The sequence below is a fragment of the Eptesicus fuscus genome, chromosome 20 (assembly GCF_027574615.1).
Source record: "Eptesicus fuscus isolate TK198812 chromosome 20, DD_ASM_mEF_20220401, whole genome shotgun sequence".
Taxonomy (NCBI): Eukaryota; Metazoa; Chordata; class Mammalia; order Chiroptera; family Vespertilionidae; genus Eptesicus; species Eptesicus fuscus.
The window spans coordinates 42,678,368-42,956,139 of record NC_072492.1 but is presented as its reverse complement, the minus strand read 5'-3'; the positions used below and the strand labels follow the sequence as shown (position 1 = coordinate 42,956,139).

The 277,772-nt window shown below is 50.3% G+C and overlaps 11 protein-coding genes, 2 long non-coding RNA genes and 1 pseudogene across 20 annotated transcripts; 6 read left to right on the top strand and 8 right to left on the bottom strand.

Annotated features, from left to right (window-relative positions):
* Nucleotides 1–12,653: 12,653 nt before the first annotated feature.
* GRB7 (growth factor receptor bound protein 7) lies at nucleotides 12,654–22,923 on the bottom strand. Of its 3 annotated transcripts, none has more exons than XM_054709860.1 (15): nucleotides 22,711–22,923; nucleotides 17,643–17,799; nucleotides 17,390–17,564; nucleotides 17,052–17,208; nucleotides 16,804–16,925; nucleotides 16,613–16,690; nucleotides 15,678–15,815; nucleotides 15,233–15,343; nucleotides 14,930–15,028; nucleotides 14,590–14,670; nucleotides 14,368–14,484; nucleotides 14,116–14,176; nucleotides 13,906–13,993; nucleotides 13,707–13,800; nucleotides 12,654–13,228 (listed from the first exon to the last, which is right to left on the bottom strand). In XM_054709860.1, exons 2-15 carry the CDS (start codon nucleotides 17,792–17,794, stop codon nucleotides 13,082–13,084), a joined length of 1,620 nt encoding a protein of 539 aa, XP_054565835.1. In that variant the 5' UTR covers nucleotides 17,795–17,799; nucleotides 22,711–22,923; the 3' UTR covers nucleotides 12,654–13,081. The 3 variants fall into 3 exon arrangements, with proteins under 3 accessions (XP_054565835.1, XP_054565833.1, XP_054565834.1); XM_054709858.1 differs by lacking the exon at nucleotides 22,711–22,923 and adding an exon at nucleotides 22,451–22,683; XM_054709859.1 differs by lacking the exon at nucleotides 22,711–22,923 and adding an exon at nucleotides 22,451–22,682 and having other exon boundaries at nucleotides 17,390–17,540.
* Nucleotides 22,924–27,088: 4,165 nt separating this feature from the next.
* On the top strand, nucleotides 27,089–28,471 carry MIEN1 (migration and invasion enhancer 1). The gene is made up of 4 exons (XM_008153815.3): nucleotides 27,089–27,239; nucleotides 27,345–27,442; nucleotides 27,861–27,937; nucleotides 28,022–28,471. Exons 1-4 carry the CDS (start codon nucleotides 27,151–27,153, stop codon nucleotides 28,103–28,105), a joined length of 348 nt encoding a protein of 115 aa, XP_008152037.1. The 5' UTR covers nucleotides 27,089–27,150; the 3' UTR covers nucleotides 28,106–28,471.
* Nucleotides 28,472–29,012: 541 nt separating this feature from the next.
* On the bottom strand, nucleotides 29,013–54,217 carry ERBB2 (erb-b2 receptor tyrosine kinase 2). 2 transcript variants are annotated; one of them, XM_054709857.1, is made up of 27 exons: nucleotides 54,056–54,217; nucleotides 47,618–47,769; nucleotides 46,374–46,587; nucleotides 45,479–45,613; nucleotides 44,903–44,971; nucleotides 44,586–44,701; nucleotides 44,329–44,470; nucleotides 43,655–43,774; nucleotides 43,218–43,344; nucleotides 40,928–41,001; nucleotides 40,751–40,841; nucleotides 40,342–40,541; nucleotides 39,883–40,015; nucleotides 39,709–39,799; nucleotides 38,074–38,234; nucleotides 34,787–34,834; nucleotides 33,354–33,492; nucleotides 33,152–33,274; nucleotides 32,785–32,883; nucleotides 32,331–32,516; nucleotides 32,043–32,198; nucleotides 31,858–31,933; nucleotides 31,394–31,540; nucleotides 30,929–31,026; nucleotides 30,583–30,771; nucleotides 30,055–30,307; nucleotides 29,013–29,935 (listed from the first exon to the last, which is right to left on the bottom strand). In XM_054709857.1, the coding sequence occupies exons 2-27, from the start codon at nucleotides 47,750–47,752 to the stop codon at nucleotides 29,565–29,567; spliced, it is 3,693 nt and encodes a 1,230-aa protein (XP_054565832.1). In that variant the 5' UTR covers nucleotides 47,753–47,769; nucleotides 54,056–54,217; the 3' UTR covers nucleotides 29,013–29,564. The 2 variants fall into 2 exon arrangements, with proteins under 2 accessions (XP_054565832.1, XP_054565831.1); XM_054709856.1 differs by having other exon boundaries at nucleotides 53,974–54,109.
* Nucleotides 54,218–64,603: 10,386 nt separating this feature from the next.
* PGAP3 (post-GPI attachment to proteins phospholipase 3) lies at nucleotides 64,604–75,957 on the top strand. Of its 2 annotated transcripts, XM_008153866.3 has the most exons (8): nucleotides 64,604–64,862; nucleotides 66,093–66,190; nucleotides 67,488–67,640; nucleotides 73,221–73,283; nucleotides 74,094–74,155; nucleotides 74,336–74,472; nucleotides 74,724–74,928; nucleotides 75,098–75,957. In XM_008153866.3, exons 1-8 carry the CDS (start codon nucleotides 64,682–64,684, stop codon nucleotides 75,147–75,149), a joined length of 951 nt encoding a protein of 316 aa, XP_008152088.2. In that variant the 5' UTR covers nucleotides 64,604–64,681; the 3' UTR covers nucleotides 75,150–75,957. The 2 variants fall into 2 exon arrangements, with proteins under 2 accessions (XP_008152088.2, XP_027984588.2); XM_028128787.2 differs by lacking the exon at nucleotides 67,488–67,640.
* Nucleotides 75,958–77,488: 1,531 nt separating this feature from the next.
* PNMT (phenylethanolamine N-methyltransferase) lies at nucleotides 77,489–79,295 on the bottom strand. Its single transcript, XM_008153814.3, has 3 exons — nucleotides 78,788–79,295; nucleotides 78,086–78,293; nucleotides 77,489–78,009 (listed from the first exon to the last, which is right to left on the bottom strand). The coding sequence occupies exons 1-3, from the start codon at nucleotides 79,152–79,154 to the stop codon at nucleotides 77,568–77,570; spliced, it is 1,017 nt and encodes a 338-aa protein (XP_008152036.2). The 5' UTR covers nucleotides 79,155–79,295; the 3' UTR covers nucleotides 77,489–77,567.
* A 1,422-nt stretch (nucleotides 79,296–80,717) lies between these two features.
* On the bottom strand, nucleotides 80,718–81,867 carry TCAP (titin-cap). The gene is made up of 2 exons (XM_008153813.3): nucleotides 81,733–81,867; nucleotides 80,718–81,549 (listed from the first exon to the last, which is right to left on the bottom strand). The coding sequence occupies exons 1-2, from the start codon at nucleotides 81,840–81,842 to the stop codon at nucleotides 81,156–81,158; spliced, it is 504 nt and encodes a 167-aa protein (XP_008152035.1). The 5' UTR covers nucleotides 81,843–81,867; the 3' UTR covers nucleotides 80,718–81,155.
* A 1,993-nt stretch (nucleotides 81,868–83,860) lies between these two features.
* On the bottom strand, nucleotides 83,861–103,169 carry STARD3 (StAR related lipid transfer domain containing 3). The gene is made up of 15 exons (XM_008153809.3): nucleotides 103,073–103,169; nucleotides 93,217–93,489; nucleotides 90,031–90,108; nucleotides 89,571–89,648; nucleotides 89,395–89,448; nucleotides 88,668–88,785; nucleotides 88,372–88,470; nucleotides 88,090–88,145; nucleotides 87,621–87,713; nucleotides 86,918–86,980; nucleotides 86,660–86,755; nucleotides 86,309–86,388; nucleotides 86,113–86,217; nucleotides 84,971–85,064; nucleotides 83,861–84,546 (listed from the first exon to the last, which is right to left on the bottom strand). The coding sequence occupies exons 2-15, from the start codon at nucleotides 93,436–93,438 to the stop codon at nucleotides 84,442–84,444; spliced, it is 1,341 nt and encodes a 446-aa protein (XP_008152031.1). The 5' UTR covers nucleotides 93,439–93,489; nucleotides 103,073–103,169; the 3' UTR covers nucleotides 83,861–84,441.
* Nucleotides 103,170–104,113: 944 nt separating this feature from the next.
* PPP1R1B (protein phosphatase 1 regulatory inhibitor subunit 1B) lies at nucleotides 104,114–113,094 on the bottom strand. Its single transcript, XM_008153808.3, has 7 exons — nucleotides 113,014–113,094; nucleotides 110,962–111,022; nucleotides 110,637–110,659; nucleotides 110,154–110,229; nucleotides 106,387–106,584; nucleotides 104,884–105,003; nucleotides 104,114–104,796 (listed from the first exon to the last, which is right to left on the bottom strand). The coding sequence occupies exons 1-7, from the start codon at nucleotides 113,092–113,094 to the stop codon at nucleotides 104,747–104,749; spliced, it is 609 nt and encodes a 202-aa protein (XP_008152030.2). The 3' UTR covers nucleotides 104,114–104,746.
* Nucleotides 113,095–133,674: 20,580 nt separating this feature from the next.
* On the top strand, nucleotides 133,675–134,820 carry NEUROD2 (neuronal differentiation 2). The gene has a single exon (XM_008153807.3). The coding sequence runs from the start codon at nucleotides 133,675–133,677 to the stop codon at nucleotides 134,818–134,820; it is 1,146 nt and encodes a 381-aa protein (XP_008152029.1).
* Nucleotides 134,821–148,288: 13,468 nt separating this feature from the next.
* Nucleotides 148,289–148,818, bottom strand: LOC103297185 (60S ribosomal protein L18-like; annotated as a pseudogene).
* Nucleotides 148,819–150,592: 1,774 nt separating this feature from the next.
* Nucleotides 150,593–158,977, top strand: LOC129147484 (uncharacterized). Its single transcript, XR_008554852.1, has 4 exons — nucleotides 150,593–150,756; nucleotides 155,435–155,583; nucleotides 156,737–156,936; nucleotides 158,895–158,977. It is a non-coding gene; the product is annotated as an uncharacterized LOC129147484 (long non-coding RNA).
* A 1,856-nt stretch (nucleotides 158,978–160,833) lies between these two features.
* LOC129147485 (uncharacterized) lies at nucleotides 160,834–173,662 on the top strand. 2 transcript variants are annotated; one of them, XR_008554853.1, is made up of 4 exons: nucleotides 160,834–160,903; nucleotides 161,007–161,148; nucleotides 168,988–169,088; nucleotides 173,443–173,662. It is a non-coding gene; the product is annotated as an uncharacterized LOC129147485 (long non-coding RNA). The 2 variants fall into 2 exon arrangements; XR_008554854.1 differs by having other exon boundaries at nucleotides 160,867–160,918.
* On the bottom strand, nucleotides 164,742–240,614 carry CDK12 (cyclin dependent kinase 12). Of its 2 annotated transcripts, XM_054709849.1 has the most exons (19): nucleotides 239,519–240,614; nucleotides 233,559–234,440; nucleotides 225,396–225,572; nucleotides 223,988–224,127; nucleotides 223,281–223,451; nucleotides 218,216–218,405; nucleotides 212,808–212,864; nucleotides 212,370–212,471; nucleotides 207,438–207,515; nucleotides 206,337–206,453; nucleotides 205,510–205,641; nucleotides 203,891–204,102; nucleotides 202,109–202,561; nucleotides 197,159–197,935; nucleotides 185,046–185,154; nucleotides 184,426–184,562; nucleotides 178,407–178,563; nucleotides 167,533–167,627; nucleotides 164,742–165,158 (listed from the first exon to the last, which is right to left on the bottom strand). In XM_054709849.1, the coding sequence occupies exons 1-14, from the start codon at nucleotides 240,568–240,570 to the stop codon at nucleotides 197,250–197,252; spliced, it is 4,449 nt and encodes a 1,482-aa protein (XP_054565824.1). In that variant the 5' UTR covers nucleotides 240,571–240,614; the 3' UTR covers nucleotides 164,742–165,158; nucleotides 167,533–167,627; nucleotides 178,407–178,563; nucleotides 184,426–184,562; nucleotides 185,046–185,154; nucleotides 197,159–197,249. The 2 variants fall into 2 exon arrangements, with proteins under 2 accessions (XP_054565824.1, XP_008152027.1); XM_008153805.3 differs by lacking the exons at nucleotides 164,742–165,158; nucleotides 167,533–167,627; nucleotides 178,407–178,563; nucleotides 184,426–184,562; nucleotides 185,046–185,154 and having other exon boundaries at nucleotides 196,691–197,962.
* A 6,965-nt stretch (nucleotides 240,615–247,579) lies between these two features.
* MED1 (mediator complex subunit 1) lies at nucleotides 247,580–274,064 on the top strand. 2 transcript variants are annotated; one of them, XM_008153804.3, is made up of 17 exons: nucleotides 247,580–247,796; nucleotides 250,251–250,357; nucleotides 253,909–253,987; nucleotides 255,798–255,852; nucleotides 255,961–256,093; nucleotides 256,764–256,792; nucleotides 261,850–261,921; nucleotides 263,023–263,097; nucleotides 263,731–263,804; nucleotides 264,359–264,448; nucleotides 265,193–265,304; nucleotides 265,799–265,923; nucleotides 266,179–266,297; nucleotides 267,369–267,570; nucleotides 268,952–269,047; nucleotides 269,166–269,271; nucleotides 270,596–274,064. In XM_008153804.3, exons 1-17 carry the CDS (start codon nucleotides 247,772–247,774, stop codon nucleotides 273,816–273,818), a joined length of 4,722 nt encoding a protein of 1,573 aa, XP_008152026.1. In that variant the 5' UTR covers nucleotides 247,580–247,771; the 3' UTR covers nucleotides 273,819–274,064. The 2 variants fall into 2 exon arrangements, with proteins under 2 accessions (XP_008152026.1, XP_054564939.1); XM_054708964.1 differs by having other exon boundaries at nucleotides 250,251–250,369.
* Nucleotides 274,065–277,772: the final 3,708 nt, after the last annotated feature.

Sequence of the window (277,772 nt, the reverse complement as noted above, 5' to 3'; positions counted from 1 at the left end):
CAGGTTTGACTCCTAGCTCCAATAGGGGCGCGTGTGGAAGGCAACCAATTAATGTGTCTCACATTGATGTCTCTCTCTCTCTCTCTCTCCTGTCCCCTCCCTCATTTCTACTCTCTCTAAAAATCAATGGAAAAAATATCCTCGGGTGAGGATTTAAAAAAAAAAAAAGATGGATAGAGCTGGGTTCTGAGGAGGAAGATGGTTTAGCAGCACCAGAGGAGAAAAAGCAATAACACCACCTACCTGAAGTTCTTTGTCTCCTTCATGGAGTATTAGTGTACAGACCCAAAGCAAACTTTCCAACAATTAAAAAAAACAACAATCCAAAAAGTATAACTTCATCTCCCTCTCCCCACAGGAGAGGACTCAGGGATAGACACCATGAGTGTCGTTTAGGTCAGAGCTGAGCTTCATGGTGGGCTGAGGCGGGGGCACCTCCACTGGCAGGCTCTTCGTCAGATAGGCTGTTTTCTCCTCGTTTTAAATGGAGCCACTGTATCCCACAGAAATTCCTGAATGTCTGATCTTAGTTTTGCAGATGGTTCTGGTCATCTTTACTCTTAAGAGAAGCATGCTATCAAGGAAAAGCTCTGTTATAATTGTAAAATTAACACTGGAAGAGGGGTCACAGAATCTGTTTGCTAATTTCACATTTGCCCCTAATTAGCTGTAGGACTTTAGGCAAATCACTTAAACTCTTAAAACTAAGTTGCCTCAACTGTTGAATAAGAGTTGGATTTAGACATTCTCTAAGATCTCTTCCAACTTTAAATTTATGTGATTATGCCCGAACCACTTATTTTTCAAAGCTTTTAATGTACGGGTATTAAATACCCATGAATGTTTGTAAAAGTAAGCATTTATGCAGCATTAAGTATTAAGCAGAAGAATCTGTATATGAATATCTATTCCACATATCTTTGATGTGAAAATGGTAGTGTTGTTAAGTTTTTCCTTTAACCACTGAGTTGTGAATGTGAAGAGGATGGTGGAGAGGAACAAAAAACAGGAAGGTATTTTGATCTTCCCCAAAGTGTACACACAAACTGGCACCTGCAGCTGCCTGCCAAAGCCTTTTTTTTTTTTTCCTTTGTAAGAGCTTGTGTTAGGGAAAATAGATTCTGCTTCCAGGGACAATTTCACGGAGCCTGTTTACAAATTAAGAGTCAGCTTCCTTCGTGAACATTTCTACCAGAGCCAAGAATCCCAAATTCCTGGTAAATTTGTGTTTTATGTGTCTGCCTTGATATTCCTAAAGGGTGTAAGCACTAGGCTCAGACTCGTTTATGTAATTAAAATGTTCCACCTCTGACTGCACAAATGGCTTATCCCCTCTTTGTAGCATGGCGTCTGTCTCAGGAAAAAAGATTTTGTGAAATTCCATGGCAACAGTCCCAACATGTTGGAGATTTCAGCTAAAAGACTAGATGTGTTTTGGTGTGTAGTCTTCACTATATCACTGTGTTTCCATAATCCTAGACTCCCAAGCTGTGCCAGGTTCCTTATACTCGTTGCTTATTATATTCTTGAAATACCACACATCCTGTTGACTCTTCAGAGGACAAAAGAAAGAGAATCTGGAAGCAAGGATTAATCGGAAAGAAAGCTAGGGGAATAGAACATTTCTGCCAGATTATTGGCAAAGTCTTCCCTGAAGACACCAACTTTTGCACCCCAAGGTAGTGAAACTGAGGCCCACCCTATCCACCTAGGGACGCTTTTTGTCTGTACGACCCTCATTTTCCCTGTGACGAATGGGTTTTCTGAATGATTTCCAAAGGCTGCACTTTCATTGTAACGTTCTGAGCCTGGATGGGGGGCACTTCCAGTCCAGATGAAATTTATATGTGGAAGCTCCACATTCTTAAATCTTAGAGTTGAACCAGGTGGCATGTTCATCACCACATAGGTAAACACTGCCTTCTGTAGGCACTCCTACTGACTAATGGCCCCTACCATCCTCTGCTGGGGGTAGTGGAAGAGGGTGAGGGAGAATCTTAGCAAGACAGAGACTCACATCTTTCCCTGTTGGACAGGGAAGTCCTACAGCAGCTTCAGGCAGCACATTTACCTTCTCAGCCAGAGCCCCTCTGGACAGGAGCCTAGTAGGTCTCTGCTTCATTTCCCACCGGCCCTCTTATGAGTCAGGCCTCCCACCACATACCTAGGAGGCCACAATCGGAGAAACGACCAACCCCGTGAAAAGTTCCCTTGCAGCCAAGATGACAGAATTGGGGTGAGGGTGGAAAAGGAAAAGAACGGCCCCCTCAATTTTTTTTTTTTTTCATTATTTGAAGTGTGGCCTAGGTGTGTCCTGCTAGCAGAGAACTAAATGGAAGTGTCTCCCCCATTGCCCTCCACCACCATCACCAAGAAGATACGTGCCTTGGTACAGATAAGCTAGCTAATCTTAGGCTTTGTTACCTCTGAGCTGTCCTGACTCAGTTTCTGACTCTGTCAGTGACAAAACTTCTCACCTTTTATTTTCTTATTTTTTTAAATCTCAACAATAAATATTTATTAAATTTTAAAAACAAACAATGCTAAGGAGAGGTGGAAATTAAGTGCCAGTTTGTTCTTCGGAGTCCTCAGCTATCAGGTTAACAGAGTGATGGATAAAGGCCAGCTTTGTTTGCACTTGCTGTTTAGTATCTTTCACGAGCTTTTTGTGCAATTCAGCCGATTCCTCTTACATTCTTTTATTTCCCTGGCAACATGCTGTTCTTTGTTTAAGCCTGCCACATTCTGTGTGTACTGCTTATGTGCAGCTTTCATTGCTTGCAGGATCTGCTTTAGCCTTTTTCTAACTTTTTGAAAAAACTTTTGTTGCTCTAAAAACGCCTCCTTAAAGTTTTGCTCTACTAACATGAGGGTTTTCTCAGCTCTCTCCAACTCTTCAAACAAAGTCTTTAATTGATTATAGCTTTCCTCCCTTTGGTCCTCCCTCTCCCTGTGGCCGTCTCCAAGCTTCTGGGAAATGGTTTCCACGCAAGCATTGGCTTCCATGAATAGTTCTTCTTCCTTCCTCAGGAGAGACCTTTTCATACCACCTGTGTAATCGTCCAGGAATTCCCCAAATTCCTCACTTGATATTCTGTCCTCAAGGTCAAAAGGAGATCTGTCTTCCTGATCCTCCAACAGGGGCTCCAGCTCTCTGTTCATGTCCCTCTTAGGACGCAGTGTCTTCGTGTCCCGGGGTAGTCCCGGGTCTCCTGAGCCTCCTGAGTGTTCCTCGGGCGGGGGCTCCCCGCGGAGAGTAGATGGGCTTTGGGGGTACCTTCTTCGTGTCACCAAAACTTCTCACCTTTTAAATGCTTAACATTTTGTTAGCATGCCCACCTTCATTAAGGCCCAGATATAAAATGACCTCAGATTTCTTTTGCAAAGAGAAAATTTTAAAACACAAAATTTTACTTGGTTGAAACACTGTATTACCAAAACTCAAATCAACATAAAGTTCTTCCAAATAACCTCTATATCACTATTCTTTTTCTCCTTTGTTAAATGTGAGGTTTAAAATGTTTTAAGGGAAAAAGCAGTGATATATATATATATATATATATATATATATATATCCCCCAGGCAGGCAGTAAGACCATAATGGAAATGTCAAATGTTAAATCTTTTAAAGTTCTAACTTTTAAAGCATATCTCACTGGGAACAGGTATCTTGATCTCTAATGGAGATTTGGAAACTCAGGGACACTCTAGATTTGAGCCCTCAAACATGTCTGAGCTCTTTCACAAAGACTCGAAATTAGGATTTGTGAGCTCAAGAAGTGTAAATAAAGATGAAAATTTTGTGCTAAAACATACCATCAGGCTGTGCAGAAGAAGAAATACAGTGTTCTCTCTCTCTTTTCATTTTTATTGAATTTATTTGGGGTGACATTGTTTAATAATAAAATTATATAGATTTCAAGTGTATAATTCCCCAATACCCCATCTGTATATTGTTTGTTCACCACTTAAAGTCAACTGTCACCATTTATTCCCCTTGATCCTTTTCTACCTCCCCCCCCTTTCCCTCTGTGTTTATGATACAGAGATATCTATCATTTTTTAAAAATGGGAACTATTTTTGTGCTCAGACAGTGTAGTTCAGAGACTCTCTGTAGGCAGAGTTCAGAGAAGCAGAATAATTGGAGATTTAAGTGCCTATAAAGAGGACAATTGTGACCTAAAACCAAAGGCTAGACCTGGGCCACCCTAGGAAAAGGACTGTGTTCTCTGAGGCTAAAGGACTGAGCGGTTCTGAGAAGGATCAGTGAACCAGGTTGGGGACTGCTGCCTCTAAGCACTTTGGACTCGGAAGAGACGTGTTGGCTTTAAACTTGCGTGAGCTCCTAACACAAGACTGTACATCTGCTTATCCAAGCTGTATATAGCCTGTACCCCACATGCCGCCAGTATGGTAAACAAATCTTTGTATTTGGAAGAAACTGGATGCAAGTTTCCTCTAAATGTCATAATAGTGGACTGACCTTTACATTGAGATTGATTTGTTATTTGAAACTATAATGTTAATATTTTGATTTAAAAATGTAAGGTTATAATGATATCTACCTCCCAAAGATGATGTGAGGTTTTATGTAATTTTGTGTATAGGGTAATGTTACTTTTTTTTAAGGGCTGGGGGATTATGTTGGATGCTTGCAAATTTTTCACTCTATGTATGTACCATATCTGGATGTAAAGACATGGAAAGTATTCAAGCACCATACTGGGCCATAATAATAATTCAGTTGTCAGTGGAGGCAACTGGTCTCTAACACAGTTTCTTCATGTTGTTTTAAGGCATAAGAGTAAAAAATATGTTGAACCAAAGTGAGTTAACTACATGCTCCAGGTACTTCACGGCATTGCAGCCAGGGAAGTAGAATAGCTTTGCTCCCTCATTGTCCTAGGAGCCTTCAGCCATTAAGTCCCCAAGCAACTTAGAGTTTCTCCAGATGGCCCTTGCTGTCCGGCTCCCCATTGACCCACTCCAGAAAGCCTAGAGAGCTGTCCCGTAATGCCACCGCCTTCTCCCCCGCCTGTGCCATGCACCATGGGGCCTATTTCATATTCTCAGTGCAAGTGTAGCTTTGCTTCTAGAGTATATTTTCACATGTCGGGAAAATGGGGCCGCCTTAAGCATGACTGATCCCATTGCCTGTGACTCATTCATACACGGACTCTTCCAGGTTAGCAGACTAGGCCCTTTTGGTGGGCCTGCTTCTGTGGGTTCCCAGAAACCAAATTACTGTGGGTTGCAAAGAATTAGCAGGTCATTTGAAAAGCAGACATCCCTTCACCCAGACTGTGGTTCTCAGGTTCTCAGTCTGCGAGCTTTGGTGAGGGATCATTTCGGCGGCTGGAAAAACCAGAGCTTATTTTTAATTTCTGGTTGCCAAAGCCACCACACGTGTGGTCTGTGGACGACCCTCGTCTGCAGAATGACAGGGGAGGGAGGGAATGTGGTTTGGGGCTCCGTGGCCTTTCCACCAGGAGCGAGGGAGGGAGACCTTGCTGAGCAGTTTGCCACAGCCTGTGCTTAGAGCATTCTCCTCTGGGTTTCTCAGAAATGCCCTCCCTGCCCAGCAGTGACCTTCCCTCTGGACTTCTCTTGAAGTCCAGCCGTTTGGAGCTCGGTAAGGTGCCCTGATCTCCATAAAGTGTTTAGAGCCAGCTGCTGAAATGTAGCAATGCTAACCTTGCCGGAACCATAATGAGTGCATCCTCGCATTAAAGCCGACCCTGCTGATAGTTTTCAAAGTTTCTTTATTGTGTTTGATTTTTACACTGAAAAATAAAAAAATACTGGTGTGTTTAAAATTAGTCATTGTGCATGCCTGTCTGTAGTTGCTGCTGCCAGAAAATGGAAGGCTTCAATCCTGCCTCCAGGAGTATTTCCCGGTTCAGCCCCTCCGGCTATAGCTTGACGTCCAAGGACCAAGAAGAACGGAACTCTCGCCAAAATAAAGCATCCCTCCGGACGCCCTGCTGAGCCTGCCCCGGTGTCCTGTCTCCGCAGTGGGGTTCTGGTTCCCTGGTCCTTGGTTCACTCGGGACCCAAGGAGTTTGGGGCCTGGACCTGACAGGATCAATACATTGAGCATAGTGTCTTCAAGTTAATTCCAAGACACCACTCTGCCCTCCCTCCCAGCAGGGATGCTTCCTGAAAGATAGGCAAGTCCTGACTTCATCTCTGGGGTTCCAGAAACATCCATGTTGGGAAACTCAGGTTGCAGTTGCTGAACCGCACTTAACCATAGTGTGCGGACGCCTGGAGGCCCCGCCTGAGGTGCTGGGGAAACTGGGAGACGAGCACAGGGATGGCACAGGGCTCTTCCTGTCTTGATGTCTTCGGTTGTCTCTTAGAAAATGTCAGAAGGGAGTCTGAGAGGTGGTCTGGCTGCTCAGCCTCACCCAAAACACCTTCCCTCTCCCTTCTTCTGTGGAAGCGGCAGGAGGTTCAGGATTAGCGAACATGGGGCCAGGCTGGTGGCAGCCTTTGCCAGCTCCACCTCCAGCACCAGATCCCTCCCTTCAGCTCCACCGGACTGTCCGGAGGCTCTGCAGCAGGTTGTCCAGTCTCACCACCAAGGGCAGGGACAGGGGACGGCACTGCAGCCCGTCTTTGTATGGTAACATCAAACACATTCACACATGCCCTCTCGGTAGCTGACTTTCAGCCTTGGAGAGAACAGTGGGCGGCTGTCTCCATCCCACTCCCCTTCTCAAAGCAGAAGCCGCTTGGGAGAAAAAGGGAGACAGGGACACTCAGGTCCCCTTTGCCAATGAGCAGCAGAGAGAGGTCACAGCTGGCTGGTGCTGGGGTTGGGGCAGAAGGGATTTCCAGCTCAAGGACAGTTTCCTAATTCTTGGGAACTAATTTGATGCTTTAGAGGGTGGTGGGCCTGGCAGTGGAGGCCACCCCACACCTGCATCCTCCCCCCCTCCACCGCCCCCACCCCCACTCAACACAACCAGGCCATTCACACAGGCTGTGGTGCCCAAACCTCCACCTGCAGGCAACTGCCACCCGAGGGCAGGCAGAGGGATAAGGACTGTCTTCCCAGCCTCCCACCTCCTAGCATCCGGAGTTTGAGGAAGCGTGGAGGTGGGTGCTCTGGGAAGGCCAGGAAAGCTGAGGGGTGGTGGAGGAGTGCATGCAGCCCAGGACAGAAGTTCTGGCTGCAAAGCATTCCCGGGTCAGACAGTTGTTTGCATAAAAGCCAAAAGCCACTGCACCTGGGGTGGGGAGGCCCTCTGGGGAGGTACTCCCTGGCTGGGGGGAGAGGGGGAAGGAAGGTGTCATGGAAAGTCCCTGAAGGACACGGGGTGTTGAATCTGCTGTGGTTTTGTTGTTAACCCTGTCTTGACCTGTGAAGTAGGCAGCTGCCTCCCTTCCCCCCAAATAACAGACCTTCCCCCCAAATAACATGCACATACCCAAGGAAAGAAGGCTGCAGTGGAAAGAATGGAGGTTAGAGGGTGATGTAAACTGCCCCCCTTCCCTGGGACTGAGGGGGCAGGAAGCCCCAGAGCAGCCTTTTCCCATCACCTCCCTCCCTCACCCCAGCCCTCTGGCCCCCTAGCCCAGAAGAGCTACCTAGTCAGACAAACCACAGCCCCGGGGCAGCTGATGGATGGGAACTAGGGGGGCAGATGCCACCTCCTCCCCCAGGCTCACCCTTCCACTGCTTAATCCCCATGCCACCCCCACTGGAATCGCATTCTCAGCACCTCCACCTCCCTCTCACGGGCCCTAACTGTCCTCCTTAGACCTGTGTGTGTGTGTGTGTGTGAGGGGCGGAAAGCTGCCCGAGTCCCTGACTCCAGAGACGCTCTGAAGTCTCAATAAAGCAAAGGACTGCCGGGTGCAGACGCCAGCTGGGCGGTTTGGACCCCGGGGTTCCTGTCCTAGCCCTGCCGCTCTCTGGGTGCCCTGGGCACTTGGCTTTCCCTCGTTGGGCCCTGATCCCCCCTCCCCCCCCAACCCTTTGTCGGATCTCTGAAGCTGCTTCCACCTGGGACTCAGCCTGGTCTCAACCCCATGGCTCCAGCCAGGCCTTCCCTCCAACCCCAGAAGCAGGGACAGCAGGGAAGGCCTGTCCCCTCTTCCTTGCTCCCGCCCTCCCAGGTGGTGCGCTGGAGCTAGGGCGATGGCGGCCCGGGATTGCTCAAGTGGCCACTTCTTTAACGGGTCTAGGAACTTCCAGTCCTGGCCCACGGGCGTGCAGGGGACAGGGAGGTGACAGTGGGAAGCTCTGAAGATGGGCACTGAGGCTGGGTCTGAACGCTCGGCCTCCGTCCTCTCTCAGGACCTCCTCTTAATTCTGCGTGAACCCAGACACCAGATTCCCAGGTTGGGGGTGCCTGAGAGAGGAAAGCTCAGGCTGGGCAGAGGGGGGCAGGGGTGCGGTGCGGTGCGAGGTGGGAGCTGAGGGGGGTGTGAGGGGAGGGGCAGCTGCACTTCTGAGAAACAGCTCGGCATCTCAGCAGCCCGCAGCCTAACCCCCCTGCCTGCGGCTTCACAGCTCGCTCCTTCTGCCGCCCACGCCGCTCGGGGCCTCTCCGGGGGTCGGCAGCCCCCGCGGAGGCGGCGGCAGCTGGGGAGGAGCGACAGCTCGGGGGACAGCGGAGTGGAACCCATAGGGAGATGGAAAACGGACGGGGCGGGGGTGTGAGGTGCAGGACACCGAGGAGTAAAAACCACCCCTCACTCGGGGTCCCGAGCACTGGACCTCGGCCCGCCCGCGTATCCCCCCTCCACCCCCACCCAGGTACTCTCCCATCACACCCGGGCGGGATCCAGAAGTGAAACTGCTCGAGGTCACAGCCCAGCGCCGGCGCTGCGCCCCGCCCCGCCCTTCCGGACACTGCAGCCCTGCAGGATCTCCCAGCGCTCGGGCGCCTGCAGGGAGGAAGCTGGGGGAGGGGAGGAGAGGGGCCCCGCGGGACAGTCTGCAGAGCGCGGCCTTCGCTCCCCGGGGTGCCCGCCGGTAACCACGAGTGGAAACCTCGAGGGGCACCGACCTTTCACCAGGAGAGGAGCGAACAGCGCTTGCACTTCCCACCACGGCCGCTGGGTGTCACTGCAGCCGCGCGGCTGAGCCGGCCACGGCGCGGGCCCCTGGGAGTGTGAGGACCCAGCCGCCGCGCCCGCGAGGTTCTGCCCGGCGTTCGCTCCCCCGATGCCGCACCACGAAGCTAGGATGCGGCGCTCAGACCTCCATCCATCCTCCTGGTCTCTGGGGGCTGCCATTCAGCCCACAGACTCGCAATGAACAAGCTAACCCCCTAGCTCCGCGCGACCCGTGGACTCATTGCTGGCGCGCTACGGGGACCGACGGCGCCGAGCGCCAGACACCGCCCCGCCAAGCGCGCCCCCTGGCGAAGCGGCCGGGCCTTCCAGAGACGGGGGTGCCTCTGCTGAGAAGGTGCCTGCACTCCACCCCCTCCCCCGCACCCTGCCCGACGGCCCAGTGCCCCCCCACCTTCCAGCTCACCCCTCAGATGAGTGGGACGGGGTGGCTCCGTTTGGGAGAAGGTAGCCTAAAGGTGGGAACCTGCATGGGGACCGATGGGTGTAGGTGAGCCAGGGCTGGGAGGAAGGGGACAGGTGGAACGCTTTGGGAAACGGGAGCAGTCCGGGAGGAATGCCCGCTTCTGCCATCCCACATCTCACTCAGGGCGCAGGTTGGGCAGGTAGATGCAGAGGAACCTGCCCGGTTGGCTGTGGCTCCGTGGGGGTGGGGGTGGCCCATCCCATCCCTGCATACAGCCTCCCCTCCAAGTCCAAGGTCCTAGGGCCCAGCTCCATTACGGAGACCCCAGCAGGATCCACGCGGTGGCCCTGAAAGAGGGACACTGGCCTCCCCATCTCCCTGTCTCCTGAAAACCACCCCAAGCAGCTACAGCTGAACAGCCCAGGTGCCCAGCAAAGAAAAACCTGCCCCGCCCTGGCTGGTTTGGCTCAGTGGATAGAGCCACGGCCTGCGGACTGAAGGGTCCGGGGTTCGATTCCGGTCCAGGGCACATGCCCGGGTTTCGGGCTAGATCCCCAGCACTCGATCCCCAGCAGAGGGCGTGCAGGAGGCAGCAGATCAATGTTTCTCTTCTTTGATGTTTCTAACTCTCCTCCCGTCCTCTCTAAAATTTAAAAAAAATTTAAAAAACCTGTCCCTTCCCCTTCCTTAGGGCAGATGCAACCCCGCAAGGGGGCGCCACAATCCATCGTTCAAAGCACGTGGACTGACTGGCAGGCCTCACTAAGGGCCAGGTAGTGGACAAGCCTTCTCAGCCCAGACACTCCTTCCTATACGGAGAGTCTACAGTAAACATGTATTTAATAATCAAATTTTCCAGCTTAGAGAAGAATTTAATGACTCCCTGTGTACCCTTTACCCAGCTTTAATCCAATATCAATTCATAACCAACCCATGACTATACCCATTCCCTCCCCCCTAACCTCTGGGTTATTTTAGAAACGAAGCTGAGCCCAGCCAGTGTGGCTCAGTGGTTGAACATCGACCCTTGAACCAGGAGGTCATGGGGTTTTTTGTATTTTTTATTAGGAGGTCACGTTTTGATTCCGGTCAGGGCACATGCCAGGGTTGCAGGCTCCATCCCCAGTAGAGGGTGTGCAGGAGGCAGCCGATCAATGATTATCTCTCATCATTGATATTTCTATCTCTCCCTTCCCCTTCCTCTCTGAAATCAATTAAAAAACATATATACATATTTTTTAAAGCAGAGATATCATTTCACCAATAAATACTTCAGGATGAAAGACTTTTAAAAAAGCATAACCACAATACTAGTGTCACACCTTCAAAAATTAATTCCTTAATATCACCAAATATCTCATCAGAGTTCAAATTTCCCCTAATTGCTCATAAATTTTTTTTTTTGGTTGGGTTTTTTTTCCTTTTTTTTTTTGCAGTTAACTAGTTTGGATTTGAATCAAATAAGGTCAACGCATTATATTTAGTTGATGTATGTCTAAATTTCTTGAAAACTAGATTCCCCATCTTTTCTTGAAATATGTTTTGCTGTTGAAGAAACTGGGTTGTGTGTTCTGAAGTTTCCCAGTCTGGATTTTGGTCATCGCGTCTCCATGTGTCATCCCACATGTTCCTGTTCCCTGTATTTCCGATAAACTAGTCCAGTGATTTTCAACCTATTTCACCTCCTGGCACACATAAACTAATTACTAAAATTCTGCGGCACACCAACAAATATATTTTTTGCTGACCTGACCAAAAAAATTGGTATAATTTTGATTCAATCGCTCCGGGTGGTTATTGTTGTGTTGGCTTTTGCTTTTTTTTTTTTTTTGCCAATCTAAGGGAAAAGAGGTCAGTGCCCCTGACTAAATAGCCGGGTAGTGTATGCTTTAGAAATTCTTTCGGGCTGAAACCAGTTTGGCTCAGTGGATAGAGCGTCGGCCTGCGGACTCAAGGGTCCCAGGTTCGATTCTGGTCAAGGGCATGTACCTTGGTTGCGGGCACATCCCCAGTGGGGGGTGTGCAAGAGGCAGCTGATCGATGTTTCTCTCTCATCGATGTTTCTAACTCTCTATCCCTCTCTCTTCCTCTCTGTAAAAAATCAATAAAATATATTTAAAAAAGAAAAGAAATTCTTTCGGCACACCAGCTGAAAAACGCTGAACTAACCGTGGGATCCAGATTTAGATTTGATTTCTTGGCAAAAATAAGACCTAGTTAGCCCTAGCTGGTTTGGCTCAGTGGATAGAGCATCGGCCTGTGGACTGAAGAGTTCCGGGTTCAATTCCAGCCAAGGGCACATGCCTGGGTTGTGGGCTCGATCCCCAGTGAGGGGCGTGCAGGAGTCAGCCAGTCAATATTCTCTCTATCTCTCTCTCCCTCTCCCTTCCTCTCTAAAATCAATAAAACTACATATGTATATTTTTAAAAGAGCCACAATTATTAAAACTCTTAAACAAAAGTCTTCAGACAAAAAAAAAAAAAAAAAAGGCCGGCAGGGGCAGTGAGAGAGACCTGACCCTGGGGGTCTGTCTGGGTGTGAGGGCAGGCACAGGGGTGTGAGCAGATTTCTGTTTTGAAAAGATCACTCTGGATGTTGACGCTAGGTTGGAGAGGGAAGGGAGACTCAGAGGGCCGAGTGCTGTAGGGTTCCATAAAGGCTTTCTGGAAGGCGCAGAACTATTAGGACGGTAAGCAGATCTAGGGTTGGGGAGGAGAGAGAGGGGTTGGCAGTGGGGGTAGGTCCTGGAGCCGTTCTGGGACTTGGTGGTGGCCATACACCTGAGTGTTTGTCAGGACCAGTCAGCCAGGCCTTGCAGAGGATGGGGATGCTGTCTGACGCATCTCCACAGCCCAGGCCCATCAGTTACCTCCACAGATGGAGGCCTATTAGGAAATCCCATCTGGAGGACAGACCCTTGTCCACTCATTCATTCCACAAGCAGTTACCGGGCCCCTCTGTGGGTCAGGCTCCATGCTGGACACTGGGGGCTCTCAGATGACCAAGACCACGGCCCTCCCCTCAGAAACATCCCGGCTGGCCAGTAAGCGGCATCTCTCCACCTGACACATTCACCAAGGCCTGCTGCACACCTCTCCTGCTCCCCTTCCCGGCCCCAGCGAGCCAGGTCTGGCCAGACCGAACTCACAAGTATATCCAAAAATAACCTTTATTGTAAGGCGTATAAAACAGAGCAGATCAACTGGCCTCAGTCTGTACAAAGTGTGGGGCATCAGACCACCTGGGCTTCCCCCATTTCTCCCATAATGCCTTGCCCCAGAGTAGTGCCCAGAAAGGAGCTCCCTGAAGGGGAGAGGGCCACCCCAAGTGCCTTCCCTTGAGAAGAGGGATTAAGGGTGAACTGGGTGGGGGGGGGGGTGGGCACTTACTGTCTCAGTGAAGCAAAGGAGCAGAGGAGAAAACGGGAGTGGGGGGAGCCTTCCAGTTCTTCTCGATCCTGTCCCCACCCTCTGACCCTCCGAGTCCGCCCTATGAGCCCAGGGCTGGGACACAGGCCCTATGAGCCCAGGGCTGGGACACAGGCCCGATGAGCCCAGGGCTGGGACAGGCCGCTGCCACCGGGTCAGAGGGCCACGCGGGTGCAGCAGTGGCGCAGCAGGCAGGGCAGGATGCCGCGGTTCAGCTGGTGGAACTCCACGAGCTGCAGCAGGTCGGTGAAGCGCGTCTGGCCCTCGTCCATGCTGAAGTAGAGGCGGCCCTCCTCCTCGCTCTGGGGCAGAGCCAGGGGGTGGGCGGTCAGGGAGGGGCGTGAGCCTGAGGGGCTCCCTCCTGGGCCAGGCCTGAGGTGCCCACTGCTTGTGCAGGGAGAACGGGGACCGGGAGGGGAGGGTGGAGGCCACAGGCTGCTGGGAGCCCCGAGTCCACTGCGGGCATCCAGGGCGGCGGTCGCCAACCTTTCGGACCTCACGGACCACCAGGGGTCCAGGTACCACCGGTTGGCGACCGATGATCTAGGGCAGTGGTCGGCAAACTCATTAGTCAGCAGAGCCAAATATCAACAGGACAACGATTGAAATTGCTTTGGAGAGCCAAATTTTTTAAACTTAAACTTCTTCTAACGCCACTTCTTCAAAACAGACTCGCCCAGGCCGTGGTATTTTGTGGAAGAGCCACACTCAAGGGGCCAAAGAGCCGCATGTGGCTCGCGAGCCGCAGTTTGCCGACCACGGATCTAGGGGCTGACTCACCGGCAGGATGAGGTAATGCTTGACTTTCTGCAGATGGCACAACGACAGGACAAAGCCCTGTGGGTTCCGCTGGCTGTCCCGGACCAGGAACAGTCTGCCAGGAGACGGGGCCACATCAGCCCAGGACACCGGGCGGCTGCCTTCCCTCGGGGTCTCCCTTACCCCTGGGCCTGCTGCCCCGCCCAGCCCTGCCCCTTACCCGTCCACCAGGCCTTGCTGGGAGATGAGCCGCTGGCTCTCCTCGCGGGAAATCCGTCCGTGGAACCAGGGTTGGGTTCGGTGGATGGCTGGGGTGAGAGGCAGACAGGTGGGCAGTCACTCTGAGGAGGGGGTCCTCCTACGAACCACGCCCCCCGCCAAGAGGGCACAGAGACGCCCCCAGCCCCAGGGAGGCTGCGCCCTCACCCACCTGCACTGAGGCTGGTGCTGGAGCATGGGGTGGGCAGGCTGAAACGGTGGTTCGTCTTCTTCTGCAGAGCAGAGGGGACACAAGGGTCGGGGGTGGCAGGGCCTGGCTGGGGTATCGCCCCGCCCCAAAGAACACAGAGCCCCTTTCTGCACCTGGGGGGCTCCCCTCACCGCTCTCCCCCTCCCCCTCCATGGAAACCCATGTGGAGAGACGCTCCCAGGACCAACATGCAGGTGAGTGCTGGCGCCTCACCCGCCAGGCGTGGGCCTCCTCCAGGGCGACACTCAGCGCCTCCCGGGGGTTCTCGATGATGCGCCCCGTGTGGCCAGAGAAGTCCATGGCCACCAGGGTGTTATCCGAGACACTCCTCTGCACGTGGGACAGAACGGGGAGGGGACGGGTCAGAACAGGACCCCAGTGTACCCGGAACGGGGTCTGGTACCCGCCCCAACCCATGCCCCTGTGTACACTCACCAGGGGTGGGGACCCCACACAGGACGGGCGCAGGTGGCGAGATTGAGCCTGCTGATAATTCTTATACAGCTGCACCCCATACTGGGGTGTGGAGAGAGAGAAAGAGGGCCCGAGGTCAAGCAGGTGCAGGGGTGTGGGCCGTGACACCCCCAGACCGGCCTCCCCAAGAGCAGGGCCGTGTCTCTGCCCCGGGATCAGGAGCGTGCTGAAGCCAGAGCTGTGACTCCAGCCTCGGACGCAGGACCCCGAGAGAGCAGAATGATGCCCCTCGTTCTGGAGACCTCCTGAGGGCGGGGCTCCCACTCTCCCGGGTGCTGGGATCCCGAGGGCCGGGCCTCACCTTGAAGAGGCGGAAGGCGGAGAGCCAGCAGGTGCGGCTCTGCTCGTCCTCACTGCAGAAGATGCACAGCCCCTTGTGGCCATTGCGAAGCTTGTTCGGCTGCGGGGAAGGAAACTGGCTGATTCCTTATCGGCCTTTAGGACCTGGCCTCCGTCTCCTGTCTCCTGTCTCCGTGGGGCACGGGCAGGGGCAGGGCGCAGGGAGAGGAGTCTGGGTGTCCCAGGCAGAGCTCAGAAGCCCCAGGTAGGATCCAGGGGGGCTGAGCAGTCCCCACGCCCTCCCAGGCCAGGCCCGGGCCCTCACCTTGATACAGAAGCCGAAGTCCGTGGGCATCCCATACAGCTTGCGGCCCTGAGTCACCACGTACGCGTTGGACTCGCTCACATCCGCTAAGTACTGCAGGTGCCTCGGGTCCTGCTCGGCACAGGTGAGAGGGACTTGGTGCGGGCAGACTCCAGCCCCCAATCCCTGCCCAACCCAGCCAGCTGAGGAGCTATCAGGCCGAGAGGGGCGGAGAAGGGCCCCAGGTGAGAGCAAATGGAAACAGAGGCAGGACTCGAACTCAGTCCACCTGCCTTTCCCACTGCTGCCTCCTGGGGCAGGTAAGCTGGGCCGGAGAGAGGAGCAGCTGAGGGTCTCAGGGCCCAAGGGGAGAGAGGTCCAGGGGTTCCAACAGGGAGGAGGCAACACCTAGCAGGACCCGGATGGGGTTTCAGAGGGGCTGGGACCGTCACCCGAAAGACCTCACCTTGGAGGTGCCCTTGGTGGAGTAATAGAGGCCAGACCGGCGCAGGAAGCAGAAGAAGCGCTTCCAGAGCTTCCGTCCTGACCCCCGCAGCTGCAGGAAGCCCTGGATCTCCGGGAAGCTGCCCGCATTCAGGAAGTTCTGCGGCCGGAGGAGAGCAAGAGGGTGAGAGGCCGCCCCAGCCGGTGTGGCTCAGTGGATAGAGCGTCGGCCTGCAGGCTGAAGGGTCCCGGGTTCTATTACGGTCAAGGGCACGTGTCCGGGGTACGGGCTCGATCCCCAGTGGGGGGCGTGCAGGAGGCAGCTGATCCATGGTTCTCTCTCATCGTTGATGTTTCTATCGCTCTCTCCCTCTCCCATCTCTGAAATCAATAAAAATTTTTTTTTCGCCCTAACCGGTTTGGCTCAGTGGATAGAGCGTCGGCCTGCGGACTGAAAGGTCCCAGGTTCGATTCCGGTCAAGGGCATGTACCTTGGTTGTGGGTACATCCTCAGTAGTGGGTGTGCAAGAGGCAGCTGATTGATGTTTCTCTTTCATCGATGTTTCTAACTCTCTAACCCTCTCCCTTTCTCTCTGTAAAAAATCAATAAAATATATTTTTAAAATAATAAATAAAAATCATTTTTAAAAAAAGAGGGTGAGAGGCCTAGTGGAGGCCACACACACACACACACACACACACACACACAGAAAACACGCAGCACGCAGGCACTGCACCTTCCCAGGACCTGCCCTTATGAAAGGAGTTGCTCCACATGCATTTATTGTCCCCATTTAACAGATGAAGAAACTAAGGCTCACGCAGGGAAAAGACACGTCCACAGTCACTTAGACCTTCGCCAGGTTCTCTCCGCCCCACGGAGGGAGGCACAAGGCTTAGGGGCCGAGAAGCAAGGGGGACATACCCGGGGAATCGGGACGACGCGAGTTTCCTCACCTGGATGAGGTCTTCATGTGATAAGCCCGTCGGTGCATCCAGACAGCTGGAGACCATCTTCTCCGGGAACAGGGAGTGCTGGGGCAGAGGGGAGCCCAGAGTTAAAGTCTGAGGGTCCAGGTTAGGATCAGGGTGTCCCATTGCCCAGAGTCCCCCCCCCCCCGCCCGCGCACACACACACACACACTCACTGGGGAGCTCTTGAACAGTTCATACTTGGCGAAGTTCTTCCGGAAGACAAAGCGGCTGTCTCCGCCGATGGGCCACGCAGCTTGTACTTCCACTACCGACTCATGGTCCTCCAAGACCCGCTCTGGGGTCAAGGGCAAAAAGCAGGGGTCAGTGGAGATCAGCCAGACCTCAGGGATGAGCCATCTGCTTCGCCCAAGGTGTGAAGCATTGCCTCCTGGCCCAGGCAGCCCCTTGCGCCCCAACTCACCCAGCGCTAGATGGGGGTGGCACTCCACCAGCCCCCAGTTCTCATCACTGAGGGCGTGAGCTCGCTGCACCAGCATGTCACACACGTAGCGCGCGGTGGCACCCGCCGCCACCTCCACGGACCGGCAGGCCCCGTCTTCGCTATACACTTTCACTACCTGCACCCCAGGAATTGCAGATGACTTGAGGCAAAGCAAAGGGTGGTTCTCCCCCTCCCGCCACCTGCTATACCCTCAGGGACCCCTGAGCAAATCCCCCGCCTCCAAGAAGTGGTGCTGTACCCATCCCGGTCCCCTAGCCCGCCCAGAGCCCTGCCTGCTCTTTCCCAGGACAACTCACATGGGGGCAGCTGGTGTCTCGAGGGAGCAGCCCCCGGGCACTGGCGAGTCCCCCAATGATGGGGGTTTGTGAGGGAGGACTGCACAGCTCAGGGAAAGGGTTGGGGATGGAGGGTAGAGAGGTTGTCCGCAGCTCCTCCTCCCGAAGTCTCCTGTGTGGGTTGGGGAAGAGTTGACTTCAAGCTTCTATTGTATTTCCCCGTGCTGACCGCGCCCCTCCCCCAGCCCCCCTCAGCCCCATCACCCCATTGTACCTGCTGGTCGGGATGGACAACGGCTGGGACCTCTTCACCTCCCCAGGAAGAGGGGCATCGGGCGGCGGGGGAGTCCCGGGGGGGGTCCCAGGGGCTGGGTACAGGTCTTCTGGGGAGCTGCTGTGAGGAGGTGGGGACAGGCCCAGCTCCATGGCATCTGAGGGAGAAGAGGGGTCTGAATGCAGCCGCCCTTGTGCCTTGTCCTGGGGAGAGGGGCCAAGGGGACCCAGATCTCCTGACCCCCCACAGCTGTCAGGTGCCCCTCGGAGTTTACCCAGCACCTCATTGCCCCCCTCCCCTACCTGGAGTTTTCCTAGAGCCTTTGGGGAAAGAGTGAGCCCATTTTGCAAAAGGGGGCACTAAGTCCTGAGAAGGAAACATGTTGTTGTTAATCCTCACCCAAGGATATATTTTTAAAATGTCTTTCAAAATATATTTCTTATTGATGTTATAGAGAGGAAGGGAGAGGGATAGAGAGCCAGAAACATCGATGATGAGAGAGATGGAGCTTGCAACCCAGCATGTGCCCAGACTGGGAATCGAACCATGACCTCCTGGTTCATAGGTCGACGCTCAACCACTGAGCCACGCCAGCAGGGCTAAAATATGTGTTGTTGTTTTTATTTACTTTAGAGCGAGAGGAAGGGAGAAACACTGATGAGAGAGAAACATCCATCGGCTGCCTCCTGCACGCCCCCTACTGGGGATCAGGCCCGCAATCCCGGCTTGTGCCCCCACTGGGACTCAAAAGGTCAACCTCTTGGTTCCTGGGTCTAGGCTCCACCACTGAGCCACACTGGCTGGGCCTGAGGATATTTTTTTCATTAATTTTTAGAGAGAGTGGAAGGAAGGAAGGGAGGGAGGGAGGAGGGAAGAGAGAGAGAGAAACATCAATGCGAGAAAGACACATAGATTGGTTGCTCCTGCACACACCCGACTGGAGTTGGGATCGAACCTGCAACCCAGGTTCGTGCCCTTGACCTGGAATCCTTGGCCCTTCGGTGCCTGGGCTGACGCTCTAACCACTGGGCACACCAGCCAGGGCTTCAAGAAGGAAACATTCTTGCTCCCACCACAGGTGAGCCAGGGAGTAGAAGCCAGAGTTGGGACTCCTAGTCCGGTGTCCTTCCTTTAGCCCCAGGTTGCCCAGGGGAAGAGCTAAGAGGGTCGCCCCACCACAAGCCAAGGCGCAGCAACGACTCCACGAGGCACAGACTGTCTTGGGCTCCAGCTCTCGGGGTCAGGCCCAAAGGTCACCTCCCTGTCTCCGGCGTGTGGGGCCCTCAGCCCTCGGCTCTGCGCGGGATTTTTGTTGAGTTGCCAGGCCTGGCTGCCAGAGCCTGTTGTGGCAACGCATGCCCGCGTGCTGAGTGACGCACAGAGGGGAGGAGGAGGTGGGAAGGACAGGAACCAGGAAGGCAGGCGGCAGGCTCAGTTGTGGTGGGAGAAGGACACCTTTGCCCCAGTAGCTTCCTAACCTGTGTGCCCTCCCCAGGCCCTTCCTCCTGCCCAACTTTCTTGAAGTTCTTTTTTTTTTTTTTAAATATATATTTTATTGCTTTTTTACAGAGAGGAAGGGAGAGGGATAGAGAGTTAGAAACATCTGATGAGAGAGAAACATCGATCAGCTGCCTCCTGCACACCTCCTACTGGGGATGTGCCCGCAACCAAGGTACATGCCCTTGACCCGAATCGAACCTGGGACCCTTCAGTCCGCAGGCTGACGCTCTATCCACTGAGCCAAACCGGTCAGGGCTCTCGAAGTTCTAATGCTAGAGCGACCTCCTCGGAGAAGCCTTCCTGAAATCTCCACATGAAGTCCAAAGGGCTCCCAGGGCACTGTGCTGGCCTCGTGCCAATCACCGTGCTCCTGTCTTAGCCACCCCGTGGTCTCCTCGGCAGGCCAGGGTCTTCCCACATCTCAGCACCCACAGGGCATGGGAACCCAGGACAAGTAAGAGTAGGAGAAACGAGGCCAAGAGGCCCACTGTGGGGTAGAGGTAGTGCAGGCCCCTCCTCCACAGGAACCAAGACCCCCTTGGCTGGATGAGACCTGGGAGACCTCGCTGATTCCAGCCACGGCCCCCGGCCCGCTCTCTGGATATTAGACCAGTGTTGTTAGGCTGCCTTGGGCACCTGGGATTGACCCCCACCCCCACCCCCCAAGGATGTGGCAGGCCCCTGGCCCTTAAGTGAGAGAATGAGGGGATTTGGGGGGCAGGTGAGTCAAGGTGGGGCGGGGCAGCACTGCCTGGGGCTCTCCATTCAACCTTGACTCATCTGCACAACTTCCTGGCTTAGGAGAAACACAAACAACCCTGCCTCTACCCACCACCCACCCTCTACTCCCGCCCCCAACCTGCCAGCTTGGAGGAATGGGAGGCACAGGGTAGGGAACAAGATGGGGGAGGGAGAGGATGCAGGGCCTGAGGCTCCTTTGACATCATCTCCTCCTTCCCTACCCTTGGCCTCCCTCCACTTCTCCAGTCCAGGTGGGACTTGCACTGGTAGGGAGTCCAGTAACTATCAGCCAGCCCAGGAGCCCCCTCACCCAGGAAAGAGAGAAGAAAAGCCTGGCCTGGATTCAGAGGCCCATCTGGAGTGGAGCCAACCTCCCAGTGGTGCTCCTCATTCACCCAAAGAAACCTCAAAATGCTCCCTCCCTTGTCTGGGACCTCCCAGGCTTTCAATCTGCTGCTGCAGCCCACCTCTAGCACCCAGGACTCAGCAGGTGGGGGAGACTCATCCACACCTCCCCGTGGGATGAGGGTCCTCCAAACACATTGTCCTAGTGTCCTGGCCAGAGGTGTACCCCAGGAGCAGGAGTGAAAAGTCAAGACACCGAAGAGGGCAGACAGGCAGATAAGGAAAGGCCCAGGAGAGAGACAGGGAGGGGGCTTAGGGTCTTGCTGGAAGGGGAAGCCACACCCACCACCCACCATCCACAAACACCAGTATATCAACACCAAAACACAATCCCACCACCAGCACCACCCCCAGCTAATATGTCAAACAGGCCTGCTAGCTTCATTCCAGGGAGGACGAGGGAGAGGGGCCAAGGGGCTGACCCTCTTAGCTCTTCCCCCGGGCAACTTGGAGCTGTTCCCAGGAAGGCAGAGACCACTAGTGGGGTGGTCTGGGTCCTCCCCCAAAACAGATTCCGGTCAAGGGCACATGCCCGGGTTGCGGGCTTGATCCCCAGTAGGGCGCGTGCAGGAGGCAGCCAATCCATGATTCTCATCATTGATGTTTCTATCTCCCTCTCCGGCTCCCTTCCTCTCTGAAATCAATAAAAATATATTAAAAATAAAAAATAAAGTTTTCAAACTGGGGCCCTAGGAAATTCGCGTGTTTAAGAAACCGAACTCCCAAACCAATTTGACCCCTCAATGCTTCCAAGTCCCAGCGGCGGCTCCCCCAGCGCCTCCCCTGCCCGGTGGCTCCGGCCCCGCCCTCCTTCCCGCCCTCCGCGCCTCCTTGTTTACTTCCTGAATCCGGCCCCACCTGGCGGGCCCCGAGGTGCGCAGGGTGCAGGGCCCATTGTTGAGGCCAATAGAAAACAAGGCCGCCGTCCTGCTTCCCAGGTGGGGGCGGGGCTGCGGGCAGAGGCCCGGGCTGCGGGCTGGACGTGGCGGGAAGGCCCAGGTGTTGTCCGGTTCTCCAAGCCCCGCCTCCATGGGGATTGATGGTAGGGGGCAAGGCTTAATCTTGGGGGGTGCTCTTAGGGTGCAGGGCCCAGGTGAGGAGGCGGTAAACCCCTTTGTGACCCGGAGTTGGAGGGCGGGACCAGGACCCTGAGGCCCCGCCCACTCCCTCGCTTAGGAAAAAAAAAAAAAAAACACCCAATGGGAAGGGGGCAGCTCTTTTAAAGTTTAATTTGGGAAGAATGCTCCAGTGTCCGGGGAGTTAATCATTACAGGCCGCTGGCCTTCCAGAAGGGCCCCCCCTCAGGGGGTCGGGGGGAGCGCAGAGTCCAGGGTAGGCAGACGGAGAAGGGCCTTCTGGAGTGGCTGTAGGGCTGGGACGCCTTCCAACGGCCGACAGGTGCATTCTCCATCCCCAAAGTGCCAGGGCGACCCAGACCCGGACCCCGCTCTTTCTCCAGCCAGTTCAGTCCTACAAGACCATCCCCCCGCCTTCCCCCCGTCCACACCCCGCCCCCCCAGGACACACTCTCCCCCAGGCCGCGTGCGCTGCAGACCGCCGCAGACCCAGCTTCCACTTCGAGGCCCACTGCGTCCTGAGCCAGGGGGGCGCCCCCCGCCCCGGCCCCGCCGGCCCATCGAGGGCAGGACTGTGGTCCTGAGCGGAGAGATGCCATCCTCTAGAACCCCCCTCTCTTACTGCCCTCCACACGGATGGGAGGGTGCCCCCGGCCCCGCCGCGGAGACGTCGGTCTTTGATAAACTTGGGGAACCTCACACTGGGGTAAAACCAGGCTGAACGGGGAGCGACTCCCGGCGGCTGGCTCGCCTTCCGGGAACGGGGAGGGGCTAGTTTCAGCGGGAAAGCCGCGTCTCCGAAAGGGAAGAATCTGAGCCCCGACTTCCCCGCTCCCAGCGCCCGGGCCGGCCCGGGAGAGCGGGGTGGGTGCCGACGGGGCGGGAGGGCAGGAATGCAGAGGACAGGCGAGGAGAACGGGGAGAGTCTGAGGGCAGATGGCGAGGAGGGGGCGGGATGAGAACCTCGAGGAAAAGAGCAAGGGAGGCGGCCGGGGTAACTCAGCAGGAGGCCGAATCTTTCCACATGGACCCCGGACCTGCCGGGGCTCCGCACCCCCAGGACAGAAGGCCCGCGGCGGTCCTTACCTGGGCCTTGCGCGCAGGTACACCTGGCTGGGGCCGCGGGTTTGGGAGGGAGACGCCAGGCCCTTCGCCACCTGCCCCCCTCCTGCCCCCGCCCTCGGCCTGACATCACTGAGTGGGGGAAGGGGGAGCCCGTCGGCGGCTCAGCCGCTCACCTGGGCAGCCCGCCAGCCCGGGGCCCTGAGACCAGCACAGCCTGGGGCCCCGGTGCGTCTGGGGGGTGACAGCAGGTGGTCCTCTGGGATCCATCTCGGTCCCCTTACCTGGAAAAGCCTCAGCAGGAGTCGTAGGACACAGGGTCCGAAATCCGGCTCAGTCTAGGGACCCTAGATACCTGGACTGGATTTCCACTCCACTCCCTCTTCTCTACAGGTGGCAGGAGGGTGTCCCCACTTCGGAGGCAGAAGTGGGGGTGGGGGAGCGTGAGCAGCCCTGTGTGTACCCGCTTCTGGCCCAAGGAAACTAAAATTTGTTGTGCAGGTGGAGGCGGGGCCTGGAAAGGGGCCTGGGAGGAGGAAGCACCCTAGGGGCGGGGACTCCCTGAAACTCGACGCCGGCTGGGATTGTTTTTGTCCTTTTCAGCCTGGCAGCAGGTGCCAGGGGAGAGGCGGAGACAGTCGACCTGAACCGCCTCCAGAGCGAAGATCTAGAGTCCACGTCGCCTGTCAGGGAGAAGCTGGGGGCGGGGAAGTGTGTGGGGGGGGAGGCCCCGTCCACTCCTCCCCTTGTCCCTTCTCCAAGCCTGTTCATTGGCCAAGCGAGGGGGCTATCGGTCCCACCCCCTGGGGCAAAGGGCACTCTGCAAAAGAGGGAAGCCTGCCCCTTGACCTCCAGCCAGTCTAGTCACCCACGCTGCATCCTGGCTCCCTGAGAGGCACTCAGAGTGTGTCCTCCCTTCTAAGCAAAGTCCAGAGACTCGGCTTCTCCTTCTGAAACCGAAGGGGTAAGTCAGGGTCTCTTGGTGGGAGGAGTGATCGAGGCCAAGCTCTGGCCAGGTGCCAGGGGACTCCCTGCGAGCCCTCACTCCAGCGCTCTCCCGCAGCATTAGGCAAACACTAGGGCTGGAGGAGGATCTGGGAAGCTTGAGATCAAAGGCAGCGGCAACCGCCCAGCCAGGAGTGGGTAATGGTTGGGTAAACAAACGATCCACAAGGTGATAAGAGGTCTGCCCTGGGGGAGACCATGAGAAATGGCTCCAGCCTCAACTTTCCCCAAACTAGATTTTCCTAGGAAAAACCAGTGTGAGTGGACTAGGCAAAGAAGCGGGGAAGGGAGAGGTCACCCGGGCCACGGAGCAGCTTGTGCAAAGCACGGTAGACAGTTCCCTCAATGATTCCTTCATTCATTCAACTGGTATTTGTCAAGTACCTACTACATGCTCACCCCGTGCTTGGTACTGGGGAATCCATCGGTGAGCAACAAAAACAAACCCCACCCTTGTCCTCAAACAGCCCAGGCAGGGAGACTGATGTTAATCAAAGGATCACACAAACAATAAGAAATGATAGGTGACAACTATGCTGGGAGAATGACTCACCTAGGGAGTTAGGGAAGTCTTCTCCGTGGAAGTGACAATGAGCAGAGGGGAGGCTGTGTGGGGCAAGAAGCTGGGTGCGGAAGGTATGGGAACGGCAAGTGCTTTGGACTCAGCTGGGCTTTTCCCAGTGTGGCCCGTGACCGCCTGCCTCCAAATCTCCCTGGGCTTGTGCAAAAAACAGATCCCCGTGCTCCTCCCCACCTACTGAACCTGTCTCTGGGGCCAAGACAGGAATGTATGGTATTGACAAGCCCTCAGGTGGTTGTTCTGTAAACCTGGTTTAAGAGCCACCCATCCTGTCTGTCCAGACCGGCAGGAACTGTGGACAGAGGCCAGACCCTGCAAGGTCTATCTGGGCTTACGTACAGGCACCGAGGAACAGGCCAGTATCTATTCTGGAACGTTCACTCTGGGTGTTGAAGGATAGGTTGGCGAGGGAAGTCAGACTCAGAGGGCTAAGTGCTGTAAGATTCCACGTATATGGATTTCTGGAGGGCGTGGAACTATAAAGACAGAAAACAGATCTGGGTTTGGGGGAGGGGGAGAGGGGTTGACCATAGGGGCACAGGGACTTGCGGGAGGTGATGGATTGTTGTGTATCTTGGTCATGATGATGGATATACCACTGTGTGTGTCAGCACTCACAAACACTCAAGAGGGTGAATTTTACTGTGTATAAATTGTATCTGAATTTTTAAATTAAAAAACAACAACAAGAAAAAATAGATTTATAGCTCAATGAAACAGAATCAAGAGTCCAAATATAAACCCTTACATTTCTGGTCAATTTATTTTTGACAAAGGTGTCAAGACCATTCAATGTAGGGAAAAGGTTAGTCTTTTCAATAAATACTCTGGGTCAGTTGAATATCCACATGCAAAGGATGAATCTAGATCCTGACCTCCCACAAGGTACACAAATTAATTCAAAATAGATAGACCTAGCCCTAGCCGACTTGGCTCAGTGGATAGAGCGTCAGCCTGCAGACTGAAGGGTCCCCAGTTCGATTCCGGCCAAGGGCACATGCCTGGATTGCGGGCTCAATCCCCAGTAGGGGCCATGCAGGAGGCAGCTTATCAATGATTCTCTCTCATCATTGATGTTTCTATCTCTCTCTCGCTCCTTCTCTCTTCCTCTCTGAAATCAATAAAGAAATATATTTTTAAAAAATAGATAGACCTAAATGTAAGAGCTAAAACTAAAAAACTTCTAGAAGAAACCATGGGAGAAAATCTTTATGACTTTGTATCTCAAATACAACAGCAAAAGCACAAGTGACAGGTGAAAAAAATTGATAAATTAGACTTCATCAAAATTTAAAATTTTTTGCCCTTCAACAGACACCATTCAGAAAATAAACACACACACACACACACACATTGTCAAACACTGGGAGTAAATATAGCTGATTAGGGACTTTGTATCCAGAATATATAAAGAACTCTTACAAATCAATAATAGACAAACAACCCAATTAAAAATGGGCAAAATATTTGAGTAGATGTTTTTCCAGACAAGATATGTGAGTGGCTAGTAAAGTTGTTCTTGTAAAGGTGCTCAACATCATTCGTCATCAGATAAATGCAAATTAAAGCCACAATGAGCCCTGGCCAGTTTGGCTCAGTGGATAGAGTATCAGCCTGTGGACTGAAGGGTTCTGGGTTAGATTCTAGTCAAGGGCACGTATCTGGGTTGCAGGCTCAGTACTTGGGTTGCAGGCTCAATCCCCAGGCCCCAACAGGGCCCGTGTGGGAGGCAACCAATCCATGTCTCTCTCATATCGATTTTCTCTTTCTCTGTCTCTCTAAAAATCAATGGAAAAATATCCTTGAGTGAGGATTTACAACAACAACAAAGCCCACAATGATATACCACCTCACACTCATCAGAATGACTATAATCAAAGGGACAGACAAGTGCTGACAAAGATATGGGGAAACAAATCCTTATATATTGCTGGTGGGAATGTAAAATGGTCCAGCCACTTTGAAAAAACAGTTTGTCAGTTTCTTAAAAAGTTAAGCATAAACTTTCCATGCAATCCAGCAATTCTATTCCTAGAATCTACCAAGAGAAACGAAAACACACGTACAAAGACAGTTACATAAACATTCATAGCAGCATTATTCAAAAATAGCCAAAAACTGGACTTTCAAATGTCCATCAATTGGAATAAACAAAAGGTGGCATGTCCATAAAATGGGATACCAAGCTACAAAATGGAGCAAACTACTGGTACAGGCTACAGCATGGATGAACCTCAAAACCTGTACACGGAATGAAAGAAGCCAGAAGCGAAAGACCATATATTTTATCATTCCATTTAATATATGAAATGTCCAGAAAAGGCAAATTTATAGACAGAAAGCATGTCAGTGGTTGCCTAGGACTGGAGTTGAGAGCTGGATTGACTGCAAGCAGGCAAGAGGGACCTTTTGAGGTTGATGGAAATGTTCTGTAATTGGATCATAGCCATGGGTACACAAATCTATATGTCATTGTTTTAAAACGAACGGTTTAAAGGGATGCTAGAGTGGGTGACCTGTTAGTATATTACGGTGGGACGCCAGGGAGGGAAGACGCAGGGAGACCTCCTCCCCAGCTTCCATATCTAGAGTGGCAAAATGGGAACAATGGTGTCAGCCTGTGGTAAGGCTGGGATGACAGGGGAGGTGCAGGAACTGGAGGCACGTGATGGGATCAGGGAGCCTAAGGAGTGGGAGCCCCAAAGTCTATGGTTCCCAGATGCAGGGGGAAAGGTGGTCACTGCCCCAGGTTGCATCCACAGTTTAGAGTTTAAGAGCCGGAAATACTTGAGTGTGTGACTATGGGGAGTTTTAAAATGCCATGCACATGTTAGCGAGAAATGGCAACTATTCCATACAATAGGCCAACGCCGGGTCCTGAGATCCCTTGCTCCACCACCTTCTGGCCGAGAAGAGCAGCGGACACCAGGTGCAGGACAAGCCCCCGAGCTCGCTCTGAAGGTGGTCTGCACTGGCCCACCCAGCCGCGAGCCTCCTGGCCAAGGACAGTCAAAACCTAGCGGCAGCGGCAGCCGCGGCCTGCAGGGGGCGCCCGGACGGAACGCGTGGCCCCGCCCCCTCACGTGCCCGCGGCGTCACGTAACACCCGGAAGCAGCGGCCGGAGCGGAGCCGGCAGCAATGAGCGGGGACGTGGGGCCGATGTCTGCAGCGCCCCATCGCGGGGAGATCGAACCGGGCAGCGGGGTCCGCATCGTGGTGGAGTACTGGTGAGCGGCTCCGGCCGGTGAGGTTCCGGTCCGGGTGAGGGCGGGTCCACGGGCGGTCCCTCCCCCGAAACCCAAGCGAACCCCAGGTATGGTCGGTCTCCCTAGTGAACCCTGCGGCTTTGAGGCGACCTACCTGGAGCTGGCGAGCGCCGTGAAGGAGCAGTACCCTGGCATCGAGATCGAGTCGCGCCTGGGGGGCACAGGTGAGGCCGCCGAGCACCTGCCCAGTCGGGGTTCTGAATCCCAGCCACACCGCTCTGGCCCTGGCAGTGGCTGTTTTCGTGTCCAGCAGTCTCTGGCACCTGAGTGAAATGTCCTGACAACTTGACCCCCCCCTTCCGTAGTGGGTGAACCCGGTAAGGGAAAACCGGCGAGACGGTAAAAGGACAGGTTTGGAGGGGAGGGAGCCCTTCGTGGAGTTCAAAGAAGGGGCACACATGCGATGCCTCCTGTGGGTTCCTTTGGCCCGACCCAGGGTTGGGAAATGGCCTGAAGAACTACAAGTCTCTAAAGGGACGTGCGGAGGACGCGAACGCCTGTGCAAAGCCTGAGTGCGGAGGACCCCCTGACCTTTGCCTTGTCCTCAGCATACCGTTCATTCGCTGGTTTATTTAACACCAGGGGCCTTTGAGATCGAGATCAATGGACAGCTGGTGTTCTCCAAGCTGGAGAATGGGGGCTTCCCTTACGAGAAAGATGTGAGTATTTGCAATGTTGGGAGCACCCCCCGTTCACCAGGCCTCCACGGCACATCATCCCCATCCCATCTCTCTGCCCTCCAGCTCATTGAGGCCATCCGCAGGGCCAGTAACGGAGAACCCCTGGAAAAGATCACCAACAGCCGTCCTCCCTGCGTCATCCTGTGACTCCATGGGATTCCAGGTTCCTGTTTGTGTTCTGGGATACGAGCCTTGGTCTCCCCTTGGGTCCTGCTGAGGGTTCCCCGCTGCCTCTTTCCCCTCACTTAGCTCCAGGTAGCTGAGACCCTGGCCTCCACTTGGCCCCTTTGGGTACCAGGAGGGAATAGAAACTTCCGTGGGCCTGGAGGGTGGGAGAGCCTCTCCGCTGAGATTACCCCAGCCACCTTGTACCCCTTCCAGGGATCAGTGTCCACAAAAGCTTGCTCCCGGCTCCAGCCTGGCTACACCTGTAAGAGGCCACGGTAGTTCTAATTTATTTTCTACTAGCCCCAGGCATTGTCAGCTATGGGCAATAAACTGGCATTACAAACACTTTGTGCCAACTAGTGTGTGTTATGTCCAGCCTGGGAGTGGGGGGGAGGAGCAGGGTGGCTGTGCTGGGTGGGTGCGTTTTTTTTTCCGGTTCAGCGATCTCTTCTCATAGCCAAGGTAAGGAAAATGAGCGACACAGTAGACACTGCCTCTTCCCCCCACCCCCCACCCCCATCTCATGATGGTGGGCGGCCTTAGGGATTTGTGTTTTTCTAAGCAAGAATGATTTGGTTGGCAAAGGGCTCTCAGATCAGTATCCTCAACTCCCAGACCCCCCTCAACCCAGAAGCCAGGACGTTGGGAGATGGGCTTCTCATTCACGCTTCTCAAAGATTACTAGTCGCTCCCTCCAGGAAAAGATGAGTTGAGTGTATGTTAGGCGGCAAGCAGTAAGGGATGGCACGGAACTTCCCCCAGGCATAGGCTGGTGCCCAGCTGTTTTCCAAAATGTATTTGCAGATGGAGAAAGTGGGTGTGGAGAAAGGACATCCCCAACCCCAGGGACCACCCCCCCCCCCCTTCTACAATACCCACTCCCCCCGAGTCCTTATTTTATCTTTTTTTAAAAAAAACAAAACACAAAAAAAACATAAGTAAAAACAAAACGAAGAAAGCACTCTGTACAAGGACTAGACCTGGGCTCTACTGCTGTCCCCTTCCTCCCGGGGCAGCGCTAGGGCTCAGAGACAGTCTCTGAATGGATAGTTCTTGCCCTCGACACTTCCTTTGGGCCTCTTCCCCTCCTCGGCCCAGCTCCCCTGAGTCCTTCCGTGCCAGGGGTGTGGAAGGAGGGAGCCAGGCTGGGCTGCTCTCTCAGGTGAGGAGATTGTGGCTGTGGCATCCACTGGACCCTAGAGTCTGCTGGGACAGGACTCCAGATTACTGAAGACACTCTTCCGGATGCTGCCTCCTCTTCCAACCAGGCTGAGCTCTGAGCCACCTGGGGATTGGAATAGGAAGGACGGGGCCTGGCATGGCGGGCTCCACCGATATGGTCCAAGGGCCCTTTCCCCACGTGGTCCTCACACAGGAAGTCAGGCCTTCCCCACGCCCCGTGGGCTCAGCAGGGCCTAAGCAGACATGGCCTTTTGGCTCACACTGGCGCATCCAGGCCCAGGTACTCGGGGTTCTCTGCCGTAGGGGTCCCTTCAAAGGTGCTGGGCAGAGAGCCACGCTCTGATGGGTCCTGGTCCCAGTAATAGAGGTTGTCAAAGGCTGGGCTGAAGGCGGGAGGAGGGTGGGGCTGAGGGGCAGCCCTGCCTCGGGGCGCCAAGTACTCAGGGTTCTCCACAGCGCCCCCAAAGGCAAAAACGTCTTTGACAACCCCGTTCTTCCCAGGGGACAGAGTCTTGGGTGAGAGAGTCTTGGGCCTTTCCAGAGTGGCACTGGCAGATCGAGGAGGCGGCAGAGGGCCCTCTAGGGGTGAGGGGGGCTTCAGGCGAACCTCTGGCTGGTTCACGTATTCTGAAAGGGCAGGAGAGGGGGTTTGTCAGGGAAAGAAACCCATGTGTCCCAGCTCCGAACACAGCCCCCACAGTGGGCCCCCACCTCCCAATCTCTCAGCTCAGGCCTGGATTCCATACCTGGCTGGGGACTGCAGGTCACAGGGGCGACGTAGCCATCAGTCTCAGGGGGCAGGGGTACCGTGGGGTCCTCACTGTACCGCTGTAGAGGGCTGGGGTCATGTGGGGAGAGGCTCTGCAGCCCCTTGGCCGCCCCCATTCCCAAGTCGCTCTCAAACACATCAGAGCCCGCCCCCTCTGAGGGTGCCAGTGGAGATTTCGGGGGCTCCTCCTCAGACGGCTCCAGCCCCAGTGTGAGTTCACCACCGCCACTCTGGGGACAAGAGAGAAGGTCATGATGGTGGAGTCATTCATAGATTTGAGATGGAGACTCTGTGGGAGGTGACAGGGTCGCAGGAAAGAAATAGAGGTCCCCTTTGGGGTATGGCACAGTCACCATGGGGGGAGTGGGGACGTGGGTTGGAAGGCAGCAGGAACCCTTAAGGAAAATGGGATCTCGGTGAGAGGTGGTGGTTGGGGGACACAGCGAAGTCCATTAGGGTCAGGAGAGGTAACCACACCCACCAGAGCGTGACCAAGGGCACTGACCCTGGTGGAGGAGCTGCGATGCCTGCGGTGGGCCGTGCCCCCCGCACCCGGGGCAGGGTCTGGGCAGAAGAAGCCTTGCTGGGGCACCAGGTACTCCTCCGCGTCCACCAGGTCCCCCATGTCGTCATCCTCCAGCAGCGATCGGTAGAAGGTGCTGTCCAAGGGGCTGGCAGGGCCCAAGTCCTCATTCTGGGGAGGAGGGAGACAGCGTGGCAGCCTCTCCCCAGCCAGTGCGCGGCCTCCGGAGGAAGGCTCAGGGAGGTGCTGTGCAGGAGGCACGCTGAGTCGGGCAAGGGGCCGGGCTGGGAGGCCTGGGACCCCAGGGAGGTGGTGGATGGTCCAGTACCTGGATAACCACGAAGCGCTGGGGGTCCCTGGCCATGCGGGAGAATTCGGCCACCAACTCCCGGAACCGAGGCCGGCATTCCGAGTCAATCATCCAACCTGGGGGCGGGCGGAAGCTCAGCATCTCAGCCCCAGTGGCAGCCGGTGTGCGGCCCCGCCCCCTCCCTCTCCAAGCTTGTCTAGTGATTCGAGGCCAAAGCTCTCAGGTGGCAGAGACGGGGTACCAGAAACTTTGAGAGTCTCTGTAAGTTTGCCCTTTTCATTTTGCATCTAAGTCTCTTTCCAGCTGGAGCGTCCCTGGCCTGGTACTGTGAAAGGGAAGCGAGACCCCTTGGGGGTTCCTGTAACCATGCGGGGCCTCTGGGTCACATGCATTCTGTCTTGGCCCCCTTCCATGTTCCTTGTAGAGCCTCTACCCAGAACCTCCCACCCGCCTCCAAGCAGCCAGCACAGCCCCACCACGCACATTTGACCATGATCATGTAGACATCGATGGTGCAGATGGGCGGCTGGGGCAGCCGTTCGCCCTTCTCCAGCAGGTCAGGGATCTCCCGGGCTGGGATCCCGTCGTAAGGTTTGGCCCCAAAAGTCATCAGCTCCCATACAGTCACCCCTAGGGCAGAGACAGGGTGGAGACGGCAACAGGAGGAGCTTTAGCGTCTGAGTCCCATAGGCTCTGCCCAGGAGCCTGGCACCATGGGGGAGGGAGGGGGGGGATGTGTTGCCAGAGGGCAGGAGCCACCTTTAGTTCTTCCCCAACCCCTGGGACATGCACAGCCCCTAGCAGGTTGAAGCACTGCGTCCTCCCTTCCGACCCACATTTATGCTGACGTGTCTCCATTCATTCTCATCCTTTCACCAACACAACATCCCACCGTGGACGGGACTGTGGCTCCTCGTCCACCCCTCCCCGTGCTGCCCACCACGCACCGTAGCTCCACACATCACTCTGGTGGGTGAACCGTCGGCGGAGAATGGACTCCAGCGCCATCCACTTGATGGGCACCTGGGAGAGAAGAGAAGTCCTTGAACTAGGTGTGTTGGGGGGGGGGGGGCGGTCATTCTCAGAGTGCTCCACCTTGGGGGGGGGGCGGTCATTCTCAGAGTCACTCCACCTTGCCCCCATCCGCATGGTACTCCGTCTCATCGATGTCCAGCAGCCGAGCCAGCCCAAAGTCCGTGATCTTGACGTGGTTGGGACTCTTGACCAGTACATTCCGGGCAGCCAGGTCCCTGTGCACGAGCCGCACGTCCTCCAGGTAGCTCATTCCCTGGGATGGGAGGCATCCTGGTTGATCAGGCTCTGGCCACACTCTCCCGGGAAACCGCCCCGTCCCAGCCCTGCGTGGGGGCAGGCTTGCTCTCAGGAGCACCCAGGGCGCCCAGACCCCCGCGGTGCATACCTTGGCAATCTGCACGCACCAGTTCAGCAGGTCCTGGGAGCCCAGGCGCCCGCGGTGTTCTCGGACGTGGTCCAGGAGGCAGCCATAGGGCATGAGCTGTGTCACCAGCTGCACCGTGGAGGTCAAGCAGATGCCCAGGAGGCGCGACACATAGGGGGAGCCCACGCCAGCCATCACGTATGCTTCCTGGGGGCAAGGGTGCACACGGAGGGCGTGTGGGAGACCACACACCCCAACCACCACGCGCCCCTCCTGAGGGCCAAGGTGTGACCGGGGGCCCCCACCCCATCTAACACCAACCAGAGCCACAGCCCGCAGCATGGGGAGGTGAAGCGTCCAGGTTTGGGGATCACACACGTGTCCCCTTAAGCCCCAGGGAAGAGGGAGCCCGGAGCCCAGACCTGCAACCAGGGCCCCTCCCGCACTCCCGGCTGGGAAGGGCGGAGGGACTCACATCTAAGATTTCTTTGTTGGCTTTGGGAGACGTGTTTTCCCTCAATACTTTGATGGCCACTGGGATCTTCACGTTCTCCCCATCCGGGATCCAGATGCCCTGGGCGGAGAGAGGGGGATGTGAGCAGGAAGCGGCGGTCCAAGGAGGTCCTTCCTTATGTTTCCCCACCCCTGGGCCGACCCATGGCCCAATTTACCAACCACCTCAGTACTTAGCCCCCCTCACCAATCCCTTCCCCTGCCCCAGCCTCTGTAACTGCCCTACCAAACATCACCGCCCCCAGCTCAGACCCCCAGCTCAGAGCCCTTGGCCCCACCCCTGTGCACCCTCTGGGACCGCCCACCCCAACCCTGGCCCCGCCCCTGACCTTGTAGACGGTGCCAAAAGCTCCGGATCCAAGCACCTTCACCTTCCTCAGCTCTGTCTCTTTGAGGATCCGCATCTGAGCCTGGTTGGGCATCGCTCCGCTCGGTGTCAGCGGCTCCACCAGCTGGGGGAGAGGGTGACCCTGCCTCAGTGCCTGGGGGGGGCTGGGCCGCAGACCCCCAAGCAGGTCGGGAGGCCCTCACCTCCGTTTCCTGCAGCAGCCTCCGCATCGTGTACTTCCGGATCTTCTGCCGCCTTCTCCTGATCAGGATCCCGAGGACCACCCCCACGACCATGGCCAGCAGAATGCCCACCACCGCAGCAATGATGGACGTCACAGGGCTGCAGAGAGGGGCCAAGGTCAGGGGTTGGGGAGCAGCCTTGGGTAGAAGGGCTGAAGGGGCCCCATGGGGGCGCATGAAGGTCACTGGGGTTTGGAAAGGGAATTTGGAAGGGTGACCCACAGACGTCTACCCGCTCTTCCCTGTTTTAAAACCTCCCTTGGCTCCCTACTGCCTCCAGGATCGAGTCCAAACTCCTGGCTAGATATTCAACGCTCTCACCACCCACCTCCAAACTGTCCATGCTCTTGCCCCTGGCCTAGCCCAGGATTCTCAAACTTCCCGACAAAAACCACCAAGGAGCTTGTTAAAATGCACACGTCTGGAGCCCCACCCCCCGAGATTCTGACTGTGGGAATGGGGTGGGGCCCAGGAATGTGCACCCGGTGATTCTGATGTTCTGGCCAAATTTTTCCCCCATAGGTCATGGTTTCCCACCCCCCCCCCAACCTTTGCACACGCTGCTCCTTCTGCCCGGCCCACCATTTCTCTGTGGGATCGCCTTTCAGACTCAGCCCGGAGCAGCTGGCACTCCTGGGCGCTGACCCCGCGTCACTGTCCTCCCTGCCCCCTCCCCTGCTTGGCCAGGGGCAGGCGCGTTGCAGACTCTAGTGAACGCTTGCTTCACAGACAAATGATTCCCTAGGACATCCGCCAATCTTTTTCTCCCCAAAGCCCTTCCCCCAGCTCCCCACTGCCCAGAAGCCCAGTCTAACCCTGTGGCCTGCTGGCGAGGGAGGGCCCATGCCCTCCAGATCCAGCCCGAGCCTGACTCACACTTCACCCTGTATCCCTTCTCTGTGCTGACTAACAGGGCACCACACCAGAACTTTCCAGTAAGCACAGCCGAGGCTTTTCCGACACTTCCCCACGACTCCACTCCACGTTGCTGCTTTCCCCCTAAGGCAGGTGACGTACCTGCCCCTCTTTCAAGTACCTGCCCCTCTTTCACGGCCTGGCTCAAATGCCACCTCCTCCTTGAAGCCTGCCTCCACCCCTCTTCTCTCCCTCAGGGCTGCGGCTGCACTCTCTTCTCCATCTACCTGGAGTCCCAGGGTCCCTTACGAGAAGTCTAGCTACTCAATGGTGGGAGGTACTGGGAATCTTTGCCATCTTTTCCTGTTCCTCAGGCCACAAGCATCCTGAGCAGCTCCTCCATCCACTGGCTGAAACTAATTGGAAGGAGGTGTGTCATGTCAGGAGCCGTCCCCCCCCCCCACCTTCAGCAGTGACCACCCAGGGGCTGGTGGGGGACTGGGGAGCAACAAGGGGCGTGTCCTGGGGACCAAGCTGACCTGGCTCTCTGCTCGGCGGGGCAGCCCTTCTCATCCAGGTCCACGCAGCTGCAGGAGAGAGAGACCCGTCAACAAGGCTGGGCACCACCTCCTGGGCTCCCCCAGCCGCCCAGCAACCCCGGAGGGAGGTGTGGCTGCGTGGTTATCCCGTTTGACAAAGGCAGAAACGGGGCTCAAGGTCATCAGTGATCTTCCCACCACCCCACAAGGGGGTCCCTTCCAGCCGGGGAGCCCCCTGCCCCTGTCCTCCTGCACCTCCTGCGGTGTGTCCTGTGGGGGCCCCCACAGGAGCACCGAGTCCCAAAGCCCAGCCATCCCCTCCCCGAAAGAAGGCAGTGAACCGGCCCCACTTCTGCAGAGGGCAGTCGGCGGCACCTGTGCACGAACTCTGTGACGCAGCAGTGCCCCCTCTCAGGGTGTGCCCCAAAGATGCCCACACTGGGGGGCATGCCCAAGATGTTCACTCCCGTGCAATAAACTGCCAAAAAATAAAAGTAAAAATAAAAGGCCCTGGCCGGGTAACTCGGTTGTTCAGAGCGTCGTCCCGAGACACCAAGGTTGTAGGTTTTATTCCCATCAGGGCCCAGGCAAGAAGCAACCCATGCATGCATAACTCAGTGATGCAGCAACATTGATGTTTCTCTCTCTCTCTCTCTCTCTCTCTCTCTCTCTCTCTCTCTCCCCCCTCCCTCCCTCCCTCTCTTCTTCTCTCTCTCTAGAAAACAATCAATCATTAAAAATTTAAAAATAAAAAGGCCTTCTCTCATCGATGTTTCTAGCTCTCTATCCCTCTCCCTTCCTCTCTGTGAAAAATCAATAAAATATATTTTTTAAAAAAATAATAAAAATAAAATAATAATAAATAAATAAATAAAAATAAAAAGGCCTAATCAATATCCCTCAAACAGGGACATAGTTAAATAACACTACATCCACGCTACCGCTCGAGCAGTTCACAAAAGGAGGAGGGAGATCCACGTGCAGTCACAGGAAGCACTTGCAGGGCGCACAGAGTGGGGCAGTGGGAGGGTGGGGCAAAGTGCAGAACAGTATCCCAAGGCTGATCCCGTTCACAGTAAAAAGCGCACACACACAAAAGCCCAAACTGATTGATGGGAGTTGAAATTGCTGTTTCCTGAGCATCTTTGACCCACAAACAGCAATCTTTTATGACTCAGCCCAACATGTTTATGTGAATGTGCAGAGAAAAGCCTGCAGGAGGGCCCCCCCCCCCCCCCCCGCAGTGGATCTGGAGGGTCTCCCCAGGGAGCGGGGAGCAGGGGCAGGGACCGAAAGGGCACGTTCGCTTTGCAATGTTTATGCTTCTGAATTGCTGAAAACGCCTGTCACAAGGATGCATTCACGTATTTCGTGTGTAACTAAAGGCAGCTTTGTGGGGGAAACAAAAAAAGAGAGAGAATAGGGCAGATCACCGTGTTAGGACATGAAAAAACATTGCAAGATTCTGTCAAGTGAAAAAAAGCCATTTGCAAACAATATGTATGATGTATGGTCTACAAAACCATTTTGGTAAAAAAAAAAAAAAAAAAAAAAAAAATGCCCTAGCTGGTTTGGCTCAGTGGATAGAGCCTCGGCCTGGGGACTGAAGGATCCCGGGTTTGAGTCTAGTCAAGGGCACATGATCGGGTTGATGCAGGAGGCAGCCAATCAATGATTCTCTCCCATCATTGGTGTTTCTATGTCTCTCTCCCCTCTGAAATCAACAAAAATATATTTTTAAAAAATTTTTATTAAAAAAAAAAGTTAGAAAACAGATAAAAACAACTGGAGAGCAATAATAGACAAACATATCCTATTTAATAATAGACAAATAGGCAAATTGACCATACCTCCGACACACCCACAAGCCACGCCCACCATCCAATCAGAGCGAGTATGCAAATTAACCCAAAACCAAGATGGCTACAGCCACAGAGAGCAAGGTTTCCTAGGTAACAGAGGAAGCCAAGCTTTCCGCCTGCCCTTGCCAGGCCTAAGCCTCCACTCAAGCTACAAAGTTTCAATTATAGAAGGTAAACAAATTCAAACAAATGGCAGCAAAATGGAGCTTGAGAGAGCAGGCCAGGGTTGCCGCCGGCAACAGGGGAAGCAAAGCTTTCCGCACACCCTGGCTGGGCTCACCCGCTTAAGGCAACAAAGTTTCAATTATAACCCCAACACAAATGGCTACCGGCCTCGGAGGGAGCCCCAGGCTTGGCTCTGCTCCAGGCTACAAAGTTTCAATTGTAGAAGGAAAATAAATTCCAGATACCAGGGCCTCTGCTTGTGTTGCCAGGGGGCATGGCCAGCCTGCAAACCACCACAGGCCCCTCACTCAGGCCGCCCCACACCCCAAGGGAATCCCCACCTGATCCGGGACGCCCTTCAGGGCAAACCAGCTGGCCCCCACCCCTGTACTAGGCCTCTATCCTATCTAATAAAAAAGTACTATGCAGATTGATCATCACTGCAACACACAATATGGCTGCCCCCATGTGGTCAAAGATCCTGTCCCCATGTGGACACAAGATGGCCACCACAGATGGCCAGCAGGAGAGGGCAGTTGGGAGGCACCCAGCCTGCAAGAGAGGGCAGTTGAGAAGGACCAGGCCTGCAAGGGAGGGAAGTTGAGAGGTGATCAACCCTGAAGGAGAGGGCAGTTAGGAGTGACCAGGCTGGCAGAGGAGGGAAGTTGGGGGCAAACAGGCTGGCAGCAGAGTGGTTAGGGGGTGATCAGGCTGGCAGGCAGAAGCGGTTAGGGGCAATCAGGAAGGCAGGCAGGCAAGCAGTTGGGAGCCAGCAGTCCTGGATTGTGAGAGGGATGTCCGACTGCCCGTTTAGGCCCGATCCCTAAACAGGCAGTTGGACATCCCTCGAGGGGTCCCAGATTGGAGAGGGTACAGGCTGGGCTGAGGGACAACCCCCCTCTGTGCACGAATTTCGTGCACCGGGCCTCTAGTATATAACATGTTATAATAATATATGTTAGAATGCACAGATAAAAACAACTGGAGAGTATAACATGTTAGAATAATATATATGTAAGCATGTACACAGATAAAAACTAGGGCAAAACACTATAAATGATTAACAGTGAAGACAGAACTGCTAGCAACACTAGTTTATATTTCATAAAAATGTTTAGCATGTTACTTTTGTGATCAGACAAAAAGGAGGTGAAAATTAAGTCTCAGATTTCAGCAGAGCAGAGTTGTCCCCTTGTGCAATGCCGCAGAGGCTCCTGGGACAAAGCCCGCCTTTTTGCAGGAAAGGGCCCTCAGACTCACGAGTGGGTGCAGTTGATGGGGCACGGCTGGCACGTGCCCTCCTCATCGGGGAACTTCCAGATGGGCATGAAGGAGAGGTCAGGTTTCACGCCACTGGGGCATCGAGCCACACAGAAGGGAGAGTCCTTGTAGTGGGCGCAGGCCATACACTGGTCAGCCTCCTGGGAAGGCAGGGAGGTCTGTGAGGGGCTGGGTGTAGGGTGAGGCGCCTGAGTCCCCTTCAAGCTTCTGACAGCCACTCAGCAGCACTTTCCACACCGCTCCTGGGACAGCCTACACCTGCTGTGTCTACTGCCCCTGCTCTTCATCCAGGCCCGCCCACCCCCACCCCCACCCTCACCCCACTCCCCACCCTGCTTCAAAGCTTGATCCCTGAGCTGCGGGCTTCAGATGAAGAACTGGAAGCCAAGGAAGGGAGTTCACTGTCTAAGGCCATGGTCGGCAAACTGCGGCTCGCGAGCCACATGCGGCTCTTTGGCCCCTTGAGTGTGGCTCTTCCACAAAATACCACGGCCTGGGCGAGTCTGTTTTGAAGAAGTGGTGTTAGAAGAAGTTTAAGTTTAAAAAGTTGGCTCTCCAAAGAAATTTCAATCGTTGTGCTGTTGATATTTGGCTCTGTTGACTAAGGAGTTTGCCGACCGCGGGTCTAAGGTATAACAGCAAGTAGTCATAGTAACGAACATGTAGACAGCCTTTCCCGGGAAAGGCACTGTGCAAACCCAACTTCACATCAATTCTTCCTATGCCCTAAGGCAGTGATGGCGAACCTATGACACGCGTGTCAGCACTGACACACGTAGCCATCTCTGATGACACGTGGCCGCTGAGGCGGCCGCATGCAGAGGATGAAACATTTGCTGCTCCCGAGGATGAAACATTTGCGAAATAATGTTTTTTCCTCAAAGGGACACACTACCCGAGTTATGCTCAGTTTTTTGGCGAAGTTTGACACACACCAAGCTCAAAAGGTTGCCCATCACTGGCCTAAGGAAACAGGCACTAGTATGACACTCGCTTTACAGATGAGGCTGGAAGTGGGACCTGCACTGGATCCAGGTAGTCTGATGCCTCAGCCCACAAGGCACAGCCACAGCCAGGAACACAGGCTTCCGCCCAGCCAGCGAGGCTCAGTGGTTGAGCGTCGACCTATGAACCTGGAGGTCATAGTTCGATTGCCAGTCAGGGCACATGCCGGGTTTGTGGGCTCGATCCCCAGTGCAGGACATGCAGCAAGTGGCCAATGAGTGATTCTCTCTCATCATGGATGTTTCTCTCTCTCCCGTTCCCTTCCTCTCCCAAGTCAATAAAAATATTTTAAAAAGAACGCAGGCTTCCCTGGATCTCTGCACAGTCTGAAGGGTCTCAGGGTCCACCACCCAACTCACAGTCCCCAGCATGGAGTCTCCTTCCACCCTCCCGCTGTTCCACCCCCTGCTGCCCCCCCCCTCGCTGTTCCACCTCCCGCTGTTCCATCCCCCGCTGTCCCACCCTCCTGCTGTCCCACCCTCCTGCTGTTCAGGTCTGAGCTCAGGGCTCTCTCGGCAGATGTTTCACCACACTTGGCCAGGTCCCTGGCAGTCTGCCCCAACCCACCCTGCTTCCCTCCGCCCAGCTCTGAGCCCACCAGCACCTCACCGATCCTAAGCAGGTCGCTGAGCCATTCTGGGGCTGGCACTCAGGGTGGCACGGCAGACAGTACCTGTCCTTCACGTACTCCCTGGGGTGCCTGAGAGAGAGGGATGCGGGTGAGGGGGTCTGGAAGGAGCCCCTGTGCACCCCTCCGTCTTCCCCCTGCTCTGCCCCGCATACCCCTGCAGGACGCGGCATTCCTCCACGCACTCCTGGCCCCGAAGGAACTGGCTGCAGTTGACGCACTGGGTGGGCCCCGGGCCCCAGCAGTGCCCGTGGGCGCACAGCGGGTAGCAGGCCAGGCCCTCACCCACTGCAGTGAGAGGAAGGAGTCAGAGGGGACTCTTAGGGAGGCTCAGGACCAGGTGAAGCAGGGGAAGAGGCTGTGGGGTGGCTCTGGGTGGGAGGGGTGGGATAGGGCCTGGGCGATGCAGGGAGAGAGAAGAGTTCTAAGGTCCCAGGAACAGGGGGGGGAGGGGGTCACTGAGGCAGTGAGGCAGGACTCAGCTAGAAGCCATGCCAAGGGGTCAAGCCGGCCAGAGCTATGTCAAGGGTGGCGCCCCAGGGGCTGCTGGGAGGGCCCACGGGCACTGCGTGCTGGCAGACGGGGAGCGGGCAGCGCTGGGCGCCCCGTCTTACCGCACTCTGCCTCTGGCCGGTTGGCACTGTGGAGCAGGGCCTGGTGAGGGTTCCGGAAGAGCCGCTCCCAGGGCACCGTGTGTACAAAGCAGAGGCGGGCGTTGCGGTGGACGAGGGCCAGCCCACTGCCCAGTTCCCGCAGCGAGCGCAGCCCCAGCCATCGGATGCCCAGGCCTTGCAGGGTCAGCGAGTAGGCGCCGCTGAGGGAGAGGAGTGCTCAGCTGCAGGGTGGGCAGCGCACCCCTGACCCCTCCCCCGTCGGCAAGGGCTGCCCTCACCTGCTGTCCCCATAGAAAGGCTGCCCCTGGAGCCCCTGGGGAACCGGAGGCCCCACATGCCCACACATCTCCCCCCCCCCCCCCCCCCCCCCCCCCCCCCCCGCCCCAGCCCTCCTCATCCAGGTGCTCACTCGTGCAGAACGCGTCCCCGGATCACTTGCAGGTTCTGGAAGACACTGAGGTCAGGCATGCTGTCTGGCCACGCGGAGATGTACAGGTAACCTGCAGGCACAGGGGGAGGCTAGGGTGTGGGGACAGGATGATGACCCCCCAGCCCCTTCCGAGCAAGATGCGGGGGCAGAGCCCACCTGTGATCTCCTCCAAGGTCTCAAACACTCTGAGCTGCTTAGGCTCTAGGGGCGCAGTGTTGGAGGCGGGGTCCCTAGAAGAAAGACGAGAGGAGTGAGCAGGGCCAGGAGGGCGTGAGCACAACCCCCAGGGCTGGCCCTGCCGCCCTCCCCACCCTCCCCTCTATTAATAACCGCACTTAAACCCTCTGCTCAAGCCCGGCTGTTCCCATCTTGAGCTACAAAGCCCAGGCCCCCGTTTGGCAGGACCCATCAAAACAGTATTTATATCCTTTGATCTAGAAATTCTACTTCTAGGAATGTGGCCTGGAGGGACACTGGCCCCTGAAGGCACGTACAAGGCAGAACTGTCTGTAAGAGCAAAAATTGGAAACGACCTCAGCACCCATCAGTACACAGGGGAGCTGTTAAACATACCCCGGATCTCTCCAGGCTACAGGCAAAAAGCTGGCATCCAGGAGCCCTTAGTGTGTGCCAGGCACTGTTCTAAGAGCTGATGCATATTAACTCATTCAAACTTTATAACCACTTTATGAGGCTGGAACTACTTGTGCCCCCATTTTAAAGATGAGGAAACTAAGGCACAGTAAGGTCACATGAACAGTAAATGGTGGAGCCAGGTTTCAAACCCAGGCGGTCTGGCTCCCAGGCCTGGGCTCTTAGCTGCCACCTGCTCCACAGCTGTTGAAAGAATGAGGCAGAACCGTCACGACCAGCCCCCTAAAGGAAGGAGCAGACAACACCCAAGGTATGCTCCAGCTCCGTTTACCTAAACCAAGCCCCTCCCTCCCCAGCAGAACTACGAAAACGATGTTTCTGGCCCTGGCCAGGTAGCTCAGTTGGTTCGTGCCGTTCCCATACACCAGGGTTGTGGGTTTGATCCCCAGTCAGGCCACATGCAAGAATCAACCAATGAATGTATGGGACAACATACTGACTCTGGCTCTCTCTCTTCCTCTCTCTCTGTCTAAAAATCAATAAATTAAAAAAACAACAACAACTGAAACTATGTTTCTCCATGTGTCCAAGTGCATATAATGGCCTAAAAGACACACAACCTGTTAACAGTGTCTCCTCTGGAAAGGGCAGTAAAGGTGGAAGAAGTGTTGAAAGGAATTTTCTCCTTTTTATTAAAATACTAGAGGCCTGGTGCATGAAAATTCATGCACTGGAGGGGGCGGTCCCTCAGCCCGGCCTGCCCCCTCTCACAGTCCGGAAGCCCTCAGGGGCAGGAGGCGACCCGGTGATCAGGGGAAGGCGACGCCCCCATCACACCTCTGCTGCTGCCACTGCCGGCAGCGCAAGCCTCGGCCAGCCCTGGTTACCTGAGCCTCCGGCTGGCCCTGGGTGGCTGGGCAGCTGCCATCCGAGGCTTGCCTGCGCCTTGGGCTGGCCCTGGGCAGCTGGGAGGCTGAGGGGACTGGAGGACTCCAGAGGAAGGTGCCACGCACCTGCCGCCCCGGCGGGGCTGAGGGGACTGGGTGCCGCCATCTTGTGGCTGTGGGCACCTCCATCTTTGAGGGCATGGCAGTTAATTAGCATATTCCCTCCTAATTGGCTGTGGGTGCCACCATCTTTGTAAGGGTGTGATGGTCAATTAGCATATTCCCTCTTTATTAGATAGGATAATTCACATATAATAAAATGCACAGATTTTTACTAGACAATTTGATGTTTTGACAAATGCATTCATTCAAGACTCCACCGCCCAATCGAGACACAAAACATTCCCATCATCCCAGACATTTCCTTCCTGTCACTTTCCTGTCCCCCATCCCAGGACAGCGCTGTTCTGACTGCTATCACCAGGGTGGTTTGGCAGGTCTGCAACTTCACATAAAGGGAATCACACAGTGTGGACTGCCTTGTCTGGCTAATTTCCCTTAAGATAATGTTCTTGAGAACATGTATATAATCAATGTGTTTCTTTTTGTTGCTGAGAATTTCATTGTACGGACAGGCCATCATCTATTTGTTCACCTACTGATACACATATGTGTTATTTCCAGTTTGGGACTATTAGGAGATAAAGCTGCTATGAACTCAAGGAGAATGTAACTTGGCCTGGACGGCTGGACCGCTACACAAGTGCACGTTCACGGGTAACATGTCATTTATGGAAATAGCACCCCTCTCAGAAGTCCCCACTCCCTCTGAATTCCAGGCCTCCCACCTGTCTCCTGCCCCCCCTCCCCCACCAGATGCTGCCACTTCTGGGTCTTCAGGAATCGGTGGCTGCCCCGATATTGTCTCCGACCATTGTGCCCGCCCTTAATCGGCGTATCCTTACCCCTCAAAGCTCTCTGGCAGAAACGCCAGGCTCCCAAAGATCTTCTTGCAGCCGGCAAACTCCTGGATATTGGCACTGGTGACTGCCCTCACCTCCCGCAGGTGTTCCATGCCCAGCCCATAGCACACTGTGGGAGTGGGCAGGTGAAGGGGCCAGCTCAGCCCCGGCAACGGGACTGACCAGCCCCCACGTGGAGCACCAGGAACTCAGACTCCTGGGTCCTGTCCACAGTCCCCTCTTAGGGCCACATGCCCTCTCCCCACATGGGCAAGATATGGGGGAGCTTGTGGGACTGATCTGGGGAGGAGCAGGGCAGAGACGGTGGGAGACAAGGACTGAGTCCCAGGAGGGTCTGAGGAGGGGCGGGGGACAGTGGGCGAGGCCAGGCGGGGTGCAGAGGGCCCGGAACCACAGCTGGTTTGGGAGGCGGTGGGTACCTCGGGCACAGGGTTTGCTGCACTTCTCACACCGCTGTGTTCCGTCCTCAGCCGTCACCTCTTGGTTGTTCAGGGGACAGACCAGGGTGCAGGATCCCACGTCCGTTGACAGGTAGTTGTCTGAGGAGACCAGGATTGTGTGTCCATGTGCCCCAGCCCTTCACACCCCACCGTGAGCAGTGCCACCGTGCCCGGGTAGCACAAAAAGAATGAATCAACCAGGACTGAAAGGCCCCTGAGCAGGTCTGAGCGTTCACCGCTCCTGTACTCCGCACAACAAACCTGGGCGGTGGACACAGTGAGATTCCCATTTTGCCAAAAGGGAAACCAAAGCTCGATTTTATGTAAATTACTCAAGGTCATTGTGCTGGTGAGGGGAGGGGCCAGGATTTGCATTCATTCAAACTTTATAACCATCTTATGATGTTGGGGCTATTATTGTACCCATTTTAGAGATGAGGAAACTGAGACACAGTAGGGCCACATGACCAGTAAGTGGCCTGGCTCCCAAGACTGAGCTCTTCGCTTCTACCCTCTCTGCTGCTCCGCAGCCGTTGGAAGAACGAGGCAGCTCCCCAAAGCCAGGGGCAGACGGTACTCACAACAGGCTCCCATTTAGGTAAACCAACCTCCCCAGCAACATCACGGAAACCCTGCTTCTCCGTGGCACTCACAGGGGCAGGTGGTCACACAGCTGGCACCAAAGGTATACCGGCCCTCGGGGTTGGGCATGGACTCGAAGGTATCCGTGTTGTAGGTGACCAGGGCCGGGCAGTGCAGCTCACAGATGCCACTGTGGTTGAAGTGGAGGCAAGCCTGGGGGGCAGGCAGCGGGTGGTCACGGGGCTGCCTTCCCCTGATGGGCCAGGGGCAAGAGGCGGCACCAGGCAGGGTGCCCCTTCCCGAGGGGGGGGGCCCAGCGGGCACATACCAGGCAGTCAGAGTGCTTGGGGCCCGTGCAGCCGGCAGCACACTGCTCGTGGCAGCAGTCGGTGGGCAGTGAGCCCTTGCAGCGGGCACAGCCGCTGGCACACAGAGTTCGCGTCACTGTCGGGCAAAGGGCAGGATGAGGGCTGGGTGGCCACCCGGGCACCAGACCCTCACCAGCATCACCTTCTGGGGAAGAGTCCCTGCCCCAGGGAACACACCTAGGGTCCGGTAACCCACCTCTCCCGGTAACCCACCTCTCCCGTCACCTTTATTCCACCCAGCCCCGCCCCCCAGATCCCGGGCCTCCCGGAGACTCACGGATCTGACAGTCCTTGGAACTTTCTCCCCAGCAGTGGGAAGGGTTACAGGATGGAGAACAGGGTTTGCCTGGGGAGAGGACAGAGAGGCGGTGAGGCCGAGACCAGGAGGCAGCATGCACAGAGGGTGAGACCCGGGGGAGCAAAGGGAACTCCAAAAACAGAGACACAATCGAGAAACAGGGAGCCCTGGCCAGGGAGCTCGGTTGGTGAGAGCTTCCAATATGCCAAGGTTTCGGGTTCGATTCCCAGTCAGGTCTCGACCCTCAGTGGGGGGTGTACAGGAGGCAGCTGACTGATGATTCTCTTTCATCACTGATGTTTCTCTCTCTCCCTCTCCCTTCCTCTCTCTGAAATCAATAAAAGTATATATTTTTAAAAATCAATCAATAAAAATTAAAAAGAAAAAAGAAGCAAAGGGAGACAGAACAGAGGGCCACAGAGATGGAGAGATGGCAGGAGGCACCAAGAAAGAGGGTGGTGTTGGTGCAGGGTTGGGGATGTAACCCGGAGTTGAGGGGAGGGGGGCGGGAGGGTGAGAAAGAAGAGGCTGCAGGCAGGGAGGAGCGCGGCTTACAGGCCCGTGAGCGGTTGGTGTCTATCTGCGTGAGGGCCAGCTGGTTGTTCTTGTGGAAGATGTCCTTCCACAGAACCGTGTCCTGGTGGCAGAGCTGTGGGTTCCGCTGGATCAAGACCCCTCCCTTCAGGATCTCTGTGGGATGGACAACAAGCTGTCAGCTTCTGCTCCCGCCCCCGGCCTTCTAAAAGGGGAGCAGGCTTCTTAAACACACCCCAGACTCCCCAGGGAGCAGAGAGGACACCTTCAGCGTCTTTTAGCCCTACCAGGACCATCCCCCGCCCCATCGCCCCCACAGACACGAACAAACTGAGGCCCGGGAGGAGGGAGGTGTCCATGTCAGGGTCCAGATGCCCAGGGACTCTCTCTCCTCCTCCCACCTCTGCTCGGTGCTCGCTGTAAAAAGAGAGACTGTGGAGTCTGAAACCCCGCCTCGCCACTAACTAGCTGTGCAACCTCGAGCAAGTCACTTATCCTCCGTCAACCTGTTCTCTCATCTGTAAAGTGAGGATACCATGAACGCTCCCTGGCGAGATCGCGGCATGACTGAAATAGCATCATGGCGCGCACAGCCGCTGGCACGCGGGGTTTGGGCCACTGTCAGCCTCGGGGCTCCCATCTACAGTTACACAGGTTGTTCCCCACACACGTGCACTCAGCCGAGAAGGGGGCAAAACCGCCCAGCATCCTCACTGTCAACCCGCGTGGGCTGGAACAAGCTGTGACTTGCCGGGAAGAGGGAATCTTTTTCTGTTCTTCACAAGGACACCTTCCCTAGCGCCACCTGCATCCATCCAGAGGGGATGCAGGTTCCAGTCCACCCAAAGCCTCCTGGCTAGCAGCGGCCCTGGCCAGCTCTAGATCACCAGGCGATGACAAGGGTGATGGTGACCACCTGTGAGGCTTCGCAGCTGCAGCTCCCGCAGCCCTCCTGGGGCGGCCCCGGCGACAGGGGTGGCGCTGTCCAGCCGGTCTCCGTTGTCCAGCACGGCCAGGGCATAGTTGTCCTCAAAGAGCTGGGTGCCTCGGATGATTCGCAGCCTCTGCAGTGGGACCTGGGTCACGTGGCTGTGAGCGATGAGCACGTAGCCCTGCACCTCCTGGATGTCCTGGGAGGGCGCAAGGGAGGTAGGGGTTGAGGCAGGCCTGGGTCCTGCAACACTGCCACCCTCCAAGGCCTCCTCGGGGTTACCAAGTGCTCGGGGATCTTGGGCAAGGCCCCTATCCACTGAACAGTCCTGCTCTCTTCATGTGTAAAATGGAAACCAAGGCCACTCCCCAAACCAGATTCCTGTATGATCAGGAAAGATAATGGTGGGGGGGGGGGGCACTCGCTAAGCCGGGAGCAGGTGCCCCGCCCTCTCTGCTTCTCAGTTTCTTCATCTATAAAAGGAAAGGCTTAGACGAGATGCCATCTGTGCATTGCATACCTGACCCCACTCCAGGGCACCATGGAAAAGGCTCAGCAGGCTGGTTTCCACTGTCCTGCTCATGACCCTTTCACATACATTCCCCATTTTATCTACAAAAAGGGGGAGGCAAAGCATGCCTATTGCTCCCAATATACAGATAAGAAAACTGAGACCCAGTGCAGACAAGAGCCTAGGCCACATTCGCATGGTTTGTGAGTGGCAGAACTGGCCCTGCGACCCACATTTCCCGCTACTCCGGGTGGGAGAGGGACAGTGGCTGGGCAGTTGGACAGGGGGAGGTGATCATGCTGGCAAGAGAGCAAGAATTTAGCAAAGGGCCTGGCCGGTGTGGGTTAATGGTCACGGTTCGATTCCTGGTCAGGGCACATGCCCAGGTTGCAGGCTCAATCCCCAGTGTGGGGCGTGTAGTAGGCAGCCTATCAATGATTCTCTCTCATCATTGATGTTTCTATCTCTCTCTCTCCCTCTCCCTTCTCTGAAATCAATTTAAAAATACTTTTTTTAAAAAAGAATTTAGCAAAGGAACAGATGCGTTCCACCTAGAGATGTCCACGGCCGGCCACGCTACAGAGAAGGAATCAGCTGGCCTTGCACTGGAATGGATAGGGGTTAGATAGCAGAAAGGACTTCCAGGTGAGGAACCACCAGCCAGGAAATAGAGGCCCAGCTGGAGGCAGGGACTGGCTGGGTTGCCCCTGGCTCTCACCTGTAGGAAGAAGAGGCTGGCATTGCCAGGCAGGTAGGTGAGCTCCAGGTTACCCTGCACCACCTGACAGCCCTGGTAGAGGTGGCGGAGCATGTCCAGGTGGGTCTCAGGACTGGCGGGGAGCCGCAGCTTCATGTCTGTGCCGGTGCACACTGGCGGGAGGGAGGAGGCGGGTCAGAGGGCACTGTGCAGGGAGCTTCTCCACCCCGGCTGCCTCCTCCACACGCAATCCCCAGAGTCATGCCATCTGGGGCATGGACCCCTCCTCCCAGGTCCCTTGCACCTGCAGACGGTGCAACAGCAAAAGAAAGTTCGCAAGTTTGGGAAGAGGAGGGAACTCAGGGGAGAGCTCCGTCTGACTCAGCCCATTCTGAGCATCGAGGGCCCTGCCGTGTAAGCCTTAGGGAGCTTGCCCTCCCAATCCAGGGGGCTGTTTGCAAAGAAAGCCTCTCTTTGTCCCAAAGCCACGACTCAGGGCCAAGGGGTAAAAAATCCCCCAACGGAGGTGCTGATGAATCATGAGCCCTCTGGATACCCCCTCTCTCTCTCCCAAGCCAACAAACTCCGGGTATTCTCCCCAGCCCATTCCAATGCCACCCACGTGCCAACCTCCTGGCAGGGGATACCCACCCCCACAATGCCACCCAGAAAGTGGGGAAGGAGGGTCAGCTGGAGTCATAGCGGGGGCATGGAGACCACCAGCGGCCTGGCCACCGCAGGGACCTCTAGAATTCCCCCAGGCAGAGACAAGGCGCATCGGACCCCATCTATGGGCATCCGGACCCAGATCCTGGGCCAGAATGATGCCTACTCCCAAGGCTCCTCCTCCGGTACCTCACCCTTGCCACCTCCTCAGGGCAAGACTCCAGAAGCAGCTGGCACAATCTATGCCACGAAACTCCTGCCACAAGAGCACTACGTCAGCCCCGTGTGCCTGCCCAGGGCCAACTATCAGCCAAGGGACATCACGATGAACTGCCCCCAGGCCTACCTGGACCCCAGCTGGGGGTCCCTGAAACCAGAAATGCCCATGAAGCCCAGAAATACAGGAAGGGTAAACTCCCCCTGGTGAGGGGGCGCTGGGGGCAGCAGCTGGCACCATGCCTGCCAGCAGCGGGGGGGGGAGATTAAACTGTCCAGTTGAACTTGTTTTTCTGCTCTGGTGAGAAGATGAATCACCTGGTGCGTCTTGCCCAGGAGGGTGTGCCGGGGGGAGTGGGCGGAGGGCACCCCCAGGTACACAGGCCCACAGGTGCCTGAGCTGCCGGGAATTCCTGCTGGTCCCCTCTCCACTTCCTACAGGCTACGTGCAGACTCAGGGGAACCGCAGGGTGGCTGCTCTCGAGGTCTGACACCAGGGCTCCTGCTCTCCCATCAACTTGGAGCTGGAGGCCAAATCCTGAAAGGGGGGCCGGGAATAATACCCCCTGCCTCCAGAAAGCTGGGCAAAGGCTTGGGGGGCAAGCCCCACCCTGCCCCCCATTGCTTCCTGGGCCTCCTAGTACTCTCCAGAGTGCTCTCTGTTCCCACCCCTCTGGGCAGACGGGGAAGAAAGCAAACAGGGAGGAAGGGGAGGGCCCAGAAATAGAATCAAGGGTCCCTCCCCCCTCCCAGCTCCCAAAAGAAACAGGAGCGGGGTGGCAGGCCAGGCCCAAAATAACGCCCGCTGCCAGGACCTCCCCCAGCTCCGCAGCTTCAGCTGCTTTGTAGTCACAGCTGTTCCAGGCCCAGACCCCAAGGCCCTGGCCCAAGCCCGGGAAAGGGACCAGCAGCGCTGGGCCGGGGCTGTCTCCACCCCCTGCAGCCCAGTGCGGCTTCCAAAGGACACCAGCTGTGGCAGCCAGGCAATAGGAAAACAACAACAATGGAACAGCGGGGGCAGCTGCAGTGACTGAGGGCCTACTGTGTGCTCAGCAGGCACTCTGGCGGGAGCTTCATAACATCCTGCAGAGGCTGGGACTGGGACCTCTATTTTGCATAGAAGGAAACGGAGGCTGACAAGGGGTTATTCTCCCAAGAGGATGAAGCCTGTAGGGAGCAGGATTTGAACTCGAGTCCGTGTGCCTTTCGAGTCTACGTTTCTTCCACTAGGCCTAACTGCACACACAGATTAACCCCACACCCCGCACCAACGTAAACACACATCAATTCTACCGATGCCCCTGAAAAACACTGCAGGTGCCGGGCAGGGGCAGGGCAGAGTTGCTGGGCTGGGCAGGAGCAGAAAGAGCAGTAGCCCCACCCCATTAGTGAATTTGTCTGTGGCTCATTTGAGTCTGATTAAGACTTTTTAAGTGTTGGCAACGGGTGGTAAACTTGGTGCCCTGAGACCCACTCCCAGGGATCCGGAAGCTTGAGCGCTAATCCCCGCATGCACACACCAACCTGACATAAAGCCAAGAAGGCCTCCTGACACCTCCCTTACCGCCCCCTTCCTCCCCTTCACCAGGACCCTTCCTCCTCTCCTCCTCCCCTTCTCCTCACCAGCTCCCCACTCCTCCATCCCCACCTTCAGCCCCCATGGTTTTCTTGGGGGGGGGGGGGTTGGAGGTCCTGTTCCATACAGGGGAGCTCATTGTTTCCAGCACACCTGCCCCTTAGGAGCCACAAATAGGCAGGGCACAGAGTGAGCACGGTGTTTGCTGGATGGAGGGAGGGAGGGATGGATGGATGGATGGATGGATGGGTAGATAGATGGATGGAGGGAGGGAGGGAGGGAGGGAAGAAAGAAGGGAGGGAGGGGTGGGTGGAGGGGGTGGAGGGAGGGATGGATGGATGGATGGATGGATGGTGGAGGGAGGGAGGGATGGATGGATGGGTGGGGGATGGATGGATGGGTGGATGGAGTCTAATCAAGAGTCTCCAAACCAAAAGGGACCAGTTGAGGTCACAGTGTCCATCCCACTGCTGAGAGGCTGGTCACGGTCCCTCCCACCTGTCCCTCCAAATAAACTTCAAAGGTCAGGGTTTGGTCCCCATTCTGGGGGTGTCCTCAAGGGGGTTCTCTCCTCCCCGCCAGCCTTCAGGCCCAGCTGCTTCTCTTGCTCACCAGCCAATACTTCCTTTGGCTTCCATGAACACTACCTGCATTTCCAAAGCTCACCTCCCCCAGACCCACCGACCACACACCCGGTATATCAGGGGGCCTGGGCTCAGGGTCACCAGATCAGAACCCAGCTGGGCCACTCACTCTGTGACCCTGAGCATATCCTGGACCTCCAGGGTAGAGGCCAAATCAGGTTCATCCCTATGGCCAGCAGTGCCTGTGACTTAGTAGGCCCTCAATGAATATTTACTGGCCTTGGACTTAGCTATAAGGAGGGAGTAATAAAACAATAACAACTCTTCCTTTCTGCAGGCAAGTTAAATGAGAAAATGAATCAAAAAGCAGTTTGTAAACATGACAAGGCTTGGTAAACAGAGCTGGGACAACACAAACATTGGCTCTAACTCTCCTGCTCCTTGAGAGAGAGCACACCCTTCCCCCACCTCCTCTCTCTTCTCTGGGGTAGACGGGAAAGGTGGCCTAGCAAAAGATGGGGGTGCCACCCCAGAGGGGTTTCCCAGAGGCAGAGGGCGGGCATCTTTTTCCAGATCATTCCAGCTACCCAGGGTCAGGCATAACGATCTGGGCCCTACACCAGCTCCCCTAGCCCCAGCCTCAGCCTGGTCCCTCTTGCTTCTAATGCAGCCGTCTCCTCCTCCACAGCCCTGCAGGTCCCACCGGCCTCCACCCCACTGCAGCCCTCAGTCCCCTGCCATTCCAGGAGGACGGGCCCAAGCAGAAGGCAGGCATGAGGTGGACAGGGAAAGATGACTCCTAAGCCAAGAGGGGACCTGAGGTGTGCGGGGTGCCCGGTTCAGCCCCATTTTCTATAGCCTAGATAAGGAAGCTCATCCACCTGGATAACAGAGTAGCACCTCTACCCCAGTCTGGCCACCTGGCTGCCCCTGAGGCTTTGCTCAACTCATTTCTGTTCAAGAGAATAAGACTGACCAACTCCGAATACCTCCTCATTAGAAGCCAAAAATGCCCTGGACATTACTGGGTGGCTGGGAAGCCTTGGATAAGTCGCTTCATTTCCCTGAGCTCCCGTTTTCTCCTCCGTGCAGCTACTTCCCAGGGCTACTGCAGAGATGGAACGGAACTGTCCACGGAGAAGAACCCGGCATAGTCGAAGCCAGCCGTGCATTTTTGAAAAGTGAAGGCAAGGGAAGTTCATAGCAGAAGTGTGGGCAATTCCCCACCAAAAGGAAAGAAAAAGTGCTCTGTATTTGGAATGTAATGTGTTTTCTTTTTTGCATTTGATACTCTCTTTTCAACTGTTTTATTGTGGATATTGAAATGAGGTTACTTTCCCTAAGTATAGTCAAAAGAAGGAGAGTGTTGGGAGACTCCTACAGGGATTAAATATGAGCTCTGCAGGATAAAAAAGAATGTGTTTGCTGCACTTTACAAAACCTGAACTCCAAGAGAGGGTCTCAGCAAAGTCCTAGGTCTTCCCCTTCTTCCCTTCCCCCCACGTCCCTACCCTCAGTCCTGGGATGTAATGGGGGTGGCTAGAGGCTGCGGGGTGGTGTGCTACCATTCTAACCATTCCCTGCACAGCACACCCCGCATCTCTCCCTGCACCCAGCAGTGCACCCTGAGGAGTGAGAAGTCGGAGGGAGTCCCCAGTCATTGCAGAACCGACCCCTCAGATCCCGGCACAGCAGCCACCCAGCCACGCCCCACCTGCCCCACTCACAGGCCCAGGTGAGGACAGCCCAGCCTGGCCTCGCCCTTTTCAGCAGAAGGTCAGGGGTGAAGATGCCAGCCTGGGAAACAGGGAGGGAGGGATGGGCTCCAAGGAGAGCAGCCTCCGACCCGGGAGAGAAGGCGTGGGGCCACCTCCCGCTGTTTACAGCAGCCCTGGCCCAGCACCTTCCTCGAGAGGGCAGAGTTCAACCAAGTCCCCAAGTCAGCAAAGAGAGACTTTGTGTTTAGCAACACAAAGCCCAGACATACACACACACACACACACACACACACACACACACACACAGACCACACAGCTCAAGAACACCCTAGCATAGAGGCCCCTCAGATAGCACAGCAGGGCTCTGACGGAGGGGCCCTCCGGCCACAGACGAGAGGACACCACCCCTTCCCCAGACACCAGGACCCGCTGGGACCACCCACCACTCCCAGAACCCCCTCCGGTGTCTTCCCTCCACCTGGGGATGCGGGGGCAGTGTCTCCCGTGGCTCCATCCAGGTAGACCGACAGTGCAGTGTGCGGTGGGGGGCGCACTGCCTGACCTCCGTAAGCCCAGCTCCCGCCTGGAGAATGGGAATGCCCCCGGCCTTCTCCCCCGGGGCGGTGCTGAGGATGAAAAGAGGGAGCGCACGCAGACACCATGCGCGGTGCCTGGCACCGAGCGGATTTCCAGGTCCGATCGCTCTTGCCTAGAGATGGACACAGGGGGCAGGACACGGTGCGCCCCCATCACCCTTCCCCGCACACAGCACGAGGGAAAGGCAGGGCTCCCCCGCCCTCGGCATCCGCCCATCTGGCCCCCGCCCTAAGCCTCCCCGCACCAGGCGCCCAGGTATCCCTCGCGGAGAACTCTCCCACGTTACGCCTCGGACCGGGAACCCCACCCCCGCCCCCCAGCAGCCACAGAGCGCCGTCCCTGCGCTGGCCTGGAAGACACTGATTCAGAACGCACGTCTCGCCCGCCCCCGCCCCCGCCCCCACCCCAGACTCCGGCGCGGGGCGACGGGTCCCCCCTCCTCCGGGCGCTCGGTGGACAGGGCGCTCTCCCCACCTCCCCCTCCACACCCAGATCTCGCCCGAAGCAGGAGTCACTGAACGCAGGCGGCCGAAGAGGGGCGGGGAGGGGGCGGCGGGAGGGACCCCCGAGGAATCCAGCCCAGGCCCGTCCGGAGGCGGAGGCTGCCAACTGGAGAGGCTGGGAGCAAGCCCGAGGGGCTGACGGAGAGGAACACACACACACACACACACACACACACACACACACACCCCACAGCGTGCGCACAGCCTTCGGGGGGACTTTCTGAGCAATCCCAGAGAACTTTGCTGACAAGTTCCCGGCGCGATCCCGGAGTCTGGAAAGCGCCGGTCTCCGGAATGGGGCCGCGGGAGGCGCTGCGGTGCAACTGCGCCCCCCCCGCCCCAGCCCCTGCCCCGACCCCCTGCTTCTGCCCCCTCCCCGCCGAGAGCCTGGACGGTCCGACCCTTCGGGTCCGGGAGCTCGTGCGGCCCCCTCCGCCCGCCTGCCCGGGGGTTTCGGCGGGGCTCCCAGGCTGCAGGGTCCCGTCGCGGCTCCCTGCCCTCCGCACCCCGGACTCACCTTGGGTGCCCGCGGCTCCGGGGGGCAGGAGGGCGAGGAGGAGCCCCCAGCGGTACCAGGCCGCCAGCTCCATTGTCCTCACCGCGGCTCGGGTCCCATGGCTCCGGCCGGACCAGGCGGGGGGAGCGGCGGGCGCCGGGGCCGGGAGCTCCGCACCGAAGGGGCTCCCCACGAAGGGGCGGGCAGCGGCCTGGGGGGCTCCGGGCGGCTCCCTGGGCGCGACGCAGGGGAATCTCAGCTCCACAACTTCATTCTTGTACTTCCTCGAGGCCGCCCTCCTCCTCCGCCCCCTCCGCCGCCGGTGATTGGGAGCCGGCGCGCTCCTCGGCCCCCCGCCCCCTCCAACCACATTCCAGCGAGGCCCGGGGAGTGGCCACTCGCGGCTCCACTTTCTCCCTCCGCGCAGGCCTGGGTGCGTCCCTCCCAGCGCCCGGACGCCGGGGTGCCGCAGCCGTTCCCACCCGCGTCCGTGCAGAACCCCCGAAAGCACCGGAGGCGATTGCGCCCCCTCCCCCGGGAGTCTGGGGCAAAGGCTTTGGGCTGCCCTCCTCTTGAAGGCGCAGGTTGGTTTCATCGTACACATTCCTGGCGAGTTTGCAGCCTACTCCATCACATGCCCATTGGTTTTAATACCAAATAATGGTTTTCCCACCCCATCCTTAAGTAACATCGATAGCCGAGGGGGGCGGGGTCGTGTTTAACTTGTGGCTTCTGGGACTCCCTGGCTTACCTTCTCGAATCTGTTAGGTGTGCTTTCCAGTCTGAAAAGCTGGGTTTTAAGAGGGTCTGCAAGTTTGGGGAGAGAGGGTCCCGTTGGAGGGGCCTCCCATTGGGCGGACATCCCTCTTGTTTCTTTACCACTGGGGCATTCGGCACCAATTTATCCAGGGGTTCCTGTCTGTCCTGCACCTTTCAGAAGCAGCTCAAGTCCACCTCCTCTCCCTGCATTCCACCCGGAGCCCCTGACCCGCACCTTTCAGAAGCAGCTCAAGTCCACCTCCTCTCCCTGCATTCCACCCGGAGCCCCTGACCCGATACTTAAGGCCAGTGGGGGGTGGGTTGCGGGTGGGGGGCTGGAAGAAAGACATGTTTTTGTTGGAAATTCCAACCAAACATTTCACAGGACGTACCACACTACGTCTTACACTGACAAGTTATTCCTTTTTGATCTGAAATGCTAATGTAACCTCCTTCTTGTTATTTGCCAAACCTGGTCACTCTGGTTGGGGTGCCTCAGCCACGAGCACGCGTGTGCTGCTCAAGGCGGGGATCAGAGGCACCTCCTGGGAACTGACAATGGACAGTAGCATTCCTTCCTTTTTTTTTTTTTTTTTTAAAATCCTCACCCGAGGATATGTTCCCATTAATTTTTAGAGAGAGTGGAAGAGAAGAGGAAAAGACAGAGAGAAATACGGATGTGAGAGAAACACATCGATTGGTTGCCTCCTGCACAAGCCCTGACCAAGGCCTAGGCTGGGACGAACCTGCAACCAAGGCTGACGCTCTATCCACTGAGCAACACAGGCTAGGGCTAGTATTTCTTCTTCTTTAAAAAAAAATGTTTATTGATTTGAGAGAGAGAGTGAGGAAAACAGAGAGAGAGAGAGAAAGAGAGAGAAACACCGATGTGCTGTTCCACTTACTAGTACTTACGCGTTCATTGGTTGATCCTTGTAGGTGCCCTGAGTGGGGATCTAACCTGCAAGCTTGGCATATCTGGACGACGGAGCTAACCGGACAGGGCTGGGCACTGGCCTTTCTTAACCTGCTTGCACATTCCCTAGCCTGGTGGCAGGCGGGCACCTTCACAATAGGGGGCATGGAGAACAGGGTGCTCTGTGAATCAGAGAGACCTGGGTTCAAATCTCCACTCCACCACAGGTTAGCTGTGTGACCGCAGGCAAGTGACTGCACCTCTCTCAGTCTGTTTGCTCACTAGTAAAAGAGCATCGGGCGTTCTGTGCTTTGGTTAAAGGATAATGCTACTGAAGCACTCGGCACGGTACTTGCCCGTAGGAATTACTCAGTAAATGGTCTCAGGGTTCGTGCAGACTGCTGCAGATCTAGGTTTTGTGGGGCCTGAAAGTTACGGAATTTGGGGGCTTCTTTTTAGGACAAGGAATACAAAAGTTATGAATGCAAAAATTGACGCATGCTCCAGCTCTAACCAGTGATAGTCAAACCACAGGCCAGGTTCTATTAGAAGGTCAGTCATGAATCCAATTTAGACAATTTTTGTTTGTTTGTTTGTATGTTTGTTTAAGAAACAGAACGGAATGCCCTGGCCCGGTAGCTCAGTTGGTTGGGGCATTGTCCCGATGCACCAGGGTTGGGGGTTCGATCCCTGGTCAGGGCACATGCAGGAGTCAACCATGGGGGGGACACACTGATGGGTGGAACAACAGTTCAGTGTTTCTTCCTTCCTCTCTCTCTCTCTCTCCCTCTCTCTCTCAAAAATCAATAAATAAAATTTTAAAAAAGAAATAGAGTGGAATTCAAAAGACTCATGACATCACATGCAGGAAGGGTAAGGGTGGGTAAAGGAATGTGTGTCCTGGTGATGAGGGCCAATGGATTTATTCCTTGAATAATACTCATAAACGTTCAAGAAGTCCTGCTGTGTATGGAGACACAGCTGCCCTCTGGGGTGGGCGTCAAAACCCCTCTTTTCTCTTCTCTAGGGTTTAAGAGTTAGAGCGGGTGAGGGTCAAAGAAACTGGCTCAAACGAGTTAACCAATTTGTCCAGGACCCTCTCATGGCTAGTGAGGAAAAAGTGGAACAGCCAGCAAAATCGCCCCCTCCCCCTCCCCCCATCACACAGCCCAGGACCTGGTCAGGTGCCTCTCAGCCCTTCAGGGGGAGAAGACAGTGACCTGGCTCCAAGAGTCACTTGCTGGTCACACACTGGACAACGTGAACCTGGGCTTGTGAGCATTCGGCCTTCAAGAGACCATCAGGGTGTTAGGGTCCCCCAGCCCCCCTGACATTGAGTTAGGAGGGCTGGTCCAGCCAGGAAAGCTGCTGTGACAGCTTTACCCCTACTCTGCGCCACCCTCTGTCCTACAGCCAGAGGAGGCAGGTGTTATCTGTCTCTGTTTTACAGAAGAGGAAACCCCAGGTTCCCAGATAATGGGAACTGAGGCATGAATGAGGCTTTGGCTTCATCCATTCCACTCCAGAGCCGGAATGAAGGGTACCATGAACCCACCTTCACCCCATGCCCCCGCAGGGGATCCAGAGGAGGGCCCTCCAAGAAATCCGGGAATCTAACTACCGGCCCCACGCGCCTCTCCTGCCCAGCCAAGCCAAGCCCACCCTCTCTGCATCCCAATCCCTGAAGGAAACCCAAACTGCAGACAATGGTCAGTCCGAGTGGGCTGCCAAGGGGGGGCGGAGCCAGCGGGCGGGAGTGGGATAGGGAGGAGCAGAGGTCTGCACTCACGCTCTGGGGAGGAGGCTCCACAAGGGCCGCGGCTCCCAGAGAGAATGAGCCCATTCAGAGCTGGGAAGGAAGGGGAAAAAACCTTGTCTGGTGTTTGACAAGAGGAGAGGAAGGGGGGCGGGGTGGGCGCTGCTGATTCGCTTCTCCCCTCCCCTGCCCCTCCAGCAGGGCCTGGCAGGAGCGCCAAGGAAAGAGGATGTCTGAGGGACAAAGGCTGGGAGGGGAGGGCACTGGCGGAGGGCGGGAGTGGGGGGACCAACGTGGTTGCTAGAGGAGCCTGAGAGTTTGCCAGCAGGGTCCAGCAAGGCCCCGGGGAGGAAGACAACAGGGCAGAGGGGAGCCAACCAGGGGCCCGAGGACAGATGCATGAGATCCGCACGAGAAGGTCTTTGGGCGGCAGGTTCCTGGCCTCTGGGCAGCGGAGGTGACCACGGCACTAGAGAGGCAGGAAGGGGCTCTGGCTTAGGGAAGGTGACCTCCAAGGATCAACAGACGGGGGTCTGGAACCAGCAGCCTGTGAAATGCCAATCAATCATTGACCAGCCACTGAGACTGGGGGCCTCAGGAGACTCTGTTGTGTGTGCCTGTGCGTGCGTGTGCGTGTGTGTGTGTGCGTGTGTGTGTGTGTGTGTGTGTGGTGTGTGTGTGCATGTGTGCGTGTTGGCACCAGAGTCTCCTCCCTCTGCCTTCCTCACCTGCCAGCCTGGGTCAGAGGATTGAAAACAAACAGAAAAAGGGAGGAGACGGTTCACAGTTCACAGTCCGAGGTCCAGGCCGCAAACTGGGGCCTACCCCACAGGGCCTCGGATCTGGGATTGCTGGGAAGCGTCTGTCTGAGTTAGTTCCTGGGAAAGGGCCTGCAGAGAGTGGGCACCAGGCCTCCCTGGGGCCCCTGGAGAGGAACTTGGGAGGTTTGGATAAGAAAATCTGTTCTTCCAGAAGGTGCCTTTTAAGAATACTTGCAACCTAGAAGGCTAGCCCCAGTCCCGAGGTTAAGAAGGGAGCTGGTCAGACAAGCTGACCCTGGGCATGCTGACCGCCTCCCTCAGTCCCTCGCACCCCATCTCGGTGTGCAGGCCCAAGACCCTTCTCTCCCCCTAGGCTGTTTTGCCAAGACAAAAATCAGTCTGGGCCCCGGCCGGTATGGCTAAGGGGTAGAGTGTCGGCCCTCGCACCGAAGGGTCACGGGTTTGATTCCCAGTCAAGGGCACATACCTGGATGGCAAGTTCAATCCCGTTCCAGTTGGGCAGGAGGCAACCAATCAATGTGTCTCTCTCACATCGATGCTTCTCTCTCCCCACTCCCTCACTTCCTTCCACTGTGTCTAAAAATCAATGGGGAAAATATCCTCGGGGGAGGATTAACAAGGACAACACCACCTCTGTTCTCCCAGCCTCACCTGGCTGTAATGCAGGCACACAGAGGGCATGTGCCTTCCGTCCTGGCCTGTGCGTACAGGCTGTCAGGGTGTGTGTGCTGCCACTTACCAGGCACGTGGGGAGCTCTGGCTGGACTGGCTCAGTGGTAGAGCATCAGCCCGTGCACCCAAGGGTCGCAGGTTCGATTCCTGGTCACGGGCACGTAATTGGGTTGCAGATGTCTCTCTCTCTCTCTCTCTCTCTCTCTCTCTCTCTCTCTGTCTCTCTGTGTGTCTCTCCCCATCCCTTCCACTTTCTCTAAAAACCAATGGAAAAATATCCTCGGGTGAGGATTCACAGCAACAACAACCAACCACGTGCTGGAGCTCGTTCCTAAAAGTGTCCCTGGACTGTGTGGCCTTGTATAGGCTTCACTTTGTCGTCTGAAATACGAGAGTTTGATTGAATGGTTTCTGGTCACCGAGGTTCACGATTTGGAGTAGGGAGCAGTGACCCCTTCAATCCCCCGTGCTTCTCCCTTAAAGCCCTCTTGAACCGTCCCGCTGCCAAATTTCCAATTCTTTATTTCACAAGCACTGGTTCTTCCCGCTCCATTTAGCCCTCCAGAACCCGGAGCCCATCCCCCTTCTGCTGGACATACCACTGGGGCTGCGAATGAGGATCTGCTGGCGTTTGATTTGAGGAAGAGGAGATAGTGGGGGGGGGTGGGAACAAGTCTCCCCAGAATGCACCACCCTGGCAGGCAGTTGATTTGAGCTGAAAACAGTCAGAGCCCAACAAACGCTGAACGAGGTATTGTTTCGCCTCCCCTTCACCTGTCCACGGAGTCAGACAGGAGATCCTGCTTAGGAAGCTGCCTTGGTTAGCACAGTCGCCTTAGCACAGAGGAATGAAAAACCTGTGAGCCAGATTACCCTTGTCCCATTGTTTCTAGCTAGCCCTGCAAGGATTTGTTTGCTCGGTTTTTTGACTATGAATTGCCTACCTCCCCTTCTTTGGCCCAAAATCACAGAGATACCTCGTCTTGCCCATCGTCTTAGGAATTTTCATGCTTATGTGAATTCCCCGTGAGCACGTATTAAAACTTGATTTTTTTTTCTTGTTAATATGCTGTATATCTTTTAAACATTTTATTGATATTAGAGAAAGAGAGAGGAAGAGAGGGAGGGACATCCATTTGTTGTTCCACGTATTTATGCATTCATTGGTGGATTTCTGTCTGTGCCCTGAATGGGGATTGAACCCAAAACCTTGATGTATTGGAACGATGTTCTAACCAACTGAGCTACCTGGCCAGGGCTCATGCTGTATGTCTTTTGAATTATTTCACCAGGCACAAGTACTAAACAAGTAAGGGGGAAATTTCCCTCACCCCAACACTAAGAAGCTTCTAGAAGCATAAAACTATGGCAATCATGATGACCTGATTTGGGGGGGCAATTCTGGTTTCAAATAATTTTATTCACTGAACCCACATTGGTTTTTTTTCTCTTTTTCCTCGCCCTTTGCAGCCAATCATTCTTTAAGATCGGCCAATTTCTCTTTCCATACATCTATGATTTTCCCGGTTTCACCTTCCTGAGAGCCACCACCCGCTGGCCTAAGCCCACCAGTTGTCCTTGAAGGAAGCACTGCCTTTGATCTCCCAGTGCTGCTCTCCTCCCCTTTCAATCCTCCCCCCACCCCTCCTTCTTCCCCTCAACAGTGAAAGTAAATGTTTTAAATAAAAATCAGATCACTTAGTTCACTCCAGGGCTAAAACACCTCCCAATGGCTTCCCCTTGCCTAAGCCTTTCACCTTGACCTTCTTTTATGTTTTTCAAAGATGCCAAGTTTGTTCCTGCCTTAGGGCCTTTGCACTGGCTGTCCACTGAGCCTAGAACAATCTGCCCTGAGGTGTTTGCAGAGCCGGTTCTTTCTGGTCGTGCAGGTTTCGGTTCAAACTGTTACTTTCTCAAAAAGGCTTTCTCTGACCACTCAAGGTAGTCTCTCCCTCCCCACCCCCTTACTTTCTCTCTCTCACTCACTATTACATGATCCAGTTATTTAACTCAGTATTTGTGACTATATACAATTTTTAAAAACATTTTTCCCTACCCTAGCCAGTTTGGCTCAGTGGATAGAGCGCTGGCCTGTAGACAGAAGGATCCCAGGTTCGATTCTGGTCAAGGGTATGTGCCTTGTATCTCGGTTTGGTTACAGGCCCCTCCCGGCCGGCCCTGGTCGGGGGCGTGCAGGAGGCAACCAATCGATGTATTTCTCTCGCATCGATATTTCTCTCTGCCTTACCCTCTCTCTTCCAGTCTCTAAAAATCAATGGGAAAATATCTTTGGGTGAGGATTAAAAACGACAACAACAACAACAAAACACATTTTTCTTTCTTTTTAATTGGTGATATATACAGATGGTACAAAATTTAAAAGGTATAAGAATAAAAAGTGTCCCTCACTTCCCTGTAACCCAGACACAGTTTCACTCCTGTCCAGATGCAACAACTATTTCCACTTTCTTATGTCTTTCTAGATATATCCTCTAAAATAACAAACACCATGTACTCTTATTTTTCTTCACATGAAGTAACATGTATAGACACACACATATACACACACACCATTCTTTTTTTTTTTTTATTTTATTGTTTAAAGTATTACATATAGTAGTACATATATCTCCCTTTTTTTCCCCATTGACCCTCACCCAGCCTCCCTTACCCCGTCACATGCCCTCATCCCACCCCCCAGGGTGATGAAGACCAGTGGGCAGGAGCCAAATCGTGCAGGGCATGGGGAGTCATTGTGCTTATATGCATGCATACAAGTCCTTCAGTTGATCTCTTTCCCCCGCTCCCCAACACTCCCCAGCCTTCCTGCTGTAATTTGACAGTCTGTTGGATGCTTTACACACATACCATTCTACATCTCGCTTTTCATACTCACCAAGAATATGAATATTTTCCTATGTCAGTGCATTACAAATCTGCTCCATTCCTATTAATTGTTGTGCAGTATTCCATTGTAACTGAATGGATCTCTCTCAGTTAATGTAATCCATTCCCTATCAACATACATTTCGTTGTTTCCTTTTCTATTGAAAAATAACGAACAATGTTGCCATGAATAGCTTTGTACTTATACCATTTTGCACTTGTGTAGATATACCTAGGAGAAAAATTGCTGGTTAGAGGGTTTGTGCAAGTTGCTGGTTTAAGGGTGATGTATAATTGATAGTCTGATAGTGCTAAATTATCCTCTATGGTGATCATACCAATGTGCTCTTACATTAGCAGTGAAAGTATCTTAGTCTTCTGTTTGATACTTGTTTATTGCCTGTCTCCCTTCTCTGACGATGAGAAGGACCGCGTCCTGTTCACTCTGAATCCAGAGCCTCACACCTGGTAAACTGCAATACATATTTGGTGAATGAAGAATCTTCATTGTAGGCCGTCCCCCAGTTTTTGTTCTAAGAATATAGTCCGTTCGCCTATGAGCCTGCAGCACACGGAACTGTTTGCTTTGTCTTTCTCCTCCCTAGACTGGGAACCATTTCTGATGCGTCTTTCTTTTTCCGTGTGCAATGGCTGACACACAGTAGGGCTCAATAAGCCTGAGTTGAAGGAATGAATTGATGACTTTGAAGGCCGTGACTCACATAGGAGAGTCAGGAGCAGAGGAAGCTCAGTGGGGAAGAGGTGGCCCTGGACTGAAAAGTTGGGAGGGGGAGAGGCCCCGGAATGATCTAGAGATGCAGGGCGGTGCTGAGAGAGAAAACCCACAGGAGATGTCCTAGAGAGAGCACACCCCATCTCCCACCAGGACCACATGACAGAAGTCTCCGCCCTCGCCCTCCACCAGATCTTTGGATTGTTTTTTCCACCAGGCTTTGAGTTTTTCTCCATGTAGGTTTGAGTTTTCAAGAACCTATGAAATGTTTGAGACCTGCTGAACTAATTTTTAAAGTTAGCTCCAAAATATAAGAAAAAATATAAAAATTAATATTTTATTAAATGTATATAAAATATAACAATATGTCAACTATTAACAGCAACTCAACAATATATAGTTATTTGTAAGTTTTATTTAATGTGGGATATTGCCACATTATATTAATGTGTTTGATATAATATAGAATGAGGTTTCCGAAACTGGAAACTTGAAAGTGTTTTGTGTTTTTTTAAACCAAAAACTTATAGTGCCTGGCCTGTGTGGCTCAGTGGTTGAGCATCATCAACCTATGAACCAGGAGATCACAGGTTCAATTCCCTGTCAGGGCACATCCCAGTGGGGGGTGTGCAAGAGGCAGCCGATCAATGATTCTCTCTCATCATTGATGTTTCTATCCCCCCTCCCTCTCCCTTCCTCTCTGAAATCAACAAAAATATATATATATATTTAAAAATAAATAAAAATAAACTCTTTTAGTTAATTTGGAGTTCTCTCAAAGAGAGACTCCTGTATTATAAAAGGACTAGTCTAGCAGTTGCAAAGTAGTATTAGCACCTGATTGTTTCTGATCAGCTCCTGGAAGGGCTGAGGGGTTGTTTTGTTTATTTCAGCTTCCCAATCGGTAGGTAACCACCGTGCTCAACTCCAGGGGACACTATACAAATACAATATGAATGGTGCCTCCTGGAGTCGGGCCTTGCCTCGCTTGTGCTGGAGGTAAGGGCTCAGGAAATGTTTGCTTAATGTGTGAGCGAATGCAATCCAATTTTACTTCCTGCTCATTTCACCTCCCAAGATAAAAATAAAAAGTTGACTAGGGTTAGGGTGAAGAGAGTAAGAGAGGAGGAAAGTCAGTCATTAACACACACACACATACACACACACACACACACACTAATTATGCATCTAACTAGGAGTCTTCCATGCTTCATTGAGATGGGTGTGATGGGTGTGTGAGTGTGAGTGTGTGTGTTGGCGGTAGTGCAGGATGGGGGAATGCTAAGGCAAGTATCCTGTTCCTAAAGTCCTCCTCTTACTCTTCCTTGAAACATTACACCGCTCCTGTTTTCAGTGTGTTCTGAATCACGCTGGCGATTTGACAACCCTGGAGTTGCACCCAAAGCCTTACGTTTAATTACATTGCTCATTCATTTAAACACAAACAAACAACTCGTTCTTAACGCCTGCCTGGGGAGAACAGACCACTGCCTGGTATATCACCCCCACGTGTTATCACCCTCAGCAGGGGTGTTTGAACCGAGACCAGGAGGATGAAAAGGAGTGAGAATAAGACGGAAACAGAGGAGACAAAGCCAGGAGGCTGGAGAGACATGGCCCTTTGAGGCAGGTCTGGGGCAGGGGGCTGACGAAGACCAGTGGGCAGGGGCCAAATCGCGCAGGGCTTGGGGAGTCATTTTATCCCGAGGTAACAGGGAGCCAGGAAAGAATTTCACGAAGGAAAGTGACAAGGTCAAATTTGAATTATTGGAAATGGAGCGCGGGCTGGGGGGAGAGGAAGAAGAGGCGGGGAGACTCGTTGAGACGCTACTGAAGCGACAGATGGTCTTCAACCAGGGCTGGCGTCGGTGCCAGAGGAGACGGAGAGGGCAGGCCGAGGACGTTAGGAAGTGAAATCCAACAAGGCTGGTGACAGAAAAACAGCCCGACCTCAAACAGAGGCCCCGGGGAAGCAGTCAGATGGATGCTGATAAAGGACCACTTTACTTGGCGCCTTAATCCACCTGGCGTCCTCCTTCCCTAAACCCAGCCGCCTCTTTATATGGAGATGACAATAAAACAAGGGGCGGGGCAGACGCCCACGAAAATCCGGGTACTTTTTATGTAAACGAAGTAGACGTCAGCGGAGACAATCAAAGTACTTCCGGTGACTCCGGATGTGAAGACTCCTAAGCTCCTCCGCCGGCGGAGGGCCAAGGTGAAGGATGGCCGGGCGGACCGCGCGGCTGGTGCTGCTGGCCGGAGTGGCCACGCTCGCCAGCGGCTCCCAGGGCGACCGCGAGCCGGTGTACCGCGACTGCGTGCTGCGGTGCGAGGAACGGAACTGCTCAGGGGACGCGCTGAAGCACTTCCGCTCCCGCCAGCCAATCTACATGAGCCTAGCAGGTAAGCCCCGCCCCGTGAACCACGCCCCTCGCCTTGGCCCCGCCTCTCTCACACCCCCGCAAATACCCCCCTGCAATGTCTGGACCTTAATTTCCTGCCCAGGACTCGTTGTGACTGTGAGCGGAGCCCCAGGATAACGAGAGGCTCATCATTCAGTTTTATTTTTCCAGAAACTCTCATTTACTTTATATTTATTCGGTCAAACGGGTACTTATTTAATACTTCAGAGTACAGGACCCTGGAATGACACTGAAATCAAACCAGGGTCCTGCCCTTCCAAGCTCACAGTCCCCATGGGGACGAACTTCTCAAGTGCAAGGTGCAGGATGATTCGAGCCATAAAGGATCTTTAGATTAAGCAACAGGACCATATAGGAGAGGAAGGATTCCTTTCTAGCACTGAGGGTTTGGGGGCAGCGATCATCTTAGAACATCTTGAGAAGGAAGGGCTTCCCGGGGATACATTACATTTGGACCTGCGGCCATCGTGGGCACCCTCTGTGTGACAGGTGTCAAAATAGTCCATTTTAACAACCCTTGGAGGTGGATTCTGATTTTACAGATAGGGAACTCAGAGAGGTTAAATGCCTGCCCAAAATCACACAGCTGGTAAGTGGTATGTAGAGTTTCCAGTTCTGGCCCGTTTAACGACAAGTTTGTTCTCTTTACTATCCCTTTCCAATCTAGACCAAGGAAACGGAGCGTGGAGGCTCTGGAACGGAGCGTGGAGGCTCTGGGCAGATGAAGGCACATCCAGAGGGCTTAGTTTACTCAGGGAGAAGGATGCATACAAAGGAGTATTGGGCAATAAAGTTGGAAAGACAACTTGGGGCCTTAAAAGTCAGACTGAAGAATTTGGGCTTTGTCTTTATAGGAGGGGGTTAAGATGGCAAGTGTTCCTCCCTGGTGAGTGAGAACAAACCCTGAGTTCAGGAATCCATAGATGAGTCCGTCAGATGCCAAGATCCTCGTCTTGAGTGTAAGGAGAAGAGAAGAAACATATCTGTTTGCTTCCTATATGCCTCCACCCCTTAGAGCAACATATGCCCCTTTCCTTATGTATTTGTCCCATCTCCTATCCATCCAAGCGGGAACCTAGAATTTTAAGATTTCTTCTAGTTCTCTTCAACCTGCAGACCCTGTTGGCCTGCATTCAGGTTTAGGCCCTATTCAAGCTCTCTCTGTGCCTCCCATACTGGGTGGTTCACTAGGCCCATTTATCTGTTTCAGGCTGGACCTGTCAGGACGACTGTAAGTATGAGTGTATGTGGGTTACCGTTGGCCTCTACCTCCAGGAAGGTCACAAAGTGCCTCAGTTCCATGGCAAGGTAAGTTGGAGGGTCAGGGAGGTAGATGGTGGTAGTGTAGCAGGAGTAATAGCCCCTACCTCCCCCCCCCCCAGTTGGACTACACAATCTGAAGGGTGGGGTAATGTGTGTTTGTTACAGGTGCCTGTTCTTCTCGGAATATGCTGGTTTTCATATGGGAATCGGGTGGGACCAATGTGTCCTGCCTCTAGATTTGGAATAAGATCTAGGGTCTCCTCAGAGGGTGGTGCTGGGCTTCTTAGAGTTGTTGGATGCCCACCTTGCTGCAAGGACACATTCCCTCACCTACCACAGCATCTTCTCTGTTGCTTCTTCAGTAGGAGCCTGGATTAAGATAGCAATACCCCTCAGATTGCCTAGGGAGGACACTGAAATCAAACCAGGGTCCTGCCCTTTTGATATGATAATGAGATATTTTTTTAAAATATATTTTATTGATTTTTCACAGAGAGAAAGGGAGAGGGATAGAGAGCTAGAAACATCGATGAGAGAGATACATCGACCAGCCGCCTCCTGCACACCCCCCACCGGGGATGTGCCCGCAACCAAGGTACATGCCCTTGACCGGAATCGAACCTGGGACCTTTCAGTCCGAAGACCGATGCTCTATTCACTGAGCCAAACTGGTTTCGGGGATAATGATATTTTTAAAATATATTTTTTCTTGATTTCAGAGAGGAAAGGAAAGAGATAGAAATATCAATGATGATGGGGGCGGTCAATCGGGGAAAAAGGAGACATATCTAAAACTTTAGACAATAACAATTTTTTAAAAAATATCAATGATGAGAAAGAATCATCAATCGGCTGCCTCCTGCACGCCCCCTACTGGGGGTCCAGCCCACAACCCAGGCACATGACCTCCTCATAAGTTGACGCTCAACCACGGAGCTACACCGGCCAGGCATGATCCGATAATGATCTTGTTCCAGTCTGTAGTTGGCAAGAATTATTCTCCCCGGTTTGTCACAGAGTAAGCTGTGGCTCAGAGGGCTGTGGTTAGAGGTAGAGGAGGGATTAGGACCACTGTCTTCTGGATGGCAGGACTATGCTGTTTCTACCACGCCATACTGAGCCATCTATACCGGCCCACCCAGTCTTCCCAGAGACCAGGCTTACAGTGCCGAGTGCTGGCCAGGATTGAGGGGTGACCCTCAGCCAGGGAGGGAGCTGACTGACTCAACGGGACTGAACCTGAGGCTTTGGCCAGGTCCAGAGCTAAGGGCAAGCCAAAGATAGGTGGGGCCAGCTGGGGGTCGCTTGCCCCTCAGGCCCCCTCCATGTGTTCCTTTTTCAGTGGCCCTTCTCCCGGTTCCTGTTCTTCCAAGAGCCAGCTTCTGCTGTGGCCTCTTTCCTGAATGGGCTGGCCAGCCTGGTGATGCTCTGTCGCTACCGCACCTTCGTGCCAGCCTCCTCTCCTATGTACCCCACCTGCATGGCCTTCGCCTGGGTAGGTACCCTGGCAGGATTCTCGCTTTACACCCTCGTCTAGGAAAGAGAAACGCTGAGATCCCCACTCGCACCCTCTAGGGCTCCCACCCACCAAGCTTCCCCTCTGTTTTCCAGGACTGGAGTTGCAGTTGAGGGGTGGTCAGGCCTGGGGAGACAAAGGGAAGGTGCTGAGTCGGGCCTTGCCTTTCTAGCAGAGTCCCAGGCCAGGCTGTTTGGGAAGGAAGGAGAGAGGAAGGAGACCTCGTTCCTGCCTACAGGAGGAAGCCACTAGAAGCACCAATAGGGCAGCTGACAAACACAGAAGGGAGATGGTGGTAGGAAGCCACAGGTCTTTCCAAGGGCCCCTCTGGAGAACTTGGAGCAATCTCATCCCTAGCCCCGGCCGGAAGCAGTGGCAGCCACAGCACTCCCTCAGCCTGGTCTTAGACCACCCGGGGGACAGCCGAAACATGTTCCATCTGAGTATCCAGAGGAGGCTCGGAGCTTCACAGTGTGACTGGTCAGAGCTGCCTCTGTCAGCCTTAGGGAAACAGTCTCCACTCACTCCCCTTCCTGACATAAAAGCAGCCATTCATTCACATGTTGAGCACCTACTGTGTGCCACTCACTTTGTTGGGTGCTGGAGATCCAAATGTGCATGAACACAGATGGTTTCCTGCCCTCTGGTACTAATCCCACAGTTGAATGTAGAAGTTCAGTGGAAGAGAGGTGCTGTAGGGTCATGTGATAGGGGACTAGATCCGAATGGGACAATCAGGGAAGGCTTCCCTGAGGAAGGGGCAGGCCAGGAAAGGTCAGAATGGTAAGTGAATGTTAACTAGGTGAATTCAGGGGAAAAGGAAGTCATTGTCTATGGAGAAGACTCAGAATGTGCACAGGCAGGAGAGAGCTCAGGTTATATGAGGACCTAAACGGCCAGGAGGCCTGCCGTGCAGGGAGCCAGGAAATGGGGTGTGAGCCTGGTGAGTAGGTGGGCCGTGGACGGGGCCAGCCCATGAGGAGCCTGGGGGTACACTGGGCACAGCTGTCGCCAACCGGTGATCCGCAGGCCACTGGTGGTCCGTGAGATCCGAAAGGTTGGCGACCGCTGCCTTAGGGCACTTCAGATCTTGACTTGCAAAGCATCAGGAAGCAATGAGGATCAGAGAGAAGGAGTTTCATGAATAGATGATTTGGAAAACTCATTTTGGCTGCTGTCTAGAGAACAGATTGGAGGGGGCTAGCAGGTTTTAATATATTATTATTGGTTTCAGAGAGGAAGGGAGAGGGAAAGAGATAGAAACATCAATTGTGAGACTCATTGATCGGCTGCCTCCTGCCTGCCCCACACTGGTGCTCAAGAAGCCACCTGGGCATGTGACTGGAATCGAACCGTGACCTCAGAAGGTCCCAGCTTGTCTTCATGCCTTGTGGTCATTTCAGGACTCCTGTCTGCATCTCCCTGATTCTCGGATCTTTCATTCCACTGTCATCTGCCACTCAGCTTCCTTCTTGCTGGGGTGTCACACTTCCCAGGAGTATCCGAGGACCCTCAGGGACAGAGCAGGCGCTGTGAGGTTGGGAGAGGCAGACACTTGGGGCCTGTGTCTTAGGGCACCCTGCAGAACACTGTTCTGGGGCATGGAATCCCCTCATGCCATCTGTAGGCCTGAGGGACAGAGTATCAGCATCCACGCTCCCTTTAATGATCCAGTTTGGATTTTACACTTGATCTTTCGTCCTGTGTTTGCAGGAGGGAGGGATCCTGCCTGTGTGGAGGGTGTGGCAGTGGACTTTGTCCTGGGCTGGGTCCTCTGAGCATTGGGGCTCCTGATTTCTGTTGGGGTGGGGTAAGAAGGCCCCTCACCTGCTCCAGGTTAGATGTTGGGGGGGGGGGGGGCGGTTGTCTTAATCTTTTCCTTTGGGAAATGAGGAGGCCCTGCCCCCAGCAGGGCTAATGAAGCGTTGAGGTTTAGGTCTGAGCTCTGCTGGGCTGTGTGTGGGCAGGGTTCGAGGGAGCCCTTCAGAGCTCCGAATACCACGGACCTTTGACTTGATGGCACTGGGAGCCCCTGCTCTCAGCCAAAGCTCGGAGGCCAAACCAGTTCCTTGCCCCTTCATCCCGCAGGGAAAGGACCTCAGGGGTAGAGGTGAGAGTGGGGTCCCAGGAAAGCCCGCCTGCAGGGTGGTTTGTGGAGGTGGGGGCTGCCTGTGCTCTTCTCCTGCTGAGGAAACTTCCAGAAGAGATGGGTTGAGGCTGCAGCAGGATGAGGGTTAGACTTCAGGAAGGACTTCCCAACCATCAGACAAGAGCCGGTGAAACCGGCAATGGCAGGAAATCAAACAATCCTTTTGGATGGTGTAAAAAGCCCCCCTCCTCCCCCCTCCATCCACCTCTTCCCCATCTCTCTCAGGAGTGAGCTGGGGCAGGCTTGCCCTGCGTGAGGCAGGGGGTGAGACACCGTGGCCTCTGGGGGGGAGGGGGGCAGGATGGCAGCAGGCGTCATATTTAACATTCTGCCTCCCCCACCTCTGAGACACCGAGCTATTTAAAGACCCACTTGTTCCCACCAGCACGGTGTCAGTGACAGCCCGAGCACCGGGGCTTAGCACAGGGGTCGAATTCCTGACAGATCTGGCTCGCTTGGCATCCAACCAGCTTCACGATGGTGATATTTTTGTCTCAGTTTTCTTATTTTCCAACAGACTGAAACAGTCTCCTGCTCGCCCTCCACCCAGCCTTCCCCGCCCCCTTCATTTCCACCCTCACTGGCACCCGGCCCCTGGCCTCCCCTTCCCTCCGTGTTTACAAGAAGTTCTTGGCGGCTGCTGGGCCAGCCCGTCCTCTGATTGGCCAGTCACGTCCTGGGCCTCCCCGTTCTAGTGGAGCTTGGCGAAGGAGCCCCGGAACAGCGGGCACTTGCCTCGCGGGGGCTTTCCCTTCCTTCTGCGTCCCGTCCCTCCGTCCACTTCACTTGAGTCTTGATTACAAGCTGAGTGAAGGGAGCTGGTGTCTCTTCAGTGCCTCCTGGTGGGACAGGAGCTCAGGAGCCAGGAGGCGGGGGCTCTTCCCATCGCTGAGGTGTCTGTGTTCTGGGATCAGAGACCTGTGGTTTGACCTGGTGCATTGGGACCCTTAAGGAAGAGGAAGATGGGGTCAGGTAAAGGGAAATGGTGGGGGGTCAGCTTGCTGGACATGATGGAGGAAACTGACATTTATGTGGCACCTACTGCATACCAGGCCACAAGTAACAGCAGCCATTTATTGAGTGGCCCCTCTGTGCCGGGCATTTCGCAGACATCTTCCTCAGGACCCCCAGGCAGTGAGTACTATGATTAACCCTGTTTTGTAGGTGAGGCAGCTGAGGCACAGAGAAGCTATTTGCTCGTTAGGGGCTAAGTGAGAACTTGAACCAAGGGCCCGTCTCTTTGTAAAGGCTCCGACATTCTGCCCCCAGCCTGGAACTGTGGGATGGGCCCGGGCAGCTGTGCGGAGACCACCTCTTCTCCACCTGGACTTGCTTGACCTATAGGGGGAGTGGGAGGCAGACTTGGCCGCTCGGGTCTGTGGAGAGGCGTGAGGGTCTCATGCTGGTCATCAAGGTGGGGAGAAACAACACCTCATGTTGTACCCGGTCCTGGGCACTGGGCTGTACACTGCACCTGTATTACTCCTTAAATCCTTGTCAACACCATTATCATTCCCATTTTACAGATGAGCAAACTGAGGCCCAGCAAGGCTAATTAACCTGTCCAAAGACACAGAGGGAATGCAGAGCTGGAATTTGAACCCTGGCTGTCTGGCCTTAGGCCCTTCATTCTTAATGACACTATCTTTCCTGAAGAGGAGCTCCCCAGAATGGGACACTACCCAGTGGAGAGGGGACTTTTCAGGGGTACAGAGGCAGTTGAACAGGGGACCAAGCAACCCCCACCCCTGTGCCCTACAGCTCAGCCCTGGCCTTGTGCAACCCCCCTCCCCTGCTCTCAGTGTTCCAACCGCCACTTAGCTCAGTCTTTTGTCACCTCCCCCTTCCTGCCGGATTACAAGGAGGCCTGGCTGGCTTCCAGTCCCTTCTGCCTTCCCCTCCACCTCCCTCTCACACTGGCTCCAGGGCCATTCTCCCCAAGGATGTCCCTGTTCCAGGCCTGCCTCGGAGACCTGGCCCGCGTGATCACCTGGGCCTCCAGCCCCGAGCCTGCTCCCCTCCCCAAGCTGACTCTGAGCATCACACTTTGTGGGAGCAGCGTCCAAGAAGCCACCGTGTTCGGTCCCATGTCTAGCCTCCAGACCACGCCTCCATGACCGTCTCGGGGGAGGGGGCAGCACGAGGGCTGGGACAGGAAACAGCCGGCCCTAGAATCACCACCTGCCGGTCAGGGCTGGGAAGGGAGGAAGGCGCACGGGCAGCCTCCTTTGTCCCCGGTCTTGAGGAGCGTCAACAGCGAGATTCAGCCCAGGACCCCGGCCAGACAGGCTGGCACAGGAGCAGGGAGAGCCCTGCTGGCCCCTCCCATTCTCTCAGAAGCCCCCTGGGGCCTGCATGAGGGACCATCCTCCTGTCCGAGCTTCCTGCTGCCGTACCTGCTGGAGAGTGGCTTCTTAGCCTGCTCCCTCGGTCCCCTGCCGGGCCAGTGTTCCTGGGGTGCTGGACCCATCTCCCGCTGGATCGTCCCACCCTAGCGCATCCCTCCCTGCCCCCGGGGCATCCAGGCTGGCTGCTGCTGCTGCCTTTGACTGGTTGTCGCTGATTTCCCAGCCCTTCCGCCCAGTCCCAGTGTGTGTGCCAGCCCCAGCCCACCCGTCCTCCAGTAATGTGGGCCTCTCATGGATACAGCGGTCCCTAAACGAAGTGCCAGCACCGAGCCCACGTGATCTGGGGCTCATTTGCCAGACGATGTGTACTCTCTCCCGGCAGTTAATTTCCAGGAAGGAGGCACCAGCTGCTCCCCTGGGCCCCTGACCACCCCAGCCTCTCCAGCCCTGCTCCTCGCTTCTCCCAGAACTCGGAGCCGCAGCCACTGGGCCAGCGGGTTGGGCCGGCCCAGCCAGGAGGAAGCTGGGCTCGGCTGGCGGCTGGCGGAGCCTCCTCCTCAGAGACTTGGCCCCAGTGAGATCTGCCTGATCTCCCTCTCTTGCGTGCTTGCTCCAGACACACCCCAAGCTGGCTCGAGCCCCTCCACCCCACCCACTTCATTCCCGCCCCCAGAGGCTGAGGTCACTGGCTCCCCTGGCCCAGGTGGGGCTGTCTTCACCTGCCAGTTGGGGAAGGAGGCGAGGCCCCCCCAGGGGCTGTTGTCTTAGGATTGAGTAACCAGGGAATTTGACTTGGCCAGAACTGGTTCCCAGGCCAAGCCAGAAACTGTGGAGGCTTCAAACCCCCACTCCCTTGGGGGGTTCAGGTGGGAAGCTGAGCCTGAGGGAGCTGGGCCAGGAGGGAGGGGAGGGGCACAGATTTGTGTGGTGGGCTCCAGGAGCAAGTGGAAGCACATTTCTCTGCTCCGAAGAGCCCCTTCCCAAAAGCGAGACAGGTGTGAGCCCTCTGTGGGGGTCTTTCCCACCTTGGGGTGCACACTCACCAGCCACCTCCCTCCTCAGGTCTCCCTCAATGCTTGGTTCTGGTCCACAGTCTTCCACACCAAGGACACGGACCTCACAGAGGTGAGCACCCCTCCTGCTCCCTCTCTGCGCCCAGAGGGGTGGGGCGGAGCCGGCGCCTGGTTTTCCTGCTGACTCTGCTGCGGGAGCTCGCTCTGCGCTGGGCATTGTAAACCTGTTCATGCACTTGAGCCTCACTCAGCCCTTGGTGTGATGGTTATTGGCTCTTCTTTTTAAAAATATATATTTTTTATTGATTTCAGTGAGGAAGGGAGAGGGAAAGAGATAGAAACATCAGTGGTGAGAGAGAATCATTGATCGGCTGCCTCCTGCACACGCCCCACTGGGGCTCGAGCCCCCGGGCATGTGCCCTTGACCGGAATCAAACCCGGGACCCTTCAGTCCACAGGCCTACGCTCTGTCCACTGAGCCAAACCAGCCAGGGCTGGGCTCTTAGCTGATGAGGCAGCTGAGCCTTGGAAAGGCGAAATCACGTGGCCTGGGTCGCCCAGCAGCGAAGGGGCGCAGAGCCCACAGCTGTGGGGCTCCGACTGCCTCTGGACCCCAGGCACGCTTTGATGCTCTGGAGTCTCGGCAGGCACCCTCCGCCTGTGCCGCTGAAGCTCCCTGCTTGAGCAGTGAGTTAAAGGTGTGTGATGTGCACACGCGGTTCAGTCTGTTACCTTCAGACGTGAAGCAGCAAGAGGCAGAAGCAGCAGGAGACACCAGCCCCACGGACCATAGACGGGGCCTCGGCCACCCCTCCTTGTCCCAGGCCCCGGCGGGTCCCCTCTGGGTCCTGCCCTCCAAGAAGCCCCGTCCACCCCCCACTCCCCTCCCGCGGGCCCCTCATCCTCTTCTCCCTGTCCTCAGAAAATGGACTACTTCTGCGCCTCCACCGTCATCCTCCACTCCATCTACCTGTGCTGCGTCAGGTGAGCCCACCGCGGCTGCGGGCCCAGGCCCGGGGAGGGCGGGAGGCCTGCCCAGCTGGCCTGTGGGTGGGGGAGAGGGGCAGTGGCTTCCATGTGCTGATGTTGGGGTGAGGCGATGCCTCCGGGAATGCCCCTGGGGACGGGCCACCCTCCATCTGAGCAGCTCTGGATGGTGGGCAGGACTGTGGGGCTGCAGCGCCCAACGGTGGCCAGTGCCTTCCGGGCCGTCCTGCTGCTGCTGCTGACCATGCACATCTCCTACCTGAGCCTCGTCCGCTTTGACTATGGCTACAACCTGGCGGCCAACGTGGCCATTGGTGAGACGGGGCTGGGGCCCCGGGGGTGGCACAGCTGCAGACCTGCTGGCCTGGGGGGAGGAGCTGGTGCTGTTCCTAGAGAAGGAGGTTCTAAGAACCTTGGGTGGGGAAGGGAGAAGAAAGGGGAGACTGGGTGGAGAGTCTGAGGTGATCCTGGGGTCAAAGGGCCCAGGGACAGGGAGGCTTGGGGGGGGGAGTGTTGGAGAGATCCAGGGAGTGAGCCTCTGCCCACCCCCACCCCCGCCCCCCAGGCCTGGTGAACTTGGTGTGGTGGCTGGCCTGGTGCTTGTGGAACCGGCAGCAGCTGCCTCACGTGCGCAAGTGCATGGCGGTGGTCCTGCTGCTGCAGGGGCTGTCCCTGCTCGAGCTGCTGGACTTCCCGCCTCTCTTCTGGGTCCTGGATGCCCACGCCATCTGGCACATCAGCACCATCCCCGTCCACGTCCTCTTTTTCAGGTGAGTACTCGCCGCCCGGGGCTCGCCTTCCTTGTGCCCTTGCTGGCCGCTCTTAGGGGAGACAGTTCTCCGCTGCTTCGCCCCCGGCCGGCTTGCCTGCGCTCACCCCGCCCCGCCACCAGGGGGCGCCCTCGGGCTGGGCTTCAGTGGCTCCTTCCTCTGCTCACAGCTTCCTGGAAGAGGACAGCCTGTACCTGCTGAAGGGATCGAAGCTGGACTGAAGGCCCGGGAGCCAGTCTGCCCTCGTGGGGACTCTGCCCGCCCCCTGCTGGCTCCTCTTCTCCCCAGCCCTTGCGGTGATTTATTTTTTGAACTTACACATGAGGGTGTGGGCCCAGAATCATGTCATAGGCCCACCACCTTGCTCGCCCCACATGGCCCTCACAGGCATGTGTTGGGGCCTGGCCTCTGAGCATCTGGGGCTAGAGGATGGGCAGCCCCTCTGGTTCCTGAACTGAGCTGTGTTCTTAGCTCCGCCAAGAGGAGAGCTGCCTCTGCTTTCCCGTCAGCCACCTCCTCGCAGCCCCTCACCGCCTGGTGGTGGCCGGAGACCTCTGTCCAGCTGGGAGACCGGCTACCAGGCCTTCTTGGATGCAGTGGGATTTCCTCCTGTTACCCCCGTGCCGTCCTCCAGGGACCGCTAGGTGGCACTAGACGCTTGCTCTTTGGCTGCCCATGTTTCCAGGCCCGATGCACTCCACCCCATGGGGTCTTGAGAGACCAAGCAGTTGGGACTGGTGGGCACAGGCCTGAGTGTGTGGGATGCTGGGTGTGTGGGACAGTGTGTGTGAACCCTGGCCTGGTGCAGTGTGGAGAGTGGAGGCGTGGGGTGTGAGTGGTTTTAAAGTGTGTGTGTTGTTAATCCCTGACCGGGTCTTAAAGCTCAGCTGGTTAAAGCGTCGTCCCGATGTGCCAAGGTTATGGGTTCAGTCCCCGGTCAGGACATATACAAGAAACAAGCAGTGAATGTATAAATAAATGGAACAACAAACCGATGTTTCTCTCTCTTCCTCTCTAAAATCAATAAAAATTTAAAAATAAATGAAGTGTGTGTGCTGGGGGAGCAGCAGGTTAGTGTGGGTTAGGGGATTATACATGGACTGAGTGTGAGTGTGGCCACAGTGCGGGGAGGCTGGAGCAGGATGAGGGGATTCAGTCACCGTCAGTAACCATTTATTGAGCACCAACTCTGCACAAAGCCCCAAGATCTGGCTGGGGGTGTGGGTGTCCCAGCTGCATGTGTTGGTGGATGTGTTTGTCTGGGGCCCCCCTCCCTTTGCAAACCACAAAGGGGCCCCACACAACTCGAGATCACCCTCCAGAACCAGAACCAGCCCTTTGGGAGGCAGAGGGAGGAGGGAAATGGGGATCCTCTGGGCCCCTCCAGCCTCCCTCCCTCCCCCACCCCGGTGCCCGGCCTGCTGAGCCCTTTTGCCAGAGCCCTGACCCTCAGCAGGGGGAGAGGCAGTCTGAGGCTGGCTGAGGCTGCACCCTGGCAAAGGTGAACCCCGCTAGTCGCTGGCAGTCCCCGTCCATTCCTGCTCCACAAGGATAGAATGTGCAGCTCCAGAAACTTCCACCCAGAGGCAGTCTCTGTGATTGGAGCAGGAGCAGGACTCCTGGTCCTGTGTGTGTCCCTGCGCTCACCTATGGATTTTTGCTCTTTCCCTGCCACCTTGTCCCTCCTGGGGGTAGGGGCACTATGCTAGGACTCCAACTGCAGGGACTTGGGTGGCCCATGGTAATTTATTTTGATCCTGAGAAGTATTTTAAGGTCGGAGGGTAGCAGGGACTTACCTAATACACCAATTTTCAGCCTCAGCTGCCCTTATTCAGCTCATGTGTGAGAGGAGGACGGGCTGCAGGGGAGGGGGAAACAGTGCCGGCTGGAGGCAGCGGACAGGTGGGGTCTCTCTGCCTAGGTATGTGGGGCCGGGGCGGGGGGGGGGGGGGGATGGCAGGGACCAGACACAGAGCAACAGCAGAGCCCACAGAGCCCCAGTCCAGCTGTGGGGGAGCTGGCGGAGGGAGCTGGTGCCTGTTCTTCCTCTCACTTCCCTGGGTCTTGGTTTGTGCCTGGACTGTAACCCTGCCCCTTGCAAGTTCCACTTCAGCCTCCTAATTCCCCATCCCACCTCCCTTCTGGTCTGAGCCATTATGAGCATCACCTGCAAACAGGATAACAGGACCTGCTGCTGAGTGTGAGAACCAATGGACTAGTACAGTGGTCGGCAAACTCATTAGTCAACAGAGCGACAAACCGCAGCTTGCGAGCCGCATGTGGCTCGCGAGCCTCAGTTTGCCAACCACTGGACTAGTAGGTGCCTGGCACACAGCAGATGCTGGCTGAGGTCCCTCTGACCTAAGCCTTCCTTAGTTTGGGGAAGATGCATGATACAGAAATCTATGTTCATGGAAGCTTCTGGGAAACAAAGGCTAGGGTGGTGCCTCTCCTCCCCCCATGTCCCCCCCCCCACACACACACACAACACAAGAGAGAGCTCTGGGCCCTGTAGCTTCCCAGGAGAGCCACAGACAGCACTGACACGCGTTAGGACAGACATTTCTTTATTAGGTGCCGCCTCAGGTAATAGGGAATCTGATGGCTGAGGGCTGCCGGCACTGGGTGCAGGGGGGCCTCACACCCCCACCTTCTTCTGGGCCCAGGCAAAGAAGATGCCCTTGACATCGTCTACGCCTGTTCGGAGATGGGCAGGCATGGTGTAGGTGCGGAGGTCTCGCACCTGGTAGCCGCTACGCACCAGGGCCTCCCTCACCTCCTCCTCACACAGGGGCACCACCGCTAGCCGGGCCTCCCCCGCCAGGTACCAGGACTCCTCCAGGGCCCCGATGAGGAGGAGGTGCCCCCCAGGCCTCAGCAGTGTGGTGATGTGGTCCAGGGCCCGCTGGAAGCTGGCAAGGTCAGGGCTCACCGCCTCCAGGCAGAAGGTAGAGACCAGGGCATCGGCAGGCAGGGGCGCCGGGCTCCCCGCGCCCAGGGGCTGGGGCTGGTGCACATCGATGGGGAGGACCCGCTTCACCCTGGCTCGCAGCTGGCGCTCCTTCTCCTGCCACGACTCACTGCGGGGACAGGATGTCATCAGGGCCCGGGGCGCCATGGGCGGCCCCTGCCAGCCCCTCCTGCCCCGGCCCTTACCCCTTGCCCTCAATGAGGCAGACGTGCTGGCTGTACACGCTCCAATCGAAGGCCCCCGGCTCCTCCCGCAGCCAGAGCCCCAGCTCCTGGCGGTTCACTTGCAGGAAGTCTGTCATGGTGATGTCCTGGAAGTGGGCGCAGGCGCTGAGCAGCTGGTATATGGTGGGGCCTGAACCGATGTCGATGAGGGTGTGTCCAGACACCTCCCCTGGATGGGGCAGAGGAAGAGGGTCCTGGTGCCTGCCTGGCCCTGCTCCCCCCGCCCTCCTCTCCTCCTCTCCCTCCCTCTCTTGCTTCTTCCCTGGTGTCTCTTCTGGAGAAAGCATTGGCTCTGGAGTAGGACTAACCAGAGTCCTAACAACATACCTCGAGAAAGGAGCTTAACTGTCAAAGTGAACCCGCCTTCCAGGGGTACTAAGTGGGGAAAGCCTGGGGTGCTGGCCGTTTCTCCCCGTGTCTCTTTCTCTCCCCAATCTCTGTCTCTCTTTCTTTCTCCGCGTCCCTCCTGATCTCTGTCCTGCACCGTCCACCTCACCTCTCACTTCTGAGCATCCTCCCCTCCGCACCCCTGTGCACAGGTCTCTGCTATCGCTCCTCTTCCTCTTCTGTTTTCACCTCCCAGCTCCCTGCTCCATGGTCCGCACTGGCTCTCCCCGCAGCTCCCCGCTGACCCCCGGGCCTGGCTGTGCTCCCCGCGCTCACCTGTGGCGAAGGTCTGCGCCAAGCAGCGCAGCTTCCAGGGCCCGACGCCGGCCGGGCTGCTCAGGTCCCCCCGCGGGGGCGCGTAGTTGTTGCGGAGGTAGGCGCCGGGCTCGAAGCGCTGGTAGGCCGAGGCCACCTCCGCGCGGCCCGGGTGCGAGTCCTGGGCCGCTCCCGCAGCGGGACGTGGGTCTGCCATGCTCCTGCTGCCACCGAGGCCCACCCGGTGCCCCGCCGGCCTCGCAGCCCCTTTATCTGCGGCCGGACCCCCGCCCCATCCCTCCGCGGCGAGGGGAGGCGTGGGGTGGGGCGGGGCGGAGCTCGGAGCCGCCCGGGGCCACGCGCGCTGCGTCCCCCCCACCCCATCCATCTCCCTTAGTGTCCCGGCCGCAGACACGGGGGCGGGGGGGCGGCGGCCCCCGCGGGAACCTCTGTCCCCGCCGCTGCCCGCGCTTCCCCCGCCGCCCTCCACGCTCGGCCCACCTGGCCTGCTCCAGGGCCCGCAGCTCGGCTCCCCACCCCGTAACCCTGCGATCCCCGACCCCGCCGGCCCCCCGCGGCCCCCCGCAGCCCCCGTCGCTCTCCTCCCGCCCCCACGGCCCTGCACCCCCTTTGCCCGGCCCGCCGTCCCTTCTCTTCCGCCAGAGATCGCATCGGCCCCTTTCCCAGGCCCCCGCTCAGCGCTCTCCATCCAGGGCCCAGCGCCCCGTCGGGCTCCCCTTCCCCGGGACGCCCTGTCCAACATCCACCCCTTTCCGTGGTAAGGGCACCCCAACTCCCTCCTGCAGGCCGCTCTTTCGTACTTTCCGACCCCTCCTCCGTCCCCCGGCGCCCTCCGCCTCCCCCCACCGCGGACAGGACAGTCCGTCCCGGCTTCCGCCGGTGTCGCCCCGGGCCCAGAGCGGAGCGCGCCCCGCCCGTCCGATGCCGGCCGCGATAGGAACGGCGAGCCGGGCTAATGCACTTAGCGGCGGAACAGCCGGGCCTCCCTGACGGCCTGCGGGCTCGGAGCCACTTATCTGGGGGCCGCCGAGGGCGGAAGGCTCGGGACGTTCCGGTCCCGTCGGGGCGCGGGCCCCAGGTGAGGGCGGGAGGGCGCAGGGCCGCTCTCCAGGCTGCGAGGGCGCCAGGGGCGCGGCCTCAGCCTCTGGGCCCAGGGACCTGGGATCCCGCTGGTCTTGGGCTGCTGACCCCCCTCCCTTCCCAGCCCACTCCCGCGCCCTCTGGGAGAGGGGGCCAGGCCAGGCTGCCCAGATGCCAAGGTCTCCTCTTAACCTCCCAACAGGAAGTGGATGCTGCAGCCGGGCCCCAGGGTTTTCCTGGAGTGGGACCCCTGTGGGTCAGCCCAGCGCCCCCTGCCCTGGGCAGGCTACCATCCCCTGGCCTGCTCCTTGCGCCATCCGGCAGACAGGTTGGAACATGAGTCGCCACAACAGCTGCAGGGGGCACAGACAGGAGCCTACCCCCACCCCACCCCCAGCAACCTACCCTGGGCTCCCAGAGAGGGAGCGGGGAGCGCCTGACCGCGGCCAAGGATTGCCTGTCTGGATTCAGAGCTGAGGCAGGTCAGCCTCGGGGTCACTGACCACGTCCACACACGGAGACACAGCCAAGGACAGTCCTAGCGCCAGCTCCCTCCATATTCTCCAGGAGATCAAACAAACCCTGATGCCAGCTGGCCTCCTGGGCACTGCCCTGTGCCAGGGGACGGGACATGGAGGCCAGACTGCACAGCAGAGTCAGCGAACCAAAGGGGGACTGGACAGACAGCCCCCTGTTTACAGCTCTCCCCCCGCCCCCCAAACATGGGTGTACCCACTCGCTCTGCCATAGTTAGCTCAGATGCAGGGCCTGTTCCCAGCAGTGAGCATGGGGAGGGGGTGACCCCAATGGGTGGCCCCCCCCAACCACAAGGAGAGACGTGAAACTGGAACACGACTGAGCATTTATTGCAGCGCTAACAGAGGGTGCTGGGGGCTCCGCCCTGCCTCTGCCCTCGTCACATCCCCCTCCCTCTGGTCTTCTCCAAGCCTTCCCCAGCGCCTTTCCCATCGCCTTCCACTCTCCCTCGTCCTGCTCTGAAGCTGGGTCACCCCTCTCAGGCACCTCTTTCCCCCATCAGCACCTTTTGTCCCTTCTCCTGGGCCGGGGCTCTTCAGCTGTGCTGGCCCTAGCTCTCCACACTTCGTGCCCACTGTCTGCTCCCCTCCCTTTGGGAACTCAGGGGGACCAGGCATCCTGGCCTCTGGCTCCCTCCTCTCCTAGCCCCCAACTCTGGGCAAACTACAAAGCATCCAAGGCCAGCAGCTCCCCTCCATGGTCCTAGCCAGGAAGGGCCCAGCCCAGGGAAGCGGGGGAGACACGGTCCCTCTCAGCCTCTCTGTGCGTCCTGGGACATGGAGCGGGACAGAGAGCGACGGAGGGTGCCTGGCTTGCTGACGGGCACCACGGGGGGCAACTGCTTGGTGATCTCGGCCATGTCCTGCCGCTCCGCACACTGGCCGCTCAGGGCTGTCTCCAGGGCCAGCAGCTCCCGCAGCTGGAGGGGGGTATCCTCGCGCTCCTCCTTGGCGGCGCCCACCTTGGTGGGGGTGAAGATGGGCAGCGGCAGCACGCGCTGGTAAGGCAGCAGGTACTCCTGCAGCCCTTGGCCGAGGATGCCCATGCGCATCACCAGCCAGGGCGACTGCTGCACCAGCGCCTGGCACTGGCCCTGCCGGTGGTAGGTCTCATGCCGCTGGGCATCCTCCTCATGCAGGGAGCACCTGGGGGGAGGGGGAGGGGCACTGAGCTCCTGCGCGTTGCCTTCCACTTATGGGCTGGGCAGGGGACCCCGTGGGTGCAGGAGGGGTGACCCCACCCTGAGAAACTTTGTGCTCGGGCTTCCTAAGGCTCAGGAGGGGTGCTGCTGGGGAGGAGAGGAGGGACCCCAGCTGGCCAGCACTCACCCTTCCTCAGGCCGCGTGGACAGGGTCAGATCCTTCCATTCGGCCCAGAAGGCCTCTCGGCGCTCACAGTCCTGCTCCGACACCTGGCAGCTCAGCTCAGACGTGGCCATGATCAGCCTCACTCCCTCTGCTCCTTCCAGGCCCTTTAAATAGCCCCTCCTCCCCTCCTCCAGGGCTATTTTCAGCCACTCTGGTGTCAGATGCCATAAGAGCCAAGACTCTGATGGGGGACATTGGGCCCAGGATGGGGGGTGGGGTGCCTGGACTTTTGGCTGGCCCAGGTCAAAGGTCAGCTTCTGAAGCGATCAAGATACTCCGATGGGGGCAGGGGTCTTCCGTGCAACTCCCCCAGGTGCCTGACACTCCTTGGACACTGTCTGAGACCAGGCACATGCCCAGCCTCGTGCCACCTTGGCACCTGCTCTCGGCCCCACCCCTCCCCCTCAGCCAGGGAGGACAGAGGCTTGTCTGTAAACAGAGCAGGAGAGTGCAGGCACTGAGGCCCCTCTGGGCTCTGTACCAGGCGGCCAGGTCCCCGGCCCATTGCTCTCCTCTGCCTGGGTTCGAGGGCACATCCCCGACTATGCCCTCCCCAGGAAGGGACAGTGCAACCATATCCTCGGGTGTCGGCATGTAGAGGCCAGTTCTGGACTGCCAGCACCACACCGGTGGCAGGGATCCTGGCGGCTCACTCCCCACCTGGAGCTGGGCACGAACCGTTTCCTCCCCCACGGCCAGTGGTCAGAGAAGGGGTCTCCCAAATCCAGCCAGTCAGGGTGGAGCAAGGTGTGGGAGTGGCCCCCAGCTCTATTCCCAGTACCCCAATTGGGGTAAAACAGCGTGAGGGGGGCAATCCAGGGGCTCCGATAAGGGGCAGTCAGCAGACCTGGCTCTAGCCCCAAATCAGCCATGAACAGATGTGACAATGGGGCAGTCCCTGCCCCTTTCTGGGCTTCATTTCCCCCCACTTTCTGGTCACAACAGCCTGACCAGAGCTCTGGGGCCTGCCAGCTTCAATGTGGCACCTGGGCAGGGCCTGGGCCTGGCCACGGGGAGCAGGATGGCTGCTGGGCTGTAAGCTGGCACACAAGGTGGTGGGCGGGCAGGGGGGGAGGAGGAACGCGGACAAAGCACCAGAAGAGGCCGTGACAGGAGCTGAGATGAGGGCCTGTGAGGACAGCTGGCACCCACCTGGGGCGGGACTGCACACTCCTGATGCCTGAGGCGCTATACCTGAGCTTGGCATCTTTAGTCTTGTAACAGCCTGTGACACAATCATAGTGAGTCTCGTGTTTACAGAGGAGGAAATGGAGGCTCTGATGCAGATCTGGCCAGGCTCACACACAGCCAGGACCGAGGTGGGCCCCGGGCTCTACGCAAGGTGGCTCCTTTGGGAGCCTGCAGGCAGGGAGGGGGGAGGGCAGCACCCTGGCCCTCGCCTGGGATCTGACTCTTGTGTGGCCGGGCACAGGGGTACGTACGAATGGAGCGGAGATCCCAGGGTGCCTCGGTGCCCAGGAAGCCCAGACCCCTCCTCCAGGCCCCTGCTGGTCACGGGACCCCAGCAACAGCCAGGGCCTGCTGGGCCTCCTACCTCCTCCCAAATCCTGGACTGGAGACCTTAACCTGACCTTCCTCACAGGAAGCCTGGCAGGGGTGGGTGGGGCATTTTTCTCTGCCCTGTCATCTGCCCAGTTGAGCCATTCAGGAAAGTGTGTGTGTATGCTGGGGGCCGGGGGGGGGGGGGGGGGGGGCGAGGGGGGAGGAGTCCAGAAACTGAATCCCACTGGCTCCAGCGGGTGAGAGAACGCGCCATGGATCTGGCCACGGTGGTGGCTCGCTCCTTCCCTCCCTCAAGTGGCCAGCTGGAGGGCTTGCTTTTTTTTTCCTTTGGAGTTCATAGTTTTATTTTTTGTTGTAAATATATATTTTTATTGATTTCAGAGGGGAAGGGAGGAGAGATTGAAACATCAATGATGAGAGAGAATCACTGATTGGATGCCTCAAGCACGCCCCACACTGGGGATTGAGCTCATATCCCGGGCATGTGCCTCGCAACGCGGGCCTGTGCCCTGTCGGGAATCGAACTGTGACCTCCTGGTTCATAGGTTGACACTCAACCAGCCTGGTGAGTTCATATTTTTAATTGGCTCAAAATACAAAGGTCCCCAAGGAGGCCCTGGGCGGAGGGAGAGACCCTGGGAGAGGCAGGGGTTCACTGACAGCACCCACCATCCCCACCTGCCACCCGCTCCCCCACAAGTACATGTGGAAAAAGGTCCCAGACCCTTTAAACAATCCCCAAACCGTGATGAGAGCAGGCAGATGAAGGGGCTCCTGCACCTGAACCCAGAGACAAGGCCGCTCTGGCTCCATCCCGCCCAGGGCCCTGGCCCTCACCCACCAAGTCTGAGGCTCCCACTCCACCCCCTGCCCCGGGCTGGGCAGGGGCGCCATGTAAACATCAGCAGGACAGACGCCACTTGCCCCGGTGCAGAGCCCGGAGTCTAGATGCTGACCCCACGGCCTGCTCATGGCTGTGGCTCAGGCACAGCGAAGCGCGGCAGCTTGGGGTCAGGGGATGCCACGGGAGGGCACGGCTTCGTCCTCCTGAGGCCAGGTCCTCTGTGGGCAGCCCCGCCGGCCCCCCCTCTGGCTCTGGAGGCTGTAGCGACCGAACCCTGGCCCGCAGGGTGGCAAGGGGCACAGCTATGCCCGGGCCCCCAGCTCTCCGATGCGCTGCCGCAGGTGGAAGGCAAATTCAAACATGGTGGCTGCGAGGCTCTGGTGGATGAGGTACCGGGGCAGGCGGCCCTGGGGAGGGAAGGGAAGGGAAGGTGGGGATTAGCTCTCAGCAGGGCTCCTCCCTCAACTAGGGCACCAGCAGGGAGTGCTCTGGGCCAGAATGCAGGTGCAGCTCTGGAATGCCACCGAGGCCACCCTCGCCCCCTCACCCTTGGCAGGAAGAACATCCTGTGCCCAGGTCTTGGCACCAGCCAGCCAAACAGACCTGGGAGGGGCTAGGCTGGCAGCCAGCCACCCCTCCTCAGGGCCTCAGGAGCCAGAGGTAAGAAACGAGAGGCACAGGCCCTCCGGCTACTGAGGGCAGCAAGATTTGGGGCTTTGTGGCCCAAATCTAAGAGTAAGAACGGAGGTGGAGAGGAGGGCGGGGCAGGGAGCCCCGAGATCACACAGCAGAGCCTCTGCACGGAGCCTGCCTGCAGCCCCGGCCCCTCACCTTGAGATCTGTGTTAAGGATCCAGATGAAGGTGCAGACGCGGGGGTTGCTGGCCGACTTGAGCACGACGAAGCCCCCAGGACCATTCTCGCCCCTAAGGAGAGAGGCACCACTGGGGACCCCGGAGCCAGGCAAGGCCCCTGACTCGCCCCCTCCCCCATTCCTGGCCCACCTTGGACGTGGGCAGAAGCGGGAAGGGATCTGCTGGTCCAGCAACTGCCACCCTGCGGGAGCCCAGAGCCCACGGCTGCCCATCCCCACCTCCTTGTGATGCTCAAACACTCCCACCGCAGCTGCCAGGTCTGCACACCTGGGCGCCCCCCACCCGCCCAGCCCTCACCACTGTCCAGTCATTCTAGGTCAGCTCTAGCTGTGAGGGGTGGCCGGGCGGGCACTTCTAACCCCTGCCCAATTCAGGGAGCAGAGCAGTGCTGGTGGCTTCCAGGAGGGGGCGCCCTCTCAGGAGGTGGTCAGGGCCTGGGTTGTATTCACATCTCACCCCATTTAATCTGCCCACAGCTCCACTGAGCACCCTTAAGCCCACTCCACAGATAAGGAAGTTGGCACCCCAAGAGGAAACTAGCTTGCCTGTCACCCAGCAAGTCCGGGTCGTGCTGAGCCCAGAGCCCAGTCTGATACCCAAACAAGAGTGCTCTCTGCGACCTCAGGAAGGAAGGGGAAGGGGGGGTATCTGGGCGGAGGCCGCCTGTGGCTCTGGAGTCTAGGATTAGACAGACGGAGAACCGTGGGGTGCCTGGAACAGGCCGCAGGCACTGCGTCACCCCTCTTCCTCTGGCAGACTTGGAGCGAGCGCTCAGGAGAAAGGCCAGGTATCGGGACAGGGAGAGGACAGGGGAAAGGTTCTCGAATCTCCAGCTCGGGAACGGGGCGGGTCCTATCCCAGGCTACCCCTGGAGCTGCCCAGAGTGGGTGGCGTGGGTCCAGACATGACTCCCCCAGCCTCCAGCGCACGGAGCAGCCGATCAGCAGGATTAGGGGCTGGGAAGGACAAAGCCCAGTGGGACAGGGGACAGGAAGGCGACCTCAGCAGGAGTCCCCAGCTGTACACAGTGACCCCGCCCTGTCCTCACCACCGCCCGGGAGGGGCTGCCTGGGATGGCCCTGGGCCAGGCACGGCTCACCTGACGTATTTGTGGGTTGGGGGCTTGGCGCAGTGGGTGGTGGCGATGCCCGAAGACAGGTATTTGTCTCTGCGCCGCTCTATGCGTCGGACATTCACAAAGTCCCTGGGGGAGGGAGGGTTAGGTCAGGGGGTGCCAAGCCCAAGATGCAGGGGCAGGAGGCCTGCCTGAGAGGAGGGGTGTGGTGGCTACTCACCGAGGGGAGACCACTCCGCCCGCGGCCCCCGCAGACACGTCGTAGGAAACGAGGGTGTTGTCTTCCACTCGATGCAGGATCTGGGGGTGTCAGGGGGACATGAGGTGCGGTCCATCCCAGGACACCCCAGCCCCGCCTGCTCCATGCTCAGGTCCCTTTACCAGCAGCCACTGCCATCCACTTTCCCAGCCCTCTCCCATTAACACTGTTGCCATCACCCCCACTTCACAGATGGGGAACCTGAGGCACAGAGCAGTTCCATGGCATGACCCTGGGCGCCTGGGGTAGCTGGCCACGCTAGGGCATTGCCCTGGCCTGCCATGTCCTCGGCCTCGGCCCTGGCCCGCTCACCTGGCAGGCGGTCACCGTCTTGTTCCACAGCACCATCCTCTCCGGCTGCAGGATCACCTCCTGGTACACCAGCTCCGCGGGGCAGGGCAGGAAGGTCTAGGCGGGGCAGGCAGAGGGCTGGGTGGTGCCAGCTGTGCTCGGGCACCCCAGCCCTTCCCTCTTGGTGGCGAGAAATCTGCCAGCGGACCGCCCCCCGCCGCCCCTACCTGGAGTCCCAGAGGCTCCGGGACCCGCCAGACACCCAATTCCCTCCCTCACCTTCAGGATGAACGTCTTGCCATGAAAGGGAACCTCGATGGTGTACACAGTGTCCCCGTATTCCTGTGGGAGGGACAGAAGGGGGGCCGGGAGGATGGGCTGGTGGCTCAGGAAGGGGAGACAGGGATTTGAGGTTTTTAACAGCTCAGAGCAGAAAACTCCAGGAGTCTGGGGATACTCGAGCAGCCAGCAGCCGCTATAAAAACTGGTTCTGACAAGTGTCCGGCAACAGGGAGGGGAGAGCTGTTCATCTCACGTGAAAAGACAGAAGCACAGCTGTGGCCGTGACCACGAAGAACCGAGTCTCCAGGCCCAAAAGGGCTGCCGGAGGCACTGGCCAGAGACAGGGCAGGCATGTTTCCCCGGATTCCCAAGCTCTCCGCCATCTTCTTAGGTCATATTGTTTGATCATTCAACAAAATACCAGGCACAAGCCCGGCTTCCCCTTCAAAGCTGAGCCCAGAGAGCAGAGCAGAGCAGCAGGGAGATGAGGATGGGGGTGGGGAGGGTAGTGGGGGGCAGCAGCCATGGAAACATCCAATCCAGCCTGACCTCCTGCCAAGAGGCCGCCCCAGCCCAGCCCCCTCTCCTGGGGCAGGGACAGGGCTCCGCCGGGTAATCCCCGGGCTTATTCTCAGGCCTCAGAAAAGGGAGGGAAAACTCCCCACACGTGGGCAGGGCAGGCGGGAGAGAGGCTTCTTACATTATTCTTCTCGAACTTCCAGTTCTCCTCCTGGGCCAAGATCTGGTCCACCACAGCCATGGCCTCCTTCCCCTGGTGGATGTACTCCCACTCCTGGTCGGGGAGGGGAGGCGGAGGGGTCAGCTGGGGGCTGGTACCCCACTTTGCTCGTGGCTGGTTCTTTCCCTAGACACTCACACCTCTCACAGAAGCCTGACCCAGCCGGACACGGGGTGTGCACCGGTCTCCCAGGCCCTGAGGGGTTCTGGGGCCAGGAGCTGTGGCTCCGGCTGCTCCCCACGGGGGCCCGGGCATGAGGCGGGCCAGTGGGCCTGACAGCAATGGGGCTGACACTCAAATGGGCGCTCACTGGCATTCAAGCTGCTGAGGTCTACCCTCTGCTGGGAAGCCCCTGCCCACCCTGGCTGAGCCCAGCCTGGCCCTTGTCTGCGGTGCCATCCAAAGGGAGGGTGGGGGGGCAGCCAAACACCTGGGCAGAGAAGCTTTTCTTCCCGACAGCTTCTTCATCTGATTCATTGTCAGACCCTGCAGAGAACGAGCACAGATGACAATGGGAGAGGTGGGGAGAGAGTGCGGGGAGGTGGCGGGGTTCGGGTACAAACGCAGGATGTGGGGGTGGATGGAACTGTGTGGGAGAGGGAGCTGGCTTTCCCCAGGGAGACCATAGAAGGAATAGAAAGAGCAGCCCCAGCCTACACCACTCCTCACAACGCCCCTCCCTGAAGGCGGGTCCCCACCCACCAGCCCTCACCTGCAAAGGATTCTGGGGGTGAATAGAACTGGCCCTCGGAAAGAGCTCCGGAGAAGAGTAGGGGTCCTCGGGCGACAGCGGCCTGGGCAGCAAGGTACCCTGGGAGAGCAGACACGGCAGCCATTGTCCCACACCAGCGACAGGCCAGCAGCCTGGTCTCCCTGCCCCGGGCTCACGCTTAGGCTCCTGGGAGCTACTCAGGTTGGCAAGATAGCTCAGAACTGGCTCTGAGGCCTGAACTTCTCCTCTCTGGGGGCTGGCATGACCCCACTGCCTCCCTTACCCCTGCCACTCACATCGCTCCTCCTCAGCCTCCTGGGGGAGGACCTTGAAGTCAAGGAACCAGGTCTCCAACCAGGCAAGGACAAAGGACACGATGGGGAGCAGGTAGCCGAATGCCCCTTTGCTGAGCAGCTGTGGAGAGAGGGGGCTGGGCTCTCTCCACATCCCAGAGCAGGGCCCCTTCCTGCGACTGCCCACTCTGGCACATCCCCCACCCCTGGTACCAGCTGCTTGGGGACCCTCTGTGGCACATGCTCTGAGATGAATGAATTCTACAGCAGGATAGCCTGAGGTTAGACTGGAGGAAGCACTTTCTGTTCTTGGGGCTGTAGGGGGCCAGGGGGAAAGCCAGTGAAGATGGTTCATTGGGGCCTGGCCAGTGTGGCTCAGTGATTGAGCATCGACCCAGGAACCAAGAGGTCACTGGTTTGATTCCTGGTCAGGGCACATGTCCAGGCTGTGGGCTTGATCCCCAGTAGGGGGCATGCAGGAGGTAGCTGATTGATGTTTCTCACTCATCAATTTTTCTATCTCTCTATTCCTCTCCCTTTCTCTCTCTCTAAAATCAATTAAAAAAATATATATATTTTTTTAAATAGACGATTTCTTGGAGTATCAAAGGAGAGGTTACCCCCTCACCCCAACTCAGTTACCCCAAATCAGAGAAATGGCCCCTTCTTAGGAGAAGCCCATCCCTCAGGCCAGATGCCCACCAGACCAGCCAGACCCTGAGCCACTGACCTCAGAGAGGATGACCTTGACAATGAGGAAGGCACTGGACACCAGCGTGGTGACCTGTCCAGGGGAAGGGAGGAAGGAGAGAGGGAAAACAGAGGCTGGGGAGTGAGCCCCCCTCCACCTGGTGCCCTGCACCAGCCCCGCCAGGGCCCAGAGCTGCCGGGAAAGTGGCGTCTTACCGCAATCACCCACCAGTGCCGGAGCCGCAGCACCGCGTAGCCCAGGAGCAGTCCGGAGAAGCGGAAGAAGGCCAGGACCTGGGGGTGAGGGGGTGGGGACGCCATCACAGGCAAGCCAATACCCCAACCCCTGCTGAAGGCTCCCCTCCCCTCCAGCCCGGCGCCCCAGGCTCCCTCCTCATGGGTGTGCACTCCTTGGGAGAGAACAGCTGAGCTAGTGCTTCTTTGGGGACAACTTGGATGTGACCTTCTTGGACCCGAGTCTTAGCGTCCCCCCAACACACACACTGGGGGCTCTCTGAAGGTGGGGACTCACTTAGGAGCCCTTTTAAAGACTGAGGACTCCCTGAGGGTGGGCGCCAAGTCTCCCTGCTCAGGTCAGAAGGTGCCGCAGGAAGAAGAGTCTAGCCAGAGTCATGTCCCTGCTCCCTCTCTGCTCCCAGGACCTCAGGTCACTCACAAAGATGTCAAAGAAGGAAGTTTTAAATCTGTAGTGGATGATCTCCTGCTCCAGGTTCTTCCGAATCCCTGTGTTGGTCTGGAAGAGGAAGACACGAACCGCTCTACAGGCAGCACCCAGGCCCGGGCTGCCCCTCCCCTCCCGGAATGGGGAGGAGAGAGGAAGGGCGGAACCTGGAAGAGAAGCTGTAGACGCTGCCCACCCCCCCCTGGGGGTCCCCGAAGCACCACGGGAGCTCAGCCAGAGGCCTGGGACCCCAGCAGTAGTACCCTCCCCCTAAGGATCCAGGCAGCCCAGGCAAGCAGGGGTCAAGCACTGGTGATGGTGGGCACACCAGCCGGCAGGGGTACCTGTGGAGGCCGGGGGCCGTGCCAGGGAGGCACTGGGCCCTATGCCGTAGGTGGGCTGGCCGGTAGGTAGGACGGCTTAGCCTGCCGCACATAATTTCATCTCCCTCCCACCACTTCGGTGCTCCATCTTCCCAGCCAACCATCCATCTGGGCTGATGGGGGCGGGGGGGTGGGCAGTGGTGTCAGACGGAGCCCCAGGTGGCAAATCAATTGATTAGGTTTGTGCTTAATGGGCAAAATCCATCACGCTGCTGGAGAGGATGGCGTGGAGTGAGCAGACTTGTCCTCACCCCTGTCCCTGCCGTAGCCACCCACACACTTTCAACGGGACCCTGAGACCTTGCTAGGGAGAGAGGGGGCCTGGACAGATGTCGGAGCCAGGCTGCAGCCCGAGGGGGAAGGCCACCACCACCGAGACCAGGACCGGGGCTTCTAATCTCTGGCAGGTGATCTGAGTTTGGGGGCGGGAGGCTGGTTAAAGATACAGATGTTCAGACCACGGAGTCTGAATCTTAGGGTAAGCGGAACATCTGGAATCTTTATAAAGCTTCCTGGTGATTCTGGTGCTGAGACAGGGAGCCAGCAGTCTGGACAGCCCCCCCGCCCCCCACTGATGTTAGACCCCCCGCAACCCTGCATACCGCCACCACATGCCTCTACCTCAAGACTACCCTGATCTGCCCTGCCTGGTTTGGCTCAGTGGATAGAGCATCGGTCTGGAGACTGAACAGTGCTGGGTTCGATTCCAGTCAAGGGCACATGCCCGGGTTGTGGGCTCAATCCCCGGTAGGGGGCGTGCAGGAGGCAGCCAATCAATGATTCTCTCTCATCATTGATGTTTCTATCTCTCTCTCCCTCTCCCTTCCTCTCTGAAATAAATAAAAATATATTAAAAAAAAAAAAAGACTACCCTGATCTCTGTGGAGTTCAACACCCCCATGCCTGGCATGACACCCCACCCCACCCAGGCCCTGCCCTCCTCTTCTCCTCATCTGCTCCCTCTTGGGCTCCACAGCCCCTCTCACCCCTAACAGTTGCTATCCCTCAAGCTCTGTCCTCCACCTTTTCTCTCTCTCTTTTTAAAATATATTTTTACTGATTTCAGAGAGGAAGGAAGAGGGAGAGAGAGATAGAAACATCGATGATGAGAGAGGATCATTGATTGGTTGCCTCTTGCACGCCCCACACTGGGGACTGAGCCCGCAACCCAGGCCTGTGTCCGACTGGGAATTGAACCATGACTTCCTGGTTCATAGGTCGACACTCAGCCACTGAGCCACACCGGCTGGGCATCCACTTGTTCTCTTTACAGAGAACTCTCCCTCTGCCTGGGCACCTGCCTGCACCAACTGCATCCGGACTCAGGAGAGCCGAGTCCCAGTCTCTGGCAGCAAGACCTCATGACCCTGCTGGGTCCTTGTAGCCACTGGGCCACACAGTCTGTTAGAAAACTAAAAGGATACATGTGCTAAAATAGGAAATAAAACTACAAAATTGAAAATGAATAAAACTTGAAGTGTCTCCCAAGTGAAGCATTTTGTTAACTGTTAATGGCTAAACCCAGCACCCTAAACATTTTCATCACATTTGAACACAATGGGAGGTTAGGGTTCCTCACTTTGCAAGGACTCCCACATACGCCCAATGACGGCCTCGCTATCACAGCCAATACAGCCGGATAATCTCAGAAGTACAGTCATCAAGACATTTCCAACTCCTTCCTGGCAAGCACTTACACCCTGAGGAAGGATGTGGGGGAAACGCGGGGCTTGCTCTGATGTTGGATGGACCTTCAAAAGGAAGAACGCTAAGACCTTGGAAGTTCTTTGAACTGCCCTGAACCTCGCTGGGCCTCGGCGTCTCATCAGGAAGATGGCCCCAAGGTCCGTGTGGCTGTGGCTCTGTTGAGATGAAGGTGCCAGCTCATCTCCGTGGGCCAAGGACAGTCACCTCCGAGCCCTGGTTGCCCTCCAGCTCCACATGCCCAGAATCAAACTTACCCTCTTCACCCTTCAACCAGCCCCTTCTCCAAACTCCTCGCTTCTATCAACAAAGTCCTCCTTTCCCTGTCACCCGAGCTTGAGACCCGCAGGAAGGGCATCTGCCGTCCAGAACCCTCACTTTACGGAGGACGCGAGGGGAGGCTCAGAGAGGCCGCGTCCCTTGCCGAGGTCACAGTTAACACAGAGGAGGAGCTGGGACAAGCCCGAGTCCGGGAGGCCCTGCTCCCGCCGCTCCTGCCTCTGTGGTCAGGTCCTGCTCTGCCCTGTCAGCGCCTAGAGATCAGGCCCCACCGCCAGCTGGCCACCGGGGCGGGGTGGACCCTACACTGAGAGGCAGCTTTGTCTCCAGGCTGCTGGTGGCATCTCACCAAACCCTGAGAGGCCGAACGGGAGGGTCCTGGAGTTCCAAAATGGGGAGGGAGAGCGGGGAGTCACTGAGAACTGGGAGCTTACACTGGTTTGCCCTCCACGGTGCCCTCTGCTTTTAGCACAGTGCCTGGAACACAGTAATGGCTCAAGAAATGTTTGCTGAGTGAATGAATGAAGCCAGAAAGCAATGTAGGGCAGAAAGAAGACAGGTTTCAATGTTGGGGTCTCTCCTTCTTTGTAGAAACCGGGAGGTTCAAATCCATCCTCCACGCTTGCTGAGGGACCTGAGACAATGACTCTACCCCTCGCTCTCTGAGGTCCAATTTCCTCGCTGGAAGGTGAGAGCAGCTGTTCTCCCCATTCTTCACTTTACCCGGACATCAACCCCCGTACGGCAGGTGGAGTCACCGAGGCCCAGGTGCCCCCCAAGCACAGCTTGTGCCTCCAGCCTCCAGCCCACTCACGTTCAGCTCGATGATCCAGAGCAGGGAGATGAAGAGCAGGTCGAAGGTGACAAAGAGACAGAAGGTGCGGCGGACGTCAGAGATGGCCTGGCGCTTCTCGGGAGGGGGCAGGAAGAAGTGCGAGGAGAGGCTCTGCTTGTGGGACAGAGATGAGCTGAGGGAGGCCACGGCCGGCAGGCTGCGCTCCAAGTCGCAGGGCAGATCCCTGGACAGTTTGGTCATCCTGGTGGGCCCCCACCTCAAGGCAGGGAGGGCGGGGCCTCAGCGGCACAGCTGCGGGAGGAGGCAGGGTGGCTGGGTCAAGCCAAGCATCTTAGGGTCCTGAAGGTCCCGTTAACCTCCTTCACCCTTCACACACAGCCCCCAGGCACCCACTCGCTCCCCAAAACCTCTGACACACAAACACACCCTCCCAACCCCAGGCCAGGGCCCTCTCTGCCCAAATCCCTCCCAGCAGCCCGGCTTCCGGGCTGAGAGGTGTGATCATCCCTCTCACTGTCTCTTCCTTCCTCCCACCCCCTGCAAAGCCCAGCGGCCCAGGTTCACCCTCGGGGGGCTCTGGGGTCCTCCCTGGTGTCTGGGGACGTAGCCAGCTCCTGCCCAGCCCAGCCCCGAGGTTCAGCCTCTGGTGTCAACAGCCGCCCCTCTGGCCGGCCCCACCCCCACCCCCAGGAGAAGAGGGCCCAAGCTCTGTTCTTTGTTTTCCAAGCACAAAGCCACATTCCCTCCCAGGAGCCAGGCCTACTCTCCCACCCCCCAATCCGGGGCAACTGGGAGGGACTTCCTGGAGCAGAGTCTCCCAGGGCTCTGGGTGTGCAGGGAGGACATCTCCGTCCCTTCTGCTCCACCCCACCATCCCCACCCGAGGCCCAACCACCATGTCTCTCAACTGGACACTGCCACTGCTCCTGATGGGCGGCTCCAGGCTGCCTCTCTCACCTGGCAGCAACCCCTTCTCCACACAGCGGCCAGAGAAAACCTTCAAAACATCACGCCGATCCTGCCATTGCCAGCCTGCAACCCTCCAACCGGGGGGCTCCCACCGGTCGGAGGGGAACAGCACCCTCCTCACGGGCCCTTGCAGCCCAGGCCCCGCGGGGGAGGTTCTGCCATGCTCCTCTCGGAGGTCCTCCCGTCTCACTGCTCCACCCGGGCCTTCAGGTCCCTTCACCCGGGCCTACTCGGGCCTGGGGCCTCGCTCTCTCCCGCTGCTGTGTGGGCTGTTCCCCAGCCCTTCCACTGACAAGCCGAAAGCCCTCTCCTCGGAGCCTCCCACCCTCCTGCCCGGTCAGTGTCAAGCATGCACCTCCTCAGAGGACTCATCACTATCTGAAACGTCTTCTTTATTGTTCTGCAAACGCCATGGGTGCAGGGCCTCGCCCTGACGTGGTCACTGCTGCCTCCTAGAGCCCCGCACAATGCCTGGCACCCAGGAGGTGCTTAGTGACCGATTGTTGCCTAAGTGGGTGACCCAGAGGGGCTCCTGGCCCTCAGCCACGTGCTCCGCAGCAGAGAGGACCAGGGCAAACCCTAAAGAGAAGAACCAGCCCCTACCCAGGAGCTCCACTGCCCGAAGGACACTGTGGCCGTGGCCGTGCCTCATGCCCACACAGGGCAGGATGGCTCTTCCTAGTCTGCAGATGAGACAGCGCAGCTCAGAGAGGTGAATGGACGGAGCCATCCCTTCACTGCCTGTGCGCCTAAGGGGCCCCGGGGCACTCCCTCCCTGGGGCATGCCCATTGCAGTCCCAGGCCTAAGATCTCTGCTCCACCAACGTGCTGCAAGGGACCTCAGAGGCCCCGCTCCTGGGTGGGGGAAGGAAAGGTTCCGTCTAGAGCCTGAGAGGAGCTGACTCAGCGTAGTGGGGCCTGAGCTTGTAGGACTTGATCCGTCTCCCTGAGTCTTCTCACCGGCCAGCACCAGGGGACAGATGTGGGGGCCAGTGGAAGGGGAGCCGTGGATATCTGTCCCTGACCCGGGAAGGCAAGAGCTCAGCGATCTTCCTCCCGATTTGCTGTTTCCTCTAAACGTTTGCTGGATCTACTACCTGCCACAGTCCCCTCAACCTACGAGGTCCAAAACAAGCCCCCAGTTTGTGGCCAGCAGGAGGTTCTGAGCAAGCCAGCTCACCCATCCCTGCCTCTGCGCAAGCCCCAATGACGGCTCCCAGCAGAGGCACCCGCCCAAGGCCACCCCCAATACCACACTCTTGGGGTCCCCATGACAAGCTCCTCTGGAGGGGACTGAAGGAAAGCTGAGCGCAGCTCGGGAAGGAGACGGAGAGGAGGGATGTGACAGGCCGCTGGCAATGGGACCCACACATCTGTCAGCAGGAGCCAGTGCCAGACGCACGCGCAGCGCGTCCCTCACTGTGGCAGGGCCGCAGCTCCAGGGCGGTGACATTTCCTTGTCTCTAACAGCCCTCCCGTCTCCTGTCAGACCTGTCTCCATCTCTCCCCTTTCCTGTCTATCTTCGCTTTGTAACTGTCTTTGCACCCCCTCTCCCTGCCCGTATGCTGCCGCCCCCTCTGGGTCTTCCTCCCCATCTCTCCCATCTGAGTCTTCTCTTCTCCCCTTCTCTCGTTTTCTCCTGTGCCTCTCTCCTGGTCTCCTCTATCTGCCTGCACCTTGTCTCTCTCCCTCTTCCCTGTCTCTCTTCAGGGCACTATGGCTTCCCGACTCCCAGGCTGCTCCTGTGTCTGTCTGTCTGTCTGTCTTTCCCCCTGGCTTTCTCCCTCCTTCCCTCCCTGGGGACAGGACTCGGGTGGCAGCAGCTTGGGTGTGAGAAGCGCTCAGAGTGGCGAGAGCACTGACACACACATCCAGACATCCCTGATGAAGCGAGAGACACAGATGAGGGCTGAGAGCAGAGGTGTTGGGGAGCCTGGAGCTGCAGACACAAGGGTGTGAGGAAGCCAAACACGAGGGGGTCTGAAGCAAGGGTGGGGGTGGCTGCCCAGAGTCGGAGGGAGAGTTTCTGTGATCTCCCTCCCGCACGAAAGCAGCTCAGAGTCCAAACAAGTGAGAGCGTGTAATAGAACGAGCAGCGGTCAGGACGAGGCCCGAGGCCCAGGCTGGGGCAGCCACTAATCCCGAGTAACTCTGGGCACGTCCTTCTCCCCAAGGAAAAAGGTCCGTGGTTGTTTTTTTAAAAACCTCCCGTTTTTAAGCAAGAGAAACGTAAATAAATAAGTAAATCCCTACCCGGAACCTTCCTGTATGAAACAGAAAGAGGATGGGCTGTTCTGGGTCCTGCCCCAGAAGGTGGCCACAGAGCGCCTCACCGGCAGACTTTCTACAAACTCTGGGGTCACCCTGAGGCACCTCCGTGGCACGCTCACTCAGACGTCCACAGGCCTTGGCGCTCCCTCAGACCCCGTCAGTCTGAGCGGTGAAAGCCACCGTGGCCTGGACCTGCCCTTCAGCCCCCACAGCACTTGTTCTCTGGCCCCCTGGCCCTGGACGGTGGGAGGTGGCAGAACAGCTAGGCTTGGCCTCCGTGCCACCAGGCCCACCTTCTGATGGGGGGGGAGGCGGGCATGAGTGCTGTGAGGCTGGAGCCAGCAGGGCTGCCACCCAGGCCCCTGGGAGCGGCACCTCCCTCCCAACCCCACCGCCTGCTGTCACCGGCCCCTCCCAATCGCCTTCCGAGGTGCCGGGAGCGGAACAGCACGTGTGGCGTGAAGGAGTCCGCCTGAGCTGGCTGCAGGCTTGATATTCATCCTGTCTTTGCAGAAGCTGAGCTGCTAAGGCTTAGGGAGAGGCGGGAAGGAGGGAGGGAGGAAACTGGGGGTTTTATCATCCTAGGTTGGAAGGGAAAGGGGAGGGGAGGAAGAGGCAAATCAGGTCTCCGGGCAAGGTGGATGAAGTATGGTAGCAACCATCCTTAGGAAAAACTGCTGTTTGGATTTTAACCCTGCTATTCTGGCTTCTGCACGCACTTGCTTGCTTGGACAATAGGGTGGTCACCTCAGCTTCCAGACTGAGACCTGGAGACACAGAGGTCATGTTCCTGCGCCTGTGGACCAGGACGACAGGAGATCGATTCCCACTGACTCAGGAGCTCCAGGAGTAGAAACTGTAGATAACCTTTAGAGATTACTGACTCTGCTTGGGTCTGCTTCTGTAAAACCTGCTTTCCCCAGATAGGGCCACATTCCAATAATGTCCAGCAGGGGCTGGGAACCCCCCTGCAGGCTGTTCCCAGACTTTAGAATTTAGAATTTAGAACAAAGGAAAGTTTTTGTGGTTTGGACCTTTAAAAGGACTGCCTACAACTGGGACGGCGCGGTCGTGAGGGTGGCCACCTGCGTGTGGTGCCCTCGCGACCGTCCTGGCCAGTTCAATAAATCCTTGCCTGCTTTTTTTAATCAATCAGCAGCCTCCGGTGGTCTTATTTTGACTCCTGGGTTCGACCCCACAACAGTGGAAAGCTAAGCCCTCACCCCACCTCACCCCAACCCCCCGCCCCAGGCCCCCGGGAACCGCCAGTACTGCCAGTGCATCAGGAGCCTTGGGTGGGGTCCAGGACTCCCAGCAGGTAACAGCAGGCAGCTGAAATCCCGGGAAGGACTCTGAAATCTAGGTTCAAATCTCAGTCTGCCCTTAACCAGCTGTGTGATCTGGGCCAAATATCACTGCTCTGCGATTTGGTTTCTTCAGTTGCATTAAATAAAGGCAACAATAAAATACAGCAAGTCCTCACTTATCCTCGAAAGATTCTGTGACTTTAAGGGAGACTGCACATAACGTGACTAATTTTTTCACAGGCTAAATGATATAAACAAGAGTTAAGTTCCTACGGCAACACTATGCGTTATAATGAAAGGATGTTGAACCATTGAGGACCTGCTGTACTTAATGCCACAGGACTGCACACTTAAAAATGGTTCAAATGGTAAGTATGTATTTTACCACAATAAAAAGGCAACAATTGCTACCTCCTAGGGCTGACATCTATAAGGCAGGTGCTTTGAGATGGAACAAGTAGCTGGCAAAGCCCTTCAGGTGTGTGTGTGTGAGGGGGGGGGGGGTGATTACACTATAGCGAAGTGTAATAAAATCACCCCAAAAGGCCTTTGTTAAAACCCGAGCTCTCCACAGCACTTGTCGCCCCAGACCTAGATGCTCAGCGGTCTGTGTTTAGGCCTGTCTTCTCCCACTGGAATGCAAACGTCAGGACAGCAGGGTCTCCCAGGGCTCTGCCCACGGCTGCGTGCCCAGGACCAGAAGGGCACCAGGCTCGCAGCAGGGACTGAGGAAACGTGTTGAAGGACTATTGACACGCTTCCCGCCAGGAGCGCACGCACACACGCGCACCCTGCCAAGTCCAGACCACCTCTCCCGGAGCTGGGTTCCACCCTCTGCTGGTGTCCCGCCTGGTCCGGGGCCCACACACCGCCCCCGCTAGCTGGCAAGGAGAACTGGTTTCCTGGATCCCCGCAGGCAGGGTGGCCGCTCCCCTCCCCTGAGCCTGGACTGGTAAGGAGAGGTGAGTTAAATTCCTTGGGGAGCAAAGGTCAAGGAGGAAGGACTGAGCAAGACCCCAGCATGACCCTTCTCTTGCTTTGGCGGGGGTGGGGGGGGGGTAATAGCGCTACCCCAATAGTCTCCTGACCACTAACTGCTCCCAGGACACCGTATGGCCGGCTGGTCTTCCTTCTGTGCCTCCGTTCCCCTGTCCTCTCACTCTGGGCTGACCTCCTCCCACTGGGGAAAAATTCTGACTGATGAGAACAGTTCAAATGTCACCTCCTAGGCAAAGCTGTCCCTCTCCCCCAGGCTTCCCCAACTCCGGATCTCGGGACTCTGGCTCAGCATTCCCCTTACACACAGCCATCTCTCTGGAGCCTTGAGGCCCAGGCCACACTGTCTGGCCATGGTACATGCCCCGTAAGTCCACTGCTCTGTGGAGCCGCAATGCCCACCCTGTAATAGGAGGAAGGGCATGAGTCAAAAACCCAAAGCCACCTTTTATTAGGCTGGCCCTTAACCACATCACCCTCTGAACCTCAGTCTCCTCATCTAAATAACGGGGACAGGACAATATAGTGCCCACATCACAGAGCTCTTAAACAGGATTAGAAATAACACATGCCAAGTGCCTGGGCCTAATTAACAGCAGCTGTTACTACCACGAGGGGCCGTGGGTTCGGGGTTAGAGGCGGGGCCCTGGGCCAGGCATGTGCAGGCAGGCCCAGCACACGGCGCTTCTGCCCAAACTGAGGGTTCCATCGGTACCGCTGGGTCGGAGGATGGGCTCTGGTCTCAGGGAGCTGGCCCAGGATGGCCCAGCTTAGGCTCTCCTGTAAGTCCAGGCTCAACGGCCCACGCCCTCAGCCTCGGTACAGCTGGCTGACAGCCCCTACTCTGCCCCAGCCACCGAGGGTTTGGGAAGTTTCCTGGACAAGTAGGAGTTCAAAGAGAGGACACGGCAGCAGCGACAGATGAGACTGCAAAGCCGAGGCCAGAGCCCCGTTTCTCCCTTCCTTCTGGGGAAGTAAGTGGACAGGGAAGAGTCAAACCAAAACAGAAACTAGATTCATCACTGTCCCCTCCCCGCCCCGGCCCGGGAGGTTCTGACGGAACAGTTTACTGGAAAACCCTAACAAACCGAGACCCACTCAGCCCTCCTGCCCCCTCCACATGCCAGGCCCTGTTAAATGTCAGGATGCCCCCAGCTCCGTGATTCTATGACCCTGGCCGATTCGGGGGGCTGGTGAGTCAGGCCCTACCCCACCCCTTATTGCTGTTGGATAAAACCTGGGGCTAATGAGATCAAGTTCTCAAGGTCAGTCTGGAAAGGGCGGGTCAGCTTCCGGGAAAGATCACAGTCCCCATCAGCCCACTCAGGGGAAGGTCCCCTGCAGGGGTGGGGTTGGGGCCACTCAGACTCCTCCCAGCACCAGCCCTAAGGAGACAAAAGCCAGGATCAGTCACTTCCCAGCCAGAAAAAGTTCACCATGGGGATACACAATTGATCAGATGTGATGGCCTCCCTGTCCCTTGTCCCGATAATGTGGCTGCTGTTTTGGGGGCTAGGACTCTGAGAACACAACGATGGACCTGGAGTTAGGAGGTAGTTCTTAAGTCCTTAATGAGTGATCTTAACCTTAGCTGCCAAGTCTCAACTTCCTCATCTATAAAATGGAGCCAACAATCTCTGCCACTTGATAGAACAAGTATGAGCGGTCAAACGTATAGGATTTTTGTCTTACCTGCGAAAGTCCAAATGTGCGAGAGCCCAAATTAATGCAGCGCACACACGCTAGAGCCTACCATGTGCCAGACACGGCTGGTCCCTGGGGACACTCAGCAGCTCCTGGTCTGGTAAGGGAGGCTGACAGATAAATAACAAACAGTGCTACGCTGTGATCAGCACTTTTAGGGAAGAAGGAACAAAAAAAGGACTGTGGGCTCCAGAAAAAGGAGCATCTGACCCAGGCTCGGGTGCATGAGGTTGGGAAAGCCACAGGGAGGAGCAGCCACCTGACCTCGGCCTTGAAGAATCTAGGCATCTGTTCCTGGAGGCCAGGAGGATGAGCATTCCAGGCAAGCAAAACAACCTGAGCGAAGGCCCAGCCTCTGGGCTCAGGCACAGACGCTGCCCACAGACTGAGCCTACCCCAGGGGGCTCGCCCCCGAATTCCTGGTACCAGGCCTCTGGACCACCCCAGGGCAAGGTGCCTGCAGGCTCCTAACCCAAGGGGCGCTTCCTCACGGCCAATCGGCCAATCGGGAAAAATAATCCCCAATCTCAGCAGGAGGTGCCTCCTCTGCCCTTCGGCCCATCCTCTCCCGGACAAGAACTCAGTTTAGAGGACCCAGCTCTCCGTTCTCTGAGCACAACAGAGTTCCCACCACCACCACCCTCCCCCGGCCCCCCCCCCCCAATTAATTTCCAAACCACCCTTGGCCTTTCTCTGCCTTGGGTTCCCAGAGCTCTGTGCACATTTCTCTAGAACTCATGCTTGCCATGTAACATCCATTTCCAAGTTCATTACTGAGCAGACAGACATCAGGGCTGGGTCTTTTTCACTCTGAAATCCTCACTCGATAAATCCAGCTCCTGCCCCCAATGCCCTCCACCGCAGTATTTAACTTCCTGACAAAAAGCCAAGCTTTCAGGCTCCGGGACAGAGAAAGTAAACCACACCAACTGCCCTCAAGCAGCTTATGAAATGAAAAGTCCTAACCACTGCTCTGTATTGTTTTTACATAAACAATAACAGATAACATTTGTTGAGCACTTGTAGGCTCACTGTTTTAAGCCCTATACACACACATTACTTCATTTAATCCTGCCAATCATTCTGTGAGGTAGGCACATTACTATCTCCATTTTACAGATGAGAAAACTGAGGCGCTCACTTCATCAAGGTCACAAAACAGTATCAGGGCCCAAGAAGCCTGATTCAGGAGTTTGCATTCTCGATCACCATGCTATTATGGACAGGGTGCTGCAGGGACATAGAGGAGGAGTATTTAGTCTTGGGGGTTGGGAGAAGGGTGATCCGGGGGCGGTGCTACCTGAGCAGAGCACTCTGACGGACAAGTAGAAGGTAGCCTGGCAGGTAAGAGAAGAGGCTTTCTATGCAGAGGGGCTGGTGTCTGCAAAAACAGAGAAACAGGAAATAGCAAGGTGTGGGCAAGTGCAGCCTGCAGCGCCATATGACTGCACCTTAGGGGGCACACAGGAGACTCAGGTCATAGAGAGCACTGCAAACTGCGCTAGGAACTCAGCCTTTCCCATAGGTAATGGGAAGCCATCCAAGGGTGTTGGGCAAGGTGGTGACACTAGGAGACTTGTGTTTTAAAAGGATCCCAAGGGTTACAGTTTGGAGAGTGGGTGCAGGCAGCCAGGACTGGAAGTTGCTGGGCAGCCACTGCAATCATCTGGTGAGAAACACACCAACAAAGGTGGTACAGAAAAGATCGCTGGGCCAGGTCTCCTTAGAGGTGGGAACTGAGGGAGAAGAGAAACTAAGATATTGCCCAAGTTTTTCCCGCTAGGATGGGGTGTGGCAGAGGAAGAAGGAGTCTGCAGGGGAAAAGGCCCTTCAAGTTCAAACGCGGTGCGCTCCAGCTGAAGTGGAGCTGCCCTTCCGGCAGGCAGCTGGGGGGCCAAGTCTGGGGCTGCAGGGAGGGCTGCCCTTAAGTTGTAGGTCTGGGCGCGTTTCCGTATGTAAGTGGTGTAACGCTGGAGCCCTGGGAGTAGATGAGACCGTCCAAACTCAGTGACAGAGTGAGGGGCTGGAGCAGAACCGGCACTTCCACTGTCAGAGCAGCAGGAAGAAAACAAGGAGCTGCTGACGGGGAGGAACCCCCCAAAGTGGGAGGAGGGCATGCGTCAGCTATGCAGTTAGGAATGAGTGTTCCTGTTGCTATGCACCTGTAAGAACTCAAGAAAGATACTTTAAAGGGCCCTTCTTTCGTCAATTAGAAAGTCACTGCAAAGGAAGTTGAGGCCGGATGTCAGGCAGACGCAGATCTACCGGAACGCGTAGATCTTTTCCTCCCCATTAGGAAACTCTGACCCCTCCCCATATCCAACTCCAACCCAGATACCGTTCCCCTCGCCTCTTCCCTCACAGTCTACAGGGGGGCTCTGGAGGGCGACCCGGGCCGCCTTCTCCAGGCCCTCTCGAGGGGGCGGGCCGAGGAGGGCCAGAGACCTCCGACCCCGCTCTGGACAGAGGGAGGCCGAGCAGAGGAAGGGGGCGGAACCTGGGACGCGGGGGGGTGTGGGCAGGGTCGGACGGAACCAAGAACGGACGCCGGGCAGGAAGACGGGATCCTCTAGCAAGACACAACCCGGTGGCACTACCCAGCCCCAGAGACCTCTGCTGGACCCACCTGCTGCATGTCAGCCACCGGCCCGGCTCTTCGGCCCCAGCCGAGTCAGCACCACGGCCCCGGCGGCGCCTCAGAGCGGAAGGGGATCTCGCGACGGCACCACTTCCGCCGCTGAGTCCGCCCCGCAGAGCGAACGGGGGCGTGCGCAGCTGAAGCCCCGCCCCCTAGTCCTCCAGCCCCAGCCCCAGGGGCCGGAAGTGGGGGCTGCTGCTAAAGTTAGACTTGCAGAGGGTCTTCCTAAGCGTGGGGAATGGGAAAGAAGCTCCGGACGTCGTCTTCATTGGGCTCCATGGGCCTGGCACAGTGGGAAAAGGGGGAACTTCCTTGGAAAAAGTGGAAAAAGGCCTGTGGTGCCGGGAGAACAGGATCTGGAAAAGTCCACAATTACTCTTGAAACACTTCCGTTCTCTTTCCTCCCCAGCCTCTTTCAGCCATCCCTAGCAGCACCTAGAACTTTTGTGGTCGTTCCTAAGAGCGCCCCGAGCTTATTTTCTTCAGGAAGGACTCCTGGATTAGAGGACTGGACAGTAGGGTCAAGGCCCTGACTCTTCTTTTTTTTTACATTTTAATTAATTTTTAATTCTCACCCAAGGATATTTTTCCATTGATTTTTACAGAGAGTGGAGGGAGGAGGAGAGACAGAAGAGAAAGAAAATCAATGTGAGAGAGACACATCAATTGGTTGCATGCACACCTGACCTGGGGCCAGGGATAGAGCCCGCAACGGAGGTACATGCCCTTGACCTGAATTGAACCCGGGACCCTTCAGTCCAAGAACCAATACTCTATCCCTTGAGCCAAACTGGCTAGGGCAAGGCCCTGACTCTTGGATGAACACCAACCAGGTCTTCCATGTGGGGAGGGGACCTCCTCCCTTTCCTTTTCCCTGAAAAGAGGAGTCTAAGCACAGTTATTTACAAAGATTTATTACAGCAAGGAGCGGTTCAGGTCTGGAGTCAGGGAAGAGGGGAAGGGGGCAGAGCAGCTGGAGGACAAGAAGAACCTGGCTCCCCTCAACATGTGCCCCCCCCCCAAGGATGTATACTAGGTGGCATTCCTGGCATCAAAGCACAAACAAAACGCAACAAAGCAGGCTCTGCCAGTCCGTCTTCCAGGCACCCAGGCTAGGGAGCAGGGGTGATAGGGGAAGATTTCCAAAATGAAGACACTGTGGAGAAGGGTGCCTGAATCCTCAGCCCTGCTAGAAGCCAGTAAGACGGGTGGTGACTGGGAATCCCCCATAGGAGGAGAGGGGATGGAGAAGGATCTAGGGCACCTACAGGTTCTCTGTACCCCCCTTTCCTCAGATCTTAGGGTCCTGCCCTGTGGTTTTCCTGTGCCCAAGGGAGAGGGTCTGGAAGTAGAATTGTGAAGGATGGACCTTTGTCCCTCGATTACTAGATTTTCCAAGCAATTTCTCTCGCATCCTACATACCACTGGGTGAATAGGGGAATAACTGGCAGGGGTAGGCATCAGGCAGCAAGTGCCCAGGACTCTGGGCATCAGCCAAAAGTGGGCAAACAAGCAAACACAGACCAGCTTTTTCTTCTAGAAGTCAGAAGCCGCAGCCCTAGCGAGTGAGGGGAAGGGGAGAAAACAGGGTGGGGATTGAGGGTTTCTGCGGAACAGTGATGCCCCCTCCACTTCCTTCTGGGAGATGCAGAGCTGAGTGCCTATGTGCCAGGCTCAGGGTGGGCAGGGCGCTGTGGGTCTTCCCCGGGCTCTGCAAGACAAGCAGAAGGACTCAAGGCCTGAACACGCCTACCAAGATCCCAGCTCCGCCTCCCCGCACCCCACTCCCAAGCCTCACCACTTCGTGCGGGGTCTCTCACTTGGTCCTCAGAGCTTCCATCTCTCTGGGGCTCATCCAGAGGGGGCGGACGCTCCCAGGGCCCCTCCAGACCCTGGCCACAAGTTGTCTTCTGCCCAACTGGGGACGAGGGGGAAAAAGATGAAACCAGACTCTGAGTGTCCACCTGACTGTCCTGGATCAGGAGTTGAGTCTCTGATGGCTGAGGCTAAGCTTTCTGAGGCCATCATGGTATAGCGGAGAGAACTGTGGACTAGGACAGCTCTGCCAATGACTAGCCACATGACTTAGGTCGCCAACTGGTGGTCCGTGAGGTCCGAAAGGTTGGCGAACGCTGACTTAGATAGTTCAGTTTATTACCTCTCTGAAGGGGATGGTAAAAGCGAAATTGTGTAGATGACCTTAAATAAGAGGATAAGTAATACCCTGCCCAACCCAGCGCTGGCACCAGGGAGCCACTCTGGGAGCGGTGGCAATTGATATAGCTCCTCAGTAGTCTTGTCATTCAATCCACTGCCCTGTTGCATTTCTGGAGGGAACAATCTCCTCTATTCTTTCTACCTGTTCTGGAGGTTTCAGTGGGAGTTGACTTAACTAGAGCTTTCGCTCCCATGGCTGACGTCCTGACGGCCAGAGATGCAGAGAGAAGGCCCAAGACATTCTGTTTGGGTGTAAAGACTGGGCACATCAAGCAGGGATGGTCAATTGTTTTCATCCCCATAAATACATGTGCACTTGGAGGAATAGATGTATGTGGTGCAGCCTTCCATGTCTGGGCATGGGACAAACAGCCATGAAGGTCTGGGGTCTTCCTGCCTAGAAATTCTCTGGGCCTTGGGGCCCTCTGTGGAAATCGTTGGGTCTGAGGCCTCTGGCCCTGAGGCCCTTTCTGTAGGTCTTAGGCCCCTCTCTCTTCTCTCTCTTCCCAGGTAGCTGGGGTTGGAGGTGGGGTGGACCAGATGGTTCTTGTAGCCTAGATTCTCCATCTAGACACTAGAGGGCACCCTCTCACCCAGCTTAGGAAATAAAAGAGGAGAACCAGTCACCCAGTCACCCAGTCCTGGAGAGGACTTACCAGCCAGCCCCCTCTGCCTCCCAACAGAAACCTCATCCTATGTTCAGAAATGCAAGTGATGGGGACATTGGACACTCTTAGTCCTCTACGACTGCATCTCCTTGCACCCCCTCACCACCACGGAAGGGAAGTCCTTCCTTGGGTCCAGGCGCAAAATTCATATGGCCTTGCCTTAATTCTCAGGGAAGAGAGGAAAATTGGGGAAAACCTGATTGGGAGAGGGGCTGAGTCGATGTGAGCTTCCCAGGTATCAGGTAAGGCTGAGTGTGAGGTATCCTGTGGGGTGAGAGGATGGGGAGGCCCCTGTAGTGATTGCACTTTACACGTGGGAGAAACTGTGACCTGGGAGGGGGTGCCCTAGGGCACTCAAGGAGGACTCCACCTGGCCGATGGTGGTGGGACCCAGCTTCACAGCCCCTTCAGCTTACCAGGTGGCCCCCTACTGCCCTTCAGGACTTCAGCCTGGCTGTCCTCCTCCTCCTCTTCTTCATCGTCCTCCTCCTCTTCTTCCTCTCTTGGGTAGCCCAGCTCCCGCAGCTCCCCAAGCTCATCCTCCTCCTCCGAGGCCTGGTTCTCGCCCAGGTTGCTGATGGATTGCAGGTGAGACTCGGCAATGCGCTGCACGGCTGCCACGGGGACACCCAGGAAGGCAGGGTCAGCCGGGCCCAAGAACCAGCCCCTGCAGCTGGAGAGGCATGTGGCCCAGCCCCCAGCCTCCTTTCATGGCCTCCGTCAGAGCTACCCCTTCCCTCCCCGGGGTCTAGGTCAAAGGCTGAAGGCTACAGGTCAGCCTGCTGGGGGCCAGACCAGGGCTGAAGCAGCAGGGGGTAGACTCGATCAGATTTGGCTCTTAAGCTGATTAAAGGTGCTGGCCCCCCAGAGGCTGGCCCCAGGCCAGAGGGTACCAGGCCCCAGGCCAGAGGGTACCAAGCCGGACAAGACCAGGCGGGCACAACAGCAGCTTAACATTCCCTGGCTGGGGAGCTTGCTTCTCCAAGGACCTGGACATAGTGTCCATCAGCTACAATCCCAGGCAGAAGGCAAGGAGCCCTTGGGCCAGGGCCCAGGGGATTTGTCCCTTTCAGTTTCTGGGGAAGTGCCCAGCCGGCTTAGGGCTCACTGCTCACCCCTGTGGCCCTATTGTTGGGCTTGGTCAACACCCCCTGGCACTGCCCCATCGCAGGTGCCACTCCATGCACCTCTGCCCAGTCTCTAAGGGGTAGGAACAACCCTGAGACTGCGGACATAATAGTCTGCAGCCCGTGAGTCTGTGCCTGGGGATGTGGTGTGCTCAACGCGGCCCCCACAATCTTGACCCACATCCCCAAGCTTCCAGCTCCCTCTGTGGTGACCTAGAAAGCAGCAAACACCACCCACCCCCCCAACACCACCAAGGCCTGCTGGGATTGGGCCTAGGAAGGGAACTGTGTGGGCAGTTGGAGACAAATTTCCAAAAGATGGAAAGGGCCAGGTGTTTCAGAGAAAGGGGCGAGGGCTGGGGGATTCTGGGAGAATGGCAGAGGTTGAGGGGACGCTGTGAGCCGTGGCTGGGAGATTCTGGGAGAATGGCAGAGGTTGAGGGGACGCTGTGAGCCGTGGGTGGGGGATTCTGGGAGAATGGCAGAGGTTGAGGGGACGCTGTGAGCCGTGGCTGGGGGATTCTGGGAGAATGGCAGAGGTTGAGGGGACGCTGTGAGCCGTGGCTGGGGCAGAGGCAGCAGGAGGCCAGGAGCTGGTGGGATTTTAGGGCATTGGGGTCACTAAACTCACAGCCCACAGACAAGATGCTGATGAGCTTAGGGCTGGGGTTGCCACAGTTCCTTCTTGGTCTGCAGGCAGCCCCTCCCTCAGAAAGCCCCGAGGGGTAGATCCAGGCTGGAAACCTCCGGTGCAGAGAGCAGGGCGCCACAGTCCTGCCAACTCGGGGACAGGCACAGAGGGTGCATTGTGTGTGCCGCTGCCCCGCCCTGCCCGGTGCCTCCCGCTGGCTCTGGGCAAGCTACCCAGGCAATAAAAGCACAATAAATTGCCCTGCCCTGGCCTTGGGGACACGCGCGGCAAAGCTTTGCCTTGAGCCAAGTGTGAGAGCTGGGCCTGGGAGAGACCCCCTCAAGCCAAGACTCAGAGCTGGCCACCCTCTCCCAGGGGCCCTGGGCTTCTCCCCTGCAAACCCGACCCTGTTAGGTGCTCTCTCTCACCCAGAAAGGGGTCGAAGCCTACAAAACAGTGCCCTTCAGGTACAGAAGGGTCCTCTGAGGGCTGGAGGGAGGGGAGGAGGGAGGAGAGGAGGCGGCAGCTCCAGCAGCCTCCCTCTCCCTCAGCTGGAGGAGGTGAGTTCAGTTCGTGAGCCAGAGCGACAACAATCGGGGTGCGCAGAGCCAATCTGGCACCCCGTGGGCCTCCCGCGTGCACAGCGCCCCGTGCCTGTGCCTCTCGGGGCTCTCTTGGGTCTCCCCCTCCCCCTTCCCACTGCCTCCTTTTTCTGTCTCCATCTCTAGGGCTCCGAACCCCACCCCCCACCAGGTCTCCTTGTTAAACAGTCCCTGGTCTGCCCGCCCCTGTCCTGGCCCATTCCACTACCCTGCTTCTCCCCACTCAGACTCTCTCAAGGAGCAGTCCAGAGGGCGGGCCGGGGCCGGGGGCAGGGGGGCATCTCTGGCCAGTGCAGAATGCCAGAAAGCCCTGACCCATCCTCTTCCCCAGCCTCTGCCTCGTGCTCACAGGCAAGAGCACACGGGATGGCTTTTCCTCGTCTCCACTCACCGCCCCCACAGCCCAGGGCAGGGAGGAGAGATGTCTTATATTCTCTCCTCAGAAGATGCCACCCACACCCCACTGCTGCTTCAGGGGGCAGCCTTCCCCACGTCCCTACAGGAGGGAAGTCCTTCCAGGGGCTGGACTACACTGCCTGCTCGCTGTCCCCCCATCTTCCTGTCCTGGTGGAAGAGAAGAAAGGGCCCCTGCCCATCTCCTCTCCTCCCACTCCCAACCCTGGCAAGCAGCGGACAGGTGTACCGGAGGACCTTGGCTAGAGCTGGGAACTCATTCAACCCACCAGGAGGGAGCTCTCCGCACACCCTTCCCACACCCTTCCGGTCTTCCTCCCTCCGTCTGTGGGAGGAGGGGGCTGAGCATAGGCGGGAGTTGAGGGGGTGGTGGGAAGGCATCCTAAGGCTGAGTAGGCACCTGCCCCACACTCCACTCTGCCCGACCTCCCCTTCCAGGTGTATCTCCCACAGCTCTCCACTTCCGGCCAGGGCTCCAGGCGATTTCACACCTCCTCCCCTTTGCACACCTCTTCCCTCTTCCTGGAATGCTCTCCCGGGCCTTGCCAGCCAGTTGAATTCCTGTTCATCCTTCAAATCCAGACGTACACATCCTCTCCTCTGGAACTCTCCCTGACCCTTTGAGGCAAGGGCCCCAGGAGGGGAGGGACCAAATCTCACTCCTGGTTTGCCAAAGGCCCACACTCGGTGCTGTGCTAGAGAGTGGCTTGCCTTTTAATACAGAAAGGAGAAGCCCCGGGTGCAGACCTGGGCAGATGTTAGTGAATGGGAGAGGGGAGCAAGGGGTGCAGCCCAGAGAAGGAGGTGCCCTTTGGAGTGTGTGTGTGTGTGGGGGGGGGGTCGGCTGCACTTGCAAAGGGGAGGTTTGCAGCTGAGTGCCTCACATGGGTGCCTACTTGTTATTTTGGCCACCTCTTCTATTTCACCCCACAGGCACCCTTCCCCGCCTCTGGACGCCTTCATTTTAAAAAAAAAATCCTCAACCGTGGATAATTTTTAATTGATTTTTAGAAAGAGGGAAAGAGAGGGGGAAAGACAGAGAGAAATATCAATGTGAGAGAAAGACATCAATTGGTTGCCTCCTGCATTTGCCCTGACCAGGGCCCAGGCCGGGGAGAATCCTTCAACCCAGGTACGTGCCCTTGACCAGAATCGAACCTGGCACCCTTCGGTCCCCAGGCCGATGCTCTCTATCCCCTGAGCCAAACCGGCTAGGGCTGGGCACCTTCTTTTTTTACAAGAAAAAATCAGGACCGAATTGGTCTCTAAGTAGAGGTTGGGGGAACACAAGACACCCCCACACCACCACTGACAAAAGCTCAACACTTCACCTCCCTCCCTCCCCAGGTTCAGCCCAGTTCCAGGGGTCACAGGGATGGCCAGACTGATGGATGGGTGGGGGACAGTACCTTTCAGCGATGGGGGTGTGTAGGCACAGGGGTTGGGTCTCTTCGACTTGAGGTGGTGCCCCTCTCCTGAGGCTCTCTGCCCGGGAAAGTGCCAGGTTAAACAGGCTCACCCCTTCCCTTCCCCTCCCTGCATCCCATCCCACCCATAGCAACCGGGGCAGCTGGTCTAGCCTCTGCTAATAGGTCTAGGTGCCCCTCAGGTCCCGCCCCAGGCTGAGGGCACCCCATGGCTTTGGAAGGGCCTCCTTAAAGCTGTGGCCTGACTCAGGGCGGGGACCCCAGGTTCTGGAGGCCTCACCCCAGGCTGAGCAAACACCAGGGCTGAGGAGGATCACGTAGGGCGCCGGGCATCCCCGCCCGAGGTGCTGATTGAAATGCTGATTGATATGCTAATGTGTCCTCCTGGGTGGTACCCTGCCTTAGCAGGGAAGTAATCCCAGCCAGCCCACCACAGCCCTCCTTCCAGCTGCCCTGGACACTCACCTGGTGCGGGGAGGCCTCCTCCTCTGAGGAAGGCCATCCAGGAACGCAGGGAGGAGGAACAGAGAAGAGGAAGGAGAGGGAAGAGAGAAAAGAATCTCAATTACTTTCCCCAAAGGGCCAGGCCCGGGAACGGGAAAGTGTGCCCTTTCCTTCCCAGTGTTGGGAGGTGCCTGTCCGTAAATGAACCCGGGAGAGCTGGGCTCCCAGACTTTACCCACTCCCCACCCTCCTGCTCCATCTCCTCCTTCTGGACTTTGGCAAGGGCCCCAAGAAGGCACCAGAGTTAGGGTGGGGCCGGGGCTGGGCCGGGTGGGAGGGGGCCCACCTGGTGAGGAGTGCTCAGAGACCCGGAACAGCATGGCAGGGGTTGGTCTCCGGCGCCGGATCTAAGAAGGTGAAGAAAGAGGTGGGGAGGAGGGAGGATGGGGCCGACACCTGCAGGCCTCCCCCTGCACTCCCCCTCCTACACCCCCCCCCCCCCCCGACTCCCGCCTCAGGCAGCCGGGAACAAACAGTGCTTTGGATTCCCCGGGGAACCTTTGAATCAAAGCCTGTCAGAGCTGACAGGAAGTCTCTAGCTCACCCAACCCTCTCATTTTACTCAGGTGAAAACCCAAGGCTCAGAGAGGTTTAGCAAAGTGCTCAGGGCCACACAGCACACATCAAGGCAGAGGAAGAAGGAGAGAAAAACCTGTCACTGACTCCCACCCATGCCCATCCCACTCCATGGCTACTCCACAATGGGCATCTCCCTTTCCACCTTGCCCTATAAGGCCCTTCCTCTCCCGTTTTTTGAAGACTTCGGACCTGGGGAACCGAAGCTGGCTGTGGTGCTCCATGGACTATGGCACCACGTGGCCCTGCCCACCTAAGGTCAGCTCAAGGGCTCCAAAGAAACTGGATCCAGCTGCAGAGGGAGGCTGAGCCAGGACACTGCAGGCACCGCCAGCCTCACACAGAGGCTCAGGTGCGGGCCTGAGCTGCAGACCCACAGGGGCCTGGGGGTATTTCTGGGGGCCTCGGTCTGGGCCCCTCTAGCAGTCTCTCTCAGGCTGTGGAACTCTTAGTCCGTCCTCATAAAAAACAACAGCCCTAGCCTGTTTGGCTCAGTGGATAGAGCGCCGGCCTGCAGACTGAAGGATCCCGGGTTCCATTCTGGTCAAGGGCAATGCCCGGGGTTGCGGGCTTGATCCCCAGTGTGGGGCGTGCAGGAGGCAGCTGATCCATGGTTCGCTCTCATCATTGATGTTTCTATCTCTCCCTCTCCCTCTCTGAAATCAATAAAAATATAGATATTTTTTAAAGTAAAACAAAGAAATCGAGTGAGACTGTCGACATCATAAACAACAACAACAAAAACCCCACACACAAACAAAACAGAAAACAAAAAGAAAAGTCGCCCTCCTTCGTACATGAGCCAAGCAGAATAGTTAGGGCCTGGGGTGGAGGGGGCACAGAGCCCTCCCAGGCACTGCCCCCGCCCCAGCGTGGCAATCAGACCAACTGTCAGTTAATTAGGTCCCCTCTGAGCTCCAGGGAAATTCACCAAGAGAACCAGGTGAATGGAGCTGAAACTGCCACCTCCCCTGCCAAGCTCCCACACTGCCCTGCAGACCCACAGCTGCCTAGGCCTGGGGCCCACGGGACGCCATGGGCCCCTGTCTCCCCCCAAAACGACTTGGCCCCGCGCTCCCTGCTCAGTTAGGAGCCCAGTGCGACTCAGCAACAAGTGAATGGGGCCAGGCTGCGGGGGGGGGGGGGGGGGGCTCCTCTCCCTCCTGCCACCCCCTCCCCACCTTTCGAGGCCTCCCAGCCACCAGGGGGGCCCTTCCAGAGACCTCAGTGGTCCCTGGGGACAGGTCTGGCTCCTGTGATGAGTGGTCACCCCCACCCCCGTTGTGGCTCCGTCCAGGGCCTGACAGGAGGAGGCTCGGGCGACCCGGCCCGAGCAGACAGGATGGGCCGAGGCGGAGGGCCGTGGGACGAGGGACGGCGGGGCTGGGGCCCCCGCTCTAGATCCTGGGACAAGAGACCAGGTTCGTCACTTCTGACCGGCGCCGGCCGGGCCCGGGCCCAGGGGGCCGGTGGTGGCTGGGTGGGAGGACACTGTGCAGGGTCCGGAGGACCGTCCCCTCCCAGGGCGGCCCGGACGCGCCTCTCCCGGAATTCTGGGGCGCGGGGTCAGGACCGAGGCCCCGGGAAAAGTTGCACGTGTCTCCGGCGAACTTCAGGCGCTGCTGCCCGCAGCCCCGCCGGGTCGAGACGGCGCGGGACTCTCCGGGCCCCCCGTCCCCAGGCCAGCGTGGACCCCGCAGCGCCCGGGGCGCAGGGGAGCCCGGGGTGTGGGTGTGTGGGGGAGTGGGGGCGGCCCCCTTACCATCTCCACCTGGCGGGGGTCCAGCTGGCTGGGGGGCGCGGGCACGGAGAACTGGATCTTCTTGCGGTCCTTGGGGTCCATGGCGGGCAGGGTGGCCGGTGGGGCTGGGGTGCGCGACTCCGGTCCCGGGCGGCGCTCCCGCTCGGCTGGCCCGCTCCGCTCCGGCGATGCGCGGGGGGAGGAGGAGGAGGTGAGCGCGCTCCGACCGGAATACCGCGGCGAGGGGGACGCGGAGGAGGGTCGCCGCCGCCCCGCCCGCCCCGATCGCCTGCCCGGCCCCCCGCCGCGCTCAGCCCGCGCCCCGGCCCCTCGCGCCTCCGCCCGTGGGCTCCCGGCTGCGGGTCTCTGCGCCCCTGCCGCTCCCTCCTCCCCTCGCTCTCTCCGTGCCACTGGGCGTCTCTCTGCCGCCCCGCGCTGCCTCTACCTCCCGCTCTCCCTCTGCGTGTCTCTCTGCCTCGGCCTCCCTCCCTCTCCCCCGACCCCACCCCTCCGCCCAGCCTCGGGGTCCCCGCCCGTCCCCTCACCTGGGACTGGCGCCCGGGGGCTGGATGGGAGGGCTCAGGGGAAAGTGGCCAATGAGCGCCGAGAAGCGAGTTCTCCCCGGGCCGGGGGGGAGGGTGGGAGTGTGACCAGGCCGGGGGAGCAGGCTGGGGGGCCCCCTGCCGTCTCCCCAGAACTTGAAGCTGCATTATTGATGGAGTCCAGCCGGGAGGATAATGTGGGGAGGCTGAGGGAGGGGAACGGGGGGTGGGGGGGGGGAGGGGGGAGGTTCAGCAGGGACTCTGGCTTTAACCCCTTCGTGGCCCGGGCACTTGGAGTTTCACGGGGAGACCTGTGAGGTCGTGAAGAGAGTGCCCCCAGCATGTCACGCTGTGAATGGGGGTGCCCTGGAAATCGAGGGAGTGTGAGAGAGCGGGGTGTGCGTGGGAGGACACGTGTCAGTCATCCTGCAGGGAGTGTGTGTGTGAGTGCCAGCAGCCCTGTGGTGCCTATAGCTGGGGAGGGTGTGTGTGTGTGGGGGGGGGGATGAGTGCATGCTAGTCTGTAAGTGTGTCAGAGTGTCAAGGATGCAGTGTGAGTGGCAGGGTGTGGGCGGACTGTGTGTGTGTGAGGGAGGGTGTGGGTGTGGGGGAGGCTGTCAGAGGCTGTCAAGGTGACGAGCATGGGTGTGCCAGCTTACAGGGGGGCACTGTATCCACAGCTCTAGCCTGTGCAGGGGAGGGGATGAGGTGCTGATCCTGTACAAGGTGCACTGGATTCACGTGTCTCCTGCCTTTTCTCCCCAGATCCAATGGGCGGGAGACAGAACCAGCCCAGGGGCACAGAGTTGGGGGTGTTGGGGGGCTGCCTGTACCAATACACACACACACACACACACACACGTGCTATCACATGTGTGAGTTCGGTGCATTACGGAACAGAACTGAGGGGAGAGGAGTGTGCTCATTTCCGAGGTGTGAGCCTCTCTCCACCCCACCCCCCCCTTTCTCTCTCTCTAAAGATGTTTGTGTGTTTCTGGAGGGGCAAAGGGGAGGCCCCTGGCCCTGTGGGTTGCACTGTCCCTGTGTGTCTGTCCAGGCCCTGGGTGTCTGCAGGAGCCATGTTTCGCTCTGCAGGCCTGTGGGTGAGGGCCTGAGTGCCTCTCTCTGGGGCCGACCGGGTGCGTGTGTAGATGTGGACATTGTGCGTGTCTGCCCGGGATTCTGTTTGTGTTGGCCATGTTCTCTCCTGGCCACACGCAGGCCTGCATCAGTCAGGAGCCCTCCCCCCACCTCCAGCAACTTTTCCACTCTAGCCCCGGCGTGCTGGGTCCTGGCAGAGGCCGAGCCAGGGGCACGGGAGGCCAGGGGAGTGCTGGGATTGGGGTCAGGGGCATGATGTGCCCCAGAGTCAGTGTTCGCTCTGGGGGTGAGGGAGAGAGTGGCAGGAGGGCAGTGCTTTGCTCATGAGAGCCGAGAGCTCTGGCTACTCAGCTCCACACCCCTCAACCCCAGGCCTGGCTCAAGTCCCGCCCGTGTTTGTTGACTTATATGCTTGTTGGGAAACAGCCGGATGCCAGGCTGCTGGCCCAGGGGTGTGGGCATCTCTGGCAGCCCCTGGCTTGGCCCAGACCCCCCTTCCAGATGGGGTGTGGTGGGGAGTGGCAAAGGCCAGTTTGGCAGCACCTGGCGAGGGTAAATAGGAGGTTCTGAAAGTCAGAGGAACATGACCGGCCAGGCAGTAATCCGAGTGGCCGCTGGGCCAGGGAGGGCGAGGGGCTTGTGGCTTCCAGTGCTGGAGGGTGGGAGGGGCCTGAGGTGGGATAAAGGGGTCAGAGGGCAGCTGGGCAGGTGATGAGAGGTCAGGGACAAGCAGGGTCACCACTAGTTGCACCTTGGAGCCCATGAGAGCTGAGATGGCCTTGGGGACCACAGCGGCTGCGGCTCATTTGAGCGGGGAGGATTGTTTGTGGAGGTTCTGCCAATAACCTCAGAGTTCTGGGGAGGCCTGCATCAGGAAAAGGCCCCTGACCCAGGCTGGGGCAGCTGGGAAGGGAGCCTTCCCTCTCAGCCAGGCCTGGAAGATGGAGTGTTTGGGGATGGAGGGGAGGGTCTGTACCCTCTTCCCCCAGCCTTCCTGGCACCCACAGCTCTGGCTGCTAAACCCTGGGGTTAAGAGGGGTCGGCAAGGCTAGCTGACAGGGGTACAAGCACAAGGGACAGACAGACAGGAAGGAGGAGGAAGGGAAGGAACGATGACAGAGATAGGAGAGAGAGAGAGAGAGAGAGAGGAAGGGGGAAGTAGAAAAAAGGTGAAAAGAGACAGAAAACACGTGTGAGAGATGGAGAGACAAAGGGAGGAAGAGAAAGCATCACGACAGAGAGGCAGGAGACGGAGATGGAGAGAGAACAAAAATAGCTCGGCATTAAGATAATTGCAGCTCGCAGCTCTGCCCTCCGCTAGGAATTAAATGAGGTTTTATTACTTTGATTTTTCTCTCCTGGATCCTACGCGACTTCTCAAGAACTTGGGGAAAAGTTTTTCAGGTGGGCGGTCAGGTGGTGGGGGCTGCGTGGGTGACAGAGGAAGGGAACAGGACTTCTGGGAGCTGGGGGAGGCATGGGGAGCGGCAAGGAGAGTGGGGAGGGGCTGGGAAGGGTGGGGCTGGGAGGGGAAGGGAGGGGAGCCTGTGTCAGGCACATCCCAGAGGGGCTGAGAAGCAAGGGGCCAGGGTGACCTCCATTCTCTTTGACTTAGAATTAATCATATGCAAATGAGATGTAAAAATAATATGCCACTCCTTGGGTATTATTCTTGAGTTAGAAGCACAGGCGATTAGGCCCAAGGAACAAATTCAAGACCTTGTTTGACGTAACTCTAATTGAACTTTGGATCTTTCTACTTGGACTGACCAAAAAAAAAAAAACTCTTATCACAGGCTGTCTATTGATGCACAATAGGTGTAAGCACACTATTTTTAAAAAAGATTTTTAAATTGATGTTTTAGAGAGAGAGGAAGGGAGAAGGAAAGAGAGAAACATGGAACCGGAACCTACTGAGAGTCGAACCAGCAACCTTTTGATGCACAGGACGATGCCCAAACCACTGAGCCCCACCGGCCAGGGCCTGCGCACACTATGCTGAGCGCACAATTTCTCTTCACATCACTGCCTGGTGCTTGCCACAGTGCCCGGCGTACAAGAGGGACCACGTTAACTGTCTCTGGAAGGTGAATTAGGGAGGGTGGTACGAGGCCTTTGCCCTGTTTCTCGGAGGTGGGGAGAATGGACAATCAGGAATATTCTATTCCTTCCCCCAAGCAAGATTCAGTCTCATGGACTGAATATAAACTGGGGAGCTGGGCAGACCTGAGGAAGAATCTTAGGCCTATACCTTACTGTGTGACTTTAGACAAAGTTCTTAGCCTCTCTGGTCCTCAGTTTCCTTGTGTTTCAAAGCCCAGCTCATAAGCAGCAGTGACAATTCAATAAGAAGTGAAGAGAGGTCAGCAGGGAAAGAGGAAGCCCAAATGTGAGATGGATTGACTCCATGAAAGAAGCCATAGGCATGAGTCTACAGGAGCCGAGCATGGCTGTTCAGAACAGGACATTGTGGACATCATTCATTCATAGGGTCACCAGGAATCAGAGCTGAATCAATTGCATGAACACACACACACACACACACACACACACACACACACACGCACACACAAATACACTTGCCCCAGCCCAGTACAGGGCTCCAGGTAGGTCATCAAGAAAGTTCCAGCTCTAGGGATGCAGTCTGAAAATGGCCAGCAGGTGGCAGAGTCGGCTAGAGTTTGGGCTGACCTGCTGGCACTTTGAGACTGTAGTTAGGCATCACACCCATGACCTTGGCACCACTGAGTTGAACCCAGCTGGCTGGATTGGCATGAGGCAGCTGGAAGGGATGCCCCAGGAAGCCCTGGAAGCAAAGTTAGAGAAGCTGGGGAGCACTAGCTGGGCGCACTGGGCCATCTTTCCCTGACCCTGGTGGTGGTGATGGGCAATGGGGTGGGGGGCGGGGGCAGGAGCGGAGCATCCCAAGTCCTGCCTCTGGAGAGGAGTGGACGGGGTACACTTTCAGCAGGGACAGTGGTGGCTCCAGGACAGGCAGGCAATCATCCGAGACTTCCACTCACACACTCATTCATTCATCCATTATGCATCCTTTTGCTCATTCAATAAATTCCCATTGGGTGCTTTAAAAAAACACACACACACAACTTTATTGAGTTAGAATTTATATACAATAAAATGTACCAATTTTAAATATACATTTCTATGAGTTTTTGAAAATTTTATAGCATATAACCACGATCACAATACAGATATAGAACATTTTCATCACCCAAAAACATTCTCTTTTGCCCCATGCAAATCAACCTCCCCTCTCCCCTCACTGGGTGTACCATTAGTCTTAGCACACTATTTTGAGACATATCCTCCCCACCATCTGTCTTTGCACCATCATCTGCCTGCCATAGTGCCCAGAATACAGTAGGCACTGCATGCTGTAGAGGGGATGGATTGAGAAATGAATGAATGGATGAATATGTAAGTCAAAGACATTGACTACGGTGCATATACGGAGGCAGTTACTCTCTGCTGGGCACTGGGCTAGGTCCTTTATATACACACTAGTGGCCCAGTGCACGAAATTCGTGCACATTAAAGGGGAATTAATTAGAGGACATATTTTAATATTGCTATTTGCCTTTTCTCTATAATAGAAGTGTCAGAGATGAAAGAAAATTAGTAAAATGTATATGAAAATCTTCCTTCTGTCCAGGTCTGGGGCGAGCCACGGGAACCAGAGTCAAGCCCCTGCCCACCCACGTGCACCTCGAAATCACGCGAGACCCAGACCCGGTGGCCCCACCCCCATTGGGCTAGATCCAGAACCAGCCAGCCCCAACCCCGTCAAGCCCCGCTGGGTGGCGGGGGCACAGCCTCAGGTCACCTGGCTGGGTGCTGGAGCGGGGGGTGCGGCCTGAGGTCCCCTGTCAAGCCCCACCAGGCAGGGGCGCAGCCTCAGGTCCCCTGCCCCGGCCCAGCACCATGCAGCCTCAGGTACCTGCTCATTGCTTATTGTGGGTGCAGCCATCTTGTTACAGTGTGATGGTCAATTTGCACATTCCCTCTTTATTAGATAGGATTACCTCATTAGTATCATTCCATTTTACAGATGAGGTGAATGAGGCTCAGAACCTTTTGCCTAGACCCAGAGCCTGGGTTCAAACACAGACAGTCTGACCCCAGAGCTCTCACGCTTTACTGCTGCCTTTAATACATCCAGGATGGGCAAGTGGAAGGTCGCCTGCATGTACTGCACCCACCTTCTCTCTTGCTCAGCATTAGATGGGGTTTCTCTCTCGCCCAGCCTAGTTTGGACCCATCTGGGGTTGGTGGAAGGGAGGTGGTGGGGTGGGAAGCAGAAATCAATGTGCCTAGGCTGCCCTCTGGTGGCAGATACGAGTACAGCGGTTTCTCTGCTTTCTGGCGCCCCCAGGTGGGGTGTTGCTGAGAACGAACAAGCCAGCAGCCCACAGCGGGGGCAGCCTCAGCCCAGGGCACCTGGAAACTCCCTGCTCTGGCCACTGCCTGGTGCCCCCTGAGGTGCCAGCTGAGGCTGCCCCCGAAGAATGCCAGCTGCCGGAGCCCGCCGCCTCCCACCCCCTCCACCAGCCTCACACACACTCCAATCCCGGTCCAGTCGGCTGCTTCCATTCCCCGAAGAAGAGGCCCTAAAGTTAAAACAGCTGTTAATTTATAAACCAATTTTTCCGTGACTGCTTAATAAATCGCCAGCAGCTGCTCTGCCCCCTCCTCCTGCCCAGGCACCCGGCCCTGAGGGCTGCATGGAGAAGCTCAGAGCCGCCAGCCTCCCCTCCTGCCTCCTTCCCCCAAGTCCCCAACTTGCCCCCATTTTCCAGGAAAGTGGGTGGGCTTGGGGGAAACCCTGATGAACCCAGCTTCTTTGGGTTTCAGTGGAGTGGAGAGGTGAGGATGGGTTTTCTTACCTAGTGGGCTGCAGCCCAAAGGCCATCCCTACCCATGCCCTACAACCCCGCTCCCCCCGCCCCCTGACACACACACCTAGACTCCCAGGCCCAGAAGGTAGGTGTCAAAGGTTGCCTTAGTTCTGGGGAGATGAGGGTGTCCAGATTCCCTAGAGACGTTTCCCTGAGCCCCTGGGAGGTAAGGGGACTCTGGGCTCATCCTTGAGAGTGCTGGAATCTCAATTCCCATATCGGGGTGGTCCCCCTGACAGATGCTAACAACTCCCTGACTCTGCTGTTCTCTCAAGGGTGGGCTGGGGAGAGGCCCACCCACCCATCCCCAGGATAAGGAGAGGAGGGATTTGGGCCTCCAGAACAGTCACTTTGCCCAACTCCCTCATATAGAAGGCACCATGAAAACCCACCTGGCGGGCACAGCCGTGTTCTTTTTTAATTGACTTTTTAGAGAAGAAGGGATAGGGAGAGAGAGAAACATCGATCTGCTACCTCCTTTATGCCCTCTGAGCCTGAAACCCAGGCATGCGCCTTGACCAGGAATTGAACTGACAACTCTTCAGTGCACAGGACGCCGCCCAACCCACTGAGCCACACCTGCCAGGGCCACAGGCATGTTCCTTCTCTTTGCATCTGCAAATTCCAAAGGCACTCAGGGGGCAAGTCCTGCTGGCACTGTGACCCCTGACCCCTCTGGGCAAGGGGTCAAACTTGCCATGCCCCTGTAGCCACAAGGAGCTCCATGGAAAAGGGGAAGTAGGATGGTAAAGCACAGCAGGTCAGGAGTTCAAATCCCGGCCTCCCACTTTCTAGCTGTGTGACTTTGGGCAAGTAACTTAACCTCTCTTTCCTTCGATTGTCTCCATTTATAAAATAGGGATAATGACAGAATTATGAGAGTTAAACAAGTTTATGCATATACAGTGCCTAGCACATAGGAGGTGCTTACAAAGTGACAGAGTATTATCTTGGCTTCCCCCTGCTGGATCTCCTCGGTCCCCCAAGTAGCAAACCTTGGGGTGGGGGTGTTCAGGAGATTTTCAGGTGGTAGGTAGTAGGGGACAAAATTAAGAAGAAAACCAACTAGGATTCCTGAGTTGTATGGTTCTGACTGGGCTTTTTCATTCTGTGCCATTCTCCCACCACCTCCCCCAATCCCTTCACCCCCACCCCTCCCTACTCTGTTAGCCACACCCTCCCCTCCCTCCCAACCCCCGCCTGCTTCTTGGGAAAGAAGGGAAAGCTTACACACACTCCAGCTCCTGGAGCCCCTACCTCTTAAGAATTAAGTTCTGCCCAGTCGGTATAGCTCAGCGATTGAGCATCATCCCAAGAGGCCACCGGTTCGATTCCTGGTCAAGGCACATGCCCAGGGTTGTGGGCTTGATCCCCTGTGGAGGGCGTGTAGGAGGCAGCCAGTCAATGATGTTTCTCTCTTTTCAATTTTTCTATCTCTCTATCCCTCTTCTTTCCTCTCTCTCTCTCTCAAAAATCAATAAACATATTTTAAAAAAAAAAAGATTTAGTAAGTTCCTCCCACAGTCTGTCTAATTGAAATCCTTCCATTTCTTCTCTTGTTCTCTAGTCAATAGGGGCTGCCATGACCCTTTCCTGCCCCACCCCCACGGGGATGGGGAGGCATCAGAGAGCCTGCTGGACTCTTCTGTCACACAGGCCAATGGACTCTTCTGTCACACAGGCCAACGTGAGCCCGGCCTTGCCATATCCTCCTTGTGTGCCCAGAGCAGTTTAGTCGGCCTCTTTGGGCCTTGGGTTCCCCAGCTCTATAATGGGGAGAATCCCAGAGGCTACCTCCTGGGTGTTGTGAGGGTTGAACGCGACACTGCCCATGAACCATGACGTTCTTAGCATCAGGCCTGGCTCTCAGCAGGTGCTGAGGACCTGGTGGTGGAAAGGCAGGTGGCAGAGTGCGGTGGAAAGATGCCAGAGCTGGACCGTCTGGGGTCAAAGCCCACTCCACGACTCCCAGCTGAGTGACCTTGGCTCTAACCTTTCTGTGCTCCTGTGTCTTCGTCCCTAAAATGGGGACTATATCAGAACCTACAACAGTGAGACACCTAGAGCTCTGGAATAGTTCTCCAACTAAGTAAGTGTTTGCCCGAATCCATGGTATTGTTAGTTGCTGTTACTATCATCTGCCCCCCCCCCCCCCCCCGCCCCCCCCCCCGGCCCCCAGCACTGCTGCTCTGCTACTCTTCAGGCTCTGCTCCACCCAGTGGCTTGTTGATGGCAGAGGTTTTGTTGATGGCAGAGGTTGGCAGGGTGAGCAGACCCAGACTGGAGACCCTGGTGTTGGGGATCTCGGCTCAGGGCAGGCCCGCAGCCTCCACTTCCTCAGTGTTCCCACCTCTGGCGTCCCCTTAGTTCTGGTTTGGGCGCCATCAGGAGGCACAGCCCTCCGCCGCTTTGAGTCAATGGTCCTGCAAAGCAGCCAGCCTCCTCCCTCTGCCCAGGTCCTGACTACCTCCTGGAAATAACGCGGGTCCCGGGGGCCCACTCAAGCCTAGGACTGCTCTGCCAGGGTGCCAGCTGGTGCCCATGGGGGCGGGGCAGCAGTTTGATCATGTGGAAAGGGAAAGCGGGAGGCACCCCGTGCCTTGGAGGCCCCCACCAGAGACAAGAAAGGACTGGGCATCCAGGACATCCTAGTAACTTCCTTCCCCTCCGGACAGACAGGGGTGAGAGCGAATCTGGGCCTGTCCAATGCCTCGGTTTCCTCTGCCATCCTGCAGGTGGAGTCTCCACTTCTGCTTCCCTCCCCCTCTCCCTCGCCCCTGCCCCAAGGCCTTGGCTTTGGCCTCTCACAGCTCCTTGCCCTCTTTCCTTTCTTAAAGAAACGGAGCTTAGCCTCCTCCTCCCCACCGGATTCTCTCCTTGGAAGCCTCACAGAAGGACACAGGGGCGGGGTAAAAGCTAACCCCTTGCTGGAGACCCGCCTCTGCAAGGTCTGGGGCTGCGTCCCAAGCCCGCCCAGAGCGCCGACCCCCGGAGTCTCCCCGTGCTCGCGCCCCCGCCCCTTCCAGCCGCCACTGGCCCTTTAAGAGCCTCTCTGCGCGCCGCCGTCCCGGATCAGCCAGAGAGACCATTAAAATTTTATGCAGAATGAAAATGGGCCAGGTCTCCAGCTTCCTCGCTCCCATCCAATGATTTATTACTCGCAAATACCACAGAACTAATTAGTATAGTAATTAATTAATACGCATTTGCATATTTGCATGTGCAATTAGTGCAGTGGAGTGATTACTGGGAGAATGAGGGGCCCCGGATTGTCAGATGTGAGGGGGAAGTGGCCTGGAAAAGAGTTAGTGGGAATGAACTTTGTAGGGAGCGCGAGGGCGGGGAGGGCGGGGAGGCGGGCAGGCGCGGGGGGGGGGCTCGGGGCGGGGGGGCGCCGGGCCCGGGCGCAGAGCCGCCCGCAGGCAGCACCCAGCCGGGCCGGACCGCCGCCCCGAGATGCCCGTCGGGGGTCGCGACCCCGGCGCCCCCTCCCCGCCCCGCCCCGCCCGCCCCGCGCGTGGCAAGGCTCCAAGCGTGCGCCTGATTGTTATGCATTGTGTTTCTGGTTGCGAGCGGAGCCCGCGGAATGGGGCTGGCACAAGCTGTTTCCCTGCCACGCGGCGGTGGCACTTAAAGGGGCAGCGTTCTCTTCCCGCCGCCGCCGGCCCGGCCCCGGCCCCCCGACCCCACCTCTGAGCCTCTGCTGGACCCGTTTCCGAGAGGCGACCTTGGGCTCACGCCGGGCTCCGGGCGAGAGGGCACGAAGCGGCCGGCCAGGAGGTGGCGTGGCCCCCGGGGGCGGGCACGTGCGGAGGGAGCCCGGCGGGCAGGAAGTCAGGCTGCGCGCTGGGCTCCGTGCCAGGCGCGCGGCGGGGGTGGGGAGGAGAAAACAGGGAGAAAGCCAGGAGGAGAAGGAGAGAGGGGCAGGGTCCCACTTGGTGCCAGGTGCTTCCTCCTAGGACAACGGCTCGCTTGGAATCCTCGCAAAGATTCTGTGGGGTAGGGCTCCTTATGCCCATTCTACAGACAGAACAGAACAGCGTGGCAGGTGGCTCGTGATCAAGTGGTGAAGCTGGGGTTCCAGCTGGCCTGTCCAGCCCCAGGTGCTCAACGTGGTGCCAAGGGCCAGAGGAGAAAGTGGCATTTCCTTAGGAGACACCAGGGAGGACTTCCTGGTGGAGGAAGCACCTCGCTGAGCCTGCGATGCAGAGGAGGACACCTGAAGAAGCTGAGGGAAGAGAGATGCAGAGCAGAGGAACCCCATAATGTGACTGCCCCTCCCTGTGTATACAGGGATCCCCCACCCATCCATCAATAGAACTGCAGAGACCACGGGGCACTGGCTCCTGTGACTTGGGGACTTGTATAGACAGAGGACAGACCTTATGCACCAGTCCTTCCCAGGGCGCACTCTCTCCCTCTCTTTTTCAGAGTGTGCTGGTCCCACAGGGTAGAGATCATGGGGGCTTTGGAGAAAGGAGCAGTTTGTAATAATGAATAAGAGCATGTAGACGCAGAGCCAGAGCTTGGTTCAGCCCTGATTGGTGTGGCTCAGTGGATAGAGCGTCGGCCTGCGGACTGAGGGGTCCCGGGTTCGATTCCAGTCAGGGGCATGTACCTTGGTTGCGGGCACATCCCCAGTAGGGGGTGTGCAAGGGGCAGCTGATCGATGTTTCTAACTCTCTATCCTTCTCTCTGTAAAAAATCAATAAAATATATTAAAAAAAAAAAAAAAGAGCTTGGTTCAAAGCAGGCTCTGCCACGTACCAGCTGTGTGATGTTGGCCTTAACCGTAGCTTACAGAGAGCTCTGCAGCCCCAGGGACAGCAAGACCCCAGAGTAGGACTCGGGGTCCTAATTTCTAGTCCCAGCTCAGTTATTGGGTGACCCCAGGCAAGTTGCCCCCCTCTGTGCTCTGGTTTCTCTAAAACGGGGCACTGGTCCCTGATGCTCCCACCCCTAGACTGTTCCCTTTCCTCCCCATACCCACCTCGGCCCCTCAGGGTCCTGAAGCAGGGAAGTAATGGCTGAGTCTCATTCACGTTGTCCTGGGCTCCACTCTCCCAGGGGCTGAGCCAAGAGATCTCCGGTTAAATTGTGACCTCCTGTCCTGATTGGTCACTTCCTGCATGACCCCCACTGGGGATGGAGCCCACAACCCGGCATGTGTCCTGACTGGGAATCAAACTGTGACCTTCTGGTTCATAGGTTGATGCTCAACCACTGAGCCACGCCCGCTGGGCCTGGCTGTCCTTTTGGTCCCCCTGTCAGTGCTGGGGGAGAAGAGCAGGTGGGCAGGTGTCACTGTTCCCATTGTACAGGTGAGGAAGCATAGGGTCACTCGATTAGACCAAGGTGGAGACCCTGCTAAGTCCAGGACTGTTGGGACACCTTGCGCCCCCCCCCCCTTGGTGTGACTGACTGCCTTCTGGTGTGGACCCTCGGAGGGACAGGGGCCGCGCATCCTGACTGCTCACTTGGAAAACTGACAAGAAAGGCAGAACAAAGAGGTGGCAGCGAACAGAACTCCAGGCCCAAATTTTAAAACATAAAGTCAATCAGGAACATTGGGCGGAATCAGCCATGTCTGGACGGGGCCGTGGGCTGAGGCAGCATCTTCACACCTGTTGGCTCCTTTAACACAACGGCCCATTTTACAGACGGGAAGCCTGACTTCCACGTCAGCGCTGGGATTGCGGGGAGGCTGATGGCGGAGGAGGGGCTTCCTGGGGTGGGTGTCCTGCCCTGGCTGCGGCCTTCCGTTTCGGGGGTAGAACGGGCACCTCCTCAAACAGTGGCAGGAGAGGCCTTGGTACCACGGCCACTTGTTGAAGATACTCTCTGTGCGGGGCTCTGGGCCTAGTTCCTGCCTTCCAGGGAGAGGCTGTCAGGTTAGGTCAGATGTCATGACCTATGAGGTGTGCAAAGGAGGGGCATCTAATCCAGAAAGACTTCCTAGAGGAGGTGATGCTTCAGCTTACAAGGTGGGAAAAGGGGGGAGGGCACGGCTCAGGCAGAGGGGACACCCTGAGCAAAGGCTCACCGGCATGAGGCTGTGGACGTGGATGCAGTGTAGAGCAGCTGAGGGGCAGAGGTCAAGACTGGGGTAACTCAGCCGAAACCGGTTTGGCTCAGTGGATAGAGCGTCGGCCTGCGGACTCAAGGGTCCCGGGTTCGATTCCGGTCAAGGGCATGTACATTGGTTGCGGGCACATCCCCAGTGGGGGGTGTGCAGGAGGCAGCTGATCGATGTTTCTCTCTCATCGATCTTTCTAACTCTCTATCCCTCTCCCTTTCTCTCTGTAAAAAATCAATAAAATATATTAAAAAAAAAAAAAAAAGACTGGGGTGACTCTCCAGGGAGAGCCGGACAGCAGCCAGATCAGGGGTGTCCCTAAGGAGCATGGCTTGATCCTAGGGGTTATGGGGAGCCTTTAAAGGTGCCTTTCCGGAGGAGGAGGGGTTCTGAGATATGGAGGGTAGCTTTGGGGAGTAGCATCAGCAAAGAGAAGCAGCTGGAGTGAGACTCAGCCTTGGACCTGGACCTCACCTCCCTACCCCTCAGGGAGTTCTTTTATCCCATGCAGGGTAGGAGTGGGGTGGGGTAGGAAGGAGAGGGGCTCCAAGTCTGCTGAGAGGTATGGGCCCAAACAGGGTTCCGCAGAGGCGACCCCTGCCTCGCCCTCAGGTCTCCAGCTGGGCAGGAACCACCTGGTGAGGTTCTCTCATGTGACCTCAGAACCAGAGCTTGAGCACTCCTGGGCTCAGCCTCCATGCCCCAAGCCCTTCCTCTGAGGGCCACTGGGAGGAATCTGTGACACCCCGCCCCACCCAAGTCCACCTCCCCAAACTGAAATTTGTGCAAAAGACAGAGGAGAGGGGGCTCTGGGCCGTACTGCTGTAGGAGATTCTCCAGAGGAGTACCCCAAACCCTAAACCAGCCAGGCATTAACACAACAAGCATTTATTGAGCGCCAACTCAATACGGCCTGTGTGCAACACTGGACTACTGAGAGCTATACACCACCCTGGTCAAGTCAGGGAGGCAGATGGGTAAATGGATCCTCTTCACAAAGGGTGGCAGTGCTGGGGCTGCCCTGCCTGGGGCAGTCAGGGAAGGCTCCCAGGAGGCGGTGTCCATCCAGGAACCAATTGACAAAAGGGAGTCTCAGGGACCAGCATTCATCAGGAAAGGAACTTCTATCAGAAAAATGGGTCTCAGCCCTGGCCGGTTTGGCTCAGTGGATAGAGCGTCGGCCTGCGGACTCAAGGGTCCCGGGTTCAATTCTGGTCAGGGGCATGTACCTTGGTTGTGGGCACATCCCCAGTGGGGGGTGTGCAGGAGGCAGCTGATTGATGTTTCTCTCTCATCGATGTTTCTAACTCTCTATCCCTCTCCCTTCCTGTCTGTAAAAAATCAATAAAATACATATATTTTTTAAAAATGGGTCTCAGAAGCCAGAAGTCAAAGGTTATGAGGCAAAGGTCACTCTACTTTGGGAGCAAGGGAATAATCCTGAGGGGGCTGGCTTTGCTGAAGGACCAGGAGGTCTACTCCGTCTTCCTTTGTCCTGGGTTGGGGGGAAGAAGGTCAAGGGTGCAGCAGGAGTTTGACCAGGAATCTCCACACCACACCTGGCCCCATGGGCTGAGCCCACCCACCTTGGGGTGGGGCCTAGACCCAGAGTGAGAACCAGAGAAAGGGCCCGGAAGTCCAGGAGGATCCTGCCCGCGTGCTGGAGGTCAGGACAGGAGGTCAGGACAGGAGGTCGGCAGGGAGGAGGGGGACTACACCTCGCTGGCCCTCCCCTCCCCCTCCCTCGTGGCACCACAAGGCACGCAGCCGCATATCACCCGTGCCAGCCCTCACCTCCCGGCAACGTCGCCGCATTCTCAGCCACGCCATCTGGCATGCCCGCCGCTCCCCAGAACACTGCGGCGGGCGGGGGAGGGGGCAGCGGGGCAGGTGCCCACCCAGAGCCGGGAAGGAGCGGCAGGTCCCCCTCCCCCCAGGTCCTCGAGGACTTGAGGTGGGCGGGGGAAGGGGGGCAGGTGCTCTTACCCTTCAGGAGGACGCTTCGAGCATCCCCAACTGATGGAGCAGGCACCAGGCACCGTCTGGGTAGTGCCAGCCTGCCCCTCCCCTCCCCCCTCCCCCCACAGCACAGCCATTGCCAGGAGCACAGGCCTCCGAGGGTCTCCAAACCCCTGCCCGCCCCTCACATCGGCAGGCGGGTGGGAAGAGCAGGCCGCCCTCCTCAGCGCCCACCCTCATGCCCTGCGCCCACCTCGCGGGAGGCCCGGGAGACGGGCTGCCGGCCTCGGCCAGGCCAGGGGCCCTGCTTCTCCTCCACCGGCCCCGCGTCGGGCGCTGGGGGGGGCGGGGGGGGGGGGGGGCGGGGACCAAGGCTCCTCCCGCACGCGGCCCCGCCCGTCCTCTCCGGGGCGCGGCGGCGGAGCCTCTGCAGATGTGGGCGGCGTGTGTTTATTTTGGTGGAGCAGGAGGGTAATGAGCGCGGTTTACAGAACATCATCCTGGCCCCTGAGCGAGATTCCCCCAGACTGCTGAGGAATGCCCGCCCTCCCGCCCGCCCCGGCCCCGCCCTGCCGCCCCCACCCCTGCCCCCCAGCACCCGCCCCTCCCCCATCCCTTACCCCACCCTGCACCCACCTCCTCCCTGCCCCCCACCCGACCCCTCCCGGCCCTGCCCCCCAGCACCCACCCCCTCCCTGCCCCCCAACCCGGCCCCTCCCGGCCCTGCCTCCCAGCACCCCGCCCCTCCCCCAACCCTTACCCCCCCTGCACCCACCCCCTTCCAGCCCCGCGCCCCCTGCAACCGGCCCCTGCCCCGCCAAGCCAGAGCATGCCCCAACCCCCTTACCCCCACCCCCTGAACCTCCCCTCCCCCAGCCCCTGCCCCGCCCCTCACACCCTGTCCCGCCCCAGGACCCGCCCCTAGGCCCGGCCCCGCCCAGGGCCCGGCTGCACAAAATGGCCGCCGCCCCCCCCACCCCCAGCGCCATCTTAGGTGCCCAGACTGTGGCCTCCCCTGGGACGGGGCTGTGTCTCCATGGGAACCTCAGACCCTGGCTCCCCGCGCCCTCCTGGGGGAAGCGGGTGGGCAGCGGAGGTGGGGTCCCCAGGCCTGGCCGCGGGGCCCGCACCCTTTCCCCCTCAGAGGCCGGACAGGCCCAGGCCCCGCACCACTCCCTTCCCCGTGCCAGGGGAGGAACAGATGGCATGGCTGGTGTCCTCCTCCTGCTCCGTCTCCTCCCTCCACTGCCGGCCCCATCCCGTCCCCGGCCCCGGCCCCGTCCCTGTCCCGTCCCCGGCCCTGTCCTGTCCCCGGGGCAGAGGGGCCGCGGTGCACGTGCGCACGTGTGTTGTGCCTCCCTCCAGCCCTGTCTGCGCCATCCCACACGTCCCTCTGCTCCACTTTCCCCGGGTTTTTATTGTATCTTCTAAATAAAGTTGAAATGTGTTGAGTGAGAAAAACTTGTTCCATTTTTCTGAAGGAAGAAAAGACAGGGCAGGAAGCAGGCGGGCAGGGACGAAGGTCCCGAGCTCCAGGCCCCGCCACGCTCCCGCCTCTTCTCCGAGGGCCGAGCCCAGTCTGTCCGCAGGTGACGGAGGACTGGAGCACCTGCTTGGGGCTCCCCTATCCCAAGCAAGGTCCTGCCCCTGCCCCCTGCCCCCTGCCCCCTGGCCCCCTGCCCCCTGCCCCCTGCCCCCTGCCCCCTGCCTGGAGCTGGGAGGGGCTTGGGAGACTAGACCCGACCTCAGTGTCCAAAGGAGGGGGTTCGCTTACTCATCCATTCATTCACCCATGAACCCAACAAAACCCAGTTCCTATGGAGCCATTCTAAAAGCACCCTATAAAGCATTCCCCGTGTGTGTGTGTGTGTGTGTGTGGTGGGGGGGGGGGTTATGTGCACGACACTAATATTGTAAAGCATTTACCGTTTACAAGGGGCTTTAATAAAAACGAGCGCTGGCATTTCCTGAAGCCTCGCTATATTGCTGGCCCTGTGCTAACCTCATTACACGCATCATCCCATTGAATACTAACCACCGCTCTAGGAGGGGTAGCATAATTATCCCCATTTTATAGACGGGGAAATCGAGGCTGTCAGATGTTGTGGAACTTGCTCCAGGCACTCAGCCTTCTTTAAAGCTGGGAAAAGTGGGGTTGGCCCGGAACCAGAGCCCAAAGCAGGTGCAGGCAACCACAATGCCACACAACCGTGGGGGCTGGAGAAGGGCCCCGTGTCAGGATTGGAGACTCGCCCTCAGCAAAGGGGCGGTAAAGCTCTTCACGCTGTTCCCAAACTTGAGCCTCTGCCCCTCCTCAGGCCCAGCCTAGTTCCCTCTCCGCCGTGGCCAGAATGCCCCAGACCACCTGCCATAAGGTCCCAGACCCACAACCCATGAGCGGAGGAAGCTCACCATCAGCTTCTCCTGGGGAGACCACTGAGGTGACTGTGGGGATGTAGAAGGAGCAGCGCTGGGAGTCACGCCCCAGCTTCTGCTCTCCACCTGTGTGCTCCTAGGCAGGTCAGCTCCCCTCCATGGGCCGCTGAAAGGAGTTGGGACTTGTTTATTATTATTATTCAATTGGGATTTTAAAACATATTTATTTTTTATTGATTTCAGAAAGGAAGGGAGAGGGAGAGAAAGATAGAAACATCAATGATGGGCCCCTGGCCGGTTTGGCTCAGTGGATAGAGTGTTGGCCTGCAGACTGAAGGGTCCCAGGTTCCATTCCGGTCAAGGGCAAGTGCCCAGGTTGTGGGCTTGGTTCCCAGTAGGGGGCGTGCAGGAGCATGTTTCTATCTCTCTCTTCCTCTCCCTTCCTCTCTGACATAAATAAAAAAAATATATTTTTTTAAAAAAGGAACATCAGTGATGGGAGAGAATCATTGATCGGCTGCCTCCTGTATGCCCCACACTGGGGATTAAGCCCACAACCCAGACATGTGCCCTGATGGGGAATTGAACTGAATCGTGACCTCCTGGTTCATAGGTCGATGCTCAACCACCGAGCCATGCCAGCCGAGCGGGACTGTTCTTCTGAGGCTCCTTATGGTTCCCACCAAGTGCCTAGGAGAGCCTCCTCCGACAGCACCAGCCCCTCCTCCTTCTCCAAGGCCTCCTTCCCCAATGTATGTGCCTCCTTTTAGAACCAAACTCATTCTCCCAAGCGTCGGATCAGTGTCCTAACAGCCCACGAGCCCCTCCGGAGGCTCCTAGAGGGAGGAAATGAAATCTGTCCAGATTGAGGGTGAAGACCCCATCTTTGCACCACACAGTGCCTGGCACACGGTTGCCATCAAAGTGTGTGTGTGTGCTTAAGGTAGAATTGAAATCGTCTGGGCATGTGTAATCTGGAGGGTGGGGAGAGGGCCAGGAAATGTGGGGCTGACACACACAGATGCCTGAGTCAGAGTGTGGGCAAGGGGCTCTGATGGCCCGCTCACACACAGGTATCTATCTGAGGAGGGTGTGTATCCATTTTCCTCACCACAGAGTGAGGAACAGGTGTGTGTGTGTGTGTGTGTGTGTGTGTGTGTGTGTGTGTGTGTAAAGTTACCTCCCTCAACCCATGCCATTTGCATCTGTGTCTGGCCCGGTGAGAGCCAGTGAGAGGGTTGGGTGAAAGGTGAGCTGTAAGATAAAACAGCAATTTCCTCCCTTTCTTATCAAGACACCTGTCTGACCCACCTGCCCTTGGTCACTCAGAACTGCTGGACTTGGCTTCTGTTCTTTCAGTATTTTTTGTATTTTTTGCAGGGAGAGGAGAAGGCTTGAGTCTTCTCCAAGAACTTTAGGCCATTCCCAGGCCAGGCCAGCCCCTCCCCCTCTCCCATACGGGAGTCAGAAGGCCAGGAGAGGAAGATGCTGGTGGGATGGTCGCTTGTCTAGCAGGGGGAGGGGATGGTGGCGGGGGAGGGGTGAGGGGTGAGGGGTTTCTGGGTTAGGAATCCAGACTGAGACCCTCTCCCCCACCCCCAGATGGTGGGTGCAGAGGCTCATCCCAGGGATTCCTTGCTACTCCACCCCAACATAGCATGCCCCCAGACACAGGAGGAAGCCTCTCCCATCAGCTGACTCCACAGATATACACCCGTCCCCACAGACACACACACACGCCCATGCAGCGGCTCAGACATCCAGGCGAGTCTTCCCTTTTCTCTGTCTTTCCCTGGGTTTGAATTTCGTTCAGCCACATATGTTGTGTGTGCGCGTGAGGGTGGGTGGGGGAGGGGCAGACAGGGATGAGGGATGGCATGATGCCAACATCTACCTATGGGGCTTGGGCCAGGGACGCCCCCCACAGCCACCCTGGGAGGGGCCTCAGCTGTCCCTTTGTAGCCAAGGGGGTTCTCCCGGGGGTGGCCAGCACAGAAGTCCCTTCTCGGGACTTAAGGGTCTGGTCCCTGACCCACCTTTGGGGGCCTGCGAGAGAAAAAATGGGCAGAGCAGGACCCCGGAGGGAGCGTGGAATTCGGGGCCACCACAACCCCCCATTGCCAGTCTTGCCACCCCATTGTTCCCATGTGGGGGCTCTATATCGGGGGGGGGGCAATTCCTCCCCCTCCCTCTCAATCCCTGCTCTCCCTGCTTTGGGCGGAGAGGGGAGGGCAGCAGAGATATTTATTTATTTCCTTTATTTATTTAATTTTTTTTTTTTTTTTTTTTTGGAGTAGAGAGTGACAGATGGCGGCGGGTCCCGGGGGAGCCGGCTCTCCCCCAATGCAGACGCATGCCAATCACCGTCTCTCATGTGATAGCTGCTGCCCGTGACGTGCCAAGCCCATATGGCCTGGCATAGAGGCTGGTACCCCGCCTGGTAGAGATGCCACACTCGCTCCGCGGTTCGCATGGCGCTCTGAAGACGCCGGTGCCCGCCGCCTGGAGGAGCCGCTACCCCCGCTCCCTGAAGATGGGGGAACAATGAAATAGGCGAGAAGATCCCGGTCTCCCCCTCTCTCTCTTGCCCCCCCTCCCCCTCCCCTCCCCTCTCCCCCGGACTCCTCTCCGAGGTAAGTTGTCCGAAAGAGAGCTGGATCTGACCCGCCGGCTGAGGGGGGGCGGCTCCAGCCACCAGAGGGTCCCCAAATCCCCCTTCCTGGGGATGGCCCCTCGCGGGGTGGGCAGCGGAGGCGCCCCGGGGTCCCGCGCCCCCAGGGCTGCAGCTGGGGGGCTTCGGCGGGAGGCGCCTGCCTGGGGGGCTGCGGTGGGAGCGGGATCACGGGGCGGCCGTGCGGAGGCTGGGACGGGACCACCCGTGGTCGGTCGTCCCGGAGGAACCTGCGACCTTCCCCGTTAGAGAGAGAGAGAGAGAGAGAGAGAGAGAGATTTGGATTTTCCCCCATCAATCCCGAAAATACAACGAGATCAGGAAAGCGATGTGGGAGGGAGGCCGTCTGATGGGGGGCAGGGGGTCCCCGACCGCAGGGGAGACGGCGGGCTCGCCGCCCTGTCCCCTCCCCACGCCCGGTCCCTGGGTCCTCGCCGCCCGGAGCCGCCCGGAGCCGGGGACGCGCGGCCTGAGGAGCCGGCGCTCCCGCCTCGGGAGCCGGGGCTGCGGGGGTGGGGGCCCAGCTGGGGGCGGCGCGCGGCCAAGTTGCAAATTGGATTAGGGCGCGGAGGGGTGAGAGCCGCGGGCGGCGGGGGGCGGCGGGGCCGGGGCGCCGGGGCCCGAGCGGGCAGCTGTCCCCACCGGCGGCCGCCCAGCCCTCCTCCCCGCCGGGAGCCAGGAGGCTCTCGGGGCCGGTGCGCCGCCTCCCCGGCGAGATCTCCCTTCCCCAGAGCCCCTGCCCGGTCCCCGTCCGGACCCCGAGAGGACCCAGGCGCGGGGCGCGGCCCCGGTTCAGGCGCGGGGCGCAGCCGGGGCCCAGCGCGGGGAACCGGGCCTGAGCCGGGATCGGGGCGGCCGGCCGGGCCGGGGTTGGGCCGGCTCTGGGCGGGGCGGGCGGAGGAGGTGGGCGTCCCGGGCCCTGGCAGGGAACCCGCACGGGACTGGGGGGGGCAGGTGGGCTGGGGGAAGGCGCTCTGACCCCGGCGTGCCCCTCACTTTGTGCTATGTCTCCCCCTCGCCCGCGGGGCGCCCTCAGGCACCATGCTGACCCGCCTGTTCAGCGAACCCAGTCTCCTCTCGGACGTGCCCAAGTTCGCCAGCTGGGGCGACGGCGACGACGACGAGCCGAGGAGCGACAAGGGCGACGCGCCGCCGCCCCCGCCGCCGCCGGGGCCGGGGGCTCCGGGGCCCGCGCGAGCAGCCAAGCCGGTCCCTCTCCGAGCAGAAGAGGTGCCGGAAGCCGCGCTGGCCGAGGTCAAAGAGGAAGGCGAGCTGGGGGGCGAGGAGGAGGAGGAAGAGGAGGAGGAGGAAGGGCTGGAGGAGGCCGAGGGCGAGCGGCCCAAGAAGCGCGGGCCCAAGAAGCGCAAGATGACCAAGGCGCGCCTGGAGCGCTCCAAGCTGCGGCGGCAGAAGGCGAACGCGCGGGAGCGGAACCGCATGCACGACCTGAACGCGGCGCTGGACAACCTGCGGAAGGTGGTGCCCTGCTACTCCAAGACGCAGAAGCTGTCCAAGATCGAGACGCTGCGCCTCGCCAAGAACTACATCTGGGCGCTCTCGGAGATCCTGCGCTCGGGCAAGCGCCCCGACCTGGTGTCCTACGTGCAGACGCTGTGCAAGGGCCTGTCGCAGCCCACCACCAACCTGGTGGCCGGCTGCCTGCAGCTCAACTCGCGCAACTTCCTCACGGAGCAGGGCGCGGACGGCGCGGGCCGCTTCCACGGCTCCGGGGGCCCGTTCGCCATGCACCCGTACCCGTACCCCTGCTCGCGCTTGGCGGGCGCCCAGTGCCAGGCGGCGGGCGGCCTGGGCGGCGGCGCGGCGCACGCCCTGCGGACCCACGGCTACTGCGCCGCCTACGAGACGCTGTACGCGGCGGCCGGCGGCGGCGGGGCGAGCCCGGACTACAACAGCTCCGAGTACGAGGGCCCGCTCAGCCCCCCGCTCTGCCTCAACGGCAACTTCTCGCTCAAGCAGGACTCGTCGCCCGACCACGAGAAGAGCTACCATTACTCTATGCACTACTCCGCCCTGCCCGGCTCGCGGCCCGCGGGCCACGGACTGGTCTTCGGCTCGTCCGCGGTGCGCGGGGGCGTCCACTCCGAGAATCTCTTGTCTTACGATATGCACCTTCACCACGACCGGGGCCCCATGTACGAGGAGCTCAACGCGTTTTTCCATAACTGAGACCTCGAGGCCGCCCCTTCCTTTTTCTTTTGCCTTTGCCCGCACCCCTGTCCCCAGCCCCTGAGCGCAGGGGCACCCCCGTGGCGCCGGGCGCGGGGTGCGGGCCGCCGGTCCCGCGGTTCTCTGGGCAGCACGGTCCTCTGAACAGTGGGTGGCCCTCCCAGGGGCCTCGCTTTCCCCAGGGGACTCGCCTTCTCTCTCCCCAAGGGGCTCCCTCCTCCTCTCACCCAGGGATCCCCTTAGGGCACTTACCTGGAGACACCCCCCTCCCTTACCCTTAGGTTTCCTTCTCCCTTTTCCCTGCAGACCCCGACGGGTTAGAAGGGGGGCAGCTGAGCTGTGGGATCGTTCCCCCCTCTATTATTATAACTTTTAAAACAGACACAGAGCTGCCGAGGCAGAGCAGAGCCGGGCGCCCCCTCTTTCCTAACGAGGGCAGAAGCCAGGCTGCCCAAGCCTGGACCTGGATCGCCTTCACCCCAATCCTTAGTCTCAGCGTTTCGTGATTTTAATTTTGGCGGGAGGGACTGTGGATCGAGAGGAAAGAGAGAAGCCAAGACAATTTGTAACTAGAATCCATTTTCCCCTTTCCCTTTTTTTAAACAAACAAAAACAAACAAACATACAAAAAAAAAAAAAAGCTAAGAGGCGACGGAGGCCGAACGCAAAGTCCGGATCGGAGAGAAAACGCAGTAAGAACTTTTAGAAGCAATAAAAGGCAAAAAATACTACTACCAATAATAAAAAGACACAAATATCTATGCAAGGAGGTTCTGACTGAGCCTAGCGGCCCGGCCCGGCCCCGGGATGCCCCTCCCGGCCCGCGGGCTGCGCCGCCCTAGCGCGGATCTGTGCACTTTGGTGAAGTGGGGGCCGGCGCCGCCAGCTCCTCCTCCCCAGGTTCTTACAATCAGTGACTCGGAGATTTGGGGCCCCAGTGCCACTGCCCTCCCCCCGCCCCGTCCCCGTTGTGCGTCATGCTGTTTTTTAAAAACCTGTTTCCAAATTTGTATGGAATGGCAAACTGTTGGGGGGGTCGGTTTGGGGAGGGAGGGTTTGCATGAGAGACGTACACACGCACACCACACCTCACGCACACTCGGGCCGGGCGCGGGCGTCCCGGGGCAGGGGGAGGAGAGCTCCGTGGCTTCCCGCCCCGCCTCAGGCACCTGTACCCCTTCCTGTGGTGAGACTGGAGGCCAGGATCTGGGGGCAGCCCCGCCCCGCCCGACTGTGCTCCGGTGGGCGCCAGCGCCCAGCGATTTCCGGTGGCTGGAGAAGGGGTTTTTGTCCGAGTTGTCCTCTGGGCTCAGGCTGGCAGGCGGGCAGGGAGAGGGCGGAGGGCTCCTTCTGGAGGCTCCCCAAAAAGGGGGCAAAAGAAGACCCTCTCCCCACCGGAGGCAGGAGATCAGGCATCCAAACACACGGTGCAAAATGCAAACCCACAGGCGACACACCCACTCATCCACCCGTACACTCACACGCAATTTCACCTTCCTCTTGTAGCGAAGATTAAACTCCCGTCGGACACCCGAAGTGCATTGCGTGTTTCTGTTCAGTTTAATGACGATTAATAAATATTTATGTAAATGAGATGCAAAGCCGGACCGGTTTCTCACGGTGGTGGCCTCATTTCATTCCAGGGACTGAGCTGGGGCTCTGGGTGACGGAGACAGTCAAGTGACTGTGCAGAGGCCAGGTACAGGGACGCTGGCCATCCTGGGTAGGATTCCCACCCTCGAGATCCCTCACACCCACCCACTGGGCACCCAAACGGCTGCGCTCACTGTGCCTCCCAGACCTGACACACACACACACACACACACACACACACACACACACACACACGCACAGCACAAAGCATTGCACTCGTCTCCTTACACTCCTCCAGTTCCCAAGCACGCACACAGCGCACCTCCACGGGAAACAAAATATCTTTTTATCCCCGAAAAGTGCCCGAGTTGGGAGCAGCCAGTTATTTGACAACTCTCTGCGCACTGTGGCAACAAAAACAAGTGTGCGGGGGGGTAAACAGACAACCATTTAAGCCAGACATGCCTATTTTAAATTTATTTTTTAAAATGATAAGGTCATGAGGATGGAACATGAATGGAGGAAATCTTTTCCGTCTCAAATTCGTGTTCAGTGGACTCCGGGGAATGTTGAAATCGGTAGGGGTGCTGATGAGGTTGACGGAACACTCCAGAACTCTATGAGGATGCCCACACGCCTAGCCACCCACCAGGTAGAGTGGAGCCCGACCTAGCTCCGAGCTTCCCCCGGCAGGGCAGTGGGAACCCCGCTGGTACACAGCCTCCTTCCTGCCTGAGGAGGCGCCTCACACAGGCAAGTCCTCAACCTAGGGGGGCGAGGAAGGGCACCTCAGAGAAGGCAATCCTGCCCGCCGCTCCGCTCCCCCACCCCAGACAAGGTAGCCTCACATTCTCTCTCTGGGCCTCAGGGACAGAGGTATCTCTGAATTGACTTCCCTGAAAGGATTCTCCGCCCCAAAAACACCGGTGCGCACTGGGCCCCTGAGATATCTGGAAAGGGGGCTAAGTCCCAAAGACCCTCCTCCCAGAGCCTGAGTCCGGCACCCAGCTGTTTCTCACGCTGCTTCCATTCTCTTTTTAAAAACATTGTTTCTTATTGTAGAGCTGCAGTGGGGGCCGCAGTGTGTGTGGGTTTGGGGCTTGAGGTCAGGCGTGCTAAGGCTTTTAAAGGTTGGGTCCCAGATCCCCAAATGACAGCACCCTGACACAAGTGGGAAAAGGAAAGGTAGTTGAAGAAGAAAACCCCACATGCAAAAGGGTGGGTGGTATTAGACTGACCTTCAGCTGGGCGTCTCCCCTAAGTGACCACCCCCCAAACCCGCTCAGTGGAGACATGCCCTCCCTCCTCCACCTCCGGACGGTTGCTGAAGGAGCGGCGCCCAAAATGGGAGCTGTCCCATCCCCGGTGCTGACTGGACTGCAGCCTCGCGCCTTCCCTCCGCGGAGGGAGGTCGCGCCAGCGGAACCCCAGGGAGCACCAAACCGCCAGAGGCCCTTCCCAACGATCTGCCGGAATTCTTCCCATTTTCCGGAGAATTTCACTGTACTTTTAAAAATCCACTGCCTTCTCTAGAATTCTCATAAGATCGCCTCTCTGGAGTGAGATTAAGAACCGGGCCCTCATCTCCTGAATCTGCCCCTGTAGGTAGTCAAAGGGACTCTTACCGATCTCTGAATCACCCCTATTCTTGGGGGAAAGGAGTCGACCCACCTTCCTTCTCCACCACATTTTGCGTGGAATATGGAGCAAGGAGCACATCCTAGATCCAAATCTGCTCAGCTCATGGCTGGGGCAAGGCCTGGCAGGGGCAACTGGCGAAAAAAGCAGCTCAGCCTCCATCCTGAGCCCGAGTCTTCACCTGCCCTGGGAGCAAGGTGAACTGAGCCCCTCTCCCGCTCAGCCGGTTTCCCATAACCCTCCAGCACCCAGGTGGCTTGGGGCTGAAAGTAAAGGTCCCTCCACGGGGCCACCCTGGTCAGACTACAGACTCCTAAGCTTCGCTCTTCAGGCTACTCCACACAGCTCAGTTCCCTTTCCAAAGCCCGGTTCCAGCCCCTTTTCAAGGGATGTCGATGACTCTTGGGCCATTGTGTCTGTGGTCACGTTGGATGGGTGGGGGCTCCTGGACCCCTTTTGGGGTTGGGGATCCTGAGTGCCCGGGCCTTTCCTCCAATTCCTGACCCTCCCCCCACACTCCCTGCACTCTGGCTGCACTCTACCCTCCCCTTGCCCTCCTCACCAACGCTCAGCTTCCCTGGCGAGATGGTGAGATGAGCACGAGAAGAAGATGTGTGCGGACACAAGGCCCCAAACTCCCCCTCGCAGGCCCTTTCCTCTTGCTTGCCTGTGTGCACACTCAGGGAGAAGCTCCAGGAACAGAAGGGGAGGAGGGCGGAAAGGGGCCGGAGTCGTGGAAGGGAGGGGGCTAGGGGAGAAGTCGCAGGAAGGACGCCCTCCTGGCCCCAGCCGGAGCAGCAGGGACCTCCAGCGCGCACCAACTGGCTCAGCTCCCACCCCTGGGCTGCCGAACTTGCAGGCTGGAGCCCAGATCCGCCAGGAGGGCGTCTTCCCCTTGGTTTCCCCACCCCCACCTAAAGCTCAGCGTTTGGAAATGACAGGGAAACAGAGACGTCTCTGAGCCCAAGCCATTTGTCCATCCAGAAGGAAGGGAAGGGAGGAAGCGCCATTGCTGCTTCTCCCCTCTCCCCTTCACTCCTTTCCAGCGGTGAAGGCCACCACATGCCCTTGACCCCCAATGAACCCCCAGCGCTGGTTTCATCACCCAGAGGGACAGCCCCATCAGTGACCCAGGTAAACTGAGCCCGATGGGAGCCAGCAGCACGGAGCCCTGACACTCCCTAGACTCTGTGGGTTGGGTTTGCTTCTCTCTCTCCTAGTTTTCCTTCTACGGGAAAGCCCACAAGACTGTGGGCGCAAGGCCGGAGATTCCGTTCCCTCTTGGGTGACCTTTGTTTTCTCCTTTTCCCCAGAATCTGAAAAGTTGCCTGTTGATTTGAGGGGACATTGAAAAGGAAGGCTAGTTTAGTTCTCAAGGAAAGCGGGAAGAAAGATGTGCAGGCCAGGCCTGCCCAGCCTTGGCCTGGAGCTCCACTGCCAGGTTCTCCATGTGCAACAGGGGTCAGCCAGGCCTCCCCACCTGGCCTGCTCCTACACGCCCCAAGGAGAAAGCGCTTTCCCCCCAGGCGTGGGAAGGGGCCCAAAGGCCTGGGCTGTCAGAACAGGCTTCCCAGCTCACTGTGGCTTTTCTTTCTTGAGGGCTGGGTCACCCAGGCACTGGCCACAGGCTCAGAGGGGAGGGGACCACCTGGGCTGGGAGAAATCTTAAAACCCTGCCCCCCCCCTCTTCCAAATTCTGAAGCGGTTTCTTTAAAAATTCTGGACCGTTTTCCTGGGTGAGAAGCGGTCAGAAAGGGCACAGACACCCCAGGGGGGCTGAGCTGCTCTTTAAACTTTCTCCATCCTAAAGCGCAGGGATGGGTAGGAGCGCCCTGGCCACCTGGGAGCAGCAGGAGGAAACCGAGATCAGCAACGGGTTTCTGGGGGTGGGGGGTGGAGAGAAATGCCAAGGGCTGGGGCCTCAGCCCCCCAGTGCGGGTTGGGAAAACTGGGGAGCTGGTGGGAGAGGGTGAGGAAACTCCTAGTCACTAGTCGCCGGCTGTGCCAGGGAGCTGGGCATTGCATTGGGTGGAGAAGCTGCCCAGATGTGCGCCCCGGTGTGGTCCTGGCGCAGCCAACTCCTCTGCCAGCGCCAGCAGAAGCGCAGCTCGGTCTCCCCGGACAGGCTGGGGCTGCGGGTGGCGCGCCTGGTGTCCGGTTAGTGGAACCTTCCTCTCGGCCTCTCCCCACCCCCGTCGGTGTCTCCTTCCCCTTTGGGGAATGAATTGAATTAGGAACGCGTCTTTCCGGGAGGATGCGGCCTCCCGCCTGAGGCCGCGCTGGCCAGGAGGCCGTGACTGCGAGGTCTGGCCCCACCAGTGCCCCGGGAGCGCCCAAGTCCTTTTGGGGACCCGCGTGCCAGTCCCTACCCGTAGCCAAGTCTTCGCCAAGGGCACAGCTGGGCGGGGTCTGGGCAGTCCGCCCGGCCTGGGACATCTGTTCTCGCCAGAGTGGCATTAAAGGCGAGGGATGGGGGTGGGGGCTCAGAACCAGCGCCTCCCTCCCGGAGGGGGCCGGCCCTCCGGACCCACCCGCGGCCAGGCGCAAGGCACGGCGGATTCGAAGAGTTTGTCCTCGCCCCTGGGGAACGGAGAGAAGAGGCGTGGGGCAAGGGTGTTTTCTCCCTCGCCTCCATCTCTCTCGCTCCCCAATCAGATGCCACGCCGGACATCGCTCCTGGAGGGCAGCGGGGCACCCCTGCCCCGCGGGAGCGGCCTCGGAGCCCCGAGAGGCGCGGGCGCCGGGACCGGCGGAGGCTGCGGGCCGCGGGGAGGCGGGACGGATCCCGCGTGCTGCGAATCGCGCTCGCGGGGCTCCGAAGCCGAGGCCTGGGCGCCGCGCAGGGGGAGGGTTAAAAACAACTCAATTAAAACATCGAAAACATTTGGGTTTATATTTGGGGGAGGGCGGTGCTTTAAAAAAAAAAATCCGAGAAGAGCCACAAAATCCCGAAGCAAAACCAAACCCAAACCCTTGACTACTGATCATTTTGTGGAAAATCAGGGAAACCTCTCAGACAGGGCTCCAGGGGCGCCGCCGCGAAGCAGCTCCCGCCTGGCCGAGCCCGGCGCCTGGACACCCCTGCCCCACCTCCGCGCCCTGGCGCCCAGCCCAGGTCGCCCCTCGCCCGTGCCTTGGTGCCAGTCTGTGCCACTCAGCCGGTGCCCGGTGCCCGGTGCCAGGCGCGGGGGGAGGCGGGGAGGAGCCGCAGCTCCAGCTTAAATTCCATGGCATCTGTTCATTATTATACAGTGAGGATTTTTATATGGACAGCTAAATTAAAGACAGATTTTTGCCAGAATTGCAGATCCCATAAAAATGATGACACAGGATGGGGGCTTTTTCTTTAAAAAAAGAGAAAGAAAGAAAGATTTAAAAACTCAGCCCAACAATCCACAGCCCAAACCCCTCTGTGCCCTTCCCTCCGACGTGAGCGAGTGACTCTGCCCCCTTGGCCCGCCTCGCCTGGCCCACCAGCAGGGCTGCCCGGGGAGGCCCGAGCGCAGCGGCTCTCCGCGCCCAGCCTGCGCCCAGATGCCCAGCGGCCAACCAGCTTGCTCCGCAGCCCCGGGCGGCCAGAGGCACGAAGGCGGGCGGGGTGGCGGCTCCGGATGGGAACTGCAGCGGGGAGGAAGCGGGAAAGGGCCAGGGGTCGGGCGGCTTGGCCTTCTGGCACCCCCAATGCAAAGGGGTGGCTGTGTTTTTGGCTGGTTGCCAGGCTGGGGCCGGCTGGTGAGGACCCGGCAGGTGGGGCTCTCCATTCTGGGGAAGCGGACAGCACCCACTCTCCCCTCTAATGGAGAGGGCGCTGCCGGGATGGGGCCCTGGGCCCCATTGGCCCAGGTGGGGGAGTTCTGGAATTTGGGGCTTCTGAGATTCTAGAGGTCTGGACCCCGCACCTTGGTGGCATTGGGCAGGGACTTGGGGATTCTGGGTCCTGCGCCAGGGAGCAGACCCCCAGACTTGGGTGGCTCTGGTTGCAAGGACTGGCACGGGAAGTTCAGGGGTGACGCTGCAGGGCTGTGGGGGAGACGGTAAAAGCCGGGGCAAGCAACCAGGGGGAGGTGGAAGCGCAAGGGCCACTCTTGGGGTCCAGACATGTCCCCCCAATTAGTGGCAGCCTTTCTTATTTTTCTTCAAATATTTTTTCCCCCAGGGAAGAAATATATCTGTTTGGTGTCCTGCAGACCATCGCTCTGTCTGTGTCAGTCTGTCTGCAGCTCTGTCTGTGTGGCTGTCTGCTCGTCGCCCTCAGACTCGGAGCTGACAGAATTCATATCAGAAGAGCGAGCGCAGGGACATCTGTGTTCGGAATGACTGTGCCTACTCGAACCTGCCAATCGCTCCTGGCACGCGCCGGGTAGCAAATGCCTGTTACCTCGGAATGCTGGCGGGTGGGGCGGGGGAGGGCGCCTGGCACCGCCCCGCTGCCAGGCCTGCCAAGCCCCCTCCCGCCCCAGCCCCCTTCCCCGGGCTGGGGGTCCACGGAATTGGATTGTTCATTAATTAGCAGTGATTAGGAAATTTGGGTGCCTCTCAGCCCGGGAGACCCGGCGTCCTCCCTAATCTCTAGCCGCTCTCCCCTCCTGCCCCCCTCGTTTTCCGGATTAACTCGGGGTTTCTACACACAGAGCGAAGGCAGGCGGCCAGTTTGGGGGCGGGGGCTCACGGAATGCAGGGGAAGGGGTCTCTGGAGGGAAGCATTCCGCCCAAGTTGCCAGGAGGAGTTGCCGTGGCGAAGCGCGAGGGTCTGCGCGCAGGGTTTGCGTAGACGCGGCGGCCGGACGGGCGGTGGGGTGGGGAGGGCCCGGGAGGGACAGGGACCCGGGATCCGGGACGCGGGCGCCGGGCAGAGGTGCGGGAGGCGGAAGAGGGCAGAGGAGGAGAGAGAAGGCCAGCGGCCGGGCAGCGCCGCCCGGCTCTCTGGGCACCGGAGCCTCCGGGACGCGGCCCACCGCGCGGGCCTCCCCGCCTCGGCCCAGGCGCGCTCCCCGATCCGTCAGCCGGTTCCGCTGTGGAGACGGGAGGGGAGGGCGCCGTGCCACCGCCAGTGCCAGCTGGGGGGGAGGGGGTTATTGCGAGGAGGGGCGGAGAGCACATCTAAAATTCCGAGACATCTGTTCACCGGGGAGGAGATGCCGGGCGCTAGAAGGCTGGGCGCCCCCACCCCGCTGGCGCTGCCCGCAGTTCCAGGGCCGGGGCTCCCGCCCCCGCCCCCTTCCCCTTCCCCAGCCGGGAGGAGGGGGCGCCCAGCGTGGGGTCGGGATGGGGTGTGGAATTCAGGAGATGGGGTGTGGAATTCAGGAGAGAACCCGGGCTCAGGGGCGGGGTGTGTGGAGCAGAGACCCTAAGAAGGAGGATGTGGAGGGCTGTCTGTCAGAATAGACCTTCCCTTCCCGGCACCCACAGACAACCCCCTACGTGTACACGCACACCCAGATCCGCGACCTACTCAGACATAACCCTCCCTTTCCTGAGAACAGAACACAGAACTGGCCCCCGGCACTCAGTCACTCACTCATTCACGGGCTCTGCCGGCTGCTGGGCCTGAGCTGGGCCTGAGCCGTGTGTGGGGAGATTCCTTCCTGCCCACCAGGAGCCGGAGCTCATGCAGGGGCCCCAGCGCAGGGCACTCAGCCTGCCTCACAGCCACAGCCTCTGTTCCTAATGGGAGGGGGCTCAGGGGGTGTCAGTAGCAGCACTCACCCCCCTCATCTGTAAGCAGCTTCCCCCCCCCCCCCAGATGGACAGGGTCTAGGGGCCTCACCAGGGGGCCCTGACCCCATTGCCAGCCACTTGTCACCTTCTTACCTATCCCCTATTGGCAGGAGCCCCCCCTCCCGGGTTTGGCCAGAATAAGACCCCACCTCCTTCCCACCAAGCCTTGATGACCACCGCTTTCCTGTGCCCTGGCTTGGCACCTGCCCCACCACCAGGGCTGCCCTAGCTGGGCCGACAGAGGCCAGGTCTCTCAGCTGGGAAATGTCCATGTGGTTGCTACTTAAAACCTGATTTATGAGGCCGTGGCGGCTGCGGAGGCTTGGCCTGCGGTCCTGGTAGTAATCAGGGGCATATGCCCATCTCGCCTGGCACTGCCCAGCTTGTGAGCCCAGCCCTGGCCTCTGCTCCCCTGCTGGGAAGTGAGAGGCATAAAAGGTACCAAGTCTCCTTTCTCTTCAAGCCATTTTTCTCTTCCTCCACTGGCTTCCTTTTCCTCCTCCTCCTCTCTGTCCCTTTCCTCTCTCCCTCCTCCCTTCATTCCTCCTCCTTCCCTCCTCCCTTTCTCTTCCTTCTCTCCCAAGTGGCACGGACCAGCCTGTGTGCCGGGCTGGCGCTCACAGCTGCAGCCCATCTGCTATGATTGAATGGTGACAGTGATGAGACAGGAGCTGGGGGGAATGGGAGGACATGGGGGCTGCCCTGCCACCCCTCACCGTCCTGTGCCAGCCCCCACATGCTTCCCTGACCTCCAGACTGAGACCATCCTTATGCCTGTGTAGGGTGGGGTGGTCCCGCCTCTAAGTAGTGAGGGAATTCCTTTCCTCCCAACTAGATTCCTGCGAAGGAAAAGGATGAGAAAGGAGCAGGATAGGTAGAAAGGGGGGAGGGACTGTAGTTGGGAGAGCAGTCTAGAAGGAATGGCCCACATGTCCACACCCGCACTGACGAGGGTGGAGTCCTGAGGTCCAGCTCCAGCTTTTCTCAGGAATCCAGGACAACATCCCGACAGCCCCTGGGGGGCACCTCGTTCCCTAGACCCTGTTGCATTCCTTAGCATGGGCGTCCCCTCTGCACTCCAGAAAAGAAGGTCTCGTTAAACATGAAGAAACAGTTCCTCACTCATCCCAGTGCAAGACCAAGATACAACGACCTGGAAGCTAACATATCTTTGGAACTTATTATGCATCGGTAACTGACTTAAGCATTTTAAGTTAATAATCATCTAGACCCCCCCTATGAAATTTGAACTTTCATTATACTACAGACAAGGACACTGGGATATATATACCTAGCTTGTATCCTAGGCTTGGCTTCTTCCCTCTTGGTAGAAAAAAAGAGCGAGACTAATTAGGAGGCCCCAGAATTGTTTTGAATTTTTATTTATTGATTGATTTGAGAGAGAGAGAAACATCGATTTGTTGTGCCACTTACTTATGCATTCATAGGTTGATTTTTGTTTGCGCCCTGACCGGGGAAACTTGCAACCTTGGCATATCGGGATGATGCTCTAATAACTGAGCTGCCCAGCCAGGACAGGAGAGCCAGTATTCTTTCTTTTTTACTAACTCTACTGCTTCTGCCTTTCTTCTTCCTATGCCTGCTCCTCACCCTCAGTCAACCCAGTATCTACTCTCCATTGAACACCCACACGTGTGTCTTTCTCTTCCTGCCATGGAAGAGATACAGTCAACCCTGTATCTACTCTCCATTGAACACCCACACATGTGTCTTTCTCTTCCTGCCATTGCCCACATACAAATAGGTGGCAACATCCCCAAAGGCACCCACTCTTCCCGTCCCACCCCTGAGGAAAGTGCATACACAGACTTGAGTACCTCTGACCACCCCCTTCTTTGCTGGGGCAGCTGCTGGCCCATAGGGTCTTTCTGCCTGAAGCTGTGGGGGAGGGTGTGATTTGGAACAGCTGCAGGACCAGGCTGGGCTTCCAGTCTACTCTGGGCCCCTCAAAATCAAGGGAAGCAATTTGCTCCATCTGGCATATTTCCCTTGACCTTTCCCTGGACACTGGAGTCTGTCTGGATCACTCATGCCTTCTCTTGCTCCTGCCATCTGCATCTCCACTCTCCTCTTTCCTCTTTCTCCAGTTTTCCTCTTCCCTTCCTTCTTTCATCCATCTTCATAATTCTTTCTCCTCCCCTTTTGTCTTTTTGTTCTCCCTCATCTTCCCCTGTACCCCCTCTTGCCTAGTTAAATGATAAGCCCTTTGGTCCTGGTTACCCCCCGCCCCAGGTCAGGAATGTAGGCATTACGCATGTTCCATAAATTTCACAACTAAGGGGCTCATGGTGGGAGAGCATTCCTACTAGGCAACCCCACCTGAGGGAAGTTTCATCTCAAGAGAGGGAGATGGGAACCCATAATCCAATCTTGTGGATGAGCGTTAAGCAGTCACTAAATCCCTGCAATCCCCAGAACAAATCCAGATCAACATGGATGTGCACTTGTCCAACACAAATTGGGATAAGAAATCAGATGGGGAGCGATGTGCAGGGTCATGACAGGTTTTCTTGGTGTCTGTCTCCTTCCCCTCCTGTTGTAAGGCCCTCCAGGGCAAGGGGGGACCTGAAAGGGACGGCTGGAGGCCAACGGGAAGCACACATCCATGGCACGCTTGCCAAACTCTTCCAATTTTTGGCCCTGAAGGGCAAAGATGGATAAATCCTTGAGCCTGCTCTTTGTTCAGGCATTCCTTAGTTCCCCTTGGTATCTTGGTATTCTCTCTCTCTCTCTCTCTCTCTCTCTCTCTCTCTCTCTCTCTCTCTCTTGCCTATAAAATTCTCCACACACACACCCCCTTCTATTCTCTCTCCTCCATTCCTTCTTTCTTACCCACCACCTATCCCAGGTCTCAATCTTCTGTAAGGAGTACAGTCTGGTTTCAGCACCACGAACAGGTACACCCGGTGGGTTTGCCTAACCGGCTGGGTGGGAGCCTAACGTCTCTACCTCTGCTGGGTTCTGTGCAAGTGGTGACTGCCCACGGGTTTCTTCGGGTGTGTGTAATATTTGTGTGAGAGTGTATGTGAGTGTACCAGAGCCTGCGTGAACGCCTATGTCTGTGTCTCTCTGGGGCACAGCCTGTGGGCGTCTCTGGTTGCATCTGTGTGTTTGTATCTGTCTGTGCCGTGTCCCTGCCTGCTCCCTGTGTCCCTGGCTGAGAAAGGGGACAGGATGGGGACGCTCCGTTCTGGAGGTGGGGGAGGCAGCGGGTGGCTTAGTGTCCCAGCCGGGCCTGGGGGCGTCATCCTTGCCCAGACGCACCAGGCACCATGTGGCATGTGTGCCAGCCGGCACAGGCTGAGGGCATTCTGCCCGGCATGGGAGGAGGTGGGGGGATGCAGGGAGCTGGAGACAGGCAAGGAGAGGTGGGGAGCTGAGCTCAGAATTCAACTCTGGGGCCAGGCCCTTTCCATCCCGCGAGAGCTCCACTTACAGGCACACGCATGTGAGGCCCAGACAACCACATAACCATCACCTGGTACACACACATCCTGAGGGGGATGCACGGAGGCAGGCCTGTTCTGGCTTGCACACGGGTACAAATCACCCTTTGCACACCAATCCCTGCACAAATGCACACACATACACGCAAACACCGAAGGCATTCTCAGAGGGTGGGGAGGCAAGAATCACCCCATTGTGTCACAGAACAGGACCCTCACTCATTCCCTCACGCATTCCGTGGGTGGGCACTTCCCTCCTGTGACACCAGGCAACCAGCCTGAGGGACTGGGAGCTTCTATGACAGCTGTTCCCTCCCCAGCAAGTGGGCAGGTTACCCCAGCACAGTGCAGGCCCTGCGGCTGTCATCAGGAGTCTGCCCTCCGCACCCAGGGACGTCTGGGAAGAGGATGCAGCCTCTGTGCTTCATCTGGGAAGGACCCAGTGAGGGGGAGGGACAGGCATCCGCATGGCCACTCCCTCCAACACCCAGGCAGGCCTCCTCCCCCAGAGAGGCTCCTGTGCTGGAGAAATCCTAGACTTCTCACCCCCCTCTCAATGCCAACGGGCTCTGTGACCGTGGGCAGGTTATTTCTCAGTGAGACTTCAACATGACCATTTATGTGAAGGGCCTGGCTGAAGGGAGTGGTCACCATTCGTATTACTATATTCATACTATGGTAAGAGCGATGGTCAGGATCAGATAACATCGCCAAAGTGTCTAGCTCAGTGTCTGACCCATAGCGGGTGCTCAGTGAATGCGAGCACAGTGTGAATGCAGCGGTAGAATTTCAGGATTTAGACAGAATTCTCTCTCCAAATTCAAGAGGCTCACACTCGGACGTGCAGCAGGAGGAATGGAAGTCAGACGTGTGAAAAAGCTCAAGGACAAACTGGGAAGCAAGAGTGGGGTGGTGAGAGGGCGCCCTCTTGTGGCGGGACATCCAGATCGCCATCCTTCAGGGCCAGGGAAGCCCCGGCCTGGAGGGTCTCCATTCCAAGTCTGAGCTCCTTGTATTTCAGCATCCAAAAACTGTGAGTAACAAGGTAGGATCTAGGACTGGTTTCTGTAGCCTTGGCTCACCCCTTGGCCTCTCGCATGCTCCAAGTTCCGGCCCCTGGAGCTTCCATAGGGTTTGGTGCGGCTGAGGGGCTCCAGGGACCTTGCCAAAATGCATGTGCACCTCTCAGCCCTTTTGAGGGCCAGCAAGCAGGACGGTGCCACAGCCCTTAGGGGAGTCTAGGGCCAGCTGGTCGAAGGTGAGGATCTGGGCCCCGGCCTTGAGGATGCGGCTAAGGGTGGGTCCCGGACACGCACACCATCTGTTAAGGTCCCTACAACCACAGCAGTTTTGCCTTCCCGGCCACGAGGCTTTGTTTTCTGGATCATCCGGGAAAGGGACAGGGGCGGCCAGTTGGTGCCACTCATGAGCAACCTCTTCAGCACCACTTGGTTGAAGGTGGGGTTGGTGCCTGTGGCCAGAAACCTGTACAGCTTGGCCAACAGCCTTGGGTGGACACCCGGCTCTTGGGCTCCTTGCGCTGAACCTTTTGGTCTTTCTTGTATGGGACGTGGACTCCCATGATGGTGCCTCCTGGTCCACAAGTCCAGAAAGGGCCCAGTCTGAACGCCTTCTCCACCCATTTCTCCCCTTGGCTTCCCCCTTTCAATAGATAGCAGCACCAGCTTAGCTCCTCAAGCCCAAGACCTGGGCATGGCCCTCAGTTCTCCCTCTCTCCATAACGACTCGACTCTCTCACCAAGAACCACTGGTTCTCTCTCCAGTACGTACCCCAAGTCCAGGACCCTCTTCCTTTCTCAGTGCCTCCCCCCTACGCCAGGTCACATCACCTCTCTTCTGAGACCCTGCTCTAACCTCCTCTCATTCATTCTCCCATAGCATCTAGGTAAGCCTTTAAACGTAGACGCCAGGCCTTTCACTACCTGGTTTAAACTCTGTACTGGCTTCCTTAGCACATAGAATAAAACCCAAACTCCTTACCTGCTGGGTCTGGCCCCTGCCTCCCTCCCCAGGGTCATTTTCTGCCTCTGCCTCTCCTTCTTCGTGCCCCAGCCTCACTTGCCCTTCTTTCCACCCTGCAAGCACTAAGACCACCTCCCGACCCCCTGGACTGGGCTCTTTTCTTTCTTTCTTTTTTTTAAATATATTTTATTGATTTTTTACAGAGAGGAAGGGAGAGGGACAGAGAGTTAGAAACATCAATGAGAGCCGAAACCGGTTTGGCTCAGTGGATAGAGCGTCGGTCTGCAGACTGAAAGGTCCCAGGTTCGATTCCGGTCAAGAGCATGTACATTGGTTGCAGGCACATCCCTGGTGGGGGGTGTGCAGGAGGCAGCTGGTCGATGTTTCTCTCTCATCGATGTTTCTAGCTCTCTATCCCTCTCCCTTCCTCTCTGTGGAAAATCAATAAAAATATTTTTAAGAAAAAAAGATACATCAATGAGAGAGAAACATCCATCAGCTGCCTCCTGCACACCCGCTACTGGGGATGTGCCCGCAACCAAGGTACATGCCCTTGACCGGAATCGAACCCGGGACCTTTCAGTCCGCAGGCTGATGCTCTATCCACTGAGCCAAACCGGTTTCGGCTGGGCTCTTTTCTTGGCCCAGCTGATGCCCACACACCTCCCTCCCATTCTTTTCTTGGCTGGCTCCTTTTCATCCCTCCGTTCTGTCTGTCCCCTCACCCTCATATGAAACCTTTTCTGATGCCTTTACCCAAAGAGGGCTTCCGGTGGTTCTCAGCTCAGCTTCTGTTGTTTCCTTTGCAGCACTTCCCTTAGCGGTTGACTTGTTATTTGCCGGCCTCCCCTGCTGGTCTGTAAGCTCTCTGAGGGTCAGAAATGCTGTATTTGTTCTGTTCCCAGAGAAAAGGCTGGGCCTGGTTTGGAGCAGCTACTTAGACCGTGTGTTTGAATGGCTGAATTGATGAGTGCTTTGACATCTTCCAAGGCGGGTGGGGTAAGCTGGTCCCGTAGCCTAGGCTCCAACCTGCCCCATTAGGGGTCTGTCTCATCTCTCTTTCTTCCTCTCAGGAGGCCTGTCTGCTGGCAGCCTCCTAATTATATTTTACTTGACTATAAATCTTTCCGTTAAATGTAATTGAAAAACATACCTTTCGAATCATCGCATTAACCTAGCATCCACTCTGAGGCAGTAATTAAAGACTTCCTAGAATCTCCCACTGGTTTGGGGAGAGCTGGCTCAGAGATCATCCTCTGCCAACCCCGAATGTGGAGGCGTCAGTCCTCCTGCCCCCAGAGAAGATAGAGGCACAAACGCAGGCCGCCCACAGGTCAGGCTCAGGAGCTCACATGTCCCCGTCTCCTCTCCTCACTGCAGGACTCAGACAGCTGGGAGCAATGCCCAGCCCCAGCCCAGCTCTCCTGCAACAGTCCCCTCTCCTGGGCTCCTGGCTCAGAGCCGCCTCAGGTGGAAGGTCAGGAAGGAAGAGGAAAGAGAAGGATCAAATGCTTTCCCAGCACCTTAAGTGGGTCAGGTCTGTTTCAATCAGTCTTTGCACGCAGCTTCCTGGCGACAGGCTGAGGTCTGCAACACGGGAGGGTTAGAATCCAAGTCAAAAGGCCAATGTGTTAGAACCTACGGAATATGACAGGCGCCCTCAGGCCCGCGCCTCTCCCTCTCCAGGACTCCAGCTCCTCAACTCTACTGGTTTCCTAAGCCCAAAACTCGGGGTCACCCTTGGCAATGCTCTTTTACACCCCACCCCGGGTTCAAAAGCAAAGCTACCTGCTCTGCCTTCAAAATGAATCCACCCTGGGGTCCAGCTCATGGGTGCCTGGATTTCTTTCTCTCTCTTCTCTCTCTTTTCCCTCTTGGTCTTCTTTTCTTTCCTGCCCTAGACACATGGTCCACTCATCTCTACCTCTTGGGCAACCCTCATCACCAGCTCCCTAATCTGTACACTTATCCCTCCTCCTTCTTTCCTTCTGCTTTGCCCTGGCCAGCCCCCGACTCTTCCCCACTCTTAGTTTTCCTGGAGAACATCAAATGGGTGGTCTTTGCAGGCTGTTGGAAGAATAATCAGCCTCACCACCTGTCTTCCAAGAATGAGGGTTTTCACTTACTATATGACCTGGGCTGGGCTCTGAGTTGAGTGCTTTAGACCAGCTGTTGCCAACTGGTGGTTCGTGAGGTCCGAAAGGTTGGCGACCGCTGCTTCAGGCCAGCACTGTCAGAACTTTCTGCAATGACAGAAATGTTCTAGCTCTGTCCTCATCAATATGGAGTCACTAGCCAATGTGAGGTTATTTTTTTAAATTCTTTATTGTTTAAAGTATTACATATGTCTCCTTTTCCTCCATTGACCTCTCCCCGGCCATTTCTACCCCCAGCACATGCCCTCACCCCGCCCCCCTCCCCCACCACACACACACTGACTGTCGGTGTCCATGGGTTATGCTTATATGCATGCATACAAGTCCTTTGGTTGCTCTCTTACCACCACCACCACCCCTGCCCCCCCACACACACTGCCTTCCCTCTGAGGTAGGACTGTCTGTTTGGTGCTTCTATGTCTCTGGATCTATTTTTGTTCATCAGTTTATGTTGATCATTATATTCCACAAATGAGTGAGATCATGCGATATTTATCTTTCTCCGACTGGCTTATTTCACTTAGCATAATGCTCTCCAGGTCCCTCCATGCTGTTGCAAATGGTATGAGTGCCTTCCTTTTTACAGCAGCGTAGTATTCCATTGTGTAGATGTACCCAATGTGAGGTTATTAAACATTTAAAAGGTGGCTAATGTGACTGAGGAAATGGATTTTTAAATTCAAATTAATTTAAATGTGGCTAGTAGCTTCCACGTTGTTGGGGGGAGGTGCTGGTTTTGACACATTATTTTATTTAATCTTTATAATTATCTTGGGGAGTAGGTATGATTATCCCCATTTTACAGGTGAAGAAGAGTAGCTAACCAGAATGATCCTTGAAGGCAAGGATCTTTGACTATCCCAGTGCCTGGCACACAGTAGGATATCAATGAAAATATGTGGAATAAAGGAACAAACCTGCCCCAGATACTTCTGCCTTTGCAACGGCAGGGCTCAGAGTCTAATTTGAGTCTGTTTGCTTCCAGAGCCCAAGTTCATTCCCTCCAAGTTATTTTCTCTTAAATATTCTCTCCAGTCCCGTCCCCAAATTCTCTCCCTTAGGGTGACCTTGGGCTGACCCAGGAGTTCCCTGTCCCTGAAATGTTTAGCCCAGGCAGGGATATGGGTTCCTCTATCTACCCTCAGCTCTGATGCCAAAGACTTTGACTAAAACTCACAGATCCTCCTCCCTTCACGGCAGGAGCCCCCGTGGCCCGGGTAGGTCTCCTCCCTCCCCCTCCCTGCTCAGGGCTATTCCTCTTCCTCTCTGCTGAGGAGGGGCTGAGCTAAGGAGCCTGGTCATTTCTTCCTTTCAGTGGAATAGCCTGGGAACCGCCCCCCTCCTCTCCTCCCCCGCCCTGCACTTCTGGGTGTGCAGTGACTTAAAGGCAAGTAGGTGGGATACACCCCCCCCCACGCACACCTCACCCCCTGAGGACGGAGACGGAGGCATATCCTGTTGGTGGGATGCAGGGGCAGGGGCTCTTCCTTGAAACTGGCAACTGGATTGTTGGTGACCAACTTCTCTGGACTACACAGCTGTGATCCAGCAGAGCTGGGACTGGCCTGAAGCTCTAGCCTTTTCTCTCACCTCATTGCCAGAAGGCGGTTGGACCACACATCAGAGGTCAGCTCTTCCCTCTTCACATGGCTTATATCGCCTGGCCTACGTATTATGGAACTGGTCCCCGTTTGGACCCCAGCAAGTGGCATTGAACTGAAGGAGGTGGAAAAGGGGGTGAGGAGGAAGAGAGGAGAAGTTGGAGAGGGATGAGCTCTGGAGCTCTGAGCCAGCAGTCATTTTTACATATATAATATTAAAAATATATAAGTAGTTTGTATTATTATGATGATTATTAACTATTATTATTTTGCTAATCCTCACCCGAGGATATTTTTTCCATTGAAGTTTTTTTTTTTTTTTTTTTTAGAGAGAGAGTGGGAGGGAGGGAGAGAGAGAGAGAGAAACACTGATGCGAGAGAGACACATTGATTGGTTGCCTTCCACACACACCTGCAACCCAGGTGCAGGTCCTAGACCAGGAATCAAACCCACGACCCCTTGGTGTGCTGGCCGATGATTTAACCACTGAGCACACTGGCCAGGACTTATGACTATTATTGCTTAGGCTCCTGGAGGCCCCTTCTTTCATCCCCATGGATAAGAGGGGGGCTTTCCCCTATTACTGTCCATCTGGAACTTTCATCTGGACCAGAGCAATTTTTTCCTTACTGGCTTCCCTGCCTCCAGCCTCGCTCTGCTCTGACCTCTACACCCTGTCAAAATTCTTTTTCTAAAACTCAATCCAAACCCACCACCCACTGCTGAAAACTCCTCCAAAATTCTCCCACTTCCTACCAGGACACAGCAGGCACAGTGATTAAGAGTTTGGGCTCTGCCCGGCCAGAGTGGCTCAGTGGTTGACCTGTGAATGGTTCGATTCCCAGTCAGGGCACATGCCCAGGTTACGGGCTCCATCTCCAGTGTGGGGTGTGCAGGAGGCAGCCAATCAATGATTCTCTCTCATCATTGATGTTTCTCTCTCTCTCTCCCTCTCCCTTCTTCTCTGAAATCAATAAAAATATATTTTTAAAAAAGAGGTTGGGCTCTGGGGTCAGACATGGGTTTGATGCTCAGTTCTAGCTGAGTCTTCTAGGCAAGTTCCTTAATATCCCTGAGCCTCCGTTACTACTCGTCTGAAAAATCGGATAACAGTACCTTCTTTGTGTGGTTATTGTAATGAAGGAAGAAGGCAATAGCTCTACCTATTAGTATGAGCACGGCAAGCAAGGCTGTCTGTAGGAGTTAGACTTTACAATTTTTAGAGCAGGATTGTTCGAATGAAGCACCTGGCCTGCCCATCCAGCTTTGTTTTCTGCCATCCTCCACATGAACCCCATGTTTTTGTTTGTTTTTTATATTTTATTGATTTTTTACAGAGAGGAAGGGAGAGGGAGAGAGAATTAGAAACATCGATGAGAGAGAAACATCAATCAGCTGCCTCCTGCACACCCCCTACTGGGGATGTGCCTGCAACCAAGGCACATGCCCTTGACCGGAATCGAACCTGGGACCCTTGAGTCCGCAGGCCGACGCTCTATCCACTGAGCCAAACGGGTTAGGGTTGAACCCCATGTTTTGATTGTAACAGTGTATCACTCACTATCCCCTATGCTGAGACATTTAAAAAAAAATGTTTTTAATGATTTTTAGAGAGAGAGAAAGGGAGAGGGAGAGAGAGGAACATTGATGATGGATCAGCTACTGGGGCTGGAGCCCACAGCCTGGGCATGTGCCCTGACAGGATCAAACCGGTAACCTTTTTGGTGCATGGGATGACACCCAATCCATTGAGCCACACGGGCCAGGGCCTGAGACTTCTTTTGGTGCCTTTGCACATGCTGTCCTCATGGCCTAGAACAGCGGTCGCCAAGCTTTCGGACCTCACGGACCACCGGTTGGCGGCCACTGCTCCAAAGGTTTCCTAGAGTGCTCCCTCTCCTTGCCCAGTGAAATGGTAAACTCCTCATTCCAGCCCGTCCTTGGCGGAGCCTTCCCAGACCCCAGGGTGGGGTCGATCACATCCCGGTGTTCCACCCTCCCAGCCTTGACCTCTGCTCAGCCTCGGGTTCAAAGCCACAGGCCCGGGCTGCCTGGGTTGGAATTCTAACTCTGCCACTCCCTACCTAGCTGGGTGACCGCAGGCAAGGTCCTTCATCTGTTTGTGCCTCAGTTTCCTGATGTGGAAAGTGGGGGTGAAAATAATAGTATCTGTGTGAAAAAGGTGTGAGGAGCACCTGAGTTACTGCATGTAAGGAATCGGTCCCCATACTTGGCGCAGGGTAAGTGCACAGGAAGGGGAAGCGGCCATGACTATTATTCCAGCTTCTCTTCCTCCCAGGGCCCGGCTTAGTGTACCTGTGTCTCTCCCACAGGCTGTGAGCTTGGAGGGTAGAGTGGACATTTGGCCCCTCTGCCTGGACGGACAGTCATGGAGATTCTCCTTTACCAAGAGCTTTCTCATCTGTACCTTGTACTAATGTTCTTCCCATTTTATAGGTGAAAACACTGAGACCTGGAGGTAAACGCCTTAGGGCCCTAGTCAGCAAGGAGCAGAGCCAAGGACCCAGCTGACTCCAATCGACCCCCCTGAGCCTCAATTTCCTCATCTATAAAATGGCCTGGTAGCAGTTCTTCCTCTCTCTCAGGTTTGCTGTGAATTTATGTAAATGTAAGGGAAAGAAGGGGGTGTAGTCCCCCTTATGAATTAGGTAATGCTTTGTCTAAGAACAAGAACTACTCTGGGGGTGATACTGATGAGTAGCTGAGACTCAAACAGCCCCAAAGCCCCAATCAATTCGCCCCTCTCCCTAGGGTTTGTCTGGAGCCTGGGGCCAATTCAGCAACCTCCCCCATTTCCTGGGCCCACTGCCAGCCCCTCCGCCCCTCTCCCCCACCCATTGCCACTGGAAGACAATGGTGGGCAGGCCCAGCCTTTGTGAGAGGGGTCAGGCCAGTTAATCTTGGGCCGGGTTGAGGAGGAGCATGTAGGGGGACAGGGAAGGGAGAGGGGGCTGCATGTAGGGGACGGAGAACAGAGGGCTTGTCGGGGTCGGAGGACGTTGGAGGCCAGGGGCCTGAGGAGTAAAAAGCTTGAAACAGGCTTTGGGGAGCGTTTCCTCTGAATGTAGATTTGAGCTCCTATTAAACTTGCCAAAAATTTGTGTTAGCTAATGGATTCTTAATTCTGTCTAAAATGAGAGAGGGAAAATTATGCCATTCATCTTGTATTGGTTTGAAATTACATCTGACACCTAATCGATCATACTGTGGAACATTAACTCTTTGGAAGAGACCCAACTTTTCCTCTCTCCCTCGCTTTCCAGAGCTCTGGAGCCACCCCCCACCCCCTGATTCCTTCTTTTGTATTTCATTAACTAAGCAAAGCTCTGGCTGTCTCTGGGGATGCGGGGTGGGAGTTAGGAAAGGGTTCATTTGAACGGAAGGAGATAACCAGGACCCCCAAGCGTTTGTGGCAGACCAGAGCCCCTGCTTCCAACCTTCAAGTGACCTCCCCTCTCTTCCTGCTTTTTCCTGTGCTTCCTGTGACCTGGAAATGCAGCATTAAAGGCATTGGGGTGTGGGGTGACCTCAGAGCCACCTTGGGGGCACCAGGGAGGGGCGGGAGCCAGGCAAAGCCGAGCTAGCACCTGGGGCTGGGGCAGGGGCCTTGGCAGGGGGCTCACCTGCGACTTGCCTGGCAGATGGGTGAGGAGGAGGAGGGCAGATGACAATAGATTTGCCTCTGGGGAGCCTGATGAGTTCTGACTGAAAACCCCAACTCCAGACCCGCTTTTCCAGGAGGAGGACTTTCCGGCAGCAGAGAGAACTCACTGGAGGCCGACAGACCTGGGCTGGGATCCTGGCTTCACTCCTGACAAGCTGTGTGACCTTGGGCAAGTTACATAACACCCCTGAGTCTCAGTTTCCTTCTCTGTCAGAGCAGAAGAGATGATAACTCTGGCACAAGGCTGGGGTGAGACCTGGCTGAGACAATCCAGGTAAAACGGGGACAGAGCCGATCGCAGTCTGCCTGGCACACAGTAGGTGCCCAGTAAAGGTGACAGCCACTCCCCTCCCCACTTCTGCAGCTTCTCCCGCCCCTTGCTCCCCGCTCCACCTTCTCTCCCACCTCCAACTCACTAGGGCTGAGAAGCCACAAGGTCAAATCAGGCCATGAGGGCCAGTCCGTGTCTCCTCCTAAAAGGACACCTGAAGGGTGGACCTCCAGGGTTTCTGCAGCGCAACCCCCTCTTTCTGGAGCTCCTATATCTCCTCCAAAAATTGTGGGGTTGTTTCCTACAGGGAAAGCTCTCTCAGCAAACTTCACTCTGCCTGGAGGGGGGGATCTCTTGAGAAAGGGGGGATCTAGGAAGTGAGGTCAGGAGAGGCACTTCCTGGGAGGCAGTCACTTGCTTTCAGGGGAAGGTGGGTTAGGCTGGCAGTGGGGGCTTGGTCCCTCAACAGCAAGGGAGAGCAAAGGGAACCAGGTGCGTGTGTGAGGGGAGGAGGCAGGGACCCCCACTTCTATTCCCCAGGGGGCACAATGGCTTCTCTCATAGGTTGGCTTTGGGTACTCTGGGAAGACAAGGTTCCGGGGCCCTCCAGTTTCATGTGAAAGGGGTCGTCATGGGAGGAAGGTGGAGGCAGCTGGCCTCTGGCACAGGACAGCATGGGGAGGGCTGAGGTGCCTCTTTCATGGAAAGCTGGGCAGTCTCTGGGCCCTCCAAGGGTAGATTTCACTCTCCATAAGCACCCACAAATACCTGAATGAACGGATGTGCAGGTGAGGGCTGAGGCTGCTTTAAGTGACCAGTCAAGGTCACACAAGGAATCATTAGCTGCTACCAGGAATCTGCTCCAAGTGCCAAAAATAGCCTAAAGTGGCCCCACTGTATTCTTGGTCCTGTGGAGGGGGCCCTATGGGGAAATTTCCTCCAGCAGCCTCATTTTACAGAGCAGGACCCAGGACTCAGAGGGGGGGGTATACTGCCCAGCGACACAGGGTGAGGCAGGGCAGCCGGAGACACTGGCCTCTGGCTCTCAGTCCAGTGCTCTCCTCCACCTGCATAAATCTGAAGGGGTTATTACGCAGTCCCAGCAGAGCCTATGCTGTTTCTGGGGAGGGGGCTGGAGTTTTGGGAGTGAGAAGAGCTGCTGAGAGGTTTTCCCTGAAGAGAGAAGAGCAGAGAGGGCTGGGGAGGTTTCTTAACTCCCTCTCCCGCCCCAACACACATACAAACACACGGTGGCAGGAATTTTATTTCCAAATGTCCCTTCTCCGGGGAGCTCACTGTTTCCCAGGAGACGTCTGGTGGAGATGCCCCTTCCTGCCAGCTTCCCTGGCAGCCACTAGGCGGCTGTGGCTCCCTCTTCTGCCTAGAGCAGCCACAGCGAGGGTCCCATGTGATTTGTATAAATAGGAAGCGAAGCCCAGGCCTACAGGTGCTGATGATGGAGCAGGTTAGCCAGGGGTGGGTGGGCAGCCAGGCGGGTAGGCAGGCTGAGGAAGCCACTCACAGGGCCACATTGATCAAGGGCATGATGTGCCTCGTACATGTGCTGACTTCCCTTTGGTCACCAGAGAAAAAAATTCCTCCCTGACATCCCCCCACTCAACTGGTAATGTTTTTTAAAAAAATATTTTTATTGATTTCAGAGAGGAAGGGAGAGGGAGAGAAAGACTGAAATATCAAGGATGCCTCCTACACACCCCCTACTGGGGATCGAGCCTGAAACCCGGGCATGTGCCCCTGACCAGAATCAAACCCGGGAACTTTCAGTCCACAGGCTGACGCTCTATCCACTGAGCCAAACCGGCCAGGACAACTGGTAATGTTTTTTATTGTGTTTTTACGTTGAATATAAAGGTAACACATAATTGTATTAAAAATAAATAATTCTAACAAAATGAAATGAACAAAAGCTCCAGACTAAAATTTATAATCTTTTTCCCCAGGAAAGCAATTAGCCTCTGGCTGAAGAGTCCAGGGCAAGAGTCTGCTCTGTTCAAGAAAAAGAGGGAAAGCATCATAACACTGGAAGGTTCTAGAATCTGGAAGGTCCTCCAGCAGCAAATACCCTTGATTTGAAGGGGCTGACATGTGTGTCTATTCCCCCCTCCCCCCCACAGAGGATCTTCCCACCCTCTCTGGCTCCTGCACTCCCACCTGCTGGGTGCACTGTGCTGCCCCAGTGCGGTCACCCAGGAATACTAGTGGGGAAAATAAATCAATTAACTCATCGATGAGGAAACAGACCCAGAAATAGACACTTCGCTGCCCGAGTGGCCCAGATCATGTTCACAAACAAGATTGCCACAGGTCTGGAAAAACTGGCCTCAAATTCTCCACCAGCTCCCTCTTTCCCAGAACTGACAGGAGCGAAAGGTTGGAGTTAGCCAAAAGGGCCAAGTTTGTACAGGACATTTCCCAGATCTGACCCTTGAACAGGACAGGACAGAGGCACTGGAGGGAGACGGTCAGGGCTTACAGAGAGGAAGGCCTCACAGAGAGCCAGAGAGACAGGAGGGGTGCAGAGCCTGATGTGAACGGAGAAATTAAATCCACGCCATGCCAGTGAGGTGGGCAGCAGTTTTGCCCCTCTACGCTGACAAGGAAGCAGCTTTGGCTGGAAGGTTCCATGCCATCTTCTACTCAAAGGGATTTAGGCATATGGAGGAAAGTTACCTCCTTCAAGGAGACAGGAGGGTACCCAACACAGCAGCAGAGATAGAAGCCTGCTTCTCACCCCCTTTTCTCCTTTTTTGCCCGATAACTTAGGTAGGGCCCTGCCATCATTATCCCATTTAGCCATTGACAACTGTCAGAGAGGTCTTAACGCCATTTTGCAAATGAGTAAACCAAGGCTAAGAATAGTAAAGGGACTTGTCCAGGTCAGAAATCCAGTGGCAGAACTAGGAAGACGATCCCAGGTTCCCAGGTGCTCTTTCCCCTGAGGCCTCACCTCAGTGTTTGGTTTCCTGGAGGGGGAGGGGGGGGACGATTTTGTGGCCAGACCACACCCCCTGCTAGATTTGGGACCAGGTTCTTTAACTACAGAGGCCTCTGGTCTTCCTTTAAGCTCAGCTCCTTGCTGGGTCCTGTTGTTTTGGCAGACCCTGTCCCTGCTTCCCCTGAGAACTGTACTTAAGAAGGCAACCTGGGAGGCATGTGATCAGACACGTGCCATAGGGCCTTGGCCCACGTGATCAATGTTCCTCAAAGATGTCACCTTTCCCGATTGGCAAAGGCTTATTCTCCCGAAGTTCGAAGTTCTCAGTCTATCACTGTGCTCCCTTCACAGCCTTCCATGTCCTCCCGGGAAAGGCCCAAAGCATTTGCAGAGGGCAGGCCCCGAGACAGAAACCCACGCTGCTTCTGTGGCCCAGGGCTGGCAGCTCGGCCCCCAACACTAAGCCCCAGACAGTTCCGCTCCTTCTTGGCGCTCTCCCTGCCCATCGGGTTTGGGGGATGGCATGGGGGGGGGGGGGGGGGGCGGCGGCAAAGTCCGGCCTGGCCCTCCCTCCTTGCCTGGCCCAGAGGCCAGCAGCAGAACACCGAGGGCCGGCAGGCCAAAGAGCGAAGCGCGGCTGGGAGCGAGGGCCCAGAAAGGGGCCCGCAGATGCCGCCTCTTCCCCCCTTCCTTGGCCGGGGCCCCCACGGTGTCCGGGAGCAGGAGGAATCAATCAGGATAATGAAGCCGCAGCCTGCCACGCACCGCGGGGGCACTGAGGAGTCGGGGCCGGTGCCAAGTCCGCCAGACGGTTCGGAAGAGCGGAGCCCGGCGCGGCCCGGCGGCGGCGGCGGGCGGCAGCGGCGGCAGCGAGGAGCCGGTATGCCGAAGCCGGACGCAGCTCGGAGCAGGCCCCTGACAACCGCGCCTTGGCAACCGGGACGCCCAAGAGGAATCTTAAAGCTGCAGAACATCCTTTCCTCGCCGCCAACTCCTGGAGCCCAGGGGAAAGGGGTCCTGCCCAAAAGGGTGGGTGGGTGGGAGGGAGTCAGGCTCTGTGCCTCCTGGGACTTGCGGGTCCAACTGATGCCCTCACTTGTTTATTTGTCAAGTGTAGATCGAGCCTACAACGAGCCTACAATCCTACGTGCCCAAGGCGGGTTAGACAATGGGGAGAAGGAGCGGTGATTAAAAAATGAACAAGGTCCTGCCAAGAGGAGTTCACAGTCTAGCGCGCAAGGCGGACCAGACTGGCTGAGGTGAGCAAAGCCCTGTGTTACCCAGTATAACGGGGCTTCGGCTGGAGGGCTGAGGGGCTGTTACAAAAGATCCCCACAGCACCTCCCTTGCTCCAGGTGAGTTAGACGCTTCTTTCCCGGACTGTTATTATCCCAACAGCCCTGTGAGATGGGTATTATAATTATCATCGTTATCGATCCCATTTTAAAGATGAAGAATTAGAAGCCCAGAGAGGTGAAGGTACTTAGCCAAAATCTCGTTTTATGGTTTGGACAGTCTTGGACAATCTGATTCTGGCCAGCTTTCATTACAGCATGATGTCTGGAAGGTCTGACTTCGGTGAGGACTTCCCAACACAAATTGTGTAAGAAGCGAGGAGAAAGGGTAGCTAAGGGAAGAGATGGCTAATTTTCCCTTCTGCTGCCCACTACCCTGACCCTGTCTGCCCTGTCCTGTGGGTCTCTATATGGACAGAGGGGTAAAAGACGTGACCCCAGAGATCCCTCTGGTTCTGTGATATATCTTTTGCCTGAAGTCCAGGCACTGTGCCACCCTCCGGGCAGCAGTAGTTGGCATGGAGCTGCAAACTGGAGGAGATTCCAGGCTCCTTAAACAAGGGGTCAGAGGTGGTGGGGGAGGTTTAGGGGTGGTGGTAAGAGGGCTTTGGCAAAAAAAAAGCTTGAGTCAATACCAGTAAGAAGGCTGGGCCTCATCTTTCCTTCCCTTGTCCACCTCTCTGTTTCTGCACATTCACTCAGGTCAGAAATTTGAGCCAGAGCCTGGGGTAGGCTTGAAGGCTTTTGGTGAGGCAAAAATCATGCTGGCTTTGGAGTCAAGCCCATCTGGTTTCTAATCCTGGCTCTGTCACTTACCAGCTAAGTGAGCTTGAACAGGTGACTCAGTCTCCCTGAGCCTCATTCAGTTTCCTCATCTGTAAAGTGGAGGCATTATTATCTACCTTTCAGGGTTATTGGGAGACTTAAATGCAGTGAGAAAAATGTAAAATGTATGTATGGTGTCTGGCACATGGTAGATGCTTATCAAGTAGTAGATGCTTAACAAACTTAAAGGTGCCTTTGCTTATTTTGGTAGTCTAATGATGGCTCCCAAAGATATGTCTACATCCTAATCCCCAGAACCTGTGAATGTTACCTTATCTTGGAAAAGGGCTTTTGCAGATGTGATTAAGCTAAGAATCTTGGGATGAGAGGTTACTTTGCCTGGATCATCTGGCTGGGCTCTAAATGCCACCACAAGTGTCCTTGTAAGAGAGATGTAGAGGGACATTATACACACAGAAGAGTAGCAGGAGGAGTGAAGACAGAGGCAGAAATTGGGGTGATGCAACTGCAAGCAAAGGATGCCAGCAGCCCCTACAAGCTGAAAGAACAGATTCTCCCTTAGAGCCTCCAGAGAGAGCATGCAGAGTCCTGACAACCTCTTGATTTTGGTGCAGTGAAACTGATGTTGGACTACCTTCCTCCAGAAATGTGAGAATAGATTTGTTGTTTTAAGACACCAAGGTTGTGGTGATTTATTACAGCAGCCTTGGGAAATGAATACACTTACATTGGAGATTTTGTCTTTTTATTATTGTTATTATTGATTTCAGAGAGAGGGAAGGAGCGGGGGGAGGGGGGGAGAGAGAGAAAGAGGGAGAGATTTGTTGTTCCACTTATTTATGCATTCATTGGTTGACTCTTGTATGTGCCCTGACTGGGGATCAAACCTGCAACCTTAGAGTATCAGGATGATGCTCTAACCAATGGAACTACCAGGCCTAGGTGGAGATTCCATCTTGAACAAAACCTAGTACCTGCTCTTTAGGAATTCACACTCTAGTGGGAAATAATACAAAGAAACAATACACAGGAATGTCCAAAAGGTGGAAGGGTAATGTAGTAAGGCTGCTGGAGTTAGAGAAGGAGTTAGCCAGGTAAGGGACTAAAGCAGGAAGGATATTCCAAGTAGAGGAAATAGTGTGGGTAAAGGCAGTGAGTAGGAGAGCACATTGCCTTCAGGAAACTGTTCACATGTTTGCAATGGCAGGTGCATTGGGATGTGGGGGGTATCATGACAGAACTGCCGAGATGGACAGCAGGGGCAAGAGAGCTAAGTAGTTTCCAGCCCAGAATGGAATAATTCCTCTGGCTGGGCCCCTGATCAGAGAACCCTAGACTGTCAGTACTGGAGAGAAGCCTTGGGGTCCATCCAGTCCATCTCACACACAGGGAAATTGAGGCCTACAGAAAGTGAGTCCATCCAGCGAAGAAGCTACAACATGATGGCGGCACCGTGGTCTCTATGTTGAGCCTGAGTATCCCATGTATGAGGGTCTCCGAGAAACTGCTTGGTGGTCCCTCTGTAGCCTACTTCCAAAAAGCACAGACCCTGTGGTCTCTAAACAAAGAGGGGGTTATTTGCATATTATTTACATGTTGCTAATTAGATGAGAGGCAGATTCACTCAGCCCCTTCACTTCATGTCTCCACCCCCACCTGCCAAACTCTCACTGCCATTGAGTTCTTCCTCATCCATCTCTTGACCTCAGGAACTTCTCCCATAATTCTAGCCCCTGTCTCACTCCTCAAGGCCCCTTACCTAGTCCCAGCTCAACCCTACTGTATTAACTGTTTGGTCCTGCCTGGAAGAAGTACCTGTGTGGAGGATCTTGGAACAGGTTACAGTAGAAAGGAAGATGATGGGCTTTCTAGCTTGAGGTTTACTCTGGAAATGGGGAGCAGGGAGCTCTAACTCCCTGCAGCCCAGGGGCCATCTGAATGGGGCTATGGAGTGGGGGAGGAAGGTGCTCCTTGGGGATCTGGTGGGCAGCTGCCAGCTGCATGCCCCAGGCCTGCCCTGAGCCTCTTGGCTGGCAGCCACACCAGCCCATAAAGGAGCTGGCTCCTTCTTTGAGGGAGGAGGAATCCTGGGGAAGGTCAGGGAGCATTCTTTGGCAGCCTTACATTGGTGAGGTAGAGGTTGCCATGGAAGTTATTGTGGATCCTCCAATGGGATGGCTGAGGGTCCATCCAGATTCTTGGGGCTGTCATCAACCCAGCCCAGAAAATTGTGAGGCCCTGTGCTAAACTAAGCACACTGTCTCCTTGAGGGTAGGCACTCAATATGTTTTCTTCTTCTTCTTTTTTTTAATCCTTACCCGAGGACATTTTTTCCCATTGATTTTTAGAAAGAGTGGAAGGGATGGAGGGGAAGAGAGGAAGGAAGGGAGGAAGGGAGAAAAGGAAAGAGAGAGAAACAGACAGACATCAATTGCTTGCCTCCTGAATGTGCCCCGATAGGGCTAGGGATCGAAACTGCAACCAAGGTACATGCCCTTGACAAGGAATCAAACCCTCGACCCTTTGGTCCATGGGATAATGCTCTAACCACTGAGCAACCAGCCAGGGCACAATATATGTTTTGTTTTATAATGAGGGGCCATCTGTTTCCTGGAGACAGGTAAAGAGGAAAGGGGGTCACAGACAGGTACAGCTTCTGCCTCTCTCACCTCCCATTAGCCCATTCTTCCCTCTGAAAGCAAGGCGACCTCTCCCAGATGAGAGGTCGGAGCCTGTCATCTGACGGCCACCAGAGAAGGCACCATACTCTAGCCACAACAATGCACAAAATGAGTTTCAGTGCCCCAGAGTTGCTGTGGGGCTCTGTCACCACCATGGCGGACTCAAGGTAGATTCCAGGAGCTAGGAATGTTAGTGCATTAGGATTTATGGGAAAACCTGGAGCACAGCTCAGGCTAGCAACTTACAAAAATCAGCTTGCTCCGGTTAGGACAGGGGCCTGGATATGGGAAGAAAGACTGCCCTGCATATATGAATAATTTCTCTGCATACATAGGTGATGCGTGGGCTGTGTGTAGATGTGCTACATGACGCCTCAGCAAACATCCTGACCTGCATGCACAGCTGTGTGCACATATCCCAGTCCACACAACTGCATGTTGCACATGAGTGTCTTCGTGGAATTCCACCTTCCCTCTTCTCTGCTCTGGGCCTTCTCTTCTTGTTTCCTGGTAAAATGGGAAGTGGGGTAGGCACATCAGTTTCACCATCCCCAGCTCTACGCCCTTGTGTGGAGAGTCCCTGCCTCCATTTTCCCATGATAGCAAGCAGTGGATCCCTCCTTGGTCCTGAGTCGGGGAATGTCAGCCCATTACTGGCCTAGAGGACTCCATCTTGTACCAACTCTTTCTTGCCCTAGTGCCGTGGTTGGCAAACTGCGGCTCACGAGCCACATGCGGCTCTTTGGCCCCTTGAGTGTGGCTCTTCCACAAAATACCACGGCCTGGGCGAGTCTATTTTGAAGAAGGGCGTTAGAAGAAGTTTAAGTTTAAAAAATTTGGCTTTCAGAAGAAATTTAATCGTTGTACTGTTGATATTTGGTTCTGTTGACTAATGAGTTTGCCGACCACTGCCCTAGTGTGTCCCATGCCACTCCCTCATCTAATGTCCAAGTCAAGAGGAGCAGAGGGGAGGAAGTAGGGTGATTCTATGGGAGTGGGAGTAGGAAGGGTGGATCAGATACTGTTCAATTTTGCCTGGGTCCCTCAGGAGCACTGCTGCTCATTTAAAATTCCGATTTAAAACTGAGCGGCTCTTTAAATTTCCACATTAGCATGCCGCCCTGATGCCAGGCCAAGATGTTGGGATGGATTTGGCAGGAACGCCTCTAACAGCAGCAAGCAGCAGCATTTGCCAGCAATAAAACAACGCATGAATAAAAGAAGGCTGGCTTGGCAGCAGCAGCAGCAGCACAGGTAGCTGGGTGAGCCCAGGAGGGGCCCACATATTTGGGGGCTCAGGCATGAAGGCCTGTGCAGGGGCATGTATGAGTGTAGGCCTCTGTGGCTGTCTTGGCCCTCACCCTCAATCTGTGCCTGCAGTGGAATCTGGGGTGAGGGCCCGGGCAGGATGGAGGTTTCTCTCCTGTGCCTGTCTCATCCCCTTCCCTGAAGAATTATCATCTTTGAGGAGACAGATGTTGTCTTTGATGAGGACACAAGGACTTGGCCCACAGCCTGAGTTGACCTACTTCATTAGGGGCCCAGAGAACAGGTAGGGTCAGAGAGAGAAACACTGTCTGGAGTGGACTCTAGATCTATGACCCCAGATACCTGAGTGCGGAGAGGCACTGTCAGGATAAGGGCACTGGATGAGAGGCAGCTGTGAGAACTAGATATTAGTGCTCAGCTGGGTGGAAGAGATGTTCTGGGCTGGGCATTGGCTAAAATAGGGAGTGGCCAGGGAGAGCAAGGGGCTGCCCTCACTTTAATTTTGAGGTCAGACGGCAAGGGCAGCAGAAAGGTGCAGATGAAGGCCTGGGCTGAAGGCTGGCCACTTCCCAGACAAATCCACTCCCTGCTTCCGAGGGTCTAGAGCAGGGGTCCTCAAATTTTTTAAATAGGGGGCCAGTTCACTGTCCCTCAGACCGTTGGAGGTCCGGACTATAGTTTAAAAAAAAAACTATGAGACCTAGCTGGGTTGGCTCACTGGATAGAGTGTCGGCCTGCGGACTGAAGGGACCCGGGTTCGATTCCGGTCAAGGGCATATGCCTGGGTTGCGGCCTCGATCCCTAGTTGGGGGCGTGCAGGAGGCAATCAATCAATGATTCTCTCATAATTGATGTTTCTATCTTTCTCTCCCTCTCCCTTCCTTTCTGAAATCAATAAAAATATTTTAAAAAAAAAAACTATGAACAAATTCCTATGCACACTGCACATATCTTATTTTGAAGTAAAAAAACAAAACGACAAAAACACCTGCATGTGGCCCACGGGCCGTAGTTTGAGGACGCCTGGTCTAGAGAGTGTAGTCCCAAAGGACTTGAGGTGCTGGGTCCTGTGTTCCTCTGCTCCAGTCCCTTGGCGGAGGCTTGTCACCAGCCCTGTCAACAAACAAGCAGCTTGGCCGGCTTTACCATCTATCCCTCCCACTTGTTCAAACCAACCCCTTCCCTGAAGTCCAGGGGAAGAGGACAGAAGCAAACAGAGGGGTGGCAGAGGGGTCTCTGCAATCTCAGCTAAGGTAGAAAAGAGGGACAACCTTCTCTGATAGAACTCCTCCCTTCAAGCTCACGAGGGATTTCAGGCCCCAATACAGGGAGAAGTTGTTGGGATTTTGAATTCTCTCAATCCCTGGAGAAGTTAGAGAACAGGCGGGCAGGGCCAGGTATTAGGAGGGCAGAGGCCCCATACCATACCTTGGAACTGGGACTAGTCCTGTCCTGATGGCTTTTTACCAGAATGAGATGACCTGCAGGCACCCTGTTCCCTGGTGCACACATTGGGGGTGAGTTAGCTCTGGAGTGAGAGAGTGGCTAAGAAGTTGAGTTTAGGACAGAGATATCATTTTGTCATTTATTCATTCATTCAACAAATATTTACCAAACAGCTGCTTTATGCCAGGCACTGTACTGGGCAATGGGAGCACACCGGTGAACACAGACAGTCGTGGTCATTGTCCTCATGGAACTTTCCATCTGGTGGGGGAAACAGGATCATTATTCAAATGGCTGCACAAATAAGTGTGAAATAACTGTGCTAAGTGCTCTGAAAGGATATGTAGTACCATGAAAGTATACAGTCAGGGGACTTGGCTGAGTCTAAGGAGTTAAGGATGAGCTTGCAAAGGAGACAGAGAAAGAGCAGCCAGAGTGGTAGGAGTATTGGCAGTGACATCATAGAATCAGCGAGGAGGTGGTCAACTCTGCCGAGAGATGCTGAGAGCTCATGAGACACCTATTCATCCTGACTCCTACCTGCTAGTTGTGACTACAGGTAAGGAAAGACTCTGGCATCATGCCTGGCTCACAGTTGGTGCTCTGTAATGTTAGTTCTCTTTCTCCCCCTCCCCAAGCTAAGCCTCCCTTCAGGGACCCCAGATTTTTGGAACAAAGGAGTTGCTGAGGCTCAGCCTTCTCTGTCAACTCAGGCCGCAAACCCCAGCCATCAGTCCTCAGGGAGAGACTCTGGGCCTTGCCCTGCCTCTTCACATTAGTCCCTTCACAAGGAGCCCTACCGTTCCCAAACCTAATTCCTCCTTTGCATTGGTCTTCCACGAAGAGGGGCTGGGGTCTAGGTCTTAGAAAGATTTCATTCTGGCCTTGCTTCTGGGGCTGAGTCTGAGAAGTAAGAGTTGGAATCCTCAGGAGCTCCCAAAGTTGCCCGGGGTGAATCTGAGTGTCTTAGGTAGGGAGAGGGGGAGTAGTGGGGAGATGGGGAGGCGGGCTGCCCACCCAAGGCGGCGTAGAGCCCAGAGCCTTTTCCATCGCAGACACCCCATCTGTCTCACACAGAAGGCTGGGTTGGAGGAGGTGCTGGGAAGGGGGGTATGAAGGGTGAAACTGTACAGTCTGTGAGCTGGCATGAATGCAGTGAAGGTGCTGACCCAGAAGGATGGAGGGTTCAGGGTGGGGTATCGGCAGGGCTACTGAAGACTAGTGGTCAGAGTTTGGGACTGGAGGTGGGGAAGATATGGGGACACTGTGTGCTACTCTCCCTAGACAGCTTTGTGTTTGATTTTGATATATAGCTCCCACCCCACCAACCGGAGGGCAAATAATCATACCCCTCTGGCCAAAAAACTAATGGCATTCCTAAGCCTAGGGCTAGGCTGGATTCATGATGCCTTCCTCTTCCCAGCAGTCAAACCTTTTCCAGACCTTAAAATAATATTTTAGTTAAATTTGACAGTTTTCAGAGTGTTTCCTTTTACATATTACTTTAAACTTATCTCACTAAAGTCCACTATTATAATTTATTTATTTATTGTTGTTAATCCTCACCTGAGGATATTTTTTCCATTGATTTTAAAAAATATATATATTTTTTTGATTTCAGAGAGAGGAAGGGAAAAGGAGAGATAAAAACATCGATGAGAAACATCACATCAATCGGCTGCTTTTGCACGCCCCCTACCGAGGATCTAGCTGGCAACCCAGGTATGTGGCCTGACTGGGAATCAAACCAGCAACCTCCTGGTGCCTGGGACAATGCTCAACCAAAGGAGCCACACCAGCTGGGCTCCACTGACTTTTAGGGAGAGTGCAAAGGAGGGAGGGAGGGGGGAGGAGGGAGAGAAACATCAGTGTGAGAGAGTCATGTCGATTGGTTGCCTCCTACATGCGCCTGACCAGGGCTGGGGATCAAACCTGCAACCGAGGTGCATGCCCTTGACCAGGAATCGAACCCAAGGCCCTTCTGTCCATGGGCCGACACTCTAATGACTGCACATACTGGCCAGGGCTATTATTATTACTGATCTGCCGATGAATCAACAAAGGATAGAATGAGGGAATAACCAGGATCACAGGAGAATAAGAAGAGGGGACTCAGATTCAGGTTTCCTGACTGACTGGAAAACTTTGGGAGATACCCAGGCCTTGTTGGACATACACTGACACAGCCCCCTTCCTGGATACCAACATGCAAACACTAGGAAACTAGGCATTCTCAGAGGGACAGGCCTCCCACATACAGAAATATGAGAGGGCTCTAGACTGGAAGTTTAGGAAGGAGGGGCAGGCCAGGGTGTGGGGAGTGGAAAAGGTCAACGAGGAAGCAGCTGTTAGGGTCTACTCCAGGTCCTGAACAGACCCTTGGGAATCCCTGTGGACATCCCCTCCCCACATTCCAAGTTCTAAATACTCCCCCCACCACCACCACCTACACTTAAAAAAAAAAAAAAAAGATTCCACAGCCGCCCTATCTACTCCTGTGTTTTCTCCCACTCTTCCCTGTTTGGAAGTTCTTCCTTAGGTGTAACTTCACGATGCAGCTTACTCCCTCTAAAACAGGTGCCAAGGGAACCCAAGACAGGGCTTTGGTTATTAAATATAAATAGACAGGGAAGGGAAACTGAATATAGAGACATATTATATCTCACAATCCCTGCAAGTTATTAGGAAGAAGGCACTAGTGGTTGCTAAGCAACAGGTCTCCATAGAGGACGAGGCACTGAGGAAAAGCTTCCTTTGACTGAATTTTGGGGTGAGAGGGTAGGGAAGGTGGAAGTCAAAGGGCTGTGGTCTGGCAGGCAGGCTGCTGGGAATGGTTGGTTTGTCCTCCAAGATTCCCCAGGCCTTAGCAAACTCCGCCTTTACAGCCTTCAGGATTGGTGGAAGGAGGAAGGCCTCAGGCAGCCCTCCCTTCCTGCCAGGAGGAGGGAACCTGGTTTCCATAGCAACCCAGAAACAATCCTGGCCTTGTTTTGCTTATGACTTCTCTGTAGCCCTCTCAGGGAGCACTATCATGGACCTCTTTCTCTGACCTCCAACTTCTGATTTGAGGGGGAGGGCCCATAGAAAGGTTAGAGGAGGGGATGCCACCAGGCTGGTCTGTCTTCTCCCTAATGTTACCTGTTAAGACTAAAGGGGCAGTGACTTTTCAGGGAAAAGGGCTTCCAGGTGTCCTCTGACCTCTCATCTTCCCAGGGGCTGCAAAAAGCAGGGCCAAACGGTGGCATGGGATGCAAATTCTGGTCCAGGCTTGCTTTCTAAAGGGGTAGTACAGACTGGGGTTGGAGGTCAGGAGAGAATGAGGGAGTAGAATCGTTTGTGCCCCTTGGCCACCCTGACCCCCTTCCTCCTTGACCTGAAGTCCATTGTTGTCAAGACCAGAGAATGGAGATATAGAACATTAACGTATGTCAAGTATAAGTGAGTGGCACCAAGGGGCATAATCTGTTTTTCTAATATGACCACAAGCAGAGTGTTAGAAGAATTAGGCCGACAGCTGCTGGTCTCCCCACAACCACCACCACCCCGCCCTTTCTACACCCCCCTCCTTGCTCTCCCTCTCCCTTCCTCCTCGGCATTTGCACACACCAATGGCAGCGGAGCCCTGCTCGAGATTTCTCTTAATCTTCCTCCGCCATCCTGCGCTCTTTCCGCAGGCGGTGCTGCGAAGCCGGCAGAGCCCCGCGTCACACCTTACTGCTCTCTGAGATTGCTCCACAGAGAGCTCAAGGAGATGGCAATTCGGTGCTGATGCCGGCTGGCAGCAGTTGCAAGAAGGGAAGGAGGAGAGAAAGGGAGGAGGGGAGGGGAGAAAAAGTTGGCACAGATACCAAGTTTTTCCCTAGAGAGACTGGGGGGTGGGGGGTGCAAGAGAAGAAAATGACACAGGGGAAAGGAAACAAGGAAAAAGAGGCAGAGTGAGAGAGAGAGAGAGAGAGAGAGAGAGAGAGAGAGAGAGAGAGAGAGAGAGAGAATATGAATGAATTTGTTTTCTTAAATCCACATATGGACATTGCTACTCTACCTCACTCATGACCCTCTAAAGATCATACCACCCAGTCGGGGTTCCTACACACAGACACACACTCACACACTCTCTCACAGCCAACCTGGAGATCAAAGCAGCCCAAGCATGTTGTGTGTATTTGTGCAAGTGTATGTGTGTGTGTGTATACGCCTGTATGTTGTCTCTGTTTTGGATCGCAGTAGAATGCAGTATGTAAATGAGATGGTTATTACCGCAATGTTCATCAAGCTGAGCCGAGAAGACATTAATAGCCTGATGAATATGCATGTGAATTTGTTAATTAAGTTAATTATTCTGCTGAAAATGCATTCGTCTTCCAAGGACATTTTCCCAATGATTTTTACATGCTCTAGCCATTAGTCATGCTATATTTTATCAGGGAAATGAGTTTGCTTAAGTTGTAAAGAGAGAGAGAGAGAAGAGAAGAGAAATAGAGGGGGGAAAAGGAAGAGAAAAAAAAAAAGAAAGAGGAAGAAGGAAAATGTGTTGAAGTTGAGAGTGGGAAGGCATCTGAGGCCAGCCTGAAGTTTGAGGCCCAGCTGGGCTTTTGAAGCCTGCCCTCAATTTTTATGGGTACCTTACTCTACAATTTTTTGCCCTTATTTTGATGACAAACTTTTTTTTTCCAGTGCCAAATTTCCAACACATTAATTAATTGTTGTAGCCAATTAACTGTAGTTGTGCAAATGAGTTTAGCACTAATTACCATGCAGTGCCTGTAATCACATAAAAAACTTGCTGAGAGAGAGAGGAGAAAGGAGGAATGGGAAGGGAGTGGTGACAAGAGAGAAGGAGACCTGGAGTAGAGAGGCAGCCAGAGAAAGGGAGTAAGCAGGGTCCTGAGATTTCCTGGTTAGGAGCCATCTTGGCTGCAAGGGAAGAGAGCTCTCCCAGCCACGTCAGGACCTCTGACAATCAGGAAATCTCAGTGGGGACAAGAGCTAGTAAAGAGTGGTCTCCCTTGTGTCTAAGAACTTCCAACCAAAAGGCAGATGCAGAATGGATATCTCTGGTTGTTTCAATGCAGTATAGTCCCCATAAATCCTGAAGGCCTCCGTGTTTTCCTCACATGGCTGGAATTACTTGGTAAGGATGGCGGGCGCCACTGTGAGAACATGTGCCATTTTTGATGGGCCAAGGGAGATGGAGAAGAGTAATATGTGCAGTCAGCCCAGTTCTGGAGCCATAAGTAGATAGGGAAAATTATTATGAGTCCACAATCACTAGAATAGGGCCAAGGGAGCAAGAGTAACATCAACTATAAAAGAGCCAGTTCCAGCAAGAGGTGGGAGGAGGCAACCTTTGGCCAGATACAGCCCCCAAGAAAGGAGCCAAACCTTCTCCCCTGCAAGGTGGCATCTCTACCATCCATCATGTCTGGGCCAACTCAGGTTTCTACCTGTCAGCTTCAACCAGTGACCAGAGGCTCAGGTCAGACCAAATGATTTCTACAACTCCTGACTTAGTTGGAGGGGAAGAGCAGTGGTGAAGTCAGGACTAAACACTGGACTGGTGTTTTACCTCCCACTCTGTTTGCCCCCTGTACCTTGTTCCAGACACTGAGACTGCCCAAGGTGTAGTACATGTGGAAATGAACTGTAGTTCCCCTCACCACAACCAAATAAAAAGGTGCTACATCTCCCTTACTCCTCCAGAATAGAGAGCTCACTTTTTAAAAATATATATTTTATTGATTTTTTACAGAGAGGAAGGAGAGGGATAGAGAGTTAGAAGCATCGATGAGAGAGAAACAAAGATCAGCTGCCTCCTGCACACCCCCTACTGGGGATGTGCCCACAACCAAGGTACATGCCCTTGACCGGAATCGAGCCTGGGACCTTTCAGTCCGCAGGCCGACGTTCTATCCACTGAGCCAAACCGGTTAGAGCACAGAGAGCTCACTTTTTGTCATAGGCTCATTTTCCTTAGACCTGTAAAGGGATATATTCAACTTCATATTTCCAAGGAGTATCTTGCCTCCTCATTCTCTGATAGACAACCGAAGGGTGGATCCTCCCTTTCCCATTCCAGGCCTCGGGTCTGTGGGCAGATGGCCTGTGGGCTCCGTCCACTTCAGCCTGTTCTTCCCTGGCAAAGGGAAAACAATTTCCAAGACACATGCCTCATTGTGCCTGCTCAATGACACTGCTGCTCTTCTAACCTACGAACCAAAGTTAGCTGTGATGACCTGGATTGACCCAAGATGCTCCAGTGTTCTTCGTGCCTCCAACAGCTCTCTTCCAACACACCCTTTTCCCAGCAACCTTAGTCAAGGTCTGAGGAAGCCTGGTATAACGAAAGAGCCCTACTATCTTGGGTTCCAAGGTATCTTCTTTGCCATTTAATAGAATGTGATAGTGGAAAATCATTTACTATGAGCCTCATTTTTCCTAGTCTATGAAATGGAAATAATAGTGCCATGTCTGAAAGATTAAGAAGCTTAATAACTCTGAATATAAAACACTCAGCACACCAAGTAAAATGAGCTACTTCATTAATTCCTAATGAGTACAAAGCATTCTTTTTTTAATCCTCATTCGTAGACATGCTGTGAGAGAGAGAGAGAGAGAGCGAGAGAGATGGATGTGAGAGAGAAACAGTGATCAGTTGCCTTCCCTACATACCCCAACAGGAATCAAATCAGAAACCCAGGTGTGTGCCCTGACCAAGAATTGAACTGGCAACCTTTTGGTGTACAGGCTTATGCCCCAATTGAGCCACTCCTGCTGGGGAAAGTATTCTTTAACAGGTGAATGGTTAAACTGTGGTACATCCACATCATGAAATAAATAAAAGGACCAAGCTATTGATACATATAAAAACATAGATGGAATCATGCTGAGTGAAAAAAGCTAATCCTAAAAAGTTGCATAGTGTATAACTCCATTTTTGAAGTGACAAAATTTTAGAAGTGGAGGATAGGGATTGAGGAGGGGTAAGGTGGGCATGATTATAAAAGGGCAACATGAGGAATACTTGTGGTATTGAAACTGTTCAGTATCGTGACTGTAGTGATAGATATTCAAATTTATACAGGTAATAAAATTACATAGCGCGCACACACACACACACACAAACAAGTAAAACTGGTTAAATCTAAATAAGATTAGTGGATTGTATCAATGTCAATATTTTGGTTGTGATATTTTTTTACTATTGGGTGACAGTAGGAAAAATGTATAAGTGATCTTTTATTTTATTTTATTTTTAAATATATTTGATTGATTTTTTTACAGAGAGGAAGGGAGAGGGATAGAGGTTAGAAACATCGATGAGAAAGAAACATCAATCAGCTGCCTCCTGCACACTCCCTACTGGGTATGTATCCGCAACCAAGGTACATGTCCTTGACCGGAATCAAACCTGGGACCCTTGAGTCCGCAGGCCGACGCTCTATCCACTGAGCCAAACCGGTCAGGGCAGGATCTTTTAAAAATGTATTGTTTCTTACAACTGCATGTGAATCTATAATTACCTCGATTAAAAAGAGCTATGATAGATTATTAATGTCTCTGCTGGGTATAGAAGGAAGAAGAGGCTGCCCTTGTGTTTCCATTGCAGGATTCCAAAGAGAAAGATTAAAAAATATTATTCTCATTAGGGTATATCAATAAAATGATCATAACCATGGGGGGCCATTTGTATCTGTTGACCCAATAATTTCACTTCTTGGAATTTACTATAAAAACTGCATGAAGCCGAAACCGGTTTGGCTCAGTGGATAGAGCGTTGGTCTGCGGACTGGAAGGTCCCAGGTTCGATTCCGGTCAAGGGCATGTACATTGGTTGCGGGCACATCCCCCGGTGGGGGGTGTGCAGGAGGCAGCTGGTCGATGTTTCTCTCTCATCGATGTTTCTAGCTCTCTATCCCTCTCCCTTCCTCTCTGTGAAAAATCAATAAAATATATATTTTTAAAAATGCATGAAGTTTTATGTGTTAGGATGTTTGTTGTGGTATTATTTAAAAGAGCAAAAATATCTAAAGGATTAAAAATAGGAGGTGAGCCTTATAAATCATGGCCTATCAAGATAATGAAATATTCTATAGACTTGAAACAGTTTAAAAATACACACCCAGCACAATGTAGGCACTCAATAAATGGTAGTTCACTTTACTGGGATGTCTGGGTATCAAAAGAGCTCATGTGGATAAATGTACTTACACTACAAGGTGCCTGGCGAACACTAGATGTTGCCAGGTACCCTAATGGCTGTCTCTCCCAGCTCTACCCGAGTCAAAGATGTACTTCCAGGCAGAACACCGTCTAAGGTGCTCCTGGCTTGAGAGGAATGGGAATGGGGGAACTGACTTACTGGGGAGTATGAGTCAAGGGATTGGAACTTTCCTTTCCAGAAGACAGCCAACCCTGGTTCCACACCATGAAGAAAACTATGGACTTCTCCCCAGAATATGAATATACACATATTGGACTATAATCATGGAGTCTTTGAAGCAATGTCAGTCCTGCTGACTCGATAAAAGTAATAGACACTTATTGCATCAACCCTTTTTGAATGAGTATCAGGCACTGTCCTAGGTGTTTTACACACATTATTTCACTATATTCTCTCCACAGCCTTAAGAGGTTGTTCATCTGCATTTCAGACAAGGAAAGTAGGGCTCAAAGCGGTTAAGTGACTCACCAAAGTGGCACAGCTGATAAATGGCAGCACTATCACTGGAACCCAAGGCTGTCTAATTAACACATATTACATTTATTATTATTTTTATTATTTTTTAAAATATATTTTTATTGATTTCAGAGAAGAAGGGAGAGGGAGAGATAAAAACATCAATGATGAGAGAGAACCACTGATCGGCTGTCTCCTGCATGCCCCCAACTGGGGATCGAGCCCATAACCCGGGCATGTGCCCCCGACCGGAATCGAACCTGGGACCCCTCAGTCCACAGGCTGATGCTCTATCCACTGAGCCAAACCAGCCAGGGCAACACATACTACATTTCGAAGGACTGAAAAGGGTGTACTGTGATTGCACTGAGGCTCACATCTGGAGGAGCCCCAGAAAAGTAACCCTGTTCTTCCAATGCCCGTTGGGTAGTAGACAAAGACCTAAATCCATCCAGGCAGAAGCAAAATCTCTGAAGAGAAGTAGGCCCATTCTGAAGTCTTATATCCCATGAGTTTTTCCAGATATCTAACCTCAAAACTTTCTGCTGAAATCTGATCCTTTTCCCTCGTTTGCAGTGGAGACGGTGAATACCTGACATGGTGCCCCTCCATGAAAGGTCTAGGTCAGGAGGGGATAGAGGAGCTTCTCCTTCCCCAGTTCTGTTGAGGCCATGACTAAGACACTTCAGTCCCTTTGGTCTCGTGGGTCTGCCCCAAAGTATCAAAGCAAAGATAAGCAAGAGAAAATGGGCCAGGAAGAAAAGCAGAAAGAAATAGCCTAACCAGACCAAGGAGACCAGCTTGGAAGATGGCCTGGGAGTCCCTCAGGATCTTAGTGCCGGGAACAGGTGAAGTTAAGGTGGGCAGTTTTTCCTACCAGGCTCAGCAGCCAGCTTTGCGTTTGACATCTACCTAGCTGTGGAGGTCTGGCCGGCATCCCTCATGCCAGAGCCTCTTGTCTATCTTGACATGACATCTCTACAGAAAGGAGGGGGCTGGGTTCTGCCACTCAGTATTTATTCCTCCTATTTCAGTACTACCTCGCTGAACTTGCTCAGGACGAGGCAGTCCAACTGGGGGCCTTAGAGATGCCCGGAGAAGAGAATAATCATGTGAGAAGGATGTTGGGATCCCAAGGCTAGGTCTAAAGCTCTTTCTCTCAACATGAGAGCCAGGAGGGCAACTGAAGCCTGAGTTTGGATGCAGACTGAGGAAGGGAAATCTTACCCCTCCCTCTCTTCATCCTTCCCTCCTCCATACACTATTCTGTCCTTCTGGGGCCAAGCATACCCACTGTTCACTTTGGCTTCCTTCACCACCTATCCTATGGATAGGAGAGGGTTAAAGGCATGGTATGGGCAAGCTATAAATTTCCCATCAGTGTGGGGAGAATAGGACTGTTGGCAAGGAGGGGGCTGGGCTAGGGGGGAGGGGGAGCTGGGAAAAAGCCAGGAGGTTGTCTCTAGGTAACAATAAACACTGCAAGCAAGGAGCAGCTGTTACACTTACTCTCTCTGCATCACAATGCTGAAATAACACTAATAAACCAGTGTGCCCAATGCACAGGCATACACGCATTTAGGGCCGGGCGCCACAGTACCCCTAGGGCTGCCCTCTGCTTCGGGTCAGGGCCCTTGGTACCAGTGGACATACCAGTCTTGGCCTGGCTATCCTTGTGGGGAGGATGAGTGTTGATGGGTCAGTTTCAGAGTGGCAGTCTCAGAGTCAGGGGAGTAGCAGAGACTAGGGACTCTGGGTTCAGATCCTGGTGGAACGAGTTCAAGTAGGATAACTCTTGAGTGGGTGTTGGGAGGAGAGAAGGAGAGCAAGAGGGAGAAAAGTATAGGGAACAGGCAACTACTTACCAAGTCCTTATTTGGAGGGGATGAAATGGCCAGGAGTGGAGCTGAATGAAGGGAGGTGGACGATAAGAAGGGCTAAGGAGAGGTTTGAGAAAGAGGAGAAGCATATGGTATTGAGGAGTGATTCTTATATTTCTCTCACTCACTCTCTCACTCCTTCTTACACCTCACTGCACCGGGTGCACCCCCTCACACCGCTACTATTATACCAGAGCTCCTGATGCTGTCAGGGAGAGCTGGGGAGTGGAGCTAGTCCCATGTTCCTACATAAAGGGCAGTTGGTCTCTTCCTATCTCAAACCAAATCCATCTCTGGAGCTTCAGGAGCATCCCAGCAGAGCCCCTCTCCCCAGCTAGCAAGCAGAGTCACCAGCAAAGAAAGCAAGAGAAATAGGCAGATTGAGTACTTGGACTCTGTCAGAGAAGTCCCCTCCTCTTAGCCCATCCTTCTCTGAGTTTAGAGGGAGGATATTAATTATTGTGTATTTGGATCCTTGCTTACCTTTGCTGAAACAAGGCCTCTGGCACTGTGGTCAAAGGCATGGCTGGTTCTCTTGGTCCAACTCCTGGTCCCTTCCTGCTGCTGTGATCTCAAATATAGCACCCTATCATTCCCCTGATTCAGAAAGGATGGAGAAGATGCACACTGCCAACCTGGCCTGTAAGAGAGAGAGAGAATCAGCACCTTTGAGGATCATGGTGCCTATTTCCAGGGAAGAGAGTACAGAGACCAAGTAGTCTTATAATAATGTTTTTAAAAAACATAAATTCCCAAGTCATGCGGTGTCAGCTGGGTACCAAGAGCTCTGAGCAGGCAAGTGAGGGCTGGAAGAAGGAGCTTTGTCTGCCTGGGAAGCCCCTCTTCTGGATGATTCCCAGGAGCCCTGAGCTGTCTAGCACATGTGGATGCCCAGTACCTTCTGTGCAGCCAATGGTTACAATAAGAGCAAGAATAATTGGCCCCTCCTATCCTTGCCTCACTGAAGCCTCTCACTGGGATGCTTAGCTTCTCCTGTACTCTTTCCCATTTCCCTCTCTTCCTTCATAGCTAGGGCCTCTCGGAGCCCCCACAATCCAGATAAGAGACCTTTATCCACAGAGCTCAGAGTGGGGGAGAAATAGGCAAAAGAGAGCCCTAACAGGCCTGGGCCCCCTTCCCCCTGTTGTGTTCATGAGCCTGCCCCCCTCCCTCCCACCACTATGAGTCACCAAAACCTTGAGCTCAGCTGAGCTGCCAGCAGCCTTCTCCCTCCCCCTACTCCAGCCAAGCAGATATGCACCCGAAGGGTCCCAGAGCCCCATTCTTTATTGCTAGGAACCTGCAACACACATACACCTTGAGATGAGTGAGCAAAGGAGTGCAAGAGACCTCAGCATGTGCTCTGTGCTAAAGCAGAGAGCCGGCTGCCTTCCCCACTGCTCTGTGTTTCAGAGGAGAAACAGAGGCTCTGTAAACAGGAGCCACCCTAATAAATCCCCTGAAAAATATTCAATATGAACAGCCTGCCCTACGTTAGGCAATCAGCTTCACAAGAGGGACTACAGGCCTCTTAGTACCCAAATTTTCCCTATCTTCTCCCCAGTTTCAGGCTTCTTCCTGATCTCCCCAAGAAAATCTCCCTTTCCAACTCCCTGGCACAGTTTTCCTACTCTATCCCTACCCCCTGCAGGCCCTCAGAAGCAGTGGGGGAGCTGGAAGGATTCTTTCCAGACTGTTTAGGGGGACTTGAGGGGGCCCTTCTTAACTTGCTAGCAGTAGAGAAGGCAGAGAATCAGACAGCCAAGAAGGTGATCCTGAGGGTCTAAGGATAGGGCAGGGTGAGGCTGGGGACACTTAGAAAGGAATATCCTGCTCTTGCCCAGGGCCTTTGAGGATATAAAATGGGGACTAAGATAGAGAAAAGATAATTCTGGGAGTGGGGAAGGTGTTGGGGGCCTGGAGGGTGTGACCAAGTTTCTACCCACACTGCTTTCCAAGCTCTCTGCCCATTCTTGCCCTAACCCCAACTTAGTCTCATGAAGCACAGAACAAAGAATGTTAAATGTTTTGAGGAAGGAAGAAGATGCCAGGAAAAGCCACCTCTGGTAACCTGCGGAAAGTCCCTTTTCTCCTCCCTGCTCTCCCTTCTCAACCCTCGTGTCTGGATAGTGAAGGAAGCAGGAGGTGGGGATGGGACAGCAGGAAAGGTGCCCTTTTCTCCAGTGTGGGCCAACACCACACAGAGCCAGATGGGCCTGGCTGAGAGCTCGGGGCCATGGCACCACATGAATACGGGGCAGGGGCATTTCTGACAGCCTTCAGAGCCCGCAGTTTCATTTCCATCTCTGTTCTCAGCTTAGACATGGATAACGGGTATAAGACCACTCCTCAGTACTTTTTTTTTGGAGTGGGGGGGGGGCTTAATTTTCTCTAGCAGCTTATATTGCAGCAGGGAAACTTGTGATAAAAATCTCAACAACAAAAAAGCTCAATATTTAGTAATCACTGAGGGATTTATTTCTAGGTCAAGGAACTGAGGTAGTTGGTGCATTTCCTTCTCTGTGGACCTTATAAAATACGGTAAAATCCCATGGAAGTGGGGGTGGAGTGGGATCTGTCTGCCTGGAAGCAAGGGAATACATCAGATAATCTTTGGAATAGGCTGTATAAGGGCAATGTCCCCGAGTAGTGCACCTGCCTTACTCCCCTGAGTTGCTTCCAAGACTCAGAGGCCAGAGACAAGAGACTCCAAGCAGTAGAGAGTAATATCCTGCCGACACTCCTCCCTGACTTTCCTCCCCACACCCTACCTATGTACCTTTAGGAACTCTCCAAATCCAGGAACACAAAACAACACCAGGACAGGATTCAACTGATTTCCCATCTCTGGCTCTCTGTTTCCACAACTATAAAATTAAGAGTTCAGCAAGATGAGCTCCAAGTTCTCTTCCTTGCAACAGTAAGGTTCTATGATTCATACCCCAAAGGCACAGACCTCATTTGCATGCTGTTTTGCATGTAATCTCCATGGCACTTATTTCATGTCTAAACGTACAGAAATATCTCTGAACCCTGCCCTTATCCTCTCTCTCACCACAGTCTCTGGTTCTAAGGCCCCCAGCTCTTGTCCTCTCTTCAAAGTTCTGTCCCCACCTTCCTTTCACTTCATGTTATAGCACTCACTGGGACAAGCCCAACTGGACAAAATCCTGGGAGCAAGAAAACAGCCTTACCTAATATTCTGGCTGCAATTTTGGGCCCCAGGCCTGAGTCAACCGGTACAGTTCCATCCTTTTTGAAGCTCCTGGCAGTTGGGGGTAAATCCTGGCACTCCTCAGTGCCTCCCCTCTTCCTCCACCTCACTATTCTCCATGCCAGAACGCAAAGTGGCCAGTGATTGATGGGCCTGGGTTCCCGGTAACCGCACCCAGTGGCCCAATCCTCCTCCCTTACCCGATCCCTCCCCTGTCCCTATTCAGAGATCAGATTGTCTCATGTTGGTCCCTGAGGTCCCATTAATTAAAAATACATCCAATTAAATGGCAGGTGAAAACGTGCTATTGGAGCTCTCCACCCCCCTTGCCCCAGCTTGGTCCCCCCCGCCCCCCTTAAGGCTCAGCTGTGCTTTGAGCTGAGAAAAAAAGAGAGAGAGAGAGAAGAAGAACGAGGGAGAGAGAAGAGGAAGACATAGGAGTGGGGGTATGGCAGTGGGGGGGGGTACTATTTGAACCTCTGCCAGGGTAGCATGTGCCAGCCTGGGAGGGTGGCACTGTGCCCTGATGTCTAATTTCTGGAGGTGTGAGTTAGTTCAGTCAGCTGGGTACCCACTTCCATTTCCCTTAAAGGGGCAGAGGGAAGTCAAAGGGCATGGCTAGCTGTGCTGCCCTCCTTCTGGGCTGAGTGGGTGAAGGGCAGAAGTGTAAATGGTAGAGGGCCCTTAGGTGGGGGTGTGATGTTCAGGGGTTGGGAGAGTCTGAGGCCTCCATTCTTGGCATATCACTGCTCTTTCCGACATTGCAAAGAAAAGAAGAGGCGGCTGGGACCCAGGTGGCAGGGCATGGCAATGTTCCCAAGCCAGGCTGTGCCTACCCCTGCCCACAGGAAAACTGAGAAAAGAATGGAGGGAGGGAGGAAGGAAGGAGCCATAATTTGGGTGGGAGCAAATGGGTCAGATAGGATAAAATATACAAGGATGAACAACGGTGTTGGCACTACATCCCCCAGCACCTTATAAGTTAAGAGGGTCTGAAAAGACTTGTTTTGTTTGCCCTTTCTCTAGTCAAAAAGGGACAGCAGTATTGTGAAGGCACCTTGACCTGGCTACCTGGCAGGCTGTGAGTAGGGTATCTCCCTTGACGAGCACTGATAACTCTCATTCTCTTCCACACTTACTATGTCCCCAGAATTTTGTCAGCATGTACCCCTGCCCGCCGCCCCCCCCCCCCTTTCCTGGTAAAGTCCTCCGGCCCCAGGCAATGCAAAGCTAACGGGCACCAAGAGCTGTTGGGAGAGGAGCTAGGAAAGAAGGGATGACTAAGGGTGGCACTCAGAATCCAGGCAGGAATGGGGGTGGTTTGCCGACTCAGGGCCCCCGCCTGGCCTCCTTGGCAGCCTCAGTACCTCCTCACTTCACTTTAACGCTAATTGGAGATTTTAATCTGCGCTGCTGCTCTGCTCGGGGTGCTGGGGGGAGCGCCAGCTGTGCAGTAATTCCAGCAGCACCGACTGTTTAATCAAGCTGTCCTCCTGGGGAGGGGCCCTCGGGCATGGGGGTAGGAGGGAGGAGCAGAACCTCTGTCATCTCCCTTAGCCTGTTCAGCCTGGAAGGGCTCATGGAGACTGAGGCGCAACTGTGTGGTGCCTCATCCCCATAAGGGCTCCATGGCCACTTGAATCCCTAGCAGAGCCATTACATGGTGTGAGGTCAGTATGAGGCTCATGGGCCAAAGCAGCCTCCCTCCCCATCCTGCTTTCTGACACCTTTTTTTGGCCCAGAGCCCTGGAGTGTCCTGGGGTATCCTCTACCCACTCAGGCTGCAAATAACTATCAGACCATCTTGAGCTCTGCAGGTTTGTGCTGGGGGCACAGAAGGCGGAACTTTCCCACTCTCTGTCTTCTAGGTCCTCTCACCAACACTCTCTCACTAACAAAGCTACTTCTCTTAAAACAATTGTAAGATTTTTTTTTTCTCTGAAAAGCACAGGTGGCCCCACCCTCTGAGCTAAAATGTGACTGTCTTAGAAGCAGGGAGACAGTGGAGTGGACAGCTGGAGGATGCTACACCCTGAGGGAGAGAAGCACCTATGCAAGTTGTTCAGTGCCTATAGCTAGGGGGGCTTTCCCAAGTTCAGCTGGGAATGTACTGAGAATCAGGTCACTAGGGCAAAGTGTTCAAGGTCTCAGGCCATTTTTAAGGAAGAACAAGTGGTACTTAGAATTCTTTTGGTTTCTTAGGTCCCATTCTCAGGCTCTCTTGGGGTCTTTCTGACCTCTATGTTGGGGAAAGGGTACCCCCTGTTGCCCAAATCCTATCTGCTAAGGGGCAGGAGATTTAATTGGTCAGCAGCACCCTCGTGTGGCAGAAACCAAGACTGCAGCTGCCCAAGTGGCCCAACAGCTTTGGGGCATCAGCCAGATAGACAGATTGGTGGGCAGTGTTATAAATGTTAGTGTTCTCTGTGCCATCAAGGTACCCCATGCATACTTACTGCTTGACCACTTCCGGGGAGCATTTCCTGCTTTCTAACCAGAGGGTCTCTGGTCTTTTACCCAGGAGCATGCCCTATTCCTCCATCCACCCCATCCTAACTCCAACTCAAGGGGAGGGCGCACCTTACCCAGAGCTGGCACTTGGTTAAGCCTGCTGCCTGTGTTGTCTGGATTGCAAGTGTGAAAGAGGCACCGCTGAGAGAGGAGGCCTAAGCTCAAAAGGGTAAGCTGATGTTACCTCCAATGGCAGGAGAGGCTCTGGCACCTGTCAACTCTCTACAGGCGCCAGACAAGAACTGCCACCTGAGCTCAAGACAGAGAGTATCACCTAGTGGTGGGTTCTGCCTTACAGCAATCCATTCTCCACTCCCTGGGGAGGTGTGGGAATGAATAGGGACAGACTCCTCAGAGTCTGAGATCCTTGCCCTCTGGAATGGACACCAGATAAAACACCTTTCCTCCAAAGACCCAGATACTCTCTAAGAATGCCAGGCCACTGGGCAGAATGCACATGTGGGGCTTCAGACTTCTAACCCCAAGAGAAAAGCTGCCTGTCAGTAGACTTTTCCCTTCCAGTGTCAAATACTATCTGTTTACTGGTCACTTCTTCCCACACCCACTAAATGGGAAAAATGGTTCTGAACTACAGAAAGGGGATGGAGACTTAACGGGAAGTTCTCACTAAAGATTAGGGCAAGAAGTCACCAAGGCAGAGAACTGAGTCACTAAGGGCTTCCTGTCATTGAAGATATTTAACAATAGAGAGAAATACTCCCAGAGAGAAACATGACCCTGTTTGGGGTTGGTGGGCAGGGAGAGGAGCACACCTACCTGGCAGCAGGAAGGTGGAGGTGAGGACTGGAGGCTGGTGACGTGCCCAGTTCTGGGCATTGAGGATGGACAGAAGCAGCCTGTAGGCCTCTCCTAGTGTCTAGCACAGTGTTTGGATAGGTGATCTCCCATCTAACCTGGAAGGAGGTGGAAAAGCTGATGAGATGCAGTAAGAATGGACAGCACTGCCCTATCCTGACTTGGAATAAAGGGAGAGAAAATAGCTTATTGGGAAAAAGAAGGCAGGGCTATGTGTGTGCATGAGGTGGTGGGTGAGTGGAGCAGGTGTTACAGAGGAGAGGCTGAGAGTAACCGACATCAGCATCCCACCATAGAGGAATATCCATTAGCACAGCTGGCCAAGAGGAAAGAATGGGAATGAAATGACTGCTGATGCTAATAAAGGGGGTTACCTACTCTATCCAAGAGGGAGAAATTGTTAATCAGAAGGTAGGATACCATAATAGGGTCAAACAAAAAGCTAAGGAAAAGACCTCCAGAAATCTTTGGGAATAAGAAAGTGTGTGTGTGTGTGTGTGTGTGTGTGTGTGTGTGTGTGTGTGTGTGTTAGGCCCTTACAAAAGCAGGCCTGTGGCCTCTGATTGACCTTAGATCCCTACCTGGCTTGAGTCTGTGAAAGACATTGAATTTGCCAGGGCTCCGGATATCAGGTGACTGATGGACTTCGCCCAATTCCTCAGGGGCCATCCCTCCTGCTGCTACTGCCACCTGCAAAAGAAAATGACAGGTTATATTAGACATGAGGCAAGGGACTAGATGCCAAAGAGGGTCTCTGGTCTTTTACCCGGAGCATGGCCTTAGTAGGTAACAGTGATGGTGACAGTCACCATTATCCTCATTCCCTCCGACCTAAACATGAAGCCCAGAAGGATTCATGAACCTTAAGTATGCTCCCAGAGTTTTAACTGTTCTAAGAGTCCTACCTCCAGGGAACCAGTGCCCAGTCTGATAAAATAAAAACCATGGTTCCTATATTGAAGAGGTAAGTTAAGAATTCAATAGAAATAGAAGCTGTGAAACTCAGAATTATAAAGGGCAATGAAGGTTCAAGGTGAAAGCAAAGTTAATGCAAGAAGGTGACTGGAGGAGGCCATTTAGTTTTAGATCAGATCATCAGTTTGAACTCAAGGCTCTTTTTGTCCAAAACAGCTTCTTCAAGGAGGGCCCGGAGGCAAAAAAGAAAAGGTCCTATGAGACAGAAAAGATGTTTGCAGGACAGCAGACATGATGGAATTTGAGCACGTGGGTCCATCATACATTCATTCCCTAGGTCAGTGATTTTTAAGCCTTTTATTCTCCTGGCACACATAAACTAATTACTAAAATTCTTCGGCATACCAAAAAATATATCCTTTGCCAATCTGACCCAAAAAAGGGGTATAATGTTGATTCATTCACACCAAACGGCTATTGTTGTGTTGGCTGTTGTCATTTTTTATTTTTTTTTTAATTTTACAATCTAAGAGCAAAGAGGTCAGTGTCCCTGATTAAATAGTCAGGCATTGCATGTTTGCAGCACACCGGATGAAAATTGCTGCCCTAGGTAAAGATAAATTTGCATGGGGACCAACTCCATATTCCTCCTATGCTGTCAGTTAGGGTGAGACAGAGAAAACATAAAGGCTTTGTACTAGGATCTATTTCTTTGTGATCAGCAGACAACGTTCGTTTTGCAGACCCGCTGCCCCTCTTATCTGAACCCATAACTCTATCTCTAAGCAGCTGAGTGGTGCCTTTCTCCCTCCAAGATTCTGCTTCCAGCTTAGGGACTCTTCAGCATTCCCCTCTCTGATCACCAGTGGCTCCCAGGCGCATATGCATAAGCATCGGAAGCTACTTGTAGATACATCTGGGGGAGGTCCAAAGAGGGGAAGGGAGTCTGAGCACTAGAGTAAGATGACTTTAGAACCTGCTGTGCCGGCCAGCCCATTGGGTACACTATTTAGGGCTTAGGTCACTGTGGAGCACCACTCCACCTTCCTTCTGCCCTATGGAAGGAGAGAACCAACAACTCAAAACTACCCAAAAAGGGGGGGTGCGGGGGGAGTAGAGTTCCCCAACCCCAATTTCCCTTTAATCTCAGAGAATATCCCATTTTACCTGGAGTTCTATAATCCCTCCTCTCATTCAGTGACTCCCCTCAGTTTTCCAGCAGGTGAGATGTGTTTTGTTTCTCCCTTCCTTCTGATTTCGCTTTTTAATACAGCTGTATTGTATAATCCAAAGAAGCCTGAATTGAGATGTAGGATAAATTCCTCACATTGCCTCTGAGGGTCTTCTGACTATCGCACCCCCAGAGATGGTGGCAAAGTGTTCCTTGAACTTTGGGGTAACTCTGACAGCATCAGGATCTTTACCCATGACTGTCACTTGCTTTCCAAGGAATTGGAACCCTTGACTCTAAATAAAAATTACATTTGTATAATATGGAGGTCATTGAAAAGTTAGTCTTTGAGGTAAAAATATATAAAGACTTTTCTCAAGTTTTTTCTACCAATTTTTTCATATTTACCTTTTCCCCTCAATCTGTCCCTCCCCCCTCAAAATCTCACAGCCCTACCTTCCTTTCCTAAGGAAGCTCATGGCTCTCAGAAATTGGTGATCTTAAAGTTGGGGGCTCTATACCCAGACTAAAATTCTGGTTAGCATTCTGGCCTCTTGGATTCCAATCTTGGCTGGATGCCACTACCTACCTCACTGTCAAACTGTGGGCAAGGCACTTCCCTTTCCGTTTCCTGCTCTGTAAACTGAGAGGTTGAATTAGGTGATCTCTAGGGTCCCTTTCCAGCTCTGGCCATTTATAATTCTATAAGGGAGAAGACACTAGTGTCTTTCCATCAGGAAGTGAGACATTCCTGCCCTTAGCACCTTCCCTTCTAGGCCAATGCAGTATGAAGCTCCCCTGCAGATTCCTGTCTTCCTCATGCTAGCTTAACTAAAGGACAAACAAGTGAGAGGCCTTCCTTTAAGTGCCAAATTCCTTCTATTATGAAGAATATTAAGATGGTGATCTGACTCTAACCATGAATCTTGATAAAGCAGATAGGAGACAAGGCAGGTAAGAGTATAATAAGCATACCCCCTCACAACACACACCCTAAACTTTTTAAGAGTCTGAGCACACATTTGGCTTTGCCCTAGAGAGCCCCTATAAGTAGTGGCTGCTTATCTAATACAACTGTGTGTGGACATGTGTAAACATATTCAGAGCATCAACATAAATGTCCAATCAAAGCACACACACTCACTCCTGTCTTCTCCTACTCTAGGCCACATATGCCTTGTAAGGAGCTATGGTGGGAGGAAACACCACAACCCACTCTTCCCCCTCCCCAAAGTCAGAAAGGAAGAGAGTGAGACAGGAGCTACTTGGCTTCCTATAAATTGTTTTGTCCTTCCTCACAGCTGCAATCAGAAGCTAAGGGCTCCCGCAGGCCTTGTTCTGATCTGCTGCAGGCGATGGAGGGTTTTTGAAACGAAGAGGACTTGGCTGCAGCCCCATTTCAGCTGCCATTGGGGCTGGCTAATGGGCTCATTCGGGAAGACCCCCGCCTGCCGCACTAAAGAGTCCCCCGCCGACCCCCTCCCCAGTCCCAACCCAATTAATAAATGGGGGCTCCCACTTTATGACTCTGGGAGCAGGAACCAGAGATACAAATGACCCCCAGGGAGGGACAGGAAAAGGCCTTCCAAGAATCAAGCCAGAGAATTGTGCATCCACAGGCACATGCTGCCATAGGCTAGTCATATCCCATTTTCAAAGCATGAAAGGGAAAGAAACTGGAAAAAACAACTGTATTTTCTTTCCCCGATCGGAGTAGGATAGCACTCTTCAAGTCTATGACACATCCCAGCAACTCTCTTTTACCTGATTTCCAATCTGAAAAGGGTAGAGTGAGGGTGATCCTCTAGGCACACATCACATGCACAACTATTTTCCAGGGGGCGGGAGGGGTGCCCCTCCCAGACTCTGCAATACTGAACATAGACATATCCCAACAAGTGGTTAATAAACATTTCCTACTTCTTAATAAAAAAGCAGCTACCACTTTCCAAGCTCTCATCACCAACAGCATAAATATGTCCTGGGGTCATCATCTTCAGGCTTTTATCCCTCCCCTCACATCCAAATTATCAAGCCTTGCTAATTCCTATGGACTCACTTCCTTTCTTCTCATTCCAGTCTTAACTCTAGTGCAGGCCCTCAGGGCTTCACATGTGAACCAGAAAAGTGATATCCTAAGCAAGCTTCCCTGCTTCCTTCACCCAATACAGCTGCAAAAGTCTTCAATATCATATTCATCTTACCATGCTCTGCTGTTACTGCTTACCAAATCCAATTGAAATTCTTCATTTGGCCAACAAGATTGTTCCTCTGACTTCATTCCCTAATATTCCTTTCCAGTACCACTCTGACTAGTCCATTCACAGCCCTCTGCACAAAACACACATAAACCTTCTTCCATAAATGTCCCCTCTAATCACTTTCCTCTCTTCTGTTGCATGTTCCCTATCTTCATTACCTTCAAAGAGTCTTTTCTGGTTAACTCAAATTTTTTTCTGATTATTCCTTTACTTTGGCTCCCCTGTTACTAACTTACTTTATAACCTGACTTAATAAATACCAATTCCCTACTTCCCGGGTATGAGACTTATCTCACCCTAGACCCAAAAGTTCCTAAAGATGGGGCCCTCCTCTAATTCCTCCCAGAAGTTGCCCTGTACTCCGGACACGACTCAGCTAATGAATTACTGCTCCCCACTGAAACAGCCCCCCTGGTATAACTCTTGGGATATATATCAAACAACTACAAGGAATACAATCTTATTCTCAACGTCAATTTTCAGCTGTCATCTTCCCCTACCAATACTAAACTTGGCACTGAGTCTTTCCAGAATTACAAACTGTTTCATGACTTCAAAGTGTATTGCAAAACAAACAAAGAAGCATAGACACCAGAAGAATTTGGTTATCTCCTTGATTCACAGTACATAACACTATTTTCTTTGAAGTCCCCTTACTTAGGATGAGAAGCCCCATTTTGTTCCTATTTCTAAGATTAATCCTATATTCTCAGGTCATGACCTAATTTTTTAGAATGCAAATCAATCCAGGAGCCAATAGTAATCTTCTAGCCCTGCCTCTAGCCTACTTCTGACCATTACATTTTTTTGGACGGTCTCTAGGAAGTTATTCAAGAGTCTCTTTCAACTATTTAGTGAATACTTCCTTAAATTAACCTCACTCTCAAACCTGATTCTTCACTTCCTCTAGTTTAGCCTTGTGGGGTTAGATAGGAAAAAATGATCTGCCATTCCTGTGTACCGCCTACACATGTTCAGGTTAATAAGATTAACTTGCCTCTTAATCTTTCCATTCCTTAGCTTCAGGTGCTTAAGAATCAAGGTAATAAAAGCAAAGCTCTTAGCACAGTACCTGACACATAGCAGTTTCCTGACAACGTTAGTTCCTGTTGGCCTTCCCTTCTTTCTTTCAACACCTTAGGTTTCTTCTTTCTGAGCCTGTTTTTTTTTCTCACTGGTTAAAGATGGCAGTGAACTAAACAAACTAATGTCCTTTAGCTCTAACATTCTGGTTAGTTTGCTGATCTATGTACTGCCTCCACTTGAATCTAAAATGAAGGGGAGAGGAATAATACTAGTCTCCAGGTTGACCTAAAAATACAAACAAACAAAAAACACTTGCAGTTTTAAAACTCCAAAAATACAAACAACTTTTTAATGTGATGCATCCATATCATTCCCTCCTTATTCCTGAATTTCTCTCTTGAACTATGTAGATAGCAGTGCTAAGCAAAATGTCCCTATATAAGTTATTTGCTTAATATAATCTAGCTTCCCTAGTGAAAATGTCTTCGTAACATCTCCCAGACCAAGGGTTCTAGGCCCAACCTCCACCCATAAAGGTAAAACTACTGTTGCTCACAGTGATGCTTTAAGGAGGCCTTCCTGAAACTCTGAACCTTTAAGGCATTATCCCCAAACTTTCACTAGCCCAACCATAATTTTTCCTCCATCTATAGCCCTATTTTTCTCCCCCCCCTCCCATTTTTCTTTATAAGCAATTATACCCTAAGTCTCTTTCTACAGCTCAGCCAGGAGATGGGTCTAGTTCTCTCCTTCTTTCCATCTCCTCATATTGTTTCTCTTTATATGAAACCTTTGGTCCCTAAACAGAAATTGCAAACACTGGTACAAGGCCAAACTCAGAAGTTCCTGAATTTATAAAAGGGTTCAGGCTCCTAAGCTTTCTGTCTTTGAATTCAGGTTCTTTTCCTCAGGGCCAAAAGCATTCAAAATTGCATTAACCTTGGGGTGGTTGTCTGCCTACAAGCTGATCCTCACCAAGGGTACCCTCATTAGGCAGTGTTGTAGTTCTGAGACACAGGAGGGAGAAGGATCCTCTTGAGACAGCCCATCTGATAGGCTCCTTAAAGCAGCGGTCGCCGATCAGTGGTCAGTGGACCACTGGTGGTCTGTGAGGTCCGAAAGGTTGGGGACCGCTGCCTTAAAGTAAGGAAAAAGACACCCTCCTCCAAGACCCAGGCTTCCTTCTTCACTTAGCTATGACTGTTATGTGGTAGCCTTTTAAGGTCTCTCTATGCTTCCTCCTCAGGGATGGTTTGGTTTGGATAAAATGGCCTTTATTCCTTTGACTATCAACATTATCTCCAGTTTACAGCCATGGCAGAACAAAACATCCAAAATTCCATCTACATCTAGGTCCTAGGGAACCTATGTCCAAGTTAATTTACTTCACGGCTATACCCTCTTATTCTAGGGAAGTATGCTACAGCTGAAAACTTCACTAACTTATCATCTAGAGAGAATTCAAGACTAACTTCTCATCAGCCTCTTTCTCTCAACCTTGGACTACTAATTTTTGAAAGAGATATAATGAGGCGATGCGTGACCGCCACAGCGAACACCCCGCCAGGGCTCTGTGGCCAACGCTCAATGGCCAAAAGCGTTTTGCCACCATAGTGATTATCATCAGGGCATCAAGGCAGCCCGCATCTGCTTTCTCACGGATGGCAGGGCCCTCTTCTCACCAAACCTTACTTCCCACAGACACCATCTGCAACTGAGCGTAGAAATGTCATCAGTAAAAGCACGTCTCAGGATATGAGGGAAGAGGATAAGTGAAAGTTGAGATTCCCTCTTTCCTAGACTAGTAAAAAAAATCTCTTGTACCCCACACAACATAAATTAAAAGCTCCTTTCACAGCTCCTAATGATAAAAAAAAAAAAAAGCATGGTTATTCTGTGTTTTCCCTCATTTTTCACCCCAAAAGTTGAGGATCTGGAAGAGACATTTGTCTTCTAAATTGCCTCTCCTTACCCTTCAAAACTGTGAAGTGGCCATCACGCTAAATACTCTGACAAGTTAAGCAATCAATACCTCTGGTAAGGCCTAACACATGTGAGTTGGGTAGTGAGTAGGGAAAAGAGAGAAAACTAGTAAATCAGAAGTAGGTGGACAGGAGATGGAGACAGCTGCATATGGTGAGTAGTAGTAGAGTATCACTAGTAATTCCTTCAGTTGTCATACTTCTCCCAAAGTCTCAACCCTGGCTTGGAGTAAACTAACGTGAAAGTATTCCTAAGGCTGTAAGAAATGCTACACCTGGACAGTAAAATTAATTCAAATGTCCAGGAATGTTCACCTTGCCCCTCAGGACAACCAGAGACTTAGCAATTCCATCTCAGCCTTGGAATGGTTAAACATTTACTTGAGGAACTCTCTACTTCCACTCCACCTAGCCCTTCAGGTGACTAAGTTGTGAATAGAGAAGTAACTCAATACCCCAAAACAGTCAAGCTATGGGGCAATCTTAAATAACAATGGAAATCCCAGAGCACCAAAAATATTAACTTCCTTAAGGCATTAACCTTACCATACAATTAAGGATGCCTGTCTGGGAAAAGATAGTGACGAACAAATTTAGGTACTGAACTGTATGGTTTCTAGTTAACATTGGATGTGACAGGAATAAAAAAAGTCCAGTTAGGTCCTAAGCTTTTAGGCCCAAAATGGAAAGGGTAGCCATTGTTATGAGTGGAAACAATATACTCTACTAGAGTATATTCTAGATTGAAGTTCACACTCCTAGTCATGAATTTGAAACATATAAAGACTAAAAAAATAATTATTTTTCTCTGGAGCATAAGCAGGAACACAGGATTCCAGGAATTGGAACAACCTGAGCTCTCCATTCTCCTTCTGGATAAACACGTGACAGCCCACAGGTAAGGGAACATACTTAGAGTTTGGGGATTCAAAAGCAAGCTGGCAACCATCATTACCACCGTTTTTGAAAATTCAATTTCTTCCTAATTTTCTTGCTCTGGTGTACCCCATAATTTTGTATAATTGCCAACCCCATTCATAATTTCCTGATACCCATCTCCCTCTTCCTTTCTGTCTCTTGATGGGTTTTACCTGCTCTCTGCCTACTTGTACCACAACTAGCAGGAATGCAACACATACTACAAGGAAAAAAATCAGTTCTGTGTCCTAAACCATGAAAGAAAAGGGAGAGCAATTATCTCCTCAGGTGGAGATAGTAAAGATTTTGGAGACAACAGTCATTTTAGCCTTACAAATAACTTTCTGGATTGGCAATGTATCCAGAAATCTCAACAGTGCTAGAAGACTAATTCCCATGCTGACCTTACTCATGGTAACATAGGACTGGTCAGGGGTGGTGGTGGTGGTGGTGATCCTGGTTTAAGAGACTATTCTTCAATCTAAACCCCTTCTTGCCAACTTCCCTGGATGACAGTTGAGCTCAAACCCACTTACCTCTCCCTTCAGGAGGAGTCAGGGTACATGAAGCTCAACTTTTTTGATGGCCTAGGACTACCATTATTTGTGTAACTGTTTTCTACTTATAAAAAAAAAAAAGGCATCTTACAGTTTTCCGCAACTTTTAAAAATTTCTTGTTCCTAGTCTTGTATTTTGAAACACCTCTTTAAACCGTGAGGACCTTTATTTTGGTAGTTCATGAATCTGCAGTGATTCTGAGACAAAGAACCCCTAAGATAAAGTGGAGGGGGGGAAATGCCTTTCATACCTAATTGGGTTTGCTCAGAGGGGACAGATTAAGAAGTAAATGCAATGGAGCAAGTGATACAGTAACAGGAAATATTTAATTTTCCAATCTCCACTTTCCATTTTTATAAACTCAAAGAAAAAATTTAATATATTACAAAATATCTGTACACAGACAAGGTACACCCGATGGGGGGCAAAAACAAAGAGAGAGAAAGGAATACAGTGTCAGGAACCTAAATCAGGGAGAATGAGGTGGCAACTGACACTTGTCTGATGTAGCATTCTCTCTCAAAACCTGCTAGTAACCATTTTAGTACTGTAACTATATATGCATATTATATATATATATACACACATATATATACATATATATATATATATATATATATACACACACACACACACACACACTCACAAGTGGTTGGATGATGTCTATGGCATAAGCTAACAGAAGTCCTACTTACAAATTTGTGCTAACTGCCCTGCTTTTAAACATATAGATCTGATGTCATTTTCAAATCCTTATCATTCCTATAGAAAGTTGAAAAAACTAAGGAAACTGGATCAATTTTGTTTTCAAAACCACAAAAATATGATCAAATCAGTTTTGCCTCATTCATGAACAGAATCAGATTTCTCATCTGTTCAAAATAATTTAATGGACTTAATACCTCCCATGGTACAATACTTAACACCACTTTTGAATTATTTAAATTTGTAGTGTTCTAATAGTCAAGTTGAAATTCTGCCAAATCTTTACTTCCATTATGTTTATAGATAACACAGCTGAAAAATTAACAATACCTTTTCTTCCTTCACACAGATTGCAGGATATTTAAGTGAGTTCCTTTTTCCTTCTGCTTTTAGAAATAGTCAAAATTACCAAACTTTTTTTTTTTTCCCCCATTTTAAAGGTTAGACTCCCAAAATGGGGGTCTGGGGTTGAGATGGGATCATACATACACATACACACACACATACACTCACCCCCTTCCCTAGTAGCAGGGAATGATGGAGACATAAGCATATCACTTAAGTATATTTGGCATAATTAAAAATAAGGGGTGAGAAGGGGAAGAAAAAAGTATTATTGATGACTGTTGATAATAAAAATATAATCAAAATGTATAAAAAATTTTATTCATATTTGATGGAAAACCAATTTTTTTTCACTGAATATATACTTCTTAGTTCTTTAATCAAAACTGGGAAAGTGGGGCTCAATGCCTCAAATTCAAATATTCTAAAATACAAAGGTCCATGTCTTGAGGACTAAGAAGTCAACAGACAAAAGGTTCAGATTCCATGGCCGGTGTGGCTCAGTTGGTTGGGCATTGTACTGTGCACCAAAAGGTTGCCAGTTTGATTCCCAGTCAGGGCACTTGCCCAGGTTGTTGGCTTGATCCCCAGTTGGGGGTCGTGAAAGAGGCAGCCAATTGATGTTTCTCTTTCTCCCTCTCCCTTCCTCTCTAAACATCAATAAAAAAAAAAAAAAAGTTTTGATGAACTTTAACGCAACATACCAATACCATGTCAGTGAACCTAGCAAATCTAATTGGACATATTGGTATAAAAAGCCATCAATGCCAAAATGGCTAGTAGGTTCTTTCTAATCAATGTTTGGCCCTGAGGGCAAAGCCAGACCAACCCAAAGAATAAAGAAATACACACACCAGGAATCTACCTATTTCAGTGACAGGGAAAAATAATCTTCATGTAAGTATCTGAAGAGGGTTCTTCTTTCATTTCGCTAAAGTTTTTTTATTAGTGCATCTTTCTCTTACAAGTAGTCTTTAATTTTTTAATATAAGAACTTGGCATTGAAACATGTAACTTCACTTGAGTTCTGAAAACTATTCTTCAAGATGCTGAAGCACATTTGCCTTTTCTTTGTAAAAAAGGAGCTAACCTACTTTTCACAAATGTCTAAGTCTGTGCAGATAATTTATATAAATGTGTATGTTCTTAAAACACATTATATGCTGGTACTCACATAGAAACAAAAGCCAGAATGAGAAGCCTCCCAAGTTATCCCACCCTGAAAGCCTTTCCCTTTTCCATTTCCTTTTTATAAGAAGGAAAAATACCCAAAACCGGTTTGGCTCAGTGGATAGAGCGTCGGCCTTCGGACTGAAGGGTCCCAGGTTCGATTCCGGTCAAGGGCATGTACCTTGGTTGCGGGCGCATCCCCAATAGGGGGTGTGCAGGAGGCAGCTGATCGATGTTTCTCTCTCATCAATGTTTCTAACTCTCTATCCCTCTCTCTTCCTCTCTGTAAAAAATCAATAAAATATATTTAAAAAAAAAAAAAAAAAAAAAAAGAAGGAAAAATACTTGCCATGAAATCATAATTTAATCCCTTTTACTAAAACCCAATCTCTCCAGAGGAAAATCCCTAAAAGAATTGGCAGGATATACATGCGGAGATGTGTATATGTCAATACTGTTCTTTCTTATGTTCTGCTCTTTCAAAAGTATTTTTTAAAAAGGTTTCAGGTATTGAAATATCTTCAGAAAAATATCTACCCTAAACTAAGTTACATTTCCATGTATTTCCAGGATGTTTCTTTTCTCTTTGACAATATTAAAATGCTCTGTTTCAAAGGTTTTGTTTTTTGGGGTTTTTTTTTTACATAAAAATATATGTGTAAACAGTATGCTAACTGCTCTTACTAGTCCTCTAGGTCTGAAGGCATCATCTCTAGTCCCAACTCAGCAGCAATGGCCTAGGTTGTCTGCATTTATAAATCAACTTCACCATCAGAACATGGTTTTAAAAAAACAACGAAAAACATTTTAGAATTCAAGAGTTACAGAGAACAAAAAAAGTGTTTGAATTTCCTTTCCTTTATTTCAAAAAAGGTAAAGAATTATCCCAGGTTCTTGGGCATCTCAACGATTAACTTTTTTCCAAACAAATGCCTCAAAAAGAGACAAAGAAAAACTCTATGAAGATGGGGTAAAAAAGGGAAAAGATGGGATAAAGTCTACCTACTTGCCCAAGAATGCCACTTTCTACAACCTGCTTCATATGCAGGAAGAGTGGTCATGTCTTTTGCCAAAGCAAACTTTAAGGATGAATAATTTATTTGGAAAAAAGGAATGTTAAAGATGCTCAATGGGGAAAAAAGAAGAGTTTACTTGAAAGCAAAAATGTGAGGTGGTAGAGAGGAAGGAAACATTTATTTAAATCAGCCAGTCACTCTTTGCCCCTTACAGCAAAAGCCTAAGAGCAGCTCAAATTTTGTGAACACTATTCTTTCTTTAAAAAACAAAACAAAAAATCCAAAAAACTAAATTCAAAAGAATAAAACATAAAAAAATAATCCTCAAACTTTAAAAACCTAAAGAGCCTCTCCTGGGCCATTTCAAAAACTGAAACTGTTCTCTTTTTCTTCTGCTCAAGAAGTGCGGGCAATGAACTCATAAAGCATTTACTTTTCCATTTAATGACCCTCTCCAAATTCTCTACTTATATTTACTAGGTAGAGCTGAAGTAAATGTTCTCACTATAACCAACCCATCCAGGGGTAAATGCTGCCAACATCATTATTTTATAGGTCTCGTGCTTAGTAGCAAGTGAGCAAGGAATACAATGAATAGCTTTAAAATAGCCAAATGCAGATGATTACCTCGCTCTGGCAAATGATTTCATTAAAGGTTCAGAGGACTGGATGGAGGATGGACAGGGAAGGAATCTTTCAGGACACTGAAGTCTCTGGGTTAGTAAGGAACTCCTCTCCCTCTTCCCCCTCTTGGCGGGACTCTTGTAGGCCCCCGATAGAGTTTTCCATAAGCAGAAGACTGAGCTGGGCCCCCCCAGTTAAGGCCTGCTCCTGAGCTGCTGGCTCCACTGGTTCCTGGCCCCAGCTCCCCAAAGTTTTGCAATTTGGTCTCTGCATGTGCCACAGAGTTGCTGCTTCCCTCAGCCTTCAGGAATGGTTGCCCGACCACTGAGTGTAATGCTAAGGGGACCCTGGCAAAACGGAGGTCCTGGTCCCCTGGAAACTGCACTGACCCTGTACCCTGGTAACTGCTGGACTCCCCAAGGTGGCTCACAGAGCCTGAGAAGGTCCTGTTCTTCACCAGGGTCTGGGCCAAGGATTCTGTCAAGGCTGGACCAGAGTTGCGTTCATCAGTGTCAGTGGCACTGAACCCTGTTTCAGGCCCATCAGTGTTTCCGTAAGTCCTGTTGGGATGGGGTTGGGTAGAGTATTCCATTGGTCTCAAGGCCTGGTGCTCATGTGGCAGGTGGCCAGGAGGCTCTGCTTCAGGCTGGGATAAAAGTTGCAGCAAGGCGGCTGTCACGGCTGGGTTCAACTCCTGGGGGACGCTGGAAAGATCGCCTTCAACCAGAGGGGGTGGAGGTGGCGGCGGTGGAGGTCCGGGGGGCTCAGGGGGCCTCTTCTCTGGTGGAAGAATGTGAGGAGGACATGCTGTGGAAGGGTTACTTCTTTTAACACCATCTTAAAAATCACATGTGATTATAAACACAAACATACATACACACACTCACACACACTCACACTACCCAACATAAACATATATCAATACAAGTAACCAAATATATATAAAGAATAAAATCTTGGGATCAGGAAATTTCAATTTATAAATAAAATCAAGTGATTAAAACCAAAACAGTTGCATTCTGGATCTAACAGCTGTTGTAAAAAGATCATATGTTTCAAATATTGTTCTGATTTTTGTCTGAGATTTCCTCCATTTCCTTCCTTAAGGAAGTGTTCTAATAATGTAGGCTGTTGGCAGCCTTCCTGCCCCTTTTTGCTGTTGAGTCAAAACATTAATGAAAATAAAGTAGAAAGAAGGAAGATGAGAGGGAACAATATACATGCTGTGGTCACATTTCTAGGACATAATCTTGCTGTACAATGGAGACCTTGCATAGACTTAGCTAACACATTTTACAGAATGCTTAATAATAATATGGTTAACACCTGAAATAGAACTTAAAGAACATACAGTAGAGATGAAATAAAGTAAAAAACCTTTCATTATCATCATGTATAAATATACACTTGATTCTCCAAACTTCAGTCCCTCTCCCCAAAACCACATTCTGAAGAATGGAATATTAACCACCATACTGTCATTTAGCTTCCTATGTTATAGTAATTATAAAGACTAAAGTAATCTATAATAATTTTCTTTTTTGTTTCCCAACCTCCTGCATTTTTTCCATGCTATAAAAAAAATTACTATAGCAATGTCATGCAGAATGGGCTGTTGATAAACATCTGTTTATCTTGGAGACAGTGACAAGAACTCAGTATTCAGAAATGTATTAAACTAATATTATACTTTGTCTTTCCAAAGATCTTTGTCTTTCTAAACCACTCTCCAGACTTTTCCCCCCACTGCTGGCTAAGTTTGCCCAAGCATGCCAATCATTGTCTGAAAATGAACTCCTGCCAAGACAGCAGGTTAGAGATATAAAATGGCATGAGTTTGAGAACATAAAAAAACCAAGTACAGTCAAAACAGTACATTTAGAGAGTTGGAAGTTACCCTGCTGAAAAAAAAAGGCTTAATGTTTTGGGATATCTTCCAAATGATTGATTTTCCGTTCCCTATATTTTGAAATATCTATATAATAAATTCTTATTATCTGAGCTAGTAATATAAAGTCATTCCTCAGACATGGAAAAAGTAGTTTTTAGTTATAATTAGATATTTTGGTAGCATATTTTGCAAAGATAAAAAAGTAAGTATGAGCATGCAGATGAAAACACTACAAAATTGTGAAGTTATGCAGTGGAAGGATGAGATCAGATGCTATATGTAACATAAAAATAAGGGCGACCAACAGTCCCAATTTACCCAGGACTGAGAGGGTTCCCAAATTGCCAACTTTCACTTTTAAAATCAGGATTGCACAGAGATAAGCTGGTCACCCTATATACAGTACCTGCTCAAGTAACTTGCTGACAGACTGGCTGGTTGACTAGGTGGTAGGAAAAATGAATTTAAGGACAAAAAAATTAGCTATGAAAATTCACAACCTGAAAAGTAGACATCCTAAAAAAGGAGAGCTAACTGAACTACATACAAACATCTATAGATTTCAGAGATTTTTGCTGCCAATGCTACATATCTCACTACATAAAAACATCACAGTACTGGTTAGTTTTTAAAGTATTTTTTGGACAATACATGAAACGGACACCAGGTTGTTGGTAGTGGGTTTTTTGTGTGTGGTTTTTTTTAATGTTGAGAGAAAATGACTTTAAAAATATCCAACTGCAAAAGTGAGCAAAACTAAATTTAAACTTTTCCAGATACACTACTTACTGTTCACATTTAAAGTTTGTCCTTTATGTAATTAGCCAAGTTGTTTCAGTAATATAAAGTCATATTTTGAGCTCAAGTTTTTTACATGTATGAGGATGAAAACTATTTCAAAGTAGCAAAAGCAAATGGATTGTAAAAAACTATTAAAATAAGGTTAATAAAAAACTTTGTTTTTAATCCTCACCTGAGGACACGCTTTCATTAACTTGAGAGAAGAAGGGAGAGAGAGAGAAAGAGCGAGAGAGAGGGAGAGAGAGAGAGAGAGAGAGAGAGAGAGAGAGAGAGAGAGAGAGAGACATCGATGGGGGAGAGAAATATTGATTGATTGCCTCCCATCTGAACCTGTAACCTAGACGCGTGCCCTGACCAGGAATCGAACCCAAGACCGTTCAGTGTACGAGATGACACTCCAAGCAACTGAGCCACCGAGACAGGGCTAATAAAATTTCTTAAAGAAATTAAAAATAAAGATCACATTTAAAATATCATACTGTTGTAAGATTTAGTGTTAACAATATTGCCAGTCTTTAACAATCTGTACTAATGGAAGGAGGTGTTAATGAAAGGTACAAGTAACTTTAAAACTTTATTTGACTCATCAGTTTTCAACCATAACCCTTTCCCAACAAGCATGGAGAAGCTAAACAGTAGCCAAAGTGATAGATTTTCACCTTCTGCAGCTTACTTAGTCTGCCCTCTGGTGGAAGTGCTAATGAACAGTAAAATGGCCAAAAGAGGCAGCAGGGGAGAAACAATAGGAGAGACACAGGAGACACCAACTGGTTAATCCAGGGGTGACTGTAATAATTAGGAGTGGCATTTTTATTCTCCTCTGAAAAGTAAATCCAACAATTTTTTACCATAGGCCAGGCCTTAATTTTGGTTCAATTTCATCATTTAGCTGATAGCTTGTTGGCTCAATTATTGAGTGAATCTCTTTCAATCACTATGCTATTTATTTAATTTGAACCACTTCTTTCAGGTATTTTGATTATAGCTGAATTTTTTTTTGCGGGGTTATGAGAGATGATACAAAGAGGCCTCCTTTAATTCTAGATTAGCTTTCTCTGTTATTCCATGTCCTGGAGTCAACTGAAATCAGATGATAGAATAGCAAAGTGAATTAAGAAACACATTAAAAGGGTACACAAGTTCTAAATTCTGGCTCTGCCAATAATATGGTTCCGGCAGTGGGACCATCGACAGGCTTTCTTTCTTTTTAAATAAACAGGCTAATTTAAACTCGCTGGATTGCAGTTTCCCTATCTGTAAAATATAAGGGTTAATTTTATTTATATTATCTTCCAGTTTTAAAAAGCTTTACATATAAAAATTAGCTTCTATATTCAACTCTATACCAGTGGAAATAAGGCATATACTTTCTGCACCATCCCATATGTAGGACCCTGAAGTTGAAGGTTAGTGAATCTCTTCAACCCTTGTACCTCTTCTCATTCCCCAATTCATGGGGTCTTCATGGACAGCAAAAATTTCCAAGGAGTTGAAAACACTTTTAGATAAATAACAATTTTGCAAAGAGACTGAATCAGAATTGATCAGAAAAACTTCTTTTCCTTCTAATAAATTGCATGCTGTGGTCATGTGAGATCAAGGTATAACAAACATATTTCCTTTTGTAAGATTTTTTTTTTCCTTTATATAATGCTCATTTCCTAAGCTAAAATCCATTCAATTGTCTCTTTCAGGAACACATATTTTAAAAGAATCACTTTTATATGCTATTAATTTTTGAAAAATAAATGTATGGAGTTATCTATTTAGAAATATCCCCCAATTATTCTTCATGAGATTAACAATGATGTTTTATTAGGGTTTTCTTGAATGTATCTTCCAGGCAAGACTCTGGTATCCAGTATCCACTACACTAGAGTACCACTGACTATTTGCACAATTTGATGGTTTGTTTGGAAGGCAGATTTTCAAGAGTAAGTTGGCCACCATATACACAGTAGTTCAAATACGTCACTAGCTATGGTTGTGGTTTCTGTGGGTTAGAACACAGGGGCTTTACTTACCTACCTCCTAAGAAATGGAAAAACAATCAGTATGTGAAAAGGTGCTTTGAAAACGTTTGAGACTTAAATAAAAGAAGCCGGACAAGAAATACATCACTTGTTGGTATGTTCTCCTGTAGACTAGGTTACAGAAAAACTGAAACTGATGCCATTGATGTGAAAAAGAAAATGTTAAAGAGATTTTTAAGAGGATCAACAGCACCTGAGCTCAATGAGATTCATGACCGGTCTGTTTACCTGCTGCCTCCTCCTGTGGCATTGTGGGAGTTCTTCGGGGCCCCTGTAGCCCACTGTTCTTGTCACTGTTGTTTTCCTCCAGGTTGCCTGCTGGCTCCTGGGTTTTCATCAGCTGACTCAAGAGAACTGCCAACATATTCTGCATGTCAGCTGGTGTGCTCGAAGCTTCAGGGGTTTTCTGTTCTGCTGAAGGCTGGACCACTGAAGCTGGGGGTGCCTCCTTTACAGATTCCTCTGGGGCCATGGGCTCTGAGTCCTGCTGCTGGGAAGTAGCTTCTGTTAGGGCACTGATAGATTGATTCAGGGCCTCCAGCTGCTGCTGTATCTCAGGGTTGGAGTGGATGTTAAGCAGCTGTACCATTTGAGGGATGCTCAGGTCTGTTTGGCTCTGCAGCAGATTCAATAATACTGCCAATTCACTTTGATTCAATTGTTGTGTGATGTCACCGAGACCTGTGAGGAGAGAGTGAAGCCAATATAAGAGGATGAGGCAGGGCAAAGACTTCTGCATTCTTCAGTTGGCAATAGCAACTTATAATATCCAGTGAATGAAATTTCATTTTAAATCTCATTTTTCATGCCTCAAATCGTCATGACACAATTTGTTATTCTTTTTTTTTTTTTTTAATTTACTGATTTTAGAGAGGGAATAGGAGGGAGAGGAGGCGGGGGGAGGGAGGGATGGAAGGGGGGAGAAAGAGAGAGAGACAGACATGGATCTGCTACTCCACCCATCTATGCACTCATTGGTTGCATGTGCCCCATCTAGGAATGAAACCCACAACCTTGGGATGATGATACTCCAATCAACTGAGCTACCCAGCCAGGGCCACAATTAGTTAATTCTTTGTATTACTGCTTAAAAATGCATGGACTAGCCCGGCTGGTGTGGCTCAGTTGGTTGAGCGCCCCATGCACCAAGAGGTCACTAGTTTGATTCCCAGTCAGGGCACATGCCTGGGTTGCAGACTCAATCCCCAGTAGAAGACGTGCAGGAGGCAGCCAATCAATGTTTCTATCTCTCCCTTCCACTCTCTCTAAAATCAATAAAAACATCTTTTTTTTTTAAGTTTTATAAATAAATAAAAATTCATGGACTAACTCAAATATCTCTGTATTGTAAGTAAAAGTTATTTCATTTAACCTTTATTTATCCCTAGAAATCTGGCAATTATTCAGGGGTGTTTGTTTTTAAAGCTTCCTGGATGATTCTAATGTGTAGCCAGCATTTAAAATTACTGTTGTAGGTGGATAGGGAAGGGAAAGTGAGCCAAGGAAAGAATATCTATAGTTCAGAAAAACTGTTGTTCCCACAGAAGAACTACTTTGTTATAATAGTTCATTATTATACAATTTTGTATATATTTAAATCAGATAACAGTCTACAGAACTAAGTACATTTAGCAATTGTGATTTAACATCATTGGCTTCTAAGGTATTATCAAACCTAACATATACAGGGCTTCAAACTATGTTTTAGAGATCCATGGGTGAACTAACCTTAAATTAAATTTGGCTCACCTAATTCAATGATTTATACCACACATCTAATTGAGATATAGTATTCCTTACTTCAGGAATAGAAAATACAACTATTGTAGGCTTTCTAAACCAGAGGTACAAAACTTGGTTTATCTCCTTTTCCCTATAATCAGAACACCAACCTCTTTATTAATGCTTCAGTGGCTAAAAATTAACACACACAAACATCCTTGCACTTAACCTTTAAAATCTGCCCAAATGTGCTTAAGAGAAGCACAAAGTCTCTATCCCAGCACTGACCTATTGCATCCCCAGCCACAGGCTCCACCTTGACAGGAGCAGGCTGTGGGGGTGCTGGGCTGTTGTTCTTCACAGGCTCAGCACTTGTCCCTGAGGTAGTTTCTTTTCGAGAGGCTTTGGATGGAGGTGGCTCTTCTACCACAACACCACTTTGTCGCTGCCGTCGCCGCTTCTTACTCCATAATTCATGACAATCCTGCCAGTGGGGGAGGCTGAAAAAAGACAAAGCAGAGGGGAAATGTGTGTGGGAATGTGGCAGTGAGTAAACAGAAGAAAGAGAGATTAAAATGGGAAGGCAAAGAGCAGTGGGAAACGGAAAGGGTAAGAAAAATATAAAAATAACCAGAGAAGTTAGTAAATAAATAGTAATAGTGTAAAAGGAATCATGGCATATAATAGTCTAAGGAAGTAAAAGTCCAAAAGTCTAAATGACTTCTACAATGAGAAATGAGGATTTTGCTAAATCAGAGACACACCTGCTATAAAAATGCTCATATTCCTGACAAGTAGTTAAATCTTATAGTTCTTGCTTGATATAACAATAATAAAAGAGAACTTTATTGGTCAAGTTTCAGTTGGGAATAAATAGCACAGAGATGACTGGCTTGTTAATAGCTACAAGGAGTCCAGGCAAAGTGGTGATTTAAATTTTGGAATAACATAAGCATATCATGATGAAATCTCCTCTGTGTAATATCAATTTATGTGTTACTTGGTCTGTGAAAATAAAAAAAAACCTGGTTCATTCTTCTTTCTGCCCACTGAATTTTCATTACTGGGTATTTTCATTTGGAGAGTTTATTAAAATATTTTAATATATTTTCAGTCCCAGTAGGTCAAATCTTACTACAATAAGGATTACCATAACCAAAAATCTATTACAAGAGTTCCCAAGTTTCAGTAAAATGCTTTATGTATTTTAATCAATATTTATGTCTCAAAATTCTAATGCAATAAATTTCTTTGGAACAATCAGATTTGTAGTTACTACCTACTCATGTACTAACATCCCATTCATTTCTTTAAGGTAGTCCTTCTGTAAGAAAAAATTTTCCAAAAATGCTGTCAGTGATAAATGTGAAGATAAGAGACTTATTTGTCAGAATGTGAGATGTGACTGTAGAACTCTGAGGATCTTAGAGAATAAGGAAATTCATAAAAGTCTAATGAAAGAGAGACACCTTCAAAGACTGCATTTTCTAAACTCAGGACATATGACCTGACAGTGTGCAAACTACTTAAAATTAGCACTGTCCTTGTAAGTGTGGGATATACATGGTCACCATAGACATAGGGGATTCAAGCAGATGGAATAGTTAATAGCAAAAAATAGAAGAAATACCTTCAAATAGGCTCTATATGAAAATATAGATCCAGGGACACAAGAAGAGAGCTTGAGTCAAATTAGAACAAATATATCTAAATCTATTCCTTGTTTTTTAAAAAATACACAACATAGAGTAATAAAACCTTTTATCAATCATAATACTATTTGAGGATACCTCTCCATTTGGCATATGGCCATTTGCAGTTCCTCTTAAATATCTATTATTTTGAGTTTCTCATCTCCTAGGCTTAGGGAGGAGGTTTAGGGTCACTACATGGCCATCAGCACTTACTCTGGAGGATCCATTTTGCTGGGGTCGACATCTTTGAGGAAGTCACTCTGTAGGGTCTGCTCAGCTGTGCAACGTTTGCTAGGATCTAGTGTCAGCATGTGGTCCAGTAAATCAAGTGCTGCTGAGGGAATGCTGTGGGAAGGAAGAGAGAAAGGACAAGTTCACAATGACCACATAATTCTTAAACCTGTAACCTGGTGTCAAAGGCTCTGAATTTCCAGTTCCACATAAAACTGTGGAAAGGGAGTTGGAAGGTGGCTAAACAAGCAAGCAGATTTTCTTCCACACAGGATTTTTTTTGTTTACACATATTTTTATTGATTTCAGAGAGAGAGAGAGAGGGAGAGAGAGATAGAAACATCAATGATGAGAGAGAATCATTAATCAGCTGCCTTCTGCACACCCTACACTGGCACAACCCAGGCATGTGCCCTTGACCGGAATCAAACCCGGTACCCTTCAGTCCACAGGTTGGCGCTTTATCCACTGAGCCAAACCAGCTAGGGCTCCACACAGGATTTAAGTGCTATAACAGGTAGAAAACATGAAGCCAGCAATTACATTCTCTTTTTGTCTTGGTAAGATCAAAAAGACTGAAAAAAAATATATAATGTTCAAAATAAAATGGTTTTCTATCATCTAAAGCCTTCAAAAGAGAAAATTACCAAAAGGCTGTGACAGAACTTTGTTAAAAATAAAATGCTTTCCTATGTTGTGTTACCATAATAAATTGGGACAACATTAAATCCCTCGGCCAGGAAAAAGCCAAGTCCAAACCAAACACCAATCAAACATAGAAAACAGATGCACATTTTTGCCAAACTCACAAAGAGAATTCTTCTCGTAGACGCCTTCTATATTGTTTCTTCGGTTTCATGGTATTGAAGTAAGGCAGCTTGATAACATCAGGCCACACAGCTGGACAAGGGCTACCACAGAGTCGACTGAAAACAAAGCAGAAAGCAAGAACAAGGAAGTAAGTGCGTCAGCATCATGAATTCTGGAGATTCTAGAAGCAGAAACGATTACCTCCCAAGAGCTTATTAAATTAGAGGGCATGCAGAAAGAAAAACCTGGCCTCACTGCTTTAAGGACAAAAGGAATAGGACAGAAAGAATTGGTTACAAGATAATGAAAATACTGGCACGACTGTCTAAAATAATCCACAACATATTTGGTTTCGTAAATATGTTTTTAATCCTCCACAGAGGTTTTCATTACCAATTTTGTTCAGTTCAGTTAGTGTTAATTACAAGGGGCTGAGCTGGTCCTAAAATGTCCCTATAAGAAAAACTGGCAGAAAAGACCCTAAGACTGAAAATTTTGATGGAAAATTGAGTTTACTTCATAACAAATAATAAGTTATATAACACCTTTTTAAAAAGTTTTCATTAGCCTGCTATATTCTTTCCTTTAATTTTATTTAATAAAACAATCCAAATTCTATCCCAATCCCAGGTCTTCTTGAAACCCTCTATTACAGGTTGTATTTCATAATTATCTGTTTACATGTTTTTATCACTTATTAAACTCTGAGCTTTCTGAAGGCAGGGACCTATCTTATTTATCTCTGAATCCTAAAGTTCAACAGAGAAAGAAAATTATTACAAAACAGGTTCAATAAAATGTGTGCTGAATAAATTTGATCTTAATCTAACCTAAGAATGGAATAACTATCCTGAAAATGGCATGCTTTTACATGAAAGAATAAAAAACATGCAAAGTAAGACCTAAAGAGTAGGTGGAATACAACTTCTTTACATATATAGCACATGACAAAATATACGGTAAACCTGATTGAGTGAAGAGAAACTTACTGGGACATAAGGAGCATAAAATCATTTAGTAGAATAACTGAAAAGTGTTAGAAATTAGAGGATGTGATCACCTATCACACCTGGGCACTCAGAGCACATGCACAGCTGTACCTGATCAGTTCTAGCTGAGCCAGCTCCAGATTGGCTTGAAAAATAGGCTTCTTTGTGAACAGTTCCCCAAGGATGCATCTAGAAAGAGCAAAATTGAGAGGTCAGAAGAGAAATCCCTGGAAGCTATTTAAAGTGTGTCTCAATAAACTTTTATGGTATATATACCAAGTTGTAAATTAGCCCTAAACTGCAGTGTCTGAGTTGTATAAAAGAAAGTATTTCTTGCACTAAAACTAGACAGTATAAAGGATTTAAATTTATCAGCAGGTAAAAAAAACCCTTGCCACCTATAAAGGACAGCCTATATATAAGCAGAGAAAGGGAGTCAAGAGTCCTTTTCTTAAAAAAAAAAAATAAAATAAAAAAAGAGTCCCTTTCTAACACTTCCATTGTAAATTAAGAAAATAAGTAAAGACTGAAAACCCCACACTTCAATTTTACAAGGATGCTCAGCAGTTCCTATAAAGAGAATACGTATTAGTTGTTCATTCATCTGTTCTATGGAATGTGCCCTATACCAGCGGTCGCCAACCGGTGGTCCACGGACCGCTGGTGGTCTGTAAGGTCCGAAAGGTTGGCAATTGCTGCCCTATACTATAGTCCTCTTAGCACTATTTGTTTAAAAAAAAAAAAAAAAAAGGTTATTGTCATAAGCCAAGATCAGTTTCAATAAGACTCTTAGATACAACATGCTTAAATACCTTTATCATTTTGAAAAAGTGTTTCAAAACTATATTGACATATTTAGTCTCCAAATATCTCTCCACAAATTATTTATTAATTACAACAGGAAAACTAGTAACTATTTAGTGGCGTGGGGCAAACAACACCTTAACCAAATGACCAAAATTAACATCTATAATAATAATAATCTATAATAATAAAAGTGTAATATGCAAATCGACCAAACAGCTGAACAGAACGACAGTCCAGAAGACCTTCCAGACAAAGCCTGGGTTGCGAAGGCCTACTCTTGCACGAATTTCGTGCATCGGGCCTCTAGTCACTAATAAGAAGCAAATAAATGTGATACTTGAAAAGAACACTTATGGAGTATTCCAGCCAAAAATTCATAACCAGAACCTAGAGTAACTAGTCTGTATTCTTAAAAAATGTAAATGTCATGAAAGACAAAGAAATATTAAAGAACTGTTCCAGATTAAACAATGGCAACTAAATGTAATTCATGATACTGGATTGGATCCTCTTATCAGGTAAGATATTGTTTCCAGGTCACTGTTGACAAAATGATATGAAATATAAGCTAAAGTACTCTTATTAAATATAGTGTATCTAACAATGTTAAATTCCCCAAATTTGATAATTGTACTGTGATTAAGAGAATATCTTATTTCTTAGGAAATGTACATTAAATATTAAGAGGGAAAGGAGCACGATATATACAACTATTTTCAAGTAGTTCTGGAAAAAAATATACAGTATATTTATAAATACATTTTATTCTATGTATATATTATATACTAGAGGCCTGGTGCACAAAATTCATGCACTGGGGGCCAGGGTCCCTCAGCCCAGCCTGCACCCTCTTGCAGTCCAGGAGCCCTCAGGGGATATCCGACTAATGGCTTAGCAGGCCTAAGCTGGCAGTCGGATATCCTTAGTGCTGCTGTGGAGGCGGAAGAGGCTCCTGCCACTGCCTGCACTCACCAATCTTGAGCCTGGCTCAGGGCTTCTGGCTGAGTAGTGCGCCCCCCTGTGGAAGCACACTGACCACCAGAGGGCAGCTCCTGCTTTGAGCGTCTGCCCCTTGGTAGTCAGTGCGCATCATAGCGACCAGTTGTTCTGCTATTCAGTCGATTTGCATATTAGCCTTTTATTGTATAGGATACTCCCAAAACCAATGTTTATATAGTTTCACTTTGAAATTATCTGGCTTGATTAAATTTGAAAAAGCAAAACAAACTTAGCTCTTAAAGTTTTAGTACCTTTCTATTCGTATTTGTTAACCTCAAATGAACCTTATCAAAAGATAAAAAAGTAAAATAAAATTTGTTTCTAATATTAATTGCCAAATCAAATTCCAAATACAGTGCTGTCACAACTGATAAAATAAAAGGCTAAAAGAAAAAACAAACTCAGATATGTTTTCAGACTCTAGGAATTATTTGTTGTACTTGTCTTTCTAGTTTCTCCCCAGAATTTCAAATTGAACTGCTCTAGCAAGACTCTGAAAAGAACATTCTACAAAAGTATCTTCAGAGAAGACTACCATGGATCACCAAAGTAGTAAGCTCACATCAAAACTCAAATGAAATCTCAATTCAAGCCAAAACCGGTTTGGCTCAGTGGATAGAGCGTCGGCCTGTGGACTGAGGGGTCCCGGGTTCAATTCCGGTCAAGGGCATGTACATTGGTTGCAGGCACATCCCCGGTAGGGGGTGTGCAGAAGGCAGCTGGTCAATGTTTCTCTCTCATCGATGTTTCTAGCTCTCTATCCCTCTCCCTTCCTCTCTGTAAAAAATCAATAAAAATATATTTTAAAAAAAATCTCAATTCACTGGGCTTTAAAGAAAGTCTAATTTTCTATAATTTTAATTTCAAATTTTGTTTTTGTGGCTTTTTAAATTTCAGTTTCCAGTCCTTTGATGGGGAAAACATCACTATGTATTCAACATTTTGCTACTACACTAAGGTGGCAGGTTGCAGAGACTGAAATAATAGTACCAAAAGAGCTATGAACTCCCCTCCCATCCTGCACCTTAATGGGGCATTACCTTTAGAGTCTAGTTGTGACAATTTAAATGCTACTATTGTTAAAGCAAATAGTCCAGAACACAGACACACCCGGCTTGAATCAGTAATATTTAACTAAAGCTTCATTTGACCTGGGTAAGCTACCACAGAAATTATATACTCTTTCTCCCTCACCTTTTTGAATTTTGAAATAAAACCCTTGCAATGCTCCTTTTAAATAATGAAATAGAAGGAAAAAATGGGGAAAAGTGTTATGGTTCACTGTAAGTATGTATGTCAGAAGCCTAAAGCATTCAGGTCAAGGACAGTGGTATGTATGCATAAGTCATATAGCATAAGAAATAATTAATGAACATGGGCCATGTAAAATGTTTATTCTTCTCACAAGCAAATTGTAAATATTATTTTCAATGAAAAGGAACTAAGACTACTTAGAGAAATGGATGATACAAGGTATGGGGCAGGAAATAAATAGGATGAGCCTAGGACCAGAAAACAAGGAAGGCTATCAAAGACTACTATGAATGTATCAAAAAGACTCAAGTATTAACCTGAATAAACTCCCTAAAGACTGGACAGTTTGAACAGGAATAAGGATGATAACTATAATGGATTAACATATATCAAATATGTTTCATTCCGTAAGTTCGTAATGAAACTAGAAAACAAGCCTCGGTTATCTTTACAGAATGCTAGAAAACCACCTCTTTTTCTTGAAAATAGTTAATAAAAGAATTAAACCTTTATCCCTACCTTTTCCCTATCATTTGTACCTAAGGTTAGCCAAATAGATATGTTATCTTTATTCCAGAAAGGAATGATATAATTAGAATATCACCATCACAAAACAATCACAATTAATGGATGTGGATCATTAACAGCTAACATTTCAAAAAGAGACAATTATATGTTATGTAAAGTGGTGTATATATATGTGTAAATCTGCCCTAGTAGGAATAAATATTTTACCAGAATTGCCTATATAAGGTGACAATAAAAAGCAGACCAACCTTAGCTGGTTTGGCTAAGTGCATAGAGCATAGTCCTACAGACTGAAGGGTCCCAGGTTCAATTCCAGCCAAGGGCATATGCCCAGGTTGCGGGTTCGATCCTCAGTAGGGGGCGTGCAGGAAGCAGCCAATCAATGATTCTCATCATTGACGTTTCTATCTCCCTCTCCTTTCCTTTCTGAAATCAATATTTATTTTTTTTAAAAGTGCAGACTAATCTGTAGTGGATTATTTTGTTGTTTTCAAATTTTTACAGATAATGTACCTAGTTACTGCCTGTCCTCTGGGCAGAGGCTCTCACTGTCCCTCCTCCCCCCGCAACTCTGATGTACCATTTTGATAGTCTGTCAGAAGTACTCAAAACCACCTGTAAAATAGTTTCAAGGTCAGTGGGTGATTGGGAATCAAACCTAAATTCACCTACAAGAGAACCATGTCAAAAACAACACAAGAATGCAATCAGCCCTAACCAGTTTGGCTCAGTGGATATAGAGCGTCAGCCTGCGGACTGAAAGGTCCCAGGTTCAATTCTGGTCAAGGGCATGTACTTTGGTTTCGGGTACATCCCCAGTAGGGGGTGTGCAGTAGGCAGCTGATGGATGTTTCTCTCTCATCTATGTTTCTAACTATCCCTCTCCCTTCCTCTCTGTAAAAAAATCAATAAAATATATTTTTAAAAAAAAGAAAAAAAAATGCAATCAGTAAAATCCAGACTGTGGGAAACTGTATAGAATAAATGACCCAGTTTCTTCTAAGGAAATTGTAAAGGAGATAAGGGGACTCAAGATAGATAGAGGGAGAATCTATAATTAAAAGATTTGAGATAATCAATTGCAATCTATGAATCTGATTTGATTGTATATGTATCCCAATTCAAACTAAGTTAAAAGAAATAAAAAGACAATTGGTGAAATGTTTAAAAAGTATCTCTGAGCCAACCATCTTTTCTTGGGGTTGCGCTACTGTCCAATGAACATCTAGTGAGGGCAGTACAAAAAAATTAAATAAAAAAAAATAAAAAAAAGTATCTCTGATATTAAGAAATATTCAACAACAGATTTCTCTGAAATTTGGCTAAAAGTTTATCCCCATCCTTTTAAACTTAAAAAAAAAAAAAAAGCTACAAAAATCAATGTAGAGAGAGAACAAGATACAAGTTCAACAATGCGTGAGATACAAAGAAAAGAAAAAGTAAAGGGAGCCTTACCCACAGCTCCAAACATCTATGGCTGGTGTATAACGCTCCTCTCCCAGCAGAAGTTCTGGAGGTCGGTACCACAGAGTAATGACTTTGTTTGTATAAGGGCGACTGAAATATAAAAAACAATCATGATATAAATTTACAATAGCTTCTGATATAAAATATTTGTACAATTAAATGCAAATAGAAATAGCTGCCAACTAAAGTTGGGACTATCAAAACAGCTCCACAGCAACTTAATAGTTCAAAAGTAGAAGTTTGGGTTGATTTATTTTAGTTTAAGGCTGATCCAAGAACTTAAGACAGAATTTACTTTCTATAACCTAGGTAGTAATACATTTAGAAAATTAGGGAACTCTGACAGTTATTGCAACTTGCAGGATACTAGAATATCCAAGAATAAAAAGCATTATTTCCCACATGTAATTTTGATAAATGTCTCACCTCTCTTCAGAGTTATAGAGCCGAGCAAGTCCAAAATCTGCTAGCTTGATTTGCCCACTGTAAAACAAAATAAATTATTTTCATAACTAACAGCAGCAATCTCCAAATTATACCTAAAAAGTCAAATGTTAACTTAGGAGTTAGAGGATTTACAAAAATTGATTTTAACCTGTGCTCTTAGTTCTGCTATTAATGGTCACTTTTCCCAGGTTAAGTCTCTTTTGATTACTCCAGTTTACGAAGCCTTAGGGTTACTAAACCTTGGGGCTTTTTTGGGGGGGAAACTACTAATTTTTGGATTTGACTCAACTAAATATTTCCTTCATGTCTTGGCAAACAGTGGCTAGACCCTGCATGATTAAATACTTATTACTGGGGGGAGAAATGGCTATTCTAGATTAAGAGAGATTTAAGAGGCCTAACAATTAAAGCCAACTCATAATCCAAATTAAGTATACAAAAGATATTTTTGACATAACTGAAAAAAATATATGGATTGAGTGTTAGAAGATAATAGGTAATAATTAATTTTGTATTTAGGGCCAAATGTAATGATGTCTATAATTTGCTTTAAAATAACTCAAGCAGAGCCCAGCTTGTGTGGCTCAGTGGTTGAGCATTGACCTATGAACCAGGAGGTCAGGGTTCAATTCCCAGTCAGGGCGCATGCCTGGGTTGTGTGGGCTCAACCCCCAGTGTGGGACATATGCAGGAGGCAACCGACCAATGATTCTCTCTCATCATTGATGTTTCTCTCTCTCTTTCCCTCTCCCTTTGTCTCTGAAATCAATAATATATTTTAAAATAAAGTAACTCAAACAGAAAAATAAGAACGATAATAAAATATTAATTGTATATGTAATTAATTATATTAGTCTCAACTTTTTCTTGTAATTTGATGTTTTCATAATAAAAAGTAAATAACACTGTGGCTATCACAGATTTTTTTCAAACAGGGATGATAGCTTTGATCTGAGCAAACAATTTTTATGATGAATGAGGCCTTCTACCAACATATTACCATCACTTCCTATACCACCTATATACAGATAAGGCTAATAATATGCAAAGTGTCCCCTCAGGAGTTTGAGACTGAGAGTTCAATTGCTCGCTATGACGTGCACTGACCACCAGGGGGCGGCAGGGAATGAAGGAAAACCCGGTCAGCAGCCGGCAGCGGGGGAAGAAAGGCCCCCGCCGGCAGCCAGAAGGCCCCAATCAGCCCTGATCACTGGCCAGGCCTAGGGACCCTATTTGCGCACGAATTTTGTACACCGGGCCTCTAGTAATGATATACAACTATGATCTTAGAGGGGTTTTCAAACTTTAATATGAAATAAAAATCACTTGGAAAGCTTATTAAAAGTATCCTGGGCCCTACTGCCAGAGACGCTGATTTAGTAGAGGTCATAGGCCTAAAATTTTAATTTCTAACAAGCCCACAGTTAGATGCAAGTACTGCCATTCTGAGAACCACACTTTGAGAACCATTCCCTTAAAAGGACCACACCCACACTTCACTCTGCTAAGTCTTGGACAGTGATGGCAAGTAATATTTTAATAAACATCAACACAAAATGTTGGGAAACTATTCAAAAACCACTTATTATTTTTTTCAGATTAAGCGTATTTAAACTCTTATGTAGCCTATTTATTTACATATACAGCTTGTGTTACCTCTTGGGGAATGAAAAGCCAGCTCACTCTTTTTTTAGGGACTGGGGTTATCTCAGATGCATAATAGCTCAGATCAGGCAGAAAGATGAGATAGAAAGAAAAAAAAAAAAAAAGAGGAGGCTATGATCTGAGATGCTCCTCAAGGGGAAAAAAGGCTACGCTATGAGGTGCTCCTCAAAGTATCAGCAATGGGACAGAATAGTAAGACAAAGTAACTACTACATGCATATCATATTTTACTGCTCTTTGCTTTATTGTGCTTTCATCAACAGAGAGGCAGACTTTCCATCAGCAAAAAAATTAGGACTCACTAAAGACTCAGATGATGGTTAGCATTTTTTTAGCAACAAAGTATTTTTAAAATTCAGTTATGTACTTTTTTTTGACATAATGCTATTGCACTCTCAACAGACTACAGTGTAAACATAACTTTTATATGCACTGGGAAACCAAAAAATTTGTATGATTCACTTTACTGTGGTATTTGCTTTATTGTGTTGGTCTGGTACCAAACTAGCAATATCTCCAAAGTATGCCTGTAACAACAAAATTTTACATTAAATCAACTCTAATCATTCCTAGCAAAGATTATGGGCATCTTACCTATTTGCTCCAAACATCATTACATTTTAAAGTTCAATTTATAAGCAAATTCTGAGAAAAACAAAATGGAAAGGAATAGCTGACTTGAGTTTTATATTGAGACAAAAAGGGTTCCTCAAATTTCTTGTCATCTTACTCTGAGAGCCTGAGATGGTCCACGACTCAAGGCATATAGTAGACTAAAAGTTAAAATGGCAATAGACATAGTTATGGAAAAATAGGCCAGACCTAAATATCACCAGCACCTAATCCACCCTTCCCACTCACTCTCAGTAAATGACCTTCATTGAAAATAGAAGCCATCACGTTAACTATAAACTTTTTGCACCTATAACCTTCCTTCCCTTCCTTCAACTACAGAGCAAGTTTGTTAATCTCTTCTCTTGTTCAAGGCTAATCAACACCTACATTTGTGGCTACTACCACCTGTAGCTTTGATTCCAACTCCTCTAGACCCTCCCAACTTTAAATTGTTTTGGATCTTTCCTGAATCTTCAACTTTTATTGATTTTCTATTCCATTAGCATTTAAATATACTCAAACCTCTGCATCCTTAAATAAAAAATTAAAGACACATCTACCATCACCTTCCTATTGTCTTACCCACCCACTTACCCCAGTTTCCACAGACCTTTTAATTTGCATATTCTTATAAGTCTTATAATCTGTCTATATCATCGGACATCTATGGCCACTCACTTCTTAAATTTGCCTATTTTGCATTCGTGATATACTTAATTTTCTTCCTCTCTCTCTGATCATTCCCTTGGGTTCTATGCTTGGTAACTCCTGAACCTATGTATACTGCTAGTTTGGAACTCCCACATGGTTTACTAGCCCTGCTCCCCTCCCGCTCTTATCAACTTCTCTTTCTTGTCCAGCTGAGGACTCCTTAACATTCTCTCCAGGTAATATCACCCAGAAGTCTCTGAGTAGACAGAATTAAATGGGAAGAGCAAAAGCTACATATAGTTAGACTATGAGACTCCTACGTCCCGCTTAGCTTCCTGAATTTCCTGATTGTGGGAAATCGGGAACAGGGAGGGGCCTGACCCACCAACCAGAAAAAACACAGAGCAGGATTGCAGTTATTCCGTGGCCAGAAATATCCCTCATGGAGGAGTAAAAGGAATAGAAGAAAGTATGATAATACTATAGTCCAGAAAGCTGCAAGCTGATAACCAAGTTCTTGAAGCATTACGACTATAGATTAGTAAATTAACTACGCCCAGGTTTAATGAGAATTGTGGGTCATAGAGATAGCAACAGAAAGAAATAATCTCTTAACACGATGTTTTGTCTGAAAAAGATATTTAAGTACAAATATATGCAGTTTATATATTTTTTAGTTTAAAATAATGCATTAATTTTATAATTTAAAAACCAAGAATTAACTGAACCAACATCCTTCAGTGGTTGTCACCTATGAAATTTAACCTCCTTAGCGACTTTATACTAGGATCCTTAAATTGGTTCTTGCAACTGTCCAGCTTCACCCTAGCAATACTGATTTTTTTCATTTTCCAGACATGCTATGTTATTTTCATATTTATGTGCTTTTGTCAATGCAATTTATTTTGCCTAGAAACTCGGCCCTCTGTTGCCAGTCTTCCTGATAAATACCTATTCATTCCTCTAGATTGCATCTCCCCAGGCGCTCCCAAATTCAAGGAAAAAAATGGGCTTAATAAAATGCTTATTGAATTGAGCAATTTATTTGTTTAGCTTCCCTACTAAACTCAGAGCTCTCCAGTGACCAACCAACCACCCCATGTAGGACTTTCAGTACTGAAACCAGGACAGTCCTGGGTAACACTGAATGGTTGGTCACTCCACTCCACAAAGACCAAAAAATATGTCATAATCATTTCATATTGCTATCTATGTTTGTCAAATATTTTAAACAGAAATGTTGAAAACAATGAGTGAAATCTGCCTGACCAGTGTGGCTCAGGGGTTGAGTATAGACCTATGAACCTGAAGGTCACGGGTTCAATTCCCAGTCAGGGCACATGCCCAGGCTGTGGGCTTGAACCCCAGTGTGGGGTGTGCAAGAGGCAGCCGATCAATGATTCTCTCTCATCATTGATGTTTCTATCTTTCTCTCCCTCTCCATTCCTCTCTAAAATCAATAAAAATATTAAAAAACAAAAAAAAACAATGAGTGAATCAGACAAAGGTGGCTGTAAACAGCCCAATTTCCTAAAGAAACAAATACTGGCCTGATTTTAATAGTGCCAAACTTGCTTTTTATTCCTTGATAGGGCTATCACCAAAGACAACTGTGCATAATACATCTGATATTACCAATGGAGTTTAGGCAAAGAGCCAGAGAGGAAGAAAGCAAATGATAAAAACTTCTGAAGAGCCCGGAGCCCGGTCAGAGTGGCTCAGTGGTTGAGCATCAACCTATGAACCAGGAGGTAACGGTTAGATTCCCAGTCAGGGCACATGCCAGGGTTGCTGACTTGATCTCCAGTAGGGGGCATGCAGGAGGCAGTCGATCAATGATTCTCATAATTGATTTGTATCTCCCCTTCCCTTCCCTTCCTCTCTAAAAGCCCTAACTGGTTTGGCTCAGTGGATGGAGCGTTGGCCTGTGGACTCAAGGGTCCCAGGTTCGATTCTGGTCAAGAGCATGTACCTTGGTTGCGGGCACATCCCCAGTAGGGGGTGCGCAGGAGGCAGCTGATTGATATTTCTCTCTCATCGATGTTTCTCTCCCTCTCCCTTCCACTCTGTAAAAAAATCAATAAAATATATAAAAATAAAAATAAAATCAATAAAAAATATTTTTTAAATTTAAAAAAAAGGAACTCAATGTATGTTTGAATATTATTTACTAACTATGGCAAAAACTCTCTGAATATTCTCGTAGGATACGAGTTGATTCCCTTAAATGTTTGCAATTTACAATCCTACCTCTGTTAATTTCTTATCAACACTGAGTCTGGAGACTGCTGATCAGGATACCCCTATTATAAGTTGTTCCTCAGGTACAAACACCAGATGTGTATATAAATGCAAAAACTGTATTATTGGTTCTAACTATAACCCCAACTAACTAATTGAAACTAAGGGGCTCAGAGGGAGAAAATGCTTAACCTCATTTAGTTTTACTATATTACCTGTTGTTCAGCAAAATGTTAGAACATTTAATATCCCGATGCAGGAAATTCTTTTTGTGACAGTAATCCAATCCTTCCATTAGTTGTTTCATGAATGACTTGATATGATCCTCAGAAAAGTGCACCAAACCAGATTCTAGCAGTCCCATTAAGTCATGGTCCATATACTCAAATACAAGGTAAAAGGCACCTACATAGGATAAAAGAAAAAATTAAAAACAATAGAAAAAGGATTATTAAATTACAATGCTTCAAATTTTTACATAATTTTGGAGTTGACCATAAGGCCCTCTGGAACAACTGCTTAATTTTATAGATGAAGAAACTGAAATTCAGAGTAGTTGAATAACTTGCCCTTTCTAATAACAAGTAACAGAACTATTTGAATTAATCATCTGACTCCTAGTCCAGAATTTTTTATACTACGTCTTAAGGAGGACAACTGCCCCAATCATGTTGTATTATTACTAGTCTTGTATCATCTAAGTCAGTGGTCGGCAAACCGCGGCTCGCGAGCCACATGCGGCTCTTTGGCCCCTTGAGTTTTTAGCAAAGGCCAGCTTAGGAGTACCCTAATTAAGTTAATAACAATGTACCTATCTATATAGTTTAAGTTTAAAAAATTTGGCTCTCAAAAGAAATTTCAATCGTTGTACTGTTGATATTTGGCTCTGTTGACTAATGAGTTTGCCAACCACTGATCTAAGTCAATTGGCTAATGATAGACGTTGGGCCAAATCTGTTGTAAATACAGTTTTATTTGTAACACACAGCCATGCCCATTTTGTTACATACTGTCTGATGACTACTTTTGTAGAAATCTTTACCTTCATTAATAGGACTCACATAATATGCTAGAGGGGAGGGGGGAGGAAGCACAGTCTATTTAGTATAAATTGTTAGTAAATTTCATAGTATTTAATAATGAAAGAAAGGTGAATCATCTAATTAAACTCCCTAAATTTAGAAGCAGATAAAAAAAGAAGTACTTTTAGAGAACTGTAAAAGATTTGAAATCCATACCATAATGCCACTTTCAACAGGGTTCATAATAGAGACAAATATCAAAACATAAGAAATACCAGACCTAGTTAGACAATGATTTATCCAGTCTAAAAGTCTATCTCCTGGTAACATAAAGGCAAGGATTCTGAATCTAGAGGGTAGGCTTGAAGGACTCTTCGAACTCTCTGAAACAGTATGCAATATCTTAACCTTTTGCACTCGGATGTCGAGTGTGACTCGACACAGCATTAGAATAAAGGAATCGAGAAAAAAGCAAGCGAGTGCAAAGGGTTAAAGATATATGTATACAACATATTTAAGGTATTTTTTTGAAAAATGGATCCATGTTTAAAGAGGTCATGACCCCAAAAAGAACCACTGCATTAAAGGAATATCTTAGAGAGATTTAGCTACCACCTCATACAAATTAATAAGAAAAGCACAAAACTGCAAAAGATAAGTAGACAAAGGACAATTCAAAAAAGAGAAAATAAGTAAAACTAATAAACATGGAAAAAAACTCAGACAAAATATAAGAAATGCAATTCAAAATAATATACTTCACCTATCAAGATGACCATTTTTAAAAAATATGTACTCAGTGTTAGGGAAGATAAAATGGAATGCACACTCACTGGTGGGACATAAATTATTACTCTCTTTCTTAAAAGCAATCTAACAATAAATATGAAAATCCCTTTGACCAAATAATTCTGCATCTCAGAAACTATATTAAGAAATAAATCTAAATGTAAAGATTTATGTACAAAGACGTTCAATGCACTGTTATAATATATATTTTTAAACTGGCAATTAATTGCTCAACAGTGACTGATGAAGTAAATTTGGATTCATCTATCTTTATGCACAGTCATTAAAACATGTTAATGATATGAGAAACTGCTTATGACAAGCTATAAAACACTAACTATACTTTGATCCCAGTAATGTTAAAATAAATATATATAGCCCTAACTAGTTTGGCTCAGTGGATAGAGGGTCAGCCTGCAGACTCAAGGGTCCCAGGTTCGATTCCGGTCAAGGGCATGTACCTTGGTTGTGGGCACATCCCCAGTAGGGGGTGTGCAGGAGGCAGCTGATTGATGTTTCTCTCTCTTCGATGTTTCTAACTCTCTATCCCTCTCCCTTCCTGTCTGTAAAAAATCAATAAAATATATATTTTTTTAAAAGATAAATATATAATGTAACGTACTAGAAAGAAATAGGCCAAAATGCTAATACTATAGTAGTTCTAAGGATGGTATACTGGGTTGTAGTAGAGAGAAGTGATTGCCATTTTCTTTTTCTTCTACTAGTGTCCCGGTGCACAAATTTGTGCACATTCAAACGGAATTAATTAGAAAATGGCCAGCAGGGTGGGACTGGGTGAGACGGGCTGGACATGCCCTGGAGCCAACCTCCCGTGGTCCCTCCCCAGCCGGCCACACCTGGGGTGGCTTGAAAGGCATCTGCAGAGTGAGCGGGGTCCCTCCAGCCGGTGGAGTCCCTCGGCCTGGCCTGCAGGAATCAGGTTGAAACCAGCTCTCCGACATCCCCCAAGGGGTCCGAGTGCAAGAGGGCACTCTGCAAAGTTGCTGTCATTACAGGGTGTGGAATGCTAATGCAAGTGTGCAGTAAACCAGATTCGGGGCCGACAGTGCCCCAGTAACAACATAACCCATGGGCCAAAGGTGGAATCACGCAGCCCCGCAAAGAATCAGGCTCCCTCCTTGTGGTTTTGTGGTGCATCACCCGAGAACCGCTGCTGCCAAGTCACTGAAGCTCGGCAGCTCCAGCATTGAGCGTCTGCCCCCTGGTGGTCAGTGTGCATCATAGCGACCGGTCAGACGAGCAGAAGGACACTTTGCATATTAGCCTTTTATATATATAGATATTTTCAATTTTTCCACAATGGGCATGCATCACATCCATCCATTATTTCATTATTTAAAAAAATAACTAATTTAGCCCAGCCTGTGTGGTTTGGTGGTTGAGCGTCTATCCATGCCAGTTCAATTCCTGGTCAAGGCACATGCCCGAGTTTCAGGCTCGATCCCCAGTAGGGGGCATGCAGGGGGAAGCCGATCAATGATGTTACTCTCTTATTGATGTTTCTCTCTATACCTCTCCCTTCCTCTCTCTCTAACATGGAATATTCAGAATATTATTCCCGAAAATAAACCCAGTATCAGATCTTTCATAAATTTATCTAAATACTATTACATAAGCAGAATTCCCTTTTAATTGCTTTAAAAGTACTTCTACCAAACTAAAGAAGTGCTACTTCCCTAGTGCTAATATCTTTAAGACTATGTAAATAAGTCCAGCTTAATACATTACATTCTAAATTTATGTACTTCAATTCTCTTTTTGTAAAATTTATTTTTTATTATAGTTGACATACAATATTATATTAGCTTTAGGTACACAACATAGTGAGATTCAAATGTTATATACTTTATGAAGTGATCACCATAGTATGTCTAGTAATCACTGGTCAGTACACATAGTTAATACAATATCATTAACTATATCCCTATGCTGTACACTACATCTCCCTGACTTATTTTTTTAAAATATATTTTTATTGATTTCAGGGAGGAAGGGAGAGGGAGAGAGAGATAAAAACATCAATGACGAGAGAGAATAATCAATCGGCTGCCTCCTGCATACCCCGCTACTGGGGTTTAAGCCCACAACCATGGCATGTGTCCTGACCCAGAATTGAACCATGACCTCCCGTTTCATAGGTCGATGCTCAACCACTGAGCAATGCTGGCCGGGCCCCCTGACTTATTTTACAACTGTAACCTTGTATATTATTTTTGGTTAATCCTCAACCAGGGATATTTTTCGGAGATATTTTTCCATTGATTTTTAGGGAGAGGAGAATAGAGAGAGGAAAAGACAGAGAGAAACACTGATGTGAGAGAAACACATTGATTGGTTGCCTCGTGCACGAGCCCTTATCAGGGCCCGGTCCAGGGAGGAGCCTGCAACCAAGGTACGTGCCCTTGACCGGAATTGAACCTGGGACCCTTTGGTCCACGGGCCAACACTCTATCCACTGAGTCAAACCAGCTAGGGCAAAGTTTATATATTCTTAATCCCCTTTTCCTCCCAATCATATTCTCTCGTAACATTCCAGATTATATTCACACATTCCAAGTCTTCATAGCTGTCCATCTCTAAACCTTCAGACTTATTTCAATAAAAGTATATTAGATATCCTATACAGACTACTTCCAACATAAGTACAGAAACAAAAAAACAATTTTACCACCAAATTAGACAAAAGTTACAAATCGAGGAAAACAAACCTGAAGATTTAGAAATACCTGCATTGAATTCTAAACTATATCAGTGTAAAACTATGTAAAAATATGGATGCACACAAACAATAACCAGAAGGGATGATGTAGAAATGAGAGTAAGAAACAAACTGATAGATACGGTGGACAAACTGATGGCTGCCAGATATGTGAGGCATGAGGATAGAAGCAAAAAAGGTGAAAGGAATTAAGTACAAATTGCCAATTATAAAATTAGTCACGGGGATATAATGTACAGCATAGAGGATATAGCCAATAATATTGTAATAACTATGCATGGTGACAGTTACTAAACTTGTGGTGATCACTTCATAAAGGATGTGAATGTCTAATCACTATGTTGTACATCTGAAAGCAATATAATATTGTTTGTAAACTATAATTAAAAATAAATTTTAAGAAATGAAAATAACTGATAAATCTGGGTTTTAATTTCCGTAATTATTATAATTTGTAAAAAAAAAGACTTTAGGTGGTACAGCAAACTCTAATTTTGATAATTAACAATAATTTCTAAAAGTACACAAGTACAATGAAAAATGGACATTTTATAAAATAAGCATTATTCAACACAAAAGCAATATGCTAACTGACATCTTAATTCTGCTATAGGTTCAAGAAAAAAGTTGGAGTTTAGTAAAAACTATAAACAATGCAAACAGGCAAACAGGCTAAGAAAGAAAAGTAAGATGTACTAGTCTACCCTGTACATAGTTCTTTGCTTGTACCTTTGTCCTTCTTGAAATCCAGTGCATCTTGTTTATCTGTGACAATTTCCTTCATGTTAACGACACTTCGGTGGATTAGCTGCCGAAGGATTTTGATCTCACGAATGGCTGTGATTGGGAAACCTTCTTTCTCATTGTCTAGTCTCACCTTCTTCAGGGCCACTAGCTCTCCTGTCACAATAAATTCAAATTATTATAGTATTAACTAGCATTTTTTTGGCTACCATCTGGTCAATATAACGCCCTTGCTCTGAAAGACTGACTTAATGCCTATTTTAATGCTTTTTTATCTTAAAAAACAAACCCTAAGTTCCCTTTCTTATCTTTGATTTCTTTAAGACTTGAATTTTTATAAATCCCATAATCAGTTAGGCTTAAACATTTTGGTTATTAAAATACACCAATTCAACTACATTATTTTATCTTCAAGGACTAAACCCCTTATCAAACAAAAAGCAATTTACACATTTTATTTTTACCCTCTCTTAAATTCCAGCAAGCTTATTATAAAACATTTACAAAAGACAACGAAAAAGAGGAGGGTTTTTAAACTGTAATAATTATACTATTCTTTTGGAAAATTTTAGTTTATTTAGTAACTTTCAGAGACCAAATTAGAACTCAAACTTTACTTTTGATAAATCCACTTAAGTCATCAGTATTGCTAACTTTTTAACCTGCCATCTAAATTTCGTGGCAATATTTACCTGTGTCTTTGTCCTTGGCTTTATATACTTGGCCATAGGTTCCCTCTCCAATAATTCCAATAATGTCAAACTTGTCCACACAGCGTTTCCCCCAATCACTTTCTGTTTGTCTTCTTTCTCCATAACGAGGACAACAAATTCTAAAAATGGCAAAACAAAAATAAAAACAAAAAGTTGTGTTTTAAAATTAAGTCTACTAAAAAAATGTTTTTCTTTTATGATTTCTCTAACTCCTGAGTGTATGAATTTCTTTATTAAAAAGGCAGGAGTCTGCCGAAACCGGTTTGGCTCAGTGGATAGAGCGTCGGCCTGTGGACTGAAAGGTCCCAGGTTCGATTCCGGTCAAGGGCATATACCTTGGTTGCGGGCACATCCCCAGTAGGGGTTGTGCAAGAGGCAGCTTTTTGATGTTTCTCTATCATCGATGTTTCTAACTCTCTATCCCTCTCTCTTCCTCTCTGTAAAAAAAATCAATAAAATATATATATATTTTTTAAAAAGGCAGGAGTTAAATAATATAAAATAGTTTAAATGGTCTCACACAATGGCTAAAACACAGATTTTTTTACTTCAGGAAGACACAAGATAAAATAGATTTGCTGCTTGGTTTCTGACCTCTAATGTGTATTTGATTACTCAACTATAGAATGGGAAAAGAATCCCTACATCATAGGGTTACAATAAAAATAGAAAACTTTGGCAATAATAAGTGCTCAATAAAAGTAACTTTTTATTAAGAGAGGAATGCTAACAATCAGAAGATCAAATCCAGATTCTACTAAATTTATGGTGTGGCAATTTATGTGATTAAAGAAAAAAATCCCACATTTATTAATTTCACTAATGTGTACATGGCTTACACACCCTAAGTATAAAGGATTTTTTATTTTTTCTTCAATACTCTAAATATTATGAACTCAAAAGATACAATAGGATCAATGTTCGTGGTATATTTGGATTGGGGAAATTATTGCTTTTCTAAAAAAAATAACAGCTACGTAACTGTGAATGTAGATGAATGGGTCACCTAAGTAGTAAGTTTTTATCCATTAAAATAAAGTAATCTACCTAATAAAAGAGTAACATGCTAATTGATTGTACCTTCACAATGCCCACCAGCTAATCAGGAATATGCAAATTAACCCAACAAAAATGGCAGGTTAATTTGCATATCCAGGCTCCGAGCAGCTGGGGGCAGAGCCGGACACTTGCAGTGCAGGAAGCCAGGGGAAGGAAGGCCCATTCTTGCACGAATCTTCGTGCATTGGGCCTCTAGTAGATATACATTAGGCTCAATCTTCTATGATCCTACTAGTGTGGGTTGTAGAAGAAAGTGTGAGATTTAAGCTCCAAAGTTCTTCACTGTAATAAAAGCTGTACTTAAGGATAGGTCCCTACAAAAACTCACTTTGGTCTCTTTTTATATGGTTGCTGAGGTGGTGTGATTGCCTTTGGTTCTGGAGAGTCTGGTGGAGATGGATCCCCACCAGGGAGTTCTGGAGGGAGAGGGAGGTCCGTGAGTAAGTGACGTGGCCTTTGTTCCTTCTCTTTCTTTATGGGTTTTGAAGGCAGAGTTTCTTTTGGACTAAAAAATAAAGAGAAGAAAAGATCACAATTACAGGATATGCAAATAAAACTATCAAATATTATAATGTCTGGCTATTAAAAGATTACAAAGATTTTACTTTTAAAGGAATACTTTGTACCCATAATACAAAGTCATAAAAAGGAGATTATCTAACTTAAAAAGACTTGGATTTTGCAAAAAGAAATCTATAATATATTAAAGAAACAATAGCCCTGGCCGGTGTGGCTCAGTTGGTTGAGTGTCTTCCTGTGCAACAAAAAGGTCGCTGGGCCCTAGCAGTTTGGCTAAGTGGATAGAGAGTCAGCCTGTGGACTGAAGGGTCCCAGGTCTGGTTTCGGTCAAGGGCACATGCCTGGGTTGTGGGCTCAATCCCCAGTAGGGGACATGTAGGAGGCAGCCGATCAATGATTCTCTCTCATCACTGATGTTTCTATCTCTCTCTCCCTCTCCCTCTCGCTTCTTCTCTGAAATCAATAAAAATATATTTAAAAAATAAATAAAAAAGAAAGGTCACTGGTTCAATTCCTGTTCAGGACACATGCCCAGGTTGTGGTGAATACGAGAAGCAACCAACCAATGTTTCGCTCTCTCTAAAAATCAACAAAAATATATTTTAAAAAATAAAGAAATAATAAAAATTTTAGAATACTATTTGTAGGTCCTTTAACAAACTCTTCCTTTAATATCCTTCCCAAGATTCTATTTAGGTTTTGGGTTTTTTTTAAAGATTTTTATATTGATTTTTATAGAAAGTGGAAGGGAGAGGGAGAGAGGAATAGAAACATTGATGAGAGGGAAACATCAATCAGGTGCTTCCTGTATGCCCCCACCGGAATCAAGCCTGTAACCCAGGCACATGCCCTGACTGGGAATCGAACCAGAAACCTCTTGGTGCATGGGGCAACACTCAAACACTGAGCCACATGGGCCAGATTCTATTTGGATTTTTACTGAGATGAAATAAAATGTAGAAAGTAATCATCTTAAATTTGCAAAGTATCACTACAACTCATGGCATCATCAAACCTACTCTATATTTTAACCAGCAAAGATTTAAACAACGAAAGAAAGCTCAACAATGTAACACTACCATATCGGTAAAGATGTGGAGAGAACTTGGACAAAGGGGGTAGTATTTTAGAACTCAGAAAAAGAAATAAAGCTAAACTGGAAATCAAAACTAGTGAAAAGTATACTGACTTATTCTATTGGTTTGGAAGCAGAAGGCAACCATATCTGACCTGCCAAGATAGATAAATAAACCTCAAACTAAAAAATCTAAGGAGAAGTCCAAGCAACTATTACAGAATCATTAAAAGCAGATCAAGCAGATCTCTCATGATAATCAACAAGTTATAGTCAGTGGGGAAAAAAGGATGGCTTTTCTGGAATAGATTGGAAATCACAGTTTTGAGATCCAAATTTTAACTATATCAATTTAATTTAAGTAGGTGAAGGATTTTGTGCCATGCATGTCCTCATAAATGACAGTGCAGTGTATTAATTCACTCCTACAAATAAAACCATGTTAAATAGTAAGCCTTTTCTACTCCATCACAGTATCAGAAGGTTGAAAAGGATCTGAGAATCCTAACCACAGTAGGAGCCTCCTCCACTTTTTTTGACAAGTGGTTATAAAAAACCATATTCTCCTTTTTCTTTTTAAAGCAGATTGTGACTTGAGCATTACATTTCCATTCAAAAAACTTGATCTGAATTACTTTTGAACAGCTTTACAACATGCCTAGACAGGCTTATAATTTTGCTACTCTAAGCAATACTTTCCTTTGGTAAACAAGCCCTATGGATAGTTACTCCTACTAAGCTGGTTCAGTTTAACATACTAATTTCTAAAGGCCAGGTACATGCAGTTGATAACTACAGGGGATGGAAGTCTTAAAAGAAGATCTTAGAAGATGAAACATATTCTTTCATGAATATGATTCATAAAGAATAGCTCTACCCTTGCAATGTACCTTTTTGAAACATACTGCTGCCCTTTTTGTGTGTGAAACAACTCAAAAGCTACTACTTCCTACCAATTTTCATCATTTTAAGCTCCTGTAAATCAGACAGAATAGAATCTAGATTAGTTTGTACTCAGATCAACTAAAAATGGAGTGCAAAATGATCATCTGAACTTTCTGTTAAATTACTCATCGTATAATTTGCACTATTTTTCTACCCTGGGAACAAAGCATATTACCAGGAAACTCTTGAGTCAGGATACAATATGTATCCTTAAAATTTCCCCAATTTTCAAGATATCCAGGGAAAGAAAATTCCTCACTTCTCAACTAATGTCAGATATTGTTTTTTATTCCCAAGAAACTATTTTTAAATTTTTATTTTTCAATTAGTTTACATTCAATATTATTTTGTATTAGTTTCAGGCGTACAGCATAGTTAGCAAAATATTCTTTGTAAATTCCAACTCCTCATGATTCAGAAATACATTAGTTCTTGGTTCTGCTTCACCAGAATCCAAGTATCTGAATTCTGTCACCATCATTTCATGTAATTCAGTCTATGTTTTATAGTTAGGTTTTGTTTTTATCCAAGGTTTACTTTATGGATTCAAATATAATTTGCTATTGTGAAAATGTACATTGCTTCTGGGGAAAAAATCACATTAGTAGCATGTTTTTTTCAAGAAAGAATAAGTGTTTGACAGGATGTGTACATTCTACTAATTCAGGACATACATGTTGACTATGGATCAAATGCTATTTCAACAAATTCCAATGTTCCAAAAAACCTTGGAATGATGGCCCATAAAATTGCAATGCTTAACAACATTATGGTCTTTAGCCTTTAGTGTAGGGCACTCAGTAAAATATAGCTCTATATAGTTCTGAAGACATACGGATGTCGAGATGTTCTAACACAGGGAAGCAGACATTGACTCTTAAGTCATTACTTAAAAATCCAGTACCAAGAAGTACTGAACTACCTTAGTATCAGTACTTCCTGGTTCCCAATTTATAACTATAGACAACTCACATATGGTGAGTAGATTGAATAATACTCATGTATAATAATTTTTTTAAACCTCACCAGAGGATTTTTTTTCCCATTACTTTTCTGTTTTTAGAGAGTGGAAGGGAGAGAAGGAGAAAGAAAGAGAAAACATCAACGTGAAAGAGACAAATCAATTGGTTGCCTTCTGCATACACCCGACCAGGGCTGGGGATCAAACCTGCAACCGGGGTACATGCCCTTGTGACCAGGAGTCAAGCCCACAATCCCTCAGTATAGAGCACAGGCCAACGCTCTAACTACTGAGATCACTGGCCAGAGCTCATGTATAAAAGTTGTCAAGATCCAGGACTGCCTGAAGTTTAAGAGTCTCTCTCTCGCCCTAGCTGGTTTGGCTCAGTGGATAGAGTGTCAGCCTGCGGACTCAAGGGTCCCTGGTTCGATTCTGGTCAAGGGCATGTACCTTGGTTGCGGGCACATCCCCAGGAGGGAGTGTGCAGGAGGCAACTGATGGATGTTTCTAACTCTCTATCCCTCACCCTTCCTCTCTGTAAAAAATCAATAAAATATATATTTTTTAAAAAAGAGTCTCTCTCTTTTTTTAAATTCTTTATTGTTTAAAGTATTAAATAAGTCTTTTCCCCCCAATGACCTCTCCCCAGCTGCCCCCGCTCCCCAATAGTCTCTTGAAATTTATAATGATGAAATTTAATCTGTACAATGTATAAACACCTCTAATAAGTCTTTATTGTTAAAAAAGTATAATTCCTTTTGAACTATTTAAAAAGAAAATTTCTTCATAATGTTAAAAATTTAATAACATAAACTTTAAATATGATAATTTATCCTCTTCCACTTAAAGCAGATTATTTAAAAAGTGATTTATTCTTACAAACTTCAATTAAAAATTCGAGTTGAGCTCTGGTTGGGTACTCAGTTGGTTAGAGCATTGTCCTGAAACGCCAAGGTTGCAGGTCAGGAATCAACCACTGAATGAATCAATAGATGGAACAACAAATCAGTCTCAGTCTCTCTCTCTCTCTCTCTCTCTCTCTCTCTCTCTCTCTCTCTCACACACACACACACACACACACACACACACACACACACAATTCGTGTGTGATACATTAAAAATTGGAAACAGCCCAGCCAGTGTGGCTCAGTGGTTGAGCATTGACCTAGTCACGGTTCAATTTCCAGTCAGGGCACATGCCCAGGTTATGAGCTTGATCTCCAGTGTGAAGCATGCAGGAGGCAGCCAATCAATGATTCTATCATCATTGATGTTTCTATCCCTCTCTCCCTCTCCCTTCCTCTCTGAAATAATAAAAAAATGTATTTTTAAAAATTAGAACTAAGCATTCTATTAGCAAAATCCTAAATCAAATCTGCTCATACAGATACCTTCCTTTTCTATAAGAGCTCAATACTTTAAATAAACAGCCATTAAGAATAGTGTAGGCTGGCCAGTGTAGCTTAGTGGTTGAGCATTGACCCATGAACCAGGAGATCATGGTTCAATTCCTGGTCTGGGCACATGCCCAGATTGTGGGCTCAATCCCCAGTATGGGGCATGCAGGAGGCAGCCGATCAATGATTCTCATTGTTGATGTTTCTATCTCTCTCCCTTTGCCTTCCTCTTTGAAATCAATAAAAATATATTTTAAAAAAAGAATAGTGTAGACTCTACAGAAGTCTAATAAACTCCAAATAAACCAGGCTACCAAAAAAATAATAATAAAACAAAAAGATTTATAAACTCTATATGGTTAACTGAAAGTTTCATACAGATGATCTCTTTCAAAGCAAGAGATCCTCATGAACTATGTTCATGAAGAACATACTATTTTGAAGTGGGTGTTTGGCAGTCTTTGCTTTTTTTTTTTAATCCTCACCTGAGTACATTCTTAAGAGAGAGGAAGGGGAGAAGAGAGAAAGGGAGAGAAATCAATATGAGAGAAAAACATCAATTGGTTGCCTTCCCTATGTGCCCTGACCCAACCTCCCTCCGACCCGACTGGGGATCAAACCCACAACCCAGGCATGTGCCCTGATAGGGTATCAAACGGGCAACCTTCTGGTGCACAGGACAACACTCGAACACCTGAGCCACTCCGGCCAGACACCTGAGCCACTCCGGCCAGGCAGCCTTTGTTTTTTGGTGTTTTTTTTTAATTGTTTAAAATATTACAAATAGTAGTACATATGTCTCCTTTTTTTTTCCCCCCAATTGACCTTCCCCCAGCCTCCTCTACCTGCCCGGCACATCAGCCTTTGTTTATTGAAACCAAGAAATGTAAACCATGAATCAGAAAGGTTTTTGCAATACCATTAATTAAATTCACTCCTGCATTTGATACCTGGGTTAATACACTCCTGCGCAATCTATATGTTTGAAAGAAAAGTTTCATTCTTTTTCCAAAAGGATTTTAGCTAAAAGAAGACAAATCCTCTAATACAAGCTTTATGTCATCCATGTGCCAAATGATTTAACTACATGCCCAGTGCCATTTCACACAGACTCTGACTCCTTCAGCAGTTTTACTTATTCATTCAAATAACCAATATTTACTGAATGCATTCTGTGTGCCTTGTTTAAAGCACTGCAGGCAATAAAAAGCTGTGTATCATATTCTTAACATTTAAGCTGCTGCAATTTCACATGAGAATATAAGTGAGGTCCATGTGCAACTTTTAAATTTCTTCCTGAAAAGTTTTCTTACATAAAAATTATTTTTCATGTGAAAAATAGATATAAATGGCACATGGAGAGCATATATACATATCTATATCTATATATATATATACACACATACATACACATATATACATACACATATGTACATATGTGTATATATATATATATATATATATATGAACAAATAGATATTGAAAGAAATCTTCACTTCCATTTTTCTACCTTTAATAATTTGCTTATAAGTGAAAAACTGGTAATAACCATACATTTAAAAATAATTACATTGAACTATGAAATAAAGTATAGTTATACTTTCAGAATCAGAATTGATCTATAACAAAAATAGTTTGCTCACTTCATCCTCTCTCATACACATTCTTAAAGATAGCCATGCATACTTACATAAGCACTGTATGGTCTTACTTTACCCTTCATTTCTAATCTGAAATATAGAAACCCCTATGTGCCATCTATCAACATCATTCCACCTGAAAACCTGCACTCCACATGACCCATGATAGGTAGATTCAATAATTATTTGGCTAGCTAAATAAACATTTCAAAATAAAGATTCTTAGCCACACTGATATTGCTCTAACCACTATATAAACTAATATTTAAATGTGGTTCTTGTGGGTAAGATAATGGCCTAGGGTCCCTTTGGATGACGTTAAACTGACTAATGTTCCTTTTCCAACAAAAACTATAAAAACATATAGCTTGTATCTATAAGTATCTCTACATAAGTTTCAGGCTCTGTTATTCATCTTTATAGTTCTCAGTGTGTGGCAGAATTCATAAATACCTATTAATATTAGAAGAAAATGTGGAATTTTTCTTTAAAATCAGATTTACTACCATTCTTTTAAAAAGTTTTATGGGAAGGGGGTTTTCCCCATTTATTGCACTTGCACCTTCCTAAAAGGTACAGAGAGTAGTCTGGAAAAATATAGATCTAAATGGCTGAAATATATCACTGTTCAAATTACCTATGTCACTTGGAAAGTAATGGAGGGTTGAGAATTGGTACAGGATGCAAAATCAGTGGTACTTATTTTTGTGCTTACAACGAAAATTTGGTGCAGTAAACTAAACTTATATCCTAGAGAACAAAAGGGAATCTCAGTAAAAAACAGTAACATAAATGCTGTCATGGTATATGTCACTGCTAAATTGTGTTTGGTGGCAGTTGCCTAGCTAGTTCTGCCAAGTAATTAAAAATATTTCCTAATGTCTCCTATAAAATTAGACTCATGCTTCATAAATCATTTATGAGTTCTCAATACTCAGAGAACTTATTAAAATTAGTTTTTCTCATCATCCCATTGTGAATTTGTATTCTAACTAGTAATGATTCTACATATTGTTCTTCTGCTTCTTATAGAATAATTGTTTTTTGGCGTTTTTTTAAGCAGAACTTTTTTAAATAAATAAACCTGGCTTATTTTTCTCCTGGACCAGGAAGGAAAGACAAAGCAAAACAAAACAAAAAAGCAGATATAAGACATTTTAGGGACCACTGAGGATATCCACTATTATTATTACTACTAGAGGCCCGGTGCACGAACTTGTGCATGGGTGGAGTCCCTAGGCCTGGCTTGCGATTGAGGCCTACGAGGCCTATGGGGGGCTGGCTGACTGGGGGGAGGGATTGTGGGAGGTTGGCCAGCCAGGGGAGGTTGGATGTGGGAGTGCACTGACCACCAGGGGGCAGCTCCTGCATTGAGCGTCTACTGGTGGTCAGTGCGCGTCATAGCGACTGGTCGACCAGTTGTTCCAGTCATTGTGGTCATTCGGTCATAATGGTCGCTTAGGCTTTGATATATATAGAACATTATTATTTATATTATGTTGTTGATATTATTAGAGACATATCAAAGTACTCAGAAGTATCAAATATCTACAGTTAAAGCAAATGTGGTCAAAAGTTAACCACTGGTGGATCTAGGTGAAGAGTATAAGGGTGTTAAATGTATCATTTAAAAATTTTTTTCTATAGCTACTAAAATTTTCAACATAAAGATTTGAGAAGAAAATGCTATTGATTTTTTAAAATTTGAATCCAAAGTAGCCTTATCAATAAATAGACTTATGAGAAAAAGGGTTACTGGGCCTCAAATTGTAATTCTTCCTAAGTAATATCATAAATAAGGACTTTTCCATTGAAAACTGAACATCAAAGGCATTTCCTATTCATAAAAGCATTCTAAGTAGCCATGCATTAGAGCAGTTTTAACAAAGTTTGTGAAAAATGTATTACACTTAGATCAAGAGGTTAAGTTTTCTCAGTTAACTATGGGACTTACCTATCCATGTCATCTTCTCCAAGTAATAAGGGTGGAAGGGGCAGAGGAGGCAATGTTGACGTTTTTAGGTGTGGAATAGCAGCTGTTACAGACACTTGAGTCTTCATAGAAACCTGTACAGGGAGCTGAGAATTTGCCTGAGAGGACAGAGTAGACGTCCTTGAGTGTGTAGGGGGCAAAGTTGAAGGACTAGAAGCAGGAACCTGACTAAATGCTGGTTGGGGAGGAGGCAGAGGTGGTTGCTGTGGAATAGCTGGTAGTGGAGGCAAAGGTGGCAAAGGGGGGGTCTGAGGCGGAGGGGTAGTAGTTGGTAAAGGAGGTGGAGGAGAAGTAACTGTGGGGAGAGGTGGAAGGGTCTCCTTTTCTGTTGTCTCTGTCTCTTTTGGAGTAACAATCTCCTCCTTCAATGCCATGGGTTTAGTGTCTCTTGATCCCTGTACTTTCAAATCTTTAAGAACAGGATGCTTTTCAGAGTTCTCATCCACCTTTACTTTCCCTGTATCTAAAGAATTTTTGGCTTCTATGTTTAGATGTGTTACATTCACTAGTTCAGTATCTGGGGCAGGTTTTTCCAATTTTAAACCTCTGGGTAACTTTTTAGACTCCAAACCTGAATCCTTAGCTTCTACTGAACTGTTCTCTTTCCTAGCCAAAATAATAGGTGAACCCTTGGATTCCTTTCCATCCATTTTTGCTGCTGCTGCAGCAGCTGCTCTTTCCTTCTTTTTCCTACTGAGTTCAGCTCCCAAGCTGGAGTTCAATGGAAGTCTGACAGGTGAGATACTGGAATGTCGACTACGTGACCCGGATCTCTTCTTTTTACTATGAGAAGATGAATGTCTTGAATATGCAGGACTTCTACTTCTAGACTTCATGGACTTCCTAATGGAAAAAGAAAAAGACAGTTCAATGGATAGGCTATAGCAATATAAAGGAAAATAGATCAGTTAAACTATGGAGAACTATAACTTAAAAAAAACCTCAAACACTTTAAGTTAGCAAGCTTAAAAATAGATTAGTTGTCAAATAATAATAAATCAACATTGGTTCATTAATTGGTTTAATTGTAACAAATGTATCATACTAATATAAGATGTTAATAATGGGGAAACTGGGTTTCAGGACATGTAAGAAGTCTGCACTATCTTCACAATTTTTCTGCAAACCTAAAACTATTCTAAAAAAGTTTATTTAAGAAATAGGAACTAAATCCTGTATGACAATACATTTCTATCATATAACACTAAAAATTATTTAATCAAAGGAAGATCAATATTTTCCCCCCATGTTAGAAAATACCAATATTCACAATGTTTACTTTTAAATTTTGGTTTAAATTTCTGATAAAGTGAAAACATGATTTAAAAAGTCATACTCTATACCAAAGGGGGGTTATATCAATCAAGAAATTAAAAGTAACTAGCATGTTTCACCAAAATATAAATTTTTAAAATGTTTTTATTGATTTTAGAGAGGAAGAGAGAGAGAGAGAGGAAAACATAGACAAGAGAGAATCAACACTGATTGGCTGCCTCCTGCATGCCCATGCTGGGGATCGAGCCTGCATCCCAGGTATGTGCCCTGACCAGTAACAGAACTGGTGACCTATTGGTGCATGGGTCGATGACGCTCAACCACTGAGCCACATCAGACAAGCCCAATATCTAAATTTTTAACTAGCCGAAACTGGTTTGGCTCAGTGGATAGAGCGTCGGCCTGTGGACTCAAGGGTCCCGGGTTCAATTCCAGTCAAGGGCATGTACATTGGTTGCGGGCACATCCCCGGTGAGGGGTGTGCAGGAGGCAGCTGGTCAATGTTTCTCTCTCATCGATGTTTCTAGCTCTCTATCCCTCTCCCTTCCTCTCTGTAAAAAATCAATAAAAATATATTTTAAAAAAATAAAAATTAAAAATAAATTTTTAACTAAAGAACTACTTAATTGACAGGTCCCAGGAAAAAATTTTTGTTCCTTGTATCCTCAATTTATAATTAAATTGCGCCTAAACAAACCCCCAAGATACAAGAACTGTCTTACCAAAATAATTTATTAAAAGTTCTCAAAACTATAATAGCTTTTGGTACTTTCTAATATAAAATGATTTCTAATCAACTGTTTAGGAACTCATAAAGCAAGGTATTATTGCATGTTCATTTTATTTTCATTATCAAGGAAGGATCGGGAAGTAAAATTTTAGAATCTATGAGGCAGATTATTCTAAATTGAAACCCAACCCTCAATCTTTTCGCTTTTGTTTTAAATATATTTTTATTGATTTCAGAGAGGAAAAGAGAGGGAGAGAGAGATAGGAACACCAAAGATGAGAGAGAATCATTGATCAGCTGCCTCCTGATCCAGCCCACAATCTGGGCATGTGACCTGACTGGGAATCCAACTGTGACCTCCTGGTTCATAGGTTGAATGCTTAACCACTGAGCCATGCTGGCTGCACTCTTTTTGCTTTTTTAAAAAAATATATAATTTTTATTGATTTCAGAGAGGAAGGCAGAGGGAGAGAGAGAGAAACATCAATGATGAGAGAATCACTGATCAGCCACCTCCTACATGCCCTCCCCACTGGGGATCGAGCCGGCAACCCAGGCATGTGCCCCTGACCGGAATCGAACCCAGGACCCTTGAGTCCACAGGCCAATGCTCTATCCACTGAGCCAAACCGTCCAGGGCCCTTTTGCTTTTTAAAAAAGCCTATTGTGCTTAGGTTTCAAGGTGTGTGTGTGTATGGGGAAATTAGCACTAAAATATAACTAGACAAAACATAATTTGCCCAGTAGTCTAAAATAAATTGTTTCCATTCCAAATCTTCAGTATCTCCCTTTATCTTTGACCACTGGTAAGACATGAATCAAAACATTTCAAAATAGCATATATGTGTAGTGAAAACAACTCACAGGGTGTTAGCCATGATTTTCTTATACCTATACTGCTCTTTGGAAATTTGCCCCCAAAACTTAGTTAAAATATAAAGCCATTATTAGAATCAAAGTACTCGAAACAACAACAACATATACATATATATATATATGCATGTATGTAAACTACTGAGATTAGTTAAGTAGATTTACCAAATACCCATTTATCCTTAAGAAAATTAATACTTCTCTTGTAAAAAAAACTGGCTGAAACAAGAGGTTTTCTCAGTTTGAATTATAGCTGGTATAAAATTAACACCTCTACCCCAGGAAAAACTTCTAAAATCCCCATCACTAAGTAATGTCAGAGACCATGCTATACAAAGCATTGTTTCTATAATCTTTCAGCGTGACTAAATCTTTCTAAGGAACTTTGCTTTAAAAGCCCTTGAATTTCTGAATAGAAGCCTATTGTTAATGGGACATTTGGATGACCATATACTTAAGGTATTTTTTCTGATACATATGCTGTATTTGAGATCCAGACCCACTCTTCATGGAAAAAAAAGGGGGGAGAGACAGGCCCTGCCAGCATGGTTCAGTGGTAGAGCATCAACCTGTGAACCAGGAGGTCATGGATGGATTTCGTCAGGTCACATGCCCAGGTTGTAGGCTGGATCCCTAGTGGGAGGCAGCCAATCAATGATTCTCTATCATTGATGTTTCTGTCTCTCCCTCTCCCTTCCTCTCAGAAATCAATAAAAATATTTTTAAAGGGGGGAGACAGCAAATAGGTAAACTCAGGTAATAAAAAAAAAATTGTCTTCAAAAATAAATATACTTTTCCCCTGAATTAAGTTAGGTTCCACCCATCTGAAATGAAATTACTTACTATTAATCACTACTAATTTAGTAAATACAAAGACCTTGCATTTCTGCCAATGCGTTTTATCTTTTAAAACAAGCTGCTTGTTTAATTTTGACTCTCTCCCAAGGAAAAAACACAGAGAATACCATAGAATGATCTGTATGTTCCTCTACTTTGACTCTAAGAAAGTTTTGTACTTACTGTTTGGAATTCCAACAAATGAGGAAAAATATATAATGCACAATTCAAACATATGATGCTCTCTACAAACCAACTAAAAAGGTGCATTTGACTTGGGTTATAATGAGGTACTTATATTTATTTCCTATAGTATCATAATGTGTCTCCAATTCTTTCTTGATTTATTTTGACCATTTCTGCACTAGTTCCAATTAACTGAGTAGAAGAAAACCTAAGATATGAATCCAAAAGGAATCACTGCAAAGCCAGAGTTCTTACTGAAACTCGTTTTAGTGTTTTAACCCCAATGCACTTCTGTATTCCCAAACCCCACAACAATAAAAATTCTCAGAACAACTTTATTAAACTACTCCCTCAAGCAAACAAGTATTTGGCTACTGTCTGTGGAGTAGCCACTTTCTGTGTAGTGCTTCACTAATAAACTCTTTCACTTAAACAAAAGAGAAGAAAAATTCTGAAAATATTTCATTTCTTAGGGTTCCTTAAAAAACTAAACAACCTACAAATGGTACATTTAAGATATCCAATTCCCTGTATATAAATTTTACCCCTCATTAGCTGATAACCTCTAGCTAATGATATACAGGCTAAATAAAACATTGATAGTGAAGTATACTAATGTCAGCTATTTACTTTAAGATAAATCAAAACAAAAGGTGAATCGATGGATAGATATAAAATATATAGCAAATATTAACTGTAGAATGTAGGTGGTACATGTATGGGTCCTTACTACAATTCTTTAAACTTTTCTGTTTTTGAAAAACTATTATGAAATGGAGGAAAAACTAAGGAACTTCGGACCCTGACAACTAGGAACTTGGCAGTCTTGATCAATTCAAACTAGTTTATGAATAATTATAAATGTAAGTCGACAAAAATTACTCACATTGACATATAAAAGATATGCAAGGGTTTTTTTCTAGTTGGAGTAATTTCTCTAGAAGTATTCAACAACAACATTTTCCTTACTCATAGAATTTACTGACTGGCTTCGGGTTCCAAGCACTGTGCTATGCACTTCATATTTACTAATTTAATCCTCACAACAGCTCTAGAAGTTGGTAGTTACTATTCTCATTTTACAGGTGAAAAAACTTGGGCATGGAGAAATTATTTGCCAAAGGACACACAGCAAGATTAGGACTCCACTCAGGTATAACTCCAAAGCCCGTGTTCTGCTTTTGTGGACAAAGGTGAGTCCACAAAAAGAGAGGTACAATTTCATCATCTACGAACAAGAACACGGTTTCCAATAGATAATTCACTCCAACAATTAAATTTCAAACTAACTTGTCTTTCTTGCAAAAATAACACAGTAGAGGCACTATTACCATTTTTTCAGAGAAAGATTTTGAAAATTGCTAGTGGTCACAGAATACAGCAAATCTTAATAGGTCAATGGTGGTGCTATAAAGAAAATCAAATTCTCATTGGAACCAATTTCTGCTAGGCTCTACTATCAAAAGGAAAAAGCACGAATCAGCTGAATTTCCACTAGAAATATCTGTGGAAAGACAGGAGCCTTGGTAAGTTATCAAAACATTGTCTACTAGGAAATAAGTAAATTTAACAAGTTTGAAGACACTGGTCAGAACAAATGGTAGGCAAACAGTTTCAAGATAATTCAAATGAAAATCTGTAATTTCTTACATCTCTAATCAGGTTCAATGAGGTCTCAAGCACTAATATCAATATGATTTTTTAAAAAATTAAAATAAAGCAACAGGAAAAACTAGATAAACTTTGGAAACTAGTATCAACTCCATGCACAATTTTTCTTACACAGGAGCTTACAGCTGAAGACCCACTGGAAGTACCTACCTTTAGCAGTTTTAGGCATGTAACTCTCCACTTTTCAAATTCTGGGTTAAGAGGAGACCAGATTCACTCACTTGAGTGACTAGCCAATAGTAAAGTGTTCTAGTCAATAAATAATGGGAACATCAACCTAACATGACTAATTGCCAGTTTCTCATAACCCACCCTAAGAAAGAAAGGACTGTTAGACAAATAGCTCACCTGGGGAGTGGACTCCGACTCAGAGACCGTTTGCTAGTGAAAGGGCTGCTGGATCGCCTTCGACCATAGGGACTGGGTGATCTCCCACTGTAAGAGCCACTCCTTTCATAGCTTGAGGAACGTCTCCGGCTATAGGGACTCACAGATCTCTGTCGTCTACTGTAAGGACTGGGTGACCGGGTGCTGGACTGGTAGGCCGAAGGCTCCTTGTAAGGTGGACTAATAGACTGCCTTCTTGAGGTGCTTCCAGGACTCTTCTTGTAGGAGTCATAATTGCTGGAGGTGTGCGATCTTGGGGGACTAAGGTCATAATCTTGGCCATAAGAAGCTCCTGAGGGGCTATCATCTTGCTTGGGGCTGTCAGACCATTTCCTGTGGGGACTCCTGGATCTCCTTTTGGGGCTGTCCACTGTTTTGTAACTTTTGGGTGTTTCCCTTTTCCGATGACTTTTACTCCGGTCTTTGTGCCCCGACTTCAATTCACGTTCTTTCCGAGTCTTCTCCTTGTGGAGTTTGGATGACCTGGATTCCTTGTTGCTGCTGCTGCTTTTTGAGATCTGTGCCTTCCCATAGTCATCATTCTCCTCATTTGAACGCTTTGAACTTCCTGATATCCGGTCCTTCATTGATCCCGACTTACTGGAAACTTCCTGTTTTTTTTCTTTTTCTGTCTGTTTACTTTTTAGTAAGTCCCGGGAACGTCTGTGCTGGTGGTGACGATGTCGGTGCAAGCGGTCACTCCGATCAGTTCCACGACGTTCATCATTCTCCCTCCTGTCTAATTTGAAGGCCATGTCGTCAGAGAAGGTATCTGAATCAGAGCTGATGTCATCATACTCCACCAAAGGTTTGATAACTGTACCCAAAGGTGCTGCTTCGGGGGTCACCAAACCCATGTCTTTGGAGTGCTTGGACTTGTGCCGCTTGTGCTTCGCCGCCAAGCGGTGACGCTCTCTGCTGTTGGAGCTGCCACCTCCCGATGACGGCTGCAAAGTTCCAGAAGCTCCTCCACTCCCGTCCTTCTTGCCCCCATGTCTCTCTGGATTGGGCATCCCCTTTCCCCTGGCTTCAAAAGGGGGAAAAGTTCCCCAGCACTCCAAAAAGTAACCCCCACCCTCCCCCCAGTCCCAACCCCACGCCTACCAAAGCACCCCTAGTAGGGGGTGGGGAGGGAAGGGACCGTGGCGCAGGCTCCTCCTCCCTCCCGACTCGTCGGCACCCTCCTACATGAGGTAGGGGTGAAGGAGCCAGGGAAGAAATGAGAGTTCCTCAGCAGTGGGGTTGCGAGACAACCAGCAGCCGCTCAAGTCTGTTTGCCCTCCTCCCCACGCGGCGCCAATCCTCAGGCACGGGGGCCGGCGAGGTCGAGGAAGTAGGAAGCCGACGGCCCTGGGCTGCGGGGCCGACTCCGGCTCGGGAGCCCAATGAGGACGGCACGGGCCTTTCCCCTACCCGGTAGCCAGACTCGGGGTGGCTTCCTGTCGCTCAGGTCCCGCGGCCTAGGTGCCTCACACACCCTTTGTCCCTCGCTCCTGAGGGAGTTCCTTTTCTTGCCTCCGCCTCACCTCAGTACCTCACACACTCACTCGCTCCCTCACAGACTCAATCCCACACTAGGTTAAACCGAAACGGCACTCGGAGGAGGGGGAGGGGGCAAGCCCAGGAAATATCGCGAGAATACTAAGCTCGCGGTATTTCGTGCTTTACTTCTTTCTACTGCTTGATCAAACAACGCGAGAACCAGGCCCCAAGCACAAAACGCGATCTTCCATATTCTCGCGATAAGCTCCTTGTTTCCCCATTTGATCAAAACTTTATGCAAACGGAGCTACGAGAATTTTTTTAAATTCAAAACTTTATTGATAATTCTTTGAACAAACACTCTCAGGTACCTCAGGCACCCGCGCACCTAATATTTTCAACTACAGCGCATTAGATAGGACACCTCCCTCCAGGTCTGGGTGTTTTTTACTAAATGCTATTCTTTTTTGTGTTTTGTTTTTATTTCAGAGAGGAAGGGAGAGGGAGAGAAATAGAAACATCAATGATGAGAGAGAATCAGTGATGGGCTGCCTCTGGCACACCCCCCACTGGGGATGGAGCCCACAATCCCAGCATGTGCCTTTGACGGGAATAGAACCCAGGACCCTTCAGTCCGCAGGCTGATGCTCTATTCACTGAGCCAAATCAGCTAGGCTAGGGCAATGCTATTCTTGCTGTTAAAATGTAGCCAGAGCCCTAGCCAGTTTGGCTCAGTGGATAGAGCCTTGGTCTGAGGACCAAAGAGTCCTGGGTTCGATTCTGGTCAAGGGCATGTACCTCGGTTCCAGGCTTCTTCCTGGCCAGGGCCCTGGTTGCAGCTCATGCAGGAGGCAACCAATCCAGGTGTCTCTCTCACATGGATGTTTCTCTGTCTCTTCCTCTCTCTTCTACTCTCTAAAAATCAATGGGAAAATATCCTTTGGCAAAGATTAACAAAAAACAAAACAAAATAAAAGCTGAATTAGTTATGTTAAAATGAAAACATTTTTTTTTAAATGTAGCCCAGAAAAAAAATTAAAGAAAACATAGCACAGTATTTTGCAAACCCAGCTATAAACAGGGTGAGCTTGACAGGAACTCAATCAGCCAACCACAAAGAAGAAATCAACAGTGGAATTGACAAAATAGTGAATATATGCAATGGTTAAGCCGCCCTTCGGGGAGGCAAAAGCTTGGGATATGAATCCCCTATCTCCTTTATTTGCTGCAAGTAAATCAAACTACCTAGGGGCAACCATCTCTCGTTTTTGAATAGAGCACTTCAAGTAGCAAACTTCTTGAGTTCAGTAAGAGGATAAAAATATTAGGAACAGTGCCCTAGCCAGTTAGGCTCAGTGGATAGAGCATCAGCCTGCGGATTGAAGGGTCCCGGGTTCAATTTTGGTCAAGGGCACATACCCGGGTTGCAGGCTTGATCCCCAGTAGGCAGTGTACAGGAGGCAGCCAAAAAATGATTCTCTCTCATCATTGATGTTTCTTTCCCTCCTCTCTCTTCCTCTCTGAAATCAATAAAAATATATTTTAAAAAATATTGGCAACAGGGCAAAGGTGGGGACATTTCAACCCAAGTTCCTAAGCTTACAACTTATACAGCATATAATACATTCATTATCTCTAATTCTCATACTACCCTGCAAAACACGATATTCTTATCCCTATTTTACAGATAAGGAAACTCAGACTCAGAAAAGTTTAAATAACTTACTCAGGGTAACAAAGCTAGTCTAGAAAGTGCTAAGGATGAGATTCACATTCATGTCTGACACTAAAGCACAAGCTCTTTCATTGTATGGCACTCTTTCCAGTCTACACAGATTATAATTATGAATGAGAAAAGCATAATATTTATGCACAAGAAAAAAATAGTATATTACACTGCCTCTCATTTTTTACTTTTTGAAACTCCTTTGCACACATTAACTCATTCATTCGATCTTCACAACAAACCTCTGAAATAGGGCTGTGTACAATAGGAAACTAAGGCACATGGAAGTTATGACTTTTCCAAGCTTATTCATTCTTTTTTTTCCCCCCAGCAAATTTATCTGTGAGATTTTTAAAAATATATATTTTTATTGATTTCAGAGAGGAAGAGAGAGATAGAAACATCAATGATGAGAGGGAATTATTGAATGGCTGCCTCCCTCACGTTGGACCAAGCACGCAACCCAGGCACATGCCCCTAACCGGAATTGAACCTGGGACCCTTTGGTCCTCAGACCGACGCTCTATCCACTGAGTCAAACCAGCCAGGGCTATCTGTGAGATTTTAATGTCTTTCTCTGTATAATAGTGCTCATTCAGGACCCTTAAAGAGGATGTAGACAATATATTCATACCAGAAGACATAAGGTGATAAATATCATAAGAATGATACAGAGTACTACCTAGGTTCAAAACGAGGTTGGGAGTGTTAAGAGAAAGCTTTATAAAGGGCATTTGAGTAGGGCCAAGAAGAGTAGGTATGATTTGTTTATGCAAAGTTGGGAAGATTGGTCAGTAAATTAGGAACCAGAAGACATTCTAAATGAAACTAGAAGGATCCACTCTCAAAATCACTTCCTGAAAATGGTCTTGTTGTTTTGTTTATCCCACATTGATACTAAAAAAAGTTTTTACTTAAATGTTTGAGTGCATAAATTGTGATTACAAATTAAAAGCCCTACCTTCTCATGACAACTTTTTAAAAAATATATTTTTATTGATTTCAGAGAGGAAGGGAGAGGAGAGAGAGAGAGAGAGAGAGAGAGAGAGAGAGAGAGAAATATCAATGATGAGAGAGAATCATTGATTGGCTGCCTCTGGCATGCCCCCCCTTGGGGATCGAGCCCCCATCCCAGGCACGTGCCCCAACCAGGATCAAACCCTGGCCTCCTGGTTCATAGGTCAACGTTCAACCACAGAGCCATGCCGACTGGACCATGACAACTTTTTAATTATCTATAGAAGTAGTCAAATTAATGCTATCATGAAGAAAAGAAAGAAAAAAGGAAAACATAGAATTAAGTACTGGAACTCAGGTGTGGTAACTTCCCATCACTGCTGCAAGGGGGCCTGGATATAAAGGCCCCCACCAGTGTCTGACCTGATGGCAGATGGCATGAGATTTAATGGGCCAGAGATGAAGTGACTGCATGAATTCATCAAAATTACTCTGATTTTTTTCTTTTGAGATCAAGTTTTTGACCCAGATACACCCACACACCCACAGTAAAATGGAAAAGTAAAAATGGCGTAGGGAATTATGGTAATGTGTCAATTAAACTCTTGAAAAATAAATTCATCATCCAAATTAAATAGCTTAAATTTTATTTATAATTATTACCTGTTTGTTACCTACGGAAGCAGAATAGAGATCCCCTAGTGAGTGAATGAATGAAGCTTTTTACTGAATTTTTATATCTTATATATTTAAAATAATTATTTATTGAGAGAGAAAGGGGAAGGGAAGGAAAGAAACATCAATTTGTTGTTCCACTTATTTATGCATTTACTGATTGACTCCTGTAAGTAACCTGATGGGGGATCAAACCCAAAACATTGGTATATGGGGACGACACTTCTACCAACTAAGCTACCCGGTCAGGGCCTCTTATATTTTTATAGCATTTTAAAATTTTCTGCAGAAGTCTCAAGCCTGTCAATAAATATCAGCTGAACAAATACTAGTAAATAACCTGGTGCGGTAGCCAGTTGGGTTTTATTATGTGCATTACTAAAGGATGAAACTGACACTCAGGAGTTGGAATATGTTTATACTAAGTGTAGTTAGTATCAGGAGCAGGGACACTTTCTTTAATCCTAGGCCAGGACTCTTTGTATTGCACTACACTTTTGGGGTTTGGTACATAAAATTCTACTCTAATAGCAATTATATCTCAATAAAGCTGGAAAAAATCTATTCTAGGAAATATCAAATTATATCCAAATGTTAAAATACAAAATCTAGCCCTAGCTGGTTTGGCTCAGTGGATAGAGTATCGGCCTGCAGACTGAAGGGTCCTGGGTTCAATTCCGGTCAAGGTCACATGCCCTGGTTGTGGGCTTGATCCCTAGCAGGGGGCATGCAGGAGACAGCCGATCAATGATTCTCATCATTGATGTTTCTATCTCTCTCTCTTCCTCTCTGGAATCAATAAAATATATTTTAAAAAATAAAATACAAAATCTACTCTAAACTGCATGGTTTGGCCTAACAACTGGTGCAAATAGTGTTTTGTAAAATAAGGGTTGCTTCACTGTACAGAAAATTAAACTTGCCGGAGCTAGTGTAGCTCAGTTGCTTGAGCATTGTCCTGTGCAGCAAAAAGTTGCTGCTTCTATTTCTGGTCAGGGTACAAATGTACTTGTGGCTTGATCCCCAGTAGGGGCGGGCAGAGGCAGCCAATGGATATTCAGCTCTCACATCACATTGATGTTTCTCTTTCTCCCTCTCCCATCCCCCCCGCCTCTCTGTCTCAAAAAACAAACAAACAAAAAACAGTAAAAAATTTTAAAAACACTCCTAACTTAAACTCAGAAATTCTAAGACTGCATGATTTACTTTATTTGCATCTCTTCCCAGGGCAGGAAGTCAGGGCAATTCTATGAACCCCAAGATGCAGTCAGGTGATTACTATAGTTTCCCTGTAAATCCCCAAAGCAAGTGAGAAAGCTGCTCTTTATCAATTATATCTCAATAAATCTGTACACAAAAGAAATATTTGCTCTAGCCGGTTTGGCTCAGTAGATAGAGCATGACTGCAGACTGAAAGGTCCTGGTTTGATTCTAGTCAAGGGCATGTACCTCAGTTGCAGGCTCAATCCCAGGCCCTGGTTGGGTATGTGCAGGAGGCAACCAATGGATGTGTCTTTCTCACGTAGATGTTTTCTCTCTCTCTGTCTCTCCCCTCCCTTCCACTCTCTCTAAAAATCAATGGAAAACTACCTTCTGGTGAGGATTAAAGAAAAAGAAAGAAAGATTTAACTAAATTTATAATAATTTCCTACCCAGCACAAACCAATTTGTTAGTTTAGATTTTAGGTTTAAAGAGTCCTCTGAAGTCACCCTCAAAGCTTAGTCACTTAAAATTTGCCCATTGTCCCCTTCTTGCCATATAGGATGATTCTTCCTATGTTTTTTTTTGTTTGTTTAATGACATGTCTCTCCTATCTTCTTGAGTACAAATTTCTAACAATGTCATTTAATTTTTATTTTTAGATGAGAAATCATAGCATTCTATTCTGTGGCCAAAATTTGCTAAAGTTTACTCTATTTTCAAGCTTTGTAATGTTGAAATTTTTCTGCCTATGTTTAGTACAGACATTATTGTTTCTATGTATAGAGAGCTTCCACGAAGAAGCTGTGTATCTAACATTGATACTTTTGGCATAATAAATTAACAACAAATTTTGAGTACCTATAATTATTGTGACCAATTGTATTTTCAGAACTCTAAATCAGATAAGCCCATCAAAGGTTGGGGCTGTGTTTTCATGTTTATATTATATTAATATACACAAGTACTAGGACTCTATAGATGCTTGTTGAATGAAGAACACTTTGTTTGACAACAGAAAAGGAATTAGCATTTAAAATATGAACTATCAGTGCTCTCCCTCCCAGAAGCACACCCATCCCTTTTCTCCCCATCTCAGGGTCCTCAGGAGACTTGCAGCCAAGGGAGCAATAGGCAGTGGCAGTTCGTTCCGGGCTAACCCCTCTGAACTTGTCTCCAAGGCCCGCTTTTCTTTGACTTCCCAGTGAGCCAAAGTAGCCCCACCTAGGCTCTATCCAGTTGCTTCTTCTATCCTAAGCCCTTCCTTGACTCACTGTCCCCAACTTTAATAAATGTACTCTCAAAACCAAACCAAAACAAAACAAAACAAAAAACCCCCAACAAAACAAGAATTCTCACTTGGGCCCTAGCTGGTTTGGCTCAGTGGATAGAGCATCGGACTGTGGACTGAAGGGTCCCGCCCGGGTTTGATTCTGGTCAAGGGCACATGCCCAGGTTGCGGGCTCTACCCCAGTGGGGGTTGTGCAGGAGGCAGCCGATCAATGATTCTTTCTCATCATTGATGTTTTTTTTTCTCTCTCTCTCCCTCTCTGAAATCAATAAAAATATATTTTAAAAAAATTCTCACTTGCATAAATGCTGTCTGTACTCCATCAACTTTAAGGTTGCTAGGCTCATATTATATACTACTTGGAACATGCTTTTATACTAAAAAATATTTGTTTACTTCTTGAAGTTCAAATTTAACTGTGTTCCGTATTTTACCTGGCAACCCTATCAATTTATCCCAACAATATGCATTGTATCTATGAGATGTGTCAGGAGCTGGCCTATCTACCACCTGCCAAGCACCATACCTAGCTGCAGTAAGTCTAAAACCACCAAAAGCTAAGGGGAAGGCTCAGTTGGAAAAATCTCGCGAGAAGCACACCATTAATCCTTTTCACGGTAGTTCGGCGTCCCTCCCTCTTCCTCTCTCTCGCAGGATCACGGTTAATCTCGCGATCTTTGGGAAGTTCCGTTGGGGAAGATGGCGGCGGCCGGGAGCACCCTTCCCTTCTTGCCGCCAGGGACTTCAGACTGAGCCTTCTCGGGAAGAGTGGGGACTGCTGGTGCCCTGCCTCCTGGGAGCCCCAACTACCTTGATTCCCCCGTTAGTGGTGGGGAAGAGCTTCTCCAGTTGTGCAGGACTCAGGCCTTCCCCACTGTCAGGATGAAGGCTCTGGGGGAAACCGAGGGTGAGTGATTGAAGGGGAAAGCAGGGGGGCGCGACACATCTGGGGGGAGCCAGTTTGTGAAAGGAGCTGGGGGTCCGATGCCTTCGCGGAGGCCACTCTCTCGCGGGCGCCTATGTTTAGTACAGACATTATTACTAGAGTCCGTGAGGCGGGATTTGTGTGAGTTTTAGATTCTGACTGTGCCTTCCCTGATGGTGGAGAGCTCCGACTTGGTGGTGATGGGGACTCCCAACTTCTGTGAAGGTTTCTTGCTTAGCTAAGGGCAATCAGTTGGGCCTCAGGGCATTTTAATCCTAAAGTTGTGGAAGACCAGGCGAGTGAATCTCAAACGTCTGGATAATGGCATGAGAAGAGTAATACAGAGCTGTGTGTCAAAGTACTAGAGGATGTTTGGGCGTGAGTGAAATGATTAGGTCCTTGTGATATATTGAAAGCCAGCAGTTCCCTAGAACGTCACCGTGTTCAGAACTTGTACTCATGTGTATGCGTTGATTTTCATCCTTTCAATGACTGGACCAATTCAGAACTGAAAAATAGCTTTTCAGTGGAACCTTACTTTGATTCTCTAAAGTTACTCCAATTTTAAGTGCTTCCTTCGTATTTTGGACATAGTTTTCTATTACTAATACTGCTCACTGTATTATTTTGTACTTGTCTTCTCCACTTTATATTGAGCTTTGTACATCAGGGACCTTGCCTTACTCATTGTATAGTTCCTGGGACATAAATAGTTGCTCAAAAAAAAAATGCTTAATTTGAGCTTTCATATAATGATATTTATCAGGCTTCTCAAGGAAAAGAAGGGGGGTGTTTTTTGAAGGAGAGGACAAAGAAGGGTTTACTCCTTGGGTGCAGAGGAATGACAGGTGTAAAATGAAGCAGGAATTTTGTCTAGTTTGCTCACTGCCATTTCCCCTACCACATAAAATATGGTTGAACGAATGAGTCTTGAAAGGGGGAATTCCTAGAAATGTGTCCAGACTGTAAACTGGCTGAAATAGCCCCCAAACCAGTTTTCCAGAAGAAGATGGAATTAGAGGGAGGAGCTTAAATCTTGATTTAGAAGATGTCACTGCCTCAACTCTGATTGCTAACATTCTATTCTTTTTTTAAAAATATGTTTTTATTGATTTCAGACAGGAAAGGAGAGGGAGAGAGAGATAGAAACATCAGTGATGAGAGAGAATCATTGATTGGCTGCCTCCTGCATGCCCCTTACTGGGAATCGAGCCTGCAATCCGGGTATGTGCCCCTTGACCAGAATCCAACCCAGGATCCTTTAGTCTGCAGGCCGATGCTCTATCCACTGAGCCAAACCAGCTAGGGCCTATTCATTTTTCAATGACATCTTTTTTTGTAACATTCCACAACAAATAAACTTTTCCTCCTTTGAATTTCAATTAGTAATGCATCTTTGTGTGTTTTTTTTCTTTTAATAAGAGAAATTTTATTTAGAAAGTTACAGAAGTAGTAGAAGTGAGCCAGCTGGGCTGCTAGGCTCAGGAAACAAGTTACAGAAGCAAAAGAAGGACCCTTGGAGCTTAGGAGAGGAAAAGGCAAAAGTAACGGGCCTGGGGGGTGGGGGAGGGAGAAGGAAAGGAAGGGAAAGGCTTGGGCCTGCCCCCCATAAGGAGATCAGCTGTGTATTGGTTTTTAAGAGCATATCTCATTTTGCTTTGTGTGATGGTTATTTCCACATTAACTTATCCACACCCTTTCACAGATGTTATCTCAGGCATATTGTGTTTTTGTATTGCCAGTCACCTCTAGCATAGACCCTTGCTCATCCTAAGCAGTACAAGAATTCTCAAAAGGAGCATTTAAGGACAAGGAGATTTGTTCACCCCCTGATTTCAGGAGCCAGTCTTTTCTACCTTTCTTTTACCTCTGCTAGAAACTAATTCTTTAGCTTTTGACATCTTCCCTCTCTCTCTAGTTATAGTTTGAATTAAAATAGGAGAAATCTGAATGACAAATAAAGCCTGTTTTCTTGATAATACTTATAAATTGTGTCTCTTAAAATTATGTAAAAAAATGAACAAAGTTTATATTTTTCACATTGAAAACCAACTAACCATAGTAAGGCCAGATTTAAATGTGTGCTCTACCTATCTCATCAAGGGATATCATACATATCATGAAATGATTTTGTCACTAAATTTTAGTCCTGATCTTGAAACATAATTAGAGATTTTTGTTTGTTTGTTTGTTTGTTCTCATTAAATGTTTGAATAGAAAGCAGTCCTGTTCTGTGGTGTTCATTAGGTTAGGCCCATAATTTATGTGTGTTCTTGTCACTAAAAATAAATTCTTTGTATGTTTTGAAGTAAATGATATTGAAAAATATTTTAACTGAGTTCTTACCAGGATGACATATGGGAGGGTTGTTTGCAAGAAAAACTATAAGGTCTTGAAATAAGAGTTTTTAACAATGTCTTCTGATTTATATTGTAGAGTCGGAAAAGCTGAGTAAGATGAGTTCTCTCTTGGAACGGCTCCATGCAAAATTTAACCAAAACAGGCCTTGGAGTGAAACCATTAAGCTTGTGCGTCAAGTCATGGTGAGGATTGTGGTGTGTGCTTTGATAATTATTTAATAAGCTAAGTTCCCTGTGTCAAATTTTTCAAACTAGCTAATATAGTGTGTCTTTTGTTTTCTTTATCATAAAGTTGATAGCCACCATGTACTCAGGTGTTTTAAGAATCTACCTAAGCCCGGCCTATGTGGCTCTGGTTGAATGCTGACCTATGAACCAGGAGGTCACGGTACATGCCTGGATTGTGGGCTCGATCCCCAGTGTGGGGAGTGCAGGAGGCAGCCAATCAATGATTCTCTCTTATCATTGACTAGAGGCCCTGTGCACGAATTCGTGCACCAGTGGGGTCCCTCAGCCTGGCCTGTGGGATCAGGTCAAAACCAGCTCTCTGACATCCCTCAAGGGGTCCCGGGTTGTGAGAGGCTGCAGTCCAGGCTGAGGGACCCCACCGGTGCACTATCGGGGCCAGGGAGGGACGTGGGAGGACTCCAGAGCATGTCCGGCCGGTCTCACTCAGTCCTGATAGGCCAGACCCCAGCAGTAAGCTAACTTACCGCTTGGAGTGTCTGCCCCCTCCTGGTCAGTGCAAATCATAGCTACTGGTTGACGGGTCAACTGTCTGCCCCCTGGTGGTCAGTGCACATCATAGTGAGCAGTTGAGCAGCCTTAGCATATCATTTAGCATATTAGTTAACATTTATTGGTTCTTGGAAACTGCAAATGATGTATAGTGAAATGATGTATAGTAAAACCAATATTACCATAGGCCCGTGGTCAGCAAACTGCGGCTCGCGAGCCACATGCGGCTCTTTGGCCCCTTGAGTGTGGCTCTTCCACAAATACCACGGCCTGGGCGAGTGTATTTTGAAGAAGTGGCGTTAGAAGAAGTTTAAGTTTAAAAAATTTGGCTCTCAAAAGAAATTTCAATCGTTGTACTGTTGATATTTGGCTCTGTTGACTAATGAGTTTGCCGACCACTGCCATAGGCTGGTTGATATACATAAGAGTTAAGTTCCTATGGCATAGTTCTGATCACAAAACATCACTGAAATTCTGAATAAAGACCCAGAACACTTTTAATATTAAACATCGAACCCTAGCTGGTTTGGCTCAGTGGATAGAGCGTCAGCCTGCGGTCTGAAGGGCCCCAGGCTCGATTCTGGTCAAGGACACATGCCTGGGTTGTGCGCTCGATCCCCTGTAGGGGGTGTGCAGGAGGCAGCCGATCAATGATTCTCTCTCATCATTGATGTTTCTCTCTCTCCCTCTCCCTTCCTCTTTGAAATCAATAAAAATATATTAAAAAAATATTAAACAAAGAAATAAATGTGAGCTATACTTCCATTTAAGAAATATTAATGAAAATAAGTGAGATAATATTTCCAATTTGCTGGAATAAATTCAGGGTCTTGGGTGGCCAGAGCCTATCCTGGTAGCTCAGGGCGCAAGGTGGGAGGGAACCCACCCTGGACATCATGCCATTCCATTGCAGAGTGCACACACACACACACACACACACACACACACTCACACACTCACTCACATTCTCAGTCAGATGGGGACAATTTAGACATGGCAGCTAATCTAATGTGCCTTTGGGACACGAGTGGAAACCCAGAGAAAACTCACACAGACATGGGTAGAATGTGCAAATTTCACACAGTGGCCCCAGCCAGGAATCAATTTTTGTTTTCTCAGTGTTATAATGAGATGAAGTTACTTGAGGACCTGCTATAATTCTGTTGTATGGATCAAATCAGATAATGGATATTAAAGTGTCGGGTTGCTAAAATACTTTTTAACTAAATTCTACAAATATATGTGCATTTTCTGGCTCAAGGTAGTGTACATGAAAGGAATTTAAATTGCCCTGGCCAGTGTGACTTCGTTGGTTGGGCCTCGTCTCATGCACCAAAAGATTGCCTGTTCGATTTCCTGGTCAGGGCAATATATAGTTATGGATTAATACCTGGTATAGGGCGTGCTGGAGACAGCCAGTCGATATTACTCTCTCACATTGTTGTTTCTCTTTCCTTCCCTTCCTCTCTCTCTAAAAATCAATAAAAATATTTTTTAAACGTTTTAAATAAAAGAATGGCAATTTTTACAGTCTGAGGACTCAGAGATTGTCATTTTTTAATTTTTACTGGGAGTACAAGGCAGCCATATTCTAGTTTGAAATATGTGCTATATAAATGATATTGTTATTAGAGAGACATTATGAGATAGAGGAATTTCAGGTGGCCACTAAGGACCCCTTTTTATGGGGGTACCAGTGCTTTGGTTTAGTTACCATAACTTCTATTGTCTACTTTTCACTTTTGCAGATTCAGAAACTTAACTTTACTGGTATATCAAGACTTTGAATTGTTTACAACTGATATACTAACAAAATCTCAGTAGATTAACATGTAAATCAGAATGCCAATTTATTTATTTACAACAGAGGGTCTATCTTTCCAGTTACCAAAATACTATATTCATTGACCAGAGCGCCTCCTTGCATATTCAAGGTACAAGGGAAGACAGATTATTAATTAATCAGATGTTTGTTTTGTGAGATTGGAATTAGATTAAAGATAGGAATTAGGGCATGGAAAAGCCTGAAAAACTACCCTTATATCATAAAACTGTTCACATTTCTGGGGATTCTAATGTTGTGCAGAGAAAAGCTTCTTCCCTGGATGGGGTTAGAAAATCTATGCCAGTTTTTTGGTTTTTTTTTCTTTTCTCTTTGGGAATCCCTTTTCAGGACTACACAATCTCTTACTTTGACTACTGTGTGGTTGTATATCTTAGAATAATTAGGGAATTGCCAAATCTTGTGAGCCACCCCATTTAACTGAGTAAATTTTAGGATGTAGTCCCTTCTACAGGAGGCTGATCTCATTTATTACATTTTGATTCTTCCTGATTTCCCCCTTGAAGTTTATCTTACTTTATTTTATTTTTTTATCCTCACCCGAGGATATGCTTTTTATTGATTTTTCAGAGAGAAAGGAAAACATCGATGTGAGAAACATCGATCAGTTGCCTCCCATGTGTGCCCCAACCAAGGACCGAACCCACAACCTAGGTATATGCCCTGACCAAGAATTGAACCTGCAACCTTTTGGTGTATGAGACAACACTCCAAACAACTAAGCCACCCAGCCAGGGCATGGCTATCTTACTTTAGATCTGGGAATACCTTTTCCTTTCTTCTGTATATGGATATGGATGTATCCATGTACTATATGAACTTTCTTCCTTTGGCTGGATGGACAGAGCAACGGTTAAGAATATATTTTTTAAAAGTCTATGGACTATCTAGAGCAGCGGTCGCCAACTGGTGGTCCCCGGACTACTGGTAGTCCGTGAGGTCCGAAAGGTTGGCAACTGCTGATCTAGAGTATAGAGAGAATATAGAATATATTCTACATATTCAAATATATAGAATATATTTGAGCCAGGGCTCAAGTAGATACAGTCTATAGAGTATCCTGAAGTATTACTATTAGGATAATAGATATGCTTATCTAAAACACTGTTAGCTTGGTTAATTTTTACCTCAAATGTTTTCCCACTTAATACAGGAGAAGAGGGTTGTGATGAGTTCTGGAGGGCACCAACATTTGGTCAGCTGTTTGGAGACATTGCAAAAAGCTCTCAAAGGTTTGTAATCATCTTTGAAATATGCTGATTTCTTAAAACCACCTGTTTAAGAAAGACTATTTTACACTTACACTAGAAATATAAATTGAAATAGGTCAACTTTCTATGCTAGGTTTTGGTTTTGGTTTTATTATGGAATTGAGATGTGCTCTTACCTGATGTTTTGAAAAATTTATTTTGATCCTATTTTAGAGGCTGGTAGAGACTCAAAAGATAATTGATGAAGCATAACTATAGATAGCAGGGGAAAGTTGTTGTTTTTTTTCACCTTTACATGTTTTCTTCTAATTAGTTTTCAATAAGAAAATGGACATTTTAACGCTAAAAGATTTTTACTTTGTTTCTAGACAATGTTTTCAGGAAAGCAAACATAAAATTTAAATTGTGAGCTTGATTATTCATGCTTATAATTACCTCATGTTTTTTTGGGGAGAAATGAAAGTAAAAAAATATTTTCCTCTGATGCAACACAAATGAAACTTACTCAGCTGAATATTGGTTAATTTTTTCATTGTGATAAAATATTCATAACATAAAACGTATCATTTTAACCATTTTAAAATGTACAGTTCATTGGCAGTAGGTACATTCACATTGTTGTGTATCCATCGTCACCATCCATCTTCAGAACTCTTATCATCTTCCCAAATTGAAACTGTGTACCCGTCAAACAATAACTTCTCATTTCCTCCTCTCCCCAGCTCCTGGCAACTACCATTCTAATTTCTTTCTGTAAGAATTTGACTTCTCATAATAGTAGAATCATAAAGTATTTGTCCTTTTGTGACTGGTTTATTTCACTTAGCATAATGTCTTCAAGGTTCATCCATTTTGTAGCATATATCAGAATTGCCTTTTTAAGAAAGCTGAATAATATTTTAATGTATGTATATACCACATTTTGTTTATTCAGCCACTGATGAATGGTTATTTCTACCTTTTGGGTATTGTAAATAATGCTGCTATAAACACTTGGCGTATTTATATATTATTTTATTTTATTATTTTAAAGAGTGGGTTTATTAAAGCTGGGGACAGTGAAACAAGGAAGGGCTTAGGATAGAAGAAGCAATAGGAGAGAGTCTAGGTGGGGCTGCTTTTGTTCTCTAGAAATGTCATAGGAATGAAATGAGCTGAGGCGGGGCTACTTTGGCTCACTGGAAAGTCAGAGAAAAGAGGCCGTGGAGACAGGTTCAAGGGGTTAGCTGTCCATTGCTCCCCTGATTGCAAGTCTTGTGGGGACCCTAAGAGTTTAGGAAATGCACACCTTAGAGGGAGAATGTCTGTTTTTATGTTGGTTTTGATGTTAATCTTCCTTATTCAAACATTAGCAGATAACTGTATCTTCTTTAAATTAAAGGTAACTGTCCCAAATGAGTAAAGAAAAAGGGAGAAGAGAAAGATCCAATAGTTTTTTCAAATATATTTTTAAAAATTGACTTTAAAGAGAAGAAGGGAGAGAGAGAAACATTGATAAACATTCATAGGTTGTCTCCCGTAGTATGCGCCTGACCGAGGATCTAACCCTCAATCTGGGTATGTGCCCTGACCTGGAATTGAACCTGCCACCTTTTGGTGTACTGGACAATGCTCCAACCAACTAGGTTATACCAGCCAGGGCTCAAATAGATTTTTTTTTTTACCTTTATTACTGCATAGGCCATAGCTAACCCTTACCAATGACCTTTGTGCAAATTGTAAGCATTCGAACTATGAATGTGTTTATCACTTTGAAAGAATTGTCTTTGAAGAATACAATTTAAGTTATTTGGAGCATCCTTTGTGATTTCCTTTTTTCACCCTTTCATAGTAACATCTTTACCCGCAATGACTGATCGTTTGGAGTCTATAGCAAGACAAAATGGGTAAGTAGACAGACCCTCTGAAGGCAGAACTGTTTAACTTAGTGTTGACTTTGGGTGGCTTTATTTATGTGTCTTCTATTAATTTTTGTTTTGATTTGTTCCTGCTAGACTGGGCTCTCATCTCAGTGCCAGTGGCACTGAATGTTACATCACGTCAGATATGTTCTATGTGGAAGTGCAGTTAGATCCTGCAGGACAGCTTTGTGATGTAAAAGTGGCTCACCATGGGGAGAATCCTATGGTATGTGTTGTCGATATTTCACTGGAATCTGTGGGGTTTACTTAGGGACATTACTTTTAAAATGAATTGTTGGGGTTTGAAATAGCTTGGGTTTAGTGTTTTCATGAGCCACTATAGAGGTGATGTGATAGGCTACATCAGTAGCTTTAGAAGGGGATTTAGAGTAATATGGGTCCATCTCTAACATCATCCAAAAGCTTTAACAAGTGGAAACACCAGAGGAACCCTTTCCATTTCATATACACAAACATGAGCCTCAATTGAACAATAGGTGCTGGGGTTTCAGAGATAATTAATAAAGTTTCTATCCTCAAAGAACTTATAATCAAGATGGACAGATAATCTTGTATGTAGCTGATGTCTCTGAAAACTCCTATAAAAGGGATGAATCTAAAATGTGTGTAACCAGACAATTGGATATGGATTCCAAGGATGGCATTAAAGAGAGGTCCTAATGTTTTAAACAAGCTACTGAAAATTGATTCTTTTTTAAACTATTTCATATATTTTGATCTTTAATTTCCTGTCCCAATCCCATGGTTTACCAAGTAGGAAGAAGATGTTTTTTGATATCTTAATAATGGCATGTGTGCTAATAAGAGAAAAATTCTTGGTGTCTTCAGAGTTCTTAAAGTAGTTTAATGTTTTAATATAATTTCTTTAATTTCAGAGCTGTCCAGAGCTTGTACAGCAGCTAAGGTAAGCAAATAACATAGTCCCTGATATTGGCAGACAATGCTGTTCTTTTTTTTTTTTTAATACATTTTATTGATTTTTTTACAGAGAGGAAGGGAGAGGGATAGAGAGTCAGAAACATCCATGAGAGAGAAACATCGATCAGCTGCCTCCTGCACACCTCCTACTGGGGATGTGCCCGCAACCAAGGTACTTGCCCTTGACCGGAATCGAACCTGGGACCTTTCAGTCCTCAGGCCGATGCTCTATCCACTGAGCCAAACCAGTTTTGGCAGACAATGCTGTTCTTTATAGCTAGGTTTTGAGGCCAGTCAAAAGTTACCTTCCTGAGGAACAAATTTATTTTCTTGAGTCAAGATTTTTCAGAGTCTATACTTGTTCACTTTCAGAACTGACTTGATTTCTTACCCTACTCAATCTAGTCCAGGATTTTTCAACTTTAGCAGTGTTAATAATTTGGATTGGAAAATTCTTTGCTCTAGGGGGCTGCCCTGTGCACTGTAGGATGTTTAACGGCATCCTTGGTATCTCTCCACTAAGTTGCCAGTAGTAGCTCTTGAGTTGCAACAATAAAAAATATCTGCAGATATGCCTTAGCCAGTTTAGCTCAGTGGATAGAGTGTCGGCCTGCCGACTGAAAGATCCCGGGTTCGATTCCGGTCAATGGCACATGCTCGGGTTGCAGGCTCGATCCACAGTAGATGGCATGCAGGAGGCAGCTGATCAATGATTCTCATCATTGATGTTTCTATCTCTCTCTCCCTCTCCTTTCCTCTCTAAGATCAATAAAAATATATTAAAAATATGTATATTTCCAGGTATTGTCAAATGTCCATTTGAGGGTAAAAATCACTCTTGTTTGAGAACTACAGACGTAGCCTTTGGAATTCTGTATGGAACAAAATAAACAGCACCTAATTATTGAATTAGGGAAGGCTTGAAAAAATTGGGTCTATTCTATAAAAAACTTTTTTCACTTTAATTTTGAGAAAAATTGTTTTATATTTAAGGCATAAACTCCCATCATAGTATAGTGCTAGTCTTGAAGAATCTCTTTTGTCAATTGGTGTTTTTTTTCCTCCAGGCTTATCTTTTCCCTTTGAATTGAATAGAAATTTCCATACTTAAATTTAAACCCAAAATTTACTTTCTGAGAATTTAAAAATATATATTTTATTAATTTTTTTACAGAGAGAAAGGGAGAAGGATAGAGAGTTAGAAACATCGATGAGAGAGAAACATCGATCAGCTGCCTCCTGTACACTCCCTACTGGGTATGTGCCTGCAACCAAGGTACATGCCCTTGACCGGAATCAAACCTGGGACCCTTGAGTCCGCAGGTCAACGCTCTATCCACTGAGCCAAACCAGTTAGGGCGGGAATTTTTTTTTAATTTAAATTCTTTTTAAAAAAAATATATTTTATTGATTTTTTTACAGAGAGGAAGGTAGAGGGATAGAGAGCTAGAAACATCGATGAGAGAGAAACATCGATAAGCTGCCTCCTGCCCACCCCCACTGGGGACGTGCCCGCAACCAAGGTACATGCCCTTGACCGAAATCGAACCTGGGACCTTTCAGTCCGCAGGCCGACGCTCTATCTACTGAGCCAGATCGGTTTCGGCTAATTTAAATTCTTTATTGTTTAAAATATTACATGAGTCTCCCTTTTCCCCCATACTTTCTGGGAATTTGAGAAAGTCATACATCAATTTTATGTTTTAAATATAGTGAAGTTGCCCTGGCCGGGTAGCTCAGGTTAAAACATCATCCTGATACACCATGGTTGTGGGTTCCATCCCTGGTCAGGGCACATAAAAGAATCAATCAGTGAAGGCATAAATAAGTGGAACAATAAATCGATGTTTCTCTCTCTCCCTCTCTCTCGCTCTCTCTCTTTTCCTTCCTTCCTTCCTTCCTTCCTTCCTTCCTTCCTTCCTTCCTTCCTTCCTTCCTTCCTTCCTTCCTTTCTTTCTTTCTTTCTTTCTTTCTTTCTTTCTTTCTTTCTTTCTTTCTTTCTTTCTTTCTTTCTTTCTTTCTCCCTCCCTCCCTCTCTCTTCCTCTCTCTCTCTCTCTCTCTCTTCCTTTCTTCCTTTCTTCCTTTCTTCTTTCCTTTCTTCCTTTCTTTCCTTTCTTTCTTTCTTTCTCTCCCTCTCTCTCTCTTTCTCTCTCTCATTAATAAAATAAATAAATAAAGTTGAAGTTCTCTGTTGCAGTTCTGTTGAAGATGCCACAGAGATGTCTTAGAAAGGGTGGTAGTATTGAGGAACTAAGTTTTACACTCATATTTCTCAGTGATCTGGTTAGTGTGCTTATAGCCAAATGCACCAAATTTGAACCAGCTTTAAAAAATTGCAGTGCAACATAAAAATAACCTTTTTATGATTTAATTAAACCAATAATTTTAGCAAAGCTATATTATCACCTTTGTCCAGAAAGGTGGACATTGGCTTAGTCGACCAAGCCAGTATTTCTGGTTCTAATTTGGAGTAGGAGACTGCTCCAACTTAAGAACTAGTCGTATTCTAAAGTTAATTTGTGCCTTGGCCAGGTTGCTCAGTTGGTTAGAGCATCATCCTGATATGCCACAGTTTCAGGGTTTTGTGTGTTTTTTTAAAATATATTTTATTGATTTTTTACAGAGAGGAAGGGAGAGGGAGAGTTAGGAACATCGATCAGCTGCCTCCTGCACATCCTCCACCGGGGATATGCCCGCAACCAAGTCACATGCCCTTGACTGGAATCGAACCTGGGACCCTTCAGTTCGCAGGTCGAGGCTCTATCCACTGAACCAAACTGGTTAGGGCTCAGGGTTGTTGTTGTTGTTTTTTTTTAATGTGTATGTTTTTTTAACACGAGGATATATATTTTTAATTGACTTTTAGAGAGAATGGGAGGGAGGGGAAGAGAGAGAGAGACAAACATTGATGTGAGAGAGACACATCTATTGGTTGCTTCCTGCATGTGCCACGACTGGGACTAGGGTTTGAACCTGCAACCCAGGTATGTACCCTTGACCAAGAATTGAACCTGGAACCCTTTGGTGCACGGGCCAATGTTCTAACCAGCTAGCTATACCAGCCAGGGCAAGGTTGTGTGTTTTACTCCTGGTCTGGGCACATAAAAGAAGCAACCAATAAATGCATCAATAAGTGGAATAACCAATTGATATTTTTTTCTCTCCCTCCTGCTCTCTAAATTCAGTAAATAGCCTAGCCGGTGTGGCTTAGTGGTTGAGCATTGACCCATGAATCAGAAGTTCTTGTTTCATTCCTGGTCAGGGCACATGCCCGGGTTGAGGGCTTGACTCCCAATTAGGGGCTTGTAGAAGGCAGCCAATCAATGATTCTCTCTCCCTCTCCCTTCCTCTATCTGAAATCAGTAAAAACATTTCTTAAAAATCATTAAAAAAAAATAAAATAAAGTTAATTTCTGAGCATGTTTGGAAGTGGAACCTCCGAAAGAATATTAGCCTTTATGCCTGATATTTTTAGTCACTTTGTATAGATTGTAATTCTAAGGTGGGGAATATATTTTGCTGCTGCTCCTGTTTCTTTTTATTGTTTTCATGGCCCTTCTAGCAGTAAGTATTCAATAAATGCCTGGCCAGTTATCTGACATTGTCAGAGCAATTCAGCTTTCAAGAGATTTTTTTTTTAAGTTTGAAAAGAGATGTAGAGAGTTAGAATTGTTGTGTTGGATTCCTAAGCCTGCCCACAAAAGCCCATTTGACTAAGAATCCAAGCCTGTTTTTTTCCTCGTGACATCCACTCATCTCGTTACATATTAAAAGGAAAAGGAAGTACCCTAGCTGGTTTGGCTCAGTGGATAGAGTGTCGGCCTACGGACTGAAGGGTCCCAGGTTCGATTCCAGTCAAGGGCACATGCCCGGGTTGCGAGCTCGATCCCCAGTGTGGGGTGTGCAGGAGGCAGCCGAGCAATGATTCTCTCTCATCATTGATGTTTCTATCTCTCTCTCCCTCTCCCCTCCTCTCTGAAATCAATAAAATATATAATTTTTTTTAAAAGGTAAAGCAAGTGATTTATTTAAAATGTCTCATTTGCCCTGGCTGGTGTGGGTCAGTGGTTAGAGCGTTGGCCTGTGCACTGAAGGGTCACTGGTTCGATTCCCCATCAAGGACATGTTCATGGGTTGGAGGTTTGATCCCAGGCCCCGGTCTGAGTGCATGAGGGTGGCAACTAATTGATGTGTCTCATATCGATGTTTCCCTCCCTCCCTCCTCCCCTCTCTCCCTCCCTTCCTCCCTCCCTCTTCCTTCCTCCCTTCCACCCTAAAATCAATGGGAAAAATGTCCTTGGGTGAGGAAATAAATAAATAAGTGGCTTATTATTTAGGAGCAAATTAGTATATAAATTATTAGGTATTTTTTACTGTCTTTTTAAAAAAAATGTTTTTATTGATTTTTAGAGAGGGATAGGCAGATAGAAACACCAATGAATTGGCTGCCTCCGCATGCCCCCCACCAGAGATTGAGCCTGCAACCCAGGCATGTGCCCTGACTGGGAATCAAACTGGTGACTCTTGGTACCTGGGTCAATGCTCAACCACTGAGCCACACCGATTGGGCTTAACTATCTTTTATATTGCTTATTAACACCTCCAGAAAAATGGGCAGAACAAGGAAAGCTTTTCATTTTCTTTTGCTATTGTTTTTAAAAATATATTTTTATTAATTTCATAGAGGAAGGGAGAGGGAGAGAGATAGAAACATCAATGATGAGAGAGAATCCTTGATCGGCTGCCTCCTGCCCGCCCTCTACTGGGGACCGAGCCCACAACCTGGACACATGCCCTTGACCGGAATTGAACCCAGGACCCCTCAGTCTGCAGGCCTACGCTCTATCCACTGAGCCAAGCTAGCTAGGGCTCTTTTGCTATTTTTGATTAATTCTAGAAACCTGGCTGGGGGGAAAAAGAATAGAGCAAATTATGAAAATTAGTTTAAATAGCCATGATTTTTGGCACTTTGCTGTTAAGATTGAGTAGTAAATATATCTTTTATTCTCCTCCCTCTCCCCTCTTCCCTTAACTCCTTATAGGGAAAAAAATTTTGATGAATTTTCTAAGCACCTTAAGGGTCTTGTTAATCTTTATAACCTTCCAGGAGACAAGTGAGTATTTTTATTTTTTTGCTATTGTTGGAAAAACCAATATAAATCTATAACTATTTTGTGCTTAGAAGTTTGCCAAGCCTTTTGCCTTTTGCCCTATCTCATTTGTGATTTCTAATAGTACTGATAATCTAGAGCTCACCTTCCAACTCTTAAAGTTATTTTAAATAATATCTGCATTAATTCATTATGCTAAAAGAGACTATAATCCTTGAGATGTCTTCAACATATTGATTTCTGGGCTGAAAGAAATTAGTTGTAGAACTGGCTTGTCATTTTTACTTTTATCCTACTTGGGATTCTGTTAACCTGCTTGGCTCTTTTAAATAGAAATAAAAATTAGCTTTGATAGATCACTGAATTATTATTATTTTTTCTTTTAAGTTTAGAAACACATTTTAATTAAGATCTAAATACAGTTCCTAAAATATGACTTCTCTAGAAAACCGTGGCTACAGAATAATACATTGCATCTATCATGTTAGAATGTGCATTGTATTCAAATACAAAAACTATAAGACAAACCACCAACCTTCAACTGAGCAAAAATAGAATGCCTAAGGAACAACATAGATGGACTCACAGAGGCTGGGCTGTTTTACTTCAAGCACCATAAAAAGAGAGCACAAATGCATGGATTTTCGGGTATATCCATTGAGTTGAACTTTTGGCACTAGGAATATCACTATAGATTTTTATTTTTTATTTTTTAAAATATATTTTTATTGATTCCAGAGATGAAGGGAGAGAAAGAGAGAGAAACACCAATGATGAGAGAAAATCATTGATCGGCTGCCTCCTGCACACCCTATGTTGGGGACTAAGCCCGCAACCTGGGCATGTGCCACGACTGGGAATCGAACCATGACTTGCTGGTTCATAGGTCTATGCTCAACCTCTGAGCCATGCCAGCTGGGCCTCACTATGGATTTAAAAAAAAAAAAAACATTTTAAAAGTTTTTTGTTTTTTTTAATGGATATTTTAGTTGCCTTCAATATAGACTTGCCCTTTAGGTTTTCTGTATTAGAGAGAAAAAAAGAGAGAGGGAGTGTGTGTGTGTATTTTTTAATGATTTATCTCTTGTTCTCTTTACTTTCTAGCAAACTGAAAACTAAAATGTACTTGGCTCTCCAATCCTTAGAACAGGATCTATCTAAAATGGCAGTCATGTATTGGTAAGACTGACTAAGGTGTCAATTCTATATGACCATTCTGAGTACCCCATTCTTAAATATAGGGCATTCTTTTTTATATAGGGCATTACCAGGGTCCTATTATATGGAGTTGGGCAAAAGAAGGCTTACAGTTGTTCGTATGGAAAATAATACAAGGATGAATAAATAATACAAGAATAAACTCTGTTTTTCATACAACTGTAAACCTACTCTTGCCCCACCCTGTATATATTTATATGATAGATGTATATTCCTATACATCTGTATTTTATCTATATTATACATCTTGTTCATCTCCTTTCACTTCCCAAATGATGATTGTATTCCATTTTCTGACTGTCAGTATCCCTAAGTTGTTGGTTGGTATTCCCTGGGTTTTATCTGAAGTCTTGTCAAACCTGGCCTCCCATCTAATAAATAATAGTCTAGTTGTAAGTTTTGTTTGCCACACTATATATTGCTGTATACTTGGAAATAATCCTTTCACTTGGAAGGTGAAATAAAATTGTTATATGCCCAAATACAGGTCAGAGTCATTAATTATATGTCTTTTAAGAGCTGAAGTCATTTTCACAATGTGTACTGATACCTTCAGGCTTTAATACAAGCAAACATAGATCATTTGTCTTGCAGGAAAGCAACCAATGCTGGTCCCTTAGATAAGATTCTTCATGGAAGTGTTGGCTATCTCACGCCAAGAAGTGGGGGTATGTGATCCTATTTTGCTTATTTAGAAAAATGTCTGATTTTTCGTTGAGGGGTCATTACTTAAAATTTCACCTTGGACCAGGCCGGTATGGCTCAGTGGTATGAACTGGGAGGTCACGATTCTATTTCTGGTCAGGGTGCATGGCCAGGTTTCGGGCTTGATCCTCAGTGGGGGGGCATGCAGGAGGTAGCTCATCGATGATTCTCTTTCGTCATTGATGTTTCTATCTCTCTCCTCTCCCTTCCTCTCTGAAATCAATAAAAATATATATATTTTTTAATTTCACCTTGGGTTTATAAGCAGAGGGAGAAAATTATTAGTCATTTCTAAGGTATTAACACCTGTCTTCCCTACATTTTATATTTTTAATTGTGAAGTAAATTGTTGCCACTAGAATCAATACTTATGCTTCTGTCATATGTCATAAGCTGCTTTAGAGCATGAGTCTTCATATCTGTGAAACTATTTCCTGTAGTTTATAGAAATGGGAATATTTTTCTTTATTTGTAATTTACCTAGTAAAGATGTAGTGATAAGTTTTACTTTTCATAGGTCATTTAATGAATTTGAAGTACTATGCCTCTCCTTCTGACCTGCTGGATGATAAGACTACATCTCCCATCATTTTGCATGAGAATAATGGTAAGACTTTAAAGCAACTGAAGGTTTTTATCAGTGTTTAAAAAAATTTTTTTTTTAAGTTTGAATGCCTGTGCTTGTACTTCTTAGTTTGCTACTCGTAATGTTTGCCATCCCTGTTAAAGTTTGCACCTGATACAGTCACACACATACACACACACACACACACACACACACACACACGTATACATATCTTCATATATAAATATGTACTTTTATATATATGTGAATAAGTAAGTGAGTGAATTAAAGGATATAAACCACCCTGACTTGAAATAATCCCCTTTAATCATTACTTTAATGGTGAAGAAATTGGCCATCTTACTAAAGAATTACAATAATGGATGTTATTTTCTCTTTGCACTTTAATACACTAAAACAAAATGAGAAATGGCCTAATACCTCATTTGATCCCCTTTTAACTTCAATCATTGATTATCCTATAATCATAATTCTATTTAAATACATTCTGAAGTTGGAGAAAATAAGCAAATATCAGTAATGAGCTTTAAAAATGTTTTTCCTTGGACTGCATTATTTCCTGTATTTTGTTTTATTTACTGACAGAAACACTGGTTGGTTAGAAAGGTAACTTCTAGCATTTCTAAGTTATATAGGTATTACAGTATCAGTTAAAATAGGTCTGACAAATCATGCATAAGTTAGTCTGTTTTTTGTTTTCTTAATGTTAGGGTCCTTACAATTTGTGTTACTTTGGAAAATATCCTTTTTCTTTTCTCTTCCCAGTTCCTCGATCTTTGGGCATGAATGCATCAGTGACAATTGAAGGAACATCTGCTATGTATAAACTCCCAATTGCACCATTAATTATGGGGTCACACCCAGTTGACAACAAATGGTAAGTTAACTATAATTAATCCTAGGGTAGCAAAGTCCATTTTTTATCATCAAGCCCAGTTTTAAGCCAGTTTCACTTGGCTCTTCCCTCCCTTGACTTTCTAGAGATTGGCTTTTTGTTTTATCCATTTAATTTTTTTCAATGTTTATTTTAATGTTCCTTCGAAGTTTGCTCATGGAACACATTCTCTGTCCTGAGAGAGAAAGAAGAGAACTGTGCTAATTCCCCTTTTTAAATGATTGCTCCTTTTTCTCTCATGGGACTTAGTTGGTTTGGAGTTACATTGGAGCGATAACTAGAAAACATGCTTCAGGGTAGATATTTGATTAAATACTTTAGGGTTAACAAATAGGATGTTTCCGAATTGGGGGAAGAAAGTATTGATAGGCATTGTGAGTATGTTTATATGAAGCAGACATTTCTAAGAATGGGTGTTTAGATTTTTCATTTTCATATCAAGTCAAAACCCAACCTACCTCTTCTTTTGTTTGAAGGACCCCATCTTTTTCCTCAATCACCAGTGCCAATAGTGTTGATCTTCCTGCGTGTTTCTTCTTGAAATTTCCCCAGCCAATCCCAGTATCTAGAGCATTTGTTCAGAAAATTCAGAATTGCACAGGTGAGTTATAAGTATCAGTAGCTCATCTTGTTATAAGTATGAAAAAGCAAGCTTCAATTTCAGATTATCTTAGACCTCTTTTGGTCTTGTAGGCCTCAAAAAAGTATTGATGGGTATAGATGTTATGGTACTTGGTACTGAAGTACTTTTTGAATAAATGGACAAATGAAGTAGAAGTCATGAAGGGAAAACTGAGCTGTCAACGTTTTGATCTTATTGTGATCATTATATTGGTCCTTTCCCCCCTCCCCCCAGGAATTCCATTGTTTGAAACTCAACCAACATATATACCCCTCTATGAACTGATCACTCAGTTTGAGCTGTCAAAGGACCCTGACCCCATACCTTTGAAACACAACATGCGATTTTATGCTGTAAGTAAGACTCTGTGGGCTGTTGTAGGTAATGTTTGGACCCCAAATGAGAATCTTCCTTTATAGGATTACTGAGGTTAAGTATTCTTTTGGACTGCTGGATCATATCGTATTTCCTCAGTCAGGCAGGAAATTACAGAAATCTCTGGAACATACTGAAGAAAGAGCATAAGCTTCTAAGTCAGGAAACAACATACATTTCATTATTGAAATTTCAGATGAAAGTTCCTTAATGGTATTTGGACTTTTACAAGCATATAAGTAGGTGTTAAATATTCTTATTGTTTAATTTTTCAAGTGCCATGAGCTTATAATCTGGAAAGGTCATTTATTCAGATGCATACAGAGAAGAAAGTGCTTGAATGCCCTGGCTGGTGTGGCTCAGTTTGTTGGGCATTTTCCCATGCTCTGAAAGGTTGCCGATTCTATTCCCAGTCAGGGCACATGCCAGGGTTGCAAGCTTGATCCCTGGTAGGAGGCAGTCAGTTGATGTCTCTGTCTCTGTCTCTGTCTCTCTCCCTCTCTCTCTCCTCCCTCCCTCTCTTCCTCTCTCCCTCCCTCCCCCCCCTTTCCCTTCCCTTCCCCTTTCCTTTCCTCTTCCCCTTCCTCTCCCTTGCTCCCTGTCTCTTTCCTCTCTCTCTAAAAATCAATGAAAAAAAATTTTTTTTAAAGGAAAATGCTGGAGTGAATAAATTAAGCAAAGTTTCAAAACCTCATTTTCACTTGAATTTATTGGAATGTTTGATGATAGTCTAGACTAAAGTAGTAGTTCCCAAATTCTGGCTGCATTATAATTATATATAGAGTATTTTATTAAAAATACAGATTATACAGATTTCTGAGGTAATTTTCATGTTAGCTAGGCTAGGAAACCACTAGCACAACATTTACAAAAAAAGGGTTTGTTCAGCCAAGTGGGTAATTAGCCTTTATAACATCAGCTGACCAAAGAGTTCAGTGGAGTTCTATTACTCACTGAGTTTTGAGGTGTAGGTTGTTGTTTAGGATAGTTGTGGTTGGAGTATAATGTGTGAGTAAATAGCATTCATTTCCTTTGTTCTTTTTGCCTAGGCTCTTCCAGGTCAGCAGCACTGCTATTTCCTTAACAAGGATGCTCCTCTTCCAGATGGCAGAAGTCTACAGGGAACCCTTGTTAGCAAAATCACCTTTCAGCACCCTGGCCGGGTTCCTCTTATCCTAAATCTAATCAGACACCAAGTGGCCTATAATACCCTAATTGGAAGCTGTGTCAAAAGAACTATTCTGAAAGAAGGTACTGTCTTTCCTTTTGATATCCTTACTAATAAATGGAAACTGATAACTCCAGTGATTTTCTAATTTGGTAGCCCATCATATTACCTGTGGAACTTTTAAAAAGACAGATATTTGGTTTCCATATCCACATGAACTGAATTAGAACCTCAGTGGGAGGTGTTGGGAATCTAGTTGAAGCTCCACAAATAATTTGATGGAACCAGTCTATAAATTAGCATATGGAAACCACTGTGGGTTATTTGGGGGTGGGGAGGGTTGTGTTTGCAATGGACTTAGTTTTTCTCTGCATACAGTGCTATAATTGGTTAGCTAAGGGCCTGAACCCTGCAGTTGAATATAAAGTAGAACTTGAGATGCTGTAGGAAGAAAGGACTTCCTGATATCTAAATTTTAGGTTAAGACAGTTCTTTTAGTCCTGAGTATATTTCCTCCCTCCATTCTTTGGAGAACTTAATCATATAGTTTAAAAAAGGATGAAACCTGTGCCTTTTTCTCCCAGGATTCTGGAATGCTGGTGTTTTCCAAACAGCTATTAGAAGCTTTGATATGAATTTTGGCTGCTCTAGTTAACCAGTTACTTTTTACCTTAGTTGTAAAACACTTCAGTGAAAGAGATGTATCAGTGCAAATGCTAGGCAAGAAGAAACAGGGAAGGTAAATCAGGAGATATTTTTTATGGGAATAAGAACTGCTTTAGAAATAAGAAATTTTAGAGAGCATATGCAAATATGCCTATGGACCTTCTATTTCATGTATTTGAATCCTAGGAGAGTTCTTCAAATAGCTTCAGGGCACCTAAAAATGAGTTTTTGTATGGTAGTTACCAAGTTAGTCCTACAGAGATGTTTTCTGCCAAGAAAGTATGTGATCCTTGATTCTGGGCTGCCAACATGTTTAACTTAAGAACATATGACAGATATGTGTGTATTTGGTATAACTATATCATTTTAAATTGTAGCCCTATATCCTTGCTCACCAGATTATGGGTTGCACAGTGAACAGCTGCAAACACTGATAGAAAGCAGGGTTTATGGCAGTGGTTCTGGATGTCTGCTTATCAAACAGAATGAGAAACTCCTCTTGGCCACATTAATATTCCGAATTCACTTTTAAGGCAGGGTGTTTATATCTTTCAAGGTCTTTAACAATTTAGGGATTAAATGCCTTCATTTTAGAAAACTGAAATTTAGTTCTTTGTTTCGGAGTATTTATAACATAAAAAAAGGCAGATGCCTTTTATTACCTGTGAATGATATAGTAGGTGTGGGATTTAGTTTCCAAGGGAAAGAAAAAATTTCATTCTTTACACTTAGGGATTATTTACTTGTCTCAAGTCTTATATTTATTGATTATTTTATGATGTTTTCTTTGCCTTTTAGATTCTCCTGGGCTCCTTCAATTTGAAGTGTGTCCCCTCTCAGAGTCCCGCTTCAGTGTATCTTTTCAACACCCTGTGAATGACTCCCTGGTGTGTGGTGAGTTGTATGGGTGGCTACCATCTCTCTCAGGGCTGCAGTTTGGTTCCTTCATCTCTTTTTGAAAATTCAGGAGCTGAATCTAACTCAAATACATCTTATATATTTTGTCTTTCAGTGGTAATGGATGTGCAGGACTCAACACATGTGAGCTGTAAACTCTACAAGGGGCTGTCAGATGCACTCATCTGCACAGATGACTTCATTGCCAAAGTTGTTCAAAGGTAGCACTGGCCCTTTTCCATCAGAGTCCCAGTAAGAGGTGTATAGTGTTTTTTTCAGTATTAGAGTGAATTGGAAATTTAGAAGGAAAACATTTAGTCACTGCTTTGAATTCACTCTCCTCTGCTTTCAATTCTAAAGCAATATGAGCTTTGGTTTTTAAAATATCATTATGAGAGTAATAGGGTATAAAGTAGGTAACTTCAGGCCTGGCATTAGGGTTCTTGTAGGAGGAAGAGAGCTGAAATAAAATGTAGGTCTTTTTAAAAAATATATATATTTTATTGATTTTTTTATAGAAAGGGAGAGAAACATCAATCAGCTGCCTCCTGCACATCTCCCACTGGGGATGTGCCCACAAGCAAGGTACATGCCCTTGACCGGAATTGAACCTGGGACCCTTGAGTCTGCTGGCTGACGCTTTATCCACTGAGCCAAACTGGTTAGGGCTGTAGGTCTTTTTTTACTTATCCTCTTTGTAACATGTCAGTGACAGTATGTGGGAAGATACTTAAGCCAGTCAACTTTCCAGAAACATTGTGTAATTTTGAGATTTTTCTTGAAAAGATACCAGTGGGCCATTTTGTAAACAAATTTTATTGGAACAGAGCCATGTCTGTTCATTTACATATTGTCTATGGTGGTTTTGCAGCTAAAATGGCAGGATAGTTAGACAGAAACCATATGATCTTCAAAAGCCTAAATTGTTATTAACTGGACCTTTAAGAAAGGTTGCTGACATGTTCTAGAGCAAATGTTTTCAAACATAGGTTTATAAATATAAATTTATAAGATAGAAAGTGCTTTGCTTTAAAATAAACAAGATTTCATACCAGTAGTAGCACTTTTTACAGTATTGTTTTGGGGTGATCTAAGCCATTAAGGTTTAGAACTTAGATGGGTAAAGAGATTTTTCTAGTGGTTGATTAATTAAGATAAATCATGTATCCCATTAATCACATGTCATGCTCCAGAAGGAAGGCATTTTGTTACTGAGTTAATACCAGTTTTATTTTAGTTAATTATAATATCTAATTCTTTGGATTCTTGTTTATGGTTAGTTTGTTTTTGGTGATGCTTCAAAAGAGATTGACGATTGCCTACTGGTCCATATTCTCTTTAATTTACCCAAAGCTCTGGCATTTCACAGAACTGTTCCTGCCTTTGGGGTTATTTGCCTTACCTGAAAATTGCATTACTGCAAACCTCTGAGGACATATCTAAATCTCAGGAAAAATTAAAAGCTTCTTTTCTCTAATGAAAACTTGGTTTCATTCAGCAGCTAGTGCAATGTTAATTTTTTTCTTTTTCCTTCTTATCTTACAGATGTATGTCCATCCCTGTGACGATGAGGGCTATTCGGAGGAAGGCTGAAACCATTCAGGCTGACACCCCAGCACTGTCCCTCATTGCAGAGACAGTTGAAGACATGGTGAAAAAGAACCTGCCCCCGGCTAGCAGCCCAGGGTATGGCATGACCACAGGCAACAACCCAATGAGTGGTACCACTACACCAACCAACACCTTTCCGGGGGGTCCCATTACCACCTTGTTTAATATGAGCATGAGCATCAAAGATCGGCATGAGTCGGTGGGCCATGGGGAGGACTTCAGCAAGGTGTCTCAGAACCCAATTCTTACCAGTTTGTTGCAAATCACAGGGAACGGGGGGTCTACCATTGGCTCGAGTCCGACCCCTCCTCATCACACGCCGCCACCTGTCTCTTCGATGGCCGGCAACACCAAGAATCACCCGATGCTCATGAACCTTCTTAAAGATAATCCTGCCCAGGATTTTTCAACCCTTTATGGATGCAGTCCTTTAGAAAGGCAGAACTCCTCTTCCGGCTCACCCCGGATGGAAATGTGCTCGGGAAGCAACAAGACAAAGAAGAAGAAGTCATCAAGATTACTACCTGAAAAACCCAAGCACCAGACTGAAGATGACTTTCAGAGGGAGCTATTTTCAATGGATGTTGACTCTCAAAACCCTATCTTTGATGTCAATATGACAGCTGACACGCTGGATACACCACACATCACTCCAGCTCCAAGCCAGTGTAGTACTCCCCCAACAACTTACCCACAACCAGTACCTCACCCCCAACCCAGTATTCAAAGGATGGTCCGACTATCCAGTTCAGACAGCATTGGCCCAGATGTAACTGATATCCTTTCAGACATTGCAGAAGAAGCCTCTAAGCTTCCCAGCACTAGTGACGATTGCCCACCCATTGGCACCCCTATTCGAGATTCTTCAAGCTCTGGGCATTCTCAGAGTGCCCTCTTTGACCCTGATGTCTTTCAAACTAATAATAATGAAAATCCATACACTGATCCAGCTGACCTTATTGCAGATGCTGCTGGAAGCCCTAGTAGTGACTCTCCTACCAATCATTTTTTTCCTGAGGGAGTAGATTTCAATCCTGATTTGTTGAACAGCCAGAGCCAAAGTGGTTTTGGAGAAGAATACTTTGATGAGAGCAGCCAAAGTGGAGATAATGATGATTTCAAAGGATTTACATCTCAGGCACTAAATACTTTGGGGGTACCAATGCTCGGAGGAGATAATGGGGAGACTAAGTTTAAAGGCAATAGCCAAGCTGACACAGTTGATTTCAGTATTATAGCAGTGGCTGGTAAGGCTTTGGGTTCTGCAGATCTTATGGAGCATCACAGTGGTAGCCAGAGTCCTTTATTGACCACGGGAGACTTAGGGAAAGAGAAGACTCAAAAGAGAGTCAAGGAAGGCAATGGCACCAGTAATAGTCTGTCAGGGCCAGGATTAGATAGCAAACCAGGAAAGCGCAGTCGGACCCCTTCTAATGATGGCAAAAGCAAAGATAAGCCTCCAAAGCGGAAGAAGGCAGACACTGAGGGAAAGTCTCCATCTCACAGTTCTAACCGACCTTTCACCCCACCTACAAGTACAGGTGGATCCAAATCTCCAGGCAGTTCAGGAAGATCTCAGACTCCCCCAGGTGTTGCCACACCACCCATTCCCAAGATCACTATTCAGATTCCTAAGGGAACCGTGATGGTGGGCAAGCCCTCTTCTCACAGTCAGTATACTAGCAGTGGTTCTGTGTCTTCCTCAGGCAGTAAAAGTCACCATAGCCATTCTTCCTCCTCTTCCTCATCTGCTTCCAACTCAGGCAAGATGAAAAGCAGTAAATCAGAAAGTTCATCAAGTTCCAAGTTAAGTAGCAGTATATATTCTAGTCAAGGGTCTTCTGGGTCTAGCCAGTCCAAAAATTCATCCCAGTCTAGTGGAAAGCCAGGCTCCTCTCCCATTACCAAGCATGGGCTGAGCAGTGGCTCTAGTAGCACCAAGATGAAACTTCAAGGGAAGCCATCATCACTTATGAATCCTTTAAGTAAACCAAACATATCCCCTTCTCATTCAAGGCCACCGGGAGGCTCTGATAAGCTTGCCTCTCCAATGAAATCTGTTCCTGGGACTCCCCCATCCTCTAAAGCCAAGTCCCCTATCAGTTCAGGTTCTAGTGGTTCTCATATGTCTGGAACTGGTTCAAGCACTGGCATGAAGTCTTCTTCAGGGTTAGGATCCTCAGGCTCTTTGAAAACTCCCCCATCATCTAATTCTTGTACAGCATCTTCTTCTTCCTTTTCCTCAAGTGGCTCTTCCATGTCATCCTCTCAGAACCAGCATGGGAGTTCCAAAGGGAAATCTCCCAGCAGAAATAAGAAGCCGTCCTTAACAGCTGTCATAGATAAACTGAAGCATGGGGTTGTCACCAGTGGCCCTGGAGGTGAAGACCCAATGGATGGCCAGGTGGGGGTGAGCACAAATTCTAGCCATCCTATGTCCTCCAAACATAACATGTCAGGAGGAGAGTTTCAGGGCAAGCGTGAGAAAAGTGATAAAGATAAATCAAAGGTTTCCACCTCGGGGGGCTCAGTGGATTCATCTAAGAAGACTTCAGAGTCAAAAAATGTGGGGAGCACAGGTGTGGCAAAAATTATCATCAGCAAGCATGATGGGGGTTCCCCTAGCATTAAAGCCAAAGTGACTTTGCAGAAACCTGGGGAAAGTAGTGGAGAAGGGCTCAGGCCTCAGATGGCCTCTTCCAAAAACTATGGCTCTCCACTCATCAGTGGTTCCACTCCAAAGCATGAGCGTGGCTCTCCCAGCCATAGTAAATCACCAGCATATACCCCTCAGAATCTGGATAGTGAAAGTGAGTCAGGCTCCTCCATAGCAGAGAAATCTTATCAGAACAGTCCCTGCTCAGATGATGGTATCCGACCACTTCCAGAGTACAGCACAGAGAAGCATAAGAAGCACAAAAAAGAAAAGAAGAAAGTAAAAGACAAAGATCGGGATCGGGACAAAGACCGAGACAAGAAAAAATCTCATAGCATCAAGCCAGAGAGTTGGTCTAAATCACCCATCTCTTCAGACCAGTCCTTGTCGATGACAAGTAACACAATCTTATCTACCGATAGGCCCTCAAGGCTCAGCCCTGACTTTATGATTGGGGAGGAAGATGATGATCTTATGGATGTGGCCCTGATTGGCAATTAGGAACCTTACTTTTTAAGACAAAAAACATGGCCAGAGAGAAACTAATAAGTTTATAGGCAAACCACCATCAGGGGTGAGTCGGACAGGTGGTGTTTTAAGAATGTTAAATGACATATCCTTGATACTGAGCTGGGTGAATTTAGAAAAGCATAGCCAGACCCTACTAAAAAGACCATGGGTTTGATTATTAAGAATCACTGTTCCTTTGCCAGGAAAAAAAGTTAAAATACTTGCTTATAAAAGGGAGCCGGGTGGGTGGGGCATAGGGAGAGGGAAGGGTGGAAAACAGTTTTGTGGGAAATATTCATATATATTTTTTCTCCCTTTTTCCATTTTTAGGCCATGTTTTAAACCCAATTTTAGTGCATGTATGCGAAGGGCTGGGCAGAAAGTGAAAAAGCAATACATCCCTTGATGCATTTGCATGAAGGTTGTTCACCTTTGTTTGGGTAGTTGTCCATTTGAGACATGGGCAAATGAAGGACTTTGGTTACTTTGGACACTTAAGTAATGTTTTGTGTCTGTTTCTTAGGAGTGTTTGGGGGAGGGAAGGTAATTTTAGCTATTTATTTGTAATATTTTAGCCCTTTATCTGTTTTTATACAGTATTCCTTTCTAATTCTATGAGGTTCAGGGTTCAAAATGATAGGAGGTAGAGAAGAGCAAGGCTTATTTGGTTGTAGGAAGCTTGTAGCTTGTGCTGGTACGTTAGCATGAAGCCCAAGCAAATTAGAGTCCATCTTTGAAGTTAAGGAGAAAAACCAAAATGGTATTTTCTGTTTTAGGAGATTTTTCATGGGATTCAGACATCATTGGAATATTAGGAGTTACCTCCTTGTGGAGGTACTGATTTATAGTCTCCCTTTCCTTTACAAAAAAAGCTGGGCTGGCTTTTTGGGTTGTAAACATGTTTTCAGATGCAGTAAGGTTTAATGTGGGACAGCTTCCCTGACCCAGTGGCATGAAAACCATTGCAGAATTAATAGTTCTCCTATTTCCACAATGTGCCAAAAGTCTACACCCCAGCATTTTGTTTGTAGGAGAACAGATGCCATTCCTGAGAGCTGGGCTCCTTTCTCACAAGGAGGAGTCCAGACTTGAATCACTCATGCTCCCTTAGATAAAACAGTAAAAAAAATGTGCAGCCATAGTTCACTTAAAACAATTTCAAGCTCACTTGAAGTAAGGGAGCCTGGAATGCTAGGTGGGCATGAAGATAAACCCTTGCTACTGTGTAGCAACACAATTGGACCTTTTGGAGAAATAGGTCTGAGTCTGGATTCTGGGGGACATCAATAAGAAGCCCTTCTCATAAATATAAAAATCCAGGAGACCATTTGAGTGCAACACAAGTTCTCAGTATTTGGAGGGTCCTCTCAAAATTCTGCGGCCTTACTTTGATTTTTGACACCTGCACTGTGCCATTCCTGATGATTCCATTCAGGACCTGTATCAGCAGGACGGGGCATGGTCCCCAGCACAACTCTTCTGGATTAAAAAAAGAAAAGCCAGGTGATTTATTTATGTATGTGTGTGATAAATGGAGTGACTTCATCAGATATTGAAGAAGATTTCTATATTCAGCTCTTTCTGCAGGTTGGAGTTAGCATAGAGTTGGAAAATCAGCTTTGGCTTCTTTCCTGACTGTCTCTGATTTCCTCTAGTGTTCTCCCTTTTCTGGTCATCAGCTCTCAACAACTCTGCCACTTTTGTGTCCCAAGGTAATAAGAAGTAGGAAACGAAACATTGCAAAGTGGAGCAAGAAAAGTTATCCGTTACCGTATCAGTCAAAAGTCTTGGGTGACACTAAGGAGGACATGGGCAAGGTGATACCAGAGTGCTTTATCTTGTGATGCTGATACAGTAGCAGCCTCTCAGACATACAACCAGGTTGGATTTCTCACAAGTTTCTCACCTAGTTTTGAATCCTGTCCCATTGGTTTCTGCAGAAAAAAAAAAAAAAAGTCATATGGTATTTTTGTTCTGGGTGGGGAAGATCTTACGGGGAATGTACTGCATAGTATCAGGGGCTCAGCTCCCCCAAGCAGAGCCAACAAATACCAAAATGAGTAAACTGGGAAGCTTTTTCTCTCTTTCTGTCTTCATCCCAGATCAAAGGATCCCGAGTTAGGATCTGGATGAAGGATAAGCCCCTGAATTGTCGATGGGCACACCCCACACACTGACCCAGCATCTGAACTTGCTTAACAGGGAGCCGGGGCTAAACTGCTTCACCCTGCCTGAGAACCAGGGAGCACTGCATTTCTCCACAGGGTGGAGGAGAAGAGGCAGAATAAACCAAGCCTGGGACACCTCCCTCCTGTCTAGGTGTACTCATTCTCCTGTTTCAAAAGACGGCAAGGACATGAAGTCAACTTCTACCTGTTTTCTGCTGCTGGTGTCTTATGTATTCTTTGACTTGATTTCTCTTCTGTCTTTAGCTTCATGTTAGGGGTTCTTGGTTAAAACCTGCTCTGATGTACATGAGGATTTCAGGTTCAAAATCAGTATGTTTTAAAATAAGTATCGGGGGTGGATGGATGAAGCAGGATGTAATTGCCAAAACCAGGCTTGAGGTTGGTAGCTCTTGGAAAGATTTTTCTTAAGGCCTACGTCTAAAAATTTAGTGCAGCAATATCATGAATCCTCAGAAAACAAAAATGAAATCTTTCAGGGAGCCTGTGAGTCATACAGTATTCAGTCAAGTTACTTAAAGCAGATGCCAGTATAAGAAACTCATCCACAATCCCTGGGCAATCTCATTGTCTTACCTTTTCCCCCCCTTCTTTTCAACCCTCCTCCTCCTTGATTTCTACCCTTAAAGTTAGCTTTTTGAAGGATAGGAAGTGCTTAACATCTCAGAAACTAGGTTGGGAAACAGGTTCAGCTGTAAAAGCTGGGCTTTAAATTTTGAGTTTTAAAAATGTACATCAGGAGCAGCTGGGGAGGGTCTTTTCTAAAATCTTTGATTTTCTGTGTATATGGCTGTTCTGTAAATACTTTGGGGTTTTTCATTTTTTTGAAAGACAAAAACCTGGGATTTTCCCCCCCAAAACATTACAAAAGAACCTGATTATTTACATGCAAATAAATTTCTTTGATAAAAAGTAATATGCCTATGTGTAATAAGTTTTTAACCTCTGAATAATGTTCATGTATTCATCTTTTTAAAAGTTTGGTCCATTAAAATTTTATCAAAAAGTAAAAGTATTCCTCTAGTAAGTGTAACTTGACATAGGTTAACTGGAAAAGATAATTGAAACAGGGAAACAGACCTGTGAAAGTTTCATTTGATCTATCTGCTCGAGCCAGTTTTACTATTTTCTGCAGGCCTTAGTCGCCAAATTCATCAGTTTTTGCTAGAAGAAAACTGCTCTTAGGTGAGCCATAACTAAAAGGCTGTTTTTTTGGCTGAAGTGAAGCAATAACATTGAAAGTACCTGTGAGGGGAGAGAACATAACATCTAGATCTGGGTTTGTGGGCCTAAGAATGAGTTTCTGAAGCCGAGGTTTCTTGCTTAGGAAGCCCTTTTGAGGATAATGAAAATAAAAGTGCTTGAAGAGTTTGGTAATAAGCCTTACAGCTAAAATATGCCAATTTTTTTTTTTTTACAATTCTCCAGCACTATTTGTTCGTAAGCTCGTAATGAGATTCATAAAAAGTTGGGCACTAAAACTGCGAATTAAACGAGGTATGAAGACAAACATATCTGTTGAAATTTGATAGTTTTTAATTTATCTTTGGGACATGATTCTGTGGTTTGTCCTTAAGGGTGAACTCTTAATTCATGTAAATTCTATCATGCATTTCCAGACCTTGAGGACTGCAGTTGCTAAAGCATAATAACGTGATGACACAACCTAAGGAGTCAGATGTAGGTCAGTTTCCTTTCTATAAGTGCCCCCGCCTACTCGTCCAGACACGCTTGTTTCTCCCGCCAAAGTGGCGTCAGG

What these genes read in the sequence shown, in the direction of transcription:
- MED1 (XM_054708964.1), top strand. Translation starts at nt 247,772, where the DNA reads ATGAAGGCTCTGGGGGAAACCGAGG. An exon ending in GAGCTTGTACAGCAGCTAAG is followed by an intron (nt 256,793 to 261,849) that starts GTAAGCAAATAA and finishes AACTCCTTATAG; the next exon opens with GGAAAAAAATTTTGATGAAT. An exon ending in CACCCAGTTGACAACAAATG is followed by an intron (nt 265,305 to 265,798) that starts GTAAGTTAACTA and finishes TTTTGTTTGAAG; the next exon opens with GACCCCATCTTTTTCCTCAA.
- PNMT (XM_008153814.3), bottom strand. Translation starts at nt 79,154, where the DNA reads ATGGATGGGGTGGGGGGGACGCAGCGCGCGTGGCCCCGGGCGGCTCCG. An exon ending in GGCGCAGACCTTCGCCACAG is followed by an intron (nt 78,294 to 78,787) that starts GTGAGCGCGGGG and finishes TGCCCCATCCAG; the next exon opens with GGGAGGTGTCTGGACACACC. An exon ending in TGCCTCATTGAGGGCAAGGG is followed by an intron (nt 78,010 to 78,085) that starts GTAAGGGCCGGG and finishes CTGTCCCCGCAG; the next exon opens with TGAGTCGTGGCAGGAGAAGG.
- STARD3 (XM_008153809.3), bottom strand. Translation starts at nt 93,438, where the DNA reads ATGACCAAACTGTCCAGGGATCTGCCCTGCGACTTGGAGCGCAGCCTG. An exon ending in CTTCCTTCTTTGACATCTTT is followed by an intron (nt 89,649 to 90,030) that starts GTGAGTGACCTG and finishes CCTCACCCCCAG; the next exon opens with GTCCTGGCCTTCTTCCGCTT. An exon ending in GGCACTGGTGGGTGATTGCG is followed by an intron (nt 89,449 to 89,570) that starts GTAAGACGCCAC and finishes TCCCCTGGACAG; the next exon opens with GTCACCACGCTGGTGTCCAG.
- MIEN1 (XM_008153815.3), top strand. Translation starts at nt 27,151, where the DNA reads ATGAGCGGGGACGTGGGGCCGATGTCTGCAGCGCCCCATCGCGGGGAG. An exon ending in GTCGCGCCTGGGGGGCACAG is followed by an intron (nt 27,443 to 27,860) that starts GTGAGGCCGCCG and finishes ATTTAACACCAG; the next exon opens with GGGCCTTTGAGATCGAGATC. An exon ending in GCTTCCCTTACGAGAAAGAT is followed by an intron (nt 27,938 to 28,021) that starts GTGAGTATTTGC and finishes TCTGCCCTCCAG; the next exon opens with CTCATTGAGGCCATCCGCAG.
- TCAP (XM_008153813.3), bottom strand. Translation starts at nt 81,842, where the DNA reads ATGGCCACGTCTGAGCTGAGCTGCCAGGTGTCGGAGCAGGACTGTGAG. An exon ending in TCCACGCGGCCTGAGGAAGG is followed by an intron (nt 81,550 to 81,732) that starts GTGAGTGCTGGC and finishes CCCTCCCCCCAG; the next exon opens with GTGCTCCCTGCATGAGGAGG.
- NEUROD2 (XM_008153807.3), top strand. Translation starts at nt 133,675, where the DNA reads ATGCTGACCCGCCTGTTCAGCGAACCCAGTCTCCTCTCGGACGTGCCC.
- CDK12 (XM_008153805.3), bottom strand. Translation starts at nt 240,570, where the DNA reads ATGCCCAATCCAGAGAGACATGGGGGCAAGAAGGACGGGAGTGGAGGA. An exon ending in AGCCAAGGACAAAGACACAG is followed by an intron (nt 223,452 to 223,987) that starts GTAAATATTGCC and finishes TTATTGTGACAG; the next exon opens with GAGAGCTAGTGGCCCTGAAG. An exon ending in ATAGATGTTTGGAGCTGTGG is followed by an intron (nt 207,516 to 212,369) that starts GTAAGGCTCCCT and finishes TGCTCTTTCTAG; the next exon opens with ATGCATCCTTGGGGAACTGT.
- ERBB2 (XM_054709856.1), bottom strand. Translation starts at nt 54,046, where the DNA reads ATGGAGCTGGCGGCCTGGTACCGCTGGGGGCTCCTCCTCGCCCTCCTG. An exon ending in CTGTGTGACCACCTGCCCCT is followed by an intron (nt 43,775 to 44,328) that starts GTGAGTGCCACG and finishes TGGTCTCCTCAG; the next exon opens with ACAACTACCTGTCAACGGAC. An exon ending in CCGGCCAGAGGCAGAGTGCG is followed by an intron (nt 40,016 to 40,341) that starts GTAAGACGGGGC and finishes CTCTCACTGCAG; the next exon opens with TGGGTGAGGGCCTGGCCTGC.
- PGAP3 (XM_008153866.3), top strand. Translation starts at nt 64,682, where the DNA reads ATGGCCGGGCGGACCGCGCGGCTGGTGCTGCTGGCCGGAGTGGCCACG. An exon ending in TGCCTCAGTTCCATGGCAAG is followed by an intron (nt 66,191 to 67,487) that starts GTAAGTTGGAGG and finishes TTCCTTTTTCAG; the next exon opens with TGGCCCTTCTCCCGGTTCCT. An exon ending in ATCTACCTGTGCTGCGTCAG is followed by an intron (nt 74,156 to 74,335) that starts GTGAGCCCACCG and finishes GATGGTGGGCAG; the next exon opens with GACTGTGGGGCTGCAGCGCC.
- GRB7 (XM_054709858.1), bottom strand. Translation starts at nt 22,556, where the DNA reads ATGTCAGGCCGAGGGCGGGGGCAGGAGGGGGGCAGGTGGCGAAGGGCC. An exon ending in TTGTCCATCCCGACCAGCAG is followed by an intron (nt 17,565 to 17,642) that starts GTACAATGGGGT and finishes AGAAGCTTGAAG; the next exon opens with TCAACTCTTCCCCAACCCAC. An exon ending in CAGCAAGGCCTGGTGGACGG is followed by an intron (nt 13,801 to 13,905) that starts GTAAGGGGCAGG and finishes GTCTCCTGGCAG; the next exon opens with ACTGTTCCTGGTCCGGGACA.
- PPP1R1B (XM_008153808.3), bottom strand. Translation starts at nt 113,094, where the DNA reads ATGGACCCCAAGGACCGCAAGAAGATCCAGTTCTCCGTGCCCGCGCCC. An exon ending in CACACCCCCATCGCTGAAAG is followed by an intron (nt 106,585 to 110,153) that starts GTACTGTCCCCC and finishes TCCCCGTGGCAG; the next exon opens with CCGTGCAGCGCATTGCCGAG. An exon ending in GAGAGACCCCGCACGAAGTG is followed by an intron (nt 104,797 to 104,883) that starts GTGAGGCTTGGG and finishes CTTGTCTTGCAG; the next exon opens with AGCCCGGGGAAGACCCACAG.